This window comes from Schistocerca piceifrons, chromosome 8, assembly GCF_021461385.2.
Source record: "Schistocerca piceifrons isolate TAMUIC-IGC-003096 chromosome 8, iqSchPice1.1, whole genome shotgun sequence".
Lineage (NCBI taxonomy): Eukaryota > Metazoa > Arthropoda > Insecta > Orthoptera > Acrididae > Schistocerca > Schistocerca piceifrons.
The window spans coordinates 229,453,520-229,741,877 of record NC_060145.1 but is presented as its reverse complement, the minus strand read 5'-3'; positions in this window follow the sequence as shown (position 1 = coordinate 229,741,877).

Sequence of the window (288,358 nt, the reverse complement as noted above, 5' to 3'; positions counted from 1 at the left end):
TTCCGTTTTTGATATGCTTTACTAAATGATGTAGGGAACTAGTTACGTCTTCTGACAGCGAATTTGCCTTCGATTTTATTTTCAACACTTCCATTTGATTTCTGTTGATATTAAGCAACTTGGCTTTGACTTTTTTGATGTCTGCTATCCGAAGTGAGGAACCTGCCGAGACCTGATCATATAGATCTCTCAAAACGGAATAGTAATACTGCATAGCGCATTTCGTTTCTCTTGCGCTCTGGGCACTGCATTGAATAAGAACCTTCCTCAACTATAGCTTCGCCATTTAAACCCACCACTCGATAGCAGTGGGATGTCTACTACGAACTCGCTGGTATATTGCCCATGCTTTTTTATCAGTTCTATTAAATAATGATTTACTAACAAGGAAATATTCAAATTCCACTGATTCTTGAATCGGCAAACTGGCTGTCTTGTTAGATTTATGCAGGCTAAGACACTTCAATGGCCTGAAAAGTACGTAGTACTCGTTTCTACTTTTGTCACGGAAGTTTCCAGATTTTTAGAAAAATGTAGTCTATCAATCCTGCTACGAGATGTTGGCGTGACATAAGTAAACTCAACATGGGAGGGGTATTTGAGTTCCCATATGTCCTTTAATTGTAAACCAGTAACAAGTTGTTTTAGTTCACTTCTGAAATTTAAATTAGGTAACCGATCTTTTCGATTTAAAACACAATTAAAATCATTTTTAAGTAATAACTGTCTTGGATTTTTCATTAACTAGTACATCAGTTTATCTTTGAAGAAACGAGCCCTGTCAGCTCGGTGAGAACTATCTGAAGGGGCGTACAAGTTGATGATAGTCACATCATAGATATTTAGTCCTATACCTCTTCCGTATTCCAGATGTTCCACCTAACTTACTAGAATCCCTTCCCTCACCAAAACAGCTGTTCCAGCACTTGCTTCATGAGACACATTTATGTAACTGACATAACCGGGAGTTACTAAATCCGACATTAGAACTTCTTTTAACAGGGCAGTACCAGTCGCAGATTCATACAAAACATTCGTTAAGTGCCGATAACTTCCAACCAGACGTAATTTGATTTATGTTTACAGTGGTGACAGAATAAGATTGCGTCATTGCGCTGTCACTTAACAGTTTTCTCGGAAGGCTGAACATCGAATAACACTTCAATCAGTTTATTAGTTACTGATCCTTTTTTTCTACTTCTGAGTTTCCTCTTGTACCGCTTGCAGACTGATTCCCTTGCTAACTTTCAGACTTTTCCTCCAGTGATTCGTGTAGGACCGTTTCGTACCGAACTTTCTTTGGGATTCGGCCACCCTTTACGGATTCTCCCTTTCCTTGGTTACGAGCTACATTCACAGTGGGTTGCGTTTTTATTTTATTTCTCGGCTCATCTGGACCAGCAGCAGACGCTTTTGCAGTTTCTCTTGCTGGTGCCTGCCCTGCGGTGTTGACTGCGATTTCATTTTGGCCACCACGTCTTTGTTCTTTATTAATATCACTCACAGCCTGATCGAGGGAAACAAATGGAGACGGCAGTTTTGGAATCACTCCCTGAATTTGTTTACCAACAGATAAGCTGATGATCGTTGCAGTCAGCTCCTTCATCTGCTGTTTCTTGCAAATTACTACTTACTACACCCCCTTCATTATCTGGTACCGTATGTTTATTACCTTTCTGTTACTTCATCTGCTGTTTCTTGCAAATTACTACTTACTACACCCCCTTCATTATCTGGTACCGTATGTTTATTACCTTTCTGTTCATCAGTTTCCATTCGCATTCTGCCTTCCGGTTCCTCTGCCTCCTCAACGCATTGTCTTTCTTGCGAACTGACGGAGTTGTACATGACAGCTCGTCCTCTAAACAACTGTCAGTTGTCTCCAGAGGTAGCTTTTCGGGTTGCATTTCAGTTTCACGAATAATGGTAACAGGTTTTCCCTTTGTCATTAACGGCGGAAACTGGCTGTTATCGTGAATGGGGACATCAGCTTGGGCCGCTGCGTTAACATCCTTAATCAGCTGATCTGGGCTATGCTTTGGTAACACACCATTTAAGGTAAGTTTCTGATGCTGTATCAAATTACTATTAAGAACAACAGTTCGCCGCGGACATTTCTGTCTGAAGTTACGTTACATATATGACATGTAGCTTCCTGACCTGTAAGAACAATTTGTGCCTGATATGATTCAAATGGCTCTGAGCACTACGCGACTTAACTTCTAAGGTCATCAATCGCCTAGAACTTAGAACTAACTAAACCTAACTAACCTAACGACATCTCACACATCCATGCCCGAGGCAGGATTCGAACCTGTGACCGTAGCGGTTGCTCGGCTCCAGACTGTAGCGCCTAGAACGCACGGCCACTCCGTGTGCCTTATACCCACAAACAGTCATGTGAGACGGAATACTTGTCTTAACGTCCATCTCTACACAGCGGACCCAGTTGAAACAGTGCAGTTCAAAGAGAGACAACCATCTTTCATTTACTAAAATGTAGACTTTCACGGCCGGAAATATCATGTCCATTATAATTATCCGGGCTGTTATGCCGTGGTCGGTTGATGACACAACCAGTGGGTGTGTTGGACCTTCCATTGAGTTACGGACCCCGTTGAAGATGTCTCCCGCAGTCGAAGACGAAACGTTGGGAATCGACACAGAATTCATCAACCGACCACGGCATAACAGCCCGGATAATTGTAAAGGACATCTTTCATATGCAACTGATTTAAAGTCCCCGTATTTTGAAAGAGCTTCCTTAATCTTATCCTTTTCAATTTCAGTGGGAAGGTTCACGAACGGTTTTGTAATCAATGTCAGCTCTATAGATGGAAAACTTGCTTTTACACCAATTTCTATGCACAAAATCTACTTCATAGCCCCACTTTCGTAACTATCAAGTCGGAGAACTAAATAACTTGACAAAAACGCTGTATTTTTCCTGATCCCGTTACCAGGTATGGAACGTTTCAGAATTTACAGCAATTACCTGTGTACCCAAGTCATCTGTTTCCAGGGATGTCGGCTGAACAGTACGGGATTCCTTGACAAAAGCAAATACCAAAGTATCCTTCCTGAGGATTGTAGCCCTGGTTAATCCAGCGACGAAATTTCGGTTAAACAACCAAAATTCCAATTAGCAGCAGCACGATCAGAAGAAGCTATCAGATCACAAGGAATATGAACGAACACGGAGATTAACTGACGGACAGCACTCGAGAAGCACAAGTACAGCGTTGTAAACACGGAAGTGCAGCACAGCAGCTAACGACGTCCACTCGCTAGCGCGGCTGAAACGGAACTACATTGAGCTAATGGGGCAGCCCCGACACAGCGCCGACTTCGTGCCAGCTGGTCTTGATCATGCCGCACGCAGAGCACTGACACAGATTGCTTTTCAAAATCACTTTCCCACTGAGCGTGTTGGCGGAAACAGGTTTTGCTAGGTACACTTTTGTCTTGAATTAGGGTTGGAAATCTCACGCCGACCGCTAAGGGCGCGTATTTTCTTCACCCTATGTAATAATCTGTAGACTCAGCAAGTTGCATAATTTTTATTTCTGCACTATGTTTCATGCACACTACAGGGTGGTCCACTGATAGTCCCCGGGCCAAATATCTCATGGAATAAGCATAAAACGGAAAAAATACAAAGAACGAAACTCGTCTAGCTTGAATGGGGAAAACCAGAGGGCGCTATGGTTGGCGCGCTAGATGGCCCTGCACAGGTCAAACGGATATCAACTGCGTTTCTTAAAATACGAACACCCATTTTATTACATATTCGTGTAATATGCAAAGAAATATAAATGTTTTAGTTGGACCACTTTTTTCGCTTTGTGATAGAGAGCGCTGTAATAGTCACAAACGTATACGTACGTGGTATCACGTAACATTCCACCAGTGCGGACGGTAGTTGCCTCGTGATACATTATCCGTATTAAAATGGACCGTTTACCAATTGCGGAAAAGGTCGAAATCTTGTTGATGTATGGCTACTGTGATCAAAATGCCCAACGGGCGTGTGCTACGTACGCTGCTCGGTATCCTGGACGACATCAACCAAAGGTCCGGACCGTTCGCCGGATAGTTACGTTATTTAAGGAAACAGGAAGTGTTCAGCCACACGTGAAACGTCAATCACGACCTGCAGCAAATGGTGATGCCCTAGTAGGTGTTTTAGCTGCTGTCACGCCTAATCTGCACATCAGTAGCAGACAAATTGCTCGAGAATCGGGAATCTCAAAAACGTCGGTGTTGAGAATGCTACATCAACGTCGATTGCACAAGTACCACATTTCCACTCATCAGGAATTGCATGGCGACGACTTTGAACGTCGTGTACAGCTCTGTCACTGGGCACAAGAGAAATTACGTGACAATGACAGATTTTTTGCACGCGTTCTATTTAGCAACGGACCGTCATTCACCAACAGCTGTAACGTAAACCAGCATAATATGCACTATTATGCAACGGAAAATCCACGATGGCTGCCACAAGTGGAACATATGCGACCTTGACGGGTTAATGAATGGTGCGGCATTATGGGAGGAAGGACAATTGGTACCAATTTTGCCGATGGCAATCTAAATGCTGCAATGTATGCTGATTTCCTACGTAATGTACTACCGATGTTACTACAAGATGTTTCACTGCATGGCAGAATGGCGATTTACTTCCAACATGATGGATGTCCGGCACATAGCGCGTGCGGTTGAAGCGGTATTGAATAGCGTATTTCATGACAGATGGATTGGTTGTCGAAGCACCATACCATGGCCTGCACGTTCACCGGATCTGACGTCCCCGGGTTTCTTTCTGTGGGGAAAGTTGAAGGATATTTGCTATCGTGATCCACCGACAACGGCTGACAAAATGCGGCAGCGCATTGGCAATGCATGTGCGAACATTACGGAAGGCGAACTACTCGCTGTTGAGCGGAATGTCGTTACACGTATTGTGAAATGCATTGAGGGTGATGGACATCATTTTGAGCATTTATTGCATTAATGTTTTATTTACAGGTAATCATGCTGTTACAGCTTGTGTTCTCAGAAATGATAAGTACGCAAAGGTACATGCATCACATTGGAACAATCGAAGTAAAATGTTCAAACCTACTTACGTTCTGCATTTTAATTTAGAAAATCTACCTGTTACCAACTGTTTGTCTAAAATTATGAGCCGTGTGTTTGTGACTATTACAGCGCCATCTATCACAAAGCGAAATAAGTGGTCCAACTAAAACTTCCATATTTCCTTACGTACTACACGAATTTGTAATAAAAATGGGTTTTCTATTTAAAAAAAATACAGTTTGACCTATGGCAGCGTCATCTAGCGCCAACCATAGCGCTATCTGCTATCCCCCTTCAAGCTAGACAAGTCTCATTCTTTGTAGTTTATTCGTTTGAAGCTTATATCGTGAGATATTTGGTCCGGTCACGATCAATGGACCACCCTTTATACAGATAATGTACAGATTTTTAATGCTCGTTCAAATAATGATGAAAGTTATTATATTCCACCGCACCATTCAAATAAAATGGCTCTGAGCACTATGGGACTGAACTACTGTGGTCATCAGTCCCCTAGAACTTAGAACTACTTAAACCTAACTAACCTAAGGACATCACACACATCCATGCCCGACGCAGGATTCGAACCTGCGACCAGAGCAGTCGCGCGGTTCCGGACTGCGCGCCTAGAACCGCTAGACCACCGCGGCCGGCACACCATTCAAGACATCCCACATTTATACCACTAATTTATTGAATACATACAGGGATACCAAATTTATCGATTCTTTGTCATATAAGTTGTACTGAAACATCCGTGATGATATTCTGATCACCAAGCTGCGATGGGTGGCAAATGTAAATATTGTATCTAATAACTGGCGAAAAAATTTAGCAATACGCTGGGGGAGGGTTGTCTGCAAGGGGCACTTCTACGATCTAAGAAAGAAAAAAGTTAATCTTTCTAAAATGTTTTGGACTCGAACTGTAGAGTTCATGTAGAAACTCCCCAGTGCTACGAACTTTCGTTATACATTTGTTATGGAGACGGGTGTACAACTTGACTTGCAATTTGAACAAATACCTCTTGGCATGTAACACAGAGATGAAGCATGTGGTCATTTAAAGGAGCAGCTCGAGTTGAACTGTTCCTCATGGTAGGTGATTGGCGAACGCTACGGAGGGCAGCATGCAACATGCTGCCACATTATTTCTCATTATTAGATGTTTTCTTAATTCTCATCCCGAACGAGAAAGGTGAGCTCTTGGGGATTTTTTTATTTTCAGCGAAATATCCGACCAGCCAGAGGATGAGGCAGACACAATAACAATTTGGAATGTGAGGTAAGGGTTTCCAGTGCCTGCATCCACCTGGTGAGCAGGGGAAACATCCAGAACATTTTGGTCTTACTGGTAGATTGAAACTATTACAGTTTATTTCTGGGATAATTTCATTTTTCCTACACAAATTTTAATGTATACCTTGAGAGCTAATTTTACAAAGATGACTCTTTTGGCCATATATTTAAGTGAGAGCACAATGTTCGTTAACTCATAACCTATGTACAATTCCTTACAAGAAAAATTAAAGAAACCCGGAAGACATAGTCGGATGTCAACGTAACTTCGGCAGGTCGGCAAGTATGCTGCGTCTCTTGGACTTAGATAGAAAGTCTAGCAGATTAATTTAGTGTTCTCCATATTTAGTATTGTTACCACACCCGATTGGACATATCGTGGATGTGAAGAGTGTCAGATGTGGTTTGACCGCTATGAATGACACGTAAACGACACCGCCGGTGCGAAACAGCTTTATCGACACCTGAAAGACACTGAAAGGGGCCTTAACCTGGCCGACTTGTGGAATCGTGCCGTGTCCTCATAAGCGTAGCTTTCGATGTAACAGTGACCCAATGTTTGTCTGCATGGGAACGTGTATGCAGACATACTAGTCATCAAGGTTTCGGTCAAATGCGTCTGACCGCCGTAAGGACGGACTCGCATATTGGTGTACCAAGCACACATCCTTCCAACCTTGTTTGTCATCGTACGCCACTGGTCGCAGAACAGCAGCAGTAGGTAAATACGGTCCCATGCCTAGGCTGCCGTTAGTACCAAAACACAAGGTACTATGTTTGGTGCAGTGTCGTAACTGGGAAGCATCGACTGTTCACGACTAACGTTACGTTGTGTTCAGCGATGAATCGCGGTTCTGAACTACCCTGCCGAATACCGTCATCGGTGAGAACGGCAGCGATCTGGGGAGGATTCCCCTTGGAAAGGTACACCCGTGTTAGCGTTGGAACCATAATGTGAGGACCCATCGGGTATGACACCTCGGGTATGACACCAGGTCAGCGCTGGTAATGACTGAGGTAACCCTGACGACACAACAGAACGACACGGACATCCTACACCCACATGTCTTATCACCCATGCGACAGTATCTCGGTATCATTTTTCAACAAGACAATACTCGTCCACGCATGGTGCGTGTCTCTATAAACTGCGCGTGATGCTGAGATACTCTCATGGTCAGCAACATCAGGCCGAGCAGACCATGCGTGGGACCAGTTTGGACGTCCTCTCCACGCTGGAACTCCCGACACCTTTAAAAATATTGGGAATTTGATGTATTGATATTTAGGAAATTGTCAAACAGGCTATCGCTGTATAGAGAAAATATCGGTCAATCTGCGTATGGACGGGAAAGACAACGACGTCCCTGCCTATACAAATATTGGCTGCACATTGTAAATATTCTGCCATTTCAGAGCTGTATTAATATATTTTTGATTTGTTATTAGCTATTCTGTGTATCAACAAGCCAGCAGCCTGCCTTCCCCTTAGAGTCAGAACTGAAAGGAAAATGTTGCACGTTCTCGCTTGGCGATAACCACTTTGCTAACAATAGTAACTGAATGTAAGTGGCACAATAAAAAGTTTCCGATGAGTCCGTCGGTCGATTTCGTCACATATCGGATTTGTCCGAGCGCTTCATGTCGACTTCGCTGTTTTCTTTTTCCATTTCTGCAAACGCCAGTGACGTAGCAGCTGTAATGTTAAAATTGCCTGATGAAGGTGATCGCTGCAGTTTCTGTTGCTAGCGCCGAGCGCCAATTACATCAGCATTTCATCTTACACGTCTATTATCATTTAGATTTTTGCTCATAAGAATTCTTCACATAGTGAAACTAAAGTTACGTTTTACTGTAATTTACAAAGATCGATTTCAAATACTTACCAAAAATTGAAAAAAAAAACAATATAAAAAATATATCGACAGCAAAAATCGCCACCTTGACATCGATGTACCAATATATCACGGAAAAATGCCACGTACATACACTGAAGCGCCAAAATCTTGCACGGGTATGCGTAGTTAAATACAGAGATAAGTAAACAGTCAAAATACGGTGCTGCGGTCACCAACGCCTGTATAAGACGAAAAATGTAAGGTGAAGTTGTTAGATATGTTACTGCGGCCACTATGACAGATTATCAAGACTTAAGTGACTTTGAACGTGGCGTTACAGTTGGCGCACGAGGGATGGGACACAGCATCTGAGAGGTAGTGATAAAGTAGGGATTTTCCGGTACACCATTCCACGGGTGTATCGGAACCCAGCAAAACATCAAATCTCCGACATCGCGGCGGACATAAAAAGATCCTGCGATCCTGCAAGAATGAGACCAACGACTACTGAAGAGAATCGATAAACATGACGGAAGTGCTACCCTTCGGCAAAATGCAGCAGATTTCAGTGCTGAGTCATCAACAAGTGTCAGCGTGTGAACCATTCCACGAAACATCATCGATATGGGCTTTCGGAGCCAAAGGTCCACTCCTGCACCCTTTACGACTGCACGACACAAAGCTTTACGCCTCGCCTGGGTCCGTCGGCACCGGCACTGGATTGTTGATGACTGTTAAACATGTTGCCTGGTCGGACGGGTCTCGTTTCAAAATGTATCGAGCAGACGGACGTGTATGGGTTCGGAGACCACCTCACGAATCCATGGACCTGACGTGTCAGCAGGGGAATTGTCATGCTGATGGTGGCTCCGTAATGGTGTGGGTAGTGTTATGTTGGAGTGATATGAGACAACTGATACGTCTAGATACGACTCTGAGAGGTGACACGTACCTAAGCATCCTGTCTGATCACTTGCATCCATACATGCCCATTGTGCATTCCGACGGACTTAGGCAAATCCAGCAGGGTAATGCGGCATCCGACACTTCCAGAATTGCTACATAGTTCCTCCAGGAACACTCTTCTGAGTTTAAACACTCTAGCTGGCCATCAGACTCCCCAGACATGAATGTCAATGAGCATATCTGGGATGCCCTGCAATGTGCTGTTCAGAGGACATCTCCACCCCTCGTGCTCTTACGGATCTATGGACAGCCCTGAACGTTTCGTGGTGTCTATTCCCCGCAGCACTACTTCAGACATTAGTCGAATCCATCGCACGTAGTTTGTGGTACTTCTGGGTGATTGCGGGGGCCCTACACAGTATTAGGCAGGTGTACCTATTTCTTTGGCTCTTCAGTGTAGATAGATACTTACAAGAAAATCTATCCGTGTTTTATCAACAGCCTACTCCAACCCAGTACCAGGTTAAATTACATGAGGCACCATTCGCAATAGTTGTGGGCCGTCTCGCCACAGGAGAGGTTACAACAACTTTATCGCTCCTTTCCCAACCACATCAGTGGATTTATCTCGGCTAGAGAGATTGCTACGTAGTACTGTTAGGTGCGCTCATACTACCTAGTTTTTCGTAATCACTGAAAATATACTATATAACCTCTCAACTACAGAAGTTTCATTGTATTTCATCCATTACGTCTCTATGCCTTACTTTTTTGTCAGGTAGCATATGCGTGTGTTTGTATCTCTGACTCTAACCATGGTCCCTCTTCCCACGCCATCGACAACCAGCACACTGTTTCTAATCTGTCGTGCTGGAAGCCACAGAGCACATCTTCTGGTGAGGTAGAGGCTTACTCTCTGGTGGTCTAAGCCCAGTAAAGAAGAGTTATATTCAAACCAACTTTAAGTCTGATGATTGCTGTGTATCTCAGATACTGATTCTGCCGAGGATCTCTAATGCACTTCGTATGTAATGACAAAATTAGTCTGAAAGTATCCGTGGAAAATTAGATGAGGTACAGTGCCACTTGAATAACATCGCTCTCACACAGACATAGCAGAATTCGATTCTTGATGCCATTCGACATTTCCATGCAGTCGTTACTTCTATTAGGCACTACTTCACAACTATTGCTCTTTGCCATCCGAATTACAGTTAGACAGTGTTCCATTCCTAAGTTTGTACTGATCAGAACTGTTTCTATGTACGTTATGTAATCAATAGGTAAGAATTGTTTATTCAATATATTTGTCTTCTGTAATTACTTCTTTGGAAACATTACCAATTGCGGGCGAGCTACTGTTTCAAATCAGCCGAGTACATAATCGAAAAGTGAGCTGGTACCCACTATTAACGAATGAGCAATATATATTTGGTGGATGGAAGAAACGAGGCGAGGAGAAGAGAAGGCACATCAGATATGACAAAGTCATTGCGCAAAAGACATACCTGGCCGCTATGGTCGAGCGGTTCTAGGCCTCGGGCATGGATGTGTGTGATGTCCTTAGGTTAGTTAGGTTTAAGTAGCTCTACGTTCTAGCGGACTGAAGACCTCAGATGTTAAGTCCCATAGTGCTCAGAGCCATTTGTACCATTTGACCACAGATGTTAAGTCCCATAGTGCTTGGATCCATTTTTTAAAAAAAAGGAAAAGGCATACAGCGACGGTAAGGAAGCCATGACTTAATCACTTTGCGTCACTGGATGATTTTCACTTTGTCGAGCCTCCAGTATAATTAGAAGCTCATATATTTATCAACAATGTATAAGGGATAGTCAAGTGAAAATGAGATACATGGAAAAAAGTACGTATGCTGTCCATTATTTCGAAAGTATTCGTCAAATTTGTTAATACATTTATCCCGCTGTGAAATAAGGCGGTCAGTGCCTTCATACAAAAACGTTTGAGTGTGCCTGTTGAGAACTATTATGGTACTCAGGCGTGCATGCTCTTCGTCCGAAGCAAATCTACAGTCAGGAACGTCTTTCTTCAGGGCTCAAAAAACATGGAAATTGAGTGTGTTGAAAGGGGGACTGTATGTATGTTTTGTGTTACGGCTTCCAGATCTATAAACGCATACGGATATGGTGTCTGTTGTTTCGGACATGTCAGTATATAGTTCTGGCAAACCGGCAATGACCTTCTTCTTCTGTGCGGATGCACACATATTCCCCGAACTCTTATGGGATTTGGTAAGAATGTTCTTCTACGAGTAATGAGTGTGTTGGGGTGGGACACTACGAATGTAGTATGTGGACATACAAGGTGAGAAAGTGGGTCTCGTGGCAGGCGTGCTTGCGGGGCACACATTTTTACCTGTTCCCGTTGATATGCAGGGTGGTACTTTGACAGTGAGGGGGGCCAAATATCTCACGAAAGAAGCATGTAATAAGAAATGGGGGTTCCTATTTTTAAAAAACGCAGTTGATATCCGTTTGACCTATGGTAGCACCATCTAGAGGGCCAATCAGCACCTGAAGAGAGTAAATTAAGTCTAACTTTAAAAGCGTACAGGCCGACTTCAGCTGTTGACTGACAGAGACGGCCGACAGTTGAAGAGGGTCATAATGTGTAATAGGCAGACCTATCCAGACCATCTCACAGGAATTCCAAACTTCATCAGGATCCGGAGCAAGTACTATGACAGGTTGGCAGGAGGTGAGACAACTTGGATTTCATGGTCGAGCGGCTGCTCATAAGCCACACATCACGCCGGTAAATGCCAAACGAAGCCTCACTTGGTGTAAGGAGCTTAAACACTGGACGATGGAACAGTTGAAAAATGTTGTGTGGAGTGACGTATCACGGTGCACAATGTGGCGATCCGATTAGAGGGTGTGAGTATGGCGAATGACCGGTGAACGTCATCTGCCAGCGTGTGTAGTGTCAAGAGTAAAATTCGGAGACGGTGGTGTTACGGTGTGGTCGTGATTTTTACGGAGGATGCTGGCAACTCATGTTGTCTTGCGTGGCACTATCACAGCACAGGCCTACAAAATGGCTCTGAGCACTATGGGACTTAACATCTGAGGTCATCAGTCCCCTAGAACTTAGTACTACTTAAACCTAACTAACCTAAGGACATCACACACATCCATGCCCGAGGCAGGATTCAAACCTGCGACCGTAGCGGTCGCCGCGATTCCAGACTGAAGCGCCTAGAACCGCTCGGCCACACCGGCCGGCGTAGAGGCCTACATGGATGTTTTAAGCATCTTCTTGCTTCCCACTGTTGAAGGACAATTGGGGGATGGCGATTGCGTCTTTCAACACGATCGACCATCTGTTCATAATGCACGGGCTGTAGCTGACTGGTTACACGACATTAACAGCCCTGTAATAAACTGGCTTGCACAGAATCCTGACGTCAATCCTATAGAACACCTCTGGGATATTTTGGAACGCCGACTTCGTGCCAGGTCTCTTCTACCGACATCGATACCTCTCCTCAGTGCAGCACTCCGTGAAGAATGGGCTGCCATTCCCCAAGGAACTTTCCAGCACCTGACTGTACGTATGCCTGCGAGAGTGGAAGCTGTCATCAGGGCTAAGGGTGGGCCAATACCATATTTAATTCCAGACTAACAGATGGAGGGCGCTACGAACTTATAAGTCATTTCCATCCAGCTGTCCGGATACCTTTGATCACATAGCGTAAAAGTAATATCATATCAACAAAATGATTACATTTATTTCTTGGAATGAAAAAAAATTATGTACGATACTTGGTTCACTGAACTAAAAATTGTAGGAAGGTGTCTGACACGAGAGTTGTTATGAATAATGTTATTTTATTAGAAAAAATACATTTCTCTTAAAGGCTTGCGTACAGACAGTTCATATACTCAACCTCATTAAAGAGGTGTCGCAGTTGCGGATGACAGTATTTATTAATGCTGTAGTCATAAACCATGTAACTGTAAAACTCAGTCTTTAAGCTCACATTGCCAAAGCTAGTGTCCAACTGCAGAGTGCTGATTCTAAAGAACACGTATTGGTGGTAGGATGACAGGATGATTTTCCGAAAATTTCTTTCTGCACACTCGCAGGTCGTCCGGATGATAAAGTAAATTTTGATGCACGTATTCTAGGTACTACATCGGTCTTCACTGCACTTATTTTTAGCGAGATTAGCCTCTCGAAAGAACATGTAGAGTACGTCGAAATTTTCTTTGAATTACATCATTAATTTCGTTTTTGCGTCTTTTAGATGTCACCCATCGTATTTTCGTTAATCTGAAAGACTGTCCTTAGTTATTCACTTCCCTGCAAGGTAAGGAGGTTTGGAGTTCAGAAATTTATTCGTGCACTTTAAAACGATTGTGAAATTACGGTTATTCGTCTACGCTGATTTCATCTTTTTGATTTTATCTCTGGCGTTAAAACAGGTTGTTCCTTTCTGGAGTATAGCGACGTCAGCATAGTTAGGTATGAAAAATGCAATTGATTTTAAAATGAAGACTTTTTCAGAGGCGAGGTAACTTACTTTTCTCTTGGCAGGATCAATGGAATAATAGGCTTTTAAAATTGCATAGAACAATTAACCACGATACAGGATACTTAGCTGCCATCCTTTTGCGTTAACATAAACGAAAGATCAGTACGCATAAATTATGCAAATGAATGATTTAGTTGGCTGAAGAAAACAACAGTAATGTAATAATCCTTCTCTACAGTGCAGCGAAGATAAACAGCGTTGGAATTAGCTGCGTAGTGTCTTTTGTAACTGTGTGCGGGAGAACCGCTAGAGCTTTCAGGTGCTCTTCATGTTAACCAATACTTTGGAGAGTGACTAATAGAGTGTTTCAGTCACCATATGGCAGTAGCTGGACGGTGAATGTAGCGAGAGCACGGAACACTGCGGCGTTCCAAATACGAAACTCCATTCAGTGTTTGTCCCACCAGCGTAGAGTTTCAGCAGCAGCGAATATCATACCGCACTGCTTCACAATAGCGGACGCACGAGCGAGGACACCGGCCATACGGAATGCAGATTACCTGCTCTAATGTACTGCGGTTGTGTGCCGCCCACACGCATCTGTTTACTGGCTCGCATACCGAGCGAGCACAGACAACTGTTTCCCCACAACAGTACGTCGGCCCTCCAGGCAAACTCGGCGGCAACAGATTAGTCACGGCTCTCGTAATTCAGTTACGGCTTTCAAATAAGATTTTAATACTGTGTTTGCTGGCTGCTTTGCTAATGAAACACGTATGTGGAAGTTTGCGTACCGTGTCCTGGGCTGGGAATTATGAGCCGCCGTGAAACAAACTTTTACCGCCAAAAGTGGAAAAAGAGAAGAACGCCGATATGGAAGGTTAGAGTTTGATAAATCGTCGACGACAGAATCATTAATACTGCAGTAGTACCTACAGTGAATGACGTTATTGACTGAAATTGTTAGTGGGCACTTCAAAACGCAGTCAGATTGATAGACTGGACTGCATTGATTTTACATTCTAAGACAAAAGAAACGGCACACCACGAAGGAATTATCGGAATGGAACGCAAATCGGTAGATGTGCTGTCCATGTACAGTCAAGCAAATGATTACAGTTTCAGAACTATTCGAAGGAGATCTGGGGATCTCGTCGGCCAATGTAGGATATGGCAAGCACGAGGACAAGCAGTAGGTACTCTCTCTCTGTACAGGGGCTGGCATTTTCTTGTTGAAATATAAGCCGAGGATGACCTGCCATGAAGGGCAACATTAAGGGACGCAGAATATCACCAATGTAATGTGCTGTAAAGGTGGTGCGAACGAAAACCAAAGGTGAAAAGGCACACCAGACCATAACTCCAGGTTGTCGGGACGTATGGTGGAGGTCAGTCAGGCTGGTATCCCACTGCAGACCCTCCAGTCACCTCGCTGGCGATCGGGGCGCATAAGGGATGAAATTCGCTAAGACGATAGGGCCTGTTCCCTACTTACTATCCTTACCAGCTGGGTAGTGAAATATATTTAATAAATATTAATTTTAATTGACTGACGTACGATTTCACGAAATCCATAAACGTATGGCCCCAGTAAGCCAATATCGATTAGTTTTGAGCGGTTCAGATGGGGCCTGATGATGGAAAAACGAATTGCCGAAACTGGTAGTGAAAATAGAATAAGGTAAGATGTCAATTGCACGGATGTTTGGGGAATTTCATTGTTAAATTATAATGTCTGTACCACGCCATGAATCATTGAAAAAATGTTAAAGAAATTTAATTCATCTATGAAAGAAGGGCATTACGTAACACTTGTTCCACCGACTCTTCAGTATTGCTCATTAAGCAGGGATCCTTACTAATTTTGATTAACATGTTAGTGTCCAGGTTATTTTTTGTTAATGTTTTTACATTTATTACTTTTACTTAGTTTCTTTTTAAATTGAAAAAGATATATTTAAAGTGGAAAAGCCATTTTTACCATTCTACTTTTAGTATTACATACTGCACCATTTCCAAGGGTTAGGAGTATAAGCGCAAATATTCCTGTTGAGCACTGAGGCCTTTGTGGTGAACGAAAATACATCAGTACTCTCCTCGGTTGCAGACTACTAATTATAGCTGTTAAGAGTAGTATGTTTTTAGGTTAATTGGTACCTCCAGTAATACAGGCGCAGATAAGGCATTAATGCTTGTTTCCCACTTAGCAGCAGGCAATTTATTGAAGCATTGATGAGTGGACGCAAAACGGATAGTCTATACTGACAAGCGTAGTACACTTGGCAGTGCAGTTACGACAAGGCAGAAAACATCAGGTAGTTAATTATGCTATATGTCTGTGAAAAGACTGTTAGAAATAGAGGTAAAACAACTCATACATTGAAGTGGGTACCAGTGGTCGCAATATCTACACCTCTAACCCTAACATACTATGAGTAACCCAGAGCACTACTGAGAATAATACGTAACATTTATATCAAGAAGTTACATATTTTAATGGTGTAGGAAAAAAGCAATAGCGCAAACTAAAAATGAAAAACACAAACGACAAATTAATTGATATTGTAAGTTGCAAGAGATTCAACAAACAGTCCCACATTTCATTTCTTGCGCTAGATACGTGCGGGTATCTTACAGTTTACTCCACCACATAGTTTTCTTGTGAGGTCAAATATTTTCACAATCAGGTGCTGCATTCAATACCAATTGAGCTCATCGGCTACAGTAATGGTCGCGCAGGGTAGCCGCGTGGTCTGGGGTGCCTTGCACAGTCCGGGCGGCTTCCCCCGGCGGAGGTTCGAGACCTCTCTCCGGCATGGGTGTGTGTTGTTCTTAGTGTAAGTTAGGTTAAGCTTGATTAAGTAGTGATTAGGCTTAGTGCCCGATGACCTTAGCAGTTTGTCCCATAAGACAAATCTCCCAGTTTGCCACAGTAATGGAGTGAGTGGAGTGGGTGGGTGTGAACTCTGATGACTCGTATACTCCTCACGTATACTTGCATAATTTCTCTTCGAACATTATATGTGAAGTCGTCTTTTGTTCGAGCTTGAGAGTATCCCGGGACTGACTAAAAACAAGAGCCTAGTCAAATTTGCTATTACATGTATGTATCCGGTACTCGTTCACATTTTGATCCTTTCGATCAGCTCAACCCATCTGCTTGTTGTATTCTGCCAGGATGGAGGGACGAACAACTACAAAGTGTTTTGTTGAGTACTCAGGATATCTTCCAGCATTAATTACTGAGTTCACAAGAGCTGTATTTGATACTGGGGAAACAACGGAGCTGTATACCATTCAGACAGAAACTGACTATTTTTCTTTTGTGCGGCGGAATGAACTTCACTGAAGATCCAAAGAAACTGGTACACTTGCCTAATGTAGAGTAGGAGCCTCGCTAGCACGCAGAAGTGTCGCAACACGACTTGACATGGACTCTTGTCTGAAATAGTGCTGGATGGAAATGACACCATGAATCCTGCAGGGCTGTTCATAAATCCGTAAGACTACGAGGGGGTGGAGATCTCTTATGGACAGCACTTTGCAAGGCATCCCAGGTATGCTCAATAGTGTCCATGTCGGGGGAGTTTGGTGGCCAGCGAAAGGGTTTAAACTCAGAAGAGTGTTCCTGGAGCCACTCTGTAGCAATTATGACGTATAGGATGCTGCATTCTCGAGCTGGAATTGCCCAAGTTCGTCGGAATGCACAATGGACATGAATGGATGCGGGTGGTCAGAAAGGATTCTTAGGTAAGTGTCTCCTGTCACAGTCGTATCTGCCGACTGGGGTGGCCGAGCGGTTAAAGGCGCTACAGTCTGGAACCGCTCGACCGCTACGGTCGCAGGTTCGAATCCTGCCTCGGGCATGGATGTGTGTGATGTCCTTAGGTTAGTTAGGTTTAACTAGTTCTAAGTTCTAGGGGACTAATGACCTGAGAAGTTGAGTCCCATAGTGCTCAGAGCCATTTGAACCATTTTCAACAATCTCCTACCAACATTCAGGTTCCATGGATTCATGAGTTTGCCACCATACCCGTACACGTCCTTCCGCATGATACAATTTGAAACGACACTCGTCCGACTAGCCAATATGTTCCCAGTCATCAACAGTCCAATTTTGATGCTGACGGGCCCAGGTGAGGAGTAAAGCTTTGTGTCGTGCGGTCATCAATGGTACACGAGTGGGCCTTCAGCTCCAAATGCCCATATCGATGATGTTTCGTTGAATGGTTCGTACGCTGACACATTTTGCAAAGCCCAGCGTTGAAATCTGCAGCAATTTGTGGAAGGTTGTACTTCTATCAAGTTGAGAGATTCTTTTCAGTCGTCGTTGGTCCCGTTCTTGCAAGATCTTTTTCCGACCGCAGCTGTATCGGAGATTTGATGTTTTACGAGATTCCTGATATTCACGGTACACTCGTGAAATTGTGGTACTGGAACATCCCCACTTCATCGCTACCGCGGATATCAGTCGTGCGCCGACAATAACGCAACGTTCAAACTCACTTATATCTCGATAACCTGCTATAGTACCAGCAGTTACCGATCTAACAACTGCACTAGACACTTGTTATCGTATATAGGCGTTGCCGACCGCAGCACCGTATTCTGCCTGTTTACTATTTAAATAAGCATGCCTATATCAGTTGCTTTGGCGCTTCAGTGTATATCTCTTTCATCTCTTTCATCTTTCTCCGTTTGCTTCCTGTTTGAAACTGGGTCAATTAGGGGAACAGCAATCTCGGTCACAGACACAGTGCCACCAAAATATGAGTAATAGACAATTACAAGAGCGTTAGGTATAATAGAATAACACGTAAAAATGTTTGAGGTTCTCTCGTTAGTCTATAAAGGTAACTTTACGTAAAGCTACAAATGTAGCAGTCTGCCTGGGACAGATAAAGTGTTTTATAACTTTAAATTAATGTCATGAGGTCGTTGGTAATAAAGGAAGCTACTTTTTTTGAACCTGAATGGTAATATATTTCAGTTGTTATACTTTCTCTACATCCATGGTGCACTGAGACTGAGACTGCAGTGAAAATGTTTAAATTCAATTGCCAGTTGTTCCCAGGAGCGGATTGTTTCTCACAATTACTAACACAGGAATAAATATTGTCGTACGACTAGGGCCTCCCGTCGGGTAGACCGTTCGCCGGGTCAAGTCTTTCGATCTGACACCACTTCGGCAACTTGCGCGTCGATGGGGATGAAATGATGATATTAGGACAACACAACACCCAGTCCGTGAGCGGAGAAAATCTCCGACCCAGCCGGGAATCGAACCCGGGCCCGTAGAACTGACATTCTGTCGCGCTGATCACTCAGCTACCGGAGGAGGACAGCACAGGAATAAACAACAGATGATCAATGATGCTTAAATAAGCGTAACAAGATTATACAAATTCACTGTAGTCCGGAAGAGGACTACAAGTTAGTCGTGTACGATTAATCCAAAGCTGGATCTTATAGAGACAGAGGGAGCAAGTTTGAGAGAGAGAGAGAGAGAGAGAGAGAAAAGACCCAACGAAGAGCAGCACCTTTCATTACGGTGTTATATAGTCCACGCAAAAGCGATACGGAGAGTGAACAATTGCAGTGACAAACACTGTAAGAGAGGCATTGTGAATCATAGAGAGATTTACTTCTGAAATTTGGAGACAGCACGTTACAAGAAGAATAGAGTAATATATTACTTCCTCCCACGTAGAATGACCACAACTAGAAAGACAGAGAAATTAAAGCTGATACGTCGATTAACTGAAAGTCACTTTTCCGATGCGTCATTTGTGACTCGAATAGCCAAGCGGGGAAGGAGGTAGGAGAAGTACTCACACATCTTCTTCACAGTGTAAGGTGGCTTGGGTGTGTAGACGCAGATGCAGAAAAATAGGATGAATGTAGTGGCACAGCCATGGAGGTCCAGTATCACTGAAAACTCTATGAAACTTTTCTAGTATATGTAAAATTTTGACGTATACCTAATGAAGAAGGGCTTTTAGGTATTCGCAGCCGGCAAAAGATTAATGGTCCACTGGAGATGTCAGTACCAAATATTGATAACACGTTCAGTTCAGCGACGAAGGAATTGCACGTGTTTCTTCAGGGATGTCATATTTGGCTTAAGCCATTCACTGATGTTTGGATTCTGTACAGCTGCCAAATTGTGGGTCTTATAGATTGCCACGTTTCAACCATTGTTCCAAGAAATCCTTGCTAGTTTCTGTGGGATTAAAACTGAGTGATCTAACATGCCAATCGAGATCCGAATGTTCGTCAGACAAGGAATGTGTACGTGCAGGAACGGAATCCAGAAAGGCGACAGCCACGTAATCGATATAAGAGCCCTGTCAGTCGTTTGGATAGCTTTTAGCAAATGGAATCTTACTGTTAGAAAATACAAGTGAGGATTAGCCACGAGTTACACAGTATTATCGGACTAAGATATACCTTACATCTGTCGTACTTAGCCAAATATCTACAATCCTTTTTGTGTAATTAGCGGTGCAGTCAAACAGATTTTGGATGCCTCTGTAAATATATTCGTTTAAAGTACTTAGCCTTTCGCAAATCAGAAACGGTGCCCTATAAAGTGTGTTTCACCATCGGAAACAACGATGTTAACAGGCGATATCAGAATGGGAAGTAAGGAAGTAAAGAATTTGCGGTATATAGCCCAATGAAAATACCAGGGTTGAAACTTTAATAGAAGTAACTACTTATTTATAGCTGGTAGAAAATAAGTACATGTTTCAAACTGACCTTCAAAGTAGTCACCAACATTGTGTACAACCCTTTTCTAGCGCTGTAGAAGTCATTGGATACACTTAGCAGTGCCTGTTCTGTTGATAGTTCGAGCGGCGCGGTCTATTGCCCGACGAATTTCTAGCAGTTCTGAAGCTAATGCCGTGGAAGTGTTTACTTCAATTTAGAACTTGAGTTGAACTTACGAGGGCTTAAGTTAGAGGAGTGCAGTAGGTGGATAGCACATAGCAGCCCGATCAGTAAAACAAATCAGTAACAGCTCGCACTGTACGTGCTTGAGCATTATCCTGCAAGATGATGGTCAGGTCCTGCAGAATGTATCACTTCTGTCTCTATGCTGTTCATTTTTGGAACACACGGTACGACCAGCAATGTCGCAATGTGGTAAGCGTTATCTTCTGACACCTATTCTTCATGATAGTAGTCTTTACCCATGGCTAGCTTATGTCAGTATCGTGTTTCAGTTTGTTTTATACACGCACTCTCTCTAGTGACAGGAATTCATTCGGTTGGTTTAAATACCTGTAACGAATAACTCGTCCTACATCAAGTCAATTGCTCGCTAATAATCTATTAATTGTGAGCGATGCCGTAAGAAATTAACTGTGACCGGGCTACTTCGTTTTTGTGTTAACTGATGAATATATCATTTCGTTTCCAGAATCTACAGACTTCCATAGGTATGAAGTTTCTCTACTGTCCCTGTCTTCCTTAATTAGTTTATCACTACGTGACGGAACACTTGTAGTAGGAGAGAACGTCCGGCACCGGAAATGTTCAGGAAGAGGAGATCAGTAGGTGAATGACCTCTTGAGGGACAATGACAGTTAGTACATCTCCTTAGGCCATTTATTCCATCTTTCTATAGTTTGCGTAACAGTAGAGAGCTAGACACAGTGTGATAATGGGATAGCCCATTAAATTTCGGGCATGGGCAGCAGCGCAAATAAAATTTCCTCAACCGATATTTCGGCCGCTTATCGTCCGGCCATCCTCAGAGGGAGTCAGAAAACTAACAGCCAAGATTTTTTTTCTTTTATTGTGTTTCAGTGCACCATCTGGGGGATGGGGGGGGGGGGGAGGGCTGGCAGTAGCATATGTGCTGCTCCTCTGCTGAAAGACAGTAATCATACAAAGAAGACATTTAAAATAACAGAATGGAGAAAATATGGCGTACAATTGTCGTAAGCAAATATGGAAAGAGATAGAAGGACAGTGAAACTACTACTGGGCGCTACATTATTCGACGTCCACGACTCTTCACAGAACGTTGGGGTCAGTGGTATGTCTGTCTGTGAAACAGAGTAGATGGTGATCTGTGGCATCTGTATCGGAAGAGCATAGTGCTGGTGCATGCGCAAGTGTTTCAGAGAACACCGTTTACCATAAATTGTCAACATGGAGATCCGCAGTAGACCCCCTCCCCCTTCCCCTACGTATTCACACGTTGACCCAACGACATCGTGGATTACGATTGCAGTGGGCACGGAACAATCGAGATTCTGAAGTCAATCAGTGGAATAGTGTTCGTCTTCAGGTGAATCACGTTTTTGCTACACTAGGCTACACAAATGTCATCATCGAGGTGAACGGCGCCTCAAAAAGTGCAGCGAGCCACGGACGCAAGTTAGTGGGAGCAGTAGTTATGGGAAACATTGCATTGCGTCACGCTACCTGCTGCGAATCACCTACATACCTTCATGCTTGATGTCTTCCCCGATGGCGACAACATCATTCAGCAGCTTAATTGTCCGTTTCTCGGAGCCAATGGTTTGAGGAGAATTCAGTAAACTCACGTTGACGTCTCGGCGACCAGATTCGCCTGATGAAAATACTATGGAAACCGTCTGGGTCTCTATCGGGTGCCTCGCGGCACCCACAAAGCGCTGTTATTTACCGGCATTACAGGACCTGTGCGCCGGCTGCTGTGGCCGAGTGGTTCGAGGCGCTTCACACCGGAACCACGCGACTGATAAGGTCGCACGTTCGAATTCTGCCTCGGGCATGGATGTGTGTGATATACTTAGGTTAGTTACGTTTAAGTAGTTCTAAGTTCTACGCGACTGAAGACCTCAGATGTTAAGTCCCCTAGTGCTCAGAGAAATTTGGATTTGTTGGAGCAGGTTAACGTATGTAAATGTATAGGTAGGATTTGTTTCAAGAAGTTTCTCGTTAAACGTGACACAGACTTCCGACGTTACTTTCGAACACTCAGACGGGTACAGAGAACCATGCATAAATGTTACAGCGTTAGTCAATAAAATGCCAGATGCAACGCAACGGGTGGTGGCACGTATCGTTATAAACGAGCCAAGCGGACGGAGTTAACCAGTGACAATTAAATATATTTTACACCGCACGCGGCAGACCTCCCGACCGGACAGCGCAGCTCAACGGCTCCGGCGTTTTTGCCTGGTTTATCAGAGCGCTGACGTATCGCGCTGGCATGCTTTTAATGGGACACAGCTGTAATGGTGATAGCCGGTCGCCATCAGTGAACTGTCGGGCTATCGCCGCCGCCGCTGCCGCTGCTGCGGCGCTATAAGCCGGCGTGCGCGCCTGCCCGCAGATCCGGCGATAAGCGGCGAGACACGATGCGGCTGTGGGCGCCCCCACTCAAACAACAACAACAACATCAGTGCGGCAGCCATCTTTCTGGTCGCGCTCCTAGGTCACAGTGACAGTCAATCCGCACAGCTTCGTTTACTAACTCTTCGAAACACTGCCCTGTTGTGCTGTAACTTAATACAGTTCGGGAAAAAATGATGTTATTGTGCTTCCTTTTTTTTTTACTACAGCTTGGCCCTGAATGCCTCAAATGACTGTTCCTACACTTCAGCAATTTTTTTGAAAAAAAAAACAGAAAACTACACAGCTGCCCTCTCTGTAATAACTCGTTTTAAAATTTCACTACCTGACGACAAATATTCTTTACCACTAATCTGAAACACACACACACAATCAGACGCGCGCGCGCGCAAATGGCGCTGTGGGTAACATCGGAAGTTCACTGAGGCTTTTTGCGGATGATGCTGTGGTACATCGAGAGGTTGTAACAAATGAAAATTGTACTGAAATGCAGGAGGATCTGCAACGAATTGACACATGGTGCTGGGAATGGCAATTGAATCTCAATGTAGACAAATGTAATGTGCTGCGAATACATAGAAAGAAAAATCCTTTATCATTTAGCTACAACATAGCAGCTCAGCAACTGGAAGCAGTTAATTCCATAAATTATCTGGGAGTAGGCATTACGAGTGACATAAAATGGAATAACCATATAAAATTAACCGTCGGTAAAGCAGATGCCAGACTGAGATTCATTCGAAGAATCCTAAGGAAATGCAATCCAAAGACAAAGGAAGTAGGTTACAGTTCACTTTTTCGCCCACTGCTTGAATATTGCTCACCAGTGTGAGATCCGTACCAGATAGGGTTGATAGAAGAGACAGAGAAGATCCAACGGAGAGCAGCACGCTTCGTTACAGGGTCATTTAGTAGTCGCGAAAGCGTTACGAAGAAGATAGCTAAACTCCAGTGGAAGACTCTGCAGGAGAGACGCTCAGTAGCTCGGCACGGGATTTTGTTGAGGTTTCGAGAACATACTTTCACCGAGGAGTCAAGCAGTGTATTGTTCCCTCCTACGTGTATCTCGCGAAGAGACCATAAGGATAAAATCAGAGAGATTAGAGCCCACACAGAGGCATACCGACAGTCTTTCTTTCCACGAACAATACGAGATTGGAATAGAAGGGAGAACGGATAGAGGTACTCAAAGTACCCTCCACCGTACACCGTCAGGTGTCTTGTGGAGTATGGATGTAGATGTAGATGTAACTTCACGTCTACCCGCACTGACAAACAACGTTGCCGTTACACCACTCTCTTACTTATTCTCTTGCTGTACTCACACACACACACGTTCATAAAGTACAGCAGAATACAGTTACTTGGGTAAATGATGTAGTTATTACTGAGTACCTGAGAGTGAGTATGTTTAAATTTAAACAACATCGCGAAACGTTTACAGCAATGTTCAGTACTGTCAAGTTAATCAAAACATATAATTTTGCATTTACCAAAATTTCCAAATTGTATCCGTGTGTAACTGAGACTGTCCATCTAATAAACGTGGGGAAGTCACTAATGCAATGTACACAATTACGTGTACGCCCAGTTTTGGTAACGTGCTTTTACACTAATTATTTTGGAGTATTAGTTTATTCAACATTTGTTATGTAGTTCATATTTTAAATAATTATTTCTTACATTTTATTGTATCTCTTAAACTTCAATGACACGTCGAAATTTTTGTTAGGTACTTTATTTTTTGTAGCACATTCAGATAAATACGTGACAGTTCACAAACGTAACTTTGCTGTCTTCCTACATGGTTGCTGTGGTCACTGACTGTCAAGATGTTGTTGGAGCGTGAGGCTGATAGTATGGCGCCTGCTCCAGTTTCATACGTTGTGAATTACTTAAAACATGCGAAACAGCAGTGCCTGTGTTATTAAAAAGTACAGTGCTGTGTTTCTTCTGACATACATGCATCTCAGGAGCAACAGGTACTGCAGCGACTACAGCCGTCAAGAAATGCATGGTGTGTAAGAAACTGCGAATATGAGGCAGCATGGGCTGTATGTTGCAATGACGACTTATGCCGAATTGGGACTCAATTCCGGATTTCCTGCTTTACGCGAGCGGTCACCTTAACGGATTTTCTTTTCTTTATTTTCTTTTTGTCATTGTTCTCGGCAATTGCTCTGGGCGGTCGTCAATTGACACCGCATCAAGTTCAGCGCTGAATACTTCACTCAGGTTTTTTATTACAGTGAGCAGCCGGCTGCTGTGCCAGAGCGGTTCTAAGCGCTTCAGTCCGAAACCGCGCTGCTGCTACGGTCGCAGGTTCTAATGCTGCCTCAGGCATGAATGTGTGTGATGCCCTTGGTTTAGTTAGGTTTAAGTAGTTCTACGTATACGAGACTATTAACCCCAGATATTAAGTCGCATAGAGCTTAGAGCATTTTGAACCATATTTTAACAGTGGGTAGACACAGGAATGGGGACTGACTGAACACGCTGAGTTACTGTGCCGGCTATCAGCTTCAGGTATTCCTGTATAAATCACACCCAGGTCCTAATTCCCATTCAGTCCGGAACTGCGCCGCTGCTACGGTCGCAGATTCGAATCCTGCCTCGGGTATGAATGTGTGTGATGTCCTTAGGTTGGTTAGGCTTAAGTAGTTCTAAGTCGAGGGGACTGATGACCTCAGATGTTAAGTCCCGTAGTGCTCAGAACAATTTTTTAACCAAATTCCCAATGTCGTCGTCCATGTGTCACAACATGCACTCATACATTACGTATATATTTACTGAGAGTACAGGATCTCGCATTAGCGAATACATAAGAAATAGCAGTGACTGTGCTATTAAGAAGTACGATGCTTTGTTCCATGGAACATGTAAGGATTGATTTTGGGGGATGATGTTTAAGTAGGTGTTTTCTGAGCGTGACGGGGCGGGGTTGATCTATTATTCTGTCATTCTGCGCAACGGATTAATCTGAGATGTACCCTTTACCCTGTGCCTCCTGCAAGATGCAATTTCCACCCCCACACTACTACAGAAATCAGACAGACGCTCCTAACGTTCTAAAGACAAAATCCTGAAAAACTTTCAGCAATAAATATCTTCTGGAGTAGTCCGCTGCAAGGAAATGACACAAAAATTCACAAAATTTCTTACGTAACTAGTGGGATACTTGGGTACTGGAGTAGTGCTAGTTAGTGTAAGAAAACCATTAACCTAACGAAAGTTATTATTTATTTTGCAAAAATTCTGAGAAATCACAATGGCACTTTTAGTTATGAATTGAACAAGTTATATCCTGTTTTTTCGGAATGTGAAGTTACCTCTCAAGGATAGGATTCGCTAATGAAATATCTATACAAAGTTTAAGATGCTTGTTGCGTTGGCAGAATGGCTGAGAGGCGCACCTACTCAACTTGAATAATTATCCTTTAGAATGGTTCGAATCCTGCCTCAGGCATGGATGTGTGCGATGTCCTTAGGTTAGTTAGGTTTAATTAGTTCTAAGTTCTAGGCGACTGATGACCTCAGCAGTTAAGTCGCATAGTGCTCAGAGCCATTTGAACCATTTTTAGAATGGTGTTAGGTACGGTCGAGGCTGTCGCGTGTGAAATGCAGTGAAGTGTACTGTTGTGGAGGAAATATGGGGCTCGCAATAGCTGTAGCACACAATACCGTAAGGTGCGATGACTGCTGTCTGCGCCGCTCGCTGCTGACAAACAAGATAACTCTTCGCCAATCAAACTCTCCCTATGCCTTGATGAAGTCAAGAATTCCTATTCGCCCCTAGTCTAACTATTGGCGTGGTACACCGATTACATAACCAGTCCACCGTGCTGCCACTCAAAATTCGCACACAGGCATTTAACTATAACTCTCTCTGTTCACACCGAACAACAAGTGTGTCGGCGAACACAGTGAACAACGCTTAATCGCAAGGACTCAGTACAGAGTAGCTCTACGATTCGCTCTTGACAGAGGTGCTCTCCCAGTGAAGTACTGAGGAGAGACTTGTTCCTCGCTCTTTCGAGTACACGTACGAGCGTGTATACTCTCGTTATGTGTTCTCGCTCCAAGAGCGACAGCGGAACTGTGCCTCTCCACACCAGACGTGAAGGGGTATATCTTTCGGTCTCTTCCATTATTCCTTCAGCTCAAGGCATCAGAAATATCATCTGCCAATCAGCATTGCTCTTCCAAAGCGGGAGAATGACGTTTAGTTTAAGGCGACCAATCCGGAAACTTGAAGCTTTGGCGTTTGGCGTTTGCTGTCTCCCTGTGAAAATCTCTGAAACTGCGTGCTATGTGTAAAGAATGCGTAGGCTGGGCGCTCCCACACAATGTAGTGGAATTTGCTCTTAAGCTGAACACGGGGTTGTTCCCCCCTTTCCACTCGGGCCCACGCTGTCCGCTACGGGCGGTCACTGGCCGACATGGGCTGGGTCGTACTCTGAAGGGCCTGGCGTCCCATTGTGTGGCTTCTCCCCTGAACTAAAAGCCTCAGTGACCGTCGTGTCTGGCATGTATGTGTGCACGCCAGCCTCGAGTATTTCTGCCACAGTGCGCTCACTTGTCAATTGCATATCGTTCACATGAATTCATACAACATTGACTTTATCTTATCGAGTTTGGTTTCGAATGAAGCGTCTTGATGTGCAGAACATGATTGTGAGGGCGGAATATGTAAGGTCTGAAGGTCAGGAGACCACGACGTCTTACAGTTTGAATAACAGCAAATTGGGAATGTGAAAGGTCCACGGTGGTACTGGTACTGGGTCATGTGTCGACACATTGCTACCTGAAGCGTCATCGATTCTGAGGTTTACGTCACAGACGTACACACTTTTGCGCCCTTGTAGAGGAAGGCTGTAGGTATAATTGAGCGAAATTCCAAACTTAAGCGTTGTAATGGTAGACAAATTCGGGGTTTGGAAATAGTTATTATTTGCTTGTGTGGCATAGTGTAGTTAATTTCTCACTGAAACGGTATATTCGACAATTTTCCAGGTGAAATTAATTTTTTGTGGTCCTGGGATGAGTGAGGCTACTATATCCTCCCACATCAGAATATTTTTGTAATTTATAACACGTTACTAAATTTATTGACAAGCGATACCGTCAGGAAATATTTTATGTTACTGCAAATGTTGCTGATTAAGGCATCTCCAGCATTTCAGAGGAATACATGCCATTTGATAACAGTTTTAGAAATTGTGATTGTTGCTGCTTGTTCTCGTTCGATGTAGCTCTGTACAGTGATTGTGCGTGGTGGTTTTTCGACATAGATCAGTTCCATCCACTAGTCTATTCGGGCTAATAATTCTTGTTTCATTAGGGTTTTACTGTGAAGCGATTAATGTGGCATTGTGACGTACGGGACCGTGCTATAATGGTTAAAGTTAGCAATAACTTCAATAAAATCTAGTACTATCTGTTATCTACCAGTAACTGTAACCAATTGAAATTTTCATTGCGAGCGCATTAAATTAGCAGAAAAATAAACTATATAATTATATCCTTGAGATGGCGAGGATTGTGGCAGCATCTATTGCTACAGCGCACCAGCTGGTCGTGTTATGCTGTGATATTTGTGGAGCAAAATCGAATCAAAGAAACAAATCAACATTGCTTTCATATTGGCTCGTACCTGTAGTTCTTCTTTCATTGTTGGTAGTGATCCACAGCTCCTGTTACTTGGTTTCTGGCCCATCTCGAAAACATCACGTATCGTCACCTGTAATGGTTTTTAACAGACCTCATCCTTCGGCCATCTACACTACTTCAAAAGCACTGAACACATAAAACAGCATTTACAACAACCAACACCCCGATCTAGGCAATTTTCTCGCAAGGATGACGGTGCAACGGTTAACAATTCCACAGCTTTTGTACATAAACTTATCTACTCTGGTTTCTTGAAGTGTTTTATTTCGTTCGATTGTGGTCATGCCTGAGAAGTGCCATAGAACTGTGAATTATTTATAGGTACCGATTACATTTAAACTTGTTTTTAGATAGATGCGTTCCATCTTGAGGAAATACACCATTCTTCTTTTTCCCTCAGACATGTTTCGCTGATGTTACAGCATCGCTGGTTGGGTTTTTATTTGCTTTCTGATACTGTAACTACAGTAAAACATGTTTTGGTGAAGAAGATGAAAACAGTTGTGTTTGTCCAAGGAGACGCTTACCCAAAAACGAATTTATTTGTAAGAAAACACAGACTCACGAATGCGCTTCAGACACAATATTACGTTTTTTATTTCAGCGTGGTTTCCATTATTCCACATTCATTGTAGTTTCTCCACGCTTTGGAAAGTTAATTGGTCCTTGTTACTACGTCATGGATGCTCTATTTCGACGAAACGTAATCGTAGCTTTAACATCGTCTCTAGTTGGAGGAAAGTGAATTTTCTACCGTCCTCAAACTTCTCTTCCGCACTGGCCTCTTCGCAGGTCCACACTAACGGTATCGCAGACCGCCGAGTTGCGGTCTCGGTCTCATCTCCAGAGTGCAGATCCATCATTGTGGTGACGTCGAGGGTTGCGGTGACAGGCCGATGTCGAAGGAGTGCGCAAGATTGAGCATCCCCGAGGAATTAGGCCGTCAGTGAACGCGGAAACGGATCGTTGTTTACTGTTACTGTTATATCTCAACTTCTAAGAGGAATCCCCAGCTATAGTGGTCTTTAAGTTACAATGAATGGGATTACGTTATCATTTGAGGGGTTAATAAGTTGCAGATAGTCGTGTTTACTGAATCTGCAATATTACACTTATGTGAGACCAAAGTGAGTTGGGGCATCTGTTAGCTTGATTTACTGCAAGCTATTTAATTCATCCGTGTGTAGGTCCACCTTGCTAACGGTATGGAGTATGTTCCAAGACAGCTATCATACTTCCTTGTATGGTAGTCTTGTAGCGAATGTATTGGTTTTCCATCGAAGGGTGTCAATATCTTTCAAGAAGCTGAATTTCAGGTGTATTTTGTGATGAAACGGAAGTGTCTATGGATGCAAGACGATGTATCTAAGTGGTACTACAAAATGTACCTCAGGTCTTTAGCCTGAGCTGGGTATACGTAAACGCCGCTAGCAACCGCAAACTCGGGTTTATTTCAGGCGACTATCGTGCAGCACTCGGTCGAACATTGTGTGTGACGGGAAATGGAATCTTAGTTTAACTTCTTTGGTCGCGATGCATAAAAAGATCTCAGTCTGCAATATAGCCCTCAGTATGCAATGTGGAGCAACATTCTCATGATCGGTTGTAATATTCGCTACTCCTCAGAGTTTTTAGATTAGTACCTATAGAACAGCAAGATCTAGTCGTCAGGAAAACTGCCTTAATACCTCACATGAAAATACTCTTCCTGGTATCGCACTTCGTTTCAGTTGCTGTGTTCAGTCAATTCAGTATCGTAACATCGGCGTGGTTGTAGTAAATGTTACTGAGGACAGAAAGGCACTTTCAATGTGGTCAGCTGCCGTACCAGATTTCCCTGTCACTGGCGATAGAACTGGCCGGAAGTACCTCTACTTTCACTCTTCCTAGCCTCCCACAGATGATTCTCTAAATTGGTCGTGGTGGGTGGATCTGATTAATCGCAACTTGCTGCATGTATACCACTACTCAACGTTAACCTGGGCCCTGGACGGAAGACTCTAACTCAACAGTTTTGAAAGGTGACTGTAGGCTTCATGGAAGATGCGAAGTCCACATACAAATGAATGAGATGAAAACTAATGGCTTTTTATTAATTTTTCTGCTGAGTAATGAATGAAAGAGATTATAAGCGGCGATCAGAAAGTTTCCGTTCGAAAACCCTACACTCCTGAATCGGTATGCTAACGAGGAAAAACAGACGTTAGCATGGAGGTAACCAGAACACCGACGCACCAGGTTGAAAATACCCATTTGGTAAAACATCGCATCCTGCTGTTTCAAGAAATCCGTAATTGCTTGCTGCACATCCTCGTCTGACATGATTTGTCGACTCTTCAAGGTCTTTTCCAAGGGAATGAAGGCAAGTTATTGGCATGAGAAGAGATCACACCTGTATGGCGGGAGCTCGAATGTCTCCCATTTCAGTCAGCCAGTTGAAGAGTACCTCCAACATCCTCCGGTATCTTGTGTCGGATCGCCACCAACGTGGAACTTGGTTCAACATTCCACAACGGTGGTATTCGACAGATATGCTGCCTCACACACATTCTTCATTCGTTCACTGATGGATGTTCACCAGTGATTTCTCTTCGGCAGCCAAGAAGAAAATGGTTCAAATGGCTCTGAGCACTATGGAACTTATTATCTGAGGTCATCGGTCCCCTAGAACTTAGAACTACTTAAGCCTAACCAACCTAAAGACGTCACACACATCCATTCCCGACGCAGGATTCGAATCTGCTACCGTAGAGGTCGCACGGTTCCAGACTGAAGCGTCCAGAACCGCTCGGCCACAGCGGCCGGTGGCAGCCAAGGAAAGAATATAAGCACGTTGGACCTGTATGGACACATGTGGTAACATAATCATACTTCACATTTCCGTATTTACCGTACTCACGTCGGAAAGACACTAATCTCCTGGTTACGTGTCATAGTTTATATACTTGTGTCAGAGTCACGCTATGTTGCATATACACTGCAGTAACGCCCTGGAACTAAAACTTTATGATAGTCTCTTATACAACACAAATGTTACAGAAAAATGCAACTACAGCGACAATGGAGGTTAAGTGAAATGAAACTTTACGAGAGAGGAATATTGATTGGTGTTATACTCATCATACCCCCCATGAACCATAGACATTGCCGTTGGTGGGAGGCTTGCGTACCTCAACGATACAGATAGCCGTACCGTAGGTGCAACCACAAAGGAGGTGTATCTTCTGAGAGGCCAGACAAACGTTTGGTTCCTGAAGAGGGGCAGCAGACTTTTCAGTAGTTGCAGAGGCAACAGTCTAGATGATTAACTGGTCTGGCCTTGTAACACTAGCCAAAACGGCTTTGCTGTGTTGGTACTGCGAAAGACTGAAACCAAGATGAAACTAACGCCGTAATATTTCCCGAGGGCATGCAGCCTTATTGCATGGTTAAATGATGATGGCGTCCTCTTGGGTAAAATATTGAGGAGGTAAAATAGTCCCCCATTCGGATCTCCGGGCGGGGACTACTCAGGAGGACGTCGTTATCAGGAGAAGGGAAACTGGCTTTCTACCGATCGGAGCGTGGAATGTTAGATCCCTTAATCGGGCATGTAGGTTAGAAAATTTAAAAAGGGAAATGGATAGATTGAAGTTGTATATAGTGGGAATTAGCGAAGTTTGGTGCCAGGAGGAACAAGACCTTTGGTCAGGTGAATACAGGGTTATAAATACAAATTCAAGTAGGGGTAATGCAGGAGTAGGTTTAATTATGAATAAAAAATATGAGCTCGGGTAAACTACTATAAAGAGCATAGTGAACGCATTATTGGGGACAAGATAGACGTGAGGCCCAGGCCTACTATAGTAGTAAGTTTCCTTTAATTTACGTATATGGTCACAATCTTTTCTGTTTAACAGATTACCGGTTTCGGTCTTTAATGACCATCATCAGATCTGTCTCGTAAAATCAAAGTCCTAATGGCTGCAGTGCATTAGGACATTGATTTTATGAGACAGATCTGATGATGGTCATTAAAGACCGAAACCGGTAATCTGTTAAACAGAAACGATTGTGACCATAGACGTAAATTACAGGAAACTTATTACATATACGGGTCACTGTGTTTTTTCGCGACGATGTCGCAGCTTGTGCTACTACAGTAGTACAAGTTTGTATGCCAACTAGCTCTGCATATGACGAAGAAATTGAAGAAATGTATGATGAGATGAAAGAAATTATTCAGATAGTGAAGGGAGACGAAAATTTAATAGTCATGGATGACTGGAATTCGATGGCAGTAAAAGGAAGAGGAGGAAACGTAGTAGGTGAATATGGATTGGGGGTAAGAAATGAAAGAGGAAGACGACTGGTAGAATTTTGCACAGAGCATAACTTAATCATAGCTAACACTTCCTTCAAGAATCATAAAAGAAGGTTGTACACATGGAAGAAGCCTGGAGATAATGACAGGTTTCAGATAGATTATATAATGGTAAGACATAGATTTAGGAACCAGGTTTCAAATTGTAAGACGTTTCCACGGGCAGATGTGGACTCTGACCACAATCTATTGGTTATGTACTGTAGATTAAAACTAAAGAAACTGCAAAAAGGTGGGAATTTAAGGACATGGGACCTGGATAAACTGACAAAACCATAGGTTGTACAGAGATTCAGGGAGGCCATAAGGGAACAATTGACAGGAATGTGGGAAAGAAATACAGTAGAAGAAGAATGGGTGGCTTTGAGGGATGAAGTAGTTACGGCTGCAGAGGATCAAGTAGGTAAAAAGACGAGGGCTAGTAGAAATCCTTGGGTAACAGAAGAAATATTGAATTTAATTGATGAAAGGAGAAAATATAAAAATGCAGTAAATGAAGCAAAAAAAAAATTAATACATACGTCTCAAAAATGAGATCGACAGGAAGTGCAAAATGGCTAAGCAGGGATGGCTAGAGGACAAATGTAAGGATGTAGAGGCTTATCTCACTAGGGGTAAGATAGATACTGCCAACAGGAAAATTAGAGACCTTTGTAGAAAAGAGAATCACTTGCATGAATATCAGGAGCTCAGATGGAGACCCTGTTCTAAGCAAAGAAGGGAAAGCAGAAAGGTGGAAGGATTATATAGAGGGCTATTCAAGGGCGATTTACTTGAGGGCAATATAATGGAAATTGAAGAGGATGTAGATTAAGATGAAATGAGAGATATGATACTGGATGAAGAGTTTGACAGAGCACTGAAAGACCTGAGTCGAAACAAGGCCCCCGGAGTAGACAACTTTCCATTAGAACTACTGACAGCCTTGGGAGAGCCAGTCCTGACAAAACTCTACCATCTGGTGAGCAAAATGCATGAGACAGGCGAAATACCCTCAGACTTCTAGAAGAATTCCAATCCGAAAGAAAGCAGGTGTTGACAGGTGTGAAAATTACCGAACTATCAGTTTAATAAGTCACAGCTGCAAAATACTAACGCGAATTCTTTACAGACGAATGGAAACACAGGTAGAAGCCAAAATCGGGGAAGATCAGATTGGATTTCGTAGAAATGTTGAAACACGCTAGGCAATGTTGACCCTACGGCAATCTTAGAAGCTAGATTAAGAAAAGGGAAACCTTCGTCTCTGGCATTTGTAGACTTAGAGAAAGCTCTTGACAATGTTGACTGCAATACTCTGTTTCAAATTCTGAAAGTGGCAGGGAGCGAAAGGCTATTTCCAATTTGTACAGAAACCAGATGGCAGTTATAAATTCGAGGGACATGAAAGGGAAGCAGTGGTTGAGAAGGGAGTGAGACAGGGTTGTAGCCTCTCTCCGATGTTATTCATTCTGTACATTGAGGAAGCAGTAAAGGAAACAAAAGAAAAATTTGGAGAAGAAATAAAAATTTTAAGATTCGCCGATGACGTTGTAATTCTGTCAGAGACAGTAAAGGACTTGGAAGAGAAGTTGAACGGAATGGACAGTGTATTGAAAGGAGCATAAAGGTGAACATCAATGGAAGCAAAACAAAGATAATGGAATGTAGTTGAGTTAACTAGGGTGATGCTGCGGGAATTAGATTAGGAAATGAGACGCTTAAAGTAGTAAATGAGTTTTGCTATTTGGAGAGGAAAATAACTGATGATGGTCGAAGTAGAGAGGATATAAAATATATACTGGCAATGGGAAGGAAAGCGTTTCTGAAGAACAGAAATTTGTTAATATCGAGTATAGATTTAAGTGTCAGGAAGTCGTTTCTGAAAGTATTTGTATGGAGTGTACCCACGTATGGAAGTGAAATATGGACGACAAATACTTTGGACAAGAAGAGAATAGAAGCCATCGAAATCTGGTGCTACAGAAGAATGCCGAAGATTAGATGGGCAGATCACATACCTAATGAGGAAGTATTGAATAGAATTGCGGAGAAGAGGAGTTTGTGGCACAACTTGACTAGAAGGAGGGATCGGTTGGTAGGACATGTTCTGAGGCATCATGGGATCACCAATGTAGTATTGGAGGGCAGCGTGGAGGGTAAAAATCGTGGAGGCAGACCGAGATGTATACACTAAGCAGATTCAGAAGGATGTAGGCTGCAGTACGTACTGGGAGATGAAGCTTGCACAGGATAGAGTAGCATGTAGAGCTGCATCAAACCAGTCTCAGGACTGAAGACCACAACAACAATATACTCATCGTAATTGTATGTAGCTGAAAACTTCATTTACATTTGATACCATCATGTAACAGATTTCGGCGACATAATACCAGGTAGCACCAACTTGCTGTGACATCGTTTCGCATTAAATATCCCATTCTGCAACGGACGAAAAATCACTGCTTCATACCTATTTCAGATTCTTGTATTAACGAGGAAATATAGTAGATTATGTAAATGCTATTATAAACCATATCTTCAGTTAGTTAACTGTCCTCCTAGGTAGTTCTGGAAGCTACAGGAATCGATACGTTTGGTGCAGAAAATGGCAGACATCTTTACTGTGGAAGTTAGTACTGGTCTAATCCATAAAGCTTGTGCGTTATGAGCCGAATAAGCCCGTAACTGTAGGTGAGTGTCCAATGCTGCAACTGATGCTTCGAGTACGATGGCAGCGTCAATTCGAGCCGAGCGCTGCGTCCTCCTCCGCCGGACTACGCTGGAGAACCCCCTCTGACTGATACGGACAATGGCGAGCCAACGCCTCTGGCAAACATCTCCCTGTTTATGTCTCACAAAGGACTCAATATCGCGTCTCTTCCACTACATCTACATCTACATCTCTACCCGCAAGCCACCTGACGATGTACGGCGGACGGTAGTTTGTGAACCAGGATCACTTTCATTTGTCCTGTTCCTGTCGTGAATGGATCACGGGAAGAAAGATTGCTGGTAGAGATGAGCTGTACCAAAACTGTGGTTCAATAATCTTTGCACAGTATATCAGTGACGTAATGAATGGTAGGATTACTGGCAGAAATGGTAGCAGTGTTAGGGAAACAAACATAGACGAATGTCAGTACTTTAAACATAGCTGCGCTACAGCAATGGTTCCACGTAAATCAGACTAAGAACAGCCGACCAGTTGCAAAGGATAAAGTAATCTTTACCTAGGTTTCAATAGATATAAATCTATCTTCTTCAGAAGACGGCCTGGGGACAATGAACATCGTGATATATATTAAGGTATGAAACATGAGTCAAGAATAAATTTTAACATATATTAGGAAAATATTGTATTACAAGATGTGAGAAAGATTCTTGGTACTTACAGTATTATAACAACATGAAGTGATATGTCCTTATCGTTTAGGCAAACATCTGCATAGTTACATTAATCATATAAAATATAGCCCTGACAACAGGGTTTGTCAAACAAATAAAATAGGTACATAGAAGTTGCAGAGCGCCTAAGCGACTGAGTAAAATCGGCCAGCGTAGTAGCACAGCGGCCAGGGCAGGTGGCGCTCATGTCGCGAACTATGTGCCGATAGGCGTACTGAAGTAACATTTGAAACATCAATATTAAATGCGTTCTTAAATAGAGTGATAATAAATAAATTGGCAAGCATTTAACACTCCCGTTATGACATTGTGGGAGGTATAGGAACAATAACGTAGATACATACATCAAAAAGACAGGTGGCGCTTCCGCCGTGAGTTACATGCAGTGGTCTATATAGCCAAAATATAAAGTTATATTACCATATTAGTGAAGCCCATAGAACGTATATAATTCAAAACATCAAGAACAATCAGTAATGGCTTTTAAACATCTAGAGCTCAAAGACGGCAATATCCTGAATGATCAGTTGAACCTTGCCTGTAAACAATTTTTCGAAGGCTTTAAACCCGTACTGTGTAATATATAACATTAATGCTAGTAACCTCAGTAGTCTATTTCCTCAGGAAGCTATAATGCACTTTCAAATCTTCCAGTTTACTATCGTTTATATAATGTGTTCTTTCCACGATGTATGGCTGCCACTACAGCGGCCCTCATGTAATTTTCTCTTATTCTATATTACGTAGTAACTGGATTGTAGACCAGGTCTCGTAATTTTCTTAAAAGCCATTACTGATTGTTCTTGATGTTTTGAATTATATACGTTCTATGGGCTTCACTAATATGGTAATATAACTTTATATTTTGGCTATATATACCACTGCATGTAACTCACGGCGGAAGCGCCACCTGTCTTTTTGATGTATGTATCTGCGTTATTGTTCCTATACCTCCCACAATGTCATAACGGGAGTGTTAAATGCTTGCCAATTTATTTATTATCACTCTATTTAAGAACGCATTTAATATTGATGTTTCAAATGTTACTTCAGTACGCCTATCGGCACATAGTTCGCGACATGAGCGCCACCTGCCCTGGCCGCTGTGCTACTACGCTGGCCGATTTTACTCAGTCACTTAGGCGCTCTGCAACTTCTATGTACCTATTTTATTTGTTTGACAAACCCTGTTGTCAGGGCTATATTTTATATGATTAATGTAACTATGCAGATGTTTGCCTAAACGATAAGGACATATCACTTCATGTTGTTATAATACTGTAAGTACCAAGAATCTTTCTCACATCTTGTAATACAATATTTTCCTAATATATGTTAAAATTTATTCTTGACTCATGTTTCATACCTTAATATATATCACGATGTTCATTGTCCCCAGGCCGTCTTCTGAAGAAGATAGATTTATATCTATTGAAACCTAGGTAAAGATTACTTTATCCTTTACAACTGGTCGGCTGTTCTTAGTCTGATTTTGATAGACGAATGTGTAAGAGAGGAACTGGGTGTCGTGAATTAGAGTGGTTGTTCCACGCATATTAAGAACCGCACATCATTCAGTGGTAGTCCACTGTGTATTTTAAGTCGTTATAAAATATATATTGCATTTCACAAGTAATAAAATTAGTTTATCGAGTAACTTCCGCGCTTTTAACCAAGCAAAGCAAGTAATTTTGAGGCGAGTTCGGTTGACATGCATTAACAGTAAGAAATGTATGTAATAATTCTTATTTTGTACCGAATAGAACGTTCTTCATCATGAGCATAGGCAAGAGTTTCCTGTTGTTAACAGCAAATATGAATGTTGTTTATGAATAACAGAAACGTGCCTTATATAAGCTTCGTAAAGTATTGAAGCCCTGTGTGATACATTTTTGTTTTACGCTTTTTTTAAATTTTATCTCTTTTTTTAGGGCATTGTTTTTTCTGGCGCTATGTGATAAACCTGTACATTTTTATGTTTTTTTAATACAACATCCCTCTGTTTCACGTTAAAATTTAACAACTTTCGCGCAAAACCATAATTAAACATTTACAGTTTACTTTTAAGTAACAGATAGGGTGTTAACTATGTAGAACAGAAATGTTCCACTACTTAGCTGACACTTTATATATCTTCGCTCATTTTCTAGAAGGTCCTCCACTTCCCATTTCTAGGGGAATATAATAAGACACTCATAACATACATAAACACATAGATGTCAACTGATGGAGATGCTAAACATTAGAATATTATTTTGATATAAATAAAATTGTGGAAAAGTATATAAATAAGGAAAATTTTCTGTTTAAAATGAGCTGCCGTGTTTACGACACTGACAGGCTTCATGCCTGACATTAGAAAAGCTCACCCCACTATGTCTTTTTTTGCTGCGCCAGAGGCTCAAAGTTATTGCGCCATGTCTGATAACAATGGAGAGATAGTATTACATCAAAATATGGTATAACAGTTACACAGGTAGTGCCTTACTATTAATATCTACGTCTACATCCACACTGACACTCCGCAAGGCACCGTAAGGCGCATAGCGGTGGGTACTCTGTACCACTGCTAGTCACCTCCTTTCCTGTTCCACCCGCAAGTAGAGCAAGAGATAAAATATGGTCTATGTGCCTTGGTTCCATTTTATATACATATTGGTTATCAGTCTTCTGACTGGTTTGATGCGGCCCGCCACGAATTCCTCTCCTGTCCTAACCTCTTCATCTCACAGTAATACTTCTAACATATGTCGTCAATTATTTGCTGGATACATTCCAATCTCTGTCTTTGATGATATTATTGGATTGAATAAGAATTTTTTTAAAAAAAATCTCTGTCTTCCTCTACAGTTTTTGCTCTCTATAGCTCCCTCTAGTGCCATGAAAGTCATTCCCTCATGTCTTAACAGATGTCCTATCATCCTGTCCCTTATCCTTATCGGTGTTTTCCTCGTATACATTTCCTCTCCGATTCTGCGTAGAACCTCCTCATTCCTTACCTAATCAGTACACCTAATTTTCTACATTCGTCTGTAGCATCACATCTCAAATTCTTCGATTCCCTTCGTTCCGTCTTTCCCAAAGCAAATGTTTCACTACCATACAGTGCTGTACTCCAGACGTACATTCTCAGAAATATCTTACTCAATTTAAGGCCCTTATTTGATATTAGTAGACTTCTCTGGGCGAGGAATGCCGTTTTCGCTTTTGATGTCCTCTTTGCTCCGTCCGTCATTGGTTATTTTACCGTATAGGGAGCAGAATTCCTTAACTTCGTCTGCTTCGTCATCGTCAATCCTGATGTTACGTTTCTCGCTGTTCTCGTTTATTCTACGTCTCAGTATCTTCGTCTTTCTTCGATTTACTCTCAGTCCATACTGTGTAGAAAAAAATGTTCAAATGTGTGTGAAATCGTATGGGACTTAACTGCTAAGGTCATCAGTCCCTAAGCTTACACACTACTGAACCTAAATTATCCTAAGGGCAAACACACACACCCATGCCCGAGGGAAAACTCGAACCACAGCCGGGACCAGCCGCACAGTCCATGACTGCAGCGCCCTAGACCGCTCGGCTAATCCCGCGCGGCCATACTGTGCACTCATTAGACTGTTCATTCCGTTCAGCATTTCAAGGAATTTTCCTTACTTTCTCTCAGGGTAGCAATGCCATCAACAAAGCGTATCATTGATATCCTTTCACCTTGAATTTTAATTCCACTCCTGAACCTTTCTTTTATTTCCATCCTTCCTTCCTCAAGATACAGATTGAACAGTAGGGACGGAAGCTACATGCTTGTCTTACACCCTTTTTAATACTAGCACATCATTCTTGGTCGCCCACTCTTATTATTCCCGCTTGACTTCTGTACATATTGTATATGACTTGTCTCTCTCTATAGTTTACCCCTACTTTTTTCAGAATTTCGAGCATCTTGCACCATTTTACATTGTCGAACGCTTTTTCATGGTCGACAAATCCTATGAACGGGTCTTGATTTCTCTTTAGCCTTGCTTCCATTATTAACCGCAACGTTAGAATTGCCTCTCTGGTACCTTCACCTTTCCTAAAGCCTTTACTTTTCCTAAAGCCAAACTGATCGTCATCTAGCGCATCCTCAGTTTTCATTTCCACACTTCTGTATAATATTCTTGTAAGCAACTTGGATGCATGAGCTGTTAAGCTAACTGCGCGACAATTCTCGCCCTTGTTGGCCACTGCCGTCTTCGGAATTGTGTGGATTATGATTTTCCGAAAGTCAGATGGTGTGTCGCCTAACTCATACATTCTACACACCAAAGTGAATAGCCGTTTTGTTGTCACTTACAAACAATGCTTTTTAGAAATTATTATGCAATGTTGTCTATCCATCCCCCTTATTTGACGGTAAGACTTCCAAGGTTCTTTTAAATTTTTATTCTACCACTGGATCCCCTATCTTTTCCAAATCGACTCCTGTTTCTTCTTTTAACATATCAGAAAATCTTCCTCCTCATACAGGCTTTCAGTGTATTCTTTCCACCTATCCGCTCTCACCTCTGAGTTTAACAGTGGAATTCCCGTTGCACTCGTAATGTTACCACCGTTGCTTTTAATGTCACCGAAGATTGATTTGACTTTCCTGTATGCTGAGTCTACCATCCTGTCAGTCATTTCATTTTCGATATATTCACATTTTTCCTGCAGCCATTTCATCACAGCTTCCCTGCATTACCTATTTATTTTATTCCTCAGTTTCCCAGAACATTTTCATACTTCCTCCTTTCATCAATCATCTGAAGTATTTCTTCTGTTACCCACGGTTTCTTCGCAGTTACCTTCTTTGTACCTATGTTTACCTTCCCAAATTCTGTGATGGCCCTTTTTAGAGATGTCCATTCCTCTTCAACTGTACTGCCTACTGAGCTAATCCTTATTGCTCTATCTATAGCCTTAGAGAACTTCAAACGTACCTCGTGATTCTTTAGTACTTCCGTAACCCACTTCTTTGCGTACTGATTCTTCCTGACTAATGTCTTAAACTTCAGCCTACTCCTCATCACCACTAAATTGTGATTTGAGTCTATATCTGCTCCTGGGTACCCCTTACAATCCAGTATTTCATTTCGGAATCTCTGTCTGACCATGATGTAACCTAACTGAAATCTTATCGTATCACTCAGCCTTTTCCAAGTATACCCCTTCTCTTGTGATTCTCGAACAGGGTATTCACTATTATTAGTTGAAACTTGTTACAGAACTTAATTAGTCTCCTCCTCCCTCATTCCTTGTCTTTAATGGAGTCTTTTCCATTGCCTTCCGCATACTCATGCCATAGATCACTGCTGATTCTTCCACCTTTAGGGGCAGTTCCCCACCCCAAGGACAAGAGAGTGCTCTGAACTTATGTCCACCTCCTCCGCCCTCTTTGACATGGCCATTGGCAGAATGAGGGGTGACTTCTTATGCCAGAAATCTTCGACCGCCAATGCTGATTATTAATCAAAATTTAAGCAACTGCGCGATCGAACCTGGGGCCGAAGAAGTTTTGATTATGAATCAAAGACTCTACACATTTTTTTGCTGATCTCATTTTTTCTTTTTTTTGTAATTGTTCGTTGTGTATGTTCGGGGCGGACGTCTCTTGACAGAAGTTAAAGTTCATCGTTGATCCGTTCACTCATTTTTCTTTTTATGATAAAGGGCTGCTAACCCTCTGACTGAATACGCTGACCTACCGTGTCGGCAACCACTAGACCATGGGTGCCTTCGTATGAGCGCTAATTTCTCGTATCTTATAACTGTGGCAGCAGAATCCTTATGCAGTCAGCTTCTAATGCCGGTTTTCTGAATTTATTCAGTACAGTTCCTCAAAAAGAACGTTGTCTTCCCTCCAGGGACTCCCATTTGAGTTCCCGAAGCACCTTCGTAACACTTGCGCGTTATTCGAACCTAATGGTAATTAATCTAGCAGTCCACCTCCAAATTCTTAGGACGTTACCTTCAGTCAGACGTTGTACGGACCCCAAACACTCGAGCAGTATTCAAGTATATGTCGCGCCAGCGTCCTTTATGAGGTCTCCTTTAAAGATGAAACTCACTTTCCTAAAATTCTCCCAATAAACAGAAGTCAACCATTCGCCTTCTGCTCCACGGACCTCACAATATCTTCCATTTCATATCGCTTTGCAATGTTACGCCTACATGTTTAAACGATGTGATCATGTCAAGCAGTACACTACTGTTGCTGTGTCCGAACAATACTGGTTGGTTTTTCCTACTCATCCGCATACACATATGATTTCTCACATTTAGTGCTAGTTGCCATTAATTACACCAATTAGAAATTTTGTATAAATCGTCTTGTATCTTCCTACAGTCATTCAACTTCGACCCTTTACCGTACACCACAGCAACATTAGCAAACAACCGCAGATTGCTGCCCACTCCTTCCGCCAAATCATTTATGTATATAGACAATAACAGCTGTCCTGTCACACTTCCCTCGGGCACTGATGACGATTTCCTTGTATCTGATGAAGACTCGCAGTCGAGGACGACGTACATCGGTCTATTACTTAAGAAGTCTTGGAGCCACTTTATATCTGTGAAGTTATCCATGTGCTCGTACTTTCGTTAACAACCTGTCATATACTTTCCGGGAACATACAGATATGGCCTCTGCCTGTTTCCATTCCTCCATTTACTACTAACTTAACTTTTAGCTTCAACTTTGAAAGGGTCGGAGAAAGTGTTTAAGTTGCTATATAGGTGCATCACCAATAAGCAGCACACGAACCCACATTGAAAGCTGATTTCTCACGTCAAAGGTGGCAGGACCACAGACTTATACGGTACGAAATGAAAGGGAGGATGTGAATTACTGACTCTACGATGATAACGCAAACCCCACGACCGTGTATTCTTTATGCTAATATATAAACTGCCACAACACGAACTTTGTTCGTATACAGGGTGTTTTCGTAATAGTGTGCAAAAATGTAACAGGACGTAGAGAATGCTCCACTGAACAGTTTGAGGTAGGGAACCGGGGGTCGGAGAAGCCAGCTTAAGGAGATATCGAAGTAATCTTGTTCACCACTTTGTCTAACATTACTATTTTCCGGCTTATTTCTAACCAATATGCGGACACGTTTACACGTACTGTGCTGTTTATTCACATGTACATTCTTTTATGTCCAGCAAGGAAGTCATGGTGCAGGTTTTGTTTACATTACTTGTCCATAAGGTTGCTCTGTTGTATCTACATTGTCCCATGACAGAACGTGCTATGAACCATCGGCAGACCCATTCATTACTCAGTGTTATTCAGAGACATACCGTAAAATACTGAGGAGCAGTATCGGTACATTTCTGCAGAACTCAATGAAATTCACCTTGTGTATAGTTAAGCACGTTGCAATGCTCACTGTTGAAGGGCTGTATAGGAAACGATTTCCTCACAGGCATAATCCATCACGACGAGTCTTTGTTTCTCTCGATCGACGAACGCAGGTGACTGGTTAAAGAAGAAATTAGTGACCTGGCAACATGAGGCCCATTCGAACACCAGATTTTGAAGAGAAATTGCTGAAGCGTGTTGCAGCGGACCTCACTACAAGTACTACTCGTACTGCACGCGAAACTGGCGCTGCATATACTAACGTGTGGCGACTACTCCACGAATAACAATTACACCCATATCACCACCACGAGTTCATGCAATGCTTGTGAGTGACTTTACACTAAGGGTCGCATAGCGTCAGTGGTTGCTCGAAAACTGGATTGATAGACCAGATTTCCTCCTAATAGAGGTGTTTGCTGGCGAGGCGTCATTTGATCGTGATGGTGTTCCAGACAGCAGTAATAGCCATGTATGGGATGAGGAGAACCCTCACGATGTAATAGAGTCACACTATGAAGTACGTTTTACTGTGAATTTCTGGACTGGCACTATAGACGACAATCTCACTGGGAAAGATCTTCCACCTGGCTGTCTGAATGACCATCCGTACTTGCGGTTCGTTCAAAGACTTCTACCTGAATTGTTGGAAAACGTACCCTTGGCTGTTCGTGAGAGGATGTGGATACAATATGGCGGTGCACCCCTCACTTCAGTGTGCATTTCCACGACCATCACAGTGCTGTAATTTCTGGTCGATGGATTGGAAGGGAAGGTTTTATTCCATGGCCTGAGAAGTCATGTCACCTGACTCCCCTTGGTTATTTCTTCTGGGATATTTAAACTGAACTGTGTATGACACAGCAGTGGATACGAAGATGGAATTTGTTGCCAGAATTGTAGCTGCCTGTGATATGATTCGAAACAAACTAGGGATATTTGTCAGGTTACGTCAGAAACTTGTTTCTCCGATATCATGCTTGCATTAAGGTTGATGGCCGTCACTTTCAGCACATTTTGTAAAATACAGTACAAAGGGTACATTCATTGTATCAGTGATGATATTTGCAGTTAACTGTAACTAACGTAAATAATAAAGTACACAGTAATGGGATTTTACTTTTATTATCTCCTGGAGCTGGCTTCTCCGACACCAGGTTCCCTACCTCAAATTGTTCAGTGAAGCGTCCTCTACGTCCTGTTAAATTTTTGCATGCTCTTACGGAAACACGCTGTACGTAGAAACGGAAAGGTTACAAGTGCACGGGAGTCACATTCTGCCGCAAGCGCTACAGCTTCTACCCGTCCTTCAGAACGTTGCGCCAAGCAATTTCCAATTTCCACACTACGGTGCTTCGCGCCCCCTCCACCCCCACCCCCCTTCTGGCCTCCTCCCTCCATCCCATACTTGCCTCCACCGGCTCCACAACTTCCACGTTCCTTCGCTTCCAGTCTGTAAGCCTTTCACTTTCCCTCATTCCTCTCGCTTCTTCTCTCACTCTCTCTCTCTCTCTCTCTCTCTCTCTACTTATCTCAACCTGTGTGTATGTGTGTGCGTATGTGAGACACACACACACACACACACATACACACACACACACACACAGAAACATGCACGAGAAGCTGCAGTGCACAACCCAAGCTCTGTTGTACTAGTTGGCAGAATTTTCTGGCCGAATGCCCAGCGCTCAAGTAAAATCTGGAACTTGCAAATTCAATAACTGCCACCTGTATTGCTATTAAAATTAAGCCATAAATTACGTTTTGACCTGCCCCCTCCCACCGCGCTACAGCCGCCGTATATCCATCCGCCGCTGAAGTGCAGTCCCCCAACGTCCCGCCAGAAAACTCGTTTATGCCGCCGTGCTACCCTAGCGGCGCTTGTAGCCCTCTGATGGGTGTTACTGCGGGAGGGGGGGGGGGGGGGCAGTCCCAGTGAGGAAGGCACTGATGTATTCGGTTGCGAGGAATGCCACTGGCGCGACGCTAGCGAATGCTCACGGAAGCTTCGGCGACGGGATTGTGTTGGGATCGCGGTAGTGGATGAGGTAGCCGGGAGGAAAGAAGGAGGGGATGGGGTGGAGGGCAAGGCGGCGAGGGCGTACAGAAATCGCGTGGAACGTCGCTCCATTCGCAGTTTTGTTTATCTGCCGCGGAAATGGAATCGTAACTGAATTACGGAACATCTCGGAAATTTCCTACGCAAGTAACGCTGACTGCGCCCTCAAATATCGTTTGATGTGCCCGGCGAGGAAGTAAAAATATTATTCGATGGAAACTTCTTTATATGTAATATTATCTCCTGCTCTCCAGACTTATTTCCTGTCTCGTTCCGACTAACCGAGACAGTGCCTCGAGCTGGATCGGTTTTTCTTTTCCGCGCACGTTTTTATATTGGCAAGTCTTTCCATTTCATGAAAAAGCAGTAAAACCATAAATTTACATGTCTGATCGCTGGAGAGTAGATTAGCTTCGTGGAGACAAAAGTATTTGCAATTGAAGAGCAGTTTGAATCTTTTTCGTCAAGTTAACTCGTGCGGTTTGACATTACTACTTCTTATAGTTACATCTCACAATGAAATTGGATGCTTTCATTACTAATAAGCTGACGATAGGTTCCGCAACAAACACGGATAATAGAATAAGAAACTATTTAACGTCCCTTTACGACACGGTCATTAAAAACATTGCTTAAGCTCGTATTGGTCAAGAAATCGGCCGTATCCCTACAAAGTAACCGTCTCAGCATTCTCCTTTAGTGATTTAGGGATCTGAACCACCGCCATCACAAATATGAGCGACGTGCCTTACCACTGTTACACCTAGGTCATTACGGGTACTAGAAACTTCTCCATTAAAACAGAAATTTACGTGATACTTGCTGTGCGGGTACGCCGGTTCAAGAGTAATGTGAGCAGCTTTCAAGCTATTGCTTAAACCAAGTACTTCAAACGTACCAGGGTTTGCTTCTCATTTTAGAAACGATGAAACCTTCCATACGTTGCATTTTGGACTGCAGAACAGTAGATGTAGTCAGGTAATCCATAATATTTAAGAATCACACTCATCAGCTCCGCTGCTTACACGAAACAATGAAATCACTTGAAGTTGAATGTTTCAAAAGGACAAAATCTCATAATTAAACTGACCTAATCACAGTGTGATAGTCATCCTGAAGTCTTCCTAACTTTTGCAGTCGTATTACGATAGCTGAACACATTACCAGCAGTTAAATGTATTTCTCAACGGCACCTGCAGAAAAGTAATCGGTTGTCTGAAAATTATTGCATTCGACTGCTTAACAGGAGTAGCACTGTCTCCTAGTCTCATTTGCAGCGAACAAGGAGTGAAAGAAAGTGAAGCTTGTGAAACGCAGGATGCGGAAGTGATGGGTGGTACTTGCCTTTGGAGCTGGTTTGCTCGGACACCGAGGTCCCTGAGTGGTAAGCCACTTCTCAAAATTTATTTTAACATGAAAGCAAATAGTATATGCATCGGTACACGAGCAACACAGGAAAACACATAAGCAATTAAAAAAATATCCTTCTTAAAAGAAAACTAAATATAAATGCTATTAAATCGAGTAAAGAGTTACAATCATGGCTCTTGTGTTACTATATACATGCAGTTTCATTTAAATCTGTACTTACATTAAATTTATCTCAAGCAGATTCAGAACAATTACTCTTTTCTTAAAAGGATTTAAATTCACTAATTCCAGAAAAGAGTCTCAGTTATATCTACACACAGACTTTCTATGTTTTTTCGCTGAAATTGTTCTTTATCCCCTAAAGGCCATCCCTGGCCGGCAGCAAAATGAACACGATAGATTAAAAGTAGTTATTACTAGACAAGACCTCCACGACCGACTCAGACCCAGTTGAGGAAATCAGTTAGTTTCGAAACACCAAAAAGCCACTCACCCTAATGAGACCAACAGTCAGTTCCATTAATAACACAGTTTATGCAGAAAATGACCAGGACCCTAAAGTGAGACTTTCAATAATTTCATCAGAATAGAGGGAATATTATTTTGGGAGAACTACCTTGACTAACTGGCGGTACAAATTACAAATATATAAAATATGCACATTTTTCCTGTACAAGGACTGCCGTGAATGACCAAAGAAAGTAGATTAAATATGTAAAAGGAAATATAGCATAGTATTAAGAACACGGCCGTTATTAACCAACAGCCAAGTATCTTACGTAACACAAGTTGTAATTTTACTGAGAGTACGGCCGTGACTAACTGCCAGTATTACTATATCAATACGTAAATTTTCAATACGTAGAAAAGCCGTGACTGACCATTAAAAACAAATACCTTAAATATTTGAAGGGAAATATAAGATAATAGTGACAAAGAAGCCGTTACTGTTCAACCGGTAAGTAAATTAAATTTCTTAAGTAAAACGGCTCGGACCAGGCAGTGCCGAACACGCTACAGTTCAATGGACTAAAGACTAGGCTATCCTTTCAGCAACAACGGTCGGGACCAACTATCAGAGATATCACGAGACTTCAGATACAATTTACTTTCTGAACAAATGGCCGTGACAGCTCATAGAAGAACAGTTGCTAATACAGTTAAATATAAAAGCTGACACTCTCTTCAACAAGAACGGGCGCAATAAATCAAGCGAGTCCAAAAACATTAAAAGTCACGTTCCTTCGAGTCACGGCAGTGAATAACAAAGGGATCACAAATAACAAAACAGTTACACACGGCTCTGACTGAATGGCAGCTAGCTCTAAATGCAGAGAAAGCAACTAAAATAAGATGAGAAGGAAAACCAAACCCATAATCTTTGAATACAGTATTAGTAATGCGCTGAATTTTACTGTCAAGTCAAATAAATACCTATACGTGACGTTATGAATCGCCGTAACGTGGTGCCTCCGGGATTTTGTAAATATGAAAATATTTTATATATGTGCTTGTATTTATATTAATAAGTGTACTATCATTTTTAATGATCTACAGCAGCAGATCATGTCTTAGAGTTCGACAGTCTCTAGTACAACCTGCTGAACCTATGCTCCTTTGGCCTGTATGGTGATTGCAATCCACGGAACGCAACTATGCCCAGTCACAACAGCAGCTCTCTCGCTAGCAAAACGAAAAGAGCAACAAGTCTACGCTGCTCGAGCGTTATGTATTTTTTTTTAAACATACATGTACAAGTAAGCCAACACCACGTGCAGCAATTCCACCCATACCCAACGAACGTACAGAGAAAACAGTCAAGTGCTCTCCATGAATGAATAATCTAAACACGCTGAAGTAACGCAACCAAACCACGAAAATTACCATTACCAAACCACACTGAATAGGAACGTCCTCTTCCCTTCTGTTAAACAAGTGGGATACAAATCTCTTAAGCCGTTGATATCTTTGAATCGTTTCGCTAAATACGAAAAACATTGCACATGGATTAACCCACCGCACAAAACGATTCCATTACGAAAAATTAATCACACTTCCTGTAGAGTTAATAAACATTTTTGCGAAAAATCCTTCCAGGAAACGATTCAGCTAGAGCAACATCAGCCCACACGTATAACTCCTGTGATACTTTGTCATCAGACGGGTTTATTTGTACCGGGAAAAGAATAAACTAAAGGTGTACACATTTGAGTACAGTTTTTGTTGTGTAAAGGTGTGTGGTACACACACATGACGATAAGGTATAAATGCTATCTACGGAGAAAGTACGTTGACAGGAAATAATTTAGTCACTTGCATTTTTATGTTCAGTACTCTTAGACAACATTACGATTATAATGATAATATGCCTGTCTTGTACTCTGCTGTACATACCTCTACTGTAGTTTGCTGTATGAAGTTCTGTCAAGCATAACTACTGTACCATAGACGATTCCCTGACAAGCCATCGCCTTCTCGCTGGATTTTTGTCGTCTCATTTCTCGTCTGTGTCAAGTGAGAAGTTTAGATGCAAGACTTCGAAATCGTCGTAGAACATGAACAGACGAAGCTGCTGTGCTCGCTGCCTTAGCCGTGAGTCCTCAGGCCTGTCCACGAAGAGTTCAGCATGAAGTTTATGTCTCGATAACAAGTGCACATCGCATTTAGCAGCATCATAAATTCCACACTTGCCATGATAATTTACACCAAGAACTTCATTTAAATTAGTTCAGTATTAGGGTTCAGTTCTCTCAGTTTGTTCATCAACTACATCTGACTAATCCTAATTTCTTTTCAGATATTCTTTTTACCGAAGTGGCGTTATTCTCCAACAAAAGAAATGACAATACGATAAATATTGATTATTGGTTCATCAAGAATCCACGATGGCTCCGATTGGTAGAGCATCACCGTCCGTGGAAAATTAATGTTTGGTGTGAAATTACTGCAGCTACCACTATCCGACGTTTCTTTGTAAATGGTAACGAAAATGGCCGAAAATATGTCCGATTTTTAATACACACTCTTCCTTTTCTCTTGGACGCCGTATATCAGAATCAGAGGATGGTCATGTGGTATTAGCATGATACGTGCCCTTCACATAACGCATTACGATCATGACGAATTCTGGACCGTAAATACGCTGGTAGGTGGATTTGACGTGGTGAGCCAGTTTAGTTGGACTGCCCGATCCCAGGAACTTTCACTACTGGATTATTTTCTGTAGGGAGCAGACACGGATGCTATCCATCAAAATGTTCCAAGAACACCAGAGGACACGCAGTAATGCATTGTTGTTGGTCGTACAGGCGTCACAGAGGGAGTGGTAGCACGATGTAGGAAGATCTTCCCTGACAGAATGACCTTATGTAAGAATGCCAGTGGTCACCACTGTGATATAACAACTCTGTTTTCCTTGTGGTAGTATCACGGTAAAAGTTCCCACAAAGAATACATTACTTCTGCATTGGCATAAGTACTGTAATATGGTACTGTACAATAACAAGATCCAATGGCTGTTGCATTCAGTGTTTGTTGATAATTTTTGAAACGTTCAAACGCCCCTTGAAGGGGTTAAATGATAAAATTAATGAATCGTACGGAGGTGATATTTAAATTAGAGGCGTTATGTATTATTTATTATTTCCATAGTCACCAGTTTTGTGGATAAAATGGTACAGTGTGGTACAGTTTTGAATACCTATTGGAAAACGTGAGTGTATTCTTGAATAAAACGTACAAGTTTCCATTTAAAAAATTTAATCCCTACCTCGTATCTTCTACATATAAGGAGATACATGAAACGCATACCCTCAGCAACAACTTACCCACGCCCGTAGGAACGAGTGGTTCTTCTCGTCCCTGCTCTCGGAGGCTGCGCAGGATAGACAATCTTCTATTATCACGTTGTGAAGAGTTATCAACTTGTGATGATATTCACTCTCAGAAGTCAATTTTGCTTAGCTTCGGAGTTAACAGTTTTCAGTGTAAATTGTAAATTTTGCTACGTCCAGCCGCCCCGTTCGACAAAAGATATTATAGTCTGTTTTAACAGTACGCATTTTTCCCCGAGAACCAGTAATTTTCACTCAGCAGAGATCCAGGCTGCATTTCGATCTCACCTACTTGACACTTGTGCAGTATTTTGGGGCATCCATATTCAATAAGCCATCACAAGAATTAAAAAATCTTAGCAGCAATCCTCGCACTTTCAAGTGTAAACTGAAGAATTTCCTTGTGGATTACTCCTTTTCTATCGGGGAGTTTCTGGAAAAAGATAAGTGGAAGTCGGGAAAGAGCAATCATCTAGTGTTTAATTGATCACAACCAGTAGAAGAGAAGGTTAAAACTAGCTTTTCTTTTAGCAGTTACAGCTGCCTAACATTTAACAAAAACCTTAAACGTCGACACAGCTCGTTCGTACCCTTAGCCGCATCGTGTGGTAAGAGAACACGACTAGTGTCAAAGAGTACATAATAACATAAATCCCAAGATAATTAACAATGTCTTCCATAGTCTGTGCATTCTTCATGCCACCATTGCGAGCAGTTATCAAAGTTAAGCCAGCCGGGGTGGCCGAGAGGTTCTAGGCGCTACAGTCTGGAACCTCGCGACCGCTACGGTCGCAGGTTCGAATCCTGCCTCGGGCATGGATGTGTGATGTCTTTAGGTTAGGTTTAATCAGTTCTAAGTTCTATGGGACTGATGACCTCAGTAGTTAAGTCCCATAGTGCTCAGTGCCATTTGAACCATCAAAGTTAATACAGTTTTCCGTGATAGGCTCCCAGTAGACTTCAACATACGCTGGGCAATTCATAACATCAGATCTCTCTCTTGATTTGGAAGTTATTGTTCCTGAAAATGATCGCGCGGCTAAGTGCATATTACTCATAGAAACTCTGCCTTTGCACGTCTAGTTCCGTAGGACCAAACGGAGACCCAAATCTCCATTGTCATGGAATGAGTCAGTTCGTGAAATTAACACAAATACAATAAAATGTATATGAATCCTGTGTAGATAAGAAGCTGCGAGTAGATATTACCACAGTCAACAATATAACACAGGACTATGTCTTCGGGCACAGTCGGGTAAGCGTATGCGTCAGGTAAGGTTTCGCAGTGGCGTTTTCTCTACATTGATAACACTGACCGAAAACACAAAACTACATTCAGTTGTTGGTTCTATAGCGACGCTATCACGAGTAACCTAGAAGACTCTGCCAGATTTATTGATTGTAGCAGGTAAATATAAGTTATTGGTTCAAATAATGTAATCTTTAAGTTGTATATCGTATGCAGTAAGCACTATCCAAGTATGTGCTAGAAAATGAAATCATTTGCCATAATATGTGTCACGTATAATTTTGGTATCTGAATCGATTGTGAGGAAGCAGCGATGTTTTAAAGCTGTATCGCAGAAGTTAAGTTAGTATCTCTGATGTGCGCGAGGGCGCAGTGGAGTAGACAAGGTTAAGCTGTGTTACAGTGAAGCAGGCTACATTTAACTGTGTTAGAATGTGGAAGCAGACTATATTAAACTGAGTTAGAGTGTGAAAGCTATGGAAATATTATATTTCATATTTAATGTCTCAATTTATCAATTTCTTCAGTCAACATGATTATATCAAGATTGTAACGGAATCTGATTTGTGAAGGAGGAAGTCTAATGGAATTGCAGAGGTAAATACTATAATAATGTTACTTTTCTTCATTATTGCTGCGTCATCAGGCTAACTGTGTCATTGTACTGAGAGCTGCTAGATTTGAGAAACAGAAAGGTATATTGTATGGATGTTAAGAAGATCATTAAATTTAAACTCTGCCTTGAGTACATTTTCCCATTATGCAAAAAACTTAGTGTTGCCATTTATGCGCATATTTCATTATTTTACCAAACTTCTCTTACAATTTTTAATGGATAATGGAGGCACTTATGATCGAAAAACAGTTCGATTTGCAATTAAAAGAGAACTCAATGTACCTCTCGAGTATATCTGTGTAGATACAGTAATTTGCAGCTTTAGCATAGCGGCGTGCAAGACAGAGCAGTAGTGCAACGAGTTATACAGATTAGCGCAGAATAGAGTTAAGTACAACAAATTTGATTTTTTTATTTATTCAACTTATTTTATTTGTGATCAATTTTGCAAAACCAATTCTCTAGGTTTCCGTCAAAGTTCATTATTCAGGCAGTTTATAGTGTTCAAAATTCTTGCAGTCAGACTGATAACTTTCACAGTATGAAATACTTCCCCTTTCGTTATTATTACAGTGCAGCTTTGATTTTACATTACGGCAGTACAAGTTTCATTAACACAATTAATTTATTATTACAGCACAGAGCTTACAATAAAAAAATATCTCAGTCATATTTTTAATTATTTCAAAAGAGAACTTCCACTACACATTATTTGCTATTATTTTAAAGAGAACTTACAGCCAAAAGAATCACATAATCACCTTCTGTGAGGAACAAACCACAACACAACAAACAGCGGTACCAAGTAGTGACAGCCATTTGTGATATTTATTTGAACCGTCCGGCACATCTGTTACGCTGCAAGATAGCGGAAAAGACTACGCAGGTATTCTTGATCCTCACTCACCCCCCTCCCCCTCCCCCTCCTCTTTCTTCGTTTCTAATGGTTACTAAAGAAGGAAGGCCTATTAGGCAGATAGATGTGGGAGCTTTGTTTCGAGCTACAAATTCTATAGTAGCCGCAATCATAACAGCTGAGAAATCCTTCGAGTCAACGGGAGTATTCCCGTTAAATCCGAATGTCTTCACACCAGAGCACTTTGATCGATCAGAGAGCCGAATTTCCAACAACTGGACAACTGAAGAAGGTGAAGGAAATTAACAGGAGTCCACGGTGACAGAGAAAAGGAGGAAGAGCAGAGGATGGTTTAATGAGAGGTGTAGAGATGCAGTCACTAAGAGAAAAGCAGCGAAATTGTTATGGCTGAAAAACGAACAGGATGGAAGAACAAGGTTGGGATACATGGAAGCAGCTAGAGAAGCATGACAAGTTCCTCGAACAGAGAGTTCATAAACAGTAAAATAAAACTAGCAGAGGAAGATCGGACAGTAGGAAATACAAGAGAGCTTCACAGGACAGTCAGATACTTCAAAATAGGATACAATCCAAGGATTGATGTGAACAGAGGTCAAGAAGGACAGATATTCACAGATGAGATGAAAGCTATGGAAGAATGGAGAAACTACTATACCACTTAATTTGCTTAATGTGGAAGAAGGAAAGGATCCCAGAAGAATGGAAGGAGTCTGTCATCTGCCCTATACTAAAGAGATGAGATGTGGCAACTATAGATGAATCACACTGCCAAGTACAGCTTGTAAGATCTTGAGCATGTTGTTACTGAAGCGACTGACACCACATGTCGAGAACGTACTGGGATTCCTACAAGCAAGTTTCAGAAGGGGAAGATCAACTGTAGACCATTTACAAACTATACGCCAAGTGCTAGTAAAGAGCTGGGAATTCCGCAAATAGTTCACTGGACTTCCAAAAGGCATACGGAAGTGTGCAATATGGCAAGAACTGGAAAGGGCTCAAGTTCATACACTCCTGGAAATTGAAATAAGAACACCGTGAATTCATTGTCCCAGGAAAGGGAAACTTTATTGACACATTCCTGGGGTCAGATACATCACATGATCACACTGACAGAACCACAGGCACATAGACACAGGCAACAGAGCATGCACAATGTCGGCACTAGTACAGTGTATATCCACCTTTCGCAGCAATGCAGGCTGTTATTCTCCCATGGAGACGATCGTAGAGATGCTGGATGTAGTCCTGTGGAACGGCTTGCCATGCCATTTCCACCTGGCGCCTCAGTTGGACCAGCGTTCGTGCTGGACGTGCAGACCGCGTGAGACGACGCTTCATCCAGTCCCAAACATGCTCAATGGGGGACAGATCCGGAGATCTTGCTGGCCAGGGTAGTTGACTTACACCTTCTAGAGCACGTTGGATGGCACGGGATACATGCGGACGTGCATTGCCCTATTGGAACAGCAAGTTCCCTTGCCGGTCTAGGAATGGTAGAACGATGGGTTCGATGACGGTTTGGATGTACCGTGCACTATTCAGTGTCCCCTCGACGATCACCAGTGGTGTACGGCCAGTGTAGGAGATCGCTCCCCACACCATGATGCTGGGTGTTGGCCCTGTGTGCCTCGGTCGTATGCAGTCCTGATTGTGGCGCTCACCTGCACGGCGCCAAACACGCATACGACCATCATTGGCACCAAGGCAGAAGCGACTCTCATCGCTGAAGACGACATGTCTCCATTCGTCCCTCCATTCACGCCTGTCGCGACACCACTGGAGGCGGGCTGCACGATGTTGGGGCGTGAGCGGAAGACGGCCTAACGGTGTGCGGGACCGTAGCCCAGCTTCATGGAGACGGTTGCGAATGGTCCTCGCCGATACCCCAGGAGCAACAGTGTCCCTAATTTGCTGGGAAGTGGCGGTGCGGTCCCCTACGGCACTGCGTAGGATCCTACGGTCTTGGCGTGCATCCGTGCGTCGCTGCGGTCCGGTCCCAGGTCGACGGGCACGTGCACCTTCCGCCGACCACTGGCGACAACATCGATGTACTGTGGAGACCTAACGCCCCACGTGTTGAGCAATTCGGCGGTACGTCCACCCGGCCTCCCGCATGCCCACTATACGCCCTCGCTCAAAGTCCGTCAACTGCACATACGGTTCACGTCCACGCTGTCGCGGCATGCTACCAGTGTTAAAGACTGCGATGGAGCTCCGTATGCCACGGCAAACTGGCTGACACTGACGGCGGCGGTGCACAAATGCTGCGCAGCTAGCGCCATTCGACGGCCAACACCGCGGTTCCTGGTGTGTCCGCTGTGCCGTGCGTGTGATCATTGCTTGTACAGCCCTCTCGCAGTGTCCGGAGCAAGTATGGTGGGTCTGACACACCGGTGTCAATGTGTTCTTTTTTCCATTTCCAGGAGTGTAGAAAACTCGTAAAACTGACACAGGTATACCCAGGATACAATACGCATGGTGAATTAAGAACCTACATGCGTGTTTTCGTAAAGCGTCTCGTCCAGACTACTGAGTTACAGATTACACAGCTTTATACAAACTGTTTTATTAGGGGTCTGAGAAAACTATTACCTGAGTTATTGGAGTTTGTTTTACAGTCCAGCTTGATACAGCTCTCCACGCTAGTTTACACTGTGTAAGTTACATATTTCCACATAACTACCAAAACCTACAATCCGATGAATCTTCTTACTCTATTGAATCCATGGTGTCCGTCAACGAGTATTACCCCTCACAGTTCCCTCAGTTCCAAGCTGAGAATTCCCTGATGCTTCAGAATGAGTCCTTTAGTCAAGCTTTCCTCTAACTTTCTTATTTCCACAGTTCGATTTGGTACCTCTCAATTACTTACGCGATCTACCGACGTAACCTTCTGCATTTTTCTTTGGCACCACAATGTAAAAACTTTTGTTTTCTTGTCTGCGTTTCTTATCGTCCACGTCCTCTTCCCTATAAGCCTGCAGCGAAGATAAATATCGGCAGAAAAGACTTCATAATTCTTAAATTTACATTCGATGTTAACAGATTCTATTTTTTCAGAAATTCTTTTCTTGACACTGCCAACCCGAATTTTATAACTTCGCTCTTTCGGACATCATCAGTTACTTTATTGTCCTAATATAAAAAACTTATCTACTACTTTTAGATTTACATTTTCTAAATTTATTCCCTAGGCATTGCCTGATTTAATTGGATTAAACCCCTTCACCATTGTTTAACTTTTGTTGACGTTCTTATCTCTTTTTAAGACACTGTTCATTCCATTCAGTTGTTGTTCCAAGTCCTTCGCCGTCTCTGACAGAATGTCACTGGCAAAGCAGTTTTTGTTTGTTATCCCTGAATCCTAATTCCCCTTCCGAATTCTTCCTTGTTTGCCTCACTCTCTGTTCAGTGTACTGACTGAATAAATTTGGTGATAGGATAAGACCATGCCTCACTCAGTTCTTCACCATCGCACCCCTTTCCTGTCCTTCGACTTTAATAGCTGCAGTCTGGTTTCTGTATAAGTTGTAGTTATCCTATCACTCTGATTAGATGGATGGTTCAGTAATACTCCCACCTGTCAACATCTCCCTTATTTAGATCTGAAATTATTACATTCTTCATGAAGTCTCAGTGTAAATCACCAGCCTCACATATTTTGCAGACAGGTGGAACAATTTTGTCATGGCTGGCTCGCCAAAGGATCTCAAAATCGTCTATTCAAGATGCTTTGTTACCATTTGTCGCCTTCAGTGCTCTGTCAGTATTTTTTCGCTGTATCGTATCCGCCAACTTGTGTTAACGTAAATCCTCTTCTCTTTTTGCAACATTGTCCTAAAGATAATTTCAGTAATACAGACCTCATGTGCATTCCTTCTACCTTTTAAATTTGCCTTTTTTCGTTAGTTCTTGCTTGCCATCTGAATTCTTGATGATCAATAAGAGTCTTCTATTTCGTGCAAACTTCTCCTTAATTTTCCTATAGGCAGTATCTACCTTTCCCTGTTTATGTGTGCTTCTAAAACCTTGCATTCTTATTTATTACTTCTGTACCGAAGCGATTGGTTACATTTTTGTCTGTCTCATAGCATTACGAAAGTACTTCTCAACTTCTACTATTGTTGGGGTAGCAGTATAACACGAATGCTTATTTATTTCTTCTACTGTCAGTCACATTCTGTTCGCCAGATCACACTGCAGAATGCTTTGCTAAAATAAATAAATCTATAAATATCATAGGTACTTTAAAAGCATAGTTACACTTAATGGCAGCGCCATGGTGCTCTTATTCCGAGGTCGTCCATACACACTTCATATAAGTTCTGAGTTGTTTATGCAGAACACTGAATAGTAACAGTCTACAGATTCGACGCAGAAAACTTTCACCCTTTCTTGAGAAATCTAAATGTATTATTGAACTACGTGTCAGATAAGAAGAAACTGTTAGTAGTTTGTGGAGATATCGAAGTAGATATCTTAAAAGGTACAGAGAAGAAAAACTAACTTGAATCATAGTTAGCGTATTGCAATTTAACTTCAGTGTTAAAGATTCAACTTGCGTACAGCAAGATAGTAGGAGCTCGACTGATAACACTTTTTTTTACACTGTGCTCAGGATGAAGCAATTTATGTGTACCCATTAGTTAATAGACTAAATCATAATCATGCATTGAGGGATTTTCATACAAACCTGTGAGAATTTTTATTGAGAATAGGACACATTGTTAAGAGTTGGTTAAGTCACATGAATAAAAAAAAAGGAATGAGGGTAAGCTACTACAAACAGCATAGCGAACGCATTATTGTGGCCAAGATAAATATGAAGCCCATGCCTACCACAGTAGTACAAGTTTATATGCCAACTAGCTCCGCAGATGACGAAAAGATTGATGAAATGTGTGATGAGATAAAAGAAATTATTGAGATAGTGAAGGGTGACGAAAATTTAATAGTCATGGGTGACTGGAACTCTCCAGTAGGAAAAGGAAGAGAAGGAAACGTAGTAGTTGAATATGGAATGGGAGGAAGGAATGAAAGAATAAGCGATCTGGTAGAATTTTGCACAGGGCATAACTTAATCATAGCTAACACTTGGCTCAAGAATCATCAAAGAAGGTTCTATACATGGAAGAAGCCTGGAGATACTGGAAGGTATCAGATAGATTATATAATTCAGGAACCAGGTTTTAAATTGTAAGATATTTCCAGTGGCAGATGTGGACTCTGACCACAATCTATTGGCTATGAACTATAGATTAAAACTGAAGAAACTGCAAAAAGGTGGGGAATTGAGGAGATGGGACCTAGATAAACAGAACGGACAAGCGGTTGTAGAGAGCTTCAGGGAGAGAATTAGGAAACGATTGACAAGAATGGGGGAAAGAAATACAGTAGAAGAAGAATGGGTAGCTTTGAGAGACGAAATAGTGAAGGTAGCAGAGGATCAAGTAGGTAAAAAGACGAGGCCTAATAGAAAACCTTGGGTAACAGATGAGATATTGAATTTAATTGATGAAAGGAGAAAATACAAAAATGCAGTAAATGAAGCAGGTAAAAAAGAATACAAACGTCTCAAAACTGAGATCGACAGGAAGTGCAGAATGGCTAAGCAGTAATGGCTAGAGGACAAATGTAAGGATATAGAGGCGCATATCACCGGGGGTAAGATAAATACTGCCTACAGGAAAATTAAAGAGATCTTTGGAGAAAGGAGAACGAGTTGCATGAATATCAAGAGCTCAGATGGAAATCCAGTAATAAGCAAAGAAGGGAAAGCAGAAAGGTGGAAGGAGTATATAGAGGGTCTATACAAGGGCGAGGTTCTTCAGGACAATATTATAGAATTAAAACAGAATGTAAATGAAGATGATATAGGAGATATTATACTGCGTGAAGAGTTTGACAGAGCACTGAAAGACCTAAGTCGAAACAAGGCCCCGGGAGTAGACAACATTCCATTAGAACTAATGACAGCCTTGGAAGAGCCAAGCCTAACAATACCATCTAGTAGCAAGATGTATGAGACAGGCAAAATACCCTCAGACTTCCAGAAGAATATAATAATTCCATTCCTAAAGAAAGCAGGAGTTGACAGATGTGAAAATTATCGAACTATCAGTTTAATAAGCCATGGCTGCAAAATACTAGCACGAATTCTATACAGACGAATGGAAAAAACTTGTAGAAGCCGACCTCTGGGATGATCAGTTTGCATTTCGTAGAAATGTTGGAACACGTGAGGCAATACTGACCCTATGACTTATCGTATGAAACAGATTAAGGAAAGGCAGACCTACGTTTCTAACATTTTTAGACTTTTCACAATGATGACTGGAATACTCTCTTTCAAATTCTGAAGGTGGCAGGGGTAAAATACGGAGAGCGAAAGGCTATTTACAATTTGTACAGAAACCATACGGCTGTTATAATAGTAGAGCGCATGGAAGGGAAGCAGTGGTTGGAAGGTAGTGAAACAGGGTTGTAGCCTATCCCCGATGTAATTCAATCTGTATATTGAGCAAGCAGTAAAGGAAACAAAAGAAAAATTCGGAGTAGGATTAAAATCCATGGAGAAGAAATAAAAACTTTGAGGTAAGCCGATGACGTTGTAATTATGTCAGAGAAGCAAAGGACCTGGAAGAGCAGCTGAACGGAATGGAAGTTGTCTTGAAAGGAGGATATAAGATGAACATCAACAGAAGCAAAACGAGGATAAAGGGATGTAGTCGAATTCGATCGGGTGATGCTGCGAGTATTTGATTAGGAAATGAGAGGCTTAAAGTAGTGAAGGAGTTTTACTATTTGCGGAGCAAAACTTTGACAAAACGCCCTATATTCATTTGTGTACAACAAATAATCATTCCAATAATTGTCGTACGAGAACAGGATATAGTAAATATGGTACAATGGACCGAATTTCTGCGTGTCCATGTTGCTGAAAGCTTGGAATGGGAGAAACATATTACTAAACATTTGAAATAATTACATTCAGTTACTTTTTAATTTTGTATAATTGCTATCCTTGGAAACAGACAAATCAAGCTCCTCAAACATTTCGCATGTTTCCAGTCAATAATGTCTTACTGAGCAATTTTCTTTGGTAACTCACACTTTCAATGATCATATTGCACAAAAGTGACCATTAAGAACTGTATGTGGTGTACACCTGTTATCGTAGTGTAGGTACCACTTCAAGAAATCGGGTATTTTAACTGCACTATTACAATAAAGAAGTTTACTAATGATATTCGTCATAAATAACCTATGAAAATTTGAGAAGGAAAGAGCTATCCATACATACAACACAAGAGGAGAAAATTACGTTTATTGGCAAAAAATAAAGCTGTCAGAGTGTCAGAAAGTTGTCCCAAATGCTGCTTCTATTCCATGGACATTTCTTTTTCAAAATTGATAGCCTGTATGAAAATCTCAAGTAGTTTCTATGTCACAAAGGAGTTACAGAGATTGGCTGCAAATGAACATGAATTTAAATTAATGAAGAAAGTTGAATCTTTGCCGGACCATGATTACTAGGCAGATGCTCTGAACACTAAGTAATGCGGACATAGTGGTCATCGCAAGTGCGCGGATAACCTTAGACGCTTCCTGTTATATGCAAGTTCTCGACTTATCCACACACTACTGATGTAGCGTCCCTTAACGATTATCCTCGTCACACGCGGCATTTCGCCGACTCCCGTAAGAGTTCGAGGGTGGTGTGCATCCGCACTGAAGAGAGCATTGGCTCCTTTCTCTTCAGTTATATGCAAGTGGTGTTTGTTCTTTCGGACATATCCGGAACAACAGGCGTTTGAGGATAGTGGCATGAGTGGGATTATAAAAATTATGTATCCATTAATGTAACGCTAATCAAGTGTGGCGTATACCTATTAGCTGGCTAGCACCACAGAATTTCGATAAGACAATAGACCAAATAATATGTGGAAAATGGAGGTAAATATTTATAGCAGACAGCTGACCCATGATAGATTCAAATCTAAAAGCGCGACGACAGTCCCCATTTTTACTCAAATAATGCCGCCTCGGGCCTTCGCATGAAAATAAGCTTAAACTGATATCAACACTGCTTTCTCGAAATCTTAACTCATCCCCCATACACATGGACGGTAAGCCATTTATCACCACTACTCCCAGTATCCTCATCATACCGTTGATGTTGACGTCTGGCCCTAAAGATGTGGGAATATTCAACGTTTTATCGACGACAAAGTCATTAGTAGTAGTGTCCTCTTCAAAGGAATCACCCCAGCATTTGCCTTTAGCAAATTTAGGAAACCACTTAAGACTCTAGCCCTCCGGAATTCCATACCCCATAAACCATATTTCAAACATCTCTAACAACCAAATCTTGTTTCTTAATTCACATGTCTTTTAACCACCTTGAGGTCACATGATTTTCCACTCCGTTGTATCTTCCTGCCTTCCCCATCGATCATCCTAAGCTACCTTTTATATTTCCCATAACTTTTCTTTCTGAAATATCTCGGAACCCAAAATATTAACCGGGAAACCTAGTTCCAGTATCCTACAGCTAAACAGTTAATATGCAATCTAAGTACTCTGCTTCACAACTGTACTCATATACCAGAATACATGTCATATACACATCGTTGGAATTGTAACCAAGTAAAGTTTTACCACAACAACTGTCGTCCTTACTTTTACTAGCCCTATCAGCCAACTCAGTCTTTTCTCGTCTTTGGGAAGATATGAAAATTAATTGATGAAATTGGGACTCTGTACTGTTGTCTACAGAAACAGCATTAATTAGTAGAAAGAGAAGGAGGACGCAGAGATTAATCATAACTGACACTGAATTTTCATACTGATAAAAGAACTGTAATCGTCAATAGAATCTTCTCGGTTTAGAAGCCCACTCATTTCGAATAAAGCACTCAAGCTTTCCATAGCTATCTTCGCCATCGTCATTATTAGTTGACATCATCGATTACTGCGACTGACACGGCATTCTGCATGTATAGATGTAATGGCAGCATACAGTACCTCCCACAGAGAGACGGAATGGCGCATACACGGAAGGTTAAGTTGGGCACGTTGAGTCACTTTTTACGAGAGTGCCGCTAGAAGACACTCTGAATTCTCTGGCCTAGCATTTTACACCATAGATCGTCAAGTTGTTCCACCTTGGCTTCATGACAACGTACTTCATGTAGCGCAACGAATATTATGAGGTGACGGTTTGCATAGTCATGGGATCACCACTGTCGCCGGACGTCGCGAACTACTTCACGGGGCACTTCGAGGAGCAGGCTCTGAGCTGTGAGAGCTTCTAACCATGTTGCTTCCTATGGTACACTGGCGACATCTCCTTCATATGGCGTCACGGTGAAAACGCATCGTAGCAGTTCGTCAACCGCATGAGCGGTGTCCATCCCAACACTAAATTTACTGTCGAGTCGGAGAGGGATGGCAAGCTTCCGTTCTTGGACGTTTTCGTTGAATGGAATGCAGGATGCCTGTTTTGTCATTCAGTGTGCCGATATTTAAACGCCAACAGTTTTCATCAACCTGTACAAAAGAAAGCGGTACTGAATACGTTAGTACTCAGGACAAAGATTGCTTCTGACTACAACCATCTAGAGTCCGAATTTCAGCATTTGAACCAGGTGTGCATTGCGAATGGTGACAGCAAGGAAAAATTAGGTTTTCAAGTGCCACCAACGAAAGAAGTCTCATGAATCTTCGGAAGAGGCCAAGTCAGCAGCATTCCTTCATTACTGCGGAGCAACTACAACAACATAGGGTGCGTGCTGGAGAGAGACGGACTGAGAGCAGTGTTCTGGCCTTCCTCCAATAAAAGATATATGTTACGCCCCGTCAAAGATAGTATTTATCTTCGAATTGCTGGAGTGTAAGATGTCCCCTATGAAAGTGGTAATTTTTACATAGGTCAAACTTTTCTCACTGTTGCTGAGCGTTGTGCACAGCATTCACGACACATCAGACAAAGAGTACTTGAGAGTCCGGTCTGGCTGAACATTGTCTACAAAATGGGCGTAAAATAAAATTTGAAGAGATGAGAGTTGTGACTCAAACACGATATTGGAAATCTGTCTCAAAGAAGCGGACAAAATAAGAATAACCAGCAACTAATTTAACTTTAACCAGGAGTACACAGTCAGCAGGGCATGGGACGGGCTTTGGATATTGGGTGAAAGTAACGACCTGCGTTTGACACTTTTAGTTTCAGACGTGGCGCCGGCCGCTCGCGCCGAGACCCACGAGAAAGACAGGCTGTGGGACGTACTTTACAGCACGAGAGACTGCAAGTCTTACGAGTGCCAGCTACAGTCTCCGATTGGAAGCGAGTAACTATTTCAGATGACATTAATAATTCTTGACTGCTCTTTTAAATTCATGCAACTTCGAAACACCACACGACCAAATTAAGTCCATAGTGTACCTTTTCCAATAAATACTGATTTCCCGTGGTCCCTGTACTGAGTCGAGCGTTCCCGAAGTGTGGGGGACCAGACTACTAGTATGACGTCACATATTCGTTGCAGGGCCCGTACATCTGGTTGGGCCCTACATGATACCGCAGTCTTACAAGTGCCAGCAGCAGTCTCGGACGGGTAGTGAGTAACTATTTCAGACGAGTTTGTGCTTAAATGCGTGTTTAAATGCATCCAAGACCTCGATAGGAAACGGCTAAATTTTGACCTACACTATGCACCTTTTCGATTAAATATTGATTTTCCATGTGCCCTGCACAGAGCCGTACGTTCGGGAAATGTGGCGGACAAGCCGACTAGTGCGACATCAGAAGCTCAATGAAGGGCCCGTGTATGTCGAGCGAATTCCGTGCAGGTCCCACGGGAAATAAATATTTAATTGAAAAGGTGACCAATAAAGGTTTTAATTTTTTCGTGTGCTTTCGAGAGCTTCCCAGCATTTAAACACGCAGTCAAGAATTACTACATTCGTCTGAAATAGTTACTATCTCCCCGCTGGAGATGGCTGCTGGGACTGACCTGTAGTGTCAGGCGCTGTGACGTACGCGCCACGGCCTTTCTCGTGGGCTTCGGCTTTCCCCATGTGACGTCACTGGGCCCCGCGGCTGGACGCAGCCACTAGCAGAGTACCCAACTTTCCTTCCGCGTTTGCTCCCGGCCTTCTCTGGAAGTTTCCAATCGCTGCCGTTAAATCTGTATAAGTAGAACACCGTATCAGCCTCGGCAGTCAATGATTTTAACTCCTGATAACGATGGCAGAAACAGCTATCGAAAGCTCTTTTTTTATCCGAAATGACGCGACTTTTGAACTGAGAAGATTTTAAAGAAGCATTTCACTGTGGAAGACTGGGGACACAAATTATAATCGTACTTTCTTATAGCGAGTTGAACATGATACTTCGAACCACCCCCTAGTGTACACTGACACACTGAACACCTAACACACATGCACTCAAGTACACACAGACTGCCCCAGTCCCAAGCTGCTGGCATGTTTTGCCGAAACAATAAATGAAGTTAAGAGAAAAAATGAGGAAATGATGATTCTTCAACAGAAGTTTAATACTGTCTGGGGATTAACCACGACGACAATTAGTCGAAAAGTAGTGTTACCTCTTGACTTTAATATATGTCACAATCACTTCTTTATAAGCGTTCGTGTTAAGAGAACTATTTATGTACAGTTACTTTTAACAGAAGAACAACACAGCGTGGATGTACCAATAGTTTTTCTTGTGCTGTGAATAAATTTAGCATTGTTTACCATTTTAGGGGTGTCTGAATATGCAGAGTGATAGGTTTCAACCAGGAAAGTAATACATAGATTTATAGTATCAGTAGCATATGGGAAAAACGAAACTTGAGATAATAGAGAACGCTGACAGGAGGAAGGATATTGTACACGCAGGATAGTGTACTTAGGGACACGTCACGCTCCCTAGCCGGTGTTTCAGTCTAGTCACCGATTTTAGAATCACATGAAAGACGGCACACTAGTGACCGCCTTAAGCAGTTTGTTGTTGTGTGACGTAATGTCGTTTTCTGTGCAGTATTTGTAAATATTATGAGTTATACATATTTAATTGCTGTATAATACATAAAAACTATTTTGAAGATATAGTTACTTCTTCAGTTAAAGAGTTTTATGGCAATTAAAATTCTATGTATTTTTAAAACTAGTTACATAACTTGTTTGCTGTTAAAGCAAATGTCATCAGTTGATTATCATCTTGTACCTTGAAACGGAAGCTCTTTTTGCCATGACGACGCGATATTGGCAAATAAACGTTTGTGAAAATGTTAACTTTTAATGCTTGCAAATAGCATTTTTTCATGTTTTTAACTTGTAACTTCTTTTTGATAATACTTCTTCCTACCTGTTTTCGTTTACCGATTACTAATGTGTAATATAGTAGTAATGACAACTAGTTTTTCTTAATTGCAACGATTTCTACTTTCAACAGAATATTGATTACTAGATGCATGAACAGGTGGTACCTTGGAACAGTTTTCACAAGTGGAAAATTTTATTTTCCTTGGAGTAACTTTTGTAATTTAAGGGAAAGACTGCAGCACACATAAAGTGAACGCTGTGAATTCAAATTGGAGCATGGAAAGTATTTTAAACTTCTATTGCAGGGCCAGTTAGAGGTGAAATTGTGCAAAATATTTCATGGTAAAATACTCTAATTTGGAGATTTAGAAGAAATTACAACAGTGTTTTCTGGTTACTAAGATGCAGGCGAACTTAAAGATGCCTGTAGACGAAACCGTTAAAGAGCCAGTCCATGCTAGTGCAGTCCACAAATAGACGGGAGGAGGTGAACCCTCTGAAATCGATGAAACCTAACAACAGTCTGAGTATAAATACAAATGTGGAGTTAATATTGAAACAAAGGTTCCAAAGGTTGACGGAAATGAATAGTTCTCTAATTGAAATAAATCTAGTGAGATTAGAATGGGCATCACAAAAGCTGATACGTAATGCGAGGTGAAAAACTGAAGGCAAGAGCTAGGAGGGATTAACGCTTGAAAAAAGGCAACCGAAAAATCGGGTAGAGTATAGAATGTGTAATATCTTAAATGACAGCCAGAAATATTGTCAGCGCAGGTAGAAGAAAAGGTGTCGGAAGAAATTAAGATACTTGAGTGTAGTGCGGAGGAGGGTGATGAAAGGTAAGACGATACCATGGCCAAAAATATATGTACGGAAAGAATGGACCACAGTTACTGGAGAAACAACAGACAATATAGGACAACAGCTATAAGATAGTGCAGAAGGTGTGATCATGTACACAACAAAAGAAGACAATTTTGGAGCACACTGTGAAAATGTGAAATTTAATGGTTTGATTTTAGGAAGAGAGACCCATGCACCTCACCTACTTCGTAAAAGATTACATAGAAACATGTCGCACCAGCGGTCAGAGAGATAATATTGGGAACTTACAATTGATGAGACATACCAGCCCTCTGAAACCAAGAAATGGGAATTAAATTTTGAGGAAAAACGCAGAGTCGTTTCCACAATTATTTCCATTAGCCATTCTGTCTAAAGGAAGGGACAGTGTTACAGGAAATTGCGAAAAGTGTTGAGGAATCTTCGTTGCAAGGAAGTCTTTTTAAGTGACGACTTCACGTTAGGAGAACAGTGTGGAGCGAGCTCCGAAGAGCAGCCTGAAAATTAGTAGGAGAAGAGACTTTGACAGCCGTAGAAAACTTTATGAAGGCAATGTTACGGGCGAGAACTAACTTCCTTGAGAGTACGTACAGAAAGGTCAAAGTAAAACTGTACACGAGAAATGAGAATGAAACGTGTTGGGTCTCTGATATGGAACAACATGATCGAAAACGACGTAGCTTGTTCATTAGTGTAGCAGAAGCAATGGAAGCCCAAATTATGTGTGGAAAGGTAGTCAGCGAGGACTCACACTATCCTGCAGCAGACCATTTTAGAAAGCTCTAGTCATGAGAGTCACGAGCTTTTGATCTCCACTTAAATCCGTGTGAGATTGTGAAGGTATTCACACGCATGTATTTTACTCCTGTTTCGTTTCTAAGACTACTTCTAGTGAAATCTAATGTTGCAGACTTTCATCTCACGTAAACCTACACACGGATGGCAGGCAGAATACACAGTACGTTGTATTGGCCGAAGCCGAGCGGTCTGAGGCTCCTCGTCACGGTCCGCGTGGCACCGTCGGAGGTTCGAGTCCTCCCTCGGGCGTGAGTGTGTGTGTTGTCCTTAGCGTAAGTTAGTTTAAGATAGATTCAGTAGTGTGTAAGCTTAGGGACCGATGACCTTTGCAGTTCTGTCCCATAAGACCTTACTACAAATTTCCAGTTTTTGTATTGGCCGCGCACTGGTTATCTAGCACGGCGCACAATCATGCTAATGTCTTTAAAAGAATTAAATATATAAAACATTCAGTCGTTGTAGCTCAGTCTTCATAAACCAATTTTTTAACTAGCATCTTTATTGCAGTCAGCGATCTAATACATCAAGAACACCTTGGCGGATGCGTTCAGTTGCCTCTCATGAGAAACAAAAGACGTCTGGCATTGATGAAATCGCAAAGAGCGGAGGTCTGGGTGGTGCCACTCGAATGGCGCTGTCAGCCTCTTTTCCAGCTGTGACCATGATTACAGCGTGGCAGTGCAGCTGATGATACTGAGGAGGCGGCCATGACCTCTCTCCTGAAAGTGGGCGGCTCTCTACTCGGGCAGTGGCTGCCCTGAAACACTCTGGGCAGGCTGCCCCATCCTCTGGTCAAAGAGCATTCTGGGATGTTACTCCAGGTGTCACAGTCTCTATGTGTAGACTATGACACTGAAACGAGAATATTTTAGTACATGATTGGCTGACTACTTAAACACTCTAGATTCTGTTCGTTTAGGGCTTCAGGCATTTAAACACTTCCGTGGTGGCAATGAACAAAAGCCTCTGTCCTTCCACTAGGATACTGCTACGTTGGCTGTTGCTATACCGTGCCCAGCTGGCTCTGCTTCACAACGCCTTTCGGCCATATTTTGCTTAGCAATGCATAACGCTCTTGCACTGGCTGTGGATGGGTCTGTTGCAAGTAACTTCTGCTCCGGGGTTCTTTTGCACCAATTACGGTCAATATACTACATTTCCCTCTTTATCTAGACCCATTCCCTTGGGTCGACCAAACTAGATTTTCCTTTACACTAGAATTCCTGGCGACCAGATCATCTGGCCCTATTTCGTCTCTTAAGAATTTTTCTAACAATTAGTTTCCTTCACCCTATCACTTAATCTTACTCTTTTCTACAGGCCCAGTTGCTCTGTTGCTTAATTCAAACACTATGGAAATTGTTTCATTACTAGTCATCTTGCACAACAACTTCTAACTCTCTGTTCCACACTTACAAGCTAAGAGGAATCAATTATGCATAAAACTACCCATTCGTGCTTTCAGCTCCCTTCTGATGCTTTTATCCTCTACGTATCCAATCTACTGGAATCTCAAAGCTGGCCGAGTCTGAAACCAGTCTTATGCTTCGTCTTCTATGTGCCAAAACTAGTACTACCCTCAGCAGAACAAGTGTCTGTGTTTGGTATGACAATAGTCAACGTTGTTTCTTTCCGGTACTGATTTTCCCAATATAAATTTACACGCTGCTAATCTAAAACCGTGTTTATAGAACTGCAATGATTCTGGCCCTATAGTTTGCTTTAAGCTGGTTAAATTTGTGGCAGGTAGCACTTCCAGGGCCTCCTCTGTCCAATATAAACGACGATGCGAAATATTCAGGTGAGTTATCACTGAACTCTTCGCGGGCAAATAGATAGTAGGTTCATTACCTCGCACACTGTTCCATTTAAGAACAAACCACTCCCTTTCAATTGTAGACTATTTGAAGACGTAAGCTTCCCCTCCTCGAAACAACTAGCCACTTTTACCATCTTGTCAAAGGCAGAGTATAACCAATATGCCTCGACCTCCTGAAGTACAGTTCCGACCTTACTACTTCTTTATTGCATTCTCTACCGTCCTTTTGGCCAATTACCAATTTCACTGCACAGAAATCCTGTCCCTCTCTTATTACCATATTTGGACAGACTGTAATTTCCCCTCAGTAGAATTTTTGTAACTTTGCTTCCTTCATTTCCAAATGTTTACCCTTGTCTTTTGTGATTAATAATAGTCACTGCACTCTTACTCTAACAAACTTCTACTACGTCCGCCACTTGAAGGATATACGTGAACTTTGTAGCACTCGTAACGTGCTTGTTTCCATGCTATTGGTATAGAAATGGAAATATTAACCTTCGCCCATCAGTTCTCACCGATACTGTGGCTACCTTGAAATAAAAAGTCAAGTTTTTGTGTTCGGGTTCTGAAACCTACCCCAGCTACCTCGTTAGCTCGTTCTGTACTTCCATTTACTGCTCTGACAACAAAAAAATTACACCTAGGTGACCTCTTATAGCCTGCTGTATAGCCTTCTGCTGTTCTGTTACTTTTTCTCGTGCTTCTCAAGCACATATATTTTACAGAATACCATCATTTTGTCATTACTACTTTCCTATCCAAGACTTCTAATTTGGTTTTGCAGTTTCCTGATATTCTGATTAATTGGCTCTTCTGTACCTTAGGTCTGTTGTTGTTGCAGTTGCGTGTTACTCAATACGTCCTTCTCTAGACTTGCAACCTGCATAGTAAGGCAAATCGCACACGGCTTTGTTCCTTTCCTCCCGCAGAGTAGCCTCTTCTACAGTGTCGTTTACCTTTCGAATGACTTCCTCATCAGCAGTGCCAAATATTGTTATCATAAGCTGACATCCAGCATCGATCCAGCCACTCTTCCTTGGCATATGTGGAATAATCTCAAGTGGCTGGGTCACTCTTTAATATCTCGTACACTCTAGGTACTCTCTCACATTCCCCAGTACTTCCTTTGAATTCCCGTGCCTCTCCTTTCCCTGACGCAATTTGTCGAACACTCTTTATAATCTTCTCACCTCGTTACGCATCTCCCATGCGTTGAATACCACCTGTATTACCCAGCGCTGACTGGTGATCACTACGTCTACCCGATGGGCTAGCAGCACTCAACGCTCCAGTTGCTGGTTTCGTAACGCTTCCACCTCGACAAAGATCAGCAGTCCCGCTATGTACGACATTATTTCACCTTCTCTGCACGTCACATACGGGCAGCAATGCCTATCACTTTGCTCCTATTTAAATTCATTGCTGCTCCACAGCTGCTTATACTAATTATCGCAAACTTGGACCTAACCTAATAAAAATTTTAAACGGCTGTCTTCTAGGCCTTAATCCATACGGCTTCCTTGTTACCGTTTCATTCACAACCTCTTGTTAATCATCCGATAACTTCCTTCTCACTCTCCCGTGGTGGGCTGTATCTCCTATCTCAGTAGTAGATTCCGGACTCTCTTGAAAAAGTTTCAGCCACCCTACATGCACATTCGTTGTTCTCGTCAGCAATTGAACCTTGACATTTACTAGCCATGTTGTCTCTACAAATTAGTATGGCCTTGATACTTTGCAAAAAACTTCTTTGTCTTTCCCTTCGACGTATACGAAGTTGATAGCATCACCCACTGACCAACATTATACTGTGGTTTTCTTCCTGTTTATCAAGTGCTCATGTATTTGCTCTTCGTAAACCATTCCAGATTCCTGTAAACATTCTGGCAAATTCCTTAACAGACTCTCCATTGTTCCCTTTCTTCGTTTTCAATATGTCGTACTTTGATAGCATTTATGACATATACTACTTGATACGGTGATAATCCTGTATTCGTACACTGTTTTAAGACGAAGTACTTCAAACAGACATCCCAGTTAGTATGATGTGAGTCAACGTAGCACCCAAGCATCATCCTGTTTGTCCTGTACACTCTTTCAGTTCTTCCCTTGGCTTCTTCATGGCGAGTACTCACCCTAATTCCTTCACATTGTATAACTTACACAATTCCTTCAATAGAACAGACATGAAGTAATTTTCTCGACTATTACTTCTGTTTCAGGAACTCCAATATCCAATTATTCACAAGTGCGTGTGCCACTGTTGCCGCCTGAAGGTTTGGCATCGCGAGCATTCTACAAATCATGAAAAACTGTCAATGGTTGTGAGTACGTACTTATTCCCTGCATGTGTTTTACTGAATGGACCTAAAGTGTCTACCCCCAGGAATTCGAATTGGGCTAATGCTCCAGGTAACCTCTGCAATGACTCGACACAAATCTGCGCTCTGTGCACACTGCATGTAGCTCCGCACGTACTGCTTTACGACTGTTTGCCTTTTCCTCTACCAATACCTGTCTGCAACTCTTGTGTTGGTAGATCTGCAACCTCCATGACCCGTTAATAAGTGATCATGACTTTTCGCAACCCTCTCTTCCTTATCTTCGCTGGTACCACTACCCAGTCCCAAATCAGTTTCTCTGCAACCCACCCTGCATACAAAACAGTTATTGCTTAAAATACTGCTTATATTCGCCATCCATTCTCTGTGCAGTTTGCCATTCCTTATGCTCATTACCCCACTATGCAATACAGTTATTTTTCTACTTAAGCCATCAGCATGTCCCAGGTTTTTCCCAGGTGTATGTGTGACTTAGAAATCAGATTCACTTATTCTTACTGCCCATCTCGTCAACCTACTAGAAAGCTCCTTTAACGCCAAGAAATTTTTTAATGTCACCTGATCTGTTATTTTACCATACAGATAACATACTAAATATTAATAACCATTATGATCTCTTTCTCCATCATGGAATAATATCTTCCTGCAGAATTTCGTTGCCTTCATGCATGAGATACCAGATCTTCTACACTTCCTACTTCTTGTGATAACACACAGCTAAGTGCATGGTTTGATGCATCAAATGACAAAACAAATTCTTTATTAAAATGTGGAAATACCTAAAGCAGATTCGATGATAAAGCTTGCTTTACCTCCTCTAAAGCATGTTGGCTCTGTTCTGCTCACACACATTTAGTATCCTTTTTTAACGACTGCCTCCAATGTTTCGCAATACCGGCAAACCCTTTTATGCGCCAGCGGTAATAGTTCGTGACTCCTAAGAACAATTTCAACTGCTTTACAGATTCTGGTACAGGAAATTCACATACAGGTCCCATTAATCCCGGGGGTGTCGGAACCCCAGTGTCTGCAATCCAGCGGATGTAAGGGAATTAATCAGACACATATCTGATAATTTGCCTAATGATACAGAGTAGGAAACTCGTCGAAATGTTGCGAAAATATGACGCCACATCGGCTGGTTACTCGCCAAGATTTCTTCAGTTAAATTCACCGAGAAAGCCTGCATTCACACATATTGTGGAATGTCATACTTTTGTCAACAAAAGTAAAGTACATTGTTGTTATGTATCAATGAATTCAGAAGCACATGAAACAACAATGAAATGACAATGTAATGAACAAAAGTAAGTAAATACATATTTCAGTGAAGACGAAAAGAATAACAACAAAGGTGTTCATAAACTACGTTAAAAATCTACTTACTCTGCTTGTACGAGAGCGTTTCGTTATGCGAGGGTAAATAGGTAACGACAATCACAGATGCAGAGGTGATAAACAAAATGGTTCAAATGGCTCTAAGCACTATGGGACTTAACATCTGACGCCCTAGACTTAGAACTACTTAAACCTAACGAACCTGAGGACATCACACCCATCCATGCCCGAGACAGGATTCGAACCTGCGACCGTATCAACCACGTGGTTCCGTACTGAAGCGCCTAGAACCGCTCGGTCACATCGGCCGGCGGTAATAAACACACTGATATGTAGAACACTATGCCGTGAGTGTGAAGGTATACACAGATACCTGGTGGCAATCTGGACCACGATGTTAAAAACTTGTGTAGGAGACAATATAAGCAGTATGAAATACAGAGAAACCAACGAAGGAAGACACTCAACGTATTTTATTTTGATGACTGCCGACTCAACGTTACGTAGACAGCGCCATCTGACAGGCAATGTGGAACGAATAGTAATGTTAACAGGTGGACATGCCGCCCAATTCAGTACCATCGTGTGGGAGACAGATAGGGCAATTCGCGTAGCTACCTGTAGAGCCAGAGTAGACTGCGTATTAACGTTTTACAGAAAGAAGCTGATCAAGACAACAACGTGCACAATTTCAAGAAGAAAAGTGTGAAGCATCGGATAATATGCAGAAAGAAAGGGAACCAATGTGTATTATAACGACATTGGCCTAGACAAATGGTTTTACACGACCCATTTTTTCACGACTGCTGTGTACTATAATCAGACACTAATTAATAAATTACATTCTAAATTAATTCCAAGCTAGAAAGGAAAGTAGAAGTATGGTTAAATTTGTCGACAGTGAATGACATATCTAGCTACTACATTTCTACATTAACCTTATATTCTGGAAGCCCATATGAAAAGTGTTGTTGGGATACTGACTACATGACTACATATTGAGCAGGTATTAACCAAATAGGGGAAATAGAGTCAGTGACTGGCCATTAGGGGCTGGCCAAAGTCCTCTTCAGAGGAAAGGCACTGCCACTAAGGCAGGGGGAAGAGAAGTCAGGTATGAGTTGGGACAAATATACTGCACGCGGCCGAAGCTCCTCTGGAGAGCCATTGTCCCGTTTTGCAAACTAAATGTGGAGAGTCCACTGCTGCTGAGGAGCTATGTTGTTAGCTAGCAATAATGCGGAATATAGCATCGCAATGCCAATCACCGAGCAGGATGCCCGTACTCTGAGAACCACTAGATCCAGTACAGTGCAAAGATATGACCTCTGAAATGAAGCGAGAGATGAGACCATCTAACCATTTTTTTTTTTTTTTTTTCTTTTTGTAATCAGTCTACTGACTGGTTTGATGCGGCCCGCCACGAATTCCTTTCCTGTGCTAACCTCTTCATCTCAGAGTAGCACTTGCAACCTACGTCCTAAATTATTTGCTTGACGTATTCCAATCTCTGTCTTCCTCTACAGTTTTTGCCCTCTACAGCTCCCTCTAGTACCATGGAAGTCATTCCCTCATGACTAAGCAGATGTCCTATCATCCTGTCCCTTCTCCTTATCGGTGTTTTCGACATATTCCTTTCCTCTCCAATTCTGCGTAGAACCTCCTCATTCCTTACCTTATCAGTCCACCTAATTTTCGACATTCGTCTATAGCACCACATCTCAAATGCTTCGATTCTCTTCTGTTCCGGTTTTCCCACAGTCCATGTTTCACTACCACACAATGCTGTACTCCAGACGTACATCGTCAGAAATTTCTTCCTCAAATTAAGGCCGGTATTTGATATTAGTAGACTTCTCTTGGCCAGAAATGCCATTTTTGCCATAGCGAATCTGCTTTTGATGTCCTCCTGGCTCCGTCCGTCATTGGTTATTTTACTGCCTAGGTAGCAGAAATCCTTAACTTCATTGAATTCGTGACCATCAGTCTTGATGTTAAGTTTCTGGCTGTTCTCATTTCTACTACTTCTCATTACTTTCGTCTTTCTCCGATTTACTCTCAAACCATACTGTGTACTCATTAGACTGTTCATTCCGTTCAGCAGATCATTTAATTCTTCTTCACTTTCACTCAGGATAGCAATGTCATCAGCGAATCGTATCATTGGTACCCTTTCACCTTGAATTTTAATCCCACTCCTGAACCTTTCTTTTATTTCCATCATTGCTTCCTCGATGTACAGATTCAAGAGTAGGGGTGAAAGGCTACAGCCTTGTCTTACACCCTTCTTAATACGAGCACTTCGTTCTTGATCGTCCACTCTTATTATTCCCTCTTGGTTGTTGTACATATTGTATATGACCCGTCTCTCCCTATAGCTTACCCCTACTTTTTTCAGAATCTCGAACAGCTGCACCATTTTATATTGTCGAACGCTTTTTCCAGGTCGACAAATCCTATGAAAGTGTCTTCATTTTTCTTTAGCCTTGCTTCCATTATTAGCCGTAACGTAAGAATTGCCTCTCTCATCCCTTTACTTTTCCTAAAGCCAAACTGATCGTCACCTAGCGCATTCTCAATTTTCTTTTCCATTCTTCTGTATGTTATTCTTGTAAGCAGCTTCGATGCATGAGCTGTTAAGCTGATTGTGCGATAATTCTCGCACATGTCAGCTCTTGCTGTCTTCGGAATTGTGTGGATGATGCTTTTCCGAAAGTCAGATGGTATATCGCCAGACTCATATATTCTACACACCAACGTGAATAGTCGTTTTGTTGCCACTTCCCCCAATGATTTTATAAATTCAGTTGGAATGTTATCTATTCCTTCTGCCTTATTTGACCGTAAGTCCTCCAAAGCTCTTTTAAATTCCGATTCTAATACTGGAGCCCCTATCTCTTCTAAATCGAATCCTGTTTCTTCTTCTATCAGATCAGACAAATCCTCACCCTCATAGAGGCTTTCAATGTATTCTTTCCACTTATCTGCTCTCTCCTCTGCATTTTTCCGTGGAATTCCTGTTGCTCTCTTAATGTTACCACCGTTGCTCTTAATGTCACCAAAGGTAGTTTTGACTTTCCTGTATGCTGAGTCTGTCCTTCCGACAATCATGTCTTTTTCGATGTCTTCACATTTTTCCTGCAGCCATTTCGTCTTAGCTTCCCTGCACTTCCTATTTATTTCATTCCTCAGCGACTTGTATTTCTGTATTCCTGATTTTCCCGGAACATGTTTGTACTTCCTCCTTTCATCAATCAACTGAAGTATTTCTTGTGTTACCCATGGTTTCTTCGCAGCAACCTTCTTTGTACCTATGTTTCCTTCCCAACTTCTGTGATGGCCCTTTTTAGAGATGTCCATTCCTCTTCAACTGTACTGCCTACTGCGCTATTCCTTATTGCTGTATCTATAGCGTTAGAGTTCAAACGTATCTCGTCATTCCTCAGTACTTCCGTATCCCACTCCTTTGCGTGTTGGTTCTTCCTGACTAATGTCTTGAACTTCAGCCTACTCTTCATCAATACTATATTGTGATCTCAGTCTATATCTGCTCCTGGGTACGCCTTGCAATCCAGTATCTGATTTCGGAATCTCTGTCTGACCATGATGTAATCTAATTGAAATCTTCCCGTATCTCCCGGCCTTTTCCAAGTATACCTCCTCTTCTTGTGATTCTTGAACAGGGTATTCGCTATTACTAGCTGAAACTTGTTACAGAACGCAATTAGTTTTTCTCCTCTTTCATTTCTCATCCCAAACCCATATTCTCCTGTAACCTTTTCTTCTACTCCTTCCCCTACAACTGCATTCCAGTCGCCCACGACTATTAGATTTTTTTGTCCCCCTTTACATACTGCATTACCCTTTCAATATCCTCATACACTTTCTCTATCTGTTTTTCAGCTTGCGACGTCGGCATGTATACCCGAACCATCGTTATCGGTGTTGGTCTGCTGTCGATTATGATTAGAACAACCCGGTCACTGAACTGTTCACAGTAACACACCCTCTGCCCTACCTTCCTATTCATAACGAATGCTACACCTGTTATACCATATTCTGCTGCTGTTGATATTACCCGATACTCATCTGACCAGAAATCCTTGTCTTCCTTCCACTTCACTTCACTGACCCCTACTATATCTAGATTGAGCTTTTGCATTTCCCTTTTCAGATTTTCTAGTTTCCCTACCAAGTTCAAGCTTCTGACATTCCACGCCCCGACTCGTAGAACGTTATCCTATCGTTGATTATTCAATCTATTTCTCGTGGTAACCTCCCGCTTGGCAGTCCCCTCCCGGAGATCCGAATGGGGGACTATTCCGGAATCTTTAGCCAATGGAGAGATCATCATGACACTTCTTCAAATACAGGCCACATGTCCTGTGGATACACGTTACGTGTCTTTAATGCAGTAGTTTCCATTGCCTTCTGCATCCTCATGTCGTTTATCATTGCTGATTCTTCCGCCTTAGGGGCAATTTCCCACCCCTAGGACATGAGAGTGCCCTGAACCTCTATCCGCTCCTCCGCCCTCTTTGACAAGGCCGTTGGCAGAATGAGGCTGACTTCTTATGCCGAAAGTCTTCGGCCACCAATGCTGATTATTTATCGAAATTTAGGCAGTGGCGGGATCGAACCCGGGACCGAAGACGTTTTGATTATGAATCAAAGACGCTACCCCTAGACCACGGACCTAACAACTGAATCGATGTTGACTCTATTAAGAAACAGTAGGAGCAGCTGCCTCTGGATAAGTCATCGTACCTCCAAATGCCACGTGGGAACTACTTTTGTCCGATTTAGTGCAGCAACTCGACTAAGTATGGACTCAGAAAGTCATTATAAGTCCTTTTTAGGGATACTGAGCAATGCTACCTCTGTACATGTCCATAACTGTAAATGTGTAGACAGTGCCAGATTTTGTGTACGACTAGACATCGTGACCATATCTCACAAATATTCTATAGGATTCATGTCGGCGATTTTAGAGGCCAAATCATTCGCTCGAATTTTCCACTGTGTTTTTCAGAGCAGTAGCCACCAATTGTGTTCGGCTGATATCGCGCATTCTCATCCTTAAAAATTCCATCACTGTTTCCTGCAAATGATCTTCAAGTAGCAGAACGTAACCATGATCGGTTCAGCTGGACCAAAGGTCCCAGTCCATTCCATGCAAACACAGCTGGCGCCATTATTTCATCTAAGACTCATTACGCGGTCTTTGCCAACGTGTTGCTTTTTCAATTCTACTATAACCTTCAGTGATGTAACAGTATTCGTGGGATAGCGATATGCACAGGTAAATATATCGGTAGTATCGTTTACACAAGGATGAAAGCGCAGTGCATTGGCCGAGCTGTCATTTGCATTCCGGTGATTAATGTGAAAGGGTTTCCGACGTAATTATGGCCGCATGACAGGAAGGGTAACTGGATGTAGACGCATGAGACATTGCATTTCGGAAACCGTTAGGGAATTCAATATCAGAGATCCACATTGCCGAAAGTGTGCCGAAATACCTTATTTCAGGCCCAACCTCTCATCACAAACAGAGCAATTGCCGATGGGCTTCATTTAACAAGACCAGTGGCTTTTGCGTAGAGTTATCAATGATAAGATACTAGCAACACTGCGTGGAATAAGCACAGAAATCAATGTGGGATGCACGACGAACGTATCCGTTAACAGAGCGGCGTTATATGGCGTTTATGGACTATGGCAACAGATGGTCGGTGCTAGTGCTTTTAGTTACAGCAAGACATCGCCTGCAGCACCTCCCCTGGGCTCCTGACCATATCGGTTGTACCCTAGACAACTGGAAAACCGTAACCTGTCGGATGAGTCAATTGGTAAGAGCTGATGGTAGGGTTCGAGTGTGCCGCCGACCCCATGGATGTCATGGACACAGGTTGTCAACAAGGAACTTTGCAACCTGATGGTCTGTCCATAACTTCGTGGACCTTGTTTACACGGCATGTGCTGGGACTTTTGGCCAAACTGAAACGATCTATGACTGGATATGGTTATGTTGAGCAATTTGGAGACCATTTGCATTTCATCTACTTCATATTCCCTAACGAAGATGGAAGTTTTATGGATGACAATACACCATTTCACCTGTCCACAATTATTCGCTTTGAAGAACAATCCGGACAGTTCGAGCGAATGATCTGGCCAACCAGATAGCGTGTCATGAATGCCACCAAACGTTTCTGAGACGTAATCGGGAGGGTCGTTCGTGCACAAAATCCTACATCGGCTACACTTCCGCTATTATGGACGGCTATACAGGCAGCGTGACTCACCATTTCTGCAGGGGACTGTAAACGACCTGTTGAGTCCATGCCACATCGATCTGCCGCACTACGTCGGGTAAAAGGAGGTCTGACAAAATACGTATTAGGACGTATCCAGTGACATTTGTTACCTCAGTGTAAATTGATAGTCAACGAACGTACCAATTTCTGTCTTTGTGCACTTGTATTTAACCTGAATTTCTACAGAAACTTGTAAAATATAGTGCAGTTATGTTTAATGTGAATTCTACAGAATCATGTAAAAATATTGTTTCGTAGAGCCCATCGCTCCATTCAGTAGTTTGATGAATTCTCCAGTTTTATCAACTTATTAGTAGCAAACTCCAGGTTTTATAAATGCAAGGCTACCCCTATTTAATTCATTAAATTCAATAGGCTACACATTTCACCTGTGATTACCTTCACGTGATCTTTTGGGCAGCAATCTCCTTATAGGTAAGTTCCCCGGTACAGATAATTCTGACAGCCACGAGTGTATGTCGATAGCTCGGCCTAACTTCACGATGATCTTGGTGCTGTAAAATGGGGCACTTACAGCAATTACGCAGATGCACTGTTGTGCCACGGCACTCAATGACTTCACTGTCTGCCTCTCGGTCAATGTCTGAGCGGCTCTACAAATCAGGAATATTCTGGCATGCACCAACGTGACTTCTGCAGCCTCGGTACCACAACAGACCTAATGTGTCACAAATAAATACTGTTCATCAGGCCAGGCAGGGCTTGTGTCGATGCAGTGAGTCATCGATTCGTCAACCGTCAGAGAGTCGGGCTCTGCAGTCATTCTGTCAGCATCGCCTAGAGGATCAAGCGATCACCTGATGGGCCGGGGTAGAGCAGGTTGCCCGTGTCACAGAGCCATCCAGTCGCCGGTCCTGGGTGCTTTCCCTGGATGTTTGCTCCCGTCACCTGCCACAACGAGGGAGAACTCAACATCCCACACACAACGGATAGGCAGACTGCCTCTTCAGCCGCAATGCAGCTTGGCTGCTTGCCGAGTTTGTACGAGGAGCATTCGATAAGTAATGTAACAGTTTTCTTTGAAAGCAGGTTGGTTTTCTTGAGGATTCCAATCCCACTCTTCTGGCTACAAAGTATTATTTTCCAACATAATCTCTATTCAATATGATGGCCTTACGTCACCTTACTGTTGAGGCGTGTGTGCCCATAACGAATCACTGCTGGTCGATGTCGGCGCCAGCATCTTGCTGCATCATTGGGACAAACAGATAGAAGTCGGAAGGTGCGAGATCCGGGCTGTGGGGTGGATGAGGAAGAATAGTGCAATGAAGTTGTGTGAACTCTTCTCCTCTTGTGTGAGGCCTTGCGTCCCCATGGGGAAGTTCGTTTGTGTTTCTGTACCGACGAAGACACTGAAATGGTATCACCAATTTCCTGAGGGTACACTTGACACTTGATCGTTGCACCACATTAGACGGCGATGAACAAACCGGACACACATTTTTGAGTGCTTTAACTAGTGGACGAGGATGTCAGCACTGTCAACAGAAACATCGAGTATCTACCGAGATATGTGGGTGTGATCCAGCAACCACCTCAAATGAGAGTGTACGCACGTTCCAACATTGCAAGAGTCATAGCTGTCTAAGCGTGGCTGGCAAGCTAGGGATGGAGCACGTTTGAGCGGCCTTTTTACTATCGGTACAGACGGCTCGCCCAACGACTCACTGTGGTTTTGTTCACTGCCAGGTCTCTGCAGACGTTCTGAAAGCGCTATGAATGCCTATGAAGCTCTAGTTTTCCGCCGAAAGAATCTCTATGACAGCTCTCTCTACTTGGGATGCCCATCCGTTGCGAACACCATTTCGAAGAATACATATAGCGCCGCCACCTATCCCAAATTCATGAAACTATAGGTGCTTATACATGAATATTCCACGATGTCACACAGAAAATTCCTAATTTTTCAACTGAAATTGACCGAGAAACAAAAGTGTTGCATTACTTACTGAACATCCGTTGTATAAGACGCAAAGTCGCCGTGCATGGGCTATGCTGAGCACAGCAACAGCGTATGTTCTACTGCAACGCTTAGCTGTCTGGGGTCCTTGGGTCGAGGCTGGTCTTCCAGCAACTGTCAGATGAATGCCTGAGCTTGTAGTAAATTACTAAAGGCATTCTAATAGCTTTAAACAGATTCACCACCCTCCACCAGCGCACAACGGCCTCCTCTTCACAAACATGGCAGGAAATTAAGCAGCAAGAATGAAGCTAATTCGATCGCTGATGAAAATTTAATACTACTAGTTGACCTTAAAAAAACACAAATTTCGCTAATTGTTCTTAATTTTTATTAACAAAAGTGTTTTAACAACGTAAATGGAATGTAACAATATAATGAAAAGGATAGTTGCCACTCACTATATATAGGAGTTGCTGAGCCACAGATAGGCGCAACAAGAATGAAGCTAATTCGATCGCTGGCGAAAATTTAATACTACTAGTTGACCTTAATGGTATGAGGAATGAAGATCATGGCTTAACGTCTACCTGACTACGAGGCCCATGGAGACACAGCACAAGGTCGGGTGGGTTAGATACGAGGAAAGTACCAGCCGTATACATTTTAAAAGAAGCATCGTGGATACGAGTTAATTGTGGAAAGCGCAGAAAATATAAAATATTTACGCCCGCCTTGGAACTGAACCCTGTTATCTCCGCCAGTCTCCTGCCTCTGTAACTGAAAGGTCAGCATAGGTGGCTTCCATGTGGAGGATCCGAGTTCGATTTCCGTTACTGGTGGGGATATTCCCTTGGTGGGAGGACTGTTACGAGCTGCACACAGCTTCGTGATGTCCGTAGAGGATCCCCTGGTCCGAATAGCAGCTGCTCCAAGGTCTGAAAATCAGCGGAACGACCGGCTGACATCGAGGACATTAGAGACAGAGCACAAGCTCTGATTGTGTCAAGGATGGGGAAGGAAATCGGCCGTTCCCTTTTCAAAGGAAACTTTCAGGAATATGTCACTAGCGGTTAGGGGAAATTACGGAAAACGTCATAACGTCATTCTGGATGATCGGACGTGGGATTGAAACCATCTCCCACCCGAATGCGAGTCAGGAATATGTAATCCAGTAAAATCACTAAGCTTGTGACAGAACATTGTATGAGCTGAGCTCAAGCAGATCATAACGAGCTTGCGAGAAGCGCAGAAACCAGCAGGTTATTTGAGTATGTGTACCAAAATCTATAAATTGAGGGACTTAACTATAAAAGCGTAAGCATCAAGGTGTTGACGAGGGTCCAGGTCGAATTTTTCGGTCGGTCTGACTCGTCATGTTTGTAAAATGCTGCCAAGATTTACGCACAAATGAACAGAAAAGAATTGATTATGTTCATGACGAATATCAGTATAATTTCAGGACAGAGAAAGTTAAGTAAGAAGCAATTCTGGCTTGGCGCTTTGTAATTAGGAGTAAATGAAAGAAATTAAAGTCAAAATTTCGAGATCTATAAACAGAGAAGTATTCGACGGTTGTAATTTTAGACATAGTTGAGGGACCTACGAGATTTATAAAAACTTCACGGAAATAATGAAAGAACATCACAAAACATAAAATGTACATTAAGAAATGTTAGAGACCCCGAATGTAATCACTGGTATTGAACTACTACTTCAAAGAAACAGCGAAAAACTGCAAGTAAATTTCAGAAGCCGGGTAACGCAGATAAAGAAACTAATGCTAATGCAAAGATGACATTGCCCGTCTATTGGGAGCAAAGAAAGCCAGATGGCTCTGGATAAGAAATTGCGTAGACTACCAGTAAGTATAATTATTCTACAACAAATATCTGACTGACATATCTGACTGAAATATATTACATATAGACACATATGTTACTTCTACTCTAGCTAGGAACAACTCGGGGATAACTTCTCTATTTTTTTCATTTTTTCTCCTTTTGTTATTGAGATTCTCCAGGAGGGTTTGAGAAGCAAGATACATTACTGGCCTTCAGTGATGCTAGATTTACAAATGCAGCATGACAAAAAGTCAATCAGGTCACAGTTTCTGGTTTATAAGTACACATGGATGGTCATTACCCAAATACTTAAACTGACATATGATTACATTCGACAGTCAATAGAATGTAGAGTTGGTCATACTGATGCTGCTACGACATAGCGAAGGTGCTTGTACCAAACTAAACCCATGATATTCGCAATAAAGGTGAAAATAAATATCCTGGAACGGGCCTCTGAAGCGGTGAGTGTGTAAGGGGGGGGGGGGGGGGGGGGGGAGTGGGCTAGGGGGAGTGCGGCAGTATAAACCAAGCGGAAGACTCATGACAAAAAAAGCGCACTATGTTTCTAGCAGCGTTCTTAGTGAGAAAATCTTTTTCGTTCGGCGGTGCTGTATCTAGTCACACGGACAAGATATTTGATAGATATGCGTTCAACCCCTTTTCAGCTAGCGCTTTTCGTAACTTCCGACCGAGCGTGGTCAAAGGAAGGCGTTACATAACATCTCGAACGTTTGTGGTCTACCTGTGTGTAACAAACACCACTGTTCCTATTTTCTACGAATTGCAGCAACTGTTCGTTCGCTGTTCTAATGATGGTTTCGACGTCTAGCTCACAACACTATCACTATTGTATCAACATGTTAGCCACGCCTGACGGCTGACTCGAGTGTGATTTGATTGATTCGGCTTGTATGCAGCAATTACTCCTTGTACGGTGTTGTTTGTTTTAAAAACATTAGCTCGGCTGAGCAATTACCAGCTGCCAATCGGAACCTCACAAATAAGAAACGAATTGCCTTTCTTCAGACAAAAAAAGAAAAAAGAATACATTTGCACTGCTGCGATCTACAAGGAACTTTAAAAAAAAAACTATATGAAATAAACTATTCCGTTGATAAAGTGTACTTAAATCGGGGAAAAATATAACAACGTAAAAGTTGATCTTTGATTTTCATATACTCTCTGTATCAGTAATGAGATTTTTTCTCCTGGCTATATCTGATATCTTGCATTTTTTTCCTATTTTACGTAAACCCTCCTTAATCCCTCCACAAACAATTGTAAGCTCAGTCCCTCAGCAGCCGTCTCTCTCTGTAATCATCAGCAGCACCGTGTCATCCTCGAGGCAGGCTGAATAGATGTGTGGCGAATAAATCGAGGCAGGTTGCGTGTGTGAAGCGGCGGCACGCACTTCGTGGCAGCGGCTTGGCGGCTGATTATATCCGCAGCTCCGAAATCGAGAGACTACTAACGACAGAGACATCTGGCGGCAGGCGTCCGAATTAGTTGGCCTCTCAGAACGGGAGACGTAATGGGAGTCTTAATTAGGACCAAGCAGTAAGCTGTCTTGTGGTATAAACCGGAGACAGTTATCTGAGCCCAGCAGGGAACCGCGCCGTCAGGAGAGAAGGTAGTCAGCTCGAGGGGCTACACGCTTCCCCTCCATTTGTCAGTGCGTCTACCTCCTCGGCATTGCGCTCTCTAAGAGCTATTTTAGGCTATGTTATGGACAATTTTGCATCACTCATCTTAGCTGTTTACTGGGTAGATACCTGTAGAATATCTCCTACCTAAGTAACAGCACGACATATTTGTTTGTTCTCAATACCAACACTCCTTTCATTTAAAACAAACAACGTTATAATTGCAGCTATTACTCATGCCAACTTGTTAGGGAGCTCATTTAGGACCAATTCTAACATAAATTAATGATTTGAGAAAATCAGTTGTCGGTATAAAGGTTTATTAACAACCCTGGACCATGGTTTCAACGTTTGTAAAATGGCCTTCATCAGAAGTACATTGACAATTTTACAGTTTCTGAAACCATGGTAGAAAGTCATTGATAAATAACACCTTAAACTGCTGATTGTCTCAAATTGTTCGTTTACATTCACCGTTGATGAATACCAGTTACGTTCAAAATCGCAAATCCTGATGTATATTTCTGACGTATTTACGCGAGAGTTGTATGAAGGAAGGGCATTTATAGTGTACAAAACATTTCTCTGTTAAGAAATGTCTCCACAGAAATATTTTCACCATATTGATGGGGAACCATTTCATCATTTACGTTCTATGCCTACACAATTCTTACGTTATCGTTGTAATGTATACAGCAAAATGCTATCTCAAATGCTCGAGTTGCCCAGCGATGTTCTCGCTAGGTTAATGCTCTTTTCTTTCCGTGACTTTCCAAATTTTTTTTTGACGCCACCCGCCAAGAACTTCCTGTGCCAGCCACAACTACTCACAGTAGCAATTCACCAAATCGACACAGTTACTTGTTAAACACATTTAAATCTCTGTGTTCATCCACAATCAGCTTAACACGTCGTGCGTCAATATTACTTACAACAGTATTATACAGAAGGCTGCAAAAGAAAATTTAGGATGCGTTTGATGACTATCAGATTGGCTTTATGAAAGATAAAGCCACCAGAGAGGCAATTATGACAATGCGGCTGATAATGGAAACAAGACAAAAGAAAAAAGTCGAGACACATCCATAGGATGTGTCGACCTGGAAAAAGCGTTTGGCAGTGTAAAATGTTATATGATATTCAAATTTATGTGAAAAATAGGGTTGAGCTATAGAGAGACACGGGTAATATACACTATGTATAAGAGACAAAAGGGAAGAACAAGAGTAGACAGCCAAGACCGAAGTGCTCGGATTAAACACAGTGTAAGACGTGGATGTAGTATTTCGCCCCTACTGTTCAAACTGTACATCGAAGAAGCAAAGGACAGATGGGAAGATAGGTTCAAGACCGAGATTAAATTTCAGGGTGAAAAGATATCAATGATACGACTTGCTGTTGGCATTGCTATTCTGATTGAAAGTGAAGATGAGTTACGTGACGTGCTAAATGGAGTAAACAGTCCAACGAGTATGGATTGAGAGTAAATCGAAGAAAGACGAAAGGAATGGGAAGTATCAGAAATGAGAACAGCTAGAAAATTAACATCAGGATTGATGGTCAAAAAGTAGATGATGTTAAGGAACTCTACTATTCAGGCTGCAAAATAACCAATGACGAACGGAGCAAGGAGGACTTCGAAAGCAGACTAGCACTGGAAAAAAGGATTGTCCCTGGCTAAGACAAGTCTACTACTATCAAACATAGGCCTTAATTTTAGGAAGAAATTTCTGAGAATGTACGTTTACATCACAGTGTTGTATGGTAGTAAAACGTGGACTATGGGAAAACTGGAACAGAACAGAATCGATGCATTTGATATGTGTTGCTACAGACGAATGTTGAAAATTAGGTGAACTGATAACGTAAGAAATGAGGAAGTTCCACGCTGAATCTGAGAGGAAAAGGATAGCTCATTCAGCTACCGAAAATGCTATTCACGAATGCCGTAACACATATGTTAACCTCCTATGTCTGCTTGTATTCAAAGTTTTGACGTATCCGTTTATTTTGTATTCCTGTGAGCCAACCTTTCATTTATTATCTTATCTTCTTTAAATACACACTCAGGAAATCACTGTAAGGGGCATGGAAGACAGGAAATCCCAGAGTTTTACATACGCTGATGAGCAAAACTAAACGGCGAAGATAACTTTATCATGATATATCACTGCCAAGTAACATATCTTGATCACACTTGGACCATACACCCCTGTTGGCCAATGCGACGACGTTCAGTGGCACCATGTTATACGGAGGGTTTCATTGTTAGGGATTCATTTGTCATGGTCATTCCAATCACGCTGAGGAGGCCGGTCTGTGCACACTCTGTTTTGACTCTACAGTCAGTAAATGTGCCAAGTTTGGATATGCACTGTGATTCCAGCATTAATTCTATGTTATAACCATGCCGCAGCGACGAGTACGTACATATTATGAACAACTGAAACCATTTGAACAGGACCACATTGTGGGAGTGCAGGACGGCGGACGGACCTATCGATGAATTACTGCACATATTGGATATAATGCTACGGTGGTATGTCACTGCATTCAACAGTGGACTGTGGAACATTTTCGCATCTGTAGACTAGGTTACGAACGGCGTGTAGCACAGACGCGCGTCGCTATCGACCAATTGTTCGAGCAGCATAGGCCGACCGTTCTTCATTCAGCGAAGAAATTGGGGCACATATGGCACCTAACGTGTCGCCGATGAGTGTTGCCACCAATTTGCTTGCAGCAGGACTAATAAGTGCCTCTGGCAGGCAGTCACCGACACCGCGACACCGTCAAGCATGGCTTCAGTGTTATCATGAAAGAGTCGATTAGTGAGGGGTTCAAATGGCTCTGAGCACTATGGAGCTTAACATCTGAAATCATCAGTCCCCTAGGACCTAGAACTACTTAAACGTAACCAACCTTAGGACATCACACACATCCATGCACGAGGCAGAATTCGAAATGCGACCGCAGCGGTCGCACGGTCCCAGACTGTAGGGCCTAGAACCGATCGGCCACACGACCGGCCAGAGAGTGGTATGGCTCCGTGGCCTTCTTCAGTGATTGGAGTAGGTTGTGTCTGTATACGAGTGATGGACGTACACGTGTGCAGCGTAGACCTGGTGAGTGGCCGATTTCAGATTTCATGTACGAGCTTTGCACAGGACCTACCCTAGGTTTCGTGGGGTGGGGAGCCATAGTTACAAATGGTGGTCACATTTAGCGTTTCTGTAGGGACAGGTAACCACCTCTGTTATGCTATGTGCCCTTTGTGTTGTACAACTGCCTTGGCCAGCAAAATCACCGCATCAGCCTAGAGCTAACCTGCGCTAATGCATCAGCGCAACTGCGGACAGCACTTCGTTCTGTGAGTTTTGAAAGTGTACAGTACCATCCAACATTGAAAATAAATACAACATTCTTCGTTATTCTTGTCGGAACAACATATTTTTTGTAATAATACTTCAATTTCACTTAATACACCGAAGCAGTGTACACATGTGCACTCCCACAAAATAAATACCTACATCCAATTTGGTGAGATTTGTGAAATGAATGAATGTATGGTCGTCTGCTAACCGCAGATAGTGAATGTGCAATATATGATCATCTTTGAGACGGTCCTTTGGTCGCCTATGGCGGAACCAAAGATATGAAATTTACCTGAGCTTTGAGCGCCTGAAATGTGGCTGACCAATACTGTAGCATGGTGCTCCCCCACCTCGGCGGAAGTGCGAGATGACCTGAAGAGCGGCCATGTTTCAGCACTCTGGAACTGGTTCTTGTGTTGGTAAGACCTGTCTTAGGTGTGCTCCGTAAAGGCAAAAGAGTGGAGAGAATGGTATGCATGTGAAATACATAAGAGTAGTTTGGAATAATTATTTCTCTATTTCAGGAACTATTGGGGGGGAGAAGTAAATGATAAGCAGGTAATATTAAGGGGATCGTAGTAATCTACGGAAGTGGCCAACGGTCACAATGAAACCACGTGTAGCAGTAAGTTGAAATACTTGCGAGTGCTAGTACTAAGTTGAAATACCTCCGAGTGCTAGTACTAAGTTGAAATACTTCCGAGTGCTAAAGTTAAGTTGAATTACTGGCGTGTGTGCTACAAGTTGGAAATATTTAAGAAATGTCTCTAGCAGGACTTGAAATTAGAGACAAGCACCTCCATATGGTGAGTACTGTGTGAGTCTCAATCTGTGTGTGAGACAAAGGATAAAGAGAAGTACTCGTCCAAGGTATCATTTGAGGAATCACGTGTGTGACGAATATGATCATGATATTACTTTGCGTGTTATGTTTCCGTGTGACGCTAGATTCAAACTCTAATACACTGAGAGAGAAGCAAGGTGAGTGAGTCGTCTATGCAGCAACGCCACTTGGCTTACATTCCACAGGAAGACGTGCATATATCGTCCAAAGTTCGTAGTAGGAAAGAAAAGTTACGAATTGGGGCTGTGTCGTGTGAAACTGTGATGAATACTAATTGAAGTGGGAAAGCTGAAAGTGAAGTGATTCTAACGTTGTGACTATTCTTGGTGATGTATTCTATGCTACCAGTGTGATGTATTTCATGTAATTTAAGTATGTGTGGTTTGCATGGGAGAGTAGCAAGATAGGTTCAGAAGCAGTGGTTATGCATGTTCCTTTTTGTACCGCTCGGTCTGGAGTAAATTTTCGTGATCATGGGTGTGAGAGTCGAAGTGTGAGATATAACAGAAGGTCCACAATCCTATCCAGAAAGTGCACTGTCGCGTTGGATAATTACGAGACCTAAGATAGAGAATCACCAATGTAAAGCCATGCCCACTGGGCGGAGTTTCTCATGTGTAATTGTTGTATAAAATGTAATGGTGTCTTCAGGTTATCGTTGAATCATAATAGAATTTATCCAAACAAAAAAGACAGTGAAAAGAAAAAGATTGGTGGCCTTGTTCTTCGAATAGTGTGTAGTCATGATATCCGGAATTTATAATGTGTGCGCCATTCATATTCAGTGCGATGGCCACGTGTTGATCAAAGCCGTTGGGTAAGAAATAAGTTGTGGTATTGCCAGAGCATAGTGAACAATCAGAGTTGTGTAAATTCCTAATAGTCAGAAGTGCGTTATCCGTTTCCGTTGCATAATATTCAAACAGGAGAATAATTTGTAGCTTAATTGCGGGCACTAGAGTTCATAATCAGTCACTGATGTTACTCGAGAAATAAGAATAAATCCACTCGCTTGACTGGCCACTCAGCTTGCAGGCCTGACTGCTTGATGCCACAGTATGAGCAAGGCATATGGGTGCCTCTCAGTTTGACCTAGCTTCTCGTAAGGAGCGATGTATTTGAAATATCTTCTGACCTCTTTAGCTTAAACTCGTTAATTTCGTGCATGTTTGTTTATTTATGAAGCACAGTTCCGTGTCTACGTGTCTATCAGCGGTCTACCGTGTATTTTCGTCGTTTTTAATATGGCTAAGGGCTGTGATTGCTATGTTGAGATGCGTGCTGAGTTGGTGATCCGTCGCTCACAGCTGCAGACTGTATTGGCTTCAGTCACACAGCTTGAAGCTGCTGCCAATGGACATCACTGTGAGAGGCCGGGCATGGGGTCTTAGGGACGTCTGGCACATTCCACGTGTCGCACGATTGGTCCACTACTGTGGCCGCCCCTGGTACTGCCTACAGTGAGGCAGCAAAAGACCCCCGAGGGGCCAATCGGAGGGCCTCACCAGGTTTCCGGAACTTTCTGTGGCTAAAGAAGTCCCTGGCCAGATGTAGTCACTCACCGTGTTCCAAAGGAAGCCTCTCTGCCCGCAAGGACTGGTTATTCACAGACAGTGAGTTTACATGTGTTTGGAGCTCCAACGTTATGCGAGTGTAGGGGACCATGAACAGCACATGGTGCAGTCAACTGCAGCTGATGGCTCATATCGGTACCAGCCATCGGAAGATACTCTCTCTGATTTCAAATGACTAGCTGAAGTGGTAAAGACTGACCGTATTGCTTGCGAGACGGCGGCAGAGCCCACCACCCACAGCTTTGCCGCCAAAACCGACTGTGGTCCATTATAGAGTGGAGGGTCCGAATCAGAGGCAGGCTGTTCTACGACCGCGCAGGCTGCAGGTTCCTCGACTTGCGCCATAGGGTGTCTGGGTTTCACTCAATAGGTCGTGGGTCTAGTACACAGGGAGCAGCTACCGGCTTGCGGGGACTGTGTGATGATTTTTTCCGCTACAGGATCTCAGGAAAATACAGAAAGAGCATCAGTCTAAAAGGGTGCAGTAAAAACAGGGGATGGCAGACGTATCAACATCGATGTTGTAGATGTAAACTGTTGTAGCTGTGTTGGGAAAGAACCAGATCCCCAAGTGCTGACAGAAAGCACTGAAGCTCAAATTGTTATATGTATAGAAAGCCGGCTACAGCCGGAAATAAATTCAGACGAAATTTTTTCAAAGCTCCTAACCGTGTTCAGAAAGGGTAGGTTAGATGCAGCGAAACTTAAGTAGATAGATCCCATTATTACGAGAAAAGTTTACACATGAGGACTGGAATAAATTAATTATGGGTTCGTTTAACCGACCCCCGAGTGAGACGATACAGTTGCTGAACAGCACAAAGAAAACTTGCGTCTCATTTCAAATAGATACCATCCCTAGAGAATTATGGTCGGTGGTGACATCAATCTACCCTCAATATACTGGAAAAAAATATATGCTGAAGCTCGGTAGTAGGCATAAAACGTCGTCCGAAATTGTACTGAATTCTTTTTCACGAAATTATTTCAAATAAGTGTAAATGGTTGTGAAAATATAGTTGATCTCTTAGCAGCAATTAATCCTGAGCAATTGGGGAGCACCACCTGGGGAACAGGGATTAGTAACCGCAAGGCAGCTGTAGCGAGAATGAATACGTAACATCCAAACCCAGCAACAATAAACGCAAAGTGCAGATATTTAAAAAAGCATATAAAAAATCGCTTGACGCCTTACTAAGGGAGCGTTTCCACGCCTTCCTATCTGAGTATGTAAACATACGAGATGGTACTGATCCCAAGTGGTACACGAAATGGATTAGTGCATTGTTGCAGAACCAACGAAAAACACATGCTAAATTGAGGAGAACGCAAAATCCCCAAGATTGGCGAAGTTTTACAGGAGCTCAAAATTTAGCTCGAACTTCAATGCGAGATGCTTTTAATGGTTTCCCTAACGAAACTCTGTCTCGAAATCTAGCGGAAAACCCAAAAGGGTTCTGATCATGCATAAAGTACACTAGCGGCAAGACGCAGTCAGTACCTTCACAGCGCGATGACAATGTTGATGTCAATGATGAGAGTGCCACTAAAGCAGAGATACTAAATCCAGTTTTCCGAAACGCCTTCATCAAGGAATACGAAATAACTATTCCAGAATTAGAAACTAGAACGACTACCAACATAAATAGCTTAGTAGATATCATCGGCGTAGTGAAGCAGCATAAATGACTTCATAAAACCACGGACTCCGGCCCAGATTGGATACCAGTCAGATGCTCTCAGGGTATGCTAATACAATAGCTATATTCTTTGCAGTCAGATAGAACCGTTCGCCCTCCGAAAGACCCGTATATAAACACCAGAAAGCGTCGATCGTCGGTTGGAACAGATGTGTGAGCTGGTATGGAAGTCAGATTTCTGAACGCTGTTGCTGCAACCTGAAATACATTAATTATGGTAATATCCAGCCATGTGCGCTATCCAGCAGAAAGTAGGGTGTCATGTATATAATTTGTTCAACTACTTGGTACTGTTGTTTCAACTGCCTTAAATATGAGTGAACTCAGGAAACGGAAACACCATTCCGTAATGATTTTCATTTTTAGATACTCAATGCAAATTTTGTTTAAAGAGTTAACTTCAAGAATGTAGGAAGTTTTGTCAAGTAATTAACTTCAAGGGCTTTGTATTTAGTACTCATATTACAGTAACAATGATCATTAACAATGATCTTCTATACCTTTCTAATTTCTCTGATTAAAATACAACTAAATCAAAATAGTTTTTTAATTATTAGATACTGAGGCACTTCATCCCACTTGTTATTTAAAAGTTTTAAAACATAGTAATTCGGACGCACAAGGCAGCTCAGAAGATCCGATTATCACTTGCGTAACACTACGCAAATTGTATTTTAGTAATGGCAAAAGCAGCGTGATTTATTTCAATGTTATATCAGAGAAATGCTATTGCACTCCAGCTGCTGTCTTAACCATTGCCACGCAGGTAAGCCAAGTGATTATTAGGGCCAGAATCGCACATTATTTGTGCGTTTCAGGAACAGTGATTGTCTAATGAGACTACAGTAGTGAAACTATAACTGATTTGAAGTACATCCTGGTATTATTCAGATCAGTGGCTCTGTAAGTGTTCTCCGTTGAAAATATAAATTCAGGTTTTATACCGCAACATAATATTCGCTTGTGACAGGTCAGATGCGTGTAAGGGTTGCATGTAACGTACGTAATAATGCACGTAGATTCATATGTGTTACAATTGACAGTCAAAAATATCCACTACTGAGCGGAAAGTTACATCAAGTACACAGAGAAGTTAAGGTCTGAAGGATTCACTGGGATGCTAAAGTAGAAAACCCTCTTTTGAACAATTAGTACAAGCTTCAAAATTAGACTGATTATTAGAGTTGGAAAGTTACGGCATAAACAGATGGAAGCCAGTTCCCGTATTTAGTGTTTTTATACCATATCGACTTTTCGTACCATCTAAACAATAATACACGCTCGTTGTCGCCTCCTAAAAACTCCTGATAGATGGAAAGTTCTAACGGGTACTACTCTGCCTCCAGACCTTCTCGCGATGAAAGAGATCGTCAAAATATTGTGAAATATTGAAGTTTCTGTGGATATCTCCCTTTTATTTCTTAACCTCCATGTGCTTCTCTACTCTATTTTCAAGACACAATTGACACAAAGGCAGTGACTCCTCATCCGGTCACTTTTTCACGAGTTGCTTCGGAGTAGGTTGTAAATGTTGTTCAGACAAAGTTCTGGATTGCAGCTGGCCGTCATTGAACACATCAGACTTTATTTCGGCTGGGCACCTGTCAGCCATCTTCAGTGAGCCACCGAAGAACATCGAAGAGCTGCTCCGTTCCGCAACAGACAGCGCGCTGCGAGTATTCCGCGCATGCGTCTAAAGCAAGTTGTCAGACTGATGACATTTTCCGGCGGCAGCGCCCTCGCTGGTGGAACTCAGCTACCCCTTGCATAACCGCTCGCTGCGGCCGTTGGTGCACTGAGTCGCCTTCGGTCAGAACATATCGGGGAGATGATTGTGGAAGTCAGAAATTTACAAACTACCTTGTGAAACTGGTATGGCTTACATTGGAGAGGCCAAACGCATTGTGAAAGAACGCTGCATTGAACATCAACGGTCCGCTCGCTTTTTGCAACTAGGAAAGTTCCCTGTTGCCGAACACTCATTTAATGGAGAATGATAGAACTATGATTCTGATCACAGTAACATCTTTTTGCGACTCCTTCATTGAGGAAGCCGTGGAAATACGCCTGGCGGAAAATCCGATGAAAAGCGATAGTGGCAACCATTCGGACAGTGCATGAAACCCTATCATCTCCATGATTTGTTATAGTCGAAGATGGCAGAGTGCACCAACGGCCGTGGCGAGCGGTAATACTGAGGACAGCTGAGTTCTGCCATTCCACCAGTGGGGGCGCTGCCGACGGACAAGCTGTCAACTTGATTTTTACGCATGCGCGAAATATTAGCAGCGCGCTAAATGTAGTGGAACAGTGCAGCTCTTCGTTGCCTCACCTGAAGATGACTAGCAGGTGCCCAGTCCAAACATCGTGTGATGAATTAAACGAGGACGGGCTGCAAGCCCGAATTTTTTTTGAACATTCAATTCACCGTGAAAATTTTAAAACTCGCCAGTAACTGTTATTAACCAAGGAAATCGACAAAGTCTAGTTGGCCAATTTGGACTTCATTTTAAGCATGTAGTGAAACTGACGATGTGCGGTAGAACTTCCGCTGGAAACTTTTCTAAACTTTTAATTTTAACAACTTGCCGAAAGGACCTCTTTGCAAAGGAATGGGCTGGCATTGTTCTAATGCAAATGATAATAACACTAACGTTTCTACATCTGTCAGTATGCTGACTTATGGTATGGACTCGTGTTCCGAATAGTCTATCACCTGTGTTTCTAAATATTGATTGAAACGCATACGTCTAGTGAGGTACCGAATACAAGCCGCCATGAGACTGCCTCAGAGATTTTGTAATTGCCTCAGCCGTCAGATTTCGAATCACGAAAACTGTACCTTTTGCGGATCAGTGCGAAGTGGGTGACCATTTTTAAAGCAGTCTTGTGGACATATTAGCAACGGAAGCTGTTCCATCTTTTTCCGTAAACGTTTATTTTTTCGGCCATTAGTATGCCATCTGTATTGGATAGCTAGATCGGATCTGCCGCATGTCCATTTCGTATGGTGTTCTCAACTGTGTAAAAAGCCAAGATGAAGAATGTCCCAACTTACTCTGAAGCGTGCTTCACTGTTCTAGCCTTTCCATTCGTTTTCAGATTTAAAAATTCATATTGACAGCAAGCTAGTGGTTAACGATAGTGCTATATCACCTGGGAAACGAAACCAAGATATTGCATAATACATATTGTGTAAGATATATTATATTTCTGTGTAGTACAATGAAAAACACGCTAGATGGTTTCTTTAAACGTCGAAAATTAAAAATTATGGATTTAGAAAATTACGTACGAAAAATATATGCAGTTTTCATTAAGCTCGCATAAGGTGAGATTATATTTCGTAAGTTTAACAAACGTATTATTCATAATCACGTTTCTAACTCAACAGCGATTTATAAGGGTAAATGGGAGCTGTGCTGGAGGAGAAGGAAAGACTAGCGTTCGAAGCATGTACCGAACGATTATTTGTGATAACGTTGAATTGGCTTCACTTGTTGGCGATGTCCCCAGTAGTAACACGATACAAAGGTCTGTATTCCAAAATAATTAATTAGTTTTACATACTAAAAGTGCGAAAAAATTTTCTCCTTACTGATCATCACGAAACATTCCCCCCCCCCCCCTCCCCCCGTAGCTGAGTGGTGGGCTACATCGTAGCAAAGTGGTAAAGAGCAAGACTTTGAATACAAAGGTCTCGGATTCGATCCCTGGCCAGTCCCACGATTTTAGCCGGCACGGTAGCTCAGCGTCATCGGTCAGAGGGATAGCTGCCTTCTATAATAAAAAAACTGAGTTAATGGAGCAACGATAAACTTAAACATGCGTCATGGGACGTCCGCCGTGAACAAATATAACGTACAGTTATGAAAAAAAGAAATAAAATAAAAAATGCCGGCACGGTAACTAAGCGTGTTCGGTCACAGGGTTAGCTGCCCTCTGTAATAAAAAAAACTGAGTTAATGAATCAACGACCAACTGAAACGGGTGTTTTGTGACGTTCGTCCCAAGCAGATACAACGAACGAAAACGAAAAATGATATTTAAAAAAAAAATGGTCAGCGCGACAGAATGTCAATCCTAAGGGCTCGGGTTCGATTCCCGGTTGGGTCGGAGATTTTCTCAGCTCCAGGGACTGGGTGTTGTGTTGCCCTAATCACCATCATTTCATCCCCATCGACGCGCAAGTCGCCGAAGTGGTGTCAAATCGAAAGACTTGCTCGAGGCGAACAGTCTACCGGACGGGAGGCCCTAGTGAGACGACATTTACATTTTTACTGAACAGTCTTGTGGAAAAATATGCTAACACACAAGAGGTTATTTTGATTGCTTTCGTGACATATGCCATGCTAAACTAATTAACAAGAACATCAATGCCATACGCCAATGCCGTTTGTATAGAAAATAGTCCTCTCAAGCGATATCTGTGGAATTACCTGTTACCATCATGTGGTATATTCGAATATACGACATATACCAAGATCACAGTAATGCTAAATTCTGGGGTAGCAAATTTTTGTAGAATCCTTGAATTAAAAACGTTCAAGACCAGGACAACAAGTGTAAGAGGCATTTGCGTGCATTACGTGTATTATTTACCTCTGAGGTTTGCGCCTCTATCAGCGTAAATCGATGACAAAATAATGACACTGCCTGTTTAAACATCTCAAGTGAATGCCTACTAGTGATGTCAGTGACAAGCGCCGATGTTTTTTCAGCTGCACACAATTTTCAAGACACACATACAACGTGGAAATTTATGCATGGCATACGCAGAGACACCAAACACATGTGGGAGACACTTGCGCAGGCACCCTACCAAAGATAACTAACGCAGGAAGTTACCGGTTGCGAATGTTAATTACCAATGATTGGGCAAGAAGCATTACATCTGCCCGTCAGTTGTCTAACCACGGAGGGTGCGTGATTCCAAGCAGACTTTAACCAGATACGAAAGACCATATTTATGATGTCACTTGCTAAGTTAATCTCAACTGATATCTTAATAGTACATTCCCGGTACCTAGAAGTGCACGTCAGAATCTCTGTGTTGTTGCGTTCCATATAACGACCGGTGCCAAGGCAGTCTTCTGCAATAGAGTATTAAATTTGGTCTGTTGTTGTAATCTTGTGTGTCGCTCATGGAAGTGTTCTCCAACGTTCTGAACGATGCTTTATATGCCACAGCTACAAAGGAAGCGGTAAATAATTGCCCTACGCGAATCAAGATCATCCTTTGCAGACACTAAGAGCCCAAATCTTAGAGAGTGCTCCTCTTGGGACTGCTACCACCTAGAGGCAATAAGGTCGTAGATGTAGGTACCACCTAGTTATTTTCATGACTCACTCAATTCACAGTTGGTGAATATCGCTAAGTGCGTACGATTTATCTTACTCTATAACCATTAAGGCGAAAGATGATTTCGAATTGGACTAACCGTTCGGAGTCTGCGACAATGTGTGTTCTACACTGAAGAACCAAACAAGCTGGAAAACTGCCTAATATCGTGTAGGGCCCCGGCGAGCACGTAGAAATAGCGCAACACGACGTGATGTGGACATGATTAATGTCTGAAGTAATGAGAGGAAATTGACACTATGAATCCTGGAGTGCTGTCCCTAAATCAGTAAGTGTACGAGGCAGTGAAGATCTCTTCTGAACAGCTCGTTGCAAGGAACCCCAGATACTCTCAATAAGGTACATGTCTGGGAAGTTTGTAGCCAGCGGAAGCGTTTGAACTTAAAAAATTGTTCCTGGAGCAACTCTGTAGCATTTCTGGACGTGGGGAGTGTCGCATTGCAATTGCCCAAGTCTGTCGTAATGCACACTGGACATAAACGGATATGGGTAACGAGACAGGATGCTTGCGTAGGTGTCACCTGCCAGATACGAATCTAGATATATCAGGGGCCCCATGTCACTACAACTTCCCACGTTCCACACCATTACATAGCCACCACCATTTAGAACATTCTCCTGCTGACATGCATGGTCCAGTAATTCGTGAGGTTGTATTCATACCTGTGTACGTCCATCTGCTCCATACAATTTGAAACGATACTCATCCGAATGGGCAACATGTTTCCAGTCGTCAACAGTCCAATGTCGGTGCTGATGGGCCCAGGTGAGTCGTAAAGCTTTGTGTCGTGAAGTCATCGAGAGTACACGAGTGGACCTTCGGCTCCAAAAGCCCGTATCGACGATGTTTCGTTGAATGGTTCGCGCGCTGATACTTGTTGATGGTCCAGCACTCAAATCTGCAGCAATTTTCGGAAGGGTTGCACTTCTGTCACGTTGAACGATTCTATTCAGTCTCGTTGGTCCCGTTCTTGCAAGATCTTTTGCGGCTGCAGAGATGTCGAGGATTTGATATTTTACCGGATTCGTGATATGCTACACTCGTGAAATGGCGTATTGAAAAGTCCCCACTTCATCGTCACCTTGGATATTCTGTGTCCCATCGCTCGTGCTCCGACTATAACACCACGTTCGAACTCACTTAAATCTTGATAACCTGTAATTGCACGACCAGTAACCGGTCTAACAACAGCACCAGATATTTTTTGTGTTATATAGGCGTTGCTGACCGCAGAGCCGTATTCAACCTCTTTACGTATCTCTGTATTTGAATAAACATGTCTAAACCAGTTCCCTTGGCACTTCAGTATATAAATCTTCCTTTCACGCTGGGCTGGGTTTTGACAATTATCAGCCGGAAGACACAAATCAGTGTCAGTTGGCTTCATGTAAATGACGTGTCCCGTGGTACTATCAGCTTTCCGTCCAATGTAAGGGAAGACAGCCATCGTTTTGCGTTTCCAGTCTATGTGAGCCAGAAATATCTTAAATCTTCAGCGGTATTCACTAAAGCATGCATCTTTGTGGACTAACGTAATTACATTGCGGCCATGGTAGTCCAGCGGGTAGAGCACTAGACTCCGGCTCTGGAGTTCCCTGCTTCAGTTCTGATCAGAGGCGGACTTTTTTCCCCGTTCCAGTCCCTCCAGGACAGCCCTATATCCCCTCAGCCTGCTGTCGAAATGAGCGCCGGAGGTCATTCCTCGGGGATAAAAGGGGGCCAACGCGAGGGATCTATCGCTCTTCTCCTTCCTAGTGCCACTGTGAATAGACAGGCAACTCACTCCTGCAGTCAGGCCGATAGTCCTTTAACGGACTTGTTACACAGATTTTACCTTTTACCTTAACATTACTAGATATTCTGATGTGTCAAAAATATTACGATCACTCCTCAGTGCGAGATAGAATAACGCCTGGTGGCTTTACGGGCCTGTGACGCGGCAAGGAAAGCAAGTAAGTGGAGCAAAGACGAGTTACTGCAGCAACTTTACGGGTTGCAAGTGAGGAAATCCATTGATATTATGGATGTAGACAAAGGGTAGAGCATTATGGAATGGAGCTTGAGAATGAGCATCTTACAAACGGGGATGCAGATGAACTTTTCGCGTACTGCTGTGGTGATCATAAACGGTTAGTGTTTGAAGGTATATGAAACACTAGTTTGCAACAAGATGTTGGGGCGTCCATGACTGATCTCGCAGAACATGGAAGTTGGAGGGTTGGCCTCTCTGTAAAGCAGGGTAGGCAGCGACGTTTAACAGATCTGATGACTCAGTGCAAGCTGGTACAGGCACAATTTCTTCGGAGTACACCGATCAGCGAGCCCCCTGTTCTCATTATGAGCCAGTTCCATCGTCTTTTACGATAGCAGTGAGCAAGGGATCAGCGATATTGGACTGTGACTCAATGAAGGCATGTCGGCTGGTCGGCGAATTATGTTTTGTATTACACCTAGATAATGTTCACGCTCCGACATGCCATCATAGAGGCGAATGACTGCCAGAAACAAGCACCACGCCACCGCCGTAGGAAGGTAGGGGCATCGTTATGATATGGGGGCACTGTGTGCAATGCCCTGCGAAGTTGGTTTCATATTTATTTTGTTGACCCTGTAAATTAAATGAATAAGAAACGAAAATTACTTTAAGTACTTTGATATGGGGGTTGAGCGAAAAGAATTCATTACAAGTGTGTTAGATACTTCTTAATCATAATACGCCTTCTGACAGTGATTTCACAAAGGAAACAGTAACTGGACGGAACTTGTATGGGAATGGGGAAGAGGAGGAGAAACGAATAATGTTCGGTGAGACAGGCGTTTCCTAACAGTAAAGATCATCCATTGCAAAACATTCAATATTCTGAATATGGTTAGTCAAAACTAAGTGGAGTTCTTACTAAAAAGTTTTTGCAACTAACATTGACATGTGCCGTTTAGTGATACGGATACTTTAGAAACCGCAGTAGGCTCTGAGTCTCACAACATACGATCCTTCACGTGACTGAAATCTATAGGAGGAGATTACACACTTTTAACGTATCAGCATGCGCTACTATTACAAGAGGGCTACGGAGAGACCAAAGTGCTTATAACTTTAATAAATTCCTCTCTATTGAAATCTTTTCTAGCCTACGAGTATTCATGTATTCATTCGGTTCATAAAAACTGGATATTACACAGTTATGTCGATCTATCGTCGGTGGGCACCATTTTCCTGAACTGTCGCACCAAAAATAAAACAATGAAACTGTCGAAGTTAAATTCTCGTTTCGGCATTCGTCACGTTCAGTGAGTTGAAAATTTGTCAACTGGGCAGTGTTATATTGAAAAATAATTACACTCAACTCCACGTAGTGGATGGTACAATACAGCTGTGTGAGTCTAACGTACATTCTTACACACGAAACAGAAATATGATTGTAATGATCACAATAAACAGTATTCATCCGACCAGGTGGCAGGATTACATTGAACCGCCATCGAATCTCAATGATGCAGTGGCCACTGTTATCATAGTTGACAATGGTGTTGGGTCAACATGTGAACACTTAGAGATTCTCTGCTATGGAACACCGTGTTCAACACTGTGCGCTGAACTGTGTGCGCCGAAACACTTGTGCCTTTGCTAGCACTGTACTCTGTGGCCAGCTCTGCCACATATCGTAACCATTGCTGCTTTAGAGAGTGGGCAAGCCTCCCATCCCTCTGTTCTCAAATGAGGTACGGATGGCCAACTTCTTACCACCTACTCGTGGTTTCGGCATTCTTCAACCACATCCCATTGATGCTCACGACAGTAGCACGCCAAAAACCGAACAGCTTCGCCGCTTCCGAGATGCTCTATCCTACGCACTAGGCCATAACAATCTGCCTTTTGTGAAAGTCGCTAAGTCGGCGGATTTTCACATATCGTCAACAGAATGATTCTCCATTCGTCTCTGCTCCGCTCGTGTTCTTCTCCTACCGCGTCACGTGCTCTCAGTGCCACCAGGTAGCATAGAACCTCGCTGTGGGCACAGTGGTTATTATCTTTTGGCTGATTAGTGTAACTTCCTTACCCATACCATTCCGCAACTGTGGGCAAATGACACTTTAATTATTTCCTATGCACACGAGTGATTGCAGTATAGACCGACCAGTGACTAAGCAGTCATACTTCTCAATAATTAGCAAGAACCACCACCGATGTGACTGTTCACTGGTGAGGGATTTGGGGGGGGGGGGGGGGGGGGCTACCAGACTGATACTACCAGTCCTGATTTTCGGGTTGCTGCCGTCGTTCGATACATCCCATCTCAATCACGAACTTTTGTGTTACCACACTACGTGATTAAAAGTATCCGAACACTCACAAAAACATACGTTTTTCATATTAGGAGCATTGTGCAGCCTTCTACTGCTGGTTAGTCATTAAACATCGTCAGAGAGCAGAATGAGTCGCTCCGCGAAACTCGCCTAGTTGGAGCGTGGTCAGATGAATGGGTGTCACTTGTCTCATACGTCTGCACGCGACATTTCCACACTCCTAAACATCCCTTGGTCCACTGTTTCCGATGTGATAGTGAAGTGGAAAAGTGAATGGACACGAACAGCACGAAAGCGTACAGACCGACCTCGTCTGTTGACTGACGAAGACCACCTACAGTTAAAGAGGGTCGTAATGTATAATAGGCAGACCTCTATCCAGAACATCACACAGGAATTCCCAACTGCCTCGAGATCCACTGTAAGTACTATGAAAGTTCGGCAGGACGTGAGGAAACTTGGATTTCATAGTCGAGCGGCTACTGATAAGCCACTCATCACGCCGGTAAAAGCCAAACGAAGCCTCGCTTGGTGATAGGAGCGTAAACATTGGACGATTGAAGCGTGGAAAAACGTTGTGTGGAGTGGCGAATCACGGTACACAATGTGGCGATGCGGTGTCAGAATGTGAGAATGGCGAATGCCCGGTGAACGTCATCTGCCAGCGTGTGTAGTGCCAATAGTAAAATTCGGAGGCCGTGGTATTATGGCGTGGTCGTGTTTGTCGTGGAGGAGTCTTGCACCCCTAGCTGTTTTGCGTGGCACTATCAAAGCGCAGGCCTACATTGATGATTTAAGCATCTTCTTGTTCCTCACTGTTGAAGAGCAGTTCGGCGATGGCGACTGAATCTTTCAACACCATCGAGCACTTGTTCATAATGCACGGCCTGTGGCGGAGTGGTTACACGCCAATAACATACCTGTAATGGACTGGCCTGCACAGATTCCTGTACCATCCCACTCCATGTGAAGGCTTCTCTCTCCTTCTCCCTCTCCATCCATTCCTATCTCTTTCCCCTTGTAACTAATAACCTACACACACACCACACCACTCCTCACCTTTCTTCCTTCGTACCGTCTGTCTTACAAACATACGCCTCAGCCCCTACTAATCATCTCCAGAGTTTTCTTACCTAATGTAAATAATTTGTTTACTCGCACCCCTCAACCCTATGGAACATAATCTCTTCTTCCGAAGTATTTATCACCCAGTGAAGGTCCTCCAGATATTAAGTGAATGTGCAGTGTTTCAGCGTTTCTTCTCAGAAGAATATTACCATTTCGTGATGTGTTTTAAAATGCATGTATTTTTGTTTTTACCTATCGGTCTTTGATTCTTAATTTAATAAAGCGTAGCAGCCCTAGTGCTTGTTTCTCATTCTCATTATGTATTGACTTTTTTGGCCAAAGAGCGAAATAATGTACCGCTGACACACTACCGACCGCCCATGTAGGGCGAGGGGGATGAAGTAACAGTTAAGGAAAAGAGATAACATCATAATTTATTTACCTTTACACTGGTTTATGTAATCAGTTTTTAGTTATTGAACATGTTCTTAAATTATGAGCAGATTTAAGCCGTCAGAAACCAAGCAGACCTTTCGTATCGTTAAACAGAAAAGACTTTTCTGCCTACTTGCATACGACATAAAAACAGAGAACTGTACTTTCAACTGAAACGCTTTTTAATTATTTTTTATAGTTATCTATTGTCACGGTTGCAAAATACTAAAAGGAATTCCTTAGAAATGAATGGAAAAACTTGTAGAAGCCGAACTCGGGGAAGTTCAGTTTGGCTTCCTTAGAAATGTAGGAACACACGAGGCAATACTGATCCTACGGCTTATCTTAGAAGATAGGTTATGGAAAAGCAAACCTACGTTTCAAGAATGTGTAGACTTAGAAAAAGCTTTTGACAATGTTTAATGGAATATTCTCTTTCAAATTCTGAAGGTGGCAGGGGTAAAATACGGGGAGCGGAAGGATATTTACAATTTGTACAGAAACCAGAAGGCAGTTATAAGAGTCGAGGGATATGAAAGGGAAGCAGTGGTTGGGTAGGGAGTGAGACAGGGTTGTAGCCTATCCCAGTTGCTATTCAATCTGTATATTGAGCAAGCAATAAAGTAAACAAAAGAAAAAAAATGGAATATGAATTAAAATCCTTGGAGGAGAAATAAATACTTTGAGTTTTGCCGATGAAATTCAACAAAAGCAAAACGATGATATGGTATCTAGTCGAATTAAATTAGGCGAGGCTGAACGGATTATACTAGGAAATGAGAAACTTAATAGGTGGGTATAGTTTTAAGTGTCAGGAAGTGTTCTCTGAAAGTATTTGTATGGAGTGTAGCCATGTATGGAAGTGAAACATGGATGATAAACAGTTTAGACAAGAAGACAATAGAAGATTTCGAAATGTGGTGCCTCCGAAGAATGCTGAAGATTAGGTGGGTACATCACGTAACTCATGAGGAGATAAAATTAGGGAGAAGAGCAATTTGAAGCACAACTTGACTAAAAGAATGGATCCGTTGGTAGGACACATTCTGAGGCATCAAGGGATCATCAATTTAGTATTGGAGAGAAGCGTGGAGTGTAAAACTCGGAGACCAAGAGATCAATACACTAAGCAGATTCAGAAGGATGTAGGTTGCAGCAGTTACTCAGGGATGAAGAAGCTTGCACAGGATGGAGTAGCGTGGAAAGCTGCATGACACCAGTCTCTGGACTGGAGACCACAACAACAACAACAGCAATTTCCTATACGTTATGCAAGCATCAATGACAACACGATAGTTTTACATATTATACACTCCTGGAAAATGAAATAAGAACACCGTGAATTCATTGTCCCAGAAAGGGGAAACTTTATTGACACATTCCTGGGGTCAGATACATCACATGATCACACTGACAGAACCACAGGCACATAGACACAGGCAACAGAGCATGCACAATGTCGGCACTAGTACAGTGTATATCCACCTTTCGCAGCAATGCAGGCTGCTATTCTCCCATGGAGACGATCGTAGAGATGCTGGATGTAGTCCTGTGGAACGGCTTGCCATGCCATTTCCACCTGGCGCCTCAGTTGGACCAGCGTTCGTGCTGGACGTGCAGACCGCGTGAGCCGACGCTTCATCCAGTCCCAAACATGCTCAATGGGGGACAGATCCGAAGAACTTGCTGGCCAGGGTAGTTGACTCACACCTTCTAGAGCACGTTGGGTGGCACGGGATACATGCGGATGTGCATTGTCCTGTTGGAACAGCAAGTTCCCTTGCCGGTCTAGGAATGGTAGAACGATGGGTTCGATGACGGTTTGGATGTACCGTGCACTATTCAGTGTCCCCTCGACGATCAACAGTGGTGTACGGCCAGTGTAGGAGATCGCTCCCCACACCATGATGCCGGGTGTTGGCCCTGTGTGACTCGGTCGTATGCAGTCCTGATTGTGGCGCTCACCTGCACGGCGCCAAACACGCATACGACCATCATTGGCACCAAGGCAGAAGCGACTCTCATCGCTGAAGACGACACGTCTCCATTCGTCCCTCCATTCACGCCTGTCGCGACACCACTGGAGGCGGACTGCACGATGTTGGGGCGTGAGCGGAAGACGGCCGAACGGTGTGCGGGACCGTAGCCCAGCTTCATGGAGACGGTTGCGAATGGTCCTCGCCGATACCCCAGGAGCAACAGTGTCCCTAATTTGCTGGGAAGTAGCGGTACGGTCCCCTACGGCACTGCGTAGGATCCTTCGGTCTTGGCGTGCATCCGTGCGTCGCTGCGGTCCGGTCCCAGGTCGACGGGCACGTGCACCTTCCGCCGACCACTGGCGACAACATCGATGTACTGTGGAGACCTCACGCCCCACGTGTTGAGCAATTCGGCGGTACGTCCACCCGGCCTCCCGCATGCCCACTATACGCCCTCGCTCAAAGTCCGTCAACTGCACATACGGTTCACGTCCACGCTGTCGCGGCATGCTACCAGTGTTAAAGACTGCGATGGAGCTCCGTATGCCACGGCAAACTGGCTGACACTGACGGCGGCGGTGCACAAATGCTGCACAGATAGCGCCATTCGACGGCCAACACCGCGGTTCCTGGTGTGTCCGCTGTGCCGTGCGTGTGATCATTGCTTGTACAGCCCTCTCGCAGTGTCCGGAGCAATTATGGTGGGTCTGACACACCGGTGTCTTCTTTTTTCCATTTCCAGGAGTGTATATACCCGGTATAAGCACGGATGGCAATTTTGAGGCACGTAATTTTTGCGTGGTTCTGACTATTAGCAGTGCAGCGGAAAGAGACGTATATAGCGTTTACATTATAATTTGTGTCCTTGTTTGTAGTCTCTTAATGTAGCAACTAGTTACGTAATTCATTACAATTGCACATTAGATTCTGAAAACTGCTAAAGCATAGACGAAATCGGTAATTCTGTTCAAAAATTGTGATCAAAACAATTACATGAAAAAGAAATTATAGTTACCTATGAGGTAGCAATGATAAAGGTTACTAAATAGCTCTTACATTATAATTTGTGTCCTTGTTGGTAGTCTCTTAATGTAGTATCTGATAATGTATTTTCTTTCAGTTGCCCAGTAGATTCTGTAAACGGCTACTGCATAGCCGAAACCGGTAATTCTGTAAAAAAAATTGTGATCAAAACATTTACATAAAAAAATTACAATCACCTTTGATGTAGTAGTGACAAAGGTTACTATATACGCAATTCCAGTATCTTTAGTATAGAGAAAAACGAGTAAGTGGCGATGAGGTCTGTCGGATAATTGTTATAAGATTCTGCCACAACAGCGGCTCTTTCAATGAGGCAGAGAGGTGAGGGGTCCATTTATACTATTTCTGTGTCATATATTTCTCTGATTGCCTATACATACTGCAAAAATATCGGATTTAAACTAATTAATCAGTATATCATAAATGGCACATCACTGTTGCCACATCGAGAAAAGGTAAATATAACAGATTTCAATCTGAAACGAGAAGTTTTCCTTGTGCCATGTTAACAAGAGGTACTTCTCTCTCTCTGTCTTTGTCCCTCTCTTCTTCCTCTCCCTCCCTCCCTCTCTCTCTCTCTCTCTCTCTCTCTCTCTCTCTCTCTCTCTCTCTCTCCCTCTCTCTTTCTTTTATTATTACTTTTATTATAGTAAATATGCGCGTATTGAGTATTTAATTAGGATTTAATAATTCTTCATCAGCTAGTATCAGAGGCCATTGCTTAGGAAAAGCTGTTAGGCTACGGACACGGTCTACTATGGGTTTTTCTTTGCAGTAAGTATTCAACATACGTCTGTATGTGTGGATTTTAATACATCTCTTTATCCTTCCAGAAGAATTCGCTTTCAACGTTGTTTGAGCTGATTTGAAACTTCCTGGCTGATGTAAACTGTGTGCCGCACCAAGATTCGAACCTATGAAGCGGGAAACAATCGCCCAGGATGTGACCAACCCATTTATTCACAATACCTATTCTTCCAGAAGTTCTAGTGCCGCCGGTTATGGAGAAAGTGAAGTTGGGAAGGTAGGATTTGAGGTACTGAGGAGGCAAAGCTGTGAGGGTAGATCGTGAGTCGTGCTTGGATAGATCAGTCGTCTGAGCCATTGGCCTTGAAAGCCCAAAGTTCAAAGTTTGAGTTATTGACCAGCACAAAGTTTTAACGTGCTAACGAAGTTTAATCTCTTGACCTTGTAATAAACCATGGACTTACCATTTCTGTTTTGCAACCGTTCGGTAAAACGCCCAAAAAGGTATTGACACGTATTATAATAGACATTCTGACGCCAATATGTTACGGAACTCAGGAACTCACTACAGAGTTCGTAATAAAGATATTCACACTCTTGAACCAATCGAAAAAATAAGCTTGGTGGTGAGCTACCAACTTTCTCTGGACAAATTGACTCTTGACTTTTGGGTTGCCTACAAGTGGAGGCAGGATCAAACGCATGACCTGATATGTGTGGGGTGCGTACATGCAAAGGGCGAGATGCTGCGTCAGATACACAGTTTCGACAGAAAAATTCTCTCTCTTCAGCAAAAATTCTGTCTCGTCTTCAGTACATTTCGTCTCAGATGTGTGCACATACCATCGCCACATCGTTAATATGGAAACGTGCACATGCACAGCCACGCGACCACGCAGACCCACACACACACAGACAGACAGACACACACACACACACACACACACACACACACACACACACAGGCGCGCGCACAAACCGCGATAGCAGAAATTCCTACAAAATCCCAGTTGAGACTGGGGCCCACCAGTCATCATCCAGTGACAACTCCAAGCGGTCCGTCAGGCATGCGAGTTTCCCGCTGGTCGTAGTTCAGCAGGATACCACAATGATGTTCGCCCAGCAATGGAATGCCTATTCTCCATTCGTGTGTTAGTCAAAAACCCATTTGGGATCAACGTGAAATGTGTGCTGGAATCATTTGGTGTGGGTCAAGTACAATCACAAGGTTTCAGCTGACTACCACTCTGGTTACTGCAGACGCCAGAAACATTTTAGATTTAATGCAGTACAAAACTGGTTCAAATGGCTCTGAGCACTATGGGACTTAACATCTGTGGTCATCAGTCCCCTAGAACTTAGAACTACTTAAACATAACTAACCTGAGGACATCACACACATCCATGCCCGAGGCAGGATTCGAACCTGCGACCGTAGCAGTCGCGCGGTTCCGAACTGAGCGCCTAGAACCGCTATATCATAATGCAGTACAGGAGAGGCTGAATCCTTGTGCCTGTTTCTAGTGTATTCTTTTATGAAAATTTAATTGCAGAAGAAAATTGTGTAGCTGTATTTACGGATAGGTTTAAACAGGAGTTTTCCTGATCGTGTCCTCACGTTCCGCATGCCTCAAGACTTTGCAGCCATCGATGCGAAATTATACTAAATTTTGTTGGCACTGGAGCATATGACGAGTTGCGGGTGCTAAATCACCCGTCTGTTCCAACTGCCTCAGTGCTTTTCACACTCGACAACACTTATAACCAGCAGAGAAAGTTGTCCAAAATACCCAGGAACCCATTCTCAGAAAGGCTAGAAAAGGGAGTGTCTTTCTGCTGGATTGGAGGACACGTGAGTGTTAAAGGATACGAAATAACAGATATAATGGCCAGCGAAGGAATTATGTTGCGATACTAAGATACTTCACTGTGCTGTCATCCTACATTCTTTCACTTCGCTGTTTGGTCACAGAGTCATTCATAGATAGGAAGAACACTGTCTGGAAGTGAAAGGCGATAAGCTGCATTTAGTAAAACCAATAACGTGGCTTTGGCGTAACTCTTTCCAGTCACAACGACAGGATGAATGACCTCCTCAATCGTCTTCGCATAGGACACCCCCAACTGATGCTTGGTTTCTTGCTCTGGCGAGAGGATCCCCCAATGCGAGGTGCTTGTGGCATTCACATCACGGTATTCAGACAACAGAACAACAGTTCATTCGCCGACCGATCTGCCTTTGCAATGATACGAATGTCACACGTCTTCCAAAATTTTGTTTAATATGCAACTTCTTATGTAAAATTTTTGGATAAAATTTGTAGTTTGTTGTCAGGTTGGCTGACTTATCAGTGCGCTTTTGTAAGTGATCAGCCAGCCCCATATATCTCTACAACTACTTTAGCTTTCCTCTTGTCTTACTTGTGTTTTAACTGACACTTTTAGAATATTCTGACCAGATTAATGATTTCGTATGGGATGTCACCTAGGGTGATTTTGTTGGTCATCACGGAGGGCATTGGGAGAGAGTGGGTTCAAATTTATATCGGAATGCTTCTCACTTCTTTTATGGCATTTTTATACGTTTTCACCACGTTTGATTTTACTAATTTTCATATGCGCGCTCAGCCTCAGTATTGAGTGCCCTTAAACCACAAACACACCCACACGTGCATAAGTGCATGTGCATCACACACACACACACACACACACACACACACACACACACACACAATCACGCACATTTTGCGTTCCCAATCACAGTCAATTGTTTTATTGGCCATTACAACGATACAGCCCATCAGGACATTGCCGACATCTCGGCCATGATCAAAACCATCTGAATGACCTGAACTGCCCACTATGTCGGAAAGTATTCGATTATTTCTCGCCGGCCGGAGTGGCCGTACGGTTCTAGGCGCTACAGTCTGGAGCCGAGCGACCGCTACGGTCGCAGGTTCGAATCCTGCCTCGGGTATAGATGTGTGTGATGTCCTTAGGTTAGTTAGGTTTAAGTAGTTCTAAGTTCTATGGGACTGATGACCTCAGAACTTAAGTCCCTTAGTGCTCAGAGCCATTTGAACCATTTGAACCTATGTTATTGAGACACAAGTGTTGTGATCAAGACTGAACTTTAGTTAAAATATGATGCAAGTAAATAAGAAATTGCATGCATTATTTATAAAAATCTAGCTGCAAAGGAATTTTAACACCTTATACATACATGTGCAGATGCCAAGTAAGTCTCAAATTATCTGGTAAAGTGGGTACACATTCAATTCAGTGAAATATAACATGCTTGGAGATTGTGACAATGGACATGCACACATGTCAGCAAGTCAAAAAATGATGTAACTTCCAGCTTTGTATCCTAAATTTAAGAGAAATCTCGATTCATCTGAGAGCCTACTGGCTAAACATAAGTACACGTCTTAACACAGCCCCTCCATATATCAAACACATGCAGCCCTCTCTCCCACATTTGCTTCCAGCATTTGTGTGACATCAGGCAGGACTGTACTAAAATACATACATATGCTTAGTCGGCAGGCTTACAAATAATCGAGAATTGTTCTAAATTTGGAGGAATTTCAAGAAGTGCACAAGCATCTTCACGCAATCTCCAAGCCTGTCATATTTTGCTGGGTTAACAGAAAGACATGTGTTCTTTCTCAGACAAGTCTAGAGTAGTTGACGTCTGAACATGCTTTACAAGTTGCTACATTACAGTTGGGGCCAAAATTTTATAAATAATAAACACAATGTTGGTTTCTTTAAATCAAATTTTTCATATACACTACCAATTTCTGATTTTATGATACAGTTTTAAGATGAAGTAAGTGGATTCCACTAGGAGCTTATAGCATAGTTTTATCATCCAGTAGCTGGCATATGCTATGAGATTATGGTACATTCAGTTTCAGTATCTTTGACATACACTGTCTGACACCCAGTGTCACCGCATAATTTTACTTCATTGATGAATAAAGCTATTTGTCTGGGGTAATAACAGTAATCGTGTTGAGGTTATTCATAGTTACCATGCCAACAAACCATCATTGCTCCCCTCGCCCTATAGTATCCACCACGCTTTCAGGATTATAGCCACTATGATTGGGGTACTGTCAGTCACCATGGCAACTGACCATCATTGCCCCAACAGAACTTAAGTCGATTTGTTATAATATTGCTGTAACTAAGCTATGTATGATGCAAATTATTACAATGTTGTTTGATGCTTATCTTAAAAAGACAGTAATATTTATTTTCCAATGGATACACAAAGTGTCAAGTTATGAAACATACACTGTAAGCTTCTGGTTTCAAACACTGTTTCCCTTCTGAATATCTATTTGCTTCTGTAAGATAATAATGCCTTGCCTGCTTCTCACTGTAGTTTCTACTGTGCGATAGCATAAGTTAACTTTATCAGCAGAAGATGACCAATGTAATGTACTACATGATGAAGTTAACGCCCTAGCATGGAGTCCCTATTATGTTTGGGTAACTTTGAACAGCAGCTGTAAGAGGGTAGTTAATAGCACAGCAACTCTTATTTGTTACCTATAACTATGTACAGGTATTATCACTGCTCAGTATGTTATTTTATCGAACTATCATGTAGTATGCATGGCGCGACAGCGTTAGTCACTCATAACCATGCGCGGCTTAACCCATATGTTAGAACAGCAGCGCCTTGCGTGTTTTGTACAATTATACGTGGAACTACTTTCATTTTTTGATAAATAATACATCAACATTTTGGCTTCTTTAAAGTGTGGCAAAATGACAGGACTATGCTTGTTGAGCAAAGCAACCTGTAGATATGATCAGCATCAGTGTCACACTTACTCTGATAAATAATTCAGCCTTTTAGAAATAAAGATATTGAGGCTTGCACCACATGTGGTACAACGATAAAACTATGTTAGTTAACATGTGCAGCTTAGCTTGTATGTCATTTCAGTACTGTCTTTATGTGAAGCACACTTTTTTTTACTGTTATAGTGAAATTCAGCTGAAACAGAAACTTCACCTGTATGTTGTACTCAAAATCTTTATGCACTTTGATAAATAATACAGACACTTTTATTTTGATGATGGTGATAAGAAATGTGTAGCTATACTTGCATAACATGGTAAGTGTCCTGCATGTGTTTTGTATTCTGTACCTGTGCATATTTTGATAAATAACTTTATTTCCTTGCAAATATCGCAGTTCTGGGCGATCGAATATTGTCTTGGTGTGGAAGGTTGTTCATCATTATTTTTTACTTTCTTCTGTTCATATCTCGTATATGGTGCTTTATAAAATTGTACTTTAACTTATTAAGAATTATCTCGTAAAAATGCATTATTTTTAATAGGTTTTGGTGTGCTGATGCGTCAGAACATCTAACATCAGTGGATGCTGCTACAGGTATATACAAAAACAAAAACAATGAAAATTAAGTTACATATTACCACATCAATGATAATATCTACACTCTCTTGATTCATTATCTTCCTCCCCCACAAAATGAGGCTTAGTCACTTTGCTTTTAAATTATCAGTTACGTTTCCACTTATAAGTCTAAGATGAAGTGTCAGCGACTGCTACAGTAAGTCATTTATAAGATTACAAAAAAATGGTTCAAAATGGTTCAAATGGCTCTGAGCACTATGGGACTCGACATCTTAGGTCATAAGTCCCCTAGAACTTAGAACTACTTAAACCTAACTAACCTAAGAACATCACACACACCCATGCCCGAGGCAGGATTCGAACCTGCGACCGTAGCAGTCCCGCGGTTCCGGACTGCAGCGCCAGAACCGCTAGACCACCGCGGCCGGCTTAGAAGATTACATATGTTTCGTACAGATGAAGAACAATGTGGACACAAACATAGTAATTCTGCATTTAATTTTAAGGTCCACAATTATGCTTTAGGCATCAACTGTTGGTCGTTAATAAATAGCACTCTTCCTGTACCTGACACGTTACTTTACCTAATAACAGTACAGACATTTTAGACACTGTAATAACACTGGCATAAGTATGGAGAAGCATCATGTATTTTGTAGAACAGTCATATAGACCTGTAAAATTTGAAATATTTAACTTTTTCATTCTGTGTCCCTTGGTCTAAGTGCTGTACAAAAATCAAATTATGCTCATTGACAAGTTCAGCTAAATGTGCAAGTAATATCATCAACAGTGTCACATGTATTTTCATGAATAATACAGACATTTGCGTTTTTGAAATATTTAATTTAGATCTACATGAAGTGTGATACAAGGATCGAATTACGCTCATTTACAAGATCAGCCAAACCTGTAAATTGTATAATCTTTATGTGGCTATGTTGAAAACCACATTCGTGCTCTAAAAATCTTTCCTGTTCTGTCCATTGCAGAACGTATGACGCCATGCAATTTACTCTCGTCCTTGCATGTAGTCAACCGAAAGGTAAGAGGTCAGTTTGCGTCGAGAATCGGAACTGAATTCTTACTCTTATGTACTCATGGAATCTATAAATCACCATACCAAAAAGATTGCCAGAAGTAAAGTTAACATTTGTGATGAAATTTATTTTGGGTCATTTTAATATGAGTACCACTTAGGGAGCAGGGGAATAATTTTTTTCACAACCATAGGGTTTACGTGAAGCCATCAGATTGTCAACAAAGGAAACCCTGAAGTAGCATTTACCGCCATGTAACATTCGTGATTTGAAGGTAACGAGAAATTACGAAAAACTTGTGTTTTGGACAGCATGGTTAAACGTTGCGTATAGAACTTGTGCTACAATTAAATCATATAACCACTGATTGAAGACTTTAGATAGCTAACTGCTCTTTTCGTGCGTTTTATACACCGGTATGGAAAATTCATTGTGTGGATGGTCCTGGCGGAGGTTCTAGTCCTCCCTCGGGCATGGATGTGTGTGTTTGTCCTAAGGATAATTTAGGTTAAGTAGTGTGTAAGCTTAGGGACTGATGACATTAGCAGTTAAGTCCCATAAGATTTCACACACATTTCAACATGTTTTGGAGAATGTATTTGATCTTGTACTTCAGCACAAGGAACAACGCTTCGTTGATTGGAGTATGTAGATCGCATTTGGTTATGGATACACACGTACATCCATACAGATTCCTGTGCTGCGTTTCAATGCTGCATTTTTATCTAACAAGTTATCTCCAATTTTCTTTCAAAGTAACGACACCACCACATAAACTAGTCTCCCATCTTGTGATGTATTTTCTAAGAGACAAGGTGGAAAACCTGCAACATCAAATGCGGAACTGGGATGGGGTGAGAGTTGGGAGTGTTCTAAGAGGTACCATGTGCCGTTTTATTCACGTATATCTCAAATGTTGCAAACACCCTATCCTAATCCCCCCTACCCCCTTCCTGACCACGCCTTAGGAGTCAGAGAGAAAAGAGAGTTGAAAATGTACAAGTACTCTCTCCTGACAAAAGACAGGTTTAAATTTAGTGGAATGGTTTCTAACAGTCCCTAATGGTTTCAGTTTACACAAGAAAGCGAAAACTGCGGTCTCACTCTCCTTCAACTGGCGTCATCTCACGTTTAATGGGAATGCAGCAACACAATGTACTTACAGAAAATGTTTAAACGTCCAAGAGTGTTAGTTATGTCAAAGGTTGTCAAGGACATCCTCCTGTTGCTCACTGCATTGCGAACTGTCGTTTCTAGGCGGCGAAGTGCAAGCGGATCAATTCCCCAAGGAGTAGATTGACGCAGTTTACGGCTTCCTGAGGCCTCTTCATGCTGATTCTGGGCGGTAGTGTGCCTGGGATGTTTTCCTCGCCACGCTTAAGAAAACTGCGTTATTTAAACGCCGCCGCGCGGGATTAGCCGAGCGGTCTAGGGCGCTGCAGTCGTGGACTGTGCGGTTGGTCACGGAGGAGGTTCGAGTCCTCCCACGGGCATGGATGTGTGTTTGTCCTTAGGATAATGTAGGTTAAGTAGTATGTAAGCTTAGGGACTGATGACCTTAGCAGTTAAGATAAGATTTCACACACATTTAAACGCAGGGCCTCGTGGTTCTAACCTCCACTGCAGAGGCACCGAACGAAGGGGTAAAATGTGGGTAATAGAAGCTGTGACGAACTTCCCATAGTGTGACCCATCTGCGGTGGCGTTGGGTAGAAATTAATTGAAGTTTGGTGGCAATGTGACGTCATTACCCCACCATACATGTCACGTGAACTTCTGAGCTGTGGCCTTTCTTTCGAATGTGTCGACACCTTGCTATCTGAAGCGCTCTCGAGCACGAGACTACCGTCACAGGTCGCCGCATTTTTGCACCATTACTGAGGAATATATGAAGCTGGTGTCTATACAGATACCACTGGTGATCTGGCAGCTCTCGAAGAATGAAATTATAACTAAATCCAGACTTTTCGTTGCTTACAGGCGTTGATAAATATCGACGGGGACTGTTGAAAAATGTTTGCTCCGCCTGAGACTCGAGCCCATGATCTCCCAATTACATGATAGACGCTCTATCCGACTGAGCCACCAAAAACACAGACGATAGTGTGACTGCAGGCATTTATCTCTGGCACGATCCCCGTGAGATCCACTCTTTTCAACTTTCTGTCCATACACTACATTTGTAGTGCACCTGCCAACCATACCCATTACTCGCGGCAGTCAATCTACCGATTCCCGAAAGAGTTCGGGCGATATGAGTACCGCACCGAAGAATATCGGCCGGTAATCCTTATCTCTATGAAGCTGGTATCTGTACAGATACCATTGCTGATCTTGACGCACTCGAAGAATGAAATTATAGTAAAATCCAGACCCATAGCTGCTAACAGGCGTTGATAAATATCAACTGGGACAGTAATCAATACAGTGGGCAGAGGTACTACAAATGTAGTGTGTGGATAGTAAGTTGCGAATGTGGGTCTCACGGGGAGCATGCCATAGATAACTCCCTGCAATCGCACTATTCTCAGTGCCTTCGGTGGCTCAGACGGATAGATTGTCTGCCATGTAAGCAGGAGATGCCTGGTTCGAGTCCCGGTCTCGGCACACTTTTTCGATTGTTACCGTTGATATTTATCAATGCCTGTAAGCAGCTAAAGGTCTGGATTTAATTATAATTCCATTAGAGAGGAAGGCCGTACCAACATTTGAGACTAATTTTAAACTTATGCATGGGAATGGTTGGGATTCGCGATGTTACGGAAAAGTGAGCCTGGAATTCTCTTGCTCAGTGTACATGTCTAGTGCTGTACAGACACGTCTTCTGTTAGCCTAAGTAATTGTTGTGTATTTCAGCAGTTTATGGATTACAAATTATTCGTAAACGGCGATTATTGTGCAAAATACATGGACAGCAATGCTATAGGTCCTGATGCTAACTTGTTTTACCCCACGCAAACGGTGCTACGCCATTTGGTACTAATCGTTCACCTCTTACCCACTTATGTGACTGTCACTTTTTCTTTTTTTGGAGGGCAATGAGGTTAATTGCAGTGGTTGAGCAAGGTATGTAGTGCTGAGCAATTCTCTTTGCAGATTTTTTTGATTCAAAGAATCCTATGTATAGCGTGAAAACAACATTTTTATCACAATAAGTGGGCTGCTATACTCTTCTCTATTCTGTAGAAGTCGACTTCGTACTAGTCCCTTTACAGAGTCTCGTAATAGATTCTGTACTCACGAAGTAGCATACATTGGTTCCATAATAATGTCAGTTTAGTGTAAAAGGCATTTGATAAGGATTTTGGATCAATTCTTTCTACAGTACTCTTGCATACAAAAATCGTTGTACCAGAGCAGTTAACGCAGCTCCTCGTAGGAAGTTTCCAACACAACTGTCAACATGACCTTCTTTGATCCTGGACAGTTTTAGTGACATTTTTCTTGGTATGTAAGGACGTCACTATATTGTAATACCTGTCGGTGGGGCGGTAACTGCAGCAGGTGGCACCTATCAGGGCTTAAGTGCACACTACTTCACCGTATGTTGGCTGTTCGTAACACTGACCGAATTTGTCTGGGTTTATTTGTACAGTGCTCGATCATATGCTGACTGTTCGTATTATCAAAGAGTGAAATGTAACGGGTATCTCAACACGAATACGTGAATAAATAGCAAGAATATTTGTAGTGAAGTAAATTTGAATCAGTTGCAGTATGACAGCTTCAAGCATGAACCAGTCTGGTCATCCACTGAAGCTGAACGCCGTCGCGTTAAGAAATGATTACTTCCAATTGCACGGGCAAGTTTCCCTTTCAGTGGACATAATCATTTACGGCTGAAACGCCGTTTAGCTTGCCGACTGTACCGCGATACTGAATTGCCTGATCTGGTTGTCAGATTTGAGTCGCGTGCTCAGCGATCGACGGAGCGGAAATTTCGCTCACACAGACTCAGCCGTAAACATTGACTGGCAGTTCCATTCACAGCAGCGAACACCCACGCAAAGCAAGCAGCGCGAACCCCTCCTTCCTCCCCCTGCTGCCACCCACCACCCAGAGCAATGCCGGCAGAATCAGGCTACTACTCGACACACTTTCTGTACAGCTACACGCTGGATTTCCATCACTGTCTGCTCTACTGCCCCATGACTTTCACTCGACTGGAGATAAATTTTAAGCGAGATTGCAAAGCAGTTTCGCCGGTAATAGGGCAGGAACCACACTCGAGGCCGTATACAATAACCTGAAGGTTAGTATCACGGAGTAATACGAGACTGATTAACTCTAGCGATAAATATGTTGACGTTTGTGCTCTTCGCTTCCCAGCGTGTGGGCGACTTTACACAATGTGGCCCACGTTAAAAAATACCTAGAGTTAATCAAAAGTACCGGAGAACGCTGCATACGTTTCTACGTCTCTGAACACCGTCTGTCCAAAATGACCCGAGACTTGTTATTCTTGGCGTATAAACCACTTCAGGACAGCGAAAATGGTGGCAGATTGAAGTACTCCTGCCAACCGTAAAAAAAGACGTGCGTTAGATCAGTCAGTTGTGAGCAGGCGCTGTTAAGCAGTACACTCTCAGTCGCAGAGTAACAAATTACAATGGAGCAAGGTCGCTAAATCAAGTGTCAAAAACTGCGGAGGAACAATATCTCTAAATCGACAATTCTACACATTCTTCAGAATGTTTTGAAGACGAGAAAAGTGCGTGCAAAGTGTTCCCGCACATCTTGACTCTCGAACAAAACGATGAGGCCTGAAGGCGTGCCTTGACTTAACTGATTATCAATTGCTGTTATCATTACGAATCTGTAACAAATCTACAGAATCGATCTATGTTTGTTCGCCAGGAACTAATAAGGTATCATTGTGACGACCGAGTTGAACAGCATCTCAAAGAATGACTTTCCTGCATTTCACATGGTTGTACGGATTTCATGTGCGTTGTATTCAAGTGGTGGAGTATATGTACAACACCAGACTCTTGAAGACATTTATATCTACTTTTTATTAATCTAGCCTGGAAACATTTTGTACTGAGGGGGTATATAAGTTCTGTCTACTGTTTTCGCTGTGTTGCTGAAAGGGTTGATGTCTTTAAAACATTTACCCCAGCTGCTTGAACAGTTTTCACGTGTTTTTTACCTAACATTACATTTGGTCCTGTTCGTGTTGTGTAACAAATATGTCATTGTCATCTATGACAACAGAGTGAACTGGAATTCCTTTGAATCCATGCAATTTTTTAACGATCATTGATCAGTTAAGCAGTGAGTGTATTTTAGTTCTTTGTTTCGGTTTCCAGTTGATGCCAAGCAAAAAGTAGGGATATTGTCATATCTGCGGCTCAGAAACACCTTATACACATTTTTCATATGTTAACATACTGAAAACACATTTTACATAGTTTAGAAAGCGAAGCGACTTTAACTGTCCTGTGTTGATATGGTGCTAACAAGAAGGGCATACGGCCACATCAATAAAATTAAAGTAATTTCCAAGTCGCTGGTATGTCGACAGTCCATCATTGGTGGAAGTCGATAAAAGCAAGATATTCAAATTTTTACTCGTCGATATCTAAAAATAATTGGTGGAAATTTCGTCAAATAATGTTCTCTCTTTCGTGTTACGCTCAGGTTTACGTGCTTCATTATAGTCCCTACTTGGCACTTTTTTCTTTTTTTTTTTTCAAGAGAAACACCATTTGGCGATCCGACGAACGCCAACATATCGACCCTTCGATGCAAAATCTTCTTAAAAATGGAGGTATTCTTGAAACCTATTTGCATGGCTAGGCACTCTTGGTATTAAAAACAATTGTTTAACCGATGACGGAACACTCGGATTACACAAGAATGTTACATATCACCTTCGACTGGCAGATACTTACCCTTTAGGACAGATACAGCAGGGTCTCGATCAACTGGTGTCACTCAGCTTAGGTGCATGGGTGGCACCCAGGGTGTCCGAATTAGGGGGTCTTAGAGAGACACTTTGCCCCCTCATTGCAGCACACCTCACTGTTGCACACAGTCCCCTCTTCCCCCCCCCCTCCCCCCTCCCCCCTCCCCCACCGCTCTGCCGTGATCATAGCATAGGAGGTCGCGAGAGAGGACGGATGAAAAAAAATATAAGTGCTCTTTCCTGCCACGAATTACTTTCGGATTTTGTCGAATGGTTTTCAACGGCCCTAGTGGTTCCAGCATTTACACAAGAGCGCAAAACTGAGGTCGCGCTGCCCTCCAAGGGGGTCAATTCACGTTCAATTGTTATGGACCACCACAATGTTCTTAGAGAAGGATGTATGTCCGAGGGTGTTAGCAGTGTCAAAGGTTGTCAAGAACGTGCTTCTGTTACTCGGTCCCGTACGACTTGTTGTTTTCCAGAGCTGAATGTGTGGGAATCAACGCCCCAGGGATGGTGATGTTTTCGTCGACATCCTTAATGCCAGCGCTTGAGACCTTTTGGTGCCGATTCTGACAGGCGGTGTTCCTGGGATGTTTCGGTTGGCCACACATATGAAAATATAGTGATATCAACGCTGGGCGTACATGTTCTAACATCCATCGCAGAGGTGTGAATAGAGGGGGTGAAATGCGAATAAGAGCGCCCTCCGTGTGACTCGTCGGTGGTGGCATTTTGCAGAAGTGTTGCGAAATTTTATACCAATGTGACATCATATGCCCACGTTACATGCCAGATGAAATTGTGAGCTGTGGCTCTTTTTTTTACACCTTGATGTCTGACGAGTCGCCGAGACAGAGCGTGACGTCACAGGGCGCCACGCTTTTGCATCAAAAGAGAGGAATGTTGTAAGAACCGTACAGTCAAATTTCAAAATTAAGTGTCGTAATAGGAGACCATTACGGGATTTGGAAAGAGTGATCCTTTAATTTTTTTGCGCAATATAGTTAATTTATTTATACAGACATTCATCAGGCAGGGGAAAAATTCATAGACAATTGTAATGCGGTGCATTAAACCTTTCCAAATTATTTTACTACTTACTTTACTTTCTTTCAGTGCATGTAATAAATATGTTCTTTCGTTAACCATCCATTTTCTCACTGATTCTTTACTCATCTGAACTGTAATGTTTAACGTAACTGAACATCACAGACTACAAGCATTAATCAATCTCCCCAAAAAAATGTGGTAATACCGTTTGTTCTGGATCTGATTTGACGTCATTTTATAACCTTTTTTTTTTTTCTATATGGTTCTCACCCGATAGCAGAAGAAACAAGACAGTCACTATTTTCACAAAGATATTTCGTTTTCGTATGATGGGAGAAAACTATGAAGAATGATGTGTGTTTCGTAAATCGTGCATGTATGCCTCTGAAACTCCCAGTCCTTGCCAACAAAACAGAATTATACAAATATATATGTCTCTGTAGTCAACTGGAGACCACAACGTAATGAATAGAAACACGTCTACACAAACAGTCGATGCGGATCGTCATGAAACGCCTGTGAGCGAGAGCAAAGCGCCTGTAAGGCGGCTCTGTGTAGCTGCTCTTCTCCCGGAGCTGAGAATGGAATTTAACACCCCGCGGAGCCTGAAAGCCACCGCCAAGCGCCCGCGTCATATTCTTGTTGTTGTACGTGTGAAGGTCTCCGAGGAATATCATATGGCACCAAGATACTATTGCACTGATGCACAACGGCAACATTTATACGCTAATCGGCCTTCCACAATAACGTGATTCAGTTAAGCACAAAAGCAGCACATCTTTTTGTAATTGGCAATGTCGCGAAGTATTGCCGGCTGGAAAGTGATGTACATGTTACTCTGCAAATGTATTTTTTTTTTTTTGTCATCAGTCTAATGACTGGTTTGATGCGGCCAGCCACGAATTCGTTTCCTGTGCTAACCTCTTCATCTCAGAGTAGCACTTGCAACCTACGTCCTCAATTATTTGCTTGACGTATTCCAATCTCTGTCTTCCTCTACACTTTTTGCCCTCTACAGCTCCCTCTAGTACCATGGAAGTCATTCCCTCTTGTCTTAGCAGATGTCCTATCATCCTGTCCCTTCTCCTTATCAGTGTTTTCCACATATTCCTTTCCTCTCCGATTCTGCGTAGAACCTCCTCATTCCTTCCCTTATGAGTCCACCTAATTTTCAAGATTCGTCTATAGCACCACATCTCAAATGCTTTGATTCACTTCTGTTCCGGTTTTCCCACAGTCCATGTTTCACTACCATATAATGCTGTACTCCAGACTCCGAACGCAAGCCTTTTGATCACCCCTTATAAAATGGCGCAACATGATGGAGATTGTCAGGAAAGTAGATGTAAACTATAATAGAAAGCAGTTAATCTGCAGTATGCACCTAACATAACCGCTGGATATATTTCTTTTTTTTCTTTTTTTTTTTTTTTTTTTTTTTTTTTTCATCAGTCTGCTGACTGGTTTGATGCGGCCCACCACGAACTCCTTTCCTGTGCTAACCTCCTCATCTCAGAGTAGCACTTGCAACTTACGTCCTAAATTATTTGCTTGACGTATTCCAATCTCTGTCTTCCTCTACAGTTTTTGCCCTCTACAGCTCCCTCTAGTACCATGGAAGTCATTCCCTCATGACTAAGCAGATGTCCTATCATCCTGTCCCTTCTTCTTATCGGTGTTTTCCACATATTCCTTTCCTGTCCGATTCTGCGTAGAACCTCCACATTCCTTACCTTATCAGTCCACCAAATTTTCAACATTCGTCTATAGCACCACATCTCAAATGCTTCGATTCTCTTCTGTTCCGGTTTTCCCACAGTCCCTGTTTCACTAACATACAATGCTGTACTCCAGACGTACATCCTCAGAAATTTCTTCCTGAAATTAAGGCCGGTATTTGATATTAGTAGACTTCTCTTGGCCAGAAATGCCTTTTTTGCCATAGCGAGTGTGCTTTTGATGTCCTCCTTGCTCCGTCCGTCATTGGTTCTTTTATTGCCTAGGTAGCAGTATTCCTTAACTTCATTGACTTCGTGACCATCAATCCTGATGTTAAGTTTCTCGCTGTTCTCATTTCTACTACTTCTCATTACCTTCGTCTTTCTCCGATTTGCTCTCAAACCATACTGTGTACTCATTACACTGTTCATTCCGTTCAGCAGATCATTTAATTCTTCTTCACTTTCTCTCAGGATAGCAATGTCATCAGTGAATCGTATCATTGATATCCTTTCACTTTGCATTTTAATTCCACTCCTGAAGAGCCTTGTCTTACACCCTTCTTAATACGAGCACTTCGTTCTTGATCGTCCACTCTTATTATTCCCTCTTGGTTGTTGTACATATTGTGTCTGGCCCGTCTCTCCCTATAGCTTACCCCTACTTTTTTCAGAATCTCGAACAGCTTGCACAATTTTATATTGTCGAACGCTTTATCCAGGTCGACAAATTCTATGAAAGTGTATTGATTTTTCTTTAGCCTTGCTTCCATTATTAGCCGTAACGTCAGAAACGTCTCTCTCGTCCCTTTACTTTTCCTAAAGCGAAAGTGATCGTCACCTAGCGCATTCTCAATTTTCTTTTCCATTCTTAAGTATATTATTCTTGTAAGCAGCTTCGATGCATGAGCTGTTAAGCTGATTGTGCGATAATTCTCTGTAGCGTTCCCTGGCAAAACAAACACTATTAATAAACTAAAATTTAATTGTACTATATACGCCGCTATGAAGCAATTTGTATATACTGTAATTATTTAACAAAAAATATTATTTAATTTTGTGTAAAGGACATTCGTTATTATTGTAATATTTTCTGTAATAATATTATCGATGTATTTATGATTGTAATATTTCTATACTCATAATGTAATTACGAAATGTGTCAATATCTGCGATAACAAAAATGTAAAATACAGCCGCAGATTGCAAAGAGACATTAACGGTTGGGAGTGGTATAAATAGGAATACATACTGTGCATTCTTTGTCATCTTCCTCGAGAGCTGAGAGAGAGAGAGGAACCTGTGACGTAGCATTTTAAGAATGTGTAGACTTCATATGTGTGTATCTAGATTAAGCCGCCATTAGAGGAGAAATTACAAACTAATGTAAGTTGAATTATTGTTGTGGTCTAAATACATTATAATTTATCAAAAGTGTGTATTACTAATGTAAATTAGTTTGCCCATGTTATCTATAATATTTCTTTAAAGAATTTTCAGCATTATCGCTGGTGTTGCTGGGCTGTGCCGTGACCGAACGATTTGCAGCGGCGGCACATTTAAAAAAATTGTTCCGCTAAGAAAAATTAACCTAACCCGTAAATCGAGAGCAGATAAAAATTAGCAGCGAATTAAGAAAATGTTTTTCTTTTACAGCGATCCTGAGACTGACCGAATTTATTACTAGTTTCACATTAGTACATTCATAGGCGGATAGTTAACGTTGAAATTTAACAATTTGTTGGTTCTTTCAAATAACTTAAATGTATAGTGAAGTGTGTTTTATCGACGATAATTAAACGTTCAGGTCGGCTTGGAAATATTTAACCATTTTCTGCTAATAGAGACAGTCTTGTGTTCCATAGCTAAAGCCGGGAAAGAATTCAGTAAATATTTAAAAAAAAACCCACTGCATTTAGAAAATGTGTGCCAAGGCAGAATTATGTAAAGGATTTAATTCTCAACTAAATATTCGTAATCAGTTAATATGAACTTATCAGCATGAGAGGGTTGACTAAGTTCACGTAATTTTAAAAGTACTTAATTCTGCCTAAATCAATTTTTATTACCACACGTAAATAAGAGGTTCTACAACAATGTTCGTTCGTACTGACAAAAAAAAAATTTAAAAATAACTACAAACAAATTTAAAAAAGGTAACTATTTTTTTATTTAATTTCATTAAATCTCGCACTTGTCAGCTCTTGCCGTCTTCGGAATTGTGTGGATGATCCTTTTCCGAAAGTCAGATGATATATCGCCAGACTCATATATTCTGCACACCAACGTGAATAGTCGTTCTGTTGCCCCCTCTCCCAATGATTTTAGAAATTCTGATGGAATGTTATCTATCCCTTCTGCCTTATTTGACCGTAAGTCCTCCAAAGCTCTTTTAAATTCCGATTCTAATACTGGATCCCCTATCTCTTCTAAATAGACTACTGCTTCTTCTTCTATCACATCAGACAAATCATCACCCTCATAGAGGCTTTCAATGTATTCTTTCCACCCATCTGCTCTCTCCTCTGCATTTAACAGTGGAATTCCCGTTGCACTCTTAATGTTACCACCGTTGCTTTTAATGTCCCCAAAGGTTGTTTTGACTTTCCTGTATTCTGAGTCTGTCCTTCCGACAATCATATTTTTTTCGATGTCTTCACATTTTTCCTGCAGCCATTCCGTCTTAGCTTCCCTGCACTTTCTATTTATTTCATTCCTCAGCGACTTGTATTTCTGTATTCCTGATTTTCCCGTAACATGTTTGTACTTCCTCCTTTCATCAATCAACTGAAGTAATTCTTCTGTTACCCATGGTTTCTTTGCAGATACCTTCTTTGTACCTATGTTTTCCTTCCCAACTTCTGTGATGACCCTTTTTAGACATATCCATTCCTCTTCAACTGTACTGCCTACTGCGCTATTCCTTATTGCTGTATCTATAGCATTAGAGAACTTCAAACGTATCTCGTCATTCCTTAGTACTTCCGTATCCCACTACTTTGCGTATTGATTCTTCCTGGCTAATGTCTTGAACTTCAGCCTACTCTTCATCACTACTAAATTGTGATCTGAGTCTATATCTGCTCCTGTGTACGCCTTACAATCCAGTATCTGATTTCCGAATCTCTGTCTGACCGTGATGTAATCTAATTGAAATCTTCCCGTATCTCCCGGCCTTTTCCAAGTATACCTCCTCCTCCCAAGCCTTCCCTTTGTCCCAAGCCCATATTCTCCTGTAACCGTTTCTTCTTCTCCTTCCCCTACAACTGCATTCCAGTCACTCATGACTATTAGATTTTCGTCCCCCTTTACATACTGCATTACCCTTCCAATATTCTCATACACTTTCTCTATCTGTTCATCTTCAGTTTGCGACGTCGGCATGTATACCTGAACTATCGTTGTCGGTGTTGGACTGCTTTCGATTCTGATTAGAACAACCCGGTTACTGAACTGTTCACAGTAACACACCCTCTGCCCTACCTTTCTATTCATAACGAATCCCACACCTGTTATACCATTTTCTGCTGCTGTTGATATTACCCGATTCTCATCTGACCAGAAATCCTTGTCTTCCTTCCACTTCACTTCACTGACCCCTACTATATCTAGGCTGAGCCTTTGCATATCGCTTTTCAGATTTTCTAGTTTCCCTGCACAGCCGAAATATGAAACACCTTCGTTATTCGTAGCTCATAGAATATTTTTCATCTGAAAACTACGTCCATTGTTCACTTTTATCACGTTAATCGCCAAACAACAGTGAGAATACTTTTTACGGTGTCTATTAAATATACGTCCTAAATTTTACTACTATTGTACTAGTTTCGACTCAAAAGTCATTTTCAGTAGTTCATAGAATGATCTTTGACCTAAAGCATCATCATAATACTCTGCTGGTCATTAAAATTGCAAAAACCATAATGGCAAGCAACAAACATCAATATGGTGCAAAGTATTCCATATGTTTTGGAATTTAAATGATCACCTTTTCAGCGCTACTGTAAAAACGAGGTGGGGGTAACGCATTTGAATAGTGGAGGGGAAAATTACAAAACGGGTTACTCGTTCAGAAAACGCTTTTGATTATTAGAGGTTTGTCTTACGTCTCGTTTAAATAGGAGAAACGTCAATGAGCACTAAATTAGAGGCGGCAGGATTGTTACCTATAGAGAAACCGATTAATGATCCACGATACCACTCCTCAGAATTTCATGACTCTCGTGCAGGAATAGGATCGATGGGTTCAGGACACCCGCAGTGTCACACTCAACATTAAGCGTGATCTCAACTGCTCCACGCGGAGCTCGGAGAGGATAAACTTAGTGGTCACGGAGTCATTTAGGGTCATATAGTCAAATCACGGACTACAGTACTTCCAAAACTAGGTTACGTATTATAATGCCAGGCTTTAATAATATGCTGTTCTACGCATCAAAGTAACACGTATGTATGACAATATTTTGCTCTGCGGGCCCAAAGTACAAAATGTATGACACTATTACTCAAGATAGTCTCCGAGGCCATGTAGACTGCAGTCCCCTGGGCTTACGCCTACTACGCTTGCAACCCACATTAGATACCAGTTATGCAAGCAGCCAGCCGTACAACAGCCAGACTTGCGGGCTGCCTCGCTACATGCGGCTTCCAAACGGCAACCGAGGCTCCAGGAGAAGTCGCTGGCCGCACGGAAGTTTCTGTTACACTGCCACTTTATAGAAGCAACACTGAATTTATCAAGGCTCCGAGGGCTCTACTTAGGCCGATGTACGGGCCCTGTGGAGCTAGTTCACTTCGAGCGGACCTCGTCGGTGAGGCGCAGCATTCCTTCAATCAGGAGCTCACTTGGGAGCCGTCGCTACGCTTTCACCGTCGTTCGAGCCAGTCTTCTCGCCCCAGGGAGTGCAACGTGACCACCCAGAAGATGACGCGAATCCTAAGGTGTGACCGACCACCATGAATTACCTTGTTATACTTCTGGGATTGTTTTTAATTCGGTTTCGACAGACTTAGAAACTTTCTGTTCTCTCTCGGGCACTGGTTGTACGCGAGCGTTTCTAGAAGTTTAATCGGACTATATTGTACCTAACGAGTGTCAAGAAACGTTAATCAGACTTGCTTTCTATACTCCATGTGTCAGGAACTTAATCGGACTATATTGTACCTAACGAGTGTCAAGAAACGTTAATCAGACTTGCTTTCTATATTCCATGTGTCAGGAACTTGTTCAGATTTTGCATCTATCGTAAGTTTTTTAACGACATTAACTCAGAACCTTTGTTTTCTCCTTTACCAGGCCTTCTGCCAGATTTACTGTTTGTGCGTAGACTAGATGAGTTTACTTTATTCAAATATTGATTGGCGTTACAGTGCTGAGAGTTTAAGAAAGGATCTGTTAAATCATAAATGTACCTGTAATTACTACACCAGAAATTATTTACTTTATTACCAGGGGTGCCACCTGAAGTTTTGTTTGTGTTCAACCTGAAAAGCTTAATATGTTCATGAATACTTCAAGATTTGTTTCCAAGAAGGAAAATTGAGTTCGCTTAATTCAAATGAACTTTTATTTATTTTACGAATGGTCTTACATGTTTGGTCGCTTGTGGGGGATAATTTATAAACAACGATCGAAACTTTTGTCGACGACTGAAATTCGCACCTTTTTGATGAAGCCATTCGAGAACAGTTGCAAAATCTCTTTCCTCTCAGTTGTTCTTTCAGCTTACCGAAAAGATGGAATTCGGGTTTTATAACATCTGTTCTGTACGGGTGATCTTCCAAACCAACCACGAAAAACGTTGAAGGAAAGCTTTCGTTGTGCGCAAGTATGTAGTGCTGCATTTTAGTGCTGGAGAAAAGTACCACTACCTAATTTTCCACGTATCTTGTTCGTTATGACAATGAATCTTGTGCTTTTGTGTTCAAGGCTACAGTGACTTCGAAACTTAGGGTGAACACAGTTTCTAACACTGAAGACAACCTCGGACGGTGGAATGAGCACTGAGAGGCACATCTGATGGACGATGTTCGCAACTGTCTTTCTACTACAGTAGCTAACGCAGAAGGCTGTTGTTGCTACCGGGGATGACAGCTCTGTACTGAATTGTACACCCTGTGCACCTTCAATTCATCTACTTATTTAATTTTGTCTTATTCGTTCTATAATAAATACAGCAAGTAAAATTTCTCAATTTGCTACCATCCAGATTGCTGTTACAATGGTCGGCAGTAAACATAGAGCATCATCAAAGAAGTCTCACTCCTTCGAAAGGCCAATAACATAAATATCGTTGCCCTGATAATGTCCATCGAAAAGTAATTGTTATTTTTAACATACTCATCGGTGAGGTTGAATAAAATGTTGGCGTGTAATATTTGAGGGCTGTTCGGAAAGTAAGGTCCGATCAGTCGCAAAATGGAAACCACTCTGTAAATCAAATTTTCTTTATTTGCAACAGTTTCCTACAGTTTCCCGCTATTTCTCTACATAGTCGCCGCTCTGAGTAGCACACTTTTCGTAGCGTTGTACCAGCTTTCCAATACCCTCGTTACAGAAGTGAACCGCCTGTACTTTCCGACAATTATCTCCACTTGTCTGCACTACGTTGTGTCTTTCAAAATATTGTCTTCATAATTAGCGGTTCATGTGAGCAATGATAAGGTCAGGGAAAGCCACGTCCGGGCAGTACAGTGGGCGATCGAAGACTTCTCATCGAAAATGCTGCTGGAGTATCTCCGTTACCCTGCAGTATGCCGCCGAGAATTCTCTTGAAGGAGGAAATGCGCGACAGTTACATTGCGTGGGCTGCATGAGATCAGGTGAAATCCCCCGGCAGGCGCCCATACTAGGCGGGAGACACTATTGTTGTAGGCATCTTTACGTGCTCGCTGTGAGGTCAGAACTGAAGAGAGTGACCTGACGCGATCTACTGGTATACTAGAGATACTGCCCAAATCATTTTCGAAAAACTTCGTAAGATTTTCACTGCAGTTTCCATTTCGCGCCCTATCGGACCTTACTTTTCCAATAGCCGTCGTAGTAAAATTTTTCTTATAATTCATGAACAGAAAAATCAGAGATGGAGATCTTGCTCCAGTTCTTGCACTGGAACCGTACTAGCTCCCTCTCACTCATTTTATTCATATTGACAGACTGTGTAGGTCAGAGCCAGAATTTCAACGTATGTAAAGAGGAAGTCGCAACTCTCAACTGGTTTCGAGAAATTCGAAACTGAAAATGTTTGCCCTTCTTAGATATTTTCTTTGGCAGTTATCACACAAGTTGTCTGCAGATGAGCGAGTAAGCGGTTATTTTCATAAGCGTGAGGTCCCTAAACCTAGTTTTTAATTACCAAATTATCCTGTCAATGTTTAATAGTATCATAATCCCTCCCAAATGTACTTCGCTGCTGTAGCCTTGTGACGTTTGTTTTAATATACAGTCGTAGGGCCTTATAAAACGACTACGTAGAAGTGTATACATCGTCGAAGAGAATAGACAGATAACATCTACAGAAGACTGGATACATGCAATCAATCACACACTATCCATCACCTGTACCTATATTCGGCAATAAGCCTCGATATGTGCGGTAGGCCGCTAAATTATGTGGTGAACAAGAACAAGTCAATTTGGCAACGGACGCACTGAAAAGTCATCCACAAGCAAAAATTCATCATTCATCACAAATTCAGTAGGTCTGAATAATTATTGTTTTCCATGTTTCTACGATCAATATCATCGCGATATATGAAGTGCTCAATAGACTAAATATTACAGTTGTCATATATATGTACGATAATGTAAATGAAATGACTATAGTGATTTGATTGACCGTTTTCATATATATATTTTTTTTCAATAGCTTGCGCAAAAGGGTATTCTCCTTTTTTGAAGGGTGCACATTATTTACGTAATAAATGAATGATGAAATGCTGCTAATTTTCACAATAAATAATAAATCTGTTATTAGAATGAATAGCAAATTAGTCATCAGAATTCCTTGAGAATGAAAAGAAAAGTACCAGTAACTGCTGAATGCTGGAATAGTTGCTGATACACAAAGTATGTACACACCCACAAAATTATCAGACTCGATTTTCTCAAAAACGGTTGAGAGTTGCATCTTCCTGTTTACGTATGCTGACGTCCTGGACATGGCACACACTCCCTGTCAACATGAACCTAATTGGTGAGGGGAAGCCGCGTGGAAGGCCGCGCGGTTAGAGGCGCCATGTCACTGACTACGCGACTCTCCCGCCGGAGGTTCGAGTTCTCCCTTGGGTATGGGTGCGTGTGTTGTTCTTAGCATAGGTTAGTTTAAGTAGTGTGTAAGTCTAGGGACCGATGATCTCTGCAGGTTAGTCCCTTAAGCACTCACACGTATTTGATCATTTGGTGAGGGGAAGTTCGTGCGGTCCCCATTTTATCCCACCATTCTGTGACAACAAAGAGATCTGTCCACTTTGGCGGCCACATTCGATGTAATCTCATCATCAACACGGCCTTACGTCCTCGTACTTTTCTAACCAACGCAGAGGATTTGGAAGTAACTCAGGACTGTGGATCTTACGCCATTGATGAAGAAGCAAACACGATCGCATCTTCTCCTGAATCTTGTTAAGAGCAGCTGATACGAAAGTCTTTCCCTACACCCAGCTGCATCAATTACCACTCAATTCAGAGTCTTGGCGACACAGATGCGCGTTTGGCTTACACAACATCAAACAAAAGAAGTGATCGTTCCAGAAGACAAGGACAGCCGTCATTGTATCTTAGTGCACGTACACATCACATAAATGACTGGAGTTACAATTATACAGGACCGAGAGACTGTTCACTATAGTGTACTTGTGTTTTCCGTGATCAGATTTGTTACCAGGTCTGGTATGGTACATAAGAGGCGTCACAGCGGCAGATCTTGAGTGATCGCTGTGAAGGAAGCGGATTTGGGTGAGACAGCGTCAGCAGCACCCGATGAAATTTGACTTGGTCCTCAATGTGTGTGCCTCCATTTCTTCGGCTAATCGAATCCAGATTTGTGGGATATTGGGATAGGACAGTGGCTCCATTTTGATTGTACTGGAGCGCAAGAGCAAGTTATTCACGTCGTGAACTTCCCAGTCGACCGTGTCTGGCCACCACAATAGAAGAATGCCCCATTGCACTCCAAGATAGTCGTGAATCCCTCAAATCTATGCCTGCCATCCGAGAAAAGGTAATGGATTCCTTGCGACATTCGGTTCCATACGACGCCATTGATAGGAGGCTAGCATCGGATGGACTGGGGAAGTACCATCCCATCTGTAGGTTGCCGTTGACACAACACTGAGGGCTGCGTTCGGAGTGGTGCCTTAATCGTGAACCTTGGACAGTTGATGAATGGCGTCGCAATGTGATCAGCGATGAATCATGTTTCTGCACTACCGCAGATGACCATGCCTAGTGAGTACGGCGGCGACCTGTAAAGATGTCCCAATCAGCCAATATTTTGGAGAGACACAGCGATGGGTCTCAAGGAGTCATAGTCTCGGGATCCATCAGCTATGACTCCAGGTCATGGGTCGTAGTGATTGGAGAAACGCTGACGATGCTGCGTGCAAATGTTTTATCTCCTATGTATCAGAACCACGGTGCCATTTCGCAACACAACAGTGCGCGTCCACAAATGGGACGTCTCTCTGTGAAGTTTCTTCATTATGCTGAGGAGCTCTCGTGATCAACAAGAACCCCACATCTGTCTCCGATTGAAGATGTGTCGGACCAGCTCGAACATCAAGTCTGACCCGGTAACAGTAAGCAGGATGTCAAAGACCAGTTTAAACGGTTGTTGGCCAAATTGCCTGAGAAGAGGATAGAATAGCTATGACACTTTCCCAATACAGTTAGTGCTTTCATCCAGGTCATACGGACACGTAGTCTTATCCCGGCAAGTTGCTTGTAAATTTTATTCCATTTTACTATCACTTCTACAATGTCGCACAACCTCCCAAATAATGATGTTTCATTTTGTTTCGTACTCTCCCATACGGATCTTCAATTTGTTTGTCATGTAGTGTATTTTTCAGGCTATCTCGTTTGTTTACGTCGATAGCATAAATGCACAGGACAGTACAAATCACGCACATTAAAATAACAAAAATGACCTAGTGGTAGTACGAAAATCACTAAAAAGTTACTACTGGAAGCATAACACAGAGATACCTTCAGAATGTCCACCCCTGGTAGCTGGGTGGTGAGTGCCACAGCATGTCAATCCTAAGGGCCTGGGTTCGATTCCCGGCTGGGTCGCAGATATTCTCCGCTCAGGGACTGGGTGTTGTGTTGTCCTAATCATCAACATTTCAACCCCATCGATACGCAAGTCGCCGAAGTGTCGTCAGATCGAAAGACTTGCACCCGGCGAACGGTCTACCCTACGGGAGGCCCTAGTCACACGACATTTACATTACCTTTAAAATATTTACGCATACTGTGCGTGTGTACCAAATCTTTACTACACTATTTCTTTGTTATTTCATAGTTATTTCATTGAGACTTCCTCTATTTATTCACAGCACTGAATTGTCTGAAAGAAGTTTTTGGTATATATCCTGTGCGTTATACTTTGAGCAGTGCAAAGCCTTCAAAGGTACATTTGTCGATATCATTCACTTGGGTGTGTAGCGGTGCGCTAGGGTGACTGATGTCGCTGGTTCTATGTACTGTTGGTGCTGCCACTTAACGAAATGTTCGTAATAGCACTATGGATGACTATCTATCTTGAATCCCAAAGGAAATCTATTCCGTCTGCATTCAGGACTTTTTTTAACACCTTACAAGACTCATGAAGACGAGCTTGCAGTAGTTAGTTGGTCCATATTAAAATGGAAACCATCCGTTAGACCTGACACGGATAAACGTCTGATTAGACTACCTAGTCGTCAATCGAGCCACCTACAAGGTGATTCACATAAAATACGTTAATACCCTTGACTTAAATGTGACAAGCCGGTTACACCTTAATTTTGAGTTACAATCGTCACAAAACGGCCTTAATCAACTAACAAGATGAGAAAGAGATTAAGATAAGCCTCAGAGCTCATAACCATGCGTTCCTTCCCTGGAAATAGTATCGAGATTTTGCGATTGGATGAGACTTCGACTGTCTGATGGCGTGAAAATTAGATTACTGTAGGGTAGGTAATCCTTGTGAATTTAAGGTGTCATTTTCGTTGCCTAAAATCGCATATGACTTGGCACTTGATTACATGCCAAGGAAGATATTAGGGCTGTACCCAGAAATCACAATAGTGACAGCTTGCAGGTTATTCTGTGTCCCTCACTGTATGAACTTCGAACGAAAAGTAGTCATAACACGTGTGTCCATATCAAATGGTTATCGTCGTTCAATCTTGATTTTCAGGTACATTTTTCCTAACAATCTGATTGTTATGAGAGGTGAAGCCGATGGAAACGGCCATTTACATGATCTGACATCAAGAAAGCTATTCTATGTGGTTATCAGAATCAGAGAATATAAGCTCATCGCAGAAGCATATGAACAAAGAGCACACTAAGAATATTCCGCTCCAATGCCCATCATTTTCCCAGCAGCCATCGACATTGTCATTCATCTTAGGATGTGGTAGACTAACAGTAAATGCTATTATATTATGATTTTATTTGATAAGAGAATCTGACACGTTTGCAAAACGTTTTCTTTTTACCAGATGCTGCGCTTGTATTAGTCTTAGTCGTAGCAAAGAGGAAATTTTATTAAAAGTCAATGAACGCGCGGTTGGACGATGGAATCTGGGGCCGCTGGCAGAGTGTTGAAACAGTCTACAGCTAGTAGGCCAGGCGGTGCTGTGACGGCGCTATTGCACGCACGAATTGCTTTGTGTGAAGCAACAACGAGGCAGCAAACCGCAGCGTTGCTTGAAGTTATTGCTATATGAGGCGAGGAACTAGGCCAGAGCCAGGTCGAGACTTCTAGTTGGCTGACGTTTGGGATTTTATCTCTGCCATAGTTCCTGTCTCTCTCTGACGCTACGTCATATGCGAGGGGAAAGGCATTTTAAATAGTGAGGTACAATTACTTTGGGACGAGGTGTGCTCGGCCAGTCGAGTGTCGGGACGGACCTACGCTGGTCCACGCTTATAGTGGCCAGTCTGTTAGCAATGTTGTAAATATTATATGTAAATCTTACTTTATATCTATGTACTTTTTCTGACTGTATTCCGCCTTTAGAGACGCAACACAGGGGCGCGACGGAATGGCAGCCGGGTACTTGGAGACTTCATGGTCTGCCTGAAGGAGGGCGGTGGCAGCGGTCTGCAGCAACCAGGACGGGTCACGTTCGCTTCCCACCTGGCGTACCGGGCTCCGCGCGAGACGTACGTTGCGGGAGGCGCAGCCGCGCTCGAGCAGCACCGTAGCCGGCGCGGGGTGTACCCAACCAACAAGCACCACTAGCGGCAAGTTGTGGCACAGCATCCAGGAGGGCGCGGGTTCGAGTCCGGTCCTGTCCTGGGAGCAGCAGCGGCCGAGGGCCACCGGTCACCAGTACAACCACCTTCGTCCCATGGTCGGACAGAGCAGGCCAAACGGGGAGGAGGGCAGCGAGGACCAGGGACTGTAGCAGTCTCCAAAATAGCCCTCAACGAGGGCGATGGGCGAGCGCGGCTGAGTTCCAGCTGAGAGGCCTTGCAGACGGCAGAAGCGGTGTCGGCAGACCAGGAGGTGCCGAGCCAGCTGGACTCTCGCGCGGGCGACACACCGACGCTCCGCTGCACCCAGAGAAGCACTGTAAACCACATGAATAAAGAAATGCTTCCAGATACCGCTATATTACTCTGCACTACCCATTGACGGTATTGAACTTGCTCGGACTCCATTCAAAAAGTAAGGCGGTGGGTCCCGGCATCAGCTCAGCCATCTGGAGTCACGGGTTCGACCATCCCGATAGCCCACAACACAGAGTAGAAAATCCATATGCAATGCAGATGGGAACATCGGCATAAGGATTTTCATCCCTCCACTGGAGATACTTAGATAACAAAACACGAGAGTCTGAAACAATCCGTAGTTAACAGTTACTCCAGTAAGAGATGTATCTATTCACTAACACCACATATACCACCATCATTACGCTCACGAATCATCGTCATCATCATCATCATCATTAACATCATCATCATCACCATCTGTTAGGCAACTGCAGCTGTGTAAAGAGTTGCTACAGACTGTTACAAGCCTTCTGAACGTCCAAGCTTCGCCACATTTTTATAATCTTTCATTAGTTTGTCGTCTTGGTCTTCTCATATCTATTGGCAAGCAGCAAAGATTGCTGTGTTACTTTGTCAATTTCCTTACATCCACTTCCTAACCTTGGATATTCTTTGCTCAGTTACGATACTGTGACCCCTGTATACGAACAGTGACAATTTTAATGAACATCTTGCACGTCACACAGAAGAGGCAGATAAATATGAGGTTGTTACCCCTTATTTCTACAGATTTGAGAATCTTCGTGCCTTCACAGACATTCCGAATATAATTTTGCATGTCCCTCTTGTGTCACTCTTACTTCGTCAGTAGCTTTTTTGCACAGAATCTCTCGTTCCAGGAACCTTTCCTACCTTCATGTCTTTAATGGTTTTGTACACATCCTCTTGCATAAATTGCCTAATCATTAATTGATATCAACGACAGTAGTAAGCTAAATGTCGAAGAGACGGAAAGTTGAGCTGGCTATACAGAGTGATATTGTTTATATGAAGTGAAAAATTATTGACTTACCACAATTGTCTATTTTGTTAATAAGACATTCTTCGCTTATGTATTAGTTTCTTCTAACGACATGGCAGCTTATTAATTGTATCGTTTAACAAACCTTTGGAGGGTACGCTAAAAAATCATTGGTCTAAATTTTAAATGCGTCTTCGTAATTAAAATGGTTCACGTTAAGCTTCATAGCTACACAAGAAAAGAGTGGACGTCTGAGGTTACGAATTTGACAGAACTTTGAATTCTTTGGAACGTATTTCATAATTACAGCAACCAGCAAGCTTGTATTACCGTTTTATTCCATCACTAGAAGTGATCTCCCTTCTAATTCATTCATTGTGGCCTTATGGCACGTTAGTCGCATCTCTTATGACTACATCTAAATACTTGGGAAGGACGTCATCGTACTTGACGCACCCTCTACGGCACAAAAGGTATATCACGGACGAAACATTTTGTAGTGTCGTTATTTTAGTAGCGCTGAATCGCTTATTTATTATTTTCTGTTGACATACAAGCAAAATTTTCAGTCCGAAGTGATAACGGTACATCGGAATGGACAATGGGTAGTGAATTGGCGTGCTTCTGAGACACAGGAAGAGGAGAGCAGATCCCCGGCTGTCCATTCGGGTTTAGGTTTTTCGTCGTTCTCCTTTATTACTTGAGGAGAATACCAAGATTAGTGCACTGGAAAGGTCTCCACTTATTTCCTTTTACTATTTCCCCAAATCGAAGTTAAATTTCAAGAGATAGCTTACGGAAAGTGTTTAGTGACGTCCAGAGCCCCGCTCAATGACTTTGACGGGTTTCACTCACAAACGATGTGGTTCACATATGTCGAATACGTGATACTATACACCGGTATACAGAAGTCAAGGAATCATTTATCAGTTTATCACAACAGCTGATTATCGGGTTGAATGAAGTATTACTTCAAATACGTTCAACAGAGGCAGTCTGGATGAGATTTTCCTCACTCTTTTTTCATACTCAAATTCAAGAACGTTTCAGACGGGCGTTCCTTCTCCTCAGTAGAACTTCATTTTCTTACAACTGGTACAGCAAATTACTTCTTAAAATCACCATAGCTCAAGTAGTTTTTACAAACACAACATTCTAAGAAAGGTATTTTTAATGCAGAAAAGATGCTAAGCTCTTAGAATAAGGCATTGTTCCCACAGGGAAGGAAAAATATGGCTGGTTCAAATGGCTCTGAGCACTATGGGACTTAACATCTGTCGTCATCAGTCCCCTAGAACTTAGAATTACTTAAACCTAACTAACCTAAGGACATCACACACATCCATGCCCGAGGCAGGATTCGAACCTGCGACCGTAGCAATTGCGGGGTTCCGGACTGAGCGCCGAGAACCGCTAGACCACCGCGGCTGATGAAGGAATAATAAATAACCTTATGAAAATCATTTACGTCTCCACACATCTTTTTATCTGACTATTTATCCTGATCTGCTTAACCCGCAGGACAAGACAGATAGAATAAATGGTGGAAAGGGGCCAAAATAAGGGGCTGTCAGTTACACTTGATCATACAACTTTATTATTTGATAAAACTTTACAATAGCCCAAAATTTATTTAAACACACTACTTTAATATTTAGGGCATCATTACCGGCTGAAAGCCACTTTAATTTTAACTTAAAATGCAAGCATAATCAGAAATTTAAAAGGCAAGCCTTATCTTAAAACAGTTATTTAGCACGGCTGAGGGAGACAAGTTAAAAACTCAAATCGGCTGAAGCCCGAACACTTAAAATTCCAAAACACAAATTTTTTTTTAAATACCAAGAACCTTACGTGAAGCAGTTCCTTAATTTAGGCTGTAGGTATTAAGAACGAACAACTGAAACTCAAACAGGCTGAAGGCCGAAGAATTAAACATTCAATAGTTTGAAGTAAATATGTTAAATTCAAATTGGCTGAAGGCCGAAGACTTACAAATTCAAAACTTTTTTGAAATGCCAAAGGGCTTACGTGAAACAGCACCTTAAATTAGGCTGAAGGCCTTAAGAGTAAAACAACTCTGATTTAAAACAGGAAACTGGGTAGAAGCTATATAAGTACCAACAACAAGAACAATTTTAAGAAAATAGGGAAGTACGCACAAGGGCGCCCAGATGTTCGATGGTCGGCCTGTAATTCAAACACAAACGCTCGCTTAGGTGAGACAGGCAGTTGGGTCAACCATTCACCAACTGACGTCAACCCAACCGACCGACAGTCAGCGGACCCCCCGACAAGATAACTTTAACTTCACCCGAGCACGGCACAACGGGCAGTTCCACGGAACAACGTAGAAGATATTGGCGCCACAACCAATCATACACGAAGCTGTCAAACTACACACCGTGCTGGACAGCAACAATACGATGAGGAAACTACACTGCCTGAAAAATACGTCAACGACCAGGGCAGGTAACCAGAACGTTAACGGCCACAAGGCAGAAGATTCCGCTGGTGCACTTCAATTCAAATAACCAAATGCTGTGAAACTCCACCAGATGGTGGCTAGAATTTGGAAACCACGTTGTCACTCTGGGGAATATCCCAACAGCCGACAACGAATTCCAAACGACACAATGTGAAGAGTCTTGACTTGCTGGTAGGTTAAATCAAAACTCAACTTCAATATCCAGGGTCGGTAGGCCACAGACCTCGTAGCAATGGGAACAGCGCTAAACTCTCCGACACGGCGTAGAGATCGCCAGAGGACCCCGTCCAAACAACGCCCCGCCGAGAATTCCTCACCACTTCACGCCAACCGACCGACTCTTTGCACACCGCTCAGGCGGAAACCGTAAGCGCCAGGTCAAAGATAGTCCAGGGTGCGAATATCGATACAGACCGGTGCTGCCTCCCGCGCAAGCAGAGGATAACAGCATAATCGCGATAGCCGCGAGAGACTAAAGACAGAATCGCAATGAAGGTTTAATCCAGCGCGTAGAATGAGCCAGACACGGCTCACATACACTGTACTTTTTTATATCACAGTTTCCTGAGAAGTAACAAATTTAATGTAACAACTAGTATTAAAATGATCTTAATATCTGAACCGGCAATGTGAGTAAATAATACTGATTATAAAGTAGTAAAGTTAATTGTGGAAGTACTTGTACTACTGCAGCTGCCGCCAATAACAGCGATAATTATAATAATAGTAACAATAATAATAGCGGCAGTTATAAGAAGAATTGTTGGAGTACAAGGTAGATATTCCATGAAAAGGAAATGTCAGGAGACTACATCAGCTAAGAAAACTGAGAGTGTAATAAGATCTGGTCACAAAGAACGGTGTTCAAGGGTTAAGTAGTGTGTACATGGACAATGGTGATCATTATTTTTGCTTTAGTAGATATTTTATAAACTGTCTTTCGAAGCCGGAAGTAGGAAATTTGTGGTAAGGACTTATAGGACGAAACTGCTTATGTCATCGGTCCCTAAGTTTACACACCAAATTACGCTAAGGACAACACACACACTCATGCCCGAGGGAGGTCTCGAACTTCCGACGGGAGAAGCCGCGCGGACCGTGACAAGAAGCCTGAGACCGCGCGGCTACGCCGCGCGTCTTCTGAAGCTGGAGATGTTATTCGTTTCTCTAATATAATGCCGGAGGATATTCGAAAGAAGAGTCCTCGCTACTGAGAAGGACTTCGAGAATATGGCTGAACCATGGATTGGGACAGAAAGGATTGTGCTCTGATGGGAACGTGTGTTTCTCCTGTGTTATTCAGACCCTTGAGTCGATCAAAGGTATGAGAGACAGCAGAGAAGACAGAGTCTATTGAAATCTCTACACTTTGCCTGAACGCAGCAAGGATAGCTGTGCATGTGGAGGAGAAATAGTATCAAAGAGTTGAAAACATTACGCATAACGAACACAGGCCGTCTGTTGTGATTACAAACCCTATTTAAAATCACGTCCCGCCTGTTGCAATTTCCAGGATACCGTCATAACTCGCGGTGATTTCAGTGTAATAATTGACTTTGAATAAAATGTCTTAGCAGGACTCTCTATTTATGGTCCAAGTTATATCGAGCTCTATCACTTGACAGCGACACATCACGCGAAAGTTCCTTATGTCCGTATGTTTTACACGTCAATGTAGTAACCATTGCTGGCTGATGGGAAAACGGATTTGGAGAGGAGGAGTAATGTAGTACAGTCACCATTTTAAGTAGGTGCATGCAACGAACTTAGGCAGCATCCCAGTATTTCCATTGAATTACTACACCAAAGAACGAAAGAAACTGGTACGCCTGCCTAATATAGTACAGAGCCGCCGCGAGCACGCAGAAGTGCCATAACAGGACATGCCATGCACACTGCTAATGTGTGAAGTAGTGGGAGGGAATTTACACCTGTGTCCTGCAGGTCTGTCCATAAGTCTGTAAAAGTATGAGTGCGTGGCGATCCTATCCTAGACATACTCGATAATGTTCATGTCTGGGGATTTTAGTGGCCAGCGGTAGTGTATAAACTCAGAACAGTGTTCCTGGACCCATGCTGCAGCGATTCTGAACGTGTGGGTTGTCGTATTGTCCTGCTGTAATTTCCCAAGTCCGTTGGAATTCACAATGGACATGAATGGATGCAGGTGACCAGACAGGATGCTTATGTAAGTGTCACATGTGAGAGTCGTATCTGGACAGATCAGGGCCCCATATCACTCCAGCTGCACACGCCACACAGCATTACAGAGCCTTCACCAGTTTGAACAGTCCCCTGCCGACATTCAAGGTCCATGGATTTATGAGGCTCGTTCCATACCAGTACACATCCATTCACTCGATATGCTTTGAAAAGAGACTAGTCCGACCAGGAAACATGTTTCTAGACATCAACAGTCCACTGTCGGTACATTGCGGGCTCAGGCGACGACTAAAGCTTCGTGTCGAGCAGTTATCAAGAGTGTAAGAGTCAATGATGTTTCGTTGACTAGTTCGCACGCTGACACTTGTTGATGACCCAGAATTGAGATCTGTAGCAATTTGTGGCAAGGGTGCACTTCTGTCACGTTGAACGATTCTCTTCAGTCGTCGTTGGTCACTTTCTTCCAGGATCTTCATCTGGCCACAGCGATGTCGTAAATTTGATGTTTTACCGGATTCCTGTTATTCACGGTACACTCGTGAAATGGTCGTACGGGAAAGGTCTTCTTCGGTACCCCGGAGATGCTGTTTCCTAGCGCTCGTGCACCGACTATAACAACATTTTCGAGCTCACTTGAATCTTGATAACCTGTCATTGTAGAAGCAGTAAACGTTTTAACAATTGCTCCAGAAACTCCTTGTTTTATATCGGCGATTTCGAGCGCAGCGCCGTATTCTGCCGGTTTACATATCTCTGATTTTGGATACGCATTCCTACACCAGTTTCTTCGGCGCATCAGTGTAACTAGAGCTATGGATTCGCAGAGAAGGTTTTGAATGACGTACACTCATAATACGTGAAGCATTAATTCTCTCTGGAAGAGTTCGAGTTGTTGTTGAAGTACTGCATTCGTGGAGGAATGAATTGCGGTTCGCGTACCACACTTACGCTCCGTAATAAATTGTGATACATATTCAGGACGAATACTAGAACAGAAGATCCCCCCCTAGATTGGAACGCCTGATTCCAACTCTGTTGCTACACTCATACCGAATATGAATTATCTCAAATCGCAGTGATCCAGAAATATCTCTAGTCTGTTCTCAGAAATGCGGCGCTTCGACGACCGACGACTTCTCCCCTGCTAGTGCTGAATCCGCCTTGTGAAGAAGACGTACTGCTTTCAGCTCACGAACTCTATTACCAGGTCTACCCTAGAACATAGTCGATGACCTACTTCCACCACAGAGGGAAGCCTTTCTTATTTCCCACTACGTGATCAAAACGATGCACCATCCGTACTCACATTGGGAGTACACCAGGTGGAACGGCTAGAGTCTTATTAAAATTGTTTTAAAATAGTGTCATTTATCTGTTCTTCGACCCAAGAAGGTAATTTATCCATACAATTATACATTTGCGTACAGTCTATGCTCGAATGTTACCGAATCTAAAGACTAAGGCACAAGACGTTGAAAAAGAATTCGTTGTAAAACATGACATGTGGCCAGTTGTACGCGAGTTATGAATGATGTATTATTTGGTAGTATGAGAAATGGTTTCTTGAACTATAACTTTTGAAGACCTTTTTTCAATGTGGTTTGTGTACAGTATAGTGCGGCTTCTGATATTGGACTGCTGTATTGTGGACTAGCCGAGAATGGTGTAGCCCTAACGAAATGTGAATACCATAAGTCGATGACGAGTCGATGCGAGTACACCGTCACCTCCTTTCCGGTAGATATGACCGTAAGAACTGCATTGAAGACTTTTCCTTTTTGATCTACTGCTCATAATATTACACAGTATTTTCTTCAGGTACTCATACTCTGTACCTATTAGATCCGTTAAGTTTCAACCATCTATTGTAAGAAAATTCAAAATGTAATAGGTAAACTGAGTTTTTGTATGGTAAATTAGACACATGTTCGAATCTTAAAAGCTTTATGATTCGGTATCACCATTCCAACCGGGGTTCCGCTCTCAAGTACATCACTGCTTCAGTTAACATGGCTGCGTAAGACCCATTTTAAAACCAAACCAACTGACCTGCGATTTGACTTAACCATACAACTCATACCATACAACTCATCACTGAACAAAATTCTTTATTTTTCAAAAAAATGTTTTAAATGGCTCTGAGTACTACGGGACTTAACATCTGAGGTCATCAGACACCTAGAACCTAGAACCACTTAAACCTAACTAACTTAAAGACATCACACACATCCATGCCCGAGGCAAGATTCGAACTTGCGACCGTAGCAATCCCGCGGCTCCGAACTGAAGCGCCTAGAACCGGTCGGCCACCACGGTCGGCTTTATTTTTCATATATCGCTTTGTAAATCTATAGAGCTTCCGATATTAGGGATCCACTCTAAAATTTTTGCCGTCGCTGAGAAAATTTACTTCAGTTCGTTGTAAGTAGGTTGTTTCTATGTAAGTAGGCTGTTTAGGTTGCTAATGTCACGTAGTGCTCTCTATGAAAATCGCTGACTGCGCTGTGTGCAGTCTGTGGCTGGTTGGACTCATTGATGGAATATTTGCTTGTGTAATGTTGGGCAGTTGGATGTGAAAAGCGCATAGCGATGTGCTGTTGGAGGTGAGCCGCCAGCAGTGGTGGAAGTGGAGAGAGAGAGGCCAGAGTTTTGAGAGGATACTATAAGCAGACGATCTGGATGTGTGTCCGCCAGAAAAAGGAAATTTGTAAAGATGGATGTTATGAATTGATATATATATATATATATATATATATATATATATATATATATATATATATGTGTGTGTGTGTGTGTGTGTGTGTGTGTGTGTGTGTGTGTGACATTTGAACAATATTAAGGTAAATACATTGTTTGTTCTCTTTCATTTGCTAACTATGCCTATCAGTAGTTAGTGCCTTCAGTAATTAGAATCTTTTATTTAGCTGCAGTGTTGGCGCTCGCTGTATTGCAGCAGTTCGAGTGACGAAGATTTTTGTGAGGTAAGTGATTAATGAAAGGTATAGGTTATTGTTAGTCAGGGTCATTCTTTTATAGGGATTATTGAAAGTCAGATTACGTTGCGCTAAAAATATTGTGTGTCAGTTTAGTGATGATCAAAATATGTAAAGAGAAAACTGTCTGAGTACGTTGAGTTTTACTCAACTGTTTCTGTATCAAATAACGTAAGAGTTTTTCCAGCACAGTCATTCTTAATTTTCTAGGGGAAAGTTTCATCGTTAGACATTAGATTCTTCACATCTTGTCCACACTTGAATTATTTAAAGTATTTTGGCAGCAGGTGATCTGTTCTCACATCGGGAGCAATGTGCTTCATTAATATGAACACAACTGGCGCCTTATTCCATCTATCAGCGAGGAAGTACGGAGTTGATACGTCGCGTTTCTGGAAATGAGCGTGGGAAGCATTTTTTTACGATTTATCACCACAGTGTATGACGACTGACAAGAATAACTCTGTTAGATATTCAGCTATGCGGTACAATAGTGTTGCGATATCATCGAGTCAGTAGGTCGGATAAGCATAAAAAGTCAGAATAATCCCCATAAACGCAAAGTTTCAGTGAAATTGGCCGCCATTTATTAGAATAAGCACAACGTTTGAATCGAGACCTTAGTTTCTCCGAGAGTGTTCAGTGTTCAAAAAACTTACGGGAATGAAGCCGGATGACGTCGACTACAACAGCCGATCCTTCGAAGCACCACAACGTACCACTTTCATGGCACAACTACAGCAGGTAAGCGCTGAGCAAGCGACTTTAACATCTCACTTTTTAGATAAGCTCCGTAAATATGATACACACACTGTAAACATTAGCGTCATCCTAAACCTATTATGACCGACGTCAGAAGTTATAAATAGTGAAATTAATAATCAAGGGGTGGGGTAGCATAAACTCTGCCCCCTCTTTTTTGACAAGTCAGAGAGCAGGATTCGATGTAAACGCAAAACAAAAAACACCAACTCTACTTATGAGGTTACTTGTTACTTTAATTCCAGGAGCTTCCTTAACAACACTATCCCAACAACTGGAAGTGCATGCAAGAATCTCCGTGTTGTTATATTCCACAGGATGACTAGTGCAAAGACAATGTCCGGCAGTGGTGGATTTGCACGGCTGTTGTAAGTGTGTGTGCCGCTTACCAGCTAGAATAATTTCCCTATAGATAGTGCTAGCCGTCAATGTAGGGCCCGGGAGACCGCGTCTGTAGCACCATCTAATTCCTGTACCAGCTGAAGGCGAATGTCAACACACAGTAATCCAAATTCCGTGCATTGGCATCTGTTCCAAACCTGTAAACGTGTCGAGTTTTGTGCCTACGAATTGAGATTTGCAGACAGCATTTGTTTTCTGTCATCATTTGAAGAAAACTGCTGCAGAATCACATCGAATGATTGTCGAGGTTTTCGGCGAATATGCTGTTGGGAAAACACAGTGTTTCGAGTGGTTCAAACAATTCAAAAGTGGTGATTTTGACGTGAGAAGCGACGATTACAGGAAACCACCGAGGAAGTTCGAAGACATCGAATTGCAAGCCTTATTGAATCAAGATGATAAACTCAACAGGAAATTGCGGAACAATTGAATTTGACGCCAGAAGCTGTTTCTCTTCGGTTGAAAGCCATGGGAAAGAAGCAGAGAATATGAAAATGGGTTCCGCGTGAACTGAATGAAAGACAGTAAGCAAATTGAAAGACCACATACTGCTCACCAGATACGAAAGAAAGTCGTTTCTCCATCGAATAGCGACAGGTGATAAAAAATGGATATACTTCGATAATCTAAGCGTCGTACATCATGGGTGAATCCAGGCAAACCAGGGCCATCCACTGCACGACAAAATCGCTTTCAAAGAAGACATTGCTCTGTGCTTCTGGGATCAGAAAGGTGTCATTTATTATAAGCCTCTGAAACCTGGTGAAACCGTTAACACTGATCGCTGCCAACAGCAGATTTTGGATTTAAATCGAGCATTACGTGAAAAACTACTGCGATATGGAAAAAGGCAAGAAAAATTCATAGTGCTCCATGATAACTCCATCACACACAGCAAAACGAATCAGTGGAACGATCGAGGGGTCAGTTGGGAAAAAGTAGGGCACGCTGACTGGTAAGCTTCAAATGAAGAACTGTTTTTATGGCGGGGCATTCATAGACTGCCGGAGATGTCGGAGAAATGTATAAATACCAATGGAGAATATTTTGAATAAAATATTGTTTCCCCCCATGGACCTTGCCGTTGGCGAGGAGGCTTGCCTGCCTCAGCGATACAGACAGCCGTACCGTAGGTGCAACCACAACGGAGGGGTATCTGTTGAGAGGCTAGACAAACGTGTGGATCCCGAAGAGGGGCAACAGCCTTTTCAGTAGTTGCAGGGGCAACAGTCTGGATGATTGACTGATCTGGCCTTGTAACACTAACGAAAACGGCCTTGCTGTGCTGGTACTACGAACGACTGAAAGCAAGGGGAAACTGCAGCCGTAATTTTTCCCGAGGGCATGCAGCTCTACTGTATGGTTAAATGATGATGGCGTCCTCTTGGATAAAATAATCCAGAGGTAAAATAGTCCCCCATTCGGATCTCCCGGCGGGGACTACTCAAGTGGACATCGTTATCAGGAGAAAGAAAACTGGCGTTCTACGGATCGGAGCGTGGAATGTCAGATCCCTTAATCTGGAAGGTAAGTTAGAAACTTTAAAAAGGGAAATGGATAGGTTAAAATTAGATATAGTCGGAATTAGTTAAGTCCGGTGGCAGGAGGAACAAGACTTTTGGTCAGATGAATACAGGGATATAAATACAAAATCTAAGAGAGGTATGCACGAGTAGGTTTAATAATGAATAAAAAACAGGAGTGCGGGTAAGCTACTACAAACAGCATAGTGAACGCATAATTGTGGCCAAGATACACAAGACGCCCACTCCCACTACAGTAGTACAAGTTTATATGCCAACTAGCTCTGCAGATGACGAAGAAATCGATGAAATGTATGATGAGATAAAAGAAATTATTCAGATAGTGAAGGGAGACGAAAATTTAATAGTCATGGGCGACTGGAATTCGATAGTAGCTAAAGGGAGAGGAGGAATTAAAGTAGGTGAATATGGATTCGGGGTAAGAAATGAAAGATGAAGCCGCCTGGTAGAATTTTGCACAGAGTATAACTTAATCATAGCTATCACTTAGTTCAAGAATCATGGTTTTACACATGGAAGAATCCGGGAGATACTAAAAGGTATCAGATAGATTATATAATGGTAAGACACAGAATTAGGAACCAGGTTTTAAACTGTAAGACATTTACAAGGGCAGATGTGGACTCTGAGCACAATCAACTGTAGAATAAACTGAAGAAACTTCAAAAAGGTTGGATTTTACGGAGATGGGACCTGGATAAACTGACTAAACCAGATGTTGTACAGCTTTTCAGGGAGAGCATAAGGGAACAATTGACAGGAATGGGGAAAGAAATACAGTAGAAGAAGGATGGGTAGCTTTGAGGGAAAAAGTAGTGATGGCTGCAGAGGATCAAGTAGGTAAAAAGACGATGGCTAGTAGAAATCCTCGGGTAACAGAAGAAATATTGAATTTCATTGATGAAACGACAAAAATTAAAATGCAGTAAATGAAACAAGCAAAAATGAATACAAGCGTCTCAAAAATTAAATCGACAAGAAGTGCAATGTTGCTAACTAGGGATGGCTAGAGGACAAATGTAGATTGATACTGCCTACAGGAAAATTAAAGAGACCTATGAGAAAAGAGAGCCACTTGTATGAATATCAAGAGCTCACCTGGAAAACCAGTTCTAAGCAAAGAAGGGAAAGAAGAAAGGTGGAAGGAGTATATAGGGCGACGTACTTGAGGACAATATAATGGAAATGGAAGAGAATGTAGATGAAGATGAAATGGGAGATATGATATTGCGTGAAGAGTTTGACAGAGCAATGAAATATCTGTGTCGAAACAAGGCCCCAGGAGTAGACAACATTCCATTAGAATTACTGACAGCCTTGGAACAGACAGTCCCGACAAAACTCTACCATCTGGTGAGTAAGATGTATGAGACAGACGAAATACCCTCAGACTTCAAGAAGAATATAATAATTCCAATCCCAAAGAAAGCAAGTGTTGACAGATGTAAAAACTAGAGAACTACCTGTTTAATGAGTCACAGCTGCAAAATAATAACGCGAATTCCTTACAGACGAATGGAATAACTGGTAGAAGCCAACCTTGGGGAAGATCAGTTTGTATTCCGTAGAAATATTGGAACACGTGAGGCAATACTGACCTTACGACTTATCTTAGAAGAAAGATTAAGGAAAGGCAAACCCACGTTTCTAGCATTTGCAGACTTAGATAAAGCTTTTGACAATGTTGACTGGAATACTCTCTTTCAAATTCTAAAGGTGGCAGGGATAAAATACAGGGAGCGAAAGGCTATTTACAATTTGTACAGAAAGCAGATGGCAGTTATAAGAGTTGAGGGACATGAAAGGAAAGCAGCGGTTGGGAAGAGAGTGGGACAGGATCGTAGCCTCTCCCCGATGTTATTCAGTCTGTATATTGAGCAAGCAGTAAAGCAAACAAAAGAAAATTTCGGAGTAGGTATGAAATTCTTGGAGAAGAAATAAAAATTTTAAGATTCACCGATGACGTTGTAATTCTGTCAGAGACAGCAAAAGACTTGGAAGAGCAGTTGAACGGAATGGACAGTGTATTGGATATAAGTTGAACATCAACAGAAGCTAAACAAATATAATGGAATGTATTCGAATTAAGTCGGGTGATGCTGAGGGAATTAGATTCGGAAATTAGACACTTAAAGAATTAAGGAGTTTTGCTATTTGGGGAGCAAAATAACTGATGATGGTCGAAGTAGAGAGGATATAAAATGTAGACTGGCAATGGTAAGGAAAGCGTCTCTGAAGAAGAGAAATTTGCTAACATCTAGTATAGATTTAAGTGTCAGGAAGTCATTTCTGTAAGTATTTGTATGGAGTGTAGCCATGTATGGAATTGAAACATGGACGATACATAGTTTAGACAAGAAGAGAATAGACACTTTCGAAATGTGGTGCTATAGAAGAATGCTGAAGATTAGATGTGTAGATCACATAACTAATGAGGAGGTATTGAACAGAATTGGAGAGAAGAGGAGTTTCTGGCCCAACTTGACTTGAAGAACGGATCGATTGGGAGGAGATGTTCTGAGGCATCAAGGGATCACCAATTTAGTATTGGGGGGGCAGCGTGGAGGATAAAAATCGTAGGGAGAGCCCAAGAGATGAATACACTAAGCAGATTCAGAAGTAAGTAGGTTGCGTTAGGTACAGTGATATGAAGAAGCTTGCACGGGATAGAGTAGCATGGAGAGCTGCATCAAACCAGTCTCAGGACTGAAGACCACAACAACAACAACAACTTATTGTTTATCAGTTTCAGACAACAGACGTGTAATTATTGTAACCAATTTCCGGTCTCATACTTCTACACCCGGTATACTCACTATACTGGTGGTCCTCCACAGTATTGATAGTCTGACCAATATATGATAGGCCACAACTGCAAGGAATACGGTAGACAGTGCCTTACGCAAGCCGAGATCATTATTTACGGAACCTGAAAAGACACGGCTCTTAGATGGTGGTCGATAGTCACACTTCGCGTCATGTTTCCGCAGACTACGATAAATCCCATCGATATCTTCCCTGCATATGACAAAAGTCCATATATTTTCGTGCCACCTCGGTGTTATCATCACTCACAGCTGGTCGATAGCGCAAAGCACGTCTGATATGTCTTTTACCATAACCATTTGACGAAAGGTGAATTCGAGATATGCTATCTCAACTAAAAATCTCTCAGGATGCGAGATGACGTAAGCCCTGCGAACCAAGTTACGATTTACCCCTTCACGTTAAACAGGATGGAGACAACTAGCAGCCAGCGGACACAAGTCAGTGTGAGTAGGCTTCCTATAAAAGGCATATCCCAATGTACCATCCACCTTCCTCCTGACCAACACATCATGGAAGGGAAGACAGCCGTGCTTCTCTACCTTCATCGTTAATCGGTATTCGGATGGACGGAATTCAGGTGTTAAAAAAAGTCGTTCAGATTGTCAGAGCCATAAGACCAAACAGCGATGATACTTTCGCTGTTGGCCTCATGACAGTGATAATTTCAACGAATTTTTAGAACACTCGTAAGACTATGTTTGTACACAGGGTTGCTTTGACCAGTTGTCAACAAAACGATGCCACAATTGCTCTAGACGACTTTTGACAGTCGCAAATGTCGTAAGGATTTTTTATGACACAGTGAACATTTGCTCCCAGAAAATGCTTCGGTCGGGGACAGACGGTGAGTAAGCGGGGTGGGCTGAATTCCACCACACATAGTACAAAAATTCCTTTCTCCGAATGAGAATGAATTTCGTTTTATGGATGAAACACACAACGAGCGCGTTAGGCGATAGACAAATTGTTTATTTTGAAATACTCTACGTTAGCTCCTAGCTGTGGTGTTGTTTGGTACTTTTGTGCACAGAGCAAAGTAAAAGGCACACGGTAACAGCAGGGTTCAGATCTTCACACAACCATTCAGCAGTAGATTATCTGTGCTTTCCCTAATTCGCCCAAGGCAACTGCCGGAATGATGTCTTGGGAAATGAAGTAACCAAATTGGCCTACGCATCCTCACCCTATCAGAACCTGTGCTTCGTTGGTAACGACCTCGTCTCCGAGATGAACTTAATGTTTCAGTATGTTAAACCCTCGACGTCATTTTTTTCTGTTATACAGTTACATGAGTCAAAGCTGTATTTTGTTATAGAATTACGCCAGGGACCGCCTGGAGTCGCTACATTATATTAGGGTTAATTTTCCATCTTGAAGTATGTGGCACATGAAAAAGCAATGTGATGACGTTTTTCTATTACCTATTTTCGTCTCCTTTCTGAATCAAGCGAATGAACAACAGTCAGCGTAAAATACGTTAAAGTATGTCGGAAGTCAGTTTTCTGTTCTCTTTAACTCGTTGAGGTAAAATGGATAGGAGGGCGATGAATACGTACACGTAATAAATTCAACTTCTTATTCGCAGAGCCTCTCGAAAATCTTATTTAGCAACGTAGGAATGTCACATCCACTCGATTAAATTTTTTGTCAAGGAGTTAGTAAGACTCTCTTAAGGGCCGTAAATAATTTTCAGTATACGCTACACCTTATGTCATGTAGTTCTTCGGGAGGCAAAATAATTTCAGGTATATTTACAGGTGCAAAATTTTATTTAAATTACGCAGTCTATTTACAACACTCAGGAAATCAAGATTAATTTCTGTTGATGTTGTATTTCAGTGCGTTGATCTATCGTGACGTCAGTAACATGAAACCTCACGGACGCTAACTAATGTCATCTAGTAGGCCACAGGAAGTAGATTTCCTATGGTTTATAATTATGTACAGCACCGAATATGTCTTTATTTGGTGTTTTTCCTGTTCTGACCAGTACTAACTCCTGTAGCTATCTGAAAGGATCTTTGGAACGCCCTGCATATCTCCATCTCAATGTTGTTCGACGGAAACTGTTGAAGCACGTCCCGTGGAGCGGTAAATGCATTCGACAAGACATCTGAATACAGTGAAGCGAAAGAGCATCGAAATCATATGATGTCATGAAGTTTATCCTAAAGTTCTTAGCCCGGGTAGTGAATACAATTTCTGGTCAGAGCAATTTTATGTAAGTGTAGAACATGTGACTGAAATTAAGTTCCAGACGCCAAATGGCGACCACTCAACAAACGAATCAGAGTCATTTGTCGCGGAATTTGTTTAACAGTACTTCACAAATCCTGTATTTGAGTTACAACTCGAACTGATTAAAAATATTTGCTACTGCCGTATTCAGAACCAAACATTCTCAATATAAACTACAAGGAAATGGGAAGACCCCACTAATACAGTGACACTTATAATTCTTCTTTGAGTAACATCGTTGGTATCATAATACGATCTCAGTAATACGATGAGAGCTTTCAGGAAGGTGCTACATACCCCTATGACGATATTCCGTTTGGACCTCCTACAAAATTCCGGTCACACGTTACGTCATGTGTTACAGTTTAAAGATGAATGAATTGTCAATTCCCATGTTCCGACTAGTGCATAATACTAGCTGCTACTGGAGCTCTGTAGAATGGATGTTTAGTTGCAACAAACGAAACATGGTTAGGTGATGTGACACAGTCAATATTTCCACTACCCGCTGTATATTATTAGACTTTTCTGCATTATTATTTATGTGGAGTGAACATAGACATGCTTGTTGTAGAATAACACTAGTATTTCATTTGCCTGAGCATTTGTGTCATAAATTAAGAGATTTTGAAAAAGAAACGAGACTGTTAAAGGGAAGTTTTGTACTTATCAGATGTTTTCAGTTTTCTGCAGTCGTCTTCAAAGAGGGTTCCATTTGAATTCGCATTCATTCTTACCACCCCCAAAATAAAATGTGTATGGTGTTCTCCACAAAGATACACAAACGCTAAACAGACTTTCCGTCGTTTTCACGTTTACCTACTCTGCTCTTGCAATATTAATGTAGATTTATATTTATTGATTGAAAAATCTTCGCGTTGTGGCAAATCAGGTGAGTAGGGTGGATGTTAAAAGGCAGTGATATTTTTACTACGAAAAAGTTAGCTTGACTGCTAAAGCGCTGTTTGCGGAGTGTGTTTGCCTTCCTGTTGCAAGACCCATTCATTCCTCCGCAATTGAAGCCGCTATTTATTCACATTTGTCCTCTAGTCTTTTTCGGTGGCATGTCTGAATAAAATCTTCTCGGTTTTCAACTGTGTTATCGTCGTGTACGTTACCTTAGAATATTCTCTTTTTCTGATCGATCTGCATATGAAAGTTTTACCTTTTCACTAGTGGCTGTTCCAGGTAGCTGATAGAAAACACACAAGCTCCTGAGGTGGTCTGTCGTAATTTAGAGTGTGACTGATGGAAATAACAAATCCCTACAGGATAATCGTTCATTGCTGTAATATTCGTTATACGTGTTCGAACTTCGTCATTAAGATGCAGGTTCAGGTGTACAGTGGAAATAAAATTAAAAACAAATTAAAAAATCTCGCCATTGACGGATCGGAATCCATGTCGATTTTCTGCGTATTCTCAACAACTGATCTAAAAAATACTCTATATCTGAAAAGACAATACATCAAAATTTAGGAGAGTATGACTATATCGCTAACGTATTCAGTACAGTAAAAACTGTCTTCTAAAATCAATATTAATCACGAAGTCACAGCAGTACAAGAATGAGATGCTTACACACGGCTGATCAGCAGCAGCAGAGAAAAAAGAAAAGCAAGCACTTGTCTTGCTGCCTCCCAAACCATGACAAGGCTGAGCTCCTTTTATTTATTAAGCTACAAATTAAAACTTTACATTCAATTTACAAATGTTTAAAACAATAACATAGAGGGAAATATTTTTAAGATGTGGTCATACAGTCGTGAGGAGTAAAATCCACTGATTGCCGGGACCGGCACGATTTTCCGCTGATGTGGGTATGACTGCAGCCTCTGGCACCAGTCAGATAGACGCGAAATGAGGCGCGTGCGGAAGACTAGTTTGGCAGCTCACATCAGGAAGATGAATTGGGCAGCTGTGGTGACGGTACTTACGATCCCAGGGAGTACCGCTCCACAGTGGAAAAGCAGCTGTCTAAATACTCGTAGCGCAGCAGCTGTAAGGGCTGACAGTGCTAACACCTCTCCGCCCAACTAGGTATGTACCTGGTGTCTTTTAAAATTGGTGCTGTTTATTCGGAATAAATCCGTGTGCTCTGTTAAAACTGATGCCATTCATTGGGAATAAACAGCATCAGTTTAAAGAGAGCAAGGACATACATTTATTAGGGCGTGGAGGCAGGCTTTCGATATCGAAAGGAAGCAAAGACGGATGCTTGACGATTGAATGGAGGAGAGATGACTCCAGCCTCTTACGCCACTTGACAGCACTTGATCCAGCGGCGGGCAGGAGCTGCCATAGGCTGTCCAACTCACCCTCTGCGCAAGCGTCGTTTGTGCCCTCTCTGAATGGTGCAAGAGGCTGCAGTCGTGGCTGTGCAAGCGGAAAATCGTGTCAATCCCAACAGTTAGCGGATTTTATTTTTGACAAGGCTGGAGGAGATAGCTACAGAAAGCACGTGAATTTTATTCGAAATGGCGCAGCTTGAAAACCAAGAAGATTTTATTCATTTATTGGGATATTTATGCGGCTTTGTGTAGTCATCTTGACAATGCTTTTCGTTAGCAGATCAGCCATTGAGGAACTGTTACGTAGCCAAAGAGGATGAACAACTCATTCACGTTATTCACTCGTGGAGAAGTTGGCAGCTCACTGTCTAAACTGCCGTTGATTTCTCCATATCCCACTACCTGTGTAATATCTTTCTGAAATTAGCATTTTCATTATCTCGTTCCAAAACTTAAAGCTAATTTTTAATTCAGGTTTCCTAGCTAAAAACAGCATAATTATTCTGCTCTGTGCAGTAATTCAACAGTGTCGAAAACAAAATCTTCACTCTTCCAGGATTTCCTCTAGAAACGTTCTTCTCATCCTTAGTACTGGTACATGTAAACATAAAAACTTTATTATGATGGTGCGTAACAACGTCTTGCATAACATTTAACTGCGAATATCGCATGGGCCATGTAAACATTGTATACAGGATGATTGAAGACGGTGACCTCAAGGCGTCGGATTGCTGCAGATGTCGCAGCGCTTGTCTGTGATTGGCATTGTCATGGTGAAGAAGAGGATGCTCCATGTGTGGACAAACTCTTCGGATCTATAACTCGATTACAGCACGCTATTTCTCACTCACCGTCATACCATGAAAAGCCAAAGAAACTGGTACAGCTGCCTAATATCGTGTAGGGCACCCGCGAGGACGCAGAAGTGTCGCAACACGACCTTGCATGGACTCGACTAATGTCTGAAGTAGTACTGGAGGGAATTGACACCATGAATGCTGGAGGACTGTCCATAAATCCGTAAGAGTGCGAGGGGGTGGAGATTTCTTCTGAACAGCACGTTGCAAGGCATCCGAGATATCCTCAATAATATTCATGTGTGGGGATGATGGTGACCAGCGGAAGTATTTTAAAAGTCAGAAGAGTGTACGTGGAGCCACTCTGTAGCAATTTTGGACTTACGGGGTGTCGCATTGTGCTGCTGGAATTGCTCAAGCCTGTCTGAAGGCACAATGGACATGAATTGATGCAGATGATTAGACTGGAAGCTTACGTAGCACCCGTCAGAGTTGAATCTGGAAGTGTCAGGGGTCCATGTCACTCCCATTGCACACGAGCCACGCCATTACAGAGCTTCAACACTTGCGTACTGACATGCCGGGTCCATGGATTCATGATGTTGTCCCCATACCCGTACATGTCCATTCACTTGACACAAATTGAAACGAGAGTCGTCCGACCAGGCAACATGAATCCAGTCATCAACTGTCCAATGTCGGTGTCAACTATCCAGGCGAGCGTATAGGTATCTGTTGCGCAGTCATCAAGGGTACACGAGTGTTCCTTCGGCTCCAAAAGCGCATATCGATGATATTTCGTTGAATGGATCGCACGCTGACGCTTATTGATGACCCATCATTGAAATCAGCAGCCATTTGCTGAAGGGTTGAATTCTGTCACGTTGAACGATTCTCTTCAGTCGTCGTTAGTTCCGCTGCCGACCGCAGCGCCATATTCTGCCTGTTTACATATCTCTGTTTTTGAATACGTATACGTATATCAGTTTCTTTAGCGCGACACATCGCCATTAAATACTTTGCAGTTCAGACCCGTCTAGCGTCAAAGGGTTCCAACTTCCTCCAGCGAAGTGATAAAATCGACACGTAATACACATGACGTGTAATATCTCAACCGATATTGAGAACAGAATGAAAAAATCGGATGTAATACCCTTACTCTCATAGATAATTCCAGGCAGTTTTCGCCTCATTGCTCATGGTTCGGATGGTAGTTACCTACAATGGTCCTCAATATTTCAGGAAGAAATCTTCTATCAAAATCAAAACAGTTGTAACACCATGCAGTTAAAAAAACCCTGAAAGCACTCTTCAGTAGCGTCTTCGTCTACCAATTTTCTAATTATCTACATTCACTAATTGATAACTGCTCTTAGTTGCATAGTAAATAACAGTGTTCATTATAGACCTGCGTAGTAGTTTGTTGTAAGCAGTTCTTAGTTGTTGCAGATGAAGATGAAAGACGAAATTTGAAGATGAAAATTACCAATGTATTGATTTGATATTATACTACCAGTAGGAGATAATAAGCAGCTATTTACTGTTTAATGTAACTGCAGAAACAGAAACGCTTTCTTTTACAAAATAAGCTTTTCGTGCCAACTTACTTAGCGCAAATACAAATAAAATCAAGCAGTGGAAAGATATTTCATTGTTGATATGATGTATAGATTGTGTTTTTTATAGTTTTTTCTCTTTTCATATTATGAACATAGACTCGTTCCGCATTATTGATGTTTGTCCTTCTTGATGAAATCTACAGTTCATGATGGATGAATGAAGGAATGGGATGTAAGGGAGAAGACACCTGTAGTGGCTGTTATCTGTGTATGTTGTGTGCCTGTAAATGTCATGCACTAAGGATCGCTGTGAACAAGCAAATTGAATAAAATGGCGTAGGCAGCACACAGGAAATAAGTTTTACTAACTTCTACAGAAGTCTTGAATTTTTGTATGACACACAACATTCAAATTTAGTAATTGTTCTGATTAATATGAGAAGCCTTAAGATGAGATAGGGTGACAGCCTGTGAAACACACAGTTAAATACTTTCTTTACAAAATAGAGCTTTCGGGGTCTGCTGATACAGAATGAGATATATTTCCACAGTATATTTTCAGTTAACTTGGCACGTTGATCTTGTATCAAGCGGTAGCAGAAAGAGAGTGAGTGCTGCATCATTAATTCTAAAATGTGGGGCCTGTATCGACCGTTCATGGTCAGCGATCAAAATTTCTGATCGGCAGGAATATTTACCGATAGATGGACATACAGCGACGTCCGAAGACAAAAGATAAGAATGAGGATGTGATTACAAATGAACCAATGACACCGGAATTGTCAGCCGTCCTAAATTTCCATTTAATCTTCAGTTCTACATATAGCGAAAGAATGAAGATCACCTGAAGGCACCGAATGTCCTACTGATTGTTAATGGAGAATGAAAGTAAAACGATTACGAATAATTAGCTATCATTATAATAGCTACAATCAGCTCAACTTTATATTGATTTTCTTTGCCACACATGGATAGTTTCATGTACTGTGCCCCTTATGCCTGGGAAAATATTTTGCAACAGGTAAACGGAATTGTGACGTACGGAGAAGACCCACGTGTTAGTATTGCGGCCTTCGTTACCGAAACTTTCATTCGTGATTCCTAACAAAATCCCATGGCTTTCTACGCTCACAGTTTAAGCTCATTATTAATAATATCAAATGGACATCTCATTCAATCAAGTTATTATTATTGTAGTTCACTGTATTTAATTATTATTGATTTTTTCACACAATTCTGCGATATGTTTCACTAGCATGTAACAGAACGACAGTGCTCCTACAGAATAAAATGGAGAGTAAATATTGTTTTAGAACTTCATTTCATCGAAACTAAGAAAGACTCTTCAGATTTTAAGAGTGAGCCATCAAGACTACTAGTGTGTAAACTTAGGCCACTCATTTTGACACGAAAAGGCATCGTGGAGCCTGTAAAGTATCACGTCCCAGTATAGCCATAAAATTTATTTTACAGCATCCTGTAGCTGAGTGCACCTTATAGATCTCAAGGTGAATTGATGCAGAGTTGTCTGTGGCAGATAGTAGTTACTGAAAAGTATTATTTTTTGTTTTATCGAAATTCGAGGAAATTATCCAATAAATATGTTGCTAACATAGATCTTTCTCAATTCTCGAAGCGTTTTTTTAAAACATGCGATAACTAACTTTAGAACAATATTTCCTACCCCAATAAAACAGAGAACTGCAGTAAAGTCTGGGAATATGGTAGAATTCGACATATTTTACAACGTACATCTTCTTTCACCAATCAAATTGAAAAATACCACGGGGTGCCATATTATTTAATTTCAATAACGACTTTCACACTATTGCGGTATCAGATTGCCCACAAAACAAGAAAACAATCCGTTAAGGGCAAATACAGGGAGAAGCATGGTCCCGTCTTGTACAACGAGGTGAATAAATAAACTAAAACATATATTAAAACATAATGCAAAACTGACTTGACATAAAACCCATCCATCATAGAATAGTACAGAATGAGACAACTATCTAATTTCAGAAAGAGATTACTTCAGGAAGCGACCCAGTGAACGATGGAGACGGGAAAGCTTGAAATAAGTTTCAAAAAACGGTATGGTACCGTAAGCACACCAGCTTTAGCAGCACAGCCTAGTACCACGGTTACGAAAGTATGCACGGTGCAGTACGTACGTTTAGGGCTCACACAAGTGTCTGTGACAGACTAGTAAGCACACACCGCGCTAGTGTGTCAAAAGATAACCAAATGGCGCGCATAAATGGCTACAAACCTATGTAAAACAAAGAGACTAAAATGCATTTATGAAAAACGTAAGAAGTCATACAAATTGTGTAAAACCAAGTATCTATTACGATGACCATGTATGAGTAAAAGGAAAAGGCAAAGTGGTAGTAGCTTGATACATAGGGAATCAAAAGTTTCTTAAAACTCAGTAATGGGCAGCAGCCAACGACCTTGCCTGAGTGGTGACACCAGTTCCAGTCGTATCACCGAAGTTGAGCGATGTCGGGGTTGGCTAACAATTGGATGGGTGACCGTGCGGGCTGCCTAGAGCTATTGGCAAGCGGGGTGAACACAGTCCTTGTTAGGCCAATTGAGGAGCTACTTGACGATGAAGTAACTGCTCCGCTCACGAAAACTAACAGCGGCCGCGAGAATGGTGTTCTGACCACATGCCCCTCCATTTCAGGATCCAGTGACGCCTGTGGACTGAGGATGTAACGGCAGCCAGTCGGTACCGTTGAGCCTTCAAGGCTTGATCGGATGTTTAGTTTTAGTAATGGGTAGCAAACAGGCAAAATTTTAAGTGTGTACACAGCGCATGCAATCAATGAGCAAGAAATCCAAACATCAGTTCGAAAAGAAAAGCACTGTCTTTAGACATTAAGAATAAGGAAATTTAAAATATGTGAATATGCTAAAAAGGCAACGTGTCACATACAATAAAATAAATCCTCTAAAAACCCCGTAACAGTCCCACTCCCCTCATAACATCTCTCATACCAAATCTTGTTGTTGGAATGCCCTAAAACAGAAACCGAAATTATCATTGCGTCACCATTGTAAAAATCGGTAGCATTGAACCTTAAGGCGCTTCAAATTGGCTAATCGGTTTATCGTTCAGCAAATTATGTTTATAGACATACAGATGTTTCGTAATATCTAACTGATCGAGCATATTCAGCCGTTCCATCTTCTCAGCAAGTTGTAATATTCTCAAACTTTCCGATGTGAGAGACTGGCGCTCAGTTGACATTCCGACAGTCTGGCCTATATGTGCCGTTTAGCAGTAACTGCACTCCAATCTATACACACCGCCGGTCGGTGTGGCTGTGTGGTTCTAGGCGCTTCAGTTTGGAAACTCGTGACCGCTACGGTCGCAGGTTCCAATCCTGCCTCGGGCGTGGATGTGTGTGATGTCCTTAGGTTAGTTGGGTTTAAGTAGTTCTAAGTTCTAGGGGACGGATGACCTCAGATGTTGAGTCCCATAGTTCTCAGAGCCACTTGAACCATTTTGTACACACCAGACCCCGCATACTTAATGAATGTACTGAATTTTATTAGCGATAGTGAAGACAACCCTAACGTCCTGGTTTCCATAAAGCTTATGAGGGATTCCCCATGAACTAAGCCTCTGAAATTTGGATCTCGAAAATGACGAGGCGTGTAGACCTCTACGTTCAACTGCTTATTTTGTTTCTTTGCACACTTTGTCTGCTATGGAAGAATGTAAGCACTGCTTACGGCGATGTGTTTCAAGTTCTCTAATTATATTTTTTTTGGAAGATGGGCTCACTAGTTTGGTGTACCACAGATTTCAAAAACCTCAGTTAGTACTGACGAGGATGGCGGGAGGAGGTATGAATTACAGGGTTGCTAATTACGCATATACGACGGATGTCAAATTGAACCCCGTCCCCACTAAGCTGAATGTGCAGGTCTAAATGCACTGAGGTAATAAAGTCACGTGATAGCAGTACGCACAATACAGATGGTGGTATTATCACGGACACAAGGTATGAAAGGGCAGTTCATTGGCGGAGCTGTCGTTTGCACTCGGGTGATTCACGTGAATAGGTATCCCGCTTGATTACGAGAGCACGACTATAAGTAACACACTTTAAGCGCGGAGTGGTGTAAAAGCTAGAGGGATGTGGCCTTTCATTTTGGAAACCGTTAGGCCATTTAGTATCCTAAAATCCACAGAGCGAAGAGTCCACTAAAAATACCAATTTCAGGCCTTGCCTCTCACCAGAGACAAAACAGTGCCCGGAGGCCTTCTCATAACGACCGAGAGCAGATACTTTGCGTAGAGTTGTCAATGCTACGAGACAAGCCACACTGAGTGAAATAACCGCAGAAATCAACGTGGAGCATTCGACGCACCGACCTGTTCACACAGTGGGGCAAATTTGGCGTTAACGGGTTATGTCAGCAGACGACCGACGCGAGTGTCTTTGCTAAGAGAATTAAATCGCCTCTCTTGGGCTCGTGACCATATCGGTTGGAGCCTAGACAATCAGAAAACCATGGCCTGGTCAGATGAGTCCGGCTTTTATTTGGTAAGAGCTGATGGTAAAGTACGAGTACAGCACAGACCCCATGAAGCCATAGAACCAAGTTGTCAACAACGTACTGTTGAAGCTGTTTGTGGCTGTGTTTACGTGGATCACTGACTTTAAATGGTTATGTCCAGTAACTTGGAGACTATTTACAACCATTCGTGAACTTCATGTTCCTACATAGCGATAAAATTTTGGTGGATGACAATGCGCCATGTAACCGGGCAAAAATTGTTCGCGATTGGTTTGAAGAACATTCTGAACAACTTGAGGGAATGATTTGGCCACCGAGATTGCCCAACATTAATCCCATCGAACATAGTACTTGCTGAATATGATCCAAATAGTCCTGAAACGAACGGCTATAAATGACTAAGTCGTCCAAATATTACACACACACTAATTTCAAGTCCACAAGGATATTATCCAGCAGTAATAACGGCTGCACTAGTAGCCAAACCAAAGGGAACCGTGTTAAACTCAAACAGATTCCAATCAGTACAAAATGCAGTAACATGTTTACATTCTTCAGCTAAGGGAATCTGATAATAGGCTTGGTTCAAACCAAGAACAATAAACCAATTAGCACCGGCAAACCAAGTAAAGGAGTTATTAAGATCAGGAGAGGACAACCTTCTAAGTTCAAGCACTGGTAGTCAACAACAGGCCTAAAATCCCGCCCCTGATGCTTAGGGACAATTAATATGGGGGAAGCATAGGCAGATCTAGAAGGCCTAATAACCCCTTCCTCAAGCATTTTGGATATTATAGCTCTCAGTATCTTGAACTCAGGGGGTGAGAGGCGATATGGGGACTGCCTAACAGGAATATCATCAGATAAACGATTATGGTAATTAAGAACATTAGTAACGCCCAACCTATCACAAAGAAGCTCAGTGAACCTCTATAGCAAATCCTGTAACTGAGAAGCCTGATGTGGGGGAGATGGGCCGGATCTAAGTCATTAGGCACAGCCTCAACAGCCGTAATGCCGGAATTTGGATGTACAGTACGTTTAGCACACTCACAGAAACCAGACTTCTCCACAGGAACGAATTTAAAGAAGAAGGTGTGCCCGGAATAATTCAAGACTAACCCAGTTTTATTGATGAAATCACACCCCAAAATGTAATCGACCGGCAGCTGCTTGAGCAAGGCTAATGACAAGGGCCAGAAGAAATCGCCAACCGATATACTCCCTCAGACCCAACCATGCAGATGCAACACCTGGTCATTGGCCACCCTACATCTGTGCACTGGAGAAGGGGCCGTCCGAAGTATCTTAAGTTGACCTAATTCAAGGAACCATTCGAAGCTCAATAGTGAAAGGGAGCTACTACAATCCAAATTAGCACAGATCGGTTCCCCACCTACTCGAGAAGAAATGTAAGGCAAGAACGGTGATGAGGATGCGACAACACTGGTACGCTAAGGTTTAAAGGCTAAATCCTGAGGTCACTGCCGAGCCCGGCGTCATTTATTGGCTCTGGGCCCGCGAGGTTGAATGAACGGGTGCACCAAATGAGCCGTCCTACCGCGCCTGGAGCAACGCCGGGGTTCCCTTTTAATGGCCTCAGCCGATGTAGGCAATTCGGAATTTCCCTTGACAACGCCCATTGCCTGGCCCTTAACTTCACGACATACATCGTTCGCAAGCGGCAACGAAGATATCGCTAGAACAGCGGCACGGAGCTCTTCCCAGGTTTAAGGACGAACACGAAAATCGAAGTGCGACCTATCCGCCACTCGCACTCGCCTAAGAAAAACAGACACCAACTCCCGTTCTTTCGAATCCATCAACAAGTCTGAGCAGGACGTCTGAACTCTGTCGACATACTGATGTAACTCCTCTTTATCCTGCCGAATCTACCAAATGTAACGGCACCCAAGCTGTTTCCGAACTCCAGTGGTCAATTTTTGGTTAATGACAAGCTCCCTCAATTGCTGTAAGGAAACCCCTGTGCAGTGGCTTGGGATAGAAGGCTCCGCAACTCACCTCTCGCTAACGGATACAATAATAACAAAACTACTTGGTGCGGAATGCTAAAGGCAGTAGCATGTTTTTCAGGACGAACCAACAACCATAATTAGTTTTCGATCTGCTCAACTCGATCTACAGCTAATTCAGTAATATTTCGAAAGAAATACGCCAGAGGATTAGGCAATTTGGCAAACGCTGCATGTAACTTCACAGAGGAAATAACAGCACCACCCCTGGGCTGGCTCCCGGTTCCCCCTTGATGTAGGAAGCCCCGGTCTTCAGTCCTCTTCCCATCCAATTCTAAACATGAAAGCTTAAACTGCAATGCATTAACCAAAGACCTCAATTCGACGGTTAATTTCTTATGGTGATCCTCCAAACCTATCATGCCTAAATGTGCTATCTGATAGGATAAATGCACTAACTGTGCCCGCACCCTGTCCAATTGACTGCCACTAGGTTGAGTGCATTCCAAAGCACAAATGATGTCCTCAAGGCCTCTAACAGCCTTAAACAAAAATCCAAAGGCTGCTTCTGTCTCACCCACCACCTCTAGCATGACTTCAACCGGGTGAAGAACGGTAGCACGCAAGCGGACTATTAAGTCCAGAACACTGCCCTCAATAGGCTGGCACCTTATCGCCAACTCATAAACAAGGTGGTGCTTCCTCAACAGGCCGATCCCCGGGCACTGCCTGACCGCCATTAAATTAAGTCACCTTAAACAATCAACAACCAAAACAACATGGTGCAGAACTAGGAGAAATAAAATTCAAACTAACAGCAACTGGAATCGCAATACCATAAACGTAACCACGCTCTGTTACCAGTTGAAATCGGGTATCAAAGGACAGAGCGGATCAGGTTATGGTTGTGTAGGAGGTCGTTATCAGTTACTGTTAGTTGCACAAAACACACAAATTTATGTTTTCCTAAGAACCACTTAATTACACCTTCCCTTAAAAGGATCAAATTAAAAAAAAATGGCTGATGGCCTAGTTTAGACAACTTGGGATACCTCCTGGGCTGAAAGCCCAAAAGCACACCAAAAACAAGAACGGCTGAACACAAGCTATAAAAAATGCTTTAAAGAATACACACGGCTGAATGCCTTACAAAAAAGAAAATATTTCACCTAAATAGTCGGCTGAAGGATACACACAGAACACTGAACAACTCAGGACTTAGGGCCTGGATAACATGAATTTCAGATAGAAAAATCTTTCAATATATTAGTTATTGAACTAATCAGTCTTGAAACATTAATTTAAGTCAGCTGAAGGCCTTATCTTAAAATTAAAACAATCTAAATTAATAGACAACTTAAGGCCTCGCACAGTACATCAGACTAAAATTAAAATCACAATCTAAAACCAGCAGAACTGTGGTGCTCAGAAGTGTTCCAAAGGTCGGCCTCAGGAGGTAGTTCTAATGTAAGGTGAGGTGAGACAGGCAACCAAGAGTAAGGTTAAATAATCGGATGGCACTCAGACCCTGGGACGGCTGAGGAAGCGACCAGTTTAATAGTTAAAGGTCACACAAGAAGACGGCTGCAAAATTTCGCTGACTCCAACACACCATACTCTGCTGCTAGCCAGAACGGCCCAGGAAGCAGCAATTGAAAATGGAGAGATGTCACAGCAGTTGAGGTTTCATAACAGGTTAACTGATCACTGAACTTCAGCGTCCAGGTTCGGTGGGTAACGAACTTTGTAACTCTCGCAGCTAACGTCTCACAATCCGACAGCTCGAGCATGCCGCCAGCGGTCCCAGCTTGACCCCACGCTGCGGACGCTCCCTCACTGCTCCGTCCCAACTGAACGACTGCCACACACACCACCACACGGAAATATAGCTGTCACACCAAAGACGGTACAGCAGTACTAGTATCGATAAGCACTGCTGCTGCCACTGATGGAGGGAAGTCTGCAACTCGTTATGGTAGTAACTCAGAGAGAAATAAGACGCCACTGGATTGCGACAAACTGCCAAAGATCAAACGGCATCAACTCGAGCCGGCCAAAGCTCATATCGGTGGTGCATATTGAAGGATTTTAGTATCAGACCACTGTTAATGGATGTTTCACCTCATTTGGATCTGAATTATTCTTTGAGCGCACAGGTTCGTTAGCATTTATTCCACCCACAAACAGTAGTAGCCCCGCACTATCAATTCTGCAGCAACTTACTGGAAATCATTCAAATAGAAAGTGATTTCGAGTTTAGCGGGTGAGTGGTATAGTCAGCGGCGGCATTGAGACTCCAACCCCTGCTGCTCACGGCATCTGCTGCGGCACTTGACGAGATCGGTGGACTGTGCTGTGCTTTCCGTTCAGGTCCGAGGTTCGACATCGTAGACTGGTGCATGCTCAGAGCAGATGGTGAGCCCACTGCTCGCTCACGTTATAGTGGCAGTGCGAAATATTTTGTATTTGCCTGGCGAGTCCAGAACCCACCAGATGGGAGGGCTTTTCTGCCTCTAAATCTCATTGGGTGAGGCGCTGACACGCGTCGCTCGCAGCTAGCGACCGTTCATTCACAAACATGCACCCGAGAGGTCATCGGGCAGCGCGTCTGGCTGCTGAACAACAAAGGGGCGCAGCTGCAGTTTCAACATAGCAGGTCTTCGTCGGCAGCGCCAACGGCCCGGTCGGCGGCCGATATACAAGACAGTTTCACTACAACGCTATAGCTGACATATTAAAGTGAGTTTTTAGATACATTTTTGAATAATAAATACTGTGATATATGGAAGGTTTGGAGGAGTATTAGGATGTTTTTGTTGATATATGTGGTGAAACAGAAAGATCTGAAACAAGATCAGGAACAGTAGGAAGTGACAATGATAAAGCTGTGAGTGACAGGGCACCAATGGAAAATAAATAAGAGGAAAGCAATAGAAGCAATAATGAAAAGAAGACTTGTTCACTCAGTGTTATCCCTGACTTGTTCGGGAAGCTGAATTCCGATAAAGAAACACATGAATTCAGAAATGAGTGCTAATCATAGTGAATTAGTATGTAAATTAGATTCTAACTGTTAAACTAGGCTCTAATTCTTTTAAACTGGACTGTGATACAGTTAAATTTGAGTAGTTACATGTTAATGATAACGAACTTGTATTTGATTTTGACAAGTTAAACGTTGACTATGAAGAATTCGAACCTGCGACCGTAGCGGTCTTGCGGTTCCAGACTGCAGCGCCTTTAACCGCACGGCCACTTCGGCCGGCAATCTGATTTAGTATAGCTAATTAATGAATTGAGAAGGTGTGTAATCTTTGAAAGTAATCTATTAACAAAACAATTTAAAGCTAAAACTAATCAGCTGAATAAGAATATACAGGAAACCAGGCAAGACGTAGTGAGGAGTTGTCCAGTTAACTTTAATTACAGGATACCTGTAGCTCAAAAAAGTAGTATACAGGGTTTTACAAAAAGGTACGGCTAAACTTTCAGGAAACATTCCTCACACACAAATAAAGAAAAGATGTTGTGTGGACATGTGTACGGAAACGCTTGATTTCCATGTTAGAGCTCATTTTAGTTTCGTCAGTATGTACTGCTCAATGGAGCACGTTATCATGATTTCGTACGGGATATTCTACCTGTGCTGCTACAACATGTGCCTTTACAAGTACGACACAACATGTAGTTCATGCACGATGGAGCTCCTGCACATTTCAGTCGAAGTGTTCGTACGCTTCTCAACAACAGATTCGGTGACGGATGGATTGGTAGAGGCGGACCAATTCCATGGCCTCCACGTTCTTCTGACCTCAACGCTCTTGACTTTCATTTATGGGGGAATTTTAAAGCTCTTGTCTACGCAACCCCGGTACCAAATGTAGAGACTCTTCGTGCTCGTATTGTGGACGGCTGTGATACAATACGCCATTCTCGAGGGCTGCATCAGCGCATCAGAGATTCCATGCGACGGAGGGTGGATGCATGTATCCTCACTAATGGAGGACATTTTGAACATTTCCTGTAACAAAGTGTTTGAAGTCACGCTGGTACGTTCTGTTGCTGTGTGTTTCCATTCCATGATTAATGTGATTTGAAGAGAAGTAATAAAATGAGCTCTAACGTGGAAAGTAAGCGTTTCCTGACACATGTCCACATAACATATTTTCTTTCGTTGTGTGTGAGGAATGTTTCCTGAACGTTTGGCCGTATCTTTTTATAACACCCTGTATAAGCAAGTTATTGACGTAAGTAGTAAACAAGAAGCTTAAGTTATTCAATTAGAAACTGATTAAGTGGAAATTACTATGCTCCTTGGGCAGAAATGTTTGATTTGCTTGGTTTCGTTCCCTTGGGGTGGTGATTCCAACACATTTCGAAGTCGAATACGACAGTTCGCAGTGCGATGAGCACCTGGACCTCCTGAAATAACCATCGGAAGGGTCCAGCGAAGAGGAGGGAGCGTTATGGTTTGGGGAATATTTACGTGACATTTCGTATGTGATCTTGTTATTCTGGAAGCCACAGTCGATCAGCACAAACTTAAATCTATCCCTAGGAATCATGTCCACCCCTACATGCAGTTTCATTTTCCTCGTCATCTACCGGCAGGACAACGCAGCTTACGCCCGTATTTCCAAAAAACACCGAAATGAAACCGAATCGAGAACCTGGCGGACCTCCTCGATCACGGTGTTCGCGACATAGATGCTCAACCTAGAAACCTAGCGCCACCGTCCACGGTAATTGCAGTTGGCTTGGCTCCACATCTCTGTCAGTACCAGAAACTCGTTGACTCTCTTCCTGCACATCTCGCAACGGTCGACGCGGCAAAAGGTGGTGATTCAGACTTTTGACAGATATTCACAATAATATGTACCTCATACAGGAAACCTAAGAGATAGTTACTAAGACACTGCTACGTACTACTTTTACACACACCCTCTATGGTTGGCAGACGATTTGTTTGGTGGTAAACCAATCTGTTGAAACCAACATAAAAGACATGTGGGCTGAGGGCAAAATCTGTTCTTAAGTTTCGAATGGTCAGATGCATCTTAAAGAGATCCGAAAGATATAAATCGCTTGGTACGAGGTCTGGGACTTATGAAGTTTGCTTCACACAGTCCATCGGAAGCGCCAAACCAAACTCGCTCGGCACACACTCTCCATATGCGGTCAGGCATTGTCACGCTACTGTAACATAAATGTCTCGAATGTTTTCTCCGTCATTTCTCCTGAATCGCTATTTGCAACATTTCTGCTGCGGCACAAGAATTGCCAGCGTTGGCGGTGTCTCCATGGGTGAGGACATCAGCCGAGTAGCACGTTCTACGTGCCCTATGAGACTGTGGCCATAAATTTCTTCGCGGGTGAAAATTTTATGTATGTGTTGAGGAGAGCAGAGGGTAAGGGGATATGAGAGAACAAAATGCTTTTTCGTCACAGGTATCTCGTGACGCAATCACATATCGTTCCCAGTGACGTCTTGATGCAGCTTCCGCCTGATATCACATTAAGTGCTAGCGAGACATTCGCTCAGCCTTGTTGTCATCTGACAATTTCCGCGATACATATTCCGAAACTATATTCCAATTGACTGGTGTCTTTTACACAACGACCATGAAACGGCCAAAAGAGATATTGAGCGCACGTGCAGTTCGCCTCTGATGATAGCCGCCATCGGCTTCAGTTAACCCTACGACCCTCCACGCGTAGCATCAGAGGTTCGGCTGAGCGTCCGACTTCATCATTGCTCGTGTCCCAGATTCGTTCCTTATTTACAAGGCTTTGGGCACAAAAATAACATGTTTTGTTGGAGATTTTGCTTCTGTTGCAATCCACAGCATCTAAGTGTTTAATACAAGAATACGTTGTCCGTTGTAGGCTGTATGGCTAGGCGCAAATTGAGACGCGTATAGCGCGTGTGGCGCGACGCAGCGCAGCGGGCGTTTTTGTAACATCAGAGGTTCAAATGTGGCCGCGCAAATTGCGACGCGACGCGAGTGGGACGCGAAACGCCCCTACGCCAGGTCGCGCGGCGTTGTGGTTGAGGCACAGTTTCTCGCGCCGCGCGTCGCGCTTGCCTCGCCAGCATCGTGGGAAATTTGAGGAGGGGTGCGGAAAAGTAGCCCAGCCATATGCTCACATCGGAACGGCGCATATCAGCAGTAGTAGTATTGCCCATACGATAAATTTTGCCTTACTGTGTGCCGGCCGGAGTGGCCGAGCGGTTAAAGGCGCCACAGTCTGGAACCGCACGACCGCTGCGGTCGCAGGTTCGAATCCTGCCTCGGGCATGGATGTGTGTGATGTCCTTAGGTTAGTTAGGTTTAAGTAGTTCTAAGTTCTAGGGGACTTATGACCGCAGCAGTTGAGTCCCATAGTGCTCAGAGCCATTTGAACCATTTTGAACCTTACTGTGTACTGAATTTTATTGCCTTTGGGTAGTGTTTCGTTTTTCGCCATTTAAACGCTCCAGCTTTCTTCGTTAGCGTTATATTTTTCTGTTATTTATATGTGCATAGTTTTGTTTTCCTTCTGTCAAGAAAAATGTATACTTCAGCAACTGATGAGCCATTGGCCGCTGGAATTGCACCATATGCCTCCGTGATGTTTTCAGATCGCAAGAAGGGACAGAGGGTAGTGAATAAGGAAGCAAGGAATATTATAAAATCATGTGATTAAGAATCAAGGCAGGAAAGTAAAGCAAGGTTATATTCTCTCTGTCTAGTAAGCTAGCATATCTGTACGATCTGTTACAAAAATGTAGAAAGGGATAATCTCCACAGGTGTGATCCCTTTGTTCTTGTGGTTAAAAGCGTCCAAGATCTGAAGTATAGAAGTTTCACTGTGATTACTCTGATATGTAATAATGTAATACGACACACTGTACTACATGCATGTGAACAACATATTTCCACTGCAAGCTAGAAACAGTCGAAAAGCAGTCACAAATAACAATGTTTTAATTGGTTCACCGTGATGAGAAAAAGCATTTCAATTGTTGCATAGACGTTATCGTTCCCGGGTTCGATTCCCGGCGGGGTCAGGGATTTTCTCTGCCTCGTGATGACTACGTGTTGTGTGATGTCCTTAGGTTAGTTAGGTTTAAATAGTTCTAAGCTCTAGGGGACTGATGACCATAGATGTTAAGTCCCATAGTGCTCAGAGCCATTTGGACATTATCAGCATTAATATACTAATTATACAACAACAGGCTACACAAATGAAGAAAATGGTCGGTATTATTACGAAAGTAGGAATATCCTAATAGAGTGTTATGATTAGATATATTTAATTTGATGAAATGTGCTGCTGACAAAGGCAGATCTACTTTCATGACAATGTTTTTCGAACTCCAACTCACAAGGCACACATGGCTAGCTTGTGCATTCCTGTCGCGCGCATTATCCTCCGTTGCTGACAGTACACTGACCATTGTGTCGTGCGACAGAGCAATTGTCAGTTTGGCAAGCCCTAGGTGAGTAAACAGTATCTGGCACGAGCCCATCATTCCGCCTGAAGGAACGCTCGTCATTATTTTAATACTGCTCAGATCAAGAGAAGGAATAAAATCCTTTGGTAAGTTTCCATTCCCGTCGCTCAGTGTTAAAAATACCATGGGTTACGGGGATTCCACCAAAATTCCAACAGAATTGCCAATCTGTTTTTGTGTGAGTTGTTAACCTCTTCTCATTCGAAGAAGCATCACCATTTATGAGTAAAGGCCACATTTCTCTTGGTGACTGGTTTAATTGTACTTCCTTTGTCACAACGTAATTTGCCAAACTTATCTCACGGCAGCTACTGAGACAGAATTCCGAAACGTCGGGTCTCATTAAACAAGTAATTGGCAATTACAGAGCTCAATAGCTTACGAAAACCCTCATAGTATCGGTTTGCAGTAACATAAAAAAAGAAATTTCATGTTTATTTTCATACTAGGAAGCTCTTGTTTCGCTAGCTGTCGATAACTCTTAAAAAATTGCAGTCACTGGAGTGAAATAAATAAAAAAAGAAGTATAAGTAGTGATATATCGCCATAGATAAGAAAGTTCCGTGTGTTTAATAACTGTCAAAACACTCTCCTCCTTGTGTGCTATCATTCGCCAAACTTTCGTTTGGATGTCTCGAGCGGTTTAGGAGATACGAGAGATGTGAGTATTTCATTCTCGCGGGCGTGAGATTGGAAGTGAGCGCGCTACATAGGATCCATTTTCTCGAGATCGGAGGCAGATACAGATCTCCTCCCAAGTCTAAACAAAAATCCAGCATGTTAGCTAAATTTCATACGCAGCAACATATGGTGTAATACGCACCAAACGCAAAATCATAGCGACCCCTAATTTTCGTTGCAAACTTTTTGAGTTTTGCGTAGTGTCTTACTAAAATGTGTACATCACAATAAGAATGGTCATTAACGAGGAGATGGGCACGAAGCTGACATATCACGCTACGAGTAAGGCAAAAATCATATGTTTTCAGAGAATAGTTTCTGTAAAATCGTTTGAGAAAGATAAGAGGTTGCACGCGCTTCGGCTCAGTCAGTGCAGAGCGTCGCCAGTCGGCGCGTGCGAGGTATGGTGTACGCGTCGCAATATGCGCTGGACCCGCGCGACCCGTGCGGCACGTGCGTGTCGCGCTGTAGTGTCGTGTCAAGTCACACGTGCTATACGCTTCTCAATTTGCGCCTAGCCTAATGTGCTTTATTAAAATCGTACATTTAGCTAATTTCGGCCGTGGGTCATTATCAAGCACTTTGCTGCGTCATGTATTGCATATGGTGCTCATCACATTCTTTTATACCACACACATAAAGTCAGAAGTCTTACTCCATTGTTACATACTCCAAGTGCTGCAGGCTGACAACTAAAAAGAGTTGTCAAGCAGCAGTTCTTCGAGTGTGTTATGATGGAGTAAGACTTACGGTTTTGAGTTTGTGCTATAAAAGAACGATGTGAACACGATATGTAAATCAGGACGTAGAAAATAATCTCTTGTGGCCGAAATTAGCTAATAGAAAATTTTAATAAATTATAATACAGCCTACAAGGGCAATATATTCTTTTATTAACATGTTGTCGTGATGTAAGATTTGTACCATAATCTTCCAATACTTGGCAGTTAAGTGCAGCTGCGGAACTATTCCTTAAACACACAAACATTTTTATTATTCGAAATTCAGTCTCGACGTCAACTCCTCAATCTACAAATTGTATTTGGAAACACAACGTCACCGCTATCGCCATCGGTCGGCAGCGATTGAAAGCTTTGATTGTCTCCTCCGTCTACTCGTGGAATCTAGTTTGTACTGGGTGCTAGTGCACCCGTAAGGAGAGAACCATCCTCAGATTTTCATTATTATGTGATGTGTCACAGTGTTAATAGGACACCATTTAGTACACACATTCATAGCGTGTATCATGGCTTTCCAAAACCCCTGAGCGTTACAACGTGAATGACTCTGAAGCCGTCAACACATCAACGAATATAACGTTAGAATTATAGGAATGACGAAAGTCATTGAACGTAACCGATGGAAACAATGTTGAAAGATATCGGTGGATTATGCCTCTTCCACAACACGTTGTGCGATAATTTGATGTCGGCCAATACCGATGCTATATGGAGCTATTTTCCTAGGAATGATTAGAACTGCTTTTGGCTTCATGTTCAACACTGATTTCCAGTTAGCATTTATGGCCAATTTTGCGCATGAGTGAATTCCTTCTCCGCCCAAAATCGCCTCGCCCCGAATAAGATGGATTTCAAGAGTTTGTGGCTGATCCTTCATTAGCCGTAGCGAATCGAGGACTCTTGACGGTAAATGAACCCGGCACAAACAATATCTCCATTTAGTAAATACTCTCCTGTTTATTTAAAGCTTCCGCCATTAACTTCTTCTAGCGTGCTATTTAGGCACCGTTCCAATTCCAATATCGGCAATAACCGCCTCGCCGGAGGGATCTGCGGAACGACCGAAATTTGAACGCACTCGCCACGCTCCGGGTGGAAAAGCGGAGAAAAAAAGAATTAATCGCGTAGCTATCTGGCGGCCCGCCATTCTCGTAGCCATAGATTTTTCGTTCTGCTTTCTCTGTTCCACCAATGTAGGCTTCACTACACGTGCAGACCAGCTTCACTATCGCAGAAAATGAGTGTCTGCCTCGCGTTTATTTTAATGCCTCGTAATTAACGCCTAATAATTAATTTTAGTCCTTGCTAATATGAACGAAATCAATGAAAAGGTGTTAGTGGAGGAGTACTTTGCGAGGACTATTCACACTTACGTCTTGAGGAAAACGACGCCGTTTAGCTGCACATGGACATCTACATTCCTTATCCCTATGTTGAACGTCAAGTACTGTGCATACTTTCAAAATGTCTCGCAATAACAACTGACTACAAAAGAGTCTACGCAAAACAGGAGTTTTAGTATGTGGTTTGGTTTAAGGCACCCTTCACAATTGTTCTGTACAGTGAAACAACCCGCTTAGAATGTTGGTATTGTCTCGCGGAGTGGCCGCGCCATTTAGGGCGCCATGTCAAGGGATTACGCGGCCCCTCCCGCCAGAGGTTCGAGTCCTCCCTCGGGCATGGGTGTTTGTGTTGTTCTTAGCATAAGTTAGTTTAAGTAGTGCGTAAGTCTAGGGACCGATGACCTCAGCATTTTGGCCCCTTAGGTGTTCATACCCATTTGAACATTTTGAATGTCGTTATTTTTAATCAAGAGATCTGTTTAAAATAATTTGTTTGTGTTACTTGATTAGTGAAACATTTAAGCAACTGTGTGCAGAAGAGGTGACTAGTACACACGTGACCGAAGACATTCGACTAAGATATAACTGACAGTGTTCATTTTCTGGTATAGTATGCACAAGAATACCGCTAAGTCATTCATATGAAGAGCTTTCAAATGCACTCCATTCCGCTACAGGTAGTGCGCTCTCTAAGACAAGGTTAAACACGTAAATTATAGAAATTTCGTTTTGAAGAATTGCGTACAGCTCTGATTATGAAAAATCATACTTACAGCTTACCTTTACAATCATAGAGGCTGTGGAGCGGATAGTAAAGTAGTAATAATATTAACTGCCGTTACAAATGTGATTACTCTTGAAGTAGGATGCATAATATGCTCTCCCTGGAATATTACACTAAACTGTAAAATTTAATCGAACGATTCACTGAAATAAGTGAAAATGCTATTGCAGCACTATTACAGGAATGACGTTTAAACTCAATTTCTTGAGCAAACACATACCTACTGAGTGGTAAAACACCGAAACTAACTACACTCGCTCCTGACAGGTCATCCTCATGGCCACGGCTTCCGCCATTTGCTTGTTCCATCCCAGGACAGTGAAATAGTGGAGCGCAGTACATAATCATCTTCGGGGAAACATTAACAGCTTAAAGGTTAACACTATCGTTCCGACGGGCGTCAAAGTTTTTGTGAAAAAACAGAATATGTTCTTACACCTCGACAAATCGACTTTAGCCTTTGGTACTTCTTCAAATGATACCGAAAAGCACCGAATGCATTCTCATGTAATCTGTAACATCAACAACAGGTCAATGAATCAGTATGTGGAAACCAGTTTCGTGTACCATGATTACAACAACATCCCAATAACCACAAACATGCGTCCAAGGTTATTATGGCTCGTGTGTTTTGTACGCACAATTACGCATTTTAACTTGGATAGCGTTATACCGTAGCTACTATTTCAATAATGTAGCCGCCACTTAAACCTAGCGTAAAATATATACACTTAGTCTGAAAGAAACATTCTTCTAGCTTCATTATGCACTCTGCATTTGATATTCCATTACTCAGTGCCACAGTCAATCGTCCACCTCAGAAATATTTCCTTGTTCTGCCCTTATACATCCTACTGAACACATGATTACCATTTTTCTAAAAGAACTGCAAACCCTGCCCCATTTATATCATATCGGACCATTTCGTAGCCTATCATTTACTCACATACATGTACAACGTTCACATATGGTATTGCCACAGACAGCTATACCAACAGCAGCTGCAAACACTAGATTCGAACTGTGGCTTCGCCTCACAAAATCCCCAAATCGTCAATTTCTCAAAACACCTGGCAAGAGAGCTGTTCAATCCCTGCCTTCGTGGCTAGATGACTGGACATGTTATGGAAATGATTAGAAGTAATCAGGATACAGCTTGTCTCAAAATCCTTCTTCCAACAGCACAGTACAACTCACAACATCCCACCCAGTTCTTCCACACTTTTGACCGGCACCAAGAACAACGTCATCAAATTCGGCAAAATGTTCACAAGATACACAGAGACATTCCACCTAAAAACCAGCAAAGCATTTCTCTGAATGACAGAAAACCATGTCTCACCACAATACCCTCTTATTCTTAAAGATCAGTCACTTGCAAAGTACAGACAACTTCTTAGTTTCGTATCTCGAATACATCTTCACCATCCATGACAATCACAATCATTTTACTGCTCCCTACATTCATTAATGTACTTGCACAACTTTTACACCCTGTGTTCTAGTTTCCAATACTGAACAAATACACAGAAAACAAATCTCAATGCTCGGCTCACAGACGAAGATATTGTAATGGTACTTGCGCAGGAATGCAGAATAGCTCCATAGTTGTGATTGAACCATCTGCTGCCAAGTAAAATAGCGCAATTTATCCACCACGCAGACACTCTTTAGCTTATATCACGGAGTTATTTTACGTCATCCCGAGGGATATCGTGCCATAATCTGTTCGACTGACGCGCTTAATCGTCAAACTCTCGCGAAGGTTAAAGGACCCTGCCCATAATCCGCCGAACGTTCTCAGTTGCGGAGAGATACGCTGCCCAAGTTAGGGTTTGGCAAGCACGAAGGCAAGCAGTATAAACTCTCGCCGTGTGCGGGAGGACATGATGGGCAACAAAACGGGGCGTAGAATATCGACGACGTACAGCTGTGCTGCGATGGTGCCGCAGATGAAGACCAAAGAGGTCCTGCTGCTATAAGAAATGGAATACCAGACCATCACTCCTGGTTGTTGGCCTGTAAGGTGGACGACATTAGTGTTGGTATCCCACAGCTTTTTGCGGCGTCTCCAGATACGACTTTGTTCTGGAATCGATTCCAGATGTTTCGGTCATATCCACTCCTTCACCTGCAGCCATCAACTGATTATAAAGTTGTGTTAAAGTTATTTTATCTGGTTTCGGTCTTACCACTCTGCATTGATTAGTGTCAAATGTGACAGTCACGGTATCTTTCATCCATCTGCAGTTTTATCATATAGATCTATTACAGCCCCATTACTGTCTCTCTTTACACAGCTGAAGGGCCCAAGCCAACTCACTCAGTCCAGATACTGGTTCACGGGGGCACCAGTTCCACCCAACTCTTCAATCCTCTCATACCTTCCTTCAACTAAACAATATAACACCATGGTGCAATCTTCAGGCCTAAGTGTAAATCCCGCTAAAACCAGGCAATAATATTTGTATTAATTAACTTCTTGTTCCTCTACACCACAGATAACTATTCAGTACAACTTCCCAAAACAGTGAACATTTCTGGCATTAGCTTTCAAATTAACCTTTAAAATACACTTACTAAATATCCAATATAGGATACAAAATAGACCAAAATAATTTACAATCATTGAAAAGTCGAAAATTACTGCCTCCAATCCACATTCATATCTAAGTGCCTTATCTGCCACATACTTAGCTCTGTCTATGTCAGTTGTATCTCTGGACCAAACAAATTGTACCATTCCACTCATATAGTTCATGTTATACTCTCCTCCCAAAGTTTGCACTTGCCTCTCCCCCAATAGACACTTTCTAACACTCCCGTCCGCTACTGCTGTACCATGTTCCTAAAGTTCGAGGCAGGTTGTGAAATAAAACTATCTTGTTAGAGCAATTGTGGTATAACGCAACAGAGCAGTGTTACCCTCTGAGAGGAATTTTGTTATAGTGACCGCGTTGTACCTAACGGAGGTGGCTTATCGGAAGTGAAAGTCAGAATCACGTAAATATTCAAACAGTAACCAATAATGTTTTACCCAGCTACACTGTTTAAAGAATTAGGAAAACGGTCGCCAGCCTAATTAGGCAAGAGAAAGATTAACGTTCTTGTTTAAGAAAGTAGGTATGAGTAACTTTAACGGACAAACACAACCTATATATTTCCGCACGCGAGTGCAATGAACTCTGACACCTGCATATGTTCACGGTTAAGGTTGGAAGCTGCCAGAGCAGGACAGACTATTTGCATAAAAATAACAAATGACGAAACACACTATTACTTTCAGGGTTTATCCAAACCGAATAAGTTTTGTAACATTACTATTAAAATACACTGCAGAATCATAAATTGGACATTGGTTAAAGTATTACTTTTCAAACACTTTCCTAGTTGACATAAAATTATAAACGTAGTTCACTGCAAAATTATGAGCTGGTCACAGGTTAAGTCTCTCTCAGTTAAATACTTTACTATTTAAAATGAAAGTTAATTGGAATTCACTTACAGGTTACTTGTCACTGATTTTATTGTTTTTATAAATAGTGGTCTTCCCGTTACTTGTCACCTAGCATTAGCACAATAGACAAACTGTGGATCCTGTTATACTATTAATATGCACTTCCAATACACTAGAGAGACAAACACTTAGCAAACATGAATATATAACTTTCCACTATTGCAGTTTTCCACTTTTACTACAGTGAAACATAATGTTGACAAATTTGCAAGAAACTGACTCACCTTTTAAAATTTACTACAAGCAGCGCTAAGATCATTAATTAAGCAAAACCTTATAAGCCTCCGTTTTAAGAACTTTTAATCTTTAAAAGAAACAGCAAATTGTCTTTATTACCACAGTCTTCTACTTTCAAGTAAATGATTAAATAGGCGACTTTGAAACTTCACAAAACTACATTTACTACCTCCCACAATTTCACGAAATCCACAGTAAATCTGAATATTCCCTTCTTACCAAAGATCAAGCAACATAATTTAATTAACTATTGGGCTTTGAGGCTTTCATTTTTTCCACAAACTAGGACATTCGGTAATCATAGTTCAAATGGAGAGGAACCTGAGAAGTGTTGTGATAGGAAAAAAAATCAAGGTGGGTACATAAATTCAGTTGTAAGTTACCTTATATTTGTGCATAAAATCAAATGGTTGAAATGGCTCTGAGCACTACGGGACTTAACTTCTAAGGTCATCAATCCCCTAGAACTTAGAACTACTTAAACCTAACTAACCTAAGGACATCACACACATCCATGCCCGAGGCAGGATTCGAACCTGCGACCGTAGCGGTCGTGCGGTTCCAGACTGTAGTGCGTAGAACCGCTCGGCCACCCCGGCCGGCTACTTGTGCATACTAAAACATCCAATAAGCTCATCCTTCACTGTACATTATCATAGTATTCCGTTACAGTGATTGCGCAATGTACTGGCAACTGCATGTTGGAATGTAGATTTGCAGGCAGAATTGCTTTACTCTGTCCCTTCTTGGTGACGATGATAGATGCCAATTCCAGATTAGTTCCAGCTATTTATCTATCCATCTGAGGCATTGGTAAGCGGCAGAAAAAGCCTCTCTCGGAACCAGCACAATATAGAACCTTTACATGGGCAGTGCACAGTTTGGTAGCTCGTCCCCGACTGACTCTTGTTCCACCTTTTCTAACTAGCCCAACCACAATTTGCGCGCGCTGCACAGTTCCGTTCCCGAGGGGAACCACAACAACTTTTACATACGACATAAATAAGAATCTTAAGTGAAGGTCAGCAGTTTACATAACAACAAACGAACATTTTAAATAAAAAAGAACCTTTGCAGACATTAACATTTCTATAAAAAATTATTTAAACAATATTATTCAATCTTAAAGACAACCAAAGATATTAAGTGAGAAAGATAAACATATAATTTGCTCATATCGTACATATTACATAAGTCAAACTTCCCACATTATAAAAGACATCAAGTTTACAACAGAGAAAAGAATAAACACTCTCATGGTATCCATTCAATCAAACACATTTACAGAAATGTCTCTGAGCACTATTGGACTTAACATCTGAGGTCATCACTCCAGTAGAACTTAGAACTACTTAAACCTAACTAACCTAAGGACATCACACACATCCATGCCCGAGGCAGGATTCGAACCTGCGACCGTAGCGGTCACACGGTTCAAGACTGAAGCGCCTAGAACCGCTCGGCCACACTGGCCGGCACATTTACAGAAGCTCAACGATGTAACATTAAATAAAATAAAAGGCAAAATAAGTCAGTAAAGCATTAGAGCTATGGTGTTACAAATTCATTTTATTTTCGCATCTTTTCTAAAATGTCTAATGCACATTCTACAAAAGCAGGAAGTTCTCTGAACGAGGTTAGTAAAATCTACTGGTTCAAGTCTCTCGTCATCCAACATGGGCCACTGTTGTACCACAGCCAAAACACATTCCGTCCTTGCACCTGAAAACACACACATACACACACTAATTTTGTTGTAAAATAGCTTCAGCCACCTCTGGCTTCTAGATCCCAATATCCGTCCAGAAAGCTACATTACCTTACAGCTGCATCGGTCCCTCTCCTATTTCCTCCGTTAAGTCAGAGCTCTGTTATCTACTTGTCTAAGTCAGATTTTACTCGTTGGACTCCAAATCTGACACCCTTAGAACAGCTTAGTCTCCAACCCTCCTAAAATTCTTTTAGAAAAACATTCCTTCAGTTCTCGCAATACCACTTATCGGAGCATCTACAATTACCAGGAGCATCTAGCCATTCTCCTGCAATGCATGGCCAACAAATCGAAAGTATGTGGATGATGCTGATAGCACTAGCAGGCGGTGAAGTCGAGGATGTGCGCGCTCCGTGAAGAAGTGAAATGTGAAAAATGTAACAGGTATGAGGACGAAGTACAACATCGAGTCAGGCTTGCGTGTTTCGGAGCATGCCGCTCAGCATACGTATTTGAATAGAAGGCTCTGCAGAAGACAACTCTTCATGTTCAGCGAAGGACATCGTGGAGGATTCGGAGACCACACGTGCTTCCCGCATCGAGCTAAATGGTGGGCTTCTCTGAGAGCTCAGTCTTCGTTGTCAGGGTACGGCTATCATGAACGTGAGGCTTCGCCAGTCTTCTGTAACCTTAAGTTCTGGGCATGCTCCAGCAGCCTTTATGGAGTACGATAGTAAACCTTACTTACGGAGCAAAGGTCGCTACTTAATAGCTCGGATCACGAGGGTGGTGCAAACATCCATAAAAAAAATCTCAAGGCGAGCTGCGCGACGGTGGCTATTGAGGGGAAACAGTGAACAAAGAGCACTCCATGCGGGAGTTGTAGAACCTCAGTGATATAAGGCTCTTTCTGGGTGAACGAATGAGTTACTAGCTTCTCGTGGAAGCAAAATGTCTCACAATAACAAAAACAATATTCAGTTTGGCATTGAAAATGATGGACCACAGCAGGGTTTTCCTGCACACCACACAAGCACCCCAGGTGGACAGCCCACTTGAAACATATATTTCGGTAATGAATAGTAAGAGAATAATGCCAAAATCGATGTATATTACGAAGACAATTGCTGTGGCACCTAGCTTTAATGAAGGGTTACAGAACAATAACATGCTAATAGAGACAATGACATACAAGTAAACGTCTAAACTGCTGCAAAGTAAAATTAAACTTTCAGAATCTTTTGTTGTTGTTGAAAGGCACAGTGCCCTGAATTACAGCAAACGTGTCATATCAGGTAACCACCTAACGTATAGGGACCTCAACCAGCCATGGAAGGAATAGGAAAGCAGAGATGTGATACTGGTGAAAAACATGCTGAAGTATGTAAAAGTAGGACTGAAAAACTTACCCACCTTGAAGCTAATCTATAATTCATCTATATTACTTGAACACAAAGCCGGGTCTCTTATGTATACGAGTCCCTCCGTATGTCCCGAACCCGATGCGCCTCTGACAGTGCCAGAGATTTGGCCACACAGTCTCAACGTGCAGTGAGGAGCCCACCTGTGGGAGATGTGGTTTTCAGGCACATGGTTAGCAGCATCAAGTACCTTACCACCACGCTATGATCGAAGCAAAGGAAGATCAGAAGCTCCAGTCACTAGGGGTAAAGCGCACAAGTATTTTCAAGGCTATGCAACTTCAGCGCCAGCTACCTCGTCCTGTACCATTGTAAAGCAACCTGTCGTCAAATAATATGCATCACAGCAAGCGCCCAGTGCTGATATTAACAGATCCACCCGTGCAGATAACAGCAGCTATAAAGGAGGTACTTCAGTGGCCAGCTTGACTGACAAAACACGTTTGATTACAAAGGAAAAGCACGTGAATTTCACTTTGAATATCAAGTCTGGAAACAATACATCTTCATCAGTCCCTTTACCACCCCCTGCATACAAAGGAACAACAACAAGTAGAGAGAACAGACGTAAAGGCAGGACATGTAGTCCTCTAACAATAGAACATCAGTAATTTCTGATGGCCTTAGATATATGAATGATGACAAAATCCATCTAGTCCTCCTCCCGATACTCCGAACTTCGGGAATCGACCAGTATTAAGTCAATTCGTTAAAATTGCTCCTACCCATCAGTGGAATGTGAATGGTTATAGAAGGCGTTTAGAGAAATTAAGGCAGATCAGTAAAAGCCTTCACAAGAGGCACCCAAAGGCTACGGATACTCTTATGCTGCCACGATTTATTCTTCGCAGGAAGGATGCCCTGAGTGGCAACCAAGCAATGGGAAGTGTGGTTTTGTTCATCTGGGGAACACACCGATGTCCCCTATTAGCCTCGCCTCTATTACAAGCCGTTGTAGAAGTAGTACCGGGTATTGTGTAGTATTGCGAGTGCTGCGGTGTCTGGTATAAACAGCACAGGATGCTGAAACTTTTTAGTATGTACGGTAATCGATGCGTCCGTGTACAATCGTGGAAAAACATAATAGTTCCACTTTCTGCCCCAGTGAAAATATAGGGCTGTAAGGAGTCACAATGTGGTTTGGGTGAGAGAAATTTGGATGAACGATCAAATATATGATAACAGTGATTCTGGCATTTTTATTAGGATGTGGTCACAAGTTACAACATGCGTTCATTGTGGTCTACCGACTTAGCAACATGCTGCATCCGTAACACGGCACAGTTGTCCGCTGTATACATCCTTGATAGACACGATCTTCTAGATATCTCCACAACCAGAAGTCACATGGATTTAGATCGAGGGGATGAGACCACTCATCTTGAAATTTCTAGTGATGACTGGGTACTTACTATAGGCTTCTTGAAGAAAATCCTTCACCTGGAAAGCAAAATGTGGCATTGTCCCATATAAAATTCTGATATCACTGTAGACCTAACAGGCCCATGCGATGTCATCTTGAAGACGAACGGACCGAGAACGAGGGAGCTTGTGAAACCACACAACACAGTCACGTAAGCTGAACGTAGTGGATGTTCCTGCACAACATGTGGCCGAGTAGAACCCCATATACGACAGTTCTGTGCATTCTTGGCACCGTGCAGAGTAAAACGTGCGTCCAAAGGATATTTCCAGGTGACACGTTATTCATTTTCATATGTTCCAAAAAATGAACGGCCAAGTCACGGAGTGGTAGTCCATCTTGGGGTGCACAGTCTGAATCTTGTAGGGATATCAGTGTAAAAGACTCGCAAAATAATATGGAGCATGTGCTGCACGATAGGCTGTAACTACAGCAACTTCATCAACAACTGCCATGGGGGTGGACCACATCACTCTCCCTTCTGCACTATCTGTTTCCTTAAGTTTCTTGATAATATTCTTCAGCCCATTTATTGACACAGGACATCAGAGCTCTCCCTGTCGGCGATGTTCTCGAAATGCAGCGCTATTATTGCTGCCGTTATGATAAAACAACTTTACCGGTAGCGCGGGCTTTCCTCTTAATAGCCATCGTATTCTGTACGGAAAACTCCAAACTTCTTAACCCTTTACATCAAGAGTCACTTAGTAAAAGAAATCAACACACGTCGCCGAGTGACAAATAGCACACTGGCGTCAAAACAGGGAACACTTTACATTGTCACTACTTACAGCGCCATATTTTCAACAGGTAACACAAAGCGGAATTATTTTATTTTTTTACCATACTCCGCGGGAACACAGATTCAAGAATATACTTACGTTGTTTGAGCGACCTGCGACGTATACAGTCCGCACTATAGCACTCGCAACATCGTCAGTTTAATTATACTGTGTATGAGCCACCTCGGCTGATAGAATGCCCTGTGTACGCCCGAACACAGAATTCCCTTGACAGCACAGCACTTACCGATCTTGTGTGACAACTCCCTTGCCCATTCCAGTTGGATGACATTAATGTCAACAGTGAGTAACATTTGTCTCAGGGGTTCAGTACTTTAGAGGCTGCTCCAGCCCGAGGACATTTGCATACTTAATGCTGGGGAAATGGAGCACTTCTGTGTAGCCACTGGTTCGTACTCCACTACATATGTATTTCTATGCTCTCCTGCCCACGCGGATACAGTTCAGTGTAAAGTGTTCAAAGGCAAACCGGATTACCTCCGAAGATGTCTCCCGCATTCGCAGACAAAGTCAGCATGCAGTGATTTCATGTACTGACGACGGCTTCTCCGCCCAGAAGTTTTAACCTAAGAAAACAAAAGCATCGTCTGATGTACTCTAAAGTGACCTTTCTCGCACGTGGCTTCCCCTACATGAGGCTACAGCAAGCCGTTATGGGAGAAAAACTACCTTTTGGTAGAAAGAGAAAAGTCAATGGCCAATTAATGTCAGGCGCGCTGCTTTGCGTAGGTTGAGGAATACACCAAGGGGAGAGAATCTCGCAGCTTTTGTGCAGGAAAGGAGAGAAAACCGAGAGCATGTGAAAGTTTTTAAAGTCTTCTCGTTCCACGCCAGCAACGAAAACGTGAGAGGCAGTTAGGAAGATATCAGGGGACGCAAGCCTATATCCATTATTTTTCATAGTAAACAATGTTATAATACAAACAACACTTAGGAATATAGCGCAGACGATAGTGAAGGACTTTGCAATTTGATCTACGCCTATTATATAAACCCTAGATTCCACATGTGAAGCCGGCCGGAGTGGCCGAGCGGTTGAAGGCGCTACAGTCTGGAACCACGCGACCACTACGGTCGCAGATTCGAATCCTGCCTCAGGCATGGATGTGTGTGATGTACTTAGGTTAGTTAGGTTTAAGTAGTTCTAAGTTCTATGGGACTGATGACCTCAGAAGTGAAGTCCCATAGTGCTCAGAGCCATTTGAACTATTTGAACCACACGTGAAGAAACGTAAATTGGACTTGTCGTCCAACAACTCCGAGTGAGAACTGCAGCATGTGATGACTGCTGCGTGAGACTGCACGAGGACACCACAGTTTTCAATATGGCGTGCTACAACGCCTGACAAATTATCCAGATAGAAGGCAGTAACTGATTATAATATAATTTCTCTGGCTACGGATGGACCGTGTTGAGTTTTGTCACTCAGGTTTTTCACACTCAGTGGTATCTAGATCCGAAACTTGAAAACTGAAAAGCTCCACCTACTCTGATCTTCTCCAATCGCGAACGATTGTAACTGTACATGAACCACGGCCCTTTGTCCACTCTAGGTAGCAGTCACGTTGCCACAACGATTGAACGTATGTCTCAGCCAGACAAGCCACATTGTGAGCTGTTTGCATTGTGTCTTGCTGCTTATCAGAATGAAGGTAATTAACGATACACCTTGGCAAACAGTCTTCTGTCTCGACCACGCAAGCGCCACGGCCCCGCGCGTCTGGAGCAATTTTTAAGGCATTTACGAGAGTAAACTAATTTTTGTATTCAACACCCTGTATATGTCTAATTAATTTGACTGGAATAACAATGTTTGTGTAACAGTGCAGGACGCGATGCCTCCAACTGAAATGCGTCCAGACCGGTTGCTTCTAGAGTACTACGAGCTGTGGGAAAGACCGCTGAGGGAATGATAAAGCGACTCCTAATTTTGACACTCTAAGCCAGGGGATTAATCAGGCTGTGTTTCCGAAATGCTGTTCCACACTTGACAGTTTATTCCAAACAGAATGGGCCATGGAAGAGTCATTACTACGCAAACAGCAGTTTATTAGTATCTCCTTCGATCTAAGGAAAACATGTGTCACCTGGAAATAGAACGTCGTCCATCAGCTACATCAATGGCGATTTCATGGGCTCTTCACCATGTTACTGCAGTCCTTTCCCGCTGGCCATCTATAGAACGGTGTTAGCCAGGGCAGCGTTCTAGGGTCACCCTCTTCACATTAGCAGTCAATAGTACCTATCTCTTCCACAATAAGGAGCCCAATCAAATATTTGTTATCGGTGGATGACTAGTACGTATTTAGCTCTTCCTCCAGTCTCACATACGCAAGTTAACTACAGCTGGCCCTTTGGAGCCTGGAGAGCAGGGCTGATATGACTAGTTTCAGTTTCCCTACAGGAGAAAAACCTTTTTTTGTGAATTGGAATTGTTCACCTCACTCTTTTGCCTTACCACAGCTTAATGAGGGACAGCATCTAGGATTTTAAAACCTCAGTGCAGTGTTTGGTCCTCGCCTTTGATCAGAGTTTTATATCACTGGCACATTTTATGATTTGAGCTGTAGATGTCTGAAGGCACTAAATATTTTAAAATTTTTAGCGGTAAGAACTGAAGAACTGAGCGGTGCAGTCTCCTCTCATTTTAAAATATCTTTGCCCACACGCTCCTTGAGGATGGGCAGCATAGTGAATTGATAAGCTAGACCTTCGTTTTTGAAGATCCCAGATGTTGTTCACCATCCAGGCATTTGACCGACCGTATTACCCTACAAATCCAGTCTCATTCGTGTGGTGTATGCAGAGGCTGGTTAGCCGTCTCTTAAAAACAGGCGAGAACTTCTCATGGTGGCACGTGTCAACAAAGCGAGGAATATCTGCGGTATTGGAACAGAACAGTCTATTAAACGAAGGTTTAACAACCGACGAGCAAATAAGCCCTTTTCCCCTTGAGCGAAGATATATTTCGAGCAGTGAAACTGATAACGGTACACAGTTGTACTACTTCGATAGAATCAACTTAGTGTGAATTTTGACCTACACTGTATACCTGGGGTTCCCATATGAAGTTACATAATTATCTAAACCATGAGCAACATATCATTTAGAGCCCAATAGGCAGCGCTATTACACTGCATGAGTTAACAACACTCTGCACATAGGTCTATCAATTTCTAACTGGTTATATTTATTAAAATGTATTATGAAATGCGTGTACGTTTTCCGTTACCAAGAGTTAATATGAAATATCCTGCATCAACGGATCAAAGTAATTACGTATAGCACCAGTAATATTAAATTATTATACAGTTTTGAGTACACCACTACCACGTTTATGCTTATAAAATGCTTAATCTGTCTTTAAAGCAACCAATATTCATAAGTCAGAAATGTTTCGGTATGATATCCGTGGCACGCTTGTCAGGTCATCTTGGTTTTGGTTCACCGTGATTTCCCTAAATAGCTTCAGGCAAATGCCGGGATGGTTCCTTTGAAAGGGCACGGCCGACTTCCTTCCGCATCCTTCCCTAATCCGATGGGACTGATGACCTCAGTGTCTGGTCCACTCCACCAAACCACGCAACTTTTACTTAGACAGCTTCGTTTGGTGGATATTTGATAGTGACAGGTACGTGAAAAACCGCGCATAAAAATATCACAGCAGGTAAATGTCACTTGTGAAGGCTTTAAAAGCGCTGCGTGGTGTCGTTATGGCGCATGGCGCAGTCCAATGCAAACCAAACGGGATCAACCCTACAGTAAGTCTTTACATCAAAAACATGCGTGAGGTGTATTGCATATTCTGGCTACAAACATCACATGCACATTGTTTTTGAAGCCTTGACAGGGGACATATACCTGATAGGATATTTGTATGTGCCGTATCTCATATACCCATCGCTACCAAATTTCAGATGAGATGCCTAAATAAAATGTGTGATTTGAAAGTAATAAGAAATTTTAACACTGCAGGCAAGATTGTTTGTTCATATCACACATACTACGTATGACTTATCCTCTGTGAAGTAGAATCTAGACTTGCATAAGTAGTGTATGGAAGTACAGCTCTAATCGTGACACATACTTCTCATCACGACCTAGGCGTTTGTCTACGAATCGCCCTTCAATAAAAGAATTTCAACCTGGCCTATGGTTTTATGTCACACAAGACGCAAATTTCGTTATGACTGTGTTAAACAGGATAATATACGCACATAAAATACAAAATATGGTCCAGTTATTCGTTGAGCATCCGGTAATATTGAGTCAGAATTGGTTATCATATCAAAGGCAGTCTTAGGGCCTTATTATTCCAATGGCAAGAATGCTGCTACGTACGTACCGAGAATAATTTCTTCGTGTATTATTACAACATATTGTACCGTATGTCTGTTGTACTTACTTCTGTATGTTGAGATGAGCCATCTCGCAGCCCAGTCTTTGATTCCACCTATATTGCCCCCTGACTCCCCCGTTACTTTTACCCCGTTTTTCTCAATGACGTATAGAGACTAGACTTTTGCAGATAACAATTTAAAAAAAATAGTGTGCAACCGGTTGGCTGACTACCACGTTTCATATAATTGCATACACGGTTGTTGAGCTCACAGCCACAAAATGTTTAAAATATTAAGATTTTACCTGCCCAGGTAAAATCTTTAGCTGTCACTAAATATAAAGACCTTAAAATAGAAGTTCTCAAAACAGGTAGGGCTATTAATTGTGGTAAACGTTGCGAAGAAATGGGGCTTGAGTCTAATTATGTTAAAGCTTATCTAAATTTTAAGCAGTCGCGGAAAGAACCACAGACTTTCCAACCATTAGTGCAAAAAGTAATTTCAGAAAAAAATGAGTAAACTTTACATTAGGTTATGTGCCCGAAATGAAGAGGCTTACTACCTGTATTTGGAACTAACTAAAATTTTTGATGTTTAAAACTATGTTGAAATTGATGATTTTTGGGTTCTTATTAATGAAACCGTAGATAGATGTAAGCACACTATTGGTAATAGGCATGAAAAGAAATTAAGTAAACTGCCTCGCCTGTTACTTGTAAAAAAGGCTTGCAGTACTAATACATTTGGAAAAAGTGATTACAAATTTTATGATAGAATTTTAAATTGGAACTGACATAAATTTTACGAAAGACCAAGTCTCTTGGCTTGAAAAGGGTTTCAAATATAATGTTATGCCACAATTGTCAAAGAAAAATGTAACAGAAAATACAGTTGCAGATATGAAAAGTGGCTTTGACAGTGCAAAAATAGAAAGCCCTCGTCAGACGAGAATAGCACATGATGTTTGCAAAATTGCTAGCTTAAAGTTAATTGTTTCCCATAATCCTGTTAATAACGATAAAAAAATAATCAAAGCATAAATAATAAATTTAAAGTAAATGATGCTTTAATAACGAAGTCTGATAAAGGGAATGTCATCGTCATTGGTAAAAAGTAAAAATATGCTACGAAAACCTTGGAGTTATTTTTGAGGAAAACGATATTTCTGAACTACGTGAGGATCCCACTCCCATTTTGCAAAACGATTCTAAATTTTTACTTAAACCTCACCAAAAAAGGCAGTTAAATAATGTCAAAACTCAAGCTCCAAAGTTACATGTATAATTTAAAGTTCATAAATCAGGATATTCCGGTCGTCCCATTTCGAATAATATGAATAGTACCTACCATGACCTAGCTAGGTTTCTGTACGACAGTTTGAAAAAAAAATCTTTGGTTTCCAGAATAATTATACTATCTCCAACAGTCAAAGCTTAGTCAACAAAGTTAAAGACATCCATTGTGACCAAGATAGTATGTTAATTTACTTGACATTGAAAATTTCTGCACCAATGTGCCAGTCAAAACAGCGTTATACATAGTACAAAAAAATAGTAGAAAAAAAGTTAAATATAATTATTTCGAGTTCAGTGGAAAGTTATATCAAACTCCTGATGGTTTTGCGATGGGGAACCCTTTAGCAGGAATCCTAGGAGACATTTTTATGAATTCCCCAGGAGAAAAATTAAAAAAAAAATTTTCACCAGCTGCCTTAGACTTTATTTCATATTCTAGCTTTGTTGACGATATTTTGATTTTTTTAGAGTGGGGAATAACGGGATTGATCACCTATTCAAAATTTTCAACGAACTTAACGAAATATTACTTTCACCTGCGAGCTTGGAAACAAATTCCGGCAATTACTCTACTTAGACCTTACTCTGTCAATAGTAGATGACTAAATTTCTTTTAGTATCTTCCGTAAAGAAACTTACACTGATCAAATAGTACCTTTTACTTAAACACACGCCCAGTCTCATGAAAAACGCTTCGTTAATTGAGGTGTCTATAGAGCTAATTCTATTACCTTTTCTAATTAAAATCTTGGAGCAGAAACAAATTTGATCAAAACTATTGCAGTTAATAATGGCTACGAACCCAACATAGTAAGTAACACTTTCAATACAAAAAGGACAGAATCACCAATCAGGGTGTTTCCATTAATTGCCGGAAAGATAAGAAAAATTTTATTTCTATACAATTTCTTGGACCTGTCTCTTACAGAATACAGCGCCGTCTGCAAAACAAGTATAATTTCAAAGTAGCTTTTTCCACCAATAATTCACTAAAAAATAATCTTATTCATAATCTGGATTCAACACAGTCTCATTTGCAAGTCAGGAGTTCATAAAATCGTCTGTGACTCTTCTCCGGCCTACTGCAAAGGACAAACAAAGCGAGCTATAACTCTAAGATTTAGGAAATATCTCTTAGGAAAAAGGTCGCTAATATACGTAATTTATCCTCTGCCGACCACTTATGAATCACATTGCAAGATGTCAGTATCCTGCACTCCGAGAATAAAAGGTCTCAGACTAGATATCCTTGATGAATTGGAAATTTTCAAACACCTCTCGCTTAAAGGCGGTTTTATTCTTAACGAACAAATATAGTTGAGTAGTAAAAACTTTTTTCAAGGCTTAGAGCCGTTACTTAGAATTGCCTAATTTTCGAGTTTTTCCCCATAGTAGCGTCGGGTATGTTGGTTTCCCATATCAAACTGTCACTGTCGGATTTTTACTTTATTTGGAACTACCTATGAAAAGGCTAATTTAATAATTTTGCCAACTTTCATATTGCGTTTTATCTGGGTACTATATGTCAATCGAGTATACCTGCAGCCATATAATTTTGCTCTTAACGTAGACGTTTACACGTTCGGCGTTTTGTTGCTAGGTCACACTACTAATCCTCGTTTCCTTCTCATGGTAGTGTCGGCTTGCATGCCGTTTAGTCTGATACCTCTTGCGCTCTTTATGGGCCGGTCTCAGCCGGCTACAGCAGTTAACTTGTGCCGCCATTTGCAACCATGGTTTCATCATTCTGTGATAAATATCTGTCTTTTTTATTGCGATTTTTATTCGTGAGTCACGGAACACAAACATGTCATCTGGCGAGAGCACTGTTCCAGAAAATTTTGAAGTTTTTATGTGGTTACATGTAAGTACAGTTTTCTGGTTTTAGTTGAGAATTTTCACATATGTCTCAATTTTATGTATATTATTAATACCTTATATATTTTTCTAGGTTTCTTTTACCATTCTGATGAAGGTAGTCTTAGAACTATCAAAACCTGGTAAGCGCGTTTTCTTCTTTTTAAAAAAAATTGTGTGCTCCTGATTGGCTGATTATTATATTTTATATAATTGCGTACACGGTTGCTGAGTTGACAGCCAGAAAATGTTTCAAAATCAACATTGATACTATATTATGAGTACACTGTACATCTTACACACATAAACATTTTTTCGTGGTGATTGTTACTGCATGTCGTTGACGACGTTAAATAGTATAGACGTGTTATGCGTAAACCGGTTCCTGTCACGTTACCGAAGTTAAGAGTTGTCTGGCTGGGCTGGCACTTGGACGGATGACCATTCGGTCTGCCGAACACTGTTGGCATGCGGGATGCGCTCAGCCTTTGTGAGGGGAACTGAGGAGCTACTTGACTGAGAGGTAACGGCTTCGGGCTCGTACACTGCCAAACTCCCGGGAGAGCTGTGTACTGACCACCTGACCCTCCGTATCCGCATCAAGTGACGCTAGTGGGCTGAGGATCACACGGTGGCCGGTAGGTACCGTTGGGGCTTCGTGACCTGTTCGGAGGTACCACGATATCCGTCGGACATATCCGGAGATTCACCAGTAAACCCTCCACAGGTGTAGTGCGGAAGGCACTGGTGAGCATCAGAAGTACGATCCGCGGAATTCGTTGCAGTCTTGTCTTGTAGCTGCCTACTCTAAGGTAAAGTGCCCAGAAGCTGAAAGCGAAGACCACAATAGGGATTGAGGATAAGTTTGTCGGATAACGGCACAACATGCAACGGTATTTTATACACAGCAATGCCAAAGTGAGCAGTCTTGGACGTAATTTTGGCCGCTTTCAGAATAACAGATTTTACGTGTTGCAGAAATTTCCTCTTCCCATCTAGAATGTTGCTCAAATACCTACAAACAATGCTGCATTTTATAGGTCTCTCGTTAAGGCTCAGGGAATGATTTCTGGTGAGAGAAAGAGTTCTCTTGAAAGGATGAATGAGGTTTTACCAACAGCTAAGTCATTTTCTTGTTCTTGCTCCAGTGCTGCATCTGAGCAAGTACATCATTCGCCTTTTCCTCAAGTCTCGCACTGGAGTCTGCAGACACAACTTCTAGGATGTCGGCTGCATCTGCACTTCAGGAGCATCTGCCCCGTCTAACAGATATAATAGACGTTCAGTGCTAAGATCACAGAACAGTGGAGCACTTATGGAGCGTTGAGGACAACCTTAGGCAAACTTTTTGGTTACCTTGCTCTACTCCGCAAGCCACTGGAACCTACGTCTACAACAAATCTTATACAGACATTTGGGGACCGTGAGATCTCGAAGGCGCACGAAAGTGCCTGCGATGTCAATCTTGAGCGCGACTGCATGCTTCGTTGTCGGATTTTCTACAATCTAAAGAGCTCTATTAACCGCATCATCTATAGACTTCCCTTTTTTGAATTAATATTGATGCTGGTTTAGACCCAAGAGGACCCTCAGCGCCTGCAGCCGATCACGGGGCAGACGTTCTGGAAATTTGGTCAAGAGTTTTAATAAGAAAATAGTTTTGTAGCTTTTCGTACTGCAGTGTCTTTATCCTTTCCTTTCCTAATCACTATTACTCTAGATATTTTCCACACCGCCGGGATCCTACTTATTCTCAGCGCCTCGTCTTGTAGTGCTGTCAAATATACCACTATCGCTGGATCTACCATCCACACGACCTAAGGTAGGCGTCTTCTGAACCAGGTGCCTTTCCAGTTTTGAGCCTGGAAATTGCGTCAGTACCTTCTTCTTGAGCTTACGGTATCACCAAGATCCAATTCACTTCTAAGTTTTCGTGTATTTCAGTATCTTTGTGTTATATTCAGGATTAGGGAGGTCAGCAGATATTCTGCTGACCCATCCAGCCGTCATGGAGCCGTGCTGTTTACGAAATGTATATATGACAGAAAAACACTCAAAATTTTCAGCCAGTAATTTATATGATCTTCCTCATATGTGGAATTGCAGCAGCCTTCGTAGAAATCACTCCAAGTGTATTCTTTTCGTTCCCTGAAGTAGTATTTTCAGCGCATCTTACGTGCCCTCTGTTCATGGAGCATGGCAGTACGTTCTGATTGCCCTAGAGCACATTGATAAGCTTTTCTTTTTGATCTTACCCGTAACCTCAGCGTGGAAAGTTCTGCGCTTCAAGGGACTTTAGCCTGACTGTTTACTGATCTATTACGAATATTAATGTCCTGTGCTCTTTGTAAGAGTTCAGCTACCTGCTGCACACCCACGTCTACTGTATAGGAAGTGACTGAATTGGAAATGCTGCAAGGTAGGCAACTAAGCCATCCAAATTCGTTTTGTTAATCTCTAACCCATTCCTGCTTTCCACTCCTTGACACCCTGTGTTATTATCATTTCCGTCTTCGACGACAACTACATTACGGTCAGGGGATGTTAGGTACTGGAGCACTTGCCAACTATTAATCTTAGTTGCCGCCATGCTGTTTGCTGAAGTGACATCTTCGTTAGTGGTTACCCCTAGTTCGAATGTACTCGGCTGGCCATATGAATTTAACACAATGAGGTTTAATTCCCGCATTGCGTATTCTGGTGTCACCTCCTTCGTCAGTTTGCCGATTGTGCCACAGAGAGAATTTTGCATCTGCTTCTTTTGTCGTAAGGAGTGGGGCACCTCGTCCATGTAGAGCAACTGCCCTGAATTTATCTATACATAAGGTAAGACGAAATGAGAATACTGCAAATAAATGCTTATTACAACCCACTTTGTCTAGGCGTTCACTTCTACTGTGACTATGTGCTCGTCACACAGTTGTAACACCTTTGTCACAGTGAGTTTCCTACCTGTAAAGGCAATATGAGACTATCTCCCATAATGCTAGTGACTTTTACCATATCCACAGAAAAATGTGTGAAATTAGTGTTTCTACAGTACGGTTCTTGCAAACAGACTGTATCAACACTTCGCTCGTCAATTATTTTTCATATTTCAGTCATTGATAGTTTACTTCGAGCAGTATTTACCTGTAGTATCTTTATCCTTTTACATTTTTGGAATTTGAACAAAGCACTTAAGAGAGAGGAGGGCTAGGTCAAAGAAAACGAGTCCATACGCTTTTAGAAAATCCAAGCATATATTCTCATTCTCAAATGGTTCATTTCTTCTCGTGAACACCTATTAAATTCCGTAGGCAAATTATTTACTCTCAAAAGAATCCTGTTTAACGGCCAAGGGTTAGAATAGGTAATACATGCCTAAGAGCGACCTTCAGCTCTCTGAGATCCTCCAGTGGAATAAAAAGTTGGCATGGCACAAAATGTAATACTATATCAGTCACCCAGGTATGCACGTTAAGGAACAGGGCCAGTTCAAGTCGCAAGAAACATAAGTCGCATCTTTAGGCTCCAAACTCAGACGGGAACCAGAGGCATCACAGCTGTAAGATTTCTGTGGAGAACGCATTACAATTAGCGGCAGCCACTTGCCGTGCCAAGATGAAGGGATCACCAAGGGGCACTTAAGTGCTACATTTGTTCACACTAAGTAACACAATTCGTGAGGGTGAACTTGTACGATGGAAAAGGGGGAGGGGTAGAAAAGCTGAATTATACGTCTCTTGGTTGGAAAAATATTTTGGAATACCCTCACAACTACTGACGTATGACAACATTCATTTGAGCTTCGTGTGCTGCAACAGTGGCATCATGACGTTTCTGGCTGCCAATATTGTCCCTCTGCTGCCGTTGCTCATGCAGCTGAATGCCAGGTACTTTTCTTATTCCTCGGAACCTCTGGATACTACATGATGTCTGGATAAACAGGGGCCGGCCTTGGTGGCCGAGCGGTTCTAGGCGCTACAGTCTGGAACCGCGCGACCGCTACTGTCGCAGGTTCGAATCCTGCCTCGGGCATGGTTGTGTGTGATGTCCTTAGGTTAGTTAGGTCTAAGTAGTTCTAAGTTCTAGCGGACTGATGACCTTAGAAGTTAAGTCCCATTGTGCCCAGAGCCATTTGAACCAATTTTTTGATAAACAGGGAATCCTAATAAACAATAATGAAACACATGTTAGTGACTTTAATGATAAAGAATAGTATTTTCAAAATGATCTCCGATCTTTTCAATACATAATTACATGTTCATCGCGAGATTAAGGTGGTCACAATGGAGTAAGTCTGTACTGCCATCGATTTTAGCACAGTACATGGTAATACGTACTGTCACATGTTTTAAATTTACAATCATAGAGTAAACTTGCTCTTTCAGCATACCTCAGAAAAAGACATCAAATTGATGATGGTGTTTGATTTGTGGGGCTCTCAACTGCGCAGTTATCAGCTCCCTTACTATTTCCGAACCTGTGCTCAGTCCAATTTCGCCACATTCATGAATGATCATGAAATGATGAGGACAACACAAACACCCAGTCATCTCGAGGCAGGTGAAAATCCCTGACCCCGCCAGGAATCAAACCCGGGACCCCGTACTCGAGAAGCGAGACTGCAAACGCAGGTCACGAGCTGCAGACAAAAAATCAAATTGAGAAACATCTTCCAAACGAGGAGCTCACTCCACATAACCAATGATTCGGTGTAAAGTCAAGCACCGCCACGCCAGTCGGGAACGATAGAGAAGAGATGGCTGTGAGAAGAAGTCAGCCAATCGCTCGGTGACCGACCTCTCCCCAGGGGCCCTATTCTGTATCGTTCATACCGATTGGTGTAGTACGTAAGTCTAGGTAGTGACGTCATTTTCGGTTCATTATCGAAAGATCCTATTCAGTAAGCTTCTGAGACCTGTTACCGAACGGCCCTCCCACCGATTTTATGACAATTGTACCGAGTGAGAGGTTTTGGATTTCGGTGAGCTGTGGTTTATGTAGACCTATAACGTGTTATTTTAAACATATTTAGCGGTTTTAGCTTTGGATTTAGCGATTGTGTTACTAACGAATCACCAGAGGACGCATCCAGTTTGAAAGTGAGTTCATAATAGACTATTTTCCTTTGTTAGAAATATGGTTAGGTTAGGTTGTTATTGTGAATGATTACATCCAAAACAAAAAAAAAGTTTTCGGTCAATAGTCTCTGAAAATACGTGTTATTTTTATGCAAATCAGAGTTTAAAGTTCATTAAATATCAAGACATCGGCTCTGCTTACGTATATTACATGAGTGTGATCTGACGTTACTAGTGACTTCATGTAATTTTTCTCACAAATGACTTAGTTAGTAACTATCGAAACGTGTTTACAGCTTTTAAATAACAATAGAGAGCAATTATGTGAAGCCTGATATTGGGAACCTTTCGAACTATCAAGCATTTATGACTTACACAGCACAGTTTGGCAACGAAGTCAGCCTACGTTCCTCTGCACAAGTGTATCAGAATTGAGCGCTTTTAGCCTGTTGTTTGGAGTGGCGAAGTAGTGCTGATGATGTTATTGACAGCGTGGTGCAAGGTAGTCAATAACATCATCAGTACTAATGAGCGTCTGTTTGCCATCGGTTTAAGTACAAAAAATGGTTCAAATGGCTCTGAGCACTATGGGACTTAACATCTGTGGTCATCAGTCCCCTAGAACTTAGAATTACTTAACCTAACTAACCTAAGGACATCACACAACACCCAGTAATCGCGAGGCAGAGAAAATCCCTGACACCGCCGGTCGATTTAAGTGACATTAACCTCTGCAGCAAATGGAACCTCGTTGATAGTGTGCTTCATGGTTACACATGTGGAGATCTTACTATCAACTGGAAGTGGAGCAGGGAGAAAATTGCTGAAATAACGAGAACTTCAGCAAACAATGTACCGACTAACATTTTCTTCAGACCAGAAGAAAGTTACTACCCTTAGGACAAAAACAACAGAGTGATTTGTTTAATGGGCAAATATACAAGTTACGTTTTTATCAATATTGAGAGCGATGAACATATTGAATACTAGATGTATATGGAAAATGAACCCGAGAAAATACTTAATATCAGAATCACAATAAGAAATATGATAACATGTCCCGAATTGCCTTCAACAAAATGGGTATAGGTTAGGAACTGGATTCCTAGTAGAGAGGGAAAGGGTTGGGTCACGTTCTCCACCCTAACCTCACCTGCAAGTAACACATGAAAAGTAAATCAATAGTACAACAGATACAAGAATATGACGGCAAACATATGGTGTGTGACATAAATGAACATCTTGAACTCCCTAAGGATGCGTTTAGAAGGATGGAACTGACAAAAATAACAAAGCAGAGAAGGATATTGTGATGTCACTGATCGGGACTGCTCTTCTGTCCTCGTAATTTACCCTGGAAGGATCACACATCAAAGATTTACTGTATGATTAATTTGGGTCTGGGAAATGATGATGAGGAACCTCAGGCTGCAGAAGAAAAATATGTGCATGCCAGATAAAGGGGACAGTGAAGGTCCTAAATTGTGCTACTGCTAAAGACTGAATACGATTCCTCATTCTTTGAATGCTGTAATTTATGATTGCAATTATCTGTCACATAATTTATGTCATTAAATTGTAGCCATTTTTGTTACTGTTTTTCTGAAATAAAAAAAGGGGTTAGCGTGCGGGAATGCCATTTAAAAGGACGCGGGTTCGCTCACGGATGGGTTAAAAACCTTTTTTTTCCTCTTCATGTATGCAACACTTTCAGAGATAACGTTATTCGTGTATGTTAAGATTTTTCTGCAATATTCGTTACTACTTACCTGTAAGAGCGCACTTTCTCGGTAACGATTTCGTGATTTCTATATGTTTAAAAAACCAAATAGGGAATTGCTAGAGATGAAATTACTGTGAGTGAAACAACCGACAGTGACCTTTATATTTTTTCTTGTCAGAAATAATTATCCATTTTTTTCCGTATATGTAGCGATTTCCTAGTTGCGGTCACACAGGAATCTAAGAGCACAACTTAAATTACTGGGAATGTAACTAGCAGCAGTCATGTTCATACTGTTGTTTGCTACAACTTTTTATCAGCGATCGAATCCTCAACAACGGCAAACAGAGATGAAAGATCTCCGCCGTAACATTTTTAGACTGTAGCGCCATATACGAAACATTTTCATTCATGAGATGCATGTTATGAACTTCGAAGAACTACAGGAGCTCTCGAAAATGCGTATTTTCAATTTTGTTTTTAAGCCCCAAATCGTTGATGTATCATATAGAGAAGTGGGCTACCTAATGTAGTATCATTGCCACAGATACTACTACAACGCTGCGCCAACACAAGGTTGGCAGCCCGTCGTCTGCCGAGCACAGCGCACTCTAGCAGGGTGTGCAGCTCGACAGAACCGGAGTGTGCCTCGTCCACTTCTTAGCTAGATTTCAACCTAGGCAGACGCATTTTCATAATCGGCCCTCAGACAGTTCTGTAATGTTTGCATTGATTCTCTGAGAGGGGCCCATCAGGTTTAGTCCCTGAGAATATGTTGTATTAGTTCATGGTATTCCATGTTACGAGACTGCCAGTTCATAGCCGCAGCTGCAGTACTACAAACTACTAAAGATATGTAATTTCATTGTACTATGTGTTTCTTGAATAATAATCCTTCTCTCTAACAGTGTGCCGTACTGCATATTATTGCAATCTGGACTCCTTCAGCTCCTATCAACTCGGCCTCCTACTTATTTGCATTTAGTAACGAGCTGAAAACACCCAACCGTTTTGTGCCTCTAAACAGTGAGACACAATACTTCATCATTTGGATCTCTAGGAGCGAGTTAAAACCACATTCTGTTTATCTTATTATTCTTTGAAACTATCAGAATCAATTTGTCGGGTGTTTTTATAGATGTATTAGTACAATGTAGTACTACACACTATTCTTATCTCATTCTACGAAAAGTAAAATCCAAAATCAGATGTCAGTGTGAATGAAAATAAGATGACATATTGCGACATTTACGACAATCAGCAGAAGGCAGTCAAATACGCTATCGTCATTATGCATGCACGAAAACAAGCAGTTAGGGAAACTGTAAAAATTTCTATGCATTTGAGCTGAGAGTCATGGAAATGGATATACTGCACCTGATACTGTAAAGGAGGAGGCACGTGCGATTAAGGCGGGCCCATCAGCTCGATAGGATGCGGCGTCATGCGTTATGGCAACGTAAACGCAATTTTCGGTACATGGAGGAATAGCGCGCCTGTGTCGTCTGTTAGCCGCTTTGTGTTCGTGGCGCTGTTAGCGCTGGAGTGATGATGTGCGGATCTGCAGCCGCTTGCTTTTGATTGGCTCACGCAACGTGAACCGACAACAGAGCTTAGAATCTATAGACCCAAACGGTATCGCTACCGAACTGCGTACTGGATAATGCAGGGGCTCTAATTTGAGTACTAGACCGTTCGGTGTCCTTGAGTGCCGAAACGATCGGCACAATGCCGGAAAGATACAGAATAGGCACCCAGGGGCCCTATTCTAGGCGCTTCAGTCCGGAACCGCGTGATTGCTATGGTCAGAGGTTCGAATCCTGCCTCGGGCATGGATATGTGTGCTGTCCTTAGGTTAGTTAGGTTTAAGTAGTTCTAAGGTCTAGATGTTAAGTCCCATAGTGCTCAGAGCCATTTGAACCAGCCCTATTCTGTATCGTTCATACCGATCGGTGTAGTAGGTTAATCTCGGTAATGAAGTCATTTTCGGTTCTTTATCGAAATATCCCATTCAGTAAGCTTCTGAGACCTGTTATCGAACGGTCCTCCCACCGATTTTTCGGTGTGGCCCTGTCGATCAGTGAGCTATGGATTATGTACAGATATAATTTGTTGTATTAAACATATTTAGCAGTTTTAGCTTTGGATTTAGTGATTTTGTTACTAAAAAGTCACCAGGGGACTCATCTGGTTTGAATGTGAGTTCATAATACACTATTCTTCTTTGTTAGAAATATGGTTCGGTTAGGTTGTTACTGTGAATGATTACATAAAAAAAAATGTTTCGGTCAATGTTCCCTCAAAATATGTGTTACTTTTATACAAATAAGAGTTTAAAGATCATTAAACATCAAGAGATCGGCTCTGTTTACATATATTACATTAGTGTAAACTGACGTTACTAGTGACTTTGTGTACTTTTTCCCACAAATAGTATAGTTAGTAATTATCGAAACGTGTTTACAACTTTCAAGTAACAATGGAAGGCAATATGTGAAGCCTGATACTGGAAACCTACCAAACTAACATGCACTTATGACTTTCGCAGCACCGTTTAGCAGTGAAGTCAGCCTACGTTCCCATACCTAATATTACAAGAATGGAGCACCACCAGTCTGTTGCTTAGCGGGGCGAAATGGTCAGCGCGTGCGAATGCTATACAAAAAGACACGGGTTCGCGCAGGAATGCGTGCGAAAAATTTTTTTTCATCTTCATATGTGCAACACGTTCTGAGACATTGTTATTCGTGTAAGTTAAGATTTTTCTGCAATGTTCGTTATTACTTACATATAAGAGCACACCTCCTCAGTAATGATTTCGTGATTTCTGTGCGTTTAAAAAACGAAATATGAAATTGATGGAGATGAAACTGCTGTGAGTGAAACAACCGACAGTGACCTTTATATTTCTTCTTGTCGGAAATAATGCACCATTTTTTCCGAGTATGCGGTTGGAGCACAATTTAAAGTACTGGGAATGTCAGTCAGCTTCATAATCTTGTTTGTGACAAGTATTTGTCTGCTATCGAATCCTCAACAATAGCGACAGAGATGAAACAATCCATCCGTAATATTTTTAGACTGTAGCACCATATACAAAACATTTTCATTCATGAGATGCATGATATAAACTTCGACGAACTGCAGGAGCTCTCGAAAATGCGTTTTTTCGATTTTGTTTTTAAGACCGAAATATTTGACGTATCATATAGCGAATAGGGCTACTTTAATCATATGTATCTGTAGGAGACATTGTGTTTATGTTCTCATTCTTTGAAACTCGGGTGTTTTTATAGATGTATTAGTACAGTGTGGTACTACACACTATTTCTAACTCATTTTCCGAAACGTAAAATCCAAAACACGATGTCAGTGTGAACGAGAATAAGATGACATGATGAGGCATTTACGACAATCAGCAGACAACAGTCAAATACGGTATCGTTATTATGCATGCATGCAATGATGCGGTCAGGGAAACTGTAAAAATTTCTATGCATTTTATCTGAGAATCATGGAAATGGATATACTGTGCCTGATACTGTTAAGGAGGATGCAAGAGCGATGAAGGCGAGCACATCAGCTCGACAGAATGTGGCGTCATGCGTTATGGCAACATAAACGCAATCTCGGGACTTGGAAGAATAGTACGCCTGTGTCGTCTGCTTACCGCTTTGTGTTCGTGGCGCTGTGCGCGCTGCTGCGTGCAATCGCGGATCTGCAGCCGCTTGCTTTTGATTGGCTTGCACGAGGCGAACCGACAACAGCGCTTCGATTCTCTAGACCCGAACGGTATCGCTTCCGAAATGCATACTGAATAATGCAGGGGCACTAATTCGAGTACTAGACCGTACGGTGCTCTCGAGTACCGAAACGGTCGGCACAATGGCGGAAAGATACAGAATAAGCACCCATGACAACGAGATACTAGCGGCCACTCTTTGAAGAGGATATGAGCGCCACGACCGACCTGATGCGGCCCAGTTCAATAGCAGCTTCAAGATTAGGTATTTGTATAGCATCGACTTAGAATGCTGTATACTGAAAAAGATTGATTATTTCGTATGTCGCCCTTTGCTTGCGACACATCTCTGTAGTTGTGAAGACAGGTACTGTATCTTTTAATTTTGTAATAAATCTACAAAAATAAGGAAAATTTTATTCATCCAATTCATAACAGTTGCAACAAAATGGGCAGGGCCCCATCCTGCTGAAACCTCTCTGGAAGTCCCTCACCAAAACGCTCAGTCTGAGGCATCAATTTGGCTCTCAGCATATTCAGATAAGTCTCATCCATTACATATTCAACACCATCAGATTTTTACACCACTGTTGTCTGAATCGTCTCATCCAATGTGGATTACCTTGAAACCAGTATATAAGATTTTGTCTGTTCACTTCACAAGTGACATAAATAACAGTTTCATCAGTGAACAACTGATATTTTCATCCATTTTATCTGCAGACCGTTTACACATCTGCATGCGTCTATCAAGGTCACCATCAATTAAGTGATGCAATTTCTGTGGCTTATAAGGATGAAACATCTCCTCTTCCATAATTTGTGGAGGGTTGATCTTGGAACACCCAACTCCGACGATGTCCATTGAAGCGATTTCTTTGGGCTAGCATAAACCTGGCCAAAACAACCTCTTTCATTTTGTCTGTCGTCTGTAGTTGTCCAGAATGTGCTTTGTCCAACACATTGCCTGTTCCTTTAAATTTGGTAATTAATTTCCCACTGGCAGTAATACAAGTAGGTTGCTGATGAAGGTGTCGAAGATTAAATTATTCCGCAATTCGGTGAGGTGGCCATCCTACACATCTGCTTAAGAGTATCGACTCCACCCATTCTTCTTTAGACAGAGCTTTCAACCAATTTGGAAAAAATTATTACAATTATTAAAGTTTATTTTATTATTTGTTTATTAGTATTTACTATTACTTATTAATATTTAATAATGTTTGTGGAATACAGAACATTTGCCCGGATTTATTAGAATTCCCTATGTATCAAGACTTTGTCGACACCAAGTAGAGATCAGAAACGGAGCAAGTGCCAGTCCAATGTTGTGGGTTGCGTATTTCATTAATTAAGGCGCCGCTATTTTACAGTGCTAGCTGGGTTCCTTCGTTCACACTGTAGCTCCGTAAGTATGTCAAGTCTGGGAACTGTGGTGTTGCGGCTGCTTAATACTCGTCGACCCATCCTCTCTTACTGAAGCGCACAACAGTGTAAGGCTAGTCGTAACTTCTTGTTAGTATGGAACATGAGTAAAGGATCTTGCTGCTGCAAAGTAGCACTGACAGGGATAGATGGCCGATTGTAGGGATCAGATGGCCTTTAACAATGCTCTGATTTTAAAGACTGTAGAGGGTGTAAGACGAGAATTAACTAACAAAAACTACACACTTGAAAATCTGTTCCATTAGTGGTTGAGGGATACCTGGAATAACTTTCACACTATAGTCCACGATTCAGACGGAAAACACATTTTTGTATTCTTCATCGTTCCACTTTCACCTTGAGAAAACATGTGTGCTGCGTCAGGCGAAATCTCACAGGGAGCAACAGCACTGCGACAAAAAAGCGTGCAACTACTGTGTTTATTTGGTCATGGTAACTTGCATTTATAGACTGTAAGCGAATTGTATAGGTTATCATTTGTTTCTGTAATTTATTTTATTTTCTTTTTCACCATTTAAATGTGGCATTTAATCCACATGTCATGTTTTCTGGTACTGTCGTTGCATACTCAGTAACATCTAGAAAGTATCTGTAAGTCAATGTAGTTGTTTTTCATTCTCTGATGTGTATAAAGAGATCAATATTCACTACGAACAGGTTAGCATTTAAACTGGTGTGTAACTTGCTTCAGTTATTTAGCCAGGTCGGACATTTTCCACATTGCAGTTTACTTTTTAGGATGTCTGTAAATCCCAAATCATGACTGTGTGAAACCAGTATCGAAGATTTTGTCTGTTCACTTCGCCATTGACATAAAACACAGCTTCCTCAGTGAACAACAACAGATATTTTCATCCAGTTTATCGGCAAACTATTGACACATCCTCATGCATCTATCAAGGCCATCCTCATTTAAGTGATGCAGTTGAGGGAGTAAATTTCTTTTAAAGCGACTGCGTGTGAAACAGGATTTTCTGGGCGAATCAAGTCCGTTTTTGCCCGGCAAGATACTCAAGTGGTGAGTGGAGACTCACGGGACGAGTGCACGGAAAATGGGAGACGGCGAGTTCGGAGATGACGTCAGAGGACTCGCTGGCAAGATTCAAGCAAGTATACGGAGCTCACTTCTCATCTCTACTGGGTACAGCGTGGCGTCGTTACAGTAAACAGTTTTCGCAACATCAAATTATCACAGATAAATTTCTCAAAATTAGCCTCATCTGCTCACTCAGCATTTTTTTTAATTCCTACAATTTTTGTGACGTACGTGAGGCTTAAAATTGAGTACTAACGGCCGTCGCAGGCGACCTGCCATGAAGTATGAGCTACGTGCAAGGTAAAACAATGCATCTTCCGCGTGTTGCTGCCCACACTACTCCGTTAATTAAATTTCTTCAAGAAATAAACCCTGGGAAAGCGTAAACGTAAGCCGAGTGGGATGCGTATTTACTACCTCACTCACTGGGGCTCGTATTTCCACTGCCTGTTGGGATGTTTCGCGGTTAGACAGAACAACATTTCTACGGGTCGTGCAGTTTTACGGCGACTGAATATCGGCGTTCGGAGATTAACGTGCGCATTGCTACAGTCCAGTCCTCTGCAAAGCGGAAACAGTCGCGATAGAGACACAGCATTTAAAGGCAATATAAACAAAGACGGCGTCAAAGGCAGACGGACAAAAGGAGCGGCTGGCCGCACAGAGACCGGCGTAAACACGCAGCGCGCGGAGCACGGGACGCGGAAAAACGCCCGGGCGGTGCGGCACAGTGCGCCGCGCCGCGCCGCATATACATTTAAGCGCTTTTGAGTAAGGGAAAAACGCAAAAATGAAAAACGTAGTGCGCCGCCGCAGGGCGTGTCCGGCAATTTTTCGAGCTGGTATTTGCATCATAAAAGTGTGCCGCCTCGTGAAAGGGCCGCCCTGCGTGGCGCACAGAGGAGAAGAGACGGCCGGGCTGTGGCCACAACAGCCGCCTTCCTCCAAGGTAGCCAATACCTCGGCCCGTCCCGGGGGCGCCCATAGCCGCAGCACCCAGCCGGCGAAACAACTGAAGCGTTGTGCACAGCCAAAGAGCGACCAACGAGCTGCACTTCGAAGAAAAAAGGGTTTGAATGAAACGCATATGTATTGCCACTCAGTGGCGTACCAGCGTAGTTGGGCCCACTGCACCCGAGGTTGCTTGCGTTTACGTATGTGATGATGCTCTCTTGTGGTGTACTTGGAGGCATCTTTAGCGCTAGAAGAAATTCTCATTGCCGGTGGTTGCACGGAGAGAGGGCAAGGTACTGAGGAAACGTTCATAATAATACTCTCGATCCCAATAACTCAACTATGCTGTTAAGCAAAACTTAAGAACGAAATACATAAAGTACCACAACATGTTACCAACTCTATGGAAATGAATCAAGGTATCCCAGTATTGCGTAGAAAGCCGGACGTCACACGGCGTCAGGCGAACGTAACTATAGCACGAAATGGAGGTGGTCCCGCGACACCAGGCAGATGACGAAGCGGAAGAAGGCGATGTATGTGAATCAGTGAGTAATTACAAAAAAATGGTTCAAATGGCTCTGAGCACTATGCGACTTAACTTCTGAGGTCATAAGTCGCCTAGAACTTAGAACTAATTAAACCTAACTAACCTAAGGACATCACACACATCCATTCCCGAGGCAGGGTTCGAACCTGCGCCCGGAGCGGTCGCTCAGCTCCAAACTGTACCGCCTAGAACCGTACGGCCACTCCGGCCGGCCGAGTAATTACGGACCCACATGTAAATCCACCTACAAAGATACTCCGCAAACCACTGTACGGTGCGTGCTGCAGGGTACCCTGTAGAACTACTTGTCACTTCCTTTTCTGTTCCACTCACAGATACAGCGAGGGAAAAACGACTCTCTACATGAAACTTCCTGGCAGGTTAAAACTGTGGTCCACACCGAGACTCGAACTCGGGATCTTTGCCTTTCGCGGTCAAGTGCTCTACCATCAAAGCTGCCCAAGCAGGTTCGCAGGGGAGCTTCTGTGAAGTTTGGAAGGTAGGAGACGAGATACTGGCAGAAGTAAAGTTGTGAGGACGGTGCGTGAGTCATGCTTGGGTAGCTCAGATGGTAGAGCATTTGCGCGCGATAGGCAAAGGTCCCGAGTCCGAATCTCGGTCCGGCACACAGTATTAATCTCCCAGGAAGTTTCATATCAGCGCACACTCCGCTGCAGAGTAAAAATCTCATTCTGGACTCTCTATATATCTTCGTATGAGCCCTAATTTCTCGCACCTTATCTTCTTGGTCGTTATGCGCAATGTATGTTGGCGGCAGTAGAATCTTTCGGCATTCAGTTTCAAATAGCAGTTCTCTAAATTTTCTCAATATTAATCCCGAAAAGAACGTTGCCTTCCCTCCATTCGTGTTCACGAAGATTCTCCGTAACACTTACGTTTTGTTCAAACTTACCGGTAACAAATGTAGCAGTTCGTCTCTGAATTCCTTCCATGTCTTACTTCAATCCGATTTACTACGGATCCCATACAGTCGAACAATACTCGAGAATAGATCACACTTGCGCCCTAAATGCGGTCTACTTTCCTGCAATTCTTTCAATAAACCGAAGTCGCCGGCCGGTGTGGCCGAGCGGTCGCAGGTTCGAATCCTGCCTCGGGCATGGATGTGTCTGATGTCCGTAGGCTAGTTAGGTTTAAGTAGTTCTACGTTCTAGTGGACTGATGACCTCTGATGTTAAGTCCCATAGTGCTGAGAGCCATTTGAACCATTTTGAACCAAACTGAAGTCGACCATTCGCCTTCCCTACCACAGCTCTCACATGCTCGTTCCACTTCATATTGCAGGCCACTACTAATACTGTATCCGGACATTACAGGTTTGATATTCCTATTCATCGGCATTATCTTACATTTTTCCACATTTACGGCTAGCTGGCACTCATCACACCAACTGGATATTTTATCTAAGTCGTCTAGTATCTTCTTACAGTCACATAACTTCGACACCTTGCAGTACGTCATGGCGTTATCAGCAAACAACCGTAGATTTCCGTCCACTGTCGTGGTATATGTTCACGACAAATTGACACTGAGATAACATTAGCTGTACCTCACACGGACAAGAATCATTAGGAAACTGGGAAAAGGGTGACATGTGACGAGCATAGCACAGGAGTCTGGTATTGCTCACAGCACTGTTTCACGTACATGGCGAACGTTCCAAAACAAAACCACCGCTGCCCGAAGGAGAGCAGACGGTCGACCACGGCCAGCTACATCAGAAGAGGACGATAACATTGTGGAACAGGTGAGTAGGAACCCACACAAAACGGCTGGCGAAATTGCCACATTTAATAGGACTGCAAAGGGCCCCGGCTTCGATTCCCGGCTGCGTAGGAGATTTACTCCGCTCAGGGACAGTGTGTTGTGTTGTCCTCATGATCATTTCATCATCATCATCAGTGGAAGGCAATGGGAAACCACCACTGGAATCACTTCCCTCGACGCTCATGCGGTGGACCTCTCTGACGAGGCTTCCCCCATGAAAATGCCTGCCGTAAGGCAGGACACAAAGTTAATGGGACGGCAGGCCACAATCTCATACCCTGCAGTGACATTGGTCTGCGCGGAGAGGTCACGACGACCGGTATGTTGTCTGATACCATCGTATCGGCGGCACCGTTTGTGAGTGTAAGATATGGACCAACTTGAAGTGGGATCACATACTCTTCTCGGATTAGAGCAGATTCATTCTGAGTACTGATTCCGGACATATCATCACGTGGCAAAATCTGGGCAAACGTCATCTGCCTGCAGCTTTTGATGACACATGTGTCGTGGAATGGCCAGGCATAATGCTGCGTGAGCGTACTAACCTCCAAATCCTCGCACACGGTCACGCACCGCGATCATCATTACTGCGACACTGTACTCTTCAGCCAGTGCGTCTCTTCGGGGTGCATTCGGTAATTACTTGATTTTCAAGAATGACAATGCGCGATCGCATTGAGTAGCGCAGGTGGAACAGTTCTTGTAACGAGAGGATGTTCGCCGAGTGGACTGGTCTGCCTGTTACCCTCACTTAAATCCCATAGTGCTGTGTAGGATGCGTTTGGGCGACATAATGCAGCATCTTCCCATACAAAAACGATCAGCGAGCGCTGGTGGAGGAACAGAACACACCGCTGCACGGCCTCATTACCATACTTCTGGCCAGCGTGGGAGCAAGTGCCGTCAGTTGTGATTACACGCCCTATTAGAAACCTTTTCCAATGTCCAGGGGAGCATCATAAAGCGCGGTGACGTCAGTGTAATTAGTGGCTATGAACAAAGTTATCATTTCTGTTCTTCGGACTGCATATTTTTTGAGTGACCTCTTGCATCGTACCGCAGTAGTTCTTTCTATGTTTGTCGTGCGGTAGCGTTCTCGGTTCCCGCGCCCAGGTTCCCGGGTTCGATTCCCGGCGGGGTCAGGGATTTTCTCTGCCTCGTGATGGTGTTGTGTGATGTCCTTAGGTTAGTTAGGTTTAAGTAGTTCTAAGTTCTAGGGGACTGATGACCATAGATATTAAGTCCCATAGTGCTCAGAGCCATTCTTTTATTTCTATGATTGTTCCAACTTTCATTGAGCTGTCTTACTAGACTGTAACACATATGTGCGAGTTACTTTCGTTCCTATGTTTTACTCACTAGTGTATAGAAGCTGGTCACGCAGATGAGCAGCACTGCTACAAAGCTGATTTTGAATGTGGCTAAGAGGAATATGGACCTCGTATTATTCGCTAAGCATTTGCAGGCTCTCGGCAAAATGTTTATGTAATAGTCGTTTCCAGATTTTCTCTGTCACGTGACATATGACAACCAGATCTCTAACACCCTGAATTCGGCAAAACTCGGCAACCTAATGATATTTTAAAAGAACGAAACAATTCGTGACTCCATACGTGTGCATCAGTGCAGTTCCCACTAATAGGGAATACTACCATCAATTAACTGTGGAGCTCAACACTATCGAGAAAATGCGGAAGACACTGTGCATTCTAACGAGACTTCCTTAGAAACACTAACAGAATTGGCTTGAATGAAATAGATTGGAAACCAAATCAGAGACCACAATTAACATATCGTAATCTCGAGCCAAAGTCCCTAATATCGACTTGTCTAGCCAATTGTGAACGTATTGTAAGCGAGGCTAGCCTCAGTCTGCATGAACTAAACAGATCAGTAACATCGAAACAATCTGCCACACTTATAAGGACACAAAATCTTCGATATTGTCGATGTTTTATTGAAGCTCGAAACTAAGCTCGGAATTCAATGCGAGATGCTTTCAATAGTTTCCACAACGAAACTTTTTCTCGAAATCTGCAAGAAAATCCAAAGAGGTTCTCATTACATGTAAGTCACACTAGCGGCGAGACACAATCGATACATTCACTGTACTGTATCAATCGTAATATTCCAGAGGACACGATCACTAAAGCCGAGTTACTAATCACAGTTTTATGAAATCCCCTTACCAAAATTAGAATCAAGAACAGCTGCAATCACGAGAAACTTAGAAGTCGATATCTTGAGTCTAGCAAATCAACTTCAGTCAATTAATTCAGGCTATTCCATCGGTTCAGAATGTATACAAATTAGTTTCCTTTCGAAGAATGCTGATATAACAGCTTTGTACTTAGCAATCATATACAACTCCTCGCTCGACGAAAGATCGTTACCTTCAGACCGGATAATTGCACAGGTCACATCAATCCTCAAAAAAACGAAATACGAAAAATTCTCTAAATTACTTACCTAAAATTTGACGTCGATCTTCAGTAAGTTTGTGGAATGTAAGCAGTGTTCGGTCATAATGAAATACCTCGAAGAAAACAATCTAGTGACATACGCCATAGATTCAGAAAATACCGCTTTCGTGAAAGACAAATAGCTCTTCATTCACACTTAGTAACCGATACTAATGACAGGACTATCATATTGATTGCATATTTGTAGTTTTCCAGAAGTCTTCTAACACTGTCCTCTCTAGTGACTTATCATCAAACTTGGTACCTATGAAATACCGTCTAGATGCTGGTGCGAATGGATTCGCAACTTCCCGGCAGAAAGGTCAGACTTCGCAGTAATTGACGAAAAGTTGTCGAGTGACCAGCTTTGAATCCCCAGGGAACTGATGTACACAACGACCTTAGAAAATTATAAAGGAGAATAAGAACACAGCAGTCAGTCGCAATCTTACAAAAAATGTGATTTTGAGTGATTGTTGTTTTCTATCCTTTCTTACAATAGTTATCGAGTGAAGCATAAGTGACATTAGGCGTTCCCCAAGCAAGTGTTAGAGCGCCTCTGTTGTCCTCAGTCTGTGCAGGGAGATTCTGTGATGATTTGTAAACTTTCTGGAATGATGGAGAAGGGTAAAAGCATTGCTCTGAGGTAAGGTAATCCGGTCCCGAATCGAAATTTATAAATGGAAATCGTTCTGACACATCTGACGATAGAATACGTGCACCGGTACTGTTGTGCCTAAAATTGTAGAGTAGGTAACTTTCAGAGGTGGTAGCATGGACCAGTACAAGAAAAGAAATCAAATAAACAGGACCTCTACAACATATATCTTATGAGTTATGAGCAAGTGTTCAGCAGAAGAGATGTGTTCCACAGTAGTGAAGATGAGCAAATGCTCTTTGAGTGTGTATTTTAGAGCTTATGTTTACTGGACATTTTTTGTTGTTTTTGTCCCTGCTACCACATCTGCAAGTTGACTACTTTACGGTTTCAGCAACAGTACCGGTAAATGTATTCCACTGTCGGATGTCTCAGAGCGATTGTCACTTCGACTCAGTCGTTTTCGGATCAAGGTACTCTACTTCAAATTGCTACATTTACCTTTCTCCACCATCGGAATCACCATGTATGAACGATTTAGAAGACAATCTGAGCAGCCCTCTTACATGGTTTACAGGTAACGCTGTCGTTTACCGTCTAGTAAAGTCATCAGAAGACCGAAATCAGTTGTAAAATGACTTAGAGGAGATATCTGCATGGTGGAGAAAGTGGTAATTGATCCCAAATAATGAATAGTGAGAGCTGATCCACAAGAGTATCAATGGGGGCCAATAAAATTTCGGGTTCTCGATTAACCACACAAATCTAAAGGATGTTAATTCAATTAAGTACCTAGGGTTTACTGTTACAAACAACTTAGGCTGGAATGGTCACATAGAAAATGTTGTGGGGAAGGCAAACCAATGACAGTGTTTTCATGGCAGAACACTTGGAACATGCAACTGATCTGCTCAAAATGGTTCAAATGGCTCTAAGACATTTACATGTGAGGTCGTCAGTCCCCTAGACATCGAAGTACTTAAACCTAACTAATCTAAGGACATCACACACATCCACGCCCGAGGCAGGATTCGTGCCTGCGACCGTAGCAGCAGCGCGGTTCGGGACTGAAGCGCCCAGAACCGCTCGGCCACATCGACCGGCCAACAGATTTACTAAGAGACCTCTTACACTACTCTTGTAAATCCTCTTCTGGAGTAGAGGAGACCAGGGCACATTGGCCATAGGGACACGGTGATCAGTTGCTCCTGTTTCGTTAAAATACATTTAGAATACGCCTGTCGTTTTTCCGCAAACGCGTAGTGTATGTAGATTATCGGGCGAGGAAGGGAACGCATTTTATGTTTTCTTGTTAGTGACAGTAGGTCTTGCTTGCTTAAAATAATTTGTTATGTATTCCAAGACAACGCTCTTACTTAACAAGTAAGTACAGCGATTAAAGTCCATAGATCAAGAACAATTTTCGCACTGCAGACATGTTTAAAACGTAAGCGAACTAAAATAATTCCAATTTTTCGATGAGGCACGAAGGCCCGCTTAAATAGGGGCACTTTGGTCCACTAGAATAACCTCTTCCCCTGTTATTTTGTAAGTAAGTACCATTATTAGCTTCAATGAGTCGAAGTTTAGACCATATCCAATGCAAATTGCAAATTGTGTCCTAAATTGATTTCAATCAGGTAACATATATGTGATGTTTCATTGTTTTCCTTTTGATTTTCATTGACGCTTTCGTATAAGACAGATAGACTTGATGCTAATGTTGTTGGTTGTGGTTTAAATACTGAATCTAGCCCTTCAGCTGCTCTAGAACACAATGGTAAGCCTAAGCTGTTCGTAACGGTGCCTGTTAAACTTCACGTCACATGACAAAGAATGCATCCAAACGTCGAAACAAGTCAGGCCATTTGCGAAATCTAAACTAAAATGAAAGACAGCAACTAAACACTAATGAGCATCGGCAATATCGATGGATGCTCCAGTGAAAGATCCGTTACAATGTGAACAATAAACTCTCCCAGGCTGAAAAAACAACGCTTTAAAGTGGAATATGGATGTTCCGTGTAAAACCCCACAAAAAAGAGAGAGAGAGAGAGACAGAGAGAGAGAGAGAGAGAGAGAGAGAGAAGCCATAGTCATGTTAAATCTCTTGATAAAACTCCTCAAATAAAACACAGAAAGTATGTAGCCATTCCAAAGAACGTTCTTCACGATGAAGGAGATGAGGATGATGAAGTATTGTCTCTTAAATGTCTTAAACTATATTCTCACAGCAGTCCATGTTGTTGATGGCTTCAGCGTACAAGTTGTAAGCCATGCACACAGCTGGCATATGATAAATGTGACGTGAAAAGACTTTTCTTATAAATGTTTTGACAGTGATTGTCTTACCGGGAATTCAGAAATACACTGATAAAAAGTGTGGGCGTACTCATCTATCAAAAACACTTTGAGTATGCCAACAGCAGGACAGTGAGTGTTCCGTGGCCAGCCAAATTATCTGCTTAATGAGCCTCCGATGGAAAATACGTTTATGTATTGCGGCTTGACGTATTGTGAAATTCTCTAAATTATTTGGACGTCACCAATAAGATACTGTATAGAGCAAACTGCATGAAAAGCCACAGTTGCCTAAATCTGCACAGCGCCATCGCCACCCCAGCTCACGTGTCCAGCACTTCCTGCCAGTATAAGGATTATTTATTAGAACTGAACTAATGCAGGAATAAGTGGTTTCAAAATTGTTAAGGCTTTCGTGGTCAACTGCCTATTGGCTTCTGTCTTGGGTTCTTCGGCCGACGCTCATCTAATGATTTTACTGACGTTTCACCAGCACGAGTGGCTGGCATTGTCAAAGCTTCACCCTCCATTGCCGGTGGTGAACTGCAGCCGAGCTCGCGGCCGCAGAATGATGCCGTCAGGTTAGGTAATTGACACTGAATGTATGATGTTATCAGTGAGATTGAGATATACTCATATCACCAGGGACCTTGAGAGCAAGGTCTCATTGAGATAGTGGATTGCGTGAATTTTAAAAATTAGAGAATGGGGATTGCATCAGTGCTAAAAATAAAAGATGGTTGAGTGTGAGAATTCTAAAATTTACTGAAGGTGCATTGCAAGAAATTAAAGCACACACACACACAATCACACACACGCACACACACACAGAGAGAGAGACAGAGAGAGAGAGAGAGAGAGAGAGAGAGAGAGAGAGAGAGAGAGAGAGAGAGAGAGAGATCTGTTAGGCTCTCACCTATTATGATGACTAGCTTGCAATATCAGCACTATAATTCTGCCCAAAGTTTCAGTTCTTCTTTGATATCGAACATTCTCTTACCATCTGTCACCAGGATCTACTTGTATGTTGTAGCAGTGTCCACTAAGAAGATCTATCGATCGAGCATAATGTACTCTGCACGCCGCCAGCCTTGAAACAGGACTTTTGAGTATGTCTGACGCGGTTTGTTGTGCTAAGAAATAAACGCAGAAATTTCATTGGTAACAAAAAAGATCAAAACTGAAATATGTTGAAATTATTTTCCATAAATAAATAAGACAAAGGTTTAATTAACAATCATCACAACACATGGAAATGAAGAACTCTGACGCCTCACAAAACTGCGCTATAAATCTGCATTAAAGGATTTCAGGACGAGTTGAGAAGCTCTCCACTGTTGTATGAATCTTACAACTTTAAGCAGCGGGCTAGCGGACCAAGAAATTTTGATGATCTCGTATGTTGTGTTTATGGTCTAATCTAGCAGATTCTATTTTGATGATAATCTGTATATGCTCCAACATTTACTATGTGGGCTCACGTACACATCATGGGCATCGGTAGCTTTCCTTCGCCAACGAGCAAGTCTTCTTAAGTGAAATTAGTACAGCTGCAAACATTTTAAACCTTGATGGAGCAGTACGCATTAACATTTATCCACATACGTTATAAATAATATCACATACGCTTAGTACGTTCTCAATTCAAAATTATCAGCTCAACAACTTACCGGGAAAGTACTTGGGCTCGAACAAACTTATCTGTATGAATGTTTGGTTACAGGACCATTATGTACCTCTGAATGTGCTGGTGGGTGTCGTTTTTCTGCAAAACTCTGCAGTCATGCCCTAGATATCACTGTAGATGTAATTGTAGACGCCATACGCAATGCAGCAATCTTAACTATAAATGTAAATGCGGTATGTCAATAAAATACTCCGAGCAATACGAATGACTGCAAAACGCACAGTGAAGAAATGCAAGTTGAACGCCACGTCAATGACACTTTTGAAATTGTTCACTGGTTCACCAATATCGTAGCCAGCGTTCTGCCACGCATAACGAAGCATTGGTCTGTATACTCCCGAAGATAACTGATTGTAAATGACAGAATGCATATTCATGATAAAGAATCTGTCGTGCAGTTTCGGCTGCATATTAAATGGAACGAAGTTTAATGAAGTCTGTTATTCTCTTGGCATATATTTTATATTGCCTGAAGAAATACACATCCAGAGGTTGTGCATATTTTGTAGTTTTAGGCGGAATGATCTTTAAATCTACATGTTTCCCGCCAGATGCTTCCAGTAGTACTCGTTCATCCTTATGTCCAGGCCAGGAGTCACAAAGTACTAATGACTTTTTCGACAAATGTCGATTCAAAACTGACAGAAAAAACGTCTTCAGATGATGTTTCACCATCTGTCCACTCACACTTGCATCGACGACGACATTTGGAGGGCACCGCGTTTCTATTTCCCTTGACACGCGGGGTCCAAACTTTCCACTGGATTCTTGGAAGCAAATATAGAGTTAGTCTGCCAATCGTCAGTCCACTGATATAGCAACATCGATCGTGTAACTATGTGTTGCACAGTTAACTGATTGCAACATCGCGGCAGCGTTTCTCTCCCCTTTCATGGATAGTGTTCCGTCACAAGAAAGTTCATAGTTGAATTGACTCCGATCACAGTTCCATACAGAACTAATATCGATGTTTTCTCTCGTGACATGCTCATTGACGTCAGCAACAACCGTTTGAGCTCTTTCAATCAGCTCATCCTTATCTTTTCGTGCTTGGAGCATAGTGTTACGGCGGGATGTTATACTAAGCTCCTTTTTCAAATTAGTAATAAATCCTAGTGAAGCTGTAAAGTTGATACACCCGAGATTTCTGGCTACGTCCAATGCCCAAAGTTGTAAATGCCAATAATGAACGGCGGAACCGCATTCTCGCGCTTCATCGAATTTTGCCGATACACGCTCCTTGATGGTCTTGAACAGCTGTGTACGATTTCCTTTGAAAACTGTATTTCCTTCTCTTTTCTTTGCCATTTAATCCAAAATGTTTTTAATATTGCTTTTAGACTTCAGTTTAGGGTATCTTTTCAGAAGCTTGTCGTAAATGTCGAAACCTATTACGTAATAATCACCGTACATGTTCTCCAGTGTGTTTTCATCAAACGCCGTGAAGATACTTGCAACTTTAACCTTTTTGTTGGGAGACGGTTGGTATTCACTGTCACTGCTTCCATCGCCTCTTCCCGCGCTTGCCGTAGCACTACCGTTTGCAATGAGTTGTTCGTCATTATCATCCCTATCATCATCATTGTGTGTTAGTGTTACAACAGTATCTGTTTCTAACTTATGCTCGTATTCCTGCACTATAATACATACCAGAAAACATGCGAATGACTCCTCTTCTACACCAATACCATCTTCACGAAGAAGGGTTCTTCGTAACTTCATATTAACCTAATGCAATACATTAGCAGGATTGATTACCAATCGCCGAGCCATCTGACGCTTCAATACACAAATAATGTCAGAAAACGCAACTTCAGACACACACTGCACCGTCCCTACTGGTCCCGACTGGCGTACCGGCAGGTCAGTGTGTAATGCGGCATGGCATACGCAGAGGCCTCTAACGGACGACTGCAGAGTTTTGCAGATGCGGGAGTATCATTAGTGCAATAAGAGACCTTTACATTGTTTCTCACACGATTTTGGTGTATTTGTGTTTGTTCGAGCCCAAGTACTTTCCTGGTTAGTGTCGGTGGTTCTCTCTGGTCTCCGCAAAGTCTAATTTCCTAATTCGGTTGAAAATTCTATGTAACGGATCTTTGATATTTAGGCGGTTGCTTATATGATCTTTTAGAAAAAAATGGAAGTCATGCATCTTCCATCTATTGATTCTTCTCCTTACGCAGATCGTTCAGACAAGCTCTTTTCTTTTGTCCTCCAGGCATGTTTCAGACTTTGCCTTATCTATGAATGCAACATTACCTCTCCTAAGGCATGCATTTTCTCGTTCAGTGTTGTAGAGTTTACAAGCTGCAACGACTGTCAGAAATACAGTTGACCGGCCATCAAGCAGTGGAAAATGTGGAGCGGTTGAAGATCTGTGGTATCTAGTACTTTATCAAAGGAGAAGAATAAAAACAAACAGAAGACTGTTGCTGGAGAAGTCACTTGGTAAGAAGAACATCATCATCACCATCATCGACTCTAAAACTTCGTTGTATTGGCAATACTGGATGAATCAGCACCAACATGTATTAAAATAAGAGGGATCTTGAGAGGATTCCTATTAAGCTTGCATTTGGAAGTCGTATATGTGCATGCGTTACAGAAAACTGGCTTGCGTTTAAGGAGCCTAGACATTTCTTTTACGCACGTTTTCAAATTTTGGATAAGAAAATTCGTCAAAGTAACCATTCTATGAAGATGAGTTGTGCGCTAGTCTCAAACATTCTCTTGCTCAAGTGAGGCCATAAAAAACACATGAACTTCAACACTAAGAACGAAAGTTTAATGCCAGCTGGAGAAAGAGAGGATTGATACTTCATTAATGTTACTGATAAGCTGTTAAACAAACTCGAGACTTTTCAGACAAGAGGGTCTGATTGGGTGTTTAAGGAAATAATTCAGCAGTATGTTGATGTTAACACGCGAAACGGCACACAGTAATAGCAAATATTCATGTAGTTTTTTTCTTTGTTTTGAGTCATCAGTCTTCGGACGGGTTTCTTGTGGCCCACCAATATCTTTATCTCAGAGTGGCACTTGCAGCATACGTACTCAATTATTGGCTGGATATATTCCAACCTCTGTCTTCCTCTATAGTTCTTGCCCTCTACAGCTCCCTCCAGTACCAAGTAAATTATTCTCTGGTGTCTTAACAGATATCCTATCTTGTCAGTGTTTTCCAAATATTCCTGTCCACTCCGATTCTGCGCAAAACCGCCTCATTCCTTACCTTATCAGTCCACCCAATTTTAAACGTTCGCCTTTAGCACTACATCTCAAATGCTTCGATTGTGTTCTATTCTGGTTTTCACACAGTCCATGTTTCACTACCATACAACGCTCTGCTCCAAACGTACATTCTCAGAAATTTCTTCCTCAAATCAAGGGCTACGTTTGATACTAGTATACTTATCTTGGCCAGGAATGCCCTTTTTGCCATTGCTAGTGTGCTTTTGATGTCCTCCTTGCTCGGTGAGTCTTTTTTTTATTCCTAGGTAGCAGAATTCCTTCACTTCAATTGCTTCGTGACCATCAGTCCTGATTATGAGTTTCTCGCTGTTCTCATTTATTGTAATTCTCGTTACTTCCGTCTTTCTTTGATTTACTCTTAGTCCATATTCTGTACTCATTAGACCATTCCATTCAGTAGATCATGTAATCCTTCTTCACTTTCACTCAGGATAGCAATGTCATCAGCGAGTCATATGGTAGGTATTCTTTCACCTTGAATTTTAACTCCACTTCTGAACCTTTCTGTTGTTTCCGTCATTGCTTCTTCGAAGTACTGATTGAACAGTTTGGGGGAAAGACTAACCCCCAGTCTTATACCCTTTTTAATTCAAGAGCTTCGTTCTTGGCTGTCCACTCTTATTATTCCTTCTTCGCTCTTATACTGTACAAATTGTAAATTACCGGTCTCTCCTTATAGCTTAGCTCTATTTGTCTCAGAATTTCGAGCATCTGGCACCATTTATACTCTCCAACGCTTGTTCCATGTCGACAAATGCTACGAACGTGTCTTGATTTTTCTTTAGTCTTGCTTCTTTTATCAACTGAAATGCTAGAAATGATAGAAATGCCTCTCTTGTGCCTTTACCTTTCCTAAACCAAAACTGATCGTCATCTAGCACACCCTCTATTTTCTTTTTCAGTCTTATGTATATTATTCTTGTCAGCAACTTGGATGCATGAGCTGTTAAGCTAATTGTGCGATAATTCTTGCACCTATCAGTTCTTGCGGTCTTCGGAATTGTGTAATGATATTTTCCCGAAAGTCCGATGGTATTTCGCCAGGCTCTAACACAGTAGTAAAGGTAAAATCAAAGGACAAGGCATGCTTCAGGTGACCAATTTTTAGCAGCACTGTATCCGGTAAATCAGAATGTGGTCTAAATATTGGCTATAAAGACTCACATTAAACTTTGCAAACATACCGTTCACGACAGACCTGATTTCACGGAGATGTCCCTGCTGAAATCAGAAGCACCAAATCTTCGAATAACAAATCGAAGGTAGTACATCATAAAAGAAATGAAAAAGAACTGAGGGCTGTACCACTACGTATTACAAAATACTATCATGAGCGACATGTAAATGTTAAAAGACGCTGTTACAAACATATACCACTTTACTACAGAAAGAACTCGTGACTGCAATCACGCATCTGCATTATACCGACTCATCAATATGTTTGCAGTATGTGAGGGATGTTGGTTCGATAAAAATTTGAAGTCACTGTGAGAAATTCTTGTTGAACATAAATGCAGATTCTGTCAAAGCCGGCAGGATGTGTTGTTGTATTTGACTGCGAATGCACCTGCGAAATACCCCCAATACATTGCAAGTGCCATTAGCGGTCAAAACAGTGTTCTGTGTGTTTGTGAGTGCATTATGTCGGAGCTAAGTGACTACTAACGTGAGCCAATTGTTAGTATCCACATAGCGTGTGCTTTCAGAGTGTAGTTAATTAGTTCGTTCGGCAAACATAATGTTGTAAAATACCACTACCATATTTCTGCAGCCATAATTGCTTTTATTTTCGACGTTCACCATGCAAAATAAGAAACCCAAATGGCCTCTTATCAGCTTTCTCTCTTCTCGTGCTTTACAGAGTGTATGCACCTATCGTTATATGTTCCAAGTATATATGAAATAATAACTGGAAGTTCTGACATGGTCTATGTTTTATTCATCGGAAACAACGCTACTGCCCTTCACTAATGACGTATAAATTTTTGTTATGTTTGATTGTTAATTACGTTGGAAGGAAATTAGTTTGGTGACGTCTCGATTTGTACGCCATCCGCGCGTAATTATGCGCAGTTTTGTCCGATATGGGAAAGGGGAAACCTTCCATTGTAAATTTCTTTAGCGAAGTCCAGTTCATGTTTTTTTATTTCGCTGCATAATATTTCATATAATCACAGTCCGCCGTAACCAAACAAATCTGCACGCCAATAAGTATTCTTATATTGACGACTATTAGTACTGGTAAGCAAATTAAAATAAACTGACCATCTCCATTATATGAGATTCAGCGTTGCTATTATTATTTTTTAATTATGCTTATCGTGTTATGTTCCTGTGCTGCGCACTGTCATATGTCCTGACTTCCGAACGATTAAGCTTCGCAAGAATACAGTATCAGCATTTCAGTGTAAATATCAAACATTTTCCATTCTAATCGGGAAAAGGACCGATTTTACGTAAGTATAGTGTAAAAAACTTAGTCTTGTCACATTATAATAATAATTTTTTACTCTCTTTGATAGAAATAATACTGGTAAACATTGAAAAGAAAAAAATAATAACAGCAGTAACTGGAAGAATTATACAAAGAAAACAAAAACTATTATACCGAAAAAAGGTGGATAACAAACTTAACTAAAAAGCTATTCAATTATTGGAAATCTGATGTCAGCATGACGCTGTAAAAGAAGACTTGAGCATAGAGTGTTCCTCTTTTCAAAAGTGTGCTCATGCAATATAGACCTTCTGCTTTAATTTCATAATAGTGAACAGTCTCAACGATAATCAGTAGCTTCGTTGCGCAACATGGCTGAATTTGTTTTGAGCTGTGTACTAACATTAATTTGATTTACGTCAGTTCAGAAATGCGACTTCAGTAAATTTTTAGGTGTCGTTTTAAAGACTGGTAAGTTGCTTAACGTGGAGCACGAAAATTTAGAGGAGATAGAATTTAAAAACGAGACTGAAAATACTCATATAGCTGTGGGTAATGTGGACATTTCAGCTCGCGAACAGCTTGAAAGCGAAATACTTAATCCTGTTGTTATTCCCACTACTAGCGACCTACTAGATCTGAATACTATACTTCTCAGCTATTTAGCAGACATCATATGTTCAGAAATCTCAGTGCTGCGAAACAAAAAGTGCACTAATAATTACGTAGCAGCTTCCCATTCTGAAATGTGTATCACACGTAATGGAATATCATCCAGATCTAGAGAAGCTCCAGAAGAAGTATCGTCTGAAATATCAACTAAGTTCAATGAAATTTCTTTTCAGATATCTAGCATAGAGAAAATGTGTAAGGCAATGACCAATAACTTCTGCTACAGGGAGAATGTCAACTCAATTCACTGGCGTGTCGGTTACGTTTCGGAATTGACAGTCGAGATAATCAAGTGCTAATTAAACCAGATACTGCATCAGGAAAATCAGGAAGAGTTTAAAATTTGCAATTTTTCAAAGAAATTATATTTGGTTTTTTAAATAGAACCCAATGTTAAATTTTAATGTAACATGTTGAGCTTAAAAAGACGGTTTCAAATATATGTATATCACAGTATTGAGGCGAATAGTTTTTGAGACACAGATATGTTCTCGTATCGTGTTCGTCCTTCGAAGCGGCGTTGTCCAATGCGACCTTGCCTGTTGACCACTGAGGAACTTAACAGGGAAGGCGTTGTTTGAACCATTTTGAGTTTCAGTAAAGTTTTGTGTCATGTACAGGATATATTTTGCATCTTTGTGTGTATTGGCTTCGTATTGTGATCAATAGTAAATATTTTCAAATGAAAAACAAATGTGTACGGAATAATTGTGACCAGTAAGGGACTCCTCATTTACATTTGTATTTCTGTTACTTAAAATGTATTAACATCTTGTAGTATTTTAATACTGCATGTTGTCTACTATTTTAGTATAACAGTTGTCAAATAACGGAATGATATTTGCGCGACATAATCAGTTCATTTTTTCGCTAAATATCTCAGTATGTATTACTATTGTCGAGTAAATGGGCGTGTTTTTGTGAGGAAGACTCGCGACGTTTACCATGTACTCTACACAATATGAAAGGTCGCACTGGACAACGCCGCTTCGAAGGACGAAGATACGAGAACATATCTCTATCTCAAAAATTATTCGCCTAGATATTATGATATACACATACTTTAAACCGTCTTTTTAAGCCCATTATGTTACACTAAAATTTATCATAGAGTTCCAGTTAAAAAGCCAAAGATGGCCTCATATCTCTGTAATACAAAATAGCCCCAACATGAAATGTGATTTATTGAAGTAGCCTCTATCCCTGCAATTCACTGTCCACACGGCATCTTTGTATCTATTACCGATGGGGGAGATACAAGGGGTGTTATGACTTAGCTGCCTCACCCTGTAAATATATCTTGTAAACTCACATGGGAAGTGTTTTATTTTATTTCTTAAATATAATCTACACCGGTTGAAAATGTTAAAATTTTTACGGGCGTTACTTCAAGATCTAATAATATCGGTAATTTTTTATACAGAAGGCTGTGGATAGCTGTGTTATAAAGATTAAATTACGTTTTCGAATTGGTAGCACTGTCAAAAACTCTATCGTGTCGTTTCATAGCATAAACAAGCCTTGAATGTCGAAGTGTTAACTTTTTCCCGAGGAAAAGTTATGAATAGATTAGTAAATCTCTCAAAAAGTAAAGTATGACTCCAAAACGAAGTGTTTTTAAGAAACATGGGTTTCAAAGTAATAGATTTTCGAATAAAGGGAAACATGGTGTTCAACATGTGGCGTGTGAAGTTACAGACAATAAAATACAGGCAAACTTGCCCGTGTCTAGAGAAACACCCTTTAGTGCCTCGAAATTAAAACAAAACGTGGTGATACACAGGTTTCTCAAAACGAAAGTAATGTAAATGGTAGGATGGGTTATATTCTGATACATTTACACATCCTAACAAGGATGTTAGCTGAATGCGCGTATTGTAAGATACGTGTTGGTCCAATTAGTTCACATGATGACAGTGAGACATCAAATGGACTAGCCAGTGAACTTATCATTAATTGTGCCAGTTGTAAATATGCTCGTTCACTTTGGAATTCCGATAAATGAAAAGATAATTAATTTCAGGTAAATGTTAGGTGTTTTTATTGTTTAAGAGTTATTCGCAAAGGACAGGCTGCAGCAGAAACAATATGTGTGCAATGATGAATATGCGACGCCCGCCTTGTAAAATCTACAAGTGTGCAGGATTTATTGGAGCTGTTGTGGAATACGTTGAATGTGAGTCAATGAAGTGTGCTGTAAACGAAGCGTTTGAAATAAAAGATGGTATGACTGACATACCAGTAGCATTTGATGGCACTTGGCTGAAGCGCAGCTACAGTTCTAAGAATTCTGTTGCTACAGTGACCAGTTTGGATAGTGGAAACGTAAGAGAGTTCCAGATTTTAACCAAACGTAAGTTATAAGTGTAAATCAAGGAGTGAAGAAGTGCATGTCTATGACATAAATTATGAAGGAACAAGTGGTGTCATGGAGGCCTCTGCAGCTGTTGAAATTTTTAGTCGATCTGTGAAATAAAGGGAGGTGTGTTACACTAAGTTCTTAGGTGATAGAGACTCAAAAGCATTTACAGTGTAGTGCCGCTCAGCCTTATGGTGTAAAGATTATTACAAAACTGGAATGTGTTAATCATGTCCAGAATAGGATGGGCATCAGGTTGAGGAAATTGAAACAAAGTCTGAGAGACAAGAAACTTTCTGATGGTAAAACCATAAGAGGCACACTGACAGACAAAATGAGTGATGAACTACAGCAGTTTTAGGGGATGGCCATTAGAAATAATATTGAGGATTTGTTGAAAATAAGGAGGCAGTATTGACAGACAGACTGTCAACTGATGTAAAACCAGTACACCACCTTTGCCCTGCTGGACCTGATTCATGGTGCAATTAGCGCAATGCCCAGTACTCAAACAGTTCATTCGGCTATAAACATTTCATCCCAGCAGCAGTCATGGATATCATAAAACTTATTTACAGAGACCTATCATATCATGAACTGCTGAAGAAGTGACTCAAAATCCCAATGAATCTTTCAGTAATCTTATATGGACTCGCTTACCAAAAAATGTTTTTGTGGGAATGAAGACACTAAAGAGGTGGGTGGGGGTCATTGATGCTGCCATTGCTTTTAATGATGGCTACACTGCTAGGGTGAAAGTGCTACAGCATATGGGAATTAATCCTGGAGCAAATTGTATCAGAGAACTTGAACGGATGGATAAGGTTCGAATTGATAAAGCGGAGTATGCAAAACAGTTGGCCACTAAGAAGTCCAGAAAGAAGAAAAGAAGAAAAAAACTTGGAAAAATATCCGGAGGATGATATACAGTATGGCCCAGACAGCTTCTGAGGAATAAAAATAAAAAAAAATTAAGCACATATTAAGTGAGTTACCGTCCTTTGAAATATTAGAAGCTTTTCCTGTAAATGTACATTTTCTGTTGCATTTTTCCCTAAATCTCAGAATCCACGTAGAGTAGCGTATTCAAATTTTCGTGGAGTATTAACATGCATATCCCGACTCTACTGAAGTAAAAGAAGAAAATAACGTTAAGTATATTTAAGATTATTTACAATAACGTACGAAAAAAGTACACAAAATTTTAACCGCGTTATTAAATAATTGTATTTCCGAAAGTGGTGTCAGAAATGCAATTATTGTAGTTCAGTAGACTCAGAACATACATTTTAACGTCCTGTAAAAGTTTCTTTTTAAAGGCTACAATGTATCCTGAAATACAGGGAAGTCAAGTCACTAAATTTAACATTGTCTGGATAGGGAGTTCCCACTCTCAATGACACTCATAGGGCAAACATCAGTTATTCAATCCTTATCTGAGAATGGCGCTTCGCAGATAGCTATTGAGTCTACATTGAGTCCATCTGAGATCCCATTAAGCAAAACTTTGCTAGAAACCCAGAACCGTAATATCGATACGATACAAACCAGTAATGTAGCAACGGAGCAATTCGATACGAAACGAACAATAGGCACATTGTCATCTGTTGTTACTCCACTCCGTAAAATCAGCAGTGTGCTCGTTCCAAAATTCATCAACGTAGTCTCCTTAGTACAAAACATACTGCGGCAGCTGCTTTGTTGTTTCTTATTTCCGTGTCTGGACTGATATTCAAATGATGTGCCACTTGACTCTACGAGCTTCAAGTTACATTAGGCTGTTGTGTTACGTTCGAAATATTTCAGGACACAAAAAAAAAAATGGAAATGATCGTATGGCATTGTTGGCGGGGAGGCCCCATTCGGGGAAGTTCGGCCGCCGTATTTCAAGTCCTTTTTAGGTGACGCCACTTCGGCGACTTGCGAGTTAGTGATGATGAAGGACACACAACATCCAGTAACCTGCCGGGAATCGAACCCGGCCCCCCCTGCGTCGTAGGCGGTAACGGCGTCTACGCTACAGAGGCGGATTTCAGGACACAATTTTCACTTTGAAAACAACACTTTTAACTTTAATGAATCATTCATCAAGTCACCGCAATTATTTTATCACGGGCTTACGGACTATAACAAACTAAATTATTTACTGTTTTGGAAAATTATGAAACTTATGAGCTTCAGGGAAACATAAATATTTGAAGCTTTGTGTACTAGCACTTTGCGAACACCTTAATTCGGTACCTCGAACAGCTTGGAAAATATGAAAAATGACTTCGACACCCCCTCTAGCCCACCTAGTAAATCATACTGTTTGTTTTTCGTTACTACCTCGAAATCTATGCAGTTATTAGTTGAGTGAAAAGTATCTATGGCGAAACCTGTGAGCTGATGTTAGTGTTTATTACCAATTTATACGTATTGAGAGATGATATTGTATTTTGCTTGAATGTGCTAATAACTGTAGATAAAATTTTTTACATTCTCCCTCTGCGATTTTCTGACTTTATATCCATACTCGCGTCGGCCTCTCATTTGTTTTGTACTGTACGAAATTTAGAACCTCCGTTAACAGCCTTCAAAAATAAATAGAAGAACTCCTCTGGCTCTAGACAACCTTCTAATCCCCCGGTTGAAACATTTACTTCCAATACCTTGTAACAATTTTCTGTACTTTGTAAAGATCCTTTCCCTTTTGGAGCATCTTAATAACTTGAATTAGTCTTTGTTATGCAAGGGACTTATATTGTTTTGTAAGGTACGATACATTCTGTGGTGGTCTGTTACTACTGTTTCAGTACTGTAAGCTGAAAATGCAATTTGTCCATTTCCCTTATGGAGACAGTTTATAAGCCAAACTGCTGTGCACTTATTTCTCCGGCAATATACTCTCCTTCAAAGTGGTGATATTGCCGAGATGAAACTTTACGTCGCAATATACGGGGAATTGCTTTGAAACAGCGCGTACGTGGACGTTTTAGAGCGAGCTTAGAAGCTCGTAGGACCGGGACCGTGAATAATGTCAAATGTTTTTATTTTCCTTGTGAGGCAACGTCTCAACGCCGAACACTCCAATTTCACGCATGTCAGCGTCTCCTTCATAGTTCTCCGCCGCTTTGTGCACGATATTCGTATCGAATTTGCGTAGAAATGAATTTCCTCTCTTGGAAAAAAACCGAGCAGAGGCAACTAAATTCTGCTTTTAGTTAAATGATATGGCTCACGTGTTTCAAACAGTTAGAGGATCTCTTACTTAAACTAAATATTACAAGACGTATGACACCGTAACTAAGAAAAAAAAATTGAACTTTATGAAAGAATCCTTTTCTTTCGACGTTTGATTATTGAATTAGTCGAAGATACCTGTAAATACCCATAGCTTACTATGATCTTTCTTAGTGTTGCTTTATAATTCTGCACAGCGGGAGCCGACATGTACTGCTTGGGTGTAAATGCAAAAGGCAGGAGGCGTTTTCTGGAAACAGCTAGAAGCTGCGACGTCTCCGATTTCCGGTTTCATGCTATTTTTCTGGAGTGCGACGGTATTGAGCCGAATCCTATGGTGTCTCCGATGCTCCTGGAATCCCCTGGAACGTCTGACGTTAAGGTGGTTTCATCTAACCAAAATAGAATCTCAGTGGCGGTAACAATTCGCCAATAGCACAGACTGAAACCAAACCGGAAATCTCAAATTCCCTTTGGAATACACAAAGTTTAGTTTGGCTGAATCCCACTTATGTTGAAATAATTGTATCCGAAAAAAACTCGATAGGGTCTTATAAAGTTATTACAGATTCCGAATTTCACACAATCTGGTTGACGGTAACTGTTAATGGTCGGTCAAACATGTTAATTACGTACTTTTGTAGACCACTTGCCTGAGTAGATGAAATGGTAGAAGACTCCAAGAAACTCTGAAGATATACAGCTAATAAATTTCCGGTTCAGGCTACTGTAATAGGACGTCATTCTAACTGATCAGCTCTAGGCTGGGAGAGTCGTCCAGACAAAGCAGATCGTAGGCATAAAGACGTGTAAGAGTGGTTCGAAAGTTTTTTCTTGAAAACTAACTTGGTCAGACAGATACGGAACGGAATCATGACAATGTCTGAGATCTAAGAAATTTTCAGTTCGTCTACCGTATGGATCGAAATATGTGGTAATCTGCCGCTACAGCATCAGCGAGTACACAAAAAAATGGTTCAAATGGCTCTGAGCACTATGGGACTTAACATCCATGGTCATCAGTCCCCTAGAACTTAGAACTACTTAAACGTAACTAACCTAAGGCCATCACACAACACCCAGTCATCACGAGGCAGAGAAAATCCCTGACCCCGCCGGGAATCGAACCCGGGAACCCGAGCGCGGAGCGACCACACATATTTATCAAAACAAATTAAGGTACCAAATACTGTCACTTAATAAACTTACAGGAAACTGACTGCAAATTATATGGGCAATCAACGTTAAACGTTTACGTTTGTGACAAAAATGAAGAGTGTGACTGAATGAAATTTTAACTTGTTGTGAAACAAATTTTACCTACGAACACGAAGAGGAAGGTTTTATTGTTGAAAACCTGCGATGATGCAATACCCTGGTTAGAAAATTGTTATGAGGGGGAGTGGGGGGGAGGGAGGGGAGTGTAAAGAGAGCTACATCTGGTACAAACAAAGCCAAAGCATTATTTACGAACAAATCCTGAATGAAAACAAAATAAAAGAAGGGAGCAAAATGCGAAACTCCTTCAGTGACCTCGAAAGGGATATCTTGCTTACCAATATGATGAAGAAACTTTAAAAAAATAATACATAATGTCAAACAGATAAGAATAATGTAGAGATTGGTCATAAAATCTTGAGCCATTTCTAAGAAATAATGGGTTGCCGTGGTCGTTACGTTCATAGCAAAATTGCAAGTTTTCGTTATATGTTGATAGCGGTCATGCAGGATCAGTAGATCCAATGGAGCACATCCGCTGTGCCACGCAACCACAATATAGGATAGTCAACAACAGCGACTCAAGCCAGTTGCTCTTGGTGCCAGTACACTACGACACGTTCATGCTTCTTCGTTTTGATATCAACAGTTGAACTCTACTTCTTGCTGTATCATTTGTGAATAGTCTTCGCACATTTGGAGAAATACGAGTTAGGTAAATCTTCTGTTTCCTGCGTTACTTGTTCACTAATTACTCCTACTCCTGTCCAGCTTTGCTATGGTGACAGCTCCTGAACCTTTCTGTAACCACCTCTCCTTACCGTTGTGTACGAAGTCGTACACAACATATAGGAGTCATTTACATAACAGATAATCATAACACATTTATGTGACTTTGCGAGCCTATTGTTTGTTTCTGTATGATAATCTAGCGAAACGTTTGCGATGGATGAAGTTGTGGCAGTAGTTAGTCTACAATTGCGTGGTTTATCATATCGGGAGGAGCAACTAGAGCTCACTTTCAAATTTCACAAGCCAGCTTCAAAAACAGTAGAAATCCAGTTACTTGTCTATGATTTCCAAAGAAACTGAAATGTCGCTACAGTAGGCCCATTGCATCGCAAAAGCCTAATCAGGTAATCATATAACTAATTGAAGGAAGTATGAATTCATCAACTTGTCGTTTAGTCAACGAATTATATGTGCCAAAATCAACTATTTTAAAAGTTTTACACATCATGCCACGGAAAAGGGCATCCCACATTCAAGTGCTGTACCGTATGAGACCACGAAGATTATGCAGCTCGCCAAGCAGAGTGTTCCAGTTCGATAGAAGCTTGATACAAAGGACACCTCGTGAATCACAGTTTGTTTACTGATGAGGCCACTTCTCACATCTGCAGAAAAATTAACAAACATAAATGCCGCATATTGAGTAACAAACCACCTCACGCTACCACCGAATGACATGGACACTCACTAACACTGATTGTGTGACTTGCATTCAAAATACTACAGGTTATGGAACACACATCTCTGCAGAAGAGACAATTACAAGGAACATTTTCCTTGATATATTTGAGCAGTTCCTAGAATCACAGATTCAGCAAGAAGGCAGTACTGACCCTTCTTTGTTCCAATGGTTAGAGCACTCCTTCATCTTTTTCTTATAGTGTGAAAGTGCTGAAATTGAAAATTAAACAACAGGTGGATAGTTGAATGTTCAGCACGCCTTTGGGCATCGCGTTCGCCTTACTTGACAACCTTGGTTGTACATAAAGCCGAGAGTGTACGGTACAAGCCGGCCGGTGTGTCCGAGCGGTTCTAGGCGCTTCAGTCTGGAACTGCCCGACCGCTACGGTCGCAGTTTCGAATCCTGACTTGGGCATGGATATGTGTGATGTCCTTAGGTTAGTTAGGTTTCAGTAGTTCTAAGTTCTATGGGACTGATGATTTCAGTTGTTAAGTGCCACAGTGCACAGAGCTTTATCTGCCTGTGAGATCTAGAAGGCAAACGAGAAAGGGCAACGGGCTCCCGAGAGTATACTTTCTTTCATGACTGCCGGGATGTATCGACACTGGTATCCAGTGAACCTAGTTCAGGCTTACGGAACATTTTCTTCTTGATTCGTCTACATCCATACTCTGCAAGGCAACGGAAGGTGCGTGGTGGAGAGTAGCACTACTAATCGTTGCCTTTCCTGTTCCAGTCGCAGATCGAGTGGAAAAAAAAAAAAGACTCGCTATACGCCTCCGTATCAGCCGTAATTTCTCGAATCATATCTTCGTGGTCCTTAGGCTAAATTTATGTTGGTGGCAGTAGAATAATTCTGCAGCCAGCTTCAAATAGCGGTTCACTAAATTTTTCAATAATTTTCCCTGAAAAGAAGGTCATCTTCCCTCCAGGGATTCCCTCTTGAGGTCCCGAAGTAACTCCGAAACACTTGCGGTTTCTTGGAACCTATCGGTAACAAATCTAGCAGGCCACCTCTGAATTTCTTCGATGTTCTGCTTTCAAAATGGTTCAAATGGGTCTGAGCACTATGGGACTTAACTTCTGAGGTCATCAGTCGCCTAGAACTTAGAAATAATTAAACCTAACTTACCTACGGACATCACACATATCCACGCCCGAGGCAGGATTCGAACCTGCGACCCTAGCGGTCGCTCGGTTCCAGAATGTAGCGCCTCGAACCGCACGGCCACTCCGGCCGGCTGTTCCCCTCTAACCTGACCCGGTAAGGACCCCAAACACTCGAGCATTACACAAGAGGAGGTCATACCAGCGTTTTGTGTGCGGTCTCCTTTACATGTGAACCATTCTTCCCCTAAATTTCTCCCAATAAACCGATGTCTGCCATTCGCCTTCCCTGCCGCAGTACGCTCATGCTCGTTCCATTTGAAATCGCTTTGTAACGTTGCGCCCAGATATTTAAACGACTTTACTGTTTCAAGCAAGACACTACTAATGCATTATCCGAACATTACGGGTTTTTATTTCCTTCTCATCTGCGTTAACGTACATTTATCTACATTTAGAGCCAGCTGCCATTCATAAAATCAATTAGAAAATTTGTCTGAGCCATCTTGTATCATTCTAGTCACTCTTCTGCGACACTCTAGTGTACACCACAGCATCATCAGCAAAAAACGTCGTGTATTACAACAGAGGTTTTATGAGGTTTGGTTTGTGGGGCGCTCAACTGCTATTGCAATAAAGTCACACGGAACCTTTACCTCGATGAGCGAAGTTTACGATAAGATTCGAATTCCAGGTAGATAATAGCTTGCTGCCACTGTAAAATTATGACCGTTGCCAGGAGTGATGGTCCGGGTTCTTTTCATAGCAGGACCCCTTTGGTTGTCATCCGTGACATCATAGCAGCACAGCAGTACGACCTCGTCATCGTACCCGCCTGCTTGCTGTTGTTCATGGCATGCCATCCTGGGGTTACATTGCAGCAAGATAATGCCCACCCACTCACGATCCTTCTCTTACATCTTCCCATACCCTACTTCCGTCAGCAAGATAGCCGGATCTCTACCCAGTTGACAACGTTTCTAGCATTATGCTAAGGACTCTACAACTAGCTCGGGATTTCGACGATCTGACGAGCCAATTTGGCGCCAGTTTCCCTGAGGAGGATAGCAAACAACTCTGTCAATGAATGCCAAACCGAATAACTACTTGCGTAAGGGCCAGAGGAGGAACAACGCATTGGTGACTTGCTGAATTTGTGAAGCTCTTTCTCTTGAATAAATCATTCTGATTTTTTCCTGAAACTGTAATCGCATCTACCGATTTAAATCCCATTCAAATAATTATTTCACGATGAGTTGATTTCTTTGCCTTAGGGCTTATGTTTGTATTAATATACTTTACAGATTAGAAAATGAATTTACGTTTACTTGGCCGTGCTAGTGTTGCTGCACCTGTGACACATTGGTTCATTAGGATAGTTCGTCCCCTTAAGGTTATATATTTTTGTGCCATTTGTCATTTAGAGGTCAGGAAATCAAATCGTATCTATGGCTTCGACTCGTAAACAGAAGCAAACCAGGAGCAGGTGAAAGATGTAACGCTTTCTGACATCACGAAGAAGAGCAGATAATGACAGTGATGGCAGAAATGTCGGAACGCAGACCACAGTTAGTCGCCATTCTATTGTGCACGTTAGCTTCTCCTGCGTCCAGTCTTTACATAAAACAGTAACCAGTCCTTAGGCGTCAAGTCATCTACCTGCCGGACATAAATCAATGCCGGCAGCCGTCTGTCTGCTCTACCTGGTGGACGTACATGAGCTGTGCGTGGCTCGTGTTCGTGCCATCTCTCTCTTCTCTTACATAATTTTTTTACTGTGCTACTACGTCGTTATGTTAATTTCAATTACTAGTGTCACTGAGTTGCTGCCTTGCCTGCCCGTGAGCGGCAGCAGCGGCGCTTATCGATATAAGCGCTGGCGTATTATGTTTGCTGACTGCTGTTACTTCCCGGTTGTCGTGTGCTCGAAGTTAGTCCGTATCAGGCAGTGAGATGCAACGCGCTAGCAGTAGCGTTCGGACCTGGCTGCTGGACAGTTGGGACGCGGCAGGAGTCGACCTAGATGGAGCGGCAGTGAGGTTCGTATAGCCATGGCTCGACCGACCGTTGCCGGCACACGCGGTTTCCATAGGGACGGTCTTGTTGATCGTCTTACCAGACGACGTGACTGCTCGCCAATCGTTTATGGGTTGGCGATGAGTGTGTCTCAACTTGTGGTTCGTTCTCGTCAATACATAGTCACTGCTTTTACCATTGGTCACGTTATTCGTCCAAGTGTGTGATATTGTGTGTAGCTTGTGATGTCGACTACCCAGTTACTTTAGTGCTGCTTTCGTGCTGATGTGTAGCAGTTGGTCGGTTGGCGCAGTCGCGACGTGGCACCAGTGGGGCATGCAGCGTCAGGAAGAGACGGATAGCAATCATTTGCCCGACGATTGCTGACACACATGTTTTCAATGGGGAAAACTTTGGTTGACTGTCGGTCGGTCGTCTTGTTAGACTGTTTCGCTGGAATTTGCTGATGGGTTGGCTGTGTACGTCGACTCGTGGTTCGTCCTCGTTATTGCACAGCCATTGCCGTGAGCATCGTCTGGTCCTCGTGCAGATGTTTGTGGGGCTGTGTTTAGTTTATCTGATTTTCATTGACAAGTTTATTTATGTGTTGTAAGCATACTGGCTTAGAGTTAGTCGATCGTTTGATTAAACGACGTGGGTTTACGGGGCGTCCACCCTTATGGGTTGTCCGGGAACCGTTCTTGTTTGGTTCCACAGTCTCTGCTGTCAGCATCGTTGGAATTTTGGTGCAAGTGCGGAGCAGAACCTTGGTGCAAGTGTGAAGCGGAACTCGCTTTGATCATTGATGTGTTGAGGGTCTGTCGGTTGGGTTGCCGTCAGATTAAGGATGGTTGGGCCGACTGCCTGTCTCACCTAAGTGAATGCTGGCCGACCCTCGAACATCTGGGCGCCCTTGTGAGTACTGCCTTACTTTTCAAAATTTGTTCTTGTTGTTGGTATTTTTAGGGCTTCAATCTGGTTTTATGTTTTAAATTGGGGTTGTTTTACTCTTAAGGCCTTCAGCCTAGTTTAAAGTACTGTTTCACGTAAACCCTTTGGCATTTAAAAAAATTTAGAATTTTTAAGTCTTCGGCCTTCAGCCAGTTTGACTTTCAGTTGTTTGTTCTTAAGGCCTTCATCCTAAATTAAAGAAAGTAGGAGTCTGGTATTTAAAAAAATATGTTTTGGAGTTTTAAGTGTTCGGCCTTTAGCCCATTTGAATTTAACTTGTTTATTTCTCCCTAACTAAAGAACTTTTTTAAGGTAAGGTTTGCCTTTTAAATTTCTGATTATGCTTGCGTTTCATTGGCCTAGACCCGTTTTTACATTAAAGTGGCTTTCAGACGGTAATTAAGACACAAACATTAAAGCTGTGTGTTTAAAAATGTTTTTGAGCTCTTGTAATGTTTGCTCAAATAATAAAGATGTATCATTAATTAAAACTTCCGCGCTGTATTGCCGTGGTCTATATATAAAACTTCTTCTCCTTCCTGACGTTTCGTTGCCGGCTGCGGGCAACATCTTCTGAGGTGAGTCGGTGACTGGCTGCTAGGCGCTGGTGGTCCCACATATATAGAGCGCTTAGAAGGCGCCACCACTCGTCACGTGCTTTCAACTTTAAAACTATCTCTGGATAGTGACATCTCTCTCGATTACAGGTAATCGATTGTCACTTCGTTGGTACAAAGTCGAACGCCATATCTTGCCTAGTTTTAATCCTTCTTCTTTTCTATTAAAATTATTTCCGTGCTTGTAGATCTCTATAGCTTCTCTAAACATGCGAGTATAATAGTGTGAGGTCCTAGCTATCACGTTTGTCTCACTAAATGTTATTTCGTGATCACCGTCTTTGAAAACGAGTTCCGCTACAGCTGATTTCTCAAACTGTCCCAATCTACAGTTCCTTTTGCGTTCCGTTAGGCGGGTATTAACACTCCTTTTAGTTGTTCCAATGTACACCATGCCACAGCTACACGGAATTTTATACACACCTGTGGTAGCTAAGGGGTGTCGTGCGTCTTTCACCGATCTTAAAGTTTCACTAATTTTCTTGGTAGGTCGAAAGATTGTCTCCACTTGAAACTCGGCCAAAACTTTACCAATACGGTCCGTGATGTTATGAATAAATGGAAGAAAAACTTTTCCAGCCGACGGTTGTTGTTATCGTGTATTTTCGGACACTTTTCTTCTAGGGTGGAGTGCTCGATCTATTTCCTTGTCAGTGTACCAATTTCTCTTGAAAGCTGTTTCGCAAATGGCTTAATTCATCTTGCAAGTAAATTGGCTCACAGATGTCATTAGCTATGTCCACTTAAGTTTTCATGACTCCTCTCTTCTGCCTAGGATGATGATCCGAATTCTTATGTAGGTAACGATCGGTGTGCGTGTCTTTCCTATATACCTTGTGCCCTAAAGTCCCATCTGCCCGTTTAATAACCAATACATCAAAAAAATTTAGTTGTCCATTACTCTCTTTCTCCATGGTGAATTGTATCCTTGGATTGAAACTGTTTATGTGCGCCAAAAAATTACTCAGTTCCTCTTCAGCATGATTCCATATCACAAAGGTGTCATCCACGTATCGATACCATTTCAAAGGGCTTTTTATGGCCGACTACAGCAACTGTTGTTTGAAAAATTCCATAAATAGGTTAGCAATAGCAGGGCTTAGAGGGCTACCCATGGCCACCCCACCAATTTCTTCATAAAAATCGTTGTTATATTGAAAATAAGTCGAGGAAGGAGAAGAAGTTTTATGTATGGACCACGGCAATTCAGCCCGGAAGTTTTAATTAATGAAGACGCCGGCCATGAAAGCTTATATGCTATGAATAAAGTTGTATGTTCGAGTGTAACTGACAGCCCCTTATTTTGGCCCCTTTCCACAATTTATTCTATCTGTCCTGTCCTGTCCTGCGCGGGTTTAGCAAGGCGTTTCAGTACACGTAAGCCCGTAGCCGTCTGGGTGCCGTAACTTCCGGTCATACATGTATGCCTGTAGCCGCAAAAGGCTGATCATGTGAAAAAGAATATAGGTAACCAGAATACGAGGTAAGAAGTTTTAAATTTGTCTAACTTTAGTATATCAAGAACAGGTTTAAAGAAAGCTTTCTTAGGATTTACCTGTTTAAAGAATTTTAGTTTTCCGTTTAAGAGCGACGGCACTTCTGTTCTCAGTTCTTTTCGTAAAGATTATAGATTCATTTACTGATTGATAGACTGTGTTTCGTCTCTCATAACTTCTTCGTTGACGGTATGTATTTCCTAATCGTACTTCCTACGGCCATTATGGCGTGTAGTCTTGTCTCAGCAAATGTTGATCATCGGCGCTAATTATATTCGAGGTTAACTTTGTTATTCCTCCGCTATCCACTCCTTTGCAGCACTTTCGCCATAGGGTTGTTTATCCTGAATCTCTGTGGTACATATCAAGTCCGTCTCATTGAAATTTCTTCCTTGCTTTTGGGCAGAAAAGTGTCTGCGAATCATATCGTTGGTAAATTTTACCGTTATACCTGCTATCGCACACTCTTTTACCACTCACACTGCTTCTTCACTATACTAAAAACTAACCTCTCTCCGAACAGCTCTCTAGAGATCCTTACGGTACTGACTGACCGCTATGTCATCCTTAGCCTTTAGGCATCACTGGATACGGATGTGGAAGTGCGTGTGGCCAGCACACCGCTCTCGCAGCCGTTGTCAGTTTTCGTGACCGGAGGCACTACTTCTCAGTCATATGGCTCCTCAATGTGCCTCACAAGGGCTGAGTACACCGCGCTTGCCAACAGCCCTCGGCAGACCGAACGGTCACCCATCCAGGTGCTAATCAATCCCGACGGCGCTTACCTTCGGTGATCTGACGGCAACCGGTGTTACCACTGCGGCAAGGCCGTTGGCATATTGCTTCTTCCCACTGAAATTAAACAGCAGTGGTGATATTCTGCATATGTACTTTAAACCCCGCTTACTGTACTGGTTTCTTTCTTGCTGCAACAATTGCGAGTCCCTTGTGATGCGGAATGCACTCCCTGAGTCCAGAAATATTATATCGTATTTACTTCGACTGTCATGCCTCACTCTGCTTCCAAGGTAGCTGAATTCATTCACTTTGCCTACTAAGTGCTCTCCAAGACTGAATTACAATTTGTCACCTGTCTCATTTCGAAAAATGAAAAGTCATTTTTGAAAAATAGGAAGTTTACACTCAGCCCTTTTTTAGGATTCTGTGCCTGAGTCGGTAAAAAAGGGAGCTCTTACACGATCATTTTGTTGTACGTCCATCGATCTGTCTGCCCGACTGTCAAAAACCCTTTTTTCCAGGGGCGGATAACCAAATCAAGTTCAAACTTTTGTGTCAGAGACTAAGGTTTAATGTTCCATGGTGGTACAAAAGCTACCACGCCAATGCAATCAAAAGATGCTACAATTTATGTAATATATTTCGACATTCACAAACTATCACGTTAAAACATATAGTGTACTTTCCGTTGATCTAGAAATGGTTCTAATGGCTCTGAGCACTATGGGAGTTAACATCTATGGTCATCAGTCCCCTACAACTTAGAACTACTTAAACCAAACTAACCAAAGGACATCACACAACACCCAGTCATCACGAGGCAGAGAAAATCCCTGACCCCGCCGGGAATCGAACCCGGGAACCCGGACGCGGGAGTTGATCTAGAATCATGAAATGTGGGGAGAAGCAAGGTTTCACAGTATGAGTATAAGGAAAAATCAGAATGTTTTTAATTAGTAATTACATCACGCACTTCGTGCTCATAGTTAAAACACTTCCGATAGTCTTGGAATTCCCGGGACAAATCTCTTGCCAGTATCAGTGTCGATATTAGCCAAAAAATGGTCGCGATTCGAGAGTCCCGGGGTGAATAAACTGTACATACATAATTAAGTTTCTACGGAAACCTCAGATCGTATGTTCTACTAGAACCAGGCCAATTCTCTGCGCTCAGTGGACTGTTAAAACCATTCGAGAGACACTGCAATTACTCATCATCAGCCGCGGTAGTTGGTTGGTTAGTTAGTTTGATGTTCGATAGGTTCGCCTGCTTAACTGAGTGGCACGTTGCTTGCCTACCATGCGGCGGTCCCGTGTTCGATTCCCGGCCGATTTGGAGATTTTCTCGGCCCATGGAATGGGTGTTGTGTTGTCCTCATCTTCATTTCATCATCACCGACGTGCAAGTCACCCAGTGTGGCGTCACCTGAAATATGACTTCAAACACGGCGGTCGAGCTTCCCCGGACGGGGCCTCCCGGCCGCCAATGCCAGAAGATAATTTGATTTCATGTTCAATAAATCATTTTCACAAAAAGTCGTAATGATGTGGAAGGAGTCATTTTACTTACACATCACAACTTATTTTTTTAATACATAATATCGCCAGCAAACTTATAATTTATTCTCTTGAATTTTGATCCCACTTACGAACGACTCTGATATTGCCTGCAAACTCTTCTGATGTGAACAGTGCGATCCTCAAATTACGAATCGTTTCGAGCCAACGCCTGTAGATATCTGGCACCTAGTGTAAAAACGCAGATGACAAATCGCCCGAATTCCGCATCGGCAGGTGCACGGGTGGCGCCGCTGTTTGCCGGAACTGTTGGCGGGCCACCAGCTCCAGAAGCCGTGGAGTCGGCGTACACAGGCACGCAGTTGCTAGCCGGACGCCCGCTCTCCCACCTCTCGGCAGCTAAGTTGGGCGGCAACCTGCCAAACACACTCGCACCGTGTGGCTAATGCTTCTGTCACCCGCGTCCGCTGCCAACACTAGGGCTTCACTCCTTTCCGGCTGTTCTCGCCGCTGCTACATGCTCCGGTCTTCAGTTAAACCTGTCCTCGCAGCTGCCGGCTTTTAACACGTATCTAAGTCTCCACAGTCGCCAAATTATTCCCGCGCGTCACAGTCGATTGCTCTTAGTGGCAACATTCACAAATGTCATACGGACTGCTTGTCGGTGCTATTTTCTTAAGCAATGCCAATATTGTAGATATGTAGACATAAATTTTACACTGAAACAGTCGTTTGGGAAGGGAGTAGGTGGGGGGAGTATGGTGGATGCTCCCTTGTTCTTCAAATTCGTAACCTTCTCTCCACAGCCGAAAAATTCACTTACACAGTAAGTTCTCTGGCTCTTATTTGCTACTCACATGTCCACCTCGCCGCCGCTACTCTGTTGACAAATTTACTTGATGTTAAGAACACTATGTGCATCATGTGGGACATCATTTACGTAAAGCACATTATGTTTCGTCGTTTATACCTGGTTAAAACTACGGATTTTTGACTTTAGTAGGCTGTTAAGACTATTTTAACCCACATGTATTTTTGATGATCTGCCATTTTGAAAATTTTTCGTGTTTACACATTCCCTTCTTTGATTTTATTTGTCACTTGTTGAAGTATATTCCGACAAAAATTATTGTTTGGAAGCTTTAGTTTCGCATTCACAGAAAGACTATATCTCAAAGCGTTTCGGGTCATTTTAGACGCTGCGTGTTTTAACTTTCATTGATGGAGCAAATTATGACAATTTTCAATTTGTGAACAATGAAACGTGCATGTGTACAGTAATGCGTGTATAAAGAAATGAAGTCATTGTTGATTTGAACAGAATGTCTATCTCTGTGGAAAGAATGAAAGTTGATCGCAACTAATTGTATTTTTCTGCAAACAAATCAGTTAACTAATTCACTTCCACACAGATCACTCGTTTCTTACCTATAGAATTCATATATTTTTTAAGTGTTTCTACTCAAGATAATTTCATAGTGCTGAAGTAGTTTTGGAGGGTGAAGATCACATTTCGGAATGCAGCTCTCTTCACTAGAAGACACAGATCATACATCAGAACAGCCAACGGTAATCAGTGCAATTCAGATTTCAAAGGGTAAACCAGTTGAATGGAAGACAGAACCCTTTCTCAACTGGGACGCCATGGAGCGTGAAATATAGTTCACTTGACTCCAGGACCAAAATGCTATACCACTTCTCGCGTTAACGAAAATTCTCGGCTCTCACATTACTCCTTCCTCCATCAATTGAAGACATTACAATCAACCTTACCGTACTGAAGGAATGTATTGTAAGGAGGTAAGTGGAATAATTAGATGTTCTTGACCTAGATACTTACATACATCTGTTGTTATTAGCAATTTGTAAATCAAATACGGGGTCAAATCAGAGTTTAGGGAATGAATACAAAGGTTAGCCAATTTTCAGAGCTACAATGTCATTAGAAGCGATTAATAAAAAGACATCAGGGGTTATTTGATTTTATGACCGTGAGACAAGACTACGAAAACAAGAACGAGGTAAGTTTGCACGTGTATAGGATCTGTGGGAGAAATGATAAGAAATGTTTTACAGGCCCAGTAAGTTTGTTACAATAGCTGAGACATCTCTCAGGAAGAAATTCTGCACGAGATACTGTACAGGGAAGGACATCTTTAGAATCTGCAACCTCCACATCGGAAGACGAAGATCTAGGAGTACGAAGAGAAGAAGACGTCATCTGTGTGGAAAAACTGGTAAAAAAGTCGGTGAAGAGTGCTAAGTGTAGAAATTCACTTGCAAGAAACATCATTTATTCAAACGTAAAAGTTTTGAGTAAAAGTTAGACATGGTAAAAGTAACACTCACTTCATTTTAATATTCGATTATTATACTGTCGTACTATTCTAGGGCGCAGTTTGTATGACTAATGCACTGCATTAGTAAATTACAACTCTATTTATGATTTCAACACACAAATATGTAAAAGTACACCTTCCACAAACAGAAGTTTGGATAATACAATGCGGACACCAAGATGACAGAGATCAATCGATTTCCTGTCAAGTGATGTGAACAATCTAGAGGTAGCGGATGTCGTTCCTCACTAGTGAAGTTTGCAAACTGTAGTCTGCTTCCCAGACGAATGAGTCCAAATTCAGTGAATGAATGAAAGCGTCTACTTTTAGAGCCTTGCCGGAACGGTCAATCGCTCTGGAGTCCATGTACTTCCTATGGGCAGCACTGACTTTGGACTGTTTTGATCCAGTGAGTGCGTGCATTGTCGAGCTGACTACTGTCAGCTCTTCAGAAAATTTGTCTTTGTGACGAATCTTAAGTATGAAGAGAAGGACCCAGCCGGTTGTACGAATTAGTCTCTAGTGGGAACTGGATTTGGAAACGTCTATGATGCTGCAAGGTATAGCGACTGCCATCACGTATTTTATATTCCTCCTTTTTTCCTGGGGATCTGGGGATTTGGAGTGCCAGATGGCCAACATTCTTCTGGGTGTGCATACAATGGAGGTCCTTCCCACCAAATACGGGCAGATATTGCCAAGAAGTCCCCATGTTAGATGATATGCTGGGTTATCATTTCCAGGACAATGTCTCCACTGACTAGAGGGCGTAAATATGTGAATTACTGTCACTTTATTATAGAAGAATGTCTTCCATCGATTCGCAGCACTGCGTATCCAGCTTAAGGTCCCTGGGGCGTTCGTCCACAACATTGCGTGAGTAATGTCGTACCCTGTAGCTGTGCAGAAATACCTTAGTAATCATGCTCCCACAAGTGCCCCTAGACGTTCGACACTTGGCAGTGTTATCCTTTTGACAGATGCAAGTCTGTTCTTGCTACAGGTAACTGAATCACTGTGTTTCCGTGTAAAACAGTGCGGATGTTTGGAGCTGTGCCATACCCTCGTCCTGAAGCATCACAAAATACGTAAATCTGAACGTCGCGATCTTTGGTAGCTCGCATCAATCGAGGGACAATAATGCAAGACAACGGAGGTAAATTAGATACCTAAGTGTTCCACTGTGTCGCCATATTGTTGGGTAGCAATGCATTCCGGTCAATTCCCCTGAACCAAGTTTCTTGGAATAATAGTTTTGCCATGATTGACACATGAGAGAATAGTCCTAGTGGATCATAAAATTTAGCTATAGTTCTTACAAGTTACCTTTTGGTAGTAGTTTCATCAGATAACTTTTCCGTGACATCATCCGTATTAATGTAAAAGCTGTCCGTTTATGTGTTCCAGTTTACACCTAAAACTTAAGTAGATGTAGTAATCTCTCGTCCCTCGGTTCTCCACATGTCCTACAACTGATATGAAATAGTGACCCATTTCATTAATTGAAAGTTCAATAGTTTCATTGGGGCCCTTAGATCGTAATCGATAGCGATAGCTTTACTGTTGCCATTTGCACCAAAGCGGAGTCATCCATGAAAACATCGTTGGCGACGGGAAATTTTCAGAAGCGTCTTCTTTCAGCGTTACCGAAATCGGGAATGGACTGCATGTTAGCCCGAATAGATGTCTACTGGAAGGATAAGTCGTTACTTCGTTCGCCGTATTGTAGTTCCCATGACCATCTTGAAAAACTTGGTGCCATCGAAATCTTGTAAAGTCCGTGTCTTCTTCGTGCAAGATAAGTTGCAGAAACAATTGCATAATATCGCCAATAACAGCCACGAGGTGCATTCGTAATCGTAGCAGAGCAACAACTATTTCCAGCAGAAGATTCAGTCCCGCCTCTGAAGTGTTGTTGGGAAAGGGTGCGTTGGTCTCGTGATACGATGCATCAAACACAATCCTCCACTTCATGTTACCAAGTTTTAGCTTCCTAACGTCATTATATGGAAGGTAAAATTTGGTGTTACTTGGGTCTTCAGGCGGAACGAGTTCTACATAGTTCTTTGTAATGTATTTCAACATAAGACGGTGGTAGGTTTCCTCTAAATAGTCGTTGTCAGGAAGTCTTTTATCTAAACTTCGAAATCTGCTTTCCGCATCCCGTTGGTTAATAGAATAAAATTAATATCTAGTTTCTTGGGAAGACCAACGACTCTTCGATGATCCTGCACAAGGTAAGATGCCTGAAATTCTTGAAGGAAGGCAGAATCTTTATTAGTCTTTACTGCATCATGATTAGCAGTTATGCCAGTAGTATCTAGATGCCAGAATAGTCTCAAATGGTCAGCTGTGGGTATTTGAGTCTCGAGTACAAAGTTAACAACAGTTAAATTCACAGAGACAGCAGATCTGCAGCCATTGAGGATCCAACCGAATATGGTGGGAAACCGAACAACGGATTTAGAAATATGGGCGGGTAAATCATCCGTAATAATCTTCTAGTCATGATCACTACCATTTAAAACTTCGATGGGCATATTTTCTTGGGAATCTGTCTGTGGATCAGATAACTGTAGTGTGAAAACATATGTTACAATCTTAAAATCTTGTCGAACTCTGGACTGAGGCGTGAAGTAGTGGTAAGTTTCATAAGCGTTGATGCAAGTCGTAGAATTTGTCCTCGCTCCACTAGTGTCGAAATTGACAGGGCTACGCCATCGTGATGAGCTAGTATAAGATATGAACGTGTAAAAGCTAAGTTACGTTGCTCTGTTCTGATGTTTTACACGTCGTACCTTCGACACATATCGGCTTGTGATGTGAATTTTTGCAATTAGCACAAAATGCCCTATCTTTCTTCTCGCAATCTGACATTTTATATGTTTTCTGTTAAGCAAAGAAATATCGGTTAGTATTTTTCAATTTCTGTTTTCTTCCATTGAGGTTAGTAACTTTAGTACGTTCTTGGCCCCAGTGCCCATGTTCTACGCAAAAGACGCAAAGTTTACCGTAGTTTTTATTGCCCTTGGGTAATGTTCCTTTCTGATCAGCGTAGACATGAAGCGCTGCAGCTGTGGAAGGTAAGTCAACGTTTTATTCTCACAGCGGACCTTCTGCAAAGCAAGCGCTGCATCTATTTCCGTTCATAACTGAAGTATGTCCCTCTCTGGGACACAGGTTTCCTTCACGCAATCACAATTATTCCTAGCACAACTAAACTAGCTTTCCAAGACTTCCAAACGAAAGACCAATATTATACGCCCACCTTCACTCATTCTGTCACAACAAATACAAACACTTGCGTGACAGATATGTTCTTCCGGAAAAGTTCTGAGAATTTTTGGTGCTACCTCGGGGACCATTACCATTTACGTCTTCACTGAGCGCGCGCAACGCTTGGATGTGGTGGTTGCACTCGATAAATTTAGAATTAAGGGAGTTTCGATTCGGAAATTGAATGGCTTTAATAGATTATAAATAATCTAGGTGAGCTTGCATAATTCTATCTTTATCGCCGTAGTGCGCTGCGTAGATTCTATTGATTTCTTCATATGTGTCAGAGATCACAGCAGTACCATCAACTGTATACTTCGGTTCCCCTTCCAAGCGGCCACGCAGAAAATTGTGTTTATGATTGGTAGATATCGTGGGATCTTGATCAATCGATTGCTGAAATCGTCCCAAAAAGGAGTCCAGTTTTCAACATTTCCAGAAAACGTCTTAAGTTTTATAGTGGGCAATCTGATATTAGGTGTAACAAGAAGGTATACAACATGTTATGTCTCATAAAGAGTATTAGTAATCAGAGATATAAATATCCGTATGACTTCAATTCCCAACACCACCAGCGTGCCTTGACTCTTAACGTGAATAACTTCCTAAATTCAGCAATTCCTTAACTGTCCATCTACATTACGAAAACATAGTCGTTATGAGTCCTTTTCATTGTTTTCTGTTTAATGTCGAAACTGTCAATGGCTTTGTATTTCTACGAGGATAATCCCAAAAGTAAGGTCTCATAAGTACATAGACCGTTTATTTCTACAATGGCTTACATCAGTTTACAGCTTGAACATTTAGCTATTTTTCGACATAATCGCCATTTATGTCTATGCATTTTTGTAGACGCTGTGGCAGTTTATGTATGCCCATGTCATACCAGCTCGCTGTTCAGAAAGTTCTTTAACCTCGTCGTCGAAGCTGAATCGTTGGGACCACAATTAACGCTGACAGGTACTGTGAGACTCTGAAAAAACTCAAACGGGCAATTCAGAACCGGAGAGGACGAATGTTGAGCAAGGGAGTACACATTCTCCAATGACAACGCTCGCTCACACATCGCTCGGCTAACCGTTGTTCTCCTGCAACAGTTTCAGCGGAACATAACCACCCACCCACCCTATAGTCCTGACTTGGCGCCCAGTGACTATCACCTATTCCCTAGGTTAAAAGAACATTTGGACAGAAAGCGATTCAGCTCCAACGAGGTTCGTAACTTTCTGAACAGTATAGATGCGAGCTGGTATGACATGGGCATACATAAACTGCCGTAGCGTCTACAAAAATGCATCGCCAGAAATGGTGATTATGCCGAAAAAGAGCTAAATCTTCAAGTTGTAAACTGATGTAGAAATAAACAGGTCTATGCACTTATACAGAGTAGGGGACCTTTCTTTTGGGATTAGCGTCGTTCAAATGTTTAAGACAGCGATTTGTATTCGTGGCATATACACCTGCAAATGAGTCTATACTGACGTGAAACAGGTAGTCGCGAATAAAGCACATTCATATAGCTATGCGGCTTTTGAAATCGCCTCCTCATTCTTAAATTTCTAATTTATGTTGTTCTTATGATAATTCGAATGATTACTGAGAATTGAGTCTTTTTCTCTTTTTTTCTTTTTTTTCATTTCTTCATTCCTCCTCCAATAAAATGAGGCCTCCCTTAAACACGATGTAGCTATTCCAGAGTTAGAAATTTATGACACTAATTGGAGGGAAAAACTGAACAAACGAGACAGATTTCTGTTTTATTAGTTCTTAGAACACTTAACTTGTTCAGTCTCCTGTAAAAATCGCTGTGTACATGCAATGCAATCAAAAACTAATGAACACTTTCAGGTGTTTACTTTGCAAACATCGGAACAACATACTAGCTCTGTAGTCATCGACCTCATTTCGTTTACTTGTAGTAGATATAAAGAATATTGGTACCTGAGCTGAGAGCTAAACTTTCTCCATGCACTTTAGGATGGCAATGAGGTACCAGTTTGAAAGTGCAGATTCTTGACGAAATAAGAAATATTAAGCGGAATCAACTGCGACGTTGAGTAGCGTGATTTGATGCTTCAAGCAAAGGAGGTTGATTACGTTGACTGGTGAAGGCAGTAGCCAGCTATAGCACACTTACATAACTATCTCACCTTTTTTCACACAAAGTTCTGTAATAGAGGCTACTGTTCCTAGTGATACAGATTACTAAAGAAACATGTAATACAGTAAGAAATCATGAAACGACGCTTACTGATAAATAAACATGACTACTTCATAGCCGGCCTGAGTGTGCCACAAATTTCTCTTCTCTCCAATTCTATTCAATACCTCCTCATTAGTTATGTGATCTACCCATCTAACCTTCAGCATTCTTCTGTAGCACCACATTTCGAGAGCTTCTTTTCTCTTTTCGTCTAAACTATTTATCGTCCACGTTTCACTTCCAACATGGCTACACTCCATACAAATACTTTCAGAAACGACTTCCTGACACTTAAATATACAGGGTGAGTCACCTAACGCTACCACTGGATTTATTTCGTAAACCACATCAAATACTGACGAATCGATTCCACAGACCGAACGTGAGGAGAGGGGCTAGTGTAATTGGTTAATACAAACCATAAAAAAATGCACGGAAATATGTTTTTTTAACACAAACCTACGTTTTTTTAAATGGAACCCCGTTGGTTTTGTTAGCACATCTGAACATATAAACAAATACGTAATCAGTGTCGTTTGTTGCATTGTAAAATGTTAATTACATCCGGAGGTATTTTAACCTAAAGTTGACGCTTGAGTACCACTCCTCCGCTGTTCTATCGTGTGTATCGGAGAGCACCGAATTACGTAGGGATCCAAAGGGAACGGTGATGGACCTTAGGTACAGAAGAGACTGGAACAGCACATTACGTCCACATGCTAACACCTTTTTATTGGTCTTTTTCACTGACGCACATGTACATTACCACGAGCACACGTGGTTTCCGTTTTCAATTACGGAGTGGAATAGAGTGTGTCCCGACATGTCAGGCCAATAGATGTTCAATGTGGTGGCCATCATTTGCTGCACACAATTGCAATCTCTGGCGTAATGAATGTCGTACACGCCGCAGTACATCTGGTGTAATGTCGCCGCAGGCTGCCACAATACGTTGTTTCATATCCTCTGGGGTTGTAGGCACATCACGGTACGCTTCTCCTTTAACGTACCTCACAGAAAGAAGTCCAGAGGTGTAAGATCAGGAGAACGGGCTGGCCAATTTGTGCGTCCTCCACGTCCTATGAAACGCCCGTCGATTTACGTAACTGGTTTGGTTATGGATTTTCCGTCACTGCATTTTCGTAAATGCAGTGTGGCCTGAACAAGTTGGACTTTATGGTCTAGCGATAAAGTGCGAGGCTGGAAACCGTAAGGCATAAAGACTGCAGGCCCTTTCGACTCTCCTTTCCTCGACTGTATTTGTCCAATCGAGCTGAGGGTCACATGTGGTATGGTCAGTGAGATAATTTGGGAGGGTTGACAGCAGTTGTAACGCTAAATTCAGTGACAGCTAGAAGGAAGCAGTCATATGAAGTAGAGGAGACGAGCTATAGTTATGGTTCAGCAGGCACGGCTGTGGCATGTGGTGCGGAATAATGCTAGTTCAGAGAATGCAACAGGTCACAGGTTTGCGAAGGGCAGCCGGACGGCTCCTTGCCACAGCACTACCCGTCACAGAGGTTGCAGTCCAAGCCGCACGGATTCAGTGGAAACAGAGTGGAGAGGTGGCAGCAGCAGCGGTTCAGCTCTATTGCCCCTATAGTCAGAAGAGAAATGCACAACTTCTTTCGTAAAATTTGCTTAGGAATGTGAGAGAGGCAATTGTTCCCGGGTGAAACAAGGCACAGACCACTTTTCAGAATGGGGCTCCAATTTGTCTCCTGTTTCTGCTGAGATCAGTATCTGCTTGTTGGCGAAAACATTTCTCGAAAACACTGCTGGCGGCCGGATAATGTGTGCCTGAGCGTGTTGTGCAGGTCACATACTTTTCGACACTCCAGTTTGCGTGGTTTACTGCACGTGCAGAAATGGCATTGTGTTGACCGGACTGCAGTCCGTTACTTAAAAATCTTCACAGTATACGCCTTTCGATGTACTAGGACCTGAGAAAGAGGTTTTTCCTGTCTTATGGAGGAAGGCTGAACAGTACTCGAAGTGATGCGCAACTGACGCATTTGGCTCTCCGAATGTGTTAGCGAAAAATCCATTTGGAGCTTTCTGCGGCCTGTGAGTTAGTGAGTAAAGAATGGGAGGATTCAGCTGAGATCTGCACAAGAGTGTGGACGGAATTAAGATTCGGTCGTAATCCGCGGAGGTGTTGGGGGCCAAGATGAGACGGAGACATGGTTGCCGGACTGGAGTCTGCCCGAAGCTGGATGTGAGCCGGAGGGTGTGACGGTGTTCCATCATCAGAATCGACGCTAAATCGCACTGCGCTTGGCATCACGAGTTTTCAACACGAGTGTGGTGAGCATTATACAGTACCATCACTGGGAATCATTCAAGCAAATTCTCTTACATTTCCGCGTGCCCACGGGAGCAGCAGCCGGTGTCCGATTCATGCGCTTTGTAGTAGTTTACTTCCCTTCCCAGTTCAGTTCCTTCTGTCGTATTAACCACAGTCATCCCTTTAAAGTCGCAATTAAAGTTGACTGATCACAGTTTGTGCAAATTTGTCAACTCCCAGACAGATTGTTCTGCTTTATGAATGTTAGATAGAGCATAATCACTGTGTTATGCTGAACCACATTTTGTTTAACAAGTGTTTTATAGTTAAATTTATTTTCATATTTAATTCTTTCTTTCTTTCAAGTTCACAAGACGATGTGGTCAGCATGAAAAATTTTATTTACTTATGTGGGAGATAACAATAATCTTGTAGTGAGAAGTACAATGTGTCGTCTTCAGTGTCATTACAGTCCGCCCCCGGTAGCTGAGTGGTCAGCGTGACAGAATGTCAATCCTAATGGCCCGGGTTCGATTGCCGGCTGGGTTGGCGATTTTCTCCCCTTAGGGACTGGGTGTTGTGTTGTCCTCATCATCATCATTTCATTCCCATCGAAGCACAAGTCTCCGAAGTGGCGTCAAATCGAAACTTGCACCCGTCGAACGGTCTACCCGACGGGAGGCCCTCGTCACACGACATTTACATTTTTAGTGTCATTACACAGAGCCACCTCTTATAGCAGTTTGCATCCATATCCTTTGTGCATAATTTTCATAGTAGTGCCACTTAAGTGGTGCTCTGTCTCACAGCCGTTGAGAAACTGAGGATGATTAGAGAAACCTGCATGCCTGCCGAACTGAGAGACACCTTGTAAGATCGCACCATCGAATCGCGGTCAGACACCGGATTTGCTCAGTCTGACTTTACGCTAGCTTTCATCAGTATCTGATACGAAGATATGCCAGTAGCTACAAGTGGTTCGGATTCCACGTTAAACTGGTCTACTTTCCTCAGTAGAATTACTGGGCTAGAATTACGGCGCATAAGTTGCCGAAGTGATATCCAATTGGAACATCCCTCTCGAGGAACTTCCAGACATTCATGCTATGCGAATTTACTTCAACTCCAAACACAAATAAATCTTAGTAGCTAGTTTCCAGCATTGGTGTTTCAATTCATGTTAATCGTTTCTCTTGAATGCGAAAGACACAAAGCGGCTCCCCAGGGGGAATACTTTAGTAGAGTTACGCAGGATCTTGCTTATGCAGATGATATTGATTGATTATCCAGGAGGAAGCAGGACCTGGAAGAAAAGCGTAAATTAGAAAGATATGGAGCGGAGATGCGGCTGACAATTAATGGGTCAAACATGAAGCATATGTTAACATCTAGGTAAAGGTATAGTGAAGGAGAAAGAAGCATGACTTCGAACGTGTAAGAATATGAACGCTGTTAGAGCTTTAAATACGTTGGGACACTGGTAACTGAGAATAACGACACGAGAGAAATACATGCATGGATTAAAGGTGGTAACAGGAGTTACTTTGCAAGAGACCTTAGTAGGAATCTGAAACCGACTGTATCGTACTGTCTGTGCTCGTGAGTGGTTCGGAGGCTTGGAGCATGACACAAAACGATGAAGAATTGTTGCAGAGAGTAGAGAGGAAGATAGTTAGGAAAATTTCTGGCTAGTGCATGATGGTGATTTTTGGCGAATCAGAAATAATAAGGAGATCAGAGAGTAGTATAACAAACGAGATATCGTGACAGAAGGAGACAGTTATCGACTACGTGGGTTGGGGCGTGCAGAAAGATCGATGGAAAGCATCACAGTCAAGAAAGTTTTCACAGGAAAACCAGGTGGACGCAGTGTAAGGGCAGACCAGATGGCTAGACAACTTGGAGAAGGACTTGAGAAGACTGGGCGTTAGAAGATGGAGAGCCAATGCAGGCAGCAGAGAAATGGGGACCGAGATGGTCCAGAAGGCCAAGGCCATAGCGCTAAGGTGTAAGGCAGTACTTTCCCTTGATTGGCTCCTTTTATTGAAGGGATTCATTTCTTTTTACTACTGGTTTCATCGTAAGAAGTTACCCCATGAATATAGTAAGCTATGAATAACCATACACTCAGGCGACAAAAGGCATGGGATAGTGATATGCACATACACGTATTGTAACAGTATCTCACATATAATGTAAAATTTAGAAGTGCATTGGCGGAGCTGTCTTTTGTACTCAGATGATTCATATGACAAGGTTTCCAACAATATTATGGCGGTATGGCGGGAATTAACCGACTCTGCATGCGGGCTGGTAGTTGGAGGTAGAGGTATCGGAAATTGCATTTCCAAAATCGTTAGGGAATTCAATATTCTGAGATCCAAGGTCTCAAGAGTGTGCCGTGAATACCAAATTTCAGGCATTACCCCTCACCACGGATAACGCAGTGTCCGACAGTGTACGCTTATCGACTGAGAGGAGCGACATTTGTCTAGAGTTGACAATGCTAATAGACAAACAACACTGAATGAAATAACCACAGAAATCAACGAAGGACATTCGACGAATGTATCCGTTAGGGCAGCACGGCGAAATCCATCATTAATGGGATATGGCGGCAGACGACCGACGCTAGTGCCTTTACTACCAGCACGACATCGCCTGCAGCGCCTCTCCTTGGCTCGTGACCATCTCGGTAGGACCCTAGATGATTGGGAAATCGCAGACTGGTCAGGTGAGTCCTGACTTCAGTTGGTAAGAGCTGTTGGTAGGCTTCGAGTGTGACGCAGATCACACCAAGATATAGATCAAAGTTGTTAAGAAGGCACTGTGCATGCTGGTGGTGGCTCCGTAACGCTGTGGGCTTCGTCATATGAAATGGAGTGGGTCCTCTGGTCCAAATGAATCATTGACTGGAATAGTTGTGTGCTTGGAGACCATTTGCAGCCTTTCATGAGCTTCATATTCCCGAACAACGATGGAATTTTTATGGACGACATTGCGCCATGTCACCGGGTCACAATTGTTCGCGATTGGTTTGAACAAAATTCTTAAAATTTAGAGCGAATGATTTGGCTGACATGGGATGACCCGACATGAACCTCCAACGAACATTCATGAGACATAACATAGAGTTTAGTTCTTGCACAAAATCCTACACCGGCAACACTTTCGCAGTTACGTCGGCTATAAAAGCAGCAAGGCCAATATTTCTGCAGTGGACTTCTAAAGACTTGCTGAGTTCATGCCAGAACCGAGTTGCTGCACTACGTCAGAAAAAAGGAGGTGTGAAACGATATTAGGAGGTATTCCATGACTTCTGTCACCTCGATGTATACACTCCGTATACTCTTGATAGACTTGTAATTGTTAAATGGTACGTTTACTAATACGCCGACATTAAGAAACATTAACTCTGTTTCATATGCGAAGGAGTAGTGTGGGCTGCTTTTAACCTGCATCCTTATAGCGCCTTACAAGGGAATGGTCCAATCTAGCATGTTGAAACTTACCCTGAAATATTACACTCAGGAAGTATACACTGCAAGAAACGCACTCTCAGACTTTTAGATGCTGAGAAACTGTGCGACTACTTAAAGAAATGTTGAAGTTACTCCTTTTTGCCCTGCGAAGAACTACTTCTAACGCCTGTTTACACCAGTATTCCTACCTAGCTTGCGAACTGGAGAATAATAAGCAGTCACAGCCGTTGCAAGAATCACAGAGCGCCTAGCACGAAGTCCAAAGCGCACACAAGTAAATTTTAAGCACTTAAACCACACAAAATATGTTTCAAATCACAAACTTTTCCAATAACTTGAGCCTATATCGACAACTAAATTGTTGAAGATGTAATTGTTACACAAGTGACTAGCATAGGAATGAAAAAGGAGGCAGTGCATGATGTTATCTTAAAAACGACTTCCATCAATCTGGACTTTAATTTACTAACATTTAATATTTTATAAGAATTCGTGTGGCTAGCTTCTTGTGATAACTTTTGAATAATGTATACTTTTTTCTAAAAATGGAACAGTTCCCTGTAATCGTCAAAAGAATACGTAGTATCTATTGGATGAAGGAAACAAATATTTTCCTCACACAAGGCACACCTGATGTAAGAAAAATTAATACCTTCACGCACTTCGCAGTAATTGCTAGTTTTATTTAGACAGAACTGGAATGGAGTAAGAAATTTTCGTGGCAGTTTTTCCTTATATTGTGCAGAGCACCACGTATACCTAATCAAATTCATAAAAGTGATTATGCAAACTGCCAATGCACGAATCACTGAAGTTTAATTATGCTATTCCCGCTATAAACCTACAATGACTTACCGGAAATTATACTCTCTAACTCTTTTCTGAAAATTACTCTACTCCTTTGACTTGCCTTTTTTTAATTATGTGACAGGAAAACTATTAGTTCTGGGTGGAATCTAAACTATATTAACAGTATTTTCGTCGTCATCATAAAGGCAAACGTGACGTTATGTGATGTGAAGGTCGATTGGCAGCATATCATGAGCTCACACAAATGTTGGATGCTTTTCGATCGGTACCCCTGGGACTAGCAGTTGGATGACAGCGGCTAGCACGAGTGGGGTAGTTGTAGGAATGTGGAACATTCTATAGTAATTAGTACTGGAATAATTTAGAAAATAACTTTTCCTTAACTTTGTCCAGCTACTGGACTCCAGGAAAATAATAACAAATACCTTTCTTGAAAAAAATGACTCATAACAAACGTTAACTGGATTATACAACAAGCAAGGTAACACAATTCTGGTATTACGTGCGTAATACATGCTCGAACTAGAGGCTGCGAACCTAGCGAGCTGAGGGCTACTCTAATCTGACTTCGCTCACGATCTGTAGCTGACTCGGTCGGTGCGATCTGCAAGTCTCTGTCCGTGCCACACGGCTGCGCTGCAAGCGCCAGTGAGTCCAGAGAGGTTGCAAGTACTAGACCGCTATCGATTATCGCAACCTCTAGCGTGGTGTCTAACGCTGACACCACATATGTCCAGGCCAAGAGTCCAACCAAAACAATGAACTATTTTCTCCAAATGGTAAGATGTTTTGGATGCAACACTGAAAATTATTCTCTCTTATTTCTCCTGGTTTTGCTACGTTGGTTGCACGAATTTCAAAAATTTTTGGTCCCAATTTGCTTCATGTTGCTGTAAGACAGAGTAAAAGCTGGGGAACCAGTTATCGATTGATAATCATCATTTGCATTGTTGTATCGATTGCACAAGTTGTACACGAGGCTGCCATAGCATTCATCGATTGCTATGGCAAGTCTGCCTTCACTGGAATGATGAAGCGCAATTTGCACGAAACCTGACAGACGCTTTATACACAAGTTTTGTGGTATAGCAAGAAGCGCCGGCGTCATGTCAGCTACGAATTTCTTTAAACGGTTAACCTATTAATAACATCTCCTCTACACATATACTTGAGACAAACTTCGTCACTTGATGACTTCCTTTTCAGTGTAATTTCCTAAACCTGTTCAACCAGGTCAAACAAGCCTGGATGTCAGTAATGTTCATTTTTCGGACCTCTCTCGGTAAAGATGCGTTGACTCTCACGAGAATATCTTTCTAAGAGTTTTTCCTAATAGTTTTTCTTTCACACTTTCGCGAGTTTCATTTTGGCAATTATTTCGTATTTCGTGTAAATCTTTCTTTCATTTTCACAATTCATGTTCAGATTTTACAGAACAAAACCGGCTTTGCATGTTGCTTATGTGCAAGCGTTTTTCCTTTAACCACAAAATTTCCAGCCTTTTCTTTCTCACTGAAATCTATTACTGTAGATGTATTCTCTTTTTTTGATCTGGATTTAAATTAACACACAGTTCACGGAATCGTCCGAGTTATTTGTTCTTTCTTGTTATGTTTGCACAATTGCTAAAGAAATAGTGACGTCATTGGAATGAATGTCCAAGAAGTAAACTAATCAATAAAACATTAGCAGTTCTTCAGGAGAAGCAGGAGATTTCTATTGGATTCCACGTTCTTCTAATCTTTGCGTGGTTCAAACCTTTAATTAGATTCCCCACTGCTGTAAACTCTGGAACCTGCACAAAGAGAAATGCTATCAGCAAGCATATACCAATAAATCCCAAAGAAAATGATTTCAGTTTTATCTCCACCGTCAACGCTTGCCGTACCACAGAGGCAACTGCTAATTATTATTGATATTAAACGGGTTGCAAATGCGTGTGAACAGTAACTGTGAACAACTGTTTCAGAGAAACTATCAACGGTAACTGAAATTAGTCTTACAAATTCCTGTCAGATTCTATCGAGTTATCTGCTCGCCGATGTACCGTCAACCCTGAAAATGTGCACGCGATGTTACATACCCGCTCTCTCTTACAGCTACGGCAGGGGTGTACATTTCTGCAACCATCTGACGAGCTACAAATTTAGCAAAATTCAACAGTATTTTCAATACTGGCAGTATGTCTTAGCAGCAAAAATTTTGGCATTGTCTTTGTTTCGGTATATTCTTCCTGTAAAAAGAATTTCAGGGCAGGTTTCCACATGTAGGACTAGAGAGTTCTCTTGTCAGTTACTTTCAGAGAATTCAAGGCGCGATAATTATTGGGCAAAGAGGCTAGCAAGTGGGAGTATATGGCGGTGATTTCTACCGGAAAGTGCTTTGAAAACAATGGAAACCTCCCGAAAACTTTTGTCAGATGTGGGACAAATTTGTAGTGTCGTCTCACATTACGTCCTGTGAACCAGAAGAGTTATTCAAACTGCATCAGAGCATACAGTGTAATGAATGTACCTCTCAGGTGGAGATCCTCTGAGGTCTCAGTGTTGACGAACTTGAATACTGAAAATGTGGATTTAAAAGTACAAAATTACTCCACCAATTGAGGTTGAATATTGTGTTTTGTATTATATGACTGAAGTATGAGCTATTAAGCCGCTGAGGCACATCCACAGCCTGCTAGGGAACCAGTACCAAAGGTTTTCGCACAGTTATTAGTGGATATTAATACGGGATATGTCCAAGCTTCGTCATTATGACCGTTTGAACTCTGCTGGTGTCAATGTGGTGTATGAATGTCTGGAGGAATGGAAAGCACAGTCTTCCTCAAGGGCCCAAGCCAGAGCAGGTAGTTAGCGACGTTGGACGCTCATGTCTAGAGCGAAGTCGATGTTGTGACTCATCCCAAAGCTGTTACATTAGACTCATATCGGGACTCTGGGTAGGCCAGTCTATATCAGCAACGTTACGGTCCACAAATCGTTGCGTCACAGCTGGTGCTTTATGACAGGTCGCACTACCATGTTAATACAAAGAGCAATCGTCTGCGAATAAGGGGACCACTCCTTGTACACGTAACACACCTTCCCCGTACTTCACAGTTGACAGCAGGTCGGTCCTCCAAGCAGTCGTCAAATCCAAACCTTCCATTGGATTGCTACAGGGTATGGGGTGATCCGTCAATCCTTTCCAGTTATCCACTGCCCACGTGCGTCGCTTTTCACGCAACCTGAACTGTCACTTAGGGCTGACTACCGAAATGTGTTACTTATGAGGTGCTACTCAACCATTTTACCCCAGTCCTTTTAGCTCCGAATGAACAGCCACAGTGCTTGCTGGACTGCTGGTAGCGCTTGAGAACTCATGAGCAATTTATTCTGATAGTTTCATCCGACTGTGTGCATTCATATTCAGCAATGATCGACGCCAGTACACGAGGCTTGCTTGGTCTTGGTTTAGATGTGCCCTATTATTCGATTTTCCGCTAAACAGTCGCATGCATGACCAACAGTTGACTTGGGCAGCTTCAGAAGTGTTGAAAAGTCGAAGATGGAAGCAAAAGCTGAACGAAGCGAGAGTGAGCGTAAGGAGAGCAATGAGAGAAGCGTCCAGTCACTTTGAAAGTAAAACTTTATCAACCGATCTGAGTAGGAACCCTGACACGTTTAGGTCGTATTTAAAATCAGTAGGTGGGTCAATATCATCTCTTCATTCACTCAGTGATCATACTGACACCGAAACGAAGACGACGGAGAGAAGGCTGAAATACGGAACTCGGTCTTCCAAAATTGTTTCACCACGACAATCGTAACCTGTTCTCTCCTTTCAATCGTCGTACGAACGTCAAAACTGCAGTTATTGATACAACCGACCGCGGAATATAAAACCAATACAGTCGCTTAGTAGTGTAAAGACGTCAGGACCAGATGGGATACCGATAAGATTCTACAAAGATTATGCGAAAAACCTTGCCCCTTCTAGCAGTAATTTATTGTAGATCCCTTGAGCAACTAAGGGTACCTAGCTACTGGAAGAAAGCGCAGGTCATTCGCGCTTTTAAGAGTGGCCGTAGGACAGATGCACACATGGACTTATATCGTCGACGTCTATCTGTTGTAGAATTACAAAACATGCTTTATGTTCGAGAACTTTGACGTTCTTGGAGAAGGAAAATCTTCTCTACAAAATCAATATGGATTCCGCTAAACAGAGATCCAGCGAATCTCAGCTTTCTCTGTTCCTCCAGGAGATCCCCAGCGCTGTAAACAATGGCGCTCAGGTAGATGCCGTGTTATTTGAGTGCATGAAGGCATTTGACACCGTCCCACACTGAGATTTACTGAAAAAAATATGTGCTTATCGATTACAGCAGCAGATTTGCGGCTGGATTCTAGAATTGTTTGCAGACAGACCTCCAACGCGTCGCTATCGGAACAAAATCGACAGACGTAAAGGCAATATCCGGTGAACCCAAAGGGAGTGTGGTAGGACCCTTAATGTTCACGGTGTATATGTAATTGATCTAGTAAAAAGCGTTGGATGCTCTAGGGTCTGTTCACGTACGATGCGGTTGTCTGTGACAAAGTAGCAACGCCAGAAGACAGTAAAGATTTGTTGAATGACCTCTAGAGAACTGATGAATGGTGCAGGCTCTGGCAGTTGTCCCTGAACCCAAGTAAATGTAGCATATTGCACATACATAGGGAGAGAAATCCAATACTATATAGCTACACTATTGATGACAGCCCGATGGAAACAGTATCTGCTGTAAAATATCTAGGTCTAACTATCCGGAGCGATCTTAGGTGAAATGAGCACATAAAAGAAATAGTGGCAAGAACAGACGCCATACTCAGATTCAGAGGAAGAATCTCAAGGAAATGTAGCTCATCCACGAAGGAGGTGGCTTTTAAGGCGCTTGTTCGACCCATTCTTCAGTACTGTTAATCTATGTGGGATCCCTATCAGATGGGGCTGAAGGAATAGATAGAGAGGATGCAACGAAGATCTGCATGTCCTGTCACGGGATCGTTTATTGGGCGCGAGAGCGTTACGGAGATATTCAACAGATTCCATTGGCAGATGTTACAAGGGAGACGTTGCGCATCACGGAGAGATTTAATACTGAAGTTTCGACAGAGCACTCTTCTGGCAGAGTCAGACAACATATTACTTCCCCCTACACACGTCTCGCGTAATGACCACGAGGAGAAAATTCGAGACGTTAGAGCCAATACAGAGGCCTACCGACAATCATTCTTCCCACGCGCTACTCGCGAGTGGAAGAGGTTTGGAGGGCTCAGTTAGTGGTACAAAAACTATCCTCCGCCACACTCTATTAGGTGGCTTGCGGAGTATCATGTACGTCTGCATGCACATTGAGGTGACATCCAGTGAATAGTCTCCGTTCGCCCCATTGCGCGTGTTTTACTGCTCCTCACCTCACAATAAACGCCGCCTCCTTTTATAGTGATGGGTCCGCTTCGGGAGACATATAGTTGTCAGTCCCGCATTACATAGTGACTGTCCGGATGCTGTTGAGCATACAGTGTACCATACACTTTGAATGTTTTATGTTGCCGTAGGGTTTGGTCTGCAAACCAGGAAAGTGTTCTACTCTGTATCGGAATGTAGTGGTGAATCTTCCTGAAACATCTGAATTCTCTCTTCTTATTTATAGCCGTCTTAAATGATAATTAATGTCTGTAGGGGTAAAGAATACTAACTGAAAAGTGATAGCAGTTTACATGTTGTAATTCATATTTTATGGTTAGCAAGTGGACAGTTGAGCAATTAACGCACGACCCTACAGCCTGTTCTAGTGCTTCCTGGAAGCAACGACGTCATTGCCTGTATGGTAAGTCTGAATAATCGGTCCGGAAAAGATGTATCACAGTATGCACGTTTCGCTTGGCCCTAGACGTTTCGCGTTACAGTCGGGCTAGTGTTCCCACCTGGTCGTTCGTGCATGTTTGCACTAACCGCAGGAGGCACTGACCCGCTTACTCTCAGATCCTACGCGGTCTGACCCTCACCGCGGCACGCGACGGAGGCGGGAGGCGGCAGGCGGGCCTACACGCCGACGAGTCCTGCGGCCGGCGGTGGCGGACATCGACCGTGGCGAAAGCCGCGCGGCCGCCGGAGAGCGGACCGGAGCGCTGCGCGGAGGCGGGGGGCGGAGGCGTCCCCGTCTGGTGCGCCTGCGCAGAGGGCCGGGGGCGGCTCGCCGCTGCCGCCTCCGGGGGCCGCGCCGCGTCGCCGCCAGTGGCTCCGCGGCCGTGCACGCAGCGCCGGCGACGCCTCCCGCACGCCGTGACGTCGCCAGCGCGCCGGTCCGACGAGGACGACGCCCAGTTCACTCGCGAACTCAGGCCGCTTCCCGGACGCGACGCACCGGTTCGAATCCACTCCCTAGTCGCCCGCTTCAGTGACGTCTGCAGGTCAGACTGACTGCGTCTTAAGTGTTTCTCTTCGTTACTGTGCGCCGGACACCTCTCTGTTGATATCGCTCACAGGTAACAAGCAGTGTTCTTTTGCCGACCAAACTATTGTGCTGCTCGAAAGCATGGGTCACCGAGGATTCTCTCTCCCTAACTAGCGCATGTACATCGTAAACAGCTGGTAGTGACTCTTAAAGGTTAGATAGAGAAACTGTGAGAAGTAACAGTGTCTCACTTGCATTGACTCAACAGTGTTTCCACTAACTTCGCTGAATCACACATATTAACCTCAATTGTTCGTAATAAACTCCTTTCGTGTATGTGGAATATCTTCTCATTCCAAAGTGAAGTGGAAACTGCGCTACATAGAATTAGCATCGTTGTCGGCATTGTAGCAGATCAAGCTAGAAGCAGAAGTTTTCACCACAACACCTAACTTCAGATACATCGAGCTCATTCCAGGGCTGGTACCACTCCTGCAATATTCTCCAGTCATTGTTGCTGCTTAGGTGAGTATTTCGCATATTAACGTATTGTTGCCCACTGTACTAAACTTCTTGTTTATAGCTACAAAAGCAGTGCTAAATTGGATCAGCAATAAAACATGGTCGAAAGATGATTTTCGTTCATAACGCAGTGCGCCTTTTAACAATACCTTCGTGTATCGTGTTTCTGCGATTATGAACTGTGTTGACATTTCTATACAGTCAGACGGCAGTGCCTTTTAGCAATATCTTCATGTACCGTGTTTCCGCGATTTTGTACTGTGTTGACAATTCTATACAGTCAGACTGCAGTGCCTCATAACAATACCTTCGTGTATAGTGTTTCCGCGATTATAAACTGTGTTTACAATTCAATCCAGTTGGCGTGCAGCGTCAGTAGAATTTCATTACCAAATGTCGTACCAAAGCCTTTCACATTGGTATTGCACAAAAATATTCTATTCTAATAATAATATTTAACGATTCCTTTAGCTAACCTGGATGTCGGGGCCTCCTCTTCCTTAAAAATTATTTCTTATGATGATATACTTTCTCATTTTATAAACATTGTATGTAATGGGTTGATCTGGATATCTTAAACATACAACTTATTGCTAAATATGCTCCTTTAGACGCAGTGAATAATACAGAGTGGGAGTTCCACGTAGGGTTTGCGTTGTGGTGTTTGAACGAACTGAATCATTGCAAAAAATAAAAAGAACAAAAAACTGCTTATTATCTACTTCCTTGTCGTAAGTTTACTTCCAGGAAGAACATATCATGCATTGTGCTCGTGACAGAAAGAGATTAACTAAATTTTGTATCGTCACCGTATGTAGACAATTATAGCCACATATCGATTAGTATCCTTAAAATGTAAAGGCTATTGTTACCAAAGTACTTTTAATTCAGATTTATTTTGTAGATATGGGGAACACCAAGCAGTTTTTATCTGGTGGTATCTGAAAATACTGTCTCTTCGTACCAAAGATAACGTCAAATTCGCGATGACATTCCTTGTCGTGCTATTTCTATAAAATTCGTCCTTTATTTTTGTGTCCTAAATTTGCATCGAGTAATCCGACATAACTCACTGCGTTTGAGTTCGTGACACCCAATAACGTCGCTGCATTCTGTCTGATAAATTCCATAGAACTGAAATGATTTCCTTTCAAAGCGGTGTTATTTATGTGGCCCCTGCTGTGTAAAGTTGATAAATTCTGGGCGACAGAAACAGAAATAGTTTCTGCTTCCAGTGTTATTATTTATGTAGTATACGGGAGAAACACACGTTCTTGAGATTCCGGACAGCGAATACCACCGTGAATCGGCTGACTAAATGGCCATTACAGTAGCAGAGGCAGTGCGAGGCCATTGTTCACTCCAGAATGGCCTCATTAACGGCCAGGAATGACGGTGATAGGTAGGTATTTTTTTCTCTAATTCTTATTCAGAAGCGTTTATAGCTTACATATAGGTTTCGGCGCTTCGCAGCGATGTCCTGCATATCATCTGATTGGATTTAACTAATAAATTTCATTGCAGGGTATTTAAATCTATTGGCGGCCACTTGCCTCCTACGTAACAGTTTATTTTCAGATTTATGGATTATTCTACTACTAATAGAAGAGAATAACAGCCTTCCTTCGCAGGTATTAAATTCTGTGAGTGTAACATCATCGATAATCGCTTCAGATTAATCTTCCGTCGTCTCTGAGTGCGATTGTAGACGAAGTGCGTAGTCTTCTGTTAAGAACCCTTTGTAGCAGGCGAGGAAACTGGACAAGATAAGAGCTGATGACAAAGGCCTGAAGTCTAATAGAAATAGAGCCTACATTATCGGAGACATCAGCGTTCAAAATATAATCTCTGTAAATTACTATAACAATCTAGATCACAAGGCACATTTATTGAAAGGAGAGTGGTTTTGATCACCACATGATCATTTTCAGACCTACAGCCATATTGATGGACAATGGCTGTGTATGGATCAGGAATCGCTGGTTGACGATAGTCAACTGCAGCAGTCAATTGAGCGGTGGAGTATCGTCATTCAGCGATTCCTGTTCTAAGAACAGCCATTGTCCATCAATATGGTGGTATGTCTGAATATGATCATGTGACGATCGAAACCGGTCATCTTTCAGTAAATGTGCCTTGCAATTTTGACTGACATAATTATTTTCATAGAGTCTACGCGTTTCTCCGTAGTTTTCGTCCCAAACACGTGGGCAATCACCATCTTCTTATCTGTACACATTTACCTGAAGAAGTTGGCAAGCGAGGAGGCAAGTTGTTAAGTAAGGCATTCGACTTGTATTCTAGAGGGCTTCAATTCAGTTTACCGTTCTTTCATCAAGTGTTTGGTTTTCCACACATTCCTTTTATCACTTAAGGCTTATTCCTGAAAAGTTCCGTTGAAAAAAACGTAAAAAATCTTTTACCCGTCCTTTCCCATTAAGAGTTTGTGCTCCGACTATGACATCCATGTAGTCGACACGTCGTTAGATCCGCATCTCCTTTCCTTCTGAGTAAGTTGACAACGTTGATCGTGCATCCCTTTTCAGTAATAATTTGATTTTTACTTCTATTCAGGATAGTTCAGCACTGACATACGTCACTTTGAGGCTGATGTAATTCCACCGAATCATGTAGCAATTTTATTCTAAGCCGAGTAGTCGCACAGTTTCGCTGTAATGATCAAAAGAAAGTGTCCATTGCTCATTGCTAGGGTGCTAATATCAGGGATTAGGTTTCTTGACTTTTAAAACGAATAGCTTCGGCCATGTTGCATCAAGTGGCGAACTGATTCATTTTAATAGTCATCTCTTGATCACATACTGACGTTTAACCTTGCAGCCCCCTCATTGCTATTGCAGACCTGTTGCCTACATGTTAACAAACTCCTTTCATTTCTGTTTATCTCAGCTTCCACAACTAACACCATGGTCTCAGTATTCTGTGCGCAACTGTGACAATTATATGCAAATACTACGTTCTTACTAGGCCCAGAATAGGCTTACATAGCATGGACAAAAGATGCGTTCCTAAATAGTAAATATGGTAATTTTCTACATCTATACACTGCAACGGAACTTAGAGCGTCTTTCGCATTCATGAATGGTCCATAGAGAAGAAAGACTACGCAAGAGAAGTAAAACTGCGCGTCAGTTGTAATCTCTCTTTTTTCATCGTTCTCGTCATTTCTGGTAATACGTGTGAGATGAAGTGACATCTTACCTGATTCATTTTTGAACCTGCACTTTCGGTAATTCAGCAGTAGTCTTCCGTCTGATCAACAACGCCTCTTTTTTACCGCCTGTCATTGGAGTTAGGTGAGCATTCCGTAACGCTCTCATGCCTACTAAGTAAACCTGTGACGAAGCGAGTCTTAAGTCATAGGATCTTCTCTATTTTTTGCTATTGATCCTAGCTGGCAAGGGTCTGGGAGGAGTAGAAAATCTATTTTTTTATCTCTCTCTCTCTCTCTCATCCTCTATCTCTTCCCCCTTCCACCCCACCCTCTCTATCACTCTCTCTCTCTCTCTCTCTCTCTCTCTCTCTCTCTCTCTCTCTTTCTCTCTTTCTCTATCCACCAATAAACGTATATGCGTGTTTAAATTTTTACTGGGTAATTAGTCTCCGATTACGAAATTACAGACACACTCAAAAGGCCCTCCTACAATTTATCTTGCTTTCTGTCTAGTTTAGCTTAACCGCACACACTGACTTCCGAAGTTAGAGAAAAGTCTTACACACATTTTTAATTACCATTTCGGTAGGATCTCATAATCACGTCAAAATTTTCCAGATCTTTATTTTGCTGTGTAACTCTTTTTTTAGTAAACATCGTTACAAAATATTCACACTAATCATTCACAACTGGAGGAACTTCCCCAACAGGGTATTTCAAAGGCTTATCTAATTCGTTATTCTTGATAGGTTGCAGGTGGCTTCTACTAGCGGCCAGGTTGTACAGAAGATACCGCACATAGATGACAACACTGGACACCTTGAATTCAAAGTCGCTAGCCATTAGAGTTGCTAAATACACAATTTTACCCACGCATAAACACTGTGTATCTTGTACAACTTAAATCTTTTACTTGATTTCATAAGTGATCTTGATAATATCGTGCGAAGATATGTCACTGTCTATCAAACATAAGTAAAACAGTTTTTACCTTTTTCCGAGTTTGTCCGCAGCTCGTGGTTGTGCGGTAGCGTTCTCGCTTCCCGCGCCCGGGTTCCCGGGTTCGATTCCCGGCGGGATCAGGGATTTTCTCTGCCTCGTGATGACTGGGTGTTGTGGGCTGTCCTTAGTTTAGTTAGGTTTAAGTAGTTCTAAGTTCTAGGGGAGTGATGACATAGTGCTCAGAGCCATTTGAACCATTTTTTCAGAGTTTGGAGCTGTCATGAATATTTCAGAGTTCGAAATGTGGACAGGATTTCTCGATCTCCCGTTGTTTATGAGGCAATCCAATGTTACATGGAAGACAGTTCATTGCTTCGTCCACTCATCTCAATACAAGTGAGTTCTTTGCAACATTGCAACGACTCTGACTTCCATCAGAAGTGTTCTAGACTATTCACAACATTATCTCTGTATCTGTATTTGTAATCGCAGACTGGCACTTACGCTATCTCGCCAATAATAAATTACGAAGAGATAATGTCTCGTGCTTTTACTCTTCGGATGGAAGCTCTTCACACAGATATCGTACTTGTAATGTTCGAAATAAACGTACCTTTACTTTGTATATCTAATTTTGGCTGCAGATTATATTTTGGCCTACCTTTACTTTTTATATCTAATGTTGGCTGCAGATTATATTTTCGCATACCGTGAAAACGGTTTACAACCTAAACCGGTTGGAATAAAATACAAATAGAGTGAGCATTTATGTGGCACGCATTTTGTGAAGTATTTACTAGCTGTTAACTAGAATAACAGGATGAGTAAATTATTAAGTGCTTTCGCTTTCCCGCAGAATATATTTTTGCTACACCGGCCGCGGTGGTCTCGCGGTTCTAGGCGCGCAGTCCGGAACCGCGCGACTGCTACGGTCGCAGGTTCCAATCCTGCCTCGGGCATGGATGTGTGTGATGTCCTTAGTTTAGTTAGGTTTAAGAAGTTCTGAGTTCTAGGGGACTGATGACCACAGCTGTTAAGTCCCATAGAGCTCGGAGCCATTTGAACCATTTTTTTATTTTTGCTACATCACAAGGATGATATCTTACAAGTTTTCCTCACACTCGTTTCTGGAACTTACATGTAGGAATTACATGTTTATCGTTATTTTATCTTCAACAACCAATCGACTAGCCGTTTTAATTCAGCTTAGCCGCTCAGCCCTTGCAGCGGCTACGACATCCTGAATTACTCTCTGTCACTTATAGTAGAGACCAAACACTTCAGACGATTCAACAACGCAGTCTTTTAGCATGGTGTGTTTTTAGTTTATTCTCGGACACACGAATTATAAGAAAACAGAAAACTTCCAATACAGATATCTTAAATTTTGCATTGTGAATGGTATCAAGAGGGTAAAAATTGTCTTTCCATACACGTGTGAACTTATATAACGAAATTTATTCTAAGGTAATAATCAACTCCAGATTTATTGGTAAGTGTTATATCTTCATTGAACTTTCATCGCAACTTTACCGGTGGAGTAAGAACTTTCTAACAATACCTCTTTAAGAAGAGGTTATTCTGCCACACAAAGTAAGTTTCATTCAACTGTCGCGGCGAAAGCGGATAACGAGCATAACATGTTGTAAGTGACAGCGTAAGTCGTAACATCGACGATTTAGAACTGAAAATGAATCTTCTGTGTAGAATTTGTGCGTTCTCCGAAGAATGAACTTTCATTTTCTTATTTACTTAGTATTTCTGAAATTAACGTCTGTGAATTAATCTTTCTCCTAAATGTTCGATTGCATGTCCATAGATATACTTAATCGCCATGCCGCAGGGTACCCTGTACCACTACCAGTCATTTCCTTTCCTGTTCCACTTGCAAACAGAGCATGGGAAAAATTAACTCTGTGCCTCTGTATGAGACCTAATTTCTCCTATTTTATCGTCGTGGTTCTTGTGCGAATTGTATGTTGGCGGAAGTAGAATCGTTTCGCAGTCGGCTTAAAATCGCCTCCCCATTTGGCAATACCAATCGAATTCCCGAAGCATCTCCGTAATACATGCGTGCTGTTCGTACCTACCGATAACAAGTCTAGCAGCCCTTACCTTCTTGACACCCAAGTAACAATTCCATAAATGAGTCAAAAATCTGAAGTTGAATCCATACAGTTGTAGGTTTTTGTACAATAATTTTTTTTCTGTATCTGTACACGTTTGTTTAGTATAACCCATTTGGGGACGACCCTCGTATTTCACATTAATGTCATGCAATTTTGAACTGGTCTGATGCAATGTTTTCCGAATCGGCAAAATACGTAGAGCCCCTTGGTTTGAGTGAGATCGCACGAGGACAGACTCATATTGGAGCTTGTATTACGGCGTTATTCGTGGCACATACAGTCTGAAAGTGAAATGAAAACGTAAACGTTGTATTTCTAGCCAGCAAGCTAACCGTTTCTGCGCACTAGTTCATGACAACACGCTTGTCTACATTTCAGGTAACAGTGCAAACATGCTGAATCAAAACATTTAGTGAACGACTACACCAAATATGTATCTATTTAAAGCGGTTTCCGTCGGTGTAAAAACCACAGTGTAATTCCAGAAATTAATATTAGCGAAGCGCACATTTTCTCTCCTCTAATTCCATTTATTACATGAACATCAACAAAATTCAGAAATGTTAATGGATCGTATATGAATAAAAATCTGGTGATGGTGAGACATTGGAGTAGGAAATGAGACGAGCAAAAGTACCATAAGAGTTTCGGTATCCACTAATTGATGACTGAAGTAGAGTGGATGCAAATGTAGAATGGTAACAGTAGGAAAATCGCTTCTGAAGACGGTGAATATTATCACAACCAACGTGAATTTTAGTATTCCGCTGTCGTTTTTTCAGATATTTCCCTAGACTGTAGTCTTGTATTTAAAAAAACGTAAACAATAAAGAGAATATACAGGGAGAAAATAGAAACTTTTTAACTTTGGTTTTACATAGAATGTTGAATATTATATGGGAATATCCAATAACTAATGAAGAGGTAATATGCAGAACTGGTGTGAAAATAAATTTTTAACACAACTACATCTAGTAAATTATAGGTAGACGGAGCAGACTAAAGTGGCTTTAGATCTCAGCAGCTACGCAGAGATGAAGAGGCTTGCAGGCGATACGTTATTGTTTACAGCTGTATCAATCAGACTACGGACTGAGGAACAAAACAACATCAACGATCCTATGCACATGCACATTTTCGTTAGTTCGATGTACTGCAGATACTGCCGCACTTCCAAACAGTAGCATATTTGACGATATTTGGGTAAACTGTTCACGTACTGAGGACGTACATACGTCAGTTTGTTTGCTGAACTGAAACTCGCTGCATAGTTTTTCTGTGGAGCAGATGTGTTTGTGAAGCACAGCGTTGCTCCGTGTGACGACCATCTGCGTCGACGACAGCCTGGAACAGCGAGAAAGGTATCATTTCACAGCTGTTCGCAGCACTTTTCGAACGGTGAACCATGTTAGCTGTAGTAATGCAGCACGTACGTGCATGAAGGTGTCGCACTTTTAGCCGTGACAAAATTAACGTCTTCAACAACTTGTGGCATTATTGGCCATCGCACTCTCCCAGGATCAAATGCCAATCGCCAGTTAATTATAACTTCTGAATCATGTTCTTCAACCCCGGTGCGGAAAATATGAACATCATCTCTATAAAGTTGGGTAGCCAGACGGTAAATAATTTTCCGTATACACAGGAGGAAGAAGCGAAAGGTTAATTATAACCACATTGTAAATCATAACATGTAGCATCTTAATCATCATGGATGATATACACCACAAAAACCTCGGTAATTCAGCTTAACTGAATCCAAGTATAGCTCGAATCTAGAAAACCTCGAACTACACGACGAGTGACAGTTTCAGAGATCTTCTGTTCAAAAGTAGATTCAGTACTTGATATTCACAGTATTATCACAGTGAACAAAGCTTTTATCTATTACATATTACCTAGTGCTTGTTTCAGAAAAAAGGACTAGTACAGACTCAAACATTTCCTGTAAACATATTTATTATGTTAACTACCGTACATTTTTTACGACTGTACATACTTCATTTTCAGGAAAAGTAGCTGCTTTGTCTTTCCAAGAACTTTTGTTCTATCAGCGCAGTACTGCCACCTTCGTAGAAGCATAACATCAGCTGGTGTCGCCACATTCTGTTGCTCCACGTAGAGCAATGCTGTTTCTAATTCCGTCGTTCCAACACTATGACTCACTTTGCTGGCACCAACATCGCCCACTTCTTCTTCATCACTAGCATATCTATTTCCTTTTTTTTATCATTCCATTTCCACAGTAGCACTGTCAGTAACAAATACTGATCCTCTTAGTTCTACCACATTTGCACTTCATTGTTGTCTGCATACTCTCTTCAGAAAGGTGTCTAATAAAATCAAACAACCGTTCATTTTCGTTTTCTTCCAACTGGGGTCCTTATACCACTATCTTCTTTTCGTTTTCATTATGTTCCTCTAAGAGTATTTGTGATTTTAAACGGACCGAAGCTTTTGCACCTCAGTAAACAACATTTTCCAAACATTTCTTTTCTCAGGACAGCTTTTATTGATTTGGTTCATTTTGTGTAGAGTGCCGAAGTGACTGCAACAGCTGACACCGATATTATATGTTTCTCAAACATGTCCGTTAGTTCGACAAGGATAGTTTGTTTATTTTCTGATATTTTCATAATTTTTGCGATCAGTGGATTGCGAAGATTCTTAGGACAAGAACAAGGCGCTTTGGTAGAATGCGGTTGTTCTGGTTTGGTTCTGTTTCGTTGACGGTCAGTTGGTCTTACTTCGCCTACCCCGAACTCCGCTACCACCAATTTCACATCCTCACCATTATCCAATCCTTTCGGTGGTGAAATTTTCTTATCCAAAGAAACAAAATTCGTCTCCTGTCCTGAAAAGTAATCGCTCTTATTGGTGACAAATGGCATGAACAATAACAAATGCGTAACGCGACCAAATTACTGACAAACACAGCTTACTGATCCAGAACAGATACTGGCTGAAATTTGGCGGGTGAAACAACAGCGGCTATAGGGGCACAGTTGTGAACTAAGAATGGGGAGAGCTTCTCGGCCGCAGATCACAACCACTCAGCGTGTATGGCTTTGTCCGTTATATTGTTTTGATTTTTTTATAACGTAGCGCTCATCCATTATCCATCTCGGTTTAAACAGACTCGGATTGTCAGGGGTCGATTTATCGAGGTTTTACTTTCCACATATTTCCAAATTAATCTCCACAGCCGAGTTTTTCTCTCTGCGGTGTTGGTAAGCCTCAGGAACTGTTCTAGGTACTTTTATACGGTTTTCACTAATAGATAGACTGATTCACAAGGAAGGCTTGTGTGTATAGTTAATAAAAATATTTTCAAACTGAAGGGTTCAGACTAGCTCTAATAACTTGAATGCTCTTTACGACATCTGTCAGGGCCATATTGCCATTTTAAAGTAACTTGCGAATACTACGTAGATAGCAATTGTTTTACATCGGTAGCTTGATCTGAAGTGCATATTGCGTCTGTAGTGAACTGTCGCTGACTAATTCGTGAAGATTATGTAACACACGGTAAGTATAGAATACGTTTCCACACTATTTGACAATTTGTTTATGATAGATTACATCTGCATCTACATGGATACTCTGCAAATCACATGTAAGTGCCTGGCAGACGGTTCATCGACTTCCTATGTATGTCAGCGTCAATAAAATATTTTCGCATTCGGACGAGAATGCTGGTGAATGAAAATTTATGAGAAGATAACGCCGCAACGAAACAGCCATTGTTTTAATGGTGGCCAACCGAAATCCTTTACCTTGGCCGTGATAATCTCTCCCCATTTCTCGATAATACAAAACGTGCTGCTCTTCTTTTAACTTTCTCGATGTAATTCATTAATCCAATCCGGTCCTTACCAATTTGCGTAGCAGTACTCCAAAAGAGAACGTACAAGAGTAGTGCACGTAGTCTCTTTAGTAGATCTGTTACATTTTCTGTTTTGCCAATAATGCGCAGTCTTTTGTTTGCCTTTCCGGCAACATATTCTATGTGTTCTTTACAATTTTAGTTGCTCGTAACTGTAGTTCCTACGTATTTAGTAGAATTTACGTCCTTTAGATTTGACTGATTTATCGTGTAACCGAAGTATAACGGACTCCTTTTAGCACTCATATCGATGACCTCACACATTACATTATTTAGAATCAATTGACAATTTTCGAATCATTTAGATATGTTTTCTAAATATTTTGCAATTTATTGTGATCTTCTGATGACTTTATTAGTCGATAAACGACAGCGTCATGTGCAAACACCCGAAAATAAAATGTTCAAACGTACTTACCTTCAGTATTTCAATTTAAAAACCTACCTGTTACCAATTGTTCGTCTAAAATTGTGAGTCATATGTTTGTGACTATTACAGCGCCATCTATCACAAAGCGAAAAGTGGTCCAACTAAAACATTCATATTACTTTACGTACTACACGAATATGTAATAAAATGGGGTTTCCTATTTAAAAACGCAGTTTTGGCAGCGTCATATAGCGGGCAAACTATAGCCCCATCTGGTTTCCCCGTTCAAAATAGACGAGTTTCGTTCATTGTAATTTTTTCGTTTGATGCTTATTTCGTGAGTTATTTGGCCCGGTCCCTATCAATGGACCACCCTTTATACATACGAGCAACTATCCACATGAAATACTGAACATAAATACTATATGGAAAACCTTGTTGACGTATTGGAACACGAAAACGGATACTACATTTGACAACATCTTTACATCAAAGATATTCACAACAAAATCAGATCAGTGAAACATAATACTATCGTTCTTTAACTAATTATACTTTGCAAACGTTGAGCACCTTAGTAAACGAACTGTCAAATAAATGTCAAATCGTAATTTACAGTAAACGAAATTCAAATACATGTCGAAACATATTCCATACGTTTATAGTTACTCTGTGTCACGAATCAGAGACTGAAAGTTTACTATAGATGCAATATGGACGTAAACTCAAACTAGATACGTACACATGTAAAATCGTAATGGATAACTTAGTCCTATGGACAACCACCACATACGTAAATAGTGTCACAAATAACTGGTGCAAATTGGTTAAACTATGATGAATGGTGTTCCCACGTCCCGTTTTTCAGTCCGTATACGAAGGCTAAATTTAATAACTACTGTAAGAATTTTCTCACAGTTTTCTTTAAAATATAGATTGATTCGCAAAGAAAGTTTATGGAGAATTTATTACTTCTATGCCATACAAACCACCCACCCTTAGATAATTTTTGCTACCAGAGGGAATCCGGAGCACGTCACTAGTTTTATACAAATAATACTGGGCTGCTTCTGTGTAATCGAAACGACTTACTCCCTTGAGTTTTTTAATTCTCATTCACACGACAACGAAAGACTAGCGTACTTGCGGAGTTTCCAACAGAAAACTATTCTTCAGAGCCCCGCCTATTAAAATGAATCTTCAGCTATTGGACGCAGAACGTTAATGCCAATCCTCATTGTGTGCCTTAATGTTGGTAACTACAGTATATCTGTAATAATTCGCTTCCTGCAGCGTCAGACATAGTTCTCCCATATTGCAAGGGCGTTCAGTAAGAGATGAATCATTTTTCTCTGAAAGCGGATTGGTTTTACTCAGGTTTCAAATACATCGTACTATTTCCCACTCTTTTGGATACAAAATCTTGTTTTACAGCTTAATCTCCATAATCTCCTTTCAGTGTGACACCCTTACGCCACCTTACTGGGATGGTCTGTAAGCTCGCGTTGTACCAGTCCACTGGTTGACGTCGGAGACAACGTTTTGCTGCATCATTAGCTTCCCCATCATCGACAAACTGCTTCCCGCGGAGTACATCCTTCATTGAATCAGACAAATGGAAGTCGGAAGGTATGATATCCTAGCTGTTGAATGGATGAGGAAGAAAAGTCCAGTAAAGTTGTGTGATCTCCCTACCGGTGCATAGACTAGTCTGAGGCCTTCCGCTGTCAAGGAGAAAGAGCAGTTATTTTGCATTTTTGGGGGGATAAGCAGGCTGAAGACTTTTCTCCAACTTCCTGAGGGTAGCACAGTTGATTTCAGGAGCTGTTCGTTGCACCATGAGGGAGGACATTAAGCAGAATAGCCCCTTCAGAGTCTCAGAAGTCCGGTGCCATACTTCATCTGCTGAGGGTGTCATTTTGAACATTTTCTTCCGAGGAAAGGTGTTATGGTAATACTCCATGGATTCCCGTTGGGTTTCCGGTTCTATGTGCTGAACCCGTGTTTCAACGCCTGTGACTATGTCCGGTCCAAATTGGTCACCATCAGTCTCGCACCGCGGAAGGGATTCCTCACAGATGGTCGTACGTTGCTGTTTATGGTCTTCTATTAGGCGCCGAGGGACCCAACGGCACACACCTCTGAGTATCGCAACTTGTGGACATGTCTGTCAGCACTACTGACAGATACGTCCAGTCGTACGGCGAGGTGTTTGACTGTGATCCGTCGATCACCGCGAATGAGAGTGCTCGCACGTTCCAACATTGAAGGAGTCAATGCTGTATGCGGCCGGCCGGTACGCGGGAGATCGGACAGGTCTGCGCAACCTTGTTGCGATGAAATCAGATGCCTCGCCAAACGACTCACCGTGCTTTTGGTCACTGATAGATCTCCGTAGACATTCTGCAAGCCCTTATGAAAAACTGCCGTGCTCTGGTTTTTCGCCAGAAGGAACTCAGTGGCAGGTCCCTGCTTGGAAAAAAAAATTGTGCAAATGTGTGTGAAATCTTATGGGACTTAACTACCAAGGTCATCAATCCATAAGCATACACATTACTTAACCTAAATTATCGTAAGGACAAACACACACCCATTCCCGAAGGAGGACTCGTACCTCCGCCGGGATCAGCCGGACAGTTCATGCCTGCTTGGAACTCACCTTCGTCATGATGTCGTTTTGAAGGCTGCGTATAGTGTCGCTACCCATCGAAATTTCGTGTAACCATAGGGGCTGCAGCGGGAATACTCCACAATGTCCCACAACAATTTCCGCATTTTTTAACCTAAATTGGCCAAGAAAAAATGCGTTGCATTACTTAATGAACGCCCTTCATATGACACATCTTGCGTATTGAATCTCCGTGAGTCGTGCGTGGCTCGTGTGCCCGCCATCATGTATTTTACACCCTGTTTGTAACGTACTTCCACCTCACTACGTTAATTTAAAATACTACTCTCACTGAGTGGCTGCTTTGCCTGACCGTGGGCGACGCTAGCAGGGCGTAACGATACATCCGCTCTCGTAGTATCTTCGCTCGACTGCTATTACTTCCTGGTCGGTTTCTGTTGTAAGAGAGTTCGGGTCGCGAGTTCGGGCGGTCAGTCAGTTGGAAGACGTCTGGAGTGTAGTCCGGATCTACCTGCCGGGGAGTTGCAATTCGGTAGCAGTGTAGTTGGGTTGGAGCGGTGAGGTGTGCGTCGACATGGCTTGCCCGACCATTGCTGCAAGCTACTTAAAACTTAAGGCTTATGATTATATATTTCTGTTTAATTTTGGAAAATTAATTGGAACTTTATTCTTAAAATTACCTTCAAGCTGAAACATTGCGGCCTTCTGCCTTTGAAAGGGTATGATAATTTATTTTAAAATCTGGAAAATATTATTATTGGCCTTCAGCCGTTTGTAGTCCACCTTGCTTATGTTTCTTCTATCTACTTTTGCCTTGAGGATTTCCACCTAACTGTGATATATATATGTATATATAATAAGCTATTTTAACTGCATTTCTATCTTGTTGATTTTAAGACCTCTTGTTTGGAGGCCTTCAGCCGTGAAAGAATTTCATTTTGAAACTCGTAGTTGTAAAGGTTCGGCTATGTGCTGTTTTGGTTGTAAATGTGTTATTGCATTACAATAAATTACAATTTTGAGTGAAACTGACCCTAACCTTATTTGGCCCTTTCCACAATCCTAATCACCTGTTCTGCTCAGCGGGTTTAGCGGGCGTTTCACTCCGTTTGACTAGATGGCGGCGACTGATTTTTCCGTGCAGAAATTAACTTCATAAATTTAACCAGCACTATACTTACCACCTACATTCTGTTTTCACGGAACGACGTTCTGCGGAAATTAACGCTCCGGCTAGCTGTGACGACTCAGCATTGTTGGCAACAACACTGTGATGCCCCCGAACTCCAACTCTCGCGCAGCTCGTGAACATCTAGCAAAATATAGGCGTTGGCACCGAAACATACGAGTTTATCGAGCGAGGTGGCGCAGTGGTTAGCACACTGGACTCGCATTTGGGAGGACGACGGTTCAATCAAGCGTCCGGCCATCCTAATTTAGGTTTTCCGTGATTTCCCTCAATCGCTCCAGGCAAATTCCAGGACGGTTTTTTTGAAAGGGCACGGCCGACTTCCTTCCCCGTCCTTCACTAATCCGATGAGACCGATGACCTCGCTGTCTGGTCTCCTCCCTCAAAACAGTCAACTTATCAACCAACAACATCCGAAACTATATGTCTGGCAGAATCAAAATCGGTGTACTTAAAATGTTGCTTTGTTCTCCCACATTAATTGAGTACACTATTCTGAGAGGAAGAACCTGCTTTGAAATTATTATCATTAGCTTTTTTAAAAATTTAACTACTACATGTTGTAATCCGTCTTTGCAATTGTAATAAAAATCTCATTTCGACAGTACACGTTTCACTTTATTTCAAAGCGTCCTCAGTGGCCACTGTAAAAATTTGGTTATTCTTATGAAGATATTTGTCAAGAACGTAAGCAGTTCTAATCTTTTACGTTGTAACTGTTAAACGGCGTTAAATCACAGTCGATTTACGCGCGCGCGCACACACACACACACACACACACACACACACACACACACACACACACACAGAGAGAGAGAGAGAGAGAGAGAGAGAGAGACAGACAGAAAGGAACAGCTGGTGCTCCCACAGCCACAGAAAACGAAACAAACGACGGTCACATCTCTCAACGTCAAAATAAACTAGACGAGGTGTAAGTACCTCAACACACAGAGTGAAAACGTACATACGTCCTTTGTCAGTGAAGCGCAAAGTTGAAAATGTCAAGCACCTACGTGTGGGAGAACGTTAGGATTGAGGTAGAAAAAAGACAGTCATTGAAATTTAACACTGTTTAGTAGTAGTGATGTAAGACACGTGCACTATTTGCGATCCTGACTGATTTGTAAGAAAACTTGAATTCTTACAGTGACCAACGAAAATGCTTTCAAATAAATGGAAATTTGCTTGGTCTAATTAGGGGTGTTGTATATCAGAAGATGAAATAAAGTCCATATTACTTGTATTACAGCGATTGCGGAAAAAGGAAGGCCTACAAACAAGAGACAACATGATTTGTCAGTTATTGTCATGTGAGCAATTCTGTGTCATAAAGGGAGAAAACGTTTAACAAGTAGCGCAGTAATTAACCGTTTAGTAGCAAGTGGCTGCTTGAAACTAGTTTGTTTCTTACCTGAAGCTTAACGTAATAGATAGGAGAATAGCAAGATGAGTAACTATGGCAACTTTTCGATGGAGCTAGCCCCAACGTCAGCCTATTTACCACTTCTATCAGTTGCACCACTGGAGAGAGATTCTATAAAGCTCAGGTTTTTACACTGATACGCTCAGTGAGCTATAGAGTGAACGGCGATCCCCCTTAGTTTGTTACTTTAGTTTACATACTTCATAAGTATTGACAAAGTTCTTGATCCGGATAATATCTAGGAAGGTACCGCATCATCTTCCTTAGCTTTTGTTGGACGTTTACCAAAACTGCACGGACTTAAATATTTTTATTTTTGCTGCAGTTTAGGAGAGCTGTGATTCTTACGTCACGTGTAACGAGCGTAACGACTTTGTTCAATACTCACATTCGATTATAATTATTACAGAAGTAACTGGTATCGAAATTCATTATATCTGCCGACTTTAGAGCCAGTTCATAGTAGCATGTGCAGCATGAAGTGTCTGGGAATAGCATGTGAAATCAGTGGTGAAGAGCACGTTGTCAGATTGTAGTTTTCATTCCGAAATTAGCTACTGTTTTGTAATCAATAATTCAGCTGCGTCTGATACGTAAAGTTACTACAGACAGTGACTGTTGCCGATTTCAGTACAACAAGGCTATTTGTTATCAGTTAGCTTTTAATACGATATGTGAGTGTATATGCGATTACATACTTGTAATTCGTTTACTAATTACTTACGCTGAATGAATCTTTCATTCTGCCATAGGAAGCAAGCTTTGCTGGAGCTGAATGATTAAATTTTTGTGCCGGTTCGAGAGCCGAATACCAACGTTTAACACCCTAGGGCATTTCTCTTAGCGTCTGAATTATTAAACAAGGTGTCGAAGAGCACCTCGTAAAATTAAAATAGCAAGAACCTCCTTCCAATTTTCGAAACTCTAATGGTTGGTTGGTTCAAATGGCTCTGAGCACTATGGGACTTAACTTCTGAGGTCATCAGTCCCCTAGAACTTAAAACTACTTAAACCTAAGTAACCTAAGGACATCACACACATCTGTGCCCGAGGCAGGATTCGAACCTGCGAGCGCAGCGGTCGCGCGGATCCAGACTGTAGCGCCTAGAACCGCTCTGCCACCCCGGCCGGCAACTCTAATTATCGAAAAATGCAACTCCATCTTGGGCTCAGGATCATAGGCCAACGTCTGGTCGATGAAATGTAAAATGTTGTACCAACAGGCATTATTTTGATAAGGTTTTATTAGGCACCAAGTTTCGACGTTCCAGCCACGGCACTTTCAGGATTGTCGCATAATTGACATCAAGTGCCACTCTTTTATGTGCTCTTCACATATTTTTACGAAGTTCGCATATCTACATACCCGATATGAATATTGGTGCCTTGTCTTATACATGCACGAGTGGTACTTTGTGTCACTCATGCGAGAAGGTTGAAGATGGCGTGATTGGAATGTCCAAACTGGCAGAGTAAGAAAACAATATCAAAATAACGTCTATTGGTGCAGTGTTATTACATTTCGAGTTCCAGTCGGTCATAGAGTTTACAGACCGTCAAATAGATTTGTATTCTGAGGAACAAACAACAAGGCAATCACCAAAACGGCAAAGAAAAATAACGTGCGCGAACTTTATTTACAACTGGAAGAGAAATCTGTGAGTATTGCGTGTAGTGATGTGCGTGTGTGTGTGTGTGCGCGCGTGTGTAACGGGGATAGGTGAAGGGATGTAGATACGCGCAGAGAGAGAAAGAGGGAGAGAGATAGCGACCGAGATGGGGGGGGGGGGGGTCGAAGGGAGGGCAGTGGCAGGGCAGAGAAAAGAGGAAGGAATGAAGAGACACGAAAAGGTGCTTTTGTAGCCTTTCGACATTTGCCGTATTGCTGCGCGGCTCGGCGTGGCTCGGCTTCCCTGCCTTGCCCTACCCTGCCCTAGCCTACATCACACGTCACTGGCTGTCGCACACAAAGCGGCGCCCCACTGGAGCCGGTGACGCCGTCGTTTTGCAGTATTACCCGCTGTCACCGGCGCACTTCGCCCACTTTTCACGTTTAGCGGACCGCGCTGCTGTTGCGTCTCCTAAAGCTACGCACCCGCCAGCTACACGCTCTGCTATTATTCGGACAAAAATTAAAAATAAAAAAAAACATTTATATATATTCATCTACTTCTAAACGCAAAGTTTTGTGACAGTTGGTGACGGCGTTCATAATTTTGAGCTCTTTAACATTTTTGCGATATTAACCTTACAGCTAAAAAGAACTTAAAGTGATCCTGAAAAACTATTTATTTGATTATTGATACAGGGTGTTACAAAAAGGTACGGCCAAACTTTCAGGAAACATTCCTCACACACAAAGAAAGAAAATATGTGATGTGGACATGTGTCCGGAAACGCTTACTTTCCATGTTAGAGCTCATTTAATTACTTCTCTTCAAATCACATTACTCATGGAATGGAAACACACAGCAACAGAACGTACCATCGTCACTTCACTTTGTTACAGGAAATATTCAAAATGTCCTCCGTTAGCGAGGATACATGCATCCACCCTCCGTCTCATAGAATCCCTGATGCGCTGTTGCAGCCCTGGAAAATGGCGTATTGTATCACAGCCGTCCACAATACGAGCACGAAGAGTCTCTACATTTGGTACCGGGGTTGCGTAGACAAGAGCTTTCAAATGCCTCCATAAATGAAAGTGAAGAGGGTTGAGGTCTGGAGAGCGTGGAGGCCATGGAATTGGTCCGCCTCTACCAATCCATCGGTCGCCGAAGCTGTTGTTGAGAAACGTACGAACACTTCGACTGAAATGTGCAGGAGCCCCTTCGTGCATGAACCACATCTTGTGTCGTACTTTTAAAGACACATGTTGTAGCAGCATAGGTAGAGTATCCCGTATGAAATCATGATAACGTGCTCCATTGAGCGTAGGTGGAAGAAGATACTGACGAAACTAAAATGCGCTCTAACATGGAAATTAAGCGTTTCCGGACACATGTCCACATAACATCTTTTCTTTATTTGTGTGTGAGGAATGTTTCCTGAAAGTTTGGCCGTACCTTTTTGTAAAACCGTGCACCCTTATTTTTGGCTTTGGATAGCAAAGACCGTACAGCCAACAGTATTTGCGAAAGTGCCACTTTAACATAACTTCAGTTTCCACAGTTGGACAATAACAGGAGTTCGACATTTAAAGATAAGTTCTTAACGTAAAACAGAAACACTGAAACGTGAACACCATACATCCAGCAGTACTTAAAAAAGTGCCAAGTAGGCATTTGTGCAATTTTCACAGAGCAAGGACAACAGTGTGAAGTGCAAATGTAAGTTCGTAACATAAATTAATGTGCTGGAAATCATGAAATCAATGACTGCATTACTATACCGAGTTGGATTTGTAGCTAGGAACAAGTGGCTCCTTAATAACCTCCCCACACCTCTGAATGAATGGAATTTATTTCTAGTATGCGAACGGTGAGGTTCATATCTGAATCAGATCGTCGCAGTGTAAATTGTTATAAGTACAAATAATCTCTTTCCATAACTTTCGTCAACTCAACAATTGCTTTGTCTCTGTCAGTCTTAATACTGACTGGATTATGCACTTCCACTTACTTTCTTCCCGTTTGTAGTGATTTACTGCTGCAAAGGATTGTTTGCGAGAGGGGGAGTGGTGGATAGATAGATAGACAGACAGAGAGAGACAGAGAGAGAGAGAGAGAGAGAGAGAGATTTCAGAACAAATTCATGAGTTCTGTGAACTATTACGGTTAACATATCTGATCTGATATCTCTAATATATTTATCCTTATCTTTCTATTCTCCGTAGTCTGCAGAAAACTACTTGACGTTAATAAGGATTATTGGAAAAATAAATTATACTTTGAATACTAGTAACTACTGATGGTAGTACAAAAACACGTTTATAATCCTATGATCTCTTCGGTAAAATGTACATTATTATCAGTTCAGGATATTAATTGCGTCATATTATGCTTACTACTGTTTGAATATCGTATTTCCGTACATGGAAAAAAAAATTCTAACAACGAATTTCGGCACTATTCTCTGCTCTCACCTTCTCCCACGACAAATTTTGCTTTATTCTTCACAGTGCAGATATTTTCTGTGAGATAGTATGGGTAGGGGTCATTCTTGGCAACCGGAATACGATATTAATTGGATCCTTTTACCGATTTCCCAAATCAGATGATACAATTGCTGAAAGGTTCAAAGAAAACTTGAATCTCATTTCGAACACATGACGACTCATACAGCTATAGTTTATCCTCCATTTGTTGGGGAAACTACATGTTTCAATCCGGAGGTACCTATAAAGCATCATCCGAAATTGTGCTAAACGCATTCCCTGAAAATTATTTCGAGCAGTTAGTTCATGAGCCTACTCTAACAGTAAACTGTTGTGAAAACGCACTTGACCTGTTCCCAACAAATAATCATGAGCTAATAATGAGCATCAAAACGGTTATTGGATTAGTGAACACAGGTTTTCGTAACGAAAGTGAATACCGTGATTCCAAAATCTACCAAACAAACGAAAAATTTATCTATTCAAAAAAGCAGGTAAAAATTCGTATGAATCCTTCCTGAGAGACAATCTCCACTCCCTCCAAATTAACAAAGCAAGTGTACTCCAGGTGCGGCTTGAATTCAAACAAATAATATCGACGGCAATTGACAGATTTGTGCCAAATAAATTAAAAAACGAAGGAGCTGGTCCCCCATGGTACACAAAACAGGTGAGAACCATATTACAGAAACACCGAAAAACATGCCAAATTAAGCGAACACAAAATCCCAATATTGATGATCTTTTGCTGAAGCTCTAAATTTAGCGTGGACTTCAATGCAAGATTCTTTTAAGAGTTTCAACAATGAAACTTCGTCTCTTAACGTGGCACAAATTGGAAAGAGATTCTCGTCATATGTAAAGTATGCTAGCGGCAAGACACAATAACTGCCTTCTCTACGCGACGGCAATCGAAATATTATCGATGACAGTACTGCTAAACAAAGTTACTAAACACAGGCTTCCTAAATTCTTTCACCTAAGAAGAGGAAACAAATATTGCAAAATTCGAATCAAGAACAGCTGCTAGCATCAGTAACTTAGAAATTGGATATCCTCGCAGCAGTGAAACAACTTAAATAATTTATAAAAGAATGTCTTCCGGTCCAGATCCTATACCATTTAGGTTCCTTTCAGTGTATGCTGATGTAATAGCTCCATGCTTAATAATCGTATACAATCGGTACCCAAATACTAGAAAGTTACACAGGTCACACCAACGTTCAAGAAAAGCAATAGGAGTAATCCACTGAATTACAAGCCCACATCATTAACGTCGATATACAGCAGAATTTTGGAACATATATTGTGTTCTAGCGTTATGAACTACATCTACATCTACATCTACATCTACATCTATACTCCGCGAGCCACCTTACGGTGTGTGGCGGAGGGTACTTATTGTACCACTATCTGATCCCCCCTTCCCTGTTCCATTCACGAATTGTGCGTGGGAAGAACGACTGCTTGTAAGTCTCCGTATTTGCTCTAATTTCTCGGATCTTTTCGTTGTGATCATTACGCGAGATATATGTGGGCGGTAGTAATATGTTGCCCATCTCTTCCCGGAATGTGCTCTCTCGTAATTTCGATAATAAACCTCTCCGTATTGCGTAACGCCTTTCTTGAAGTGTCCGCCACTGGAGCTTGTTCAGCATCTCCGTAACGCTCTCGCGCTGACTAAATGTCCCCATGACGAATCGCGCTGTTTTTCGCTGGATCATGTCTATCTCTTCTATTAATCCAACCTGGTAAGGGTCCCACACTGATGAGCAATACTCAAGAATCGGACGAACAATTGTTTTGTAAGCTACTTCTTTCGTCGATGAGTCAGATTTTCTTAGAATTCTTCCTATGAATCTCAACCTGGCGCCTGCTTTTCCCACTATTTGTTTTATGTGATCATTCCACTTCAGATCGCTCCGGATAGTAACTCCTAAGTATTTTACGGTCGTTACCGCTTCCAATGATTTACCACCTATGGCATAATCGTACTGGAATGGATTTCTGCCCCTATGTATGCGCATTATATTACATTTATCTACGTTTAGGGAAAGCTGCCAGCTGTCGCACCATGCATTAATACTCTGCAGGTCCTCCTGGAGTACGTACGAGTCTTCTGATGTTGCTACTTTCTTGTAGACAACCGTGTCATCTGCAAATAGCCTCACGGAGCTACCGATGTTGTCAACTAAGTCATTTATGTATATTGTAAACAATAAAGGTCCTATCACGCTTCCCTGCGGTACTCCCGAAATTACCTCTACATCTGCAGATTTTGAACCGTTAAGAATGACATGTTGTGTTCTTTCTTCTAGGAAATCCTGAATCCAATCACAAACCTGGTCCGATATTCCGTAAGCTCGTATTTTTTTCACTAAACGTAAGTGCGGAACCGTATGAAATGCCTTCCTGAAGTCCAGGAATACGGCATCAATCTGCTCGCCAGTGTCTACGGCACTGTGAATTTCTTGGGCAAATAGGGCGAGCTGAGTTTCACATGATCTCTGTTTGCGGAATCCATGTTGGTTATGATGAAGGAGATTTGTATTATCTAAGAACGTCATAATACGAGAACACAAAACATGTTCCATTATTCTACAACAGATTGACGTAAGCGAAATAGGCCTATAATTATTTACATCTGATTTATGACCCTTCTTGAAAATGGGAACGACCTGCGCTTTCTTCCAGTCGCTAGGTACTTTACGTTCTTGCAGCGATCTACGATAAATTGCTGATAGAAAGGGGGCAAGTTCTTTAGCATAATCACAGTACAATCTTAAGGGTATCTCGTCTGGTCCGGATGCTTTTCCGCTACTAAGTGATAGCAGTTGTTTTTCAATTCCGATATCGTTTATTTCAATATTTTCCATTTTGGCGTCCGTGCGACGGCTGAAGTCAGGGACCGTGTTACGATTTTCCGCAGTGAAACAGTTTCGGAAAACTGAATTCAGTATTTCTGCCTTTCTTCGGTCGTCCTCTGTTTCGGTGCTATCGTGGTCAACGAGTGACTGAATAGGGGATTTAGATCCGCTTACCGATTTTACATATGACCAAAACTTTTTAGGGTTCTTGTTTAGATTGTTTGCCAATGTTTTATGTTCGAATTCGTTGAATGCTTCTCTCATTGCTCTCTTTACGCTCTTTTTCGCTTCGTTCAGCTTTTGCTTATCAGCTATGATTCGACTACTCTTAAACCTATGATGAAGCTTTCTTTGTTTCCGTAGTACCTTTCGTACATGATTGTTATACCACGGTGGATCTTTCCCCTCTCTTTGGACCTTAGTCGGTACGAACTTATCTAAGGCGTACTGGACGATGTTTCTGAATTTTTTCCATTTTTGTTCCACATCCTCTTCCTCAGAAATGAACGTTTGATGGTGGTCACTCAGATATTCTGAGATTTGTGCCCTATCACTCTTGTTAAGCAAATATATTTTCCTTCCTTTCTTGGCATTTCTTATTACACTTGTAGTCATTGATGCAACCACTGACTTATGATCACTGATACCCTCTTCTACATTCACGGAGTCGAAAAGTTCCGGTCTATTTGTTGCTATGAGGTCTAAAACGTTAGCTTCACGAGTTGGTTCTCTAACTATCTGCTCGAAGTAATTCTCGGACAAGGCAGTCAGGATAATGTCACAAGAGTCTCTGTCCCTGGCTCCCATTCTATACCTGGTAGATTGAAGTCTCCCCCTATTACAATAGTATGATCACGAAACTTCTTCACGACGTTCTGCAGGTTCTCTCTGAGGCGCTCAACTACTACGGTTGTTGATGCAGGTGGTCTATAGAAGCATCCGACTATCATATCTGACCCACCTTTGATACTTAACCCAGATTATTTCACATTCGCATTCGCTAATAACTTCACTGGATATTATTGAATTCTTTACTGCTATAAATACTCCTCCACCATTGGCGTTTATCCTATCCTTGCGGTATATATTCCATTCTGTGTCTAGGATTTCGTTACTGTTTACTTCCGGTTTTAACCAACTTTCCGTTCCTAATACTATATGCGCACTATTTCCTTCAATAAGAGATACTAATTTAGGAACCTTGCCCTGGATACTCCTGCAGTTTACCAATATTACCTTAACTTTTCCTGTTTTTGGTCTCTGAGGACGGACGTTCTTTATCAACGATGATAATGTCCTCTCTGGTAAGCCGTCAGGTATTTTATCGTTTCGCCCAAGGGGGGGTCCCTCTAACCTAAAAAACCCCGTGTGCACGCCACACGTACTCTGCTACCCTAGTAGCTGCTTCCGGGGTGTAGTGCACGCCTGACCTGTCTAGGGGGGCCCTACAGTTCTCCACCCAATAACGGAGGTCGATGAATTTGCAACCATTATAGTCGCAGAGTCGTCTGAGCCTCTGGTTTAGACCCTCCACACGGCTCCAAACCAGAGGACCGCGATCGACTCTGGGCACTATGCTGCAGATATTAAGCTCAGCTTGCACTCCGCGTGCGATGCTGGTTGTCTTCACCAAATCAGCCAGCCGCCGGAAGGAACCAAGGATGGCCTCAGAACCCAAGCGGCAGGCGTCATTCGTTCCGACATGTGCTACTATCTGCAGCCGGTCACACCCAGTGCGTTCAATAGCTGCCGGAAGGGCCTCCTCCACATTACGGACTAGACCCCCCGGCAAGCACACCGAGTGCACACTGGCATTCTTCCCCGACCTACCCGCTATTTTCCTGAGGGGCTCCATAACCGGCATAACGTTGGAGCTCCCTATAACTAATAGGCCCGCCCTCTGTGACTGTCGGGACCTTGCCGGAGAATCGGCCACTGGCCCAACAGGCGAGGCATCCTGTGGTGGCTCGGAAACGATGTCATCACCACTAGGAAGCACCCCGTACCTGTTGGAAAGGGGTAAGGCAGCTGCCACGCGGCCAGATCCCACCTTTGCCTTTCGGCCAGGCACGCGCGAGCCCACCACTGTCCGCCATTCACCCTGGAGTGATGGCTGACCGGTAAGATGCTCACTGCCGGAAGACGCAGCGACATCAGGGGTTCCATGTGATTCCAAGGCCACCGAAGTAGGCATAGGTCTCACCACAGTTGCCCCAACGCCACTACGAGCCGACGTCGAAGAGACCGGTCTATTGACACATATTCCGCACGGGTAAAAAAACATCGTTCTTTCGTTCTTGTGGAACACAATTAGCTCTTTACTCACACAAACTGCTGCATGCTAACGACAAAAAGATTTCAAACTGATTCCGTATTTCTAAATTTTCAAAAGGCGTTTGGCGCAAGGCGGCTTGTAATCAAATGAAATGTGTGAAATCACCAACGTGAGTGCTAAAACAAATCTGTTATACTTTCGTTACACAATAAATTAGTCGTATCTAAATGCAGTAAATTTAACAACAAACCTAGGAATTACAATTACGAATAACTTCAACCGGAAAGGACAAATAACAAATGTTGTGGGGAGGACAAACCAAACACTGCGTTTCATTGGCAGAACACTTACAAGTTGTGACAGATTTATTGAAGAGACTGCTTTGACTACGCTTGTACGTCCTCTTTAGGAGTACTGCTCCGCATTGTAGGATCCTTACCTGATAGGATTAATGGAATACATCGAAAAAGTTCAAAGAAGGGTATTACGTTTGTATTTTCGAGACACAGCGGACAGAGTCTCACGAAAATGATACAGGATTTGCGGTGGACATCATGAAACAAAGGTGTTTCGCGTTGCCCCGAGATCACCTTATGAAATTTCAATCAGCAACTTTATGCTCCGAAAGCGAAAATACTTTGTTCATGTCGACCTATATAGGGAGCAACGATCAGCATATAAAGTATGGGGAATCAGAGCCTTCACTAAAATCTATAGGCGTTCGTATGTCCCCGAGCTGATCGATAGTTGAAAAACAGAGAATTACTGTGAAGTTGTTTCGGTGAATCCTCTGTCAGGTACTTATGTGTGTTTTGCAGAATATCCATGTAGATGCAGCTGTAGATAATCGCTAATAACTTGCATTAAACAGTTTCTAAAAAGGATTTTGCTAGTTTAACTTCAGTAACCACTTACAATAAATCCTTAAACATAACTACTTTCAGAGTTAAATAATATCGTAAAATCATGACAAATAATAAATTTGGAAACACTTACCTGATATTCTGATAAACATTGTTTACATGGTCGCAAACCAGCTTTCGGCTATGAAGGACAGTGTCACGAGATGATTGAAATAAGTGGAAAATGTGGGCAAAGTATGCAACAGAAAATGAACCATTATGAAATTTGACGTAAATATACATGAAAACACCTATCGACTTAAGGTACGTAAGACTTTAAAATATCTGGTGTGGGTACAGAATGGACAACCAAAGTGCAAGTATCATGTGAGGGATTGTCCTCCGTAAGTTGGAATTAGTGACATCTAATTATTTTCAAGTTTACGCCACCTGTCACAACTTCAGGTTTTCCATTTCCTGCCGTATTCTGATTTCTATTATTTAAGTATACCAAAGACAATGGGATAGTGAACGGACTGAAACGAATGAACGGATTTCAAACAATCGTGGTACTTGATTGACACGTAAAAGTAATCGCTTAAACGTGACACGAACGTCGCTGTTCTCTACTGAAATTTAGTATCATATGTAATTATAACATTTTCTTATGGGTGTAATTTCTGCAAAGAGTGTTGTGGGGTGAGACATTACATTCTGTTTCCCGTCACGCTGTCTGTGTACTTCCTGCCAGAAAACGCTATTGATCTGTAGTTTGAAACGGAAATCTCAGATTTTCTGCAGCTCCCTATCATCTACCGCAATCATGGAAAGAAGAATTAACACTCATTATATTAGAGCATGCCTGGCAAATTTGTGGTTTTTGTAGTTAAGATTTCTTCTTCATAACTGTTCCCAAAAGCTTTCACATTCTAAATGCTCTCTACAGTCATCCGATGTTTCACAGTTAATCATCTTCCAGATTAACATAGTGAGAAACTTGCACTGGGGCACTCATTGTTGAACACTTCTACGTGAGTGAGTGATAGGGACGTGTCATTTACCGACTGTCTAGCTAGAATTTGTATCAGTATTTGAGAGCTGAAATTGTCTGCGTATTGTAACTTGATTTGTTCACATGATACCCTATTTCCTATTACTGTTAATGTTTCTCACTACCTTCTCTACTTTTGCGGTGTATGTGTTCCAGGGTGCCATATTCATGTCTGCTTGAAATAATCTCTATCCCTTGTAACAGGTTGCATGTTATATTACAACATGCTTGAATGAAATGTATTTATAAGGTTTTTATTTTGTACGGAATATCAAATTGCACTTTACAGATGTTAATGAGCATGTCCAAGCGATTAATTTTCTTTAATATCTAGTAGTTTAGACGAACACAGAAACAAGTGAAAGACAGTTGAAATGAGAGAAATGGGCGAGAGATGGAGGCGTGTGTTAAAAATAATCAGCACCCCTACTGGTGTCGTCTGTATTTTAGTGGGATTTGTAACAGCAGAATATTTTAAACTGAAATAAGTTATTAATTGAGCAACAGAGGAAAGCTCTAAGAAATTTGTTTCATTTAGTGAAAGTCAGTACCGAGATGGAAATATAATATTTGTGCAATTCAGTTTAAAACGAATGAAAGATTAATGACATTGATTATGGAAAAGAAAATGTGCGAGTGCCAAAAAATTGTAAAGCTGTGAGAATGTGATCTGCGAACTCAAGGCACAGATTTAAAATATAAAATAGCAGTGTCTGCGCACCTACCTGAATACTAATGCGCAAATATTTCTGTTGTACGGGAAAAAATTTCAGCCACCATTACGCACTATTCTCCAGTTTCCAGAACAGCGAAAGTCATCTTGTCGTAACGACGTTGGATTGGAGATTGACTTTATAGTTACGTTATGCGTGAGACTAGGCTCGTCTTCTGAATAATACTTATTGTTCTGTTACTATTACGGGAAGTTCAAATCGTCGTAGACGCCTGGAAATTTTTGATAAAACTTGAGGAGACTTAACAAATGATCGTACCAGGCGTAAATTAGTATATCAATGTCTTCTAAGACATTCCACCCTTTTTTGTTATAATTTTAAATCGGTCGTCAGCCCTAAGTGCAATGGCCGAACCGAGTTCCATCCAAAGAAAATCAATTATTTAAGATTTGATTTATAATGAGGAGATCTTAATCCAACCCTACACAAGATAACACGAAATTTGTGCTGCATTAGGACGATAACTATTAGATCTTTACGTGAAATTGTAGCTTTCTGATCTGTATTCCCGACTACAACTACATGGGAATGGAAACTTACAACTTTAAAAAAGCCTCGTAGAATACGACACTTACTAACATTCTCTTGTCCAGCCGAAATGGAATTTGACAAGAGACGAATTAAATCTTTGATCATAAAATTTTCCCGTACGCATTTACCACTGAGTGAACTATATGGTTGAAAGATCAGCCTGTAGTGTACTCTGTGCACTAAGGAAACGGAAAGTACACTAGAGGCGATGTTAATCATTCAAATATGAGACTTCCTCCGCAGGAGAGAACTGTGATAAACAAACGCGAACATTGACACTTCAGCAGTGAAAGCTACAGAGCATGTAGGAAAAAAACTGAGTGACATAAGCTCCGATAATTAGAAGTTCGGTAGTTAATAACAATGTGGACTAATTCAAGACAAAAAATTTTGTTAGAACAAACCGGACACTCATACTACTGGAACAATAGTTCTAAATCGTCTCATAATTCAGCTGTTACACGGAGGAGTAAAGATGAAAATACAGGTGAAGCTATCAATTACTACGGAGTCCACAACTTATAGCTAGCTATTCGTACAACTACTTGTTTCTTACAATGTTAACATGCTGACTGGAGCAGCTTCGACCGGCAGCAACCTATGTCGCCTTCCATCACTCACACGCTATATGCGACATGAATATGTTTTGTGCTGCACCCCAAAGTTTATCTGACCATACACGGAGATGAAATAATTTTTCATAATCTCTATAACTGCCCAACGCAATAGTTAGGTAGATCTGCTTCAAATGTAAATCTAAGACCAGAGGGTAATCGGACGAGGCTCGCCGATTTGACTTACGTATCAATAAAAATTTCGGAATACTTGCAGTTTATTTTGATCATTTTCTTAACTATCCAGAACTAATACATGAGCTTGAATACTCAAACACTCTCTAAGGCCTAGAATGAAATTTGCCATAACTATTAAAGAAATTGAAGTAATTGTTAAAACCTTATAACACTGGCGGGAAGAATGTATTGGAGCAGAAAAAAATAACAAAGGAACTCAAAAATTAAATTTTGAGAAACCCTAGAAAACAGAGAAACTCTCTGGAGAGTGAAACTTGGATTTGACACATTTACTACATAAGAAAGGCTAAAATCGAGATGTTAACAACTACGGAGAAATTTCTTTGCAGTCAGTTCAACATAACTCATTTTCCAAATGGTATTAAAAATAGTAGATACAACGCTGGAGATTAAATTAGGTGAATTTTAAGGTGGTTTCAGGAAGGGGAGATCATGTAGTGATCAAATACTTTATCGGAGGTTAGTCATTTGCCGCAGATGACTGCATCCAATAGAGGGCTGTTGTTTATCAAAAGTCCATTGATTCCTTTGATAGAAACTATGGATAAAAGAGAATTATGTGAGCAAAAGCAGGCTGATGCCCCTTAGAAGTTCCTAGAATATTTCGCCTCAATGGGCCATAGGAAAAGGTAAAAGTCTCTCTTAAGATTTACGCGTACAGTATGAGGGATTTAGGAGCTGCAGCTCACGTAACAGCACGATAACACAGTTGTTAAATGCAGTGACTGGCAATTCGTCTGCTCAGATTCGATTCCCACTGCTGTCTTGATATTTTTTTAATTTTATTTCGTGCTTGGCTATGTTTAAACATTAACTATAAAATTGAAACATATTTAAACAGCTTAATTTATACACATAAAATTAATATACTCAGTGTATTTACGATTACTACCCTTGTAAGTCAAAAAGCTATAGGCCAACACTTTATAAGAGATTGATAAATTTCTGCGTGAGTCGACACTGCATGGAGTTCGTCCATAATACTTTCGGAGCCTACAACCATAGCATTGTACAGATTTTAGCCCCGTACCGTCCGAGATGTGGTCACAATGATGACTGACTACTGACCCACACACTTACACACTTCTACAGGGCCGGCCGCAGTGGTCTAG